We start from the raw sequence: 251,306 nt of genomic DNA on the forward strand, positions 1-251,306 counted from the left end.
TTAATTTATTTCGCGATTAAATTAATTAATTTATTTTTTTTAATAAATTATAAATAATTCAATATTTTTGTATAATATTTAATATTAAGATAATATAATAATTTTAAATATTTTATATAAATTATTTATAATTTATAATTAATTAATTTTATAAAGTGATTTTATATATTTTTAATAGCACAATAATATTATAATTTTAAATATTTTTGTGTACAATACCTTTGTTATTGATTTTTATAATACTGTTATATATTAAAAATATTTTTATAAAATATAATAACTATTTATAACTGATTCTAATATTTTATAAAGTTATGAAATAATATTATTATATAATTAAATATATACAATAATATTATTGTATTAATTTATTAAAATAATAAAATTTATTATTGAATAAATATATATAATATTATTAAATTATTTTTATACATTTAGCAACCGAATTATTTTTATACATTCATCTGCAGTATGAACTTGAAATTGAAATTACATAATATTAAAAAATTTTATTTAAATATTAATATATTAAAATTATAAAAAATATTTATTATTATAAATTATTAAATTAATATAATATAAATATATTATTATAATATATTAATAATTAAAAAAATAAAAATAAATAAATCATGGTTTGCGCTACCCTAAGATGCCAGGCTGTTATTGATTTTCTTTTTTTTATTTTTAAAAATAGTCTAGCATCACTCAAAATGACGTCACATATGTTTTTTTATTTTTTTTAATTATTAAAATATTATAATTATATTAATTAATTAATATATTATTTTTATATTATATTAATTTAATAAATTTATTTATATTATATTTTTTATTATAATAAATTTTTTATAATATATTTTATTAATTTTAATATATTATTATAATAATATTATAATTAAATAATATTAATTATAAATTTATTTGCTGTTATTAAATATATGTACAATAGCATTGAATTAAATAATTAATAAAAACAATAGATAAATAAATAAATTAATTAATATATATGTTTAAAATTATAAAAATTAAATTTATTTTTTATTATAATGCTATTGTGACTCGTATATAATTATAAAATAATATTAATTTTATAACATTAAAATTATATAAAATCAGTAATATTTTTAATTTAAATATTAAAAATATTTAAAATTATAGAATTATAGAATAAAATTAGCAATATTAATTAAAATATTTTTAATCAACAATATTAATTAAAAATATTAAAAATATTTTTAATTATATATTAATATTTAAAATTATAGAATAAAATTATATTTTAATTAAATACTGTATCATCCGATTGTTTATAATTTATCAAGAATAATAAATCTAATTAATTTATTTTATAATTAGATTAATTTATTTTTTTATAAATTATAAATAATTTAGTGTTTTCATAAATATTAATAGCAAGATAATATAATAATTTAAAATATTTTATATAATTATTGAATTATTTATAATTTATTTAAAAAAATAAATTAATTAAAAAATTAATTTGATAGCTGTTTGTTATTTTGATTTTCATATTGATGATGATTAGATTTTTTGTAAATTTTATCTGTCCTAAAAGACTTATATTTCTTTTGTTTTGGTTTCTTTGTGCTTCCAAATCCAAATTGTTCGCACCAGTTTTCTAATTCTTTTCTTGATTGTCTGTTTTCTATTTTTAATTTATTTTGTAATTTTATATCTCTACATAATCTTAATCCTGTTAAATTTACACAAGATATTAAATCTCCATATGTTAAATCATCATAAGAAATATGTTCAAATCTTTGTTCTATTGTTTCTTTTACTTTTGTTGAAAATAAATTAGGTAATCCGGTTAGGAATTTCTCTTTCCAATGGTAAGCATTTGGATCAGCTAAGGCATAAACTCTTTTTAGAAAGTTGTCTTTATACCATCTAAAATTTTCTAGTTTTCTGCATTTTAAATTTTGTAAAATTTCACTATTTCTTTCAGTATATAAGTCTAAATCTCCGATGAAATGGGATATAATATTATAGACTAAATATGCTAATATAAAAGATTGTGGTTGTCCTGTTGATGGGTCAATAATTAATTCTCCTGTAGTATTATTAATTCTTCTGGCGAATAATATATTTTCTCTTATTTCATTACTAAGTAATTTGTCCCACTATGTTCTTAATTCTCCTGTAAATCCTAATATTATATTTTCTGCAGCTTCCTTTTCTGTAATTCCGACTCTTTGTTTATAAATATTTCCTACTATTACTATTTCTTTTGTAATTTGTATTATTTCTACTTCTGACCTTTCGTCAATATTCCATTCATATATATTCTTTGCATTATATTGTTTTTGTTTCCTATCTAAGATTTTTAAATCATCAGGTTGTCTATTATATTGTCGTTCTATATTATTCAAAGGAATGATATAGTCTTGGTCAGAGTCTAAAACTTCTAAAGGATTTTCTATTGTTTCATCCTCTAAAGAGGAAGTTTCATTATATTCAGTTAAAACAGTGATTTTTCCTTTATCTTTGCTAATAGTTTCTTCTTTAATTTCTTCAGAAGTGCTAGCTTTTGAAGGCTTATTTTGTTCATTAATTATTTTTTGTAATAATTTTGACATATCATTTAGTTCTGTCTTTGGATTTATTGTGACTATATCTATGGGATTTTGTGATGGAGGTATCATTTTTGTGAAAGGTTTATTTATTGGTTTTTTCGTGGGATCTATGGTATATGGTCTTGACTCAGTATATCTTTGAGATACATATGTAGTGTTTGGTTTATATGTTATAGGAGATTGTGTCTTTGGTATTTCTATATGATCTATATCTGTTATGGCTTCATGATTTTGTTCTATCTTTTCTTCTATTCTATCTAATTGATTTCCTAATAAATGTAATGTTATATTTGTCCAATTATTTTGTAAACAGATATCTTTTATTTCATTATTTTGTATAGTATTTGTGTGTATAATTGGTTGTATACCATTATATACATGATCTTTTTTAAAAAATGCTCTATTCATTGGTGGTCTTTCTGATTCATAATATTGGTCACTTGGTTCTCCTATATCATTTACTTTATTCTATTTATGTATTTTCTTTTCTAAAACATTTAATCTTTCTTCATGAAAATATTTTAAGTATGTAAAAAAGGGTATATTTGTTTCTACTTGAGTGCAAAACTCAAAATAACTTTTCTTGATCATACTTTGTTCTTTTCTGGAATATGTTTTAAGAAATATATCTTTTTTCCCCCGATTTTTATCTGACATATAGTCAACTTGAATTTGGTCTTTATCTAAAATAAAGGTATGTGATAAAGTATTTATGGTAAAATCACTATCTTCATATGGTTGACTGAATTGTCCCTGTCTAAAAATGCCTTCTTGGATTTTTATTCCTTGTGTGGTATTTTGTGGTTTGGTTTTTCAGTCAAAGGTTTCTTCTAAAGGTTTTGTACCAGATGTTTTTCCGAAAAAGGGTCCTTTGTATGGAGGAACAGTAGATTCCTCATAAATACTAGTATCTGTTTGTATTTCTATATTTTGTCTTCTTCTTGAGGATTCTAAAGAATGTCTAGAAGGTTGATAAATAGTGGAATTGGTTTGTCGAAAAGAATTTGATCTTTTAAATTTTAGTTCTACTGAACCATCTTCATTTTGTATAATATAATTTAATTCTTTATTTTCTTTGAAAGGTAAATTTGGTATTGTTTTTACTGGGTATTTCCAGCTTTCAGGTAAACTTACATCTTTCCATTGTATAGTTTTAGGAATAGTTATATTTGCTTTAGATTGGTCTATTTCCCAGAATATTGTTTCGCCTTCTACTTTGTTATGATCTATTGCATTAGGACATAAACCTGTGTTCATTATTTTATAATTCAACCTATAAAATATTTCATAAATATGTGATCCTTTTAACATATTATAATTGTGTGTTAATATATCTAAAGTTAATATCTTCATTATGTGAGGATCTGTTAATGATATTGTAAAATTGGGAAAACAGTTTGAATATATTGGTCCGTTTGTTAAACTGGTTTCAAATAGTCCTAACAAAGAATCTTTATAATTTATGTGTCTACAGTCTCTTAAAGCTACATGCATACTGGTATTTAATCCTTTTACTGTTAATGGTTTAATTGCAATTTGTACTAATCCTATATGCATAAATCTATATCCTTGATTAATATATTTTATTATGGTCTTTTTACTAAGTAAACTCATAGATTAGTTTTCAGAATATAAAGTTATTACTTTTTCTTTAGTTTTAATAGCTCTAACAGATTTAAAATCTAAAATTCTTTTTTTATATATAGTAGATATTGGCGTTATAGGTGGCTTCCAATTAGCTAATTGTTTAGTATTCCAATTACTTTCTCTAGATAATATTGTTTTAAAATTATCTTTATATTACTGTTTAAATCATATCAAATCATATCAAATCATATCATGTTCCGAAAATGGTATCAGAGCCATTGAAGTTCTATAAATTCTAATAAACTCAAATTAAAAGTTTAGGGTTAAAACTGTGATCACGAAAGTAGTAAGTCAGGCAGAGAGGTGTAAGACTTGCAGAACGAGTAGAGAAGGAAGCATATGTGAAAACCCTAGGATTTTAAGATGAGTCTGTTTAGAAGAAATAGATCTTCTAGGTCCAGAAACTCAGATGAGGAACTTATAAATGATTTAAACATAACATATGGAGATTTAATAACTTGTGTAAATTTAACAAGATTAAGATTATGTAGAGATATAAAATTACAAAATAAATTAAAAATAGAAAACAGACAATCAAGAAAAGAATTAGAAAACTAGTGCGAACAATTTGGATTTGGAAGCACAAAGAAATCAAAACAAAAGAAATATAAATCTTTTAAGACAGATAAAATTTACAAAAAATCTAATCATCATCAATATGAAAATCAAAATAACAAACAGATAAATAAGAAAAAACAATTTAGAAAGAGAAATTATAATTATAGAAAAATCAGGTCAAAAGATAAAATAACATGTTATTTATGTAATCAAAAAGGACATTTTGCTAAAGAATGCCCTGCAAGAAAAAAGATACATGAATTAGGATTAGAATTAAAAATTAATAATATTGAACAATTATTAGATAAAATAGATCAGATTAATTTATCCTCTTCAGAATTAGATGATGACTACAGTAGTGACCATTCCTCAGAAACAATAGGAAGTAGTGAGCATAATTGCAAAGGAGAAATATGTGTTTGTAATAATAAAATAAATATGTTAACAGAATATAACCAAATACTAGAGCAAATAAAACAAGTGCAAGATTCTAATATAAAAAGAAAATTTTTCAAAAAATTAACAAAAATAATAAATAAAGAAACAAAACAAGGAACAGAATCACCAATAAATTTTGAAGAAATAGAACAAATGTTTAAACAAAAGAAACCAATAAAAACAATTTCTTCTATGGATTTACAGTCAGAAATAAAACAATTAAAATTAGAAGTAAGACAATTAAAACTTAGGTGTGATCAATTAGAACAAAATCAAGGCTTAGAAAAAATCAAAATAAAATCAGAAGATGTTGTCTCAGATAACGAAAGTGACAAAGAATTAAAATTTAATAATATTACTAGAATTAAATTTCAAAAATGGTATGTTAAAATTGCTTTAACAATTAAAGATTTTAAAATAGAAACAATAGCTATGTTAGATTCAGGTGCAGATATGAATTGTATAGACCAAGGAATAATTCATAGTAAATATTTTCATAAAACTAAACAAATACTATCAGCAGCAAATTCGACTAAAGTAAAAATAGAATATAAAATACCTAGTGCACATATTTGTAATAATAATATTTGTTTTAAAACAAGCTTTATGTTAATAAAAAATCTTAATACCCAAATAATACTGGGAAATCCATTTTTACAAATGTTATATCCTTTTAAAGTAACACAATTAGGATTAGAAACCAACATTCTAGGCCAAGATATTATATTCAAGTTCATATCCCCAATTACACATCATGATGTAAATTTATTTCAACAAATAAATGTAAGCAAAATAAATAATATAGAAAATCAAATAAAATTCTTAAAAGAAGATTTGCATTCTAAAAAAATTAATGAACAATTAGATACGCCAAATATACAACAGCAAATAAAAAACATACAAGAAAAATTTGAAAAATATTTATGTTCTGATTTACCTACAGCTTTTTGGAATAGAAAACAATATATAGTGACATTACCTTATGAACCAGACTTTAGAGAATAAGATATTCCAACAAAAGCAAGACCCATACAAATGAACCAAGAAATGTTAGAATATTGCAAAAAAGAAATTCAAGATTTATTAACAAAAAATTTAATTAGACCAAGCAAATCTCCCTGGTCTTGTGCAGCCTTTTATGTAATAAAAAATGCAGAATTAGAAAGAGGAGCACCCAGGTTAGTCATAAATTACAAACCTTTGAATAAAGTTTTAAGATGGATTAGGTATCCTATACCTAATAAACAAGATTTACTAAACAGATTATATAAAGCAGAAATATTTTCAAAATTTGATATGAAATCAGGATTTTGGCAAGTCCAGATAGCAGAACAAGATAAATACAAAACTGCTTTTACTGTACCATTCGGACAATATGAATGGAACATCATGCCTTTTGGGTTAAAAAATGCACCCAGTGAATTTCAAAAAATAATGAATGACATTTTTAACCCATATGATTTTATCATTACATATATAGATGATGTTTTAATTTTTAGCCAGGATATTTCTCAACATATTAAACATTTACAAATTTTTTATAATGTCATAAAAAGAAATAGACTAGTATTATCTAAACCAAAGATGAAAATATTTCAAACAAAAGTTAGATTTTTGGGACATGAAATTTATCAAAATACAATAGTACCCATTCAAAGAAGTATAGAATTTGCAGACAAATTCCCAGATGAAATTAAAAACAAAAATCAATTACAAAGGTTTTTAGGATCTCTAAACTACATTTCTGATTTCTATCCAAAATTAAGAATTTTTTGCAAACCACTATATAATAGGTTAAAAACAAATCCTAAACCATGGAGTGAAGAACATACAAAAATAGTGCAGGAAATTAAAAAATATGTAAAGAATTTACCATGTTTAAATATTTGTAATCCAAATTTTCCAAAAATAGTAGAAACAGATGCTTCTGATCTAGGATATAGAGGTATACTTAAACAAAAAATAAATGATAAAGATAGTAGAAACAGATGCTTCTGATCTAGGATATGGAGGTATACTTAAACAAAAAATAAATGATAAAGATTGTATCATAAGATATTATTCAGGATTTTGGAATCCAACACAAGAAAAATATTCTACAATAAAAAAAGAAATTTTAGCCATAGTATTATGCGTTACTAAATTTCAAAGTGATTTACTAAACCAAAAGTTTATTATTAGAGTAGATTGTAAAGCAGCTAAAGATGTGTTAACAAAAGATGTAAAAAATTTAGCAGCCAAACATATATTTGCAAGATGGCAAGCTTTTTTATCTATATTTGATTTTGATATTACTCATATTAAAGGTACTAATAATTCTATTGCAGATTTCCTGACTCGAGAATTCTTACAAGGCAAATAATGGAAAAAGGGGAAAGATACTGAAAAGATATATTTGAGATCTCAGACAAATATTACTAAGACCAATTTGACAAATTTACAATTATTTACTTCGGGACAATCTTCTGTTCTTAGACTAATTTTTACTAGTACTGCAAGTATTATGCAGAGACCAATGAATCCAATATCAAGTGCTCTGGTTGTGCAACCAAGTTACCCAAGACCGAGATCACCAAGGCCCAACTTTACTTCACTTAACAAATTCAGTCCATTACAATCCCCCACAAGATTAATAGAACCAGTAACACCATCCACCTTTAAGCAAGCTGTCACAGGCCCATCTACTCCAAGCCCAATAACTTCACAAGAATCAGCCCAATCAGAATATAAATATAAACCCATTGAAGACTATGTACTTACAATAGAACCTGAATATTGGGCCCAAAACCCCAATTTAAATGTCTACCAGTTTTGTGAATCCATTTTTTCCAAAACCCATTATTATATTCCAGACAATTTCCATAAATCTCAGCAATATTATGAAGCCATCCTCATCAACACAAACTCCATACTTATTCACAATAATTTTGATCCAAAATTTCCTAACAAGCTGAGGTATTGCAAGGTACGTATATTAAAAATATGGACAATCTCAGATTGGGGACAAGAGCCCCATAAGACAAAAGAAATGACTTTGACCAATGGACAAATGAGACAAATTGTTAAATATAATTATTATGATTACCAAAATGCTTGGGAAAGAACATTCCTGAAGCAAAATGACCAATTATCTGTCTATTTCTTTTTCTTCTTTTCTGACAATTTTATGTATCCTCTACCATATTGGTTCCATCAATGGTGGAACAAATTTGGTATAAGCAAAGATATTATTCCAGATCAAATCCAAATTGCACAAGACCAATTTTTTGAGAAAAACCAGTTACCATATACTATTAATTGTTCTCCTAAATGGCTAATTTATTGCCATTATTTCCATATACTATGGATCCTTATGATAGAATACCAAATAAAAGACCAGTCTATTGACAATTTCCAAATACCAGTCCTTAGTAGAAAATATAAAATCAAATGGTGGACCAAGACTGATCTGGCTCAAAAGCCATAGAACAATTCTTTCTAAAACATCCTGAATATTGCAATACTGCCAATCTAAGTCTATCCACTATAACCAAACACGAAACTTTTTTGGCAAAGAAACAACAAATAATGTCTCAAATGGCTGCATGTACTTCAGAAGAAGAATATGGAAAATTATTGGAAGAGTTAAAAGAGACAAGAAGTTCTACAGCATCACCAATTGATCTTTCTGATGAAAATGATGACTTCTTTACTCAAGTGGAAATGTGACTGACAAAGACACAAAGCACAACCGACAAATGACTCAGCTAGGCACTGTCTGACATGACAGTGACACAAAGCACAACCGACAAATGACTCAGCTATGCACTAGCCATGGCAGTGACACAAAGCACAAACCGACAAATGCCTCAGCATTCAACAATGGCCGACAAAAGAAAAAAACATGACAGGTGACAAACATGTGACTCATCAAAGCACCAGACAAATGACAGCTCAAAAGAAAAAGCATCAAACTTATTTGAAGAAAAAATTGAAGTCCGAATCTATAAATAGAGCTATGCATTTCATTGTAAGGGCATCGAAAATTTCTCTGAATTATTCTTTATGTTCTTCATGTTTCAAAATTTTATTTCTTCTACAAATTGTAAGGAGACCATAGTTTACTACAACTTGGTCGTAGCAGTGTAATTGTATTACAAATTTAATACAAAGTGAGTATTTGTATTTATACAAAGTGAGTATTTGTATTTACATTCTGTATTATATATCAACTGATACTTGATAAGTCCGTATTGACGGCAATATTCTTTCTCTCTTTTCATTCCACTCTGACTTAACTATGGGTATTCCAAGTTAAGGTTGCAGGAACCCTAGCCATTTAAATTATATTCATCAAATAAGTATGCTTTGTGGTTGCAGTTTTAGCTGATCTTCCACATCAGAAATTGTGTTGATCATTTGATTGCATTAAAACTTTAATATGCTTTTAAATTAAATTAAAATGAAATTAAAATTATCTTTATATTACTGTTTAAATCATATCAAATCATATCATGTTCCGAAAATAGTATCAAAGCCAACTTTCTAAAAAGAGTTTATGCCTTAGCTGATCCAAATGCTTACAATTGAAAAGAGAAATTCCTAACCGGATTACCCAATTTATTTTCAACAAAAGTAAAAGAAATAATTATATTAATTAATTAATATATTATTTTTATATTATATTAATTTAATAAATTTATTTATATTATATTTTTTATTATAATAAATTTTTTATAATATATTTTATTAATTTTAATATATTATTATAATAATATTATAATTAAATAATATTAATTATAAATTTATTTGCTGTTATTAAATATATGTACAATAGCATTGAATTAAATAATTAATAAAAACAATAGATAAATAAATAAATTAATTAATATATATGTTTAAAATTATAAAAATTAAATTTATTTTTTATTATAATGCTATTGTGACTCGTATATAATTATAAAATAATATTAATTTTATAACATTAAAATTATATAAAATCAGTAATATTTTTAATTTAAATATTAAAAATATTTAAAATTATAGAATTATAGAATAAAATTAGCAATATTAATTAAAATATTTTTAATCAACAATATTAATTAAAAATATTAAAAATATTTTTAATTATATATTAATATTTAAAATTATAGAATAAAATTATATTTTAATTATATACTGTATCATTCGATTGTTTATAATTTATCAAGAATAATAAATCTAATTAATTTATTTTATAATTAGATTAATTTATTTTTTTATAAATTATAAATAATTTAGTGTTTTCATAAATATTAATAGCAAGATAATATAATAATTTAAAATATTTTATATAATTATTGAATTATTTATAATTTATTTAAAAAAATAAATTAATTAAAAAATTAATTTGATTTTATATATGATTAATAATAGGATAATATTATAATTTTAAATATTTTTATATACAATTTTTTTACTATTAATTTTTATAATATTTTTTTATTAAAAATACTTTTACAAAATATAATAATTATAATCATATCATTTAAATTATTTTTATATATTTAATTATAATTAAATTATTTTTATACATCTAATCATAATATAATATTAATTTTATGATCTAAAATTATATAATATCAGTAATTTTTTATTTAAAAATTAATAATAAAATTTATTAAATATTAATATATTAAAATTACAAAAAATATTTATTATTATAAAAATAAAATATAAATAATATTATTAAATTAATATAATATAAATATTTAATTATAATATATTAATAATTAAAAAAATAAAAATAAATAAATAAATCATGAGTGACGCGGTTTAAAGTGATACCAAACTAGAATTTATTTTTTTATCGCCAAATTCACAAATATATTTTTTTTAATTTTAAATTCACAATTTTTTTTTTTTACTTTCAAACCTAAATTTACAAAAAGCCCCTTTAAATTTTGAACTACAACTGTTCTCAGTATTCACAGTGCCATTCCTCTCCCTCCAGTGATAGATCCGCATCTGTAAAGGAAAATTTTTCGCATATGGATCTCACCTTCTATTTCTTCAAATGCTGCTGAGATCACGAAATGGATTTCACTGAGGCTTATAAGCAGACCGGTCCCTGTTGTTTCTCTCCCAACGCCAGATATGTTGCCGTCGCCGTCGATTATCGCCTGGTGATTCGTGATACGTTGTCGTTTAAGGTACTATTGTATCCTCTTAAAGTTCCTTTCTTTAATTCCTGTGGAAATTTTATATCGTTTATGTGATACTTCAGGCTCGGGTTTGTGTTCAGCCAGTAATGCTGGTTACTTTTCACGTTGGAGGATGGTTTACTTACTGGGCAATTAAAATTTGATGAAACGTAGTCGTGTTTAGCTTGCCTCAGCCAATATGAACGGCTGTTTTTGAAATGATTAGGTTGAAAGAATTTGTGAAAATCTTTGTATTATCTGATGCAGGTTGTGCAGTTGTTTTCATGCTTGGATAAGATAAGCTATATTGAATGGGCGCTTGATTCTGAATACATTCTTTGTGGTCTCTATAAAAGGCCAATGATACAAGCATGGTCATTGAGTCAACCTGAATGGACTTGCAAAATAGATGAAGGTCCTGCTGGCATTGCTTATGCTAGATGGAGTCCAGATAGTCGGCACATACTTACCACTTCAGATTTTCAATTGCGTTTAACTGTTTGGTCACTTGTGAACACAGCATGCGTTCATGTGCAATGGCCAAAACATGCTTCTAAGGGGATTTCTTTCACTAAAGATGGAAAATTTGCTGCAATTTGTACACGGCGAGATTGCAAGGATTACATAAATTTGCTTTCATGTTATACATGGGAGATAATGGGTACTTTTGCTGTGGACACGTTGGACTTGGCTGATATTGAATGGTCACCAGATGATAGTGCTATAGTGATATGGGATTCACCTCTTGAATACAAGGTGGTAAAATTTATTGCTTTTCATTGTCTCATCTTCAATGCTTATCACAATATTTCGCAAGAGTATTAAACTGCTCAATTATGAGAAAAACCAATGCCAAGGACCAGAAGTTAAATACCAATAGTCTATCCCTCTATTTTCTCAGTGGTAATTTGATGTTTTTATAAATTTTCATAGCCCATCATTAATTTTTTTTTAAAAAAAATCATTTCCTTGTTTAATATGCACATCTAACATGGGAGCTACCTTGTGATGTATTTAATGGTTTATTAATCTATAAGAACATTAATTTTGCACATCTATACTTATGTTTGAACTATATATGTAACAGAAAATTGAGGTCCAGTATAATATGGTATTTGATACAGGTTCTGATTTATTCCCCGGATGGAAGGTTTCTATTCAAGTATCAAGCATATGAAAGTGGTCTTGGTGTAAAAACTGTTTCATGGTCTCCTTCTGGCCAGTTTCTAGCCGTGGGTAGCTATGATCAGATGTTGCGGGTGCTGAACCACCTGACCTGGAAAACTTTTGCTGAATTTATGCATCTATCTAATGTTCGTGCTCCATGTTGTCCTGCTGTTTTCAAGGTAATTGGTTTCCTCTTCCTTTTGATATTGTTAGATGCAATGATTATTGGTCTCTTACTAGTAACTAAGTTGTTTTTTTTCCCTCAATTTACCAGGAGGTGGACGAGCCTTTGCATCTTGATATGTCTGAATTATGTTTGAGTGATGAATTTCTCCAAGGCAATTCTGGTAATTGAAGTTTTTTATTATTTTGTTAACCTATGGTATGGTATGACCTTGAAATTATTTCTTCATATTTTCCTATTTTGAAATAGCTCTCTAGTAATCTTGAGCATTTTTTCCTTCCAAAAAAAGATGTTGCAGAAGGACACAGAGTTAGGTATGAGGTTACTGAAGTCCCTATCACGTTGCCTTTCCAGAAGCCTCTTGCTGACAAACCAAACCCTAAACAAGGAATTGGTAAGCCCTTCTTTTTCATTTACTACCATAATTTACTGAAAAATACATATACTCCCCAAAATACCATTTGTGAGGATCAACGTATAATCTTCTCCTTTTAGTTGATTTTGAAATAATGGATGAATTTAACCTTTGTTAATAGGCCTCATGTCATGGAGCAGTGACAGCCAGTATATCTGTACTCGCAATGATAGCATGCCAACTGCTCTCTGGATATGGGACATACATCATCTTGAGCTTGCTGCCATATTGGTCCAGAAGGATCCCATCCGGGCTGCTGCTTGGGATCCAACATGCACACGACTTGTTCTTTGTACTGGCAGCTGTCACTTGTATATGTGGACTCCTTCAGGTGCTTACTGTGTGAGTAATCCACTACCACAATTTAGCATAACTGATCTGAAATGGAATTCAGATGGAAGTTGTCTTCTCCTCAAGGATAAGGAGTCATTTTGCTGCGCCGCTGTGCCACTATTGCCAGAATCAAGTGAATATAGCTCAGATGATTGAGGTCCGCTCAGCTAATCTAGATAGCTGGCAGTTAGTGTAAAGAAATTGTAACAAAAAAAAGGAAAAAGGAAAAGAAAAGAAAATGGTACGTGTGATCAACCAACCAGTTGTGGATCTCTCCCCCGTATCTTGTCTGCTATGTTGTATTTGGGTTTGGAAGGCTCCTCTTTGTTGTAGCTCAAGTGAACATTTTGATATGTTGTAGAATTATATTGCATAGTGGCATTTTCCTTAGATCCTCACTAAGTTAGGCATGAAACGAAACTAAAATTTTAATGTCCAATTGTCTGACAATATGGGTCAGTTTCTTGTGTTTGACTTGTATGCCTTTTTCAGTTGCCTCACAGTCTAGCTCGCAGAGGACGTGGTTGGGAATCAGGTTTGAGGAGGCCAATGAGTAGAGAAAGACTGAGGTGTCACGGCCAGAATGTTTCTCCAATCAAAGCACTCGTGCAGCACTAGTAAATTCACTTCAATTTGAGAATACTAGTTAGCCTTTCCCACTAAAAATGCCAATCAAGGCAATAGAGGTGTGCAAAGTGAAGTAAAAACAAGTTAAAAGTTTGCAAACAATAATAAAAAAACACTCTATTAAATATGTGGGAACAAGGCAATGTTTATGTACAAGTGCCTCACAAAAACCCTCATAAGAATGCTTTACAAAGCTTACAAGAGCTCTCTCAAATATGGACTATCTTTTTCAACTTTTCCGGCTGCTGATCCATGTTCCCTATTTATAAGCATTCCACCTAAAAATGCAGTGTCTAACATGTGGCCAGAATTTTTTTTTTTAGAACTTTCAGAATTTTTTAGTAATTTTACATTTTGAGAAAATTCTAGATATGCTTGCCAAAGTACTCGTGGGACTCATTTGGTTGGAGTGAACCTGCTGCCCAGTCAATTTAATTTTTGAAAGTTTATGGACTGGTCTGGCTGTCTTGAGTGAAACTGACCAACTCTGGGCCAATCTGGCACCAACGCCTTGCACTATCTTTTCGCATGCCCCTCAGCGGCTCTCACACTCCAGCTCTGAGCGCATGCCTCGCACACCCTGCAGCAGCTCTTATACGTCCTACGTGTAGCGCATCCGTTGCGTGCCCCGCATCAATAAGCACTCTACAGGCTTCTCACTGTAGCGCTCTGTGGCCCCTGCATGCCCCACAGTCTCTGCGTGTCTCCCAAACCCAATTAACCAATAAGTCATTTTCCGTGGGCCTACCACGCCTAGCCAACTGCTTGCATGCTAGTCAATTGCTTCTCCCGTAGCTGCGTTTGGCGCCTACCTCAAACACCAATTTTAGCTAATTTTGAGAGCTCCTTGCTATTTTTTTCACTGATTAGCATGTTCCTTAAATATTTGGACAATTTTACTCTTTAAGTAGATTGGCCACCATGGACTACGACCGCCAAAGGAGGAATTGGGAGTGTCACCTTCGATATGTTACAGAAGGAAGCAACATTTATGCCATCAATTCATAAAATTTTACTCCAAGCATATTTTATTCCCGGCCAAAGTGTAGCTTGAGGTTTCGGCTAACTTGATACCAAGACAAATCTAACCCAAGAAGTCAAAAGCATAACAAAATCTGTGAAATCCCATGGAGAGAAAACTCTCGTAGTTTTCCCCCCTTGCTTGTGACGCAAAGTTGAGATAGAAACAAGCATCATAAACCATGCTTGTCTTCAACTATTTGGAAGGTAACAATAAAAGGTTTGCTATTGATGTCCTCTCAAATCTCCCAGAGACAATTCAGAATAAGAGACGGCAAGTAAAATGCCATTTTATCTCAACACTTCAAATATTAAAATGAACCACCCTCTTAAAGTCATGGCTAATCTTGATGAGACAAGCCCAATACTGAAAAGTCAAAAACCACTTTACCATTCATTACATTACATGGAATTAATCCACTATATGGGTTTTGCTCTTCTCGTTTGTGACGATTTTTGGGCAAATGTAGAAAGTGAAGAATTGCCAAAAAGCAAGCAGAGATGAGCTGACTTTTCAAGTTCATACAGGATCAAGACTTAGTCATATCTTAGTTAATTGTGCAACTGTGCTACGTTTCAGGAGATGCTTTCGGCTCGACGCCAAGTGTTTGATTAAATAAACAGAAGAGGAATCAACTTGCCGCACGCAATTCTCCTTGGTTGTGATTGCCAATTTGCCATTGCTTCCACACCATTGTCACTGTAACTCAGAACTCCATAAGAGCCACCTCGAAACAATATTAGCTGGTTTTATTTTCTTTCATTGATGAAGAGATTCTTGTAGAGTGTACATTCTGTTCTTTCAAAGTGTATGATAAATTAATAAATTCTTAACCCAAATTCAATATAATACCAATCTGATATATAAGAAAAAAATATTGAGTAATAAGTGGTTTAATTAACCTTGAATCTAATTTTATATTGGAAATTTGAAGTATATATATGTATATCATTGATCAATTACTTGTAGATAATTTAATTAAATTTACTAGTTAATATCACTTTATAATATTATTGTTAAAGAATTTAATTTTCCAAATATTACCACTTGGTAATAAAATAATAATAATAACAATAAACCAGCAAGTTTCGAAAAATCCTACCGTAAACGTTCCATAGAAACAAGGTATACAGTATACACGTAAAAATGGGGAGTGAATGATACAGAGGCATCTATATTACAGGCACAAGAAAATCCATCTTTCTCGCTTCAAACATCTCTTCCTCCATTTCATTGTCTGCCCCAGACACCAGAAGGCGTTGTCTCTATATGTGCACCATCAGTGGCAGATGATCCAAACCTAATTTAGCTTCAACTTCACACATTTTTTTACACTTCAACTGCCATTCACCCTTTCTTTGTCATATTCACGAGGATAAAGGTTTCTTCAAGACCAACCCAGTGGACTCAACAACTATCAGAATCCATACTGGTACCCATTACTTGTTTTTGTTAAATTTTGGCACGCCTTGTGATGCTTTGCTTTTATCCAGAATCTCTCTTTTTGTGGTTTTTGCTATCGTCTGCTTTAGTGTTGCTACTTGATTGAATAAGAGATTTTTGGGTCCTGGGCTTGTCGTGATTGTTGAATTGGAGCATGTTTCATTGGATTTTTGCTTCCTTCAATACTAGAATTGTCCAATGCCATCTGAAATATTGGAGCTTTTCTGTTTGAATATTTGAATTTTCTTTCATGGATTTAAGGCTCTTCATTAGAGGGTCTGAAGAATAGTGTCCTTTGCTGGTACTTGGATTTTAATGGATTTGTAGTTTATTTGTTATTGGTCTGCATTGTTTGAAAGAATTTTGAGCTTGTTTCACCATCTAGTTGAAACTTTTCTAATGTAGGATTGTTTACAGAACGGCTTCCAGTGGACACAGCATCAGAGGCGATATGACTCGAAGGTTAAGAAGAAGGTTGTCACACTTGGGCAAAAATAAGGAAATTGTAGACAGTAATTCAGAGATTTCAGATGGTGGATGTTTGCATTTGAATACTATCAGGGACATTGATTGGACAACCTTGCCTGATGACACAATTGTTCAACTCTTTTCCTATTTGAATTATCGAGACCGAGCTAGCTTGTCATCAACATGTCAAACATTTAGATTATTGGGTTCCTCCCCATGTTTGTGGGATTCACTAGACCTCCGGTCCCACAAGTTTGATATTGAGGCAGCAGAGTCACTTTCTTCTAGATCCAGAAATCTCCAGAAGCTTAGATTTCGAGGGGCAGACTCAGCTTGTGCAATAATCAATCTTCAAGCAAGGGGGCTTCGTGAAATCAGTGGTGATTTCTGTCCAGATATCACAGATGCTATAGTGTCAGTCATAGCAGCTCGACATGAGATGCTTGAGAGTCTCCAACTTGGGCCAAATGCATGTGAAAGAATCAGCAGCGATGCAATCAAAGCAATAGCTCTTTGTTGCCCCAAGTTGAGAAGGCTTCGTCTTTCAGGTGTTAGAGAAGTTAGCAAAGATGCAATAAATGCTTTGGCTATGCATTGTGGGAATCTACTGGAGGTTGCATTGATGGAATCAGAAAATGTTGATGAAATGGCATTGGGAAACTTGACTACTGTACAATTTCTATCACTTGCTGGAACAAGAAACCTGAAATGGGGTATAGCCTCACAAGTGTTAAGTAAATTGCCCAAGTTGGAGGGGTTAGATGTGTCAAGAACAGATATAAGTTTGAGTTTTATTAGGAGACTAATTTCATGGTCTGAAAATTTAAAAGTCTTGTTTGTTCTGAGCTGCCCAGTTTTTGAGGCTGAAGTTGATAATGACATGGTATATATTCATAAGGGTAAAATATTACTAACTGTTTGTAATGACATTTTCAAGGAAGTATCCTCATTATTTGCAGATGCTTCAGAAAGTAATATGCTCCCTTATTGGAGGAGTTTAAAAATCAGAGAGCAAAGCTTGGATAAGATTGTTTTGTGGATTGAATGGGTACTCTCTCATTCACTTCTACGTGTTGCAGAGAACAACCAAAAGGAGCTTGACATTTTCTGGGTCAAACAAGGGACAAATTTATTGCTTCATTTGTTGCAAAGTTCAGAAGAAGATGTTCAAGAAAGAGCAGCTACTGCACTAGCAACTTTTGTTGTCATTGATGATGAAAATGCCACCATTGATTGTCAAAGGGCTGAGGCAGTTATGCAGAATGGTGGAATACAGTTGCTTTTGGACCTTGCAAAATCTTGTCATGAGGGGCTTCAATCAGAAGCAGCAAAGGTGACAATAATTTCTTGGAGCATGAGTCTTTAGTCATTCTAGAACTCAAATGATAATTTATCTCTAAAAATTCTTGAGAAATTGTTGAAATTTCTTCAATGGAAAGTTTAAGGCAATTTTAGAAATTACTTGAAGCCAAATTCAGGCCAAAAGATCTTGTTTCCCTCACTACTTGCTTTCTTGATTTTCATATGATTCTCATCATGTAAATTTGATTTCCTACAGTTGGAGACTTGATATGATCTTGTTGTTATTGTTGTAATATTGAGAATTGTAGGCGATCGCAAATTTATCTGTTGATTCAAAAGTAGCAAAGACTGTTGCTGAAATTGGAGGAATTAATATCCTTGCCAGTTTAGCTAGGTCAATGAACAGATTGGTTGCTGAAGAGGCTGCAGGAGGCCTATGGAATCTTTCTGTTGGAGAAGAGCACAAGGTTGCTGGAATTTGATGCAGTTCTGTTATTTATTGACTTTAAAATTCCTGGCTTGGTGTAATTGTAATCCATGTTGTTTATAGGGTGCCATTGCTGAGGCTGGTGGTATAAAGGCTTTGGTTGACCTTATTTTCAAATGGCCCTTTTGCAATGATGGAGTTCTTGTATGTGTCTGTGTATTTAGATTATGTTTCTGTTTTCCTATATCATTCTGCAACATTTGTGGGGTAAATTGTGAGTATATGCATGCTCCTTGTCAGGAACGAGCAGCTGGAGCACTTGCAAATTTAGCTGCTGATGACAAATGCAGCATGGAAGTTGCAATGGCAGGTGCTGTCCATGCGCTGGTGATGCTTGTTAGGCATTGCAATTTTGAGGGAGTGCAAGAGCAGGTGATACTAGCTCAGTTTTTTATGCTCATTTGCTAACAATGGCACTCTTTTGCTAGTGAGAGAGCATGTATTTTGTTTTGTACCTTATCTCATTATGTTTTATTGGGCCTTCTGGTTATTTTTCATTCTGAGCAATGAAGTAAGCTATTTTTAAATCCTGCTAAGTTATTCTATAACTGAATTATGTAAATGATTAAGGTCAGGAGAGGAACTTTATATGTGGCATAAATAGGGAATTTGACAAAAACTGACTTTTTGCTTATTGTTTATCCATTGAGTGAAATACTCGAGCTAAATGGCATCTATCCAACTCTTCCCAATTCGGAGTACTGAACAGTTTCATATATCTTTCCATTTTTGCTGCTGGTTGATTTAACATAGCCAATCTTATATGTCATCCTTTGCCATGCAAGAAAAGGCACTCAGGAGTTGGGACTTAGAAATCACTATGTAATTGGGAAGTGAACCATTTATTCATGGGAATAATATTGTAAAGAAATCAATATAATAGGTTTCAGAATTAAGACCATGTGCTGTCTTGAAATTTTTGTACAGTTAGATTGCATCTGTGAAGTACATCCTGGCTAAATTTCCTGAATGGGATGTTGATACCTTTTTCCAAGGATTCCTGTCCTATACTTCAGTAGAACTGTGATTTTAGTTGCATACATCTTTTAATAATGCTAATTAGCCCTACATCATCCTTCAGGTAATTTAAAGCTTCTTTAAAAATCCATTTTCAAACTGCTCCCTATCCCCTTCCACCCAAAATAAAGGCTAATGTTGTCTTCTTCCAAAGTTCTTGTCAATCTAAACTCAAATGTAATTATTGACATCTTTGTGCCTATCTATTTTAAATCCTGCTCTCTACTTTGAAGATTCATTACTTATTTTGATTATTTTTTCATTAGTTTAAATTTGCAATCATCTCATATGAAAAGGAAAAGAAAAAATTATATATGTATGGAACTTGTGAAAGTGTCATGTCTTCTCATTAAAATAAACAGCCTTTTTCCTGGTCTGTGGTTTGCAATTTATGTACCAGATTGAAAGTGAGTTCTAAACTGTAATACGTGATGCCAGCATGTTGCTTCTCTTTTGACTAGGCTGCTCGTGCATTGGCAAACTTGGCTGCTCATGGAGATAGCAACAATAATAATGCTGCTATTGGGCAAGAGGCAGGTGCAATTGAAGCATTGGTCCGACTCACTTATTCTCAACATGAAGGTGTAAGGTAACATATACTCTTTTAGTTACTGCAGTATGAATATAATTGAAATGGCAGATGATCTCACCAAATTGACTAACCAAATACCTTATGTACTTCAGATAATTAAAATAATACTTAATAACTTTCTGTTTAGCTATTTTCTTGTGGACAATCATTTTTGTTGTAAATATATCATAAAAAAATCCAACTATTCATTTCACTTTTGCTTGCTCCTGATGTTGCAACTATTCCTGGAATTTCATGAAATTACTCACAAACAGGCATGAGGCTGCTGGCGCTTTATGGAATTTGTCTTTTGATGACAAAAATCGAGAAGCAATTGCAGCAGCTGGTGGTATCGTGGCCTTGGTATGGCATTCCAATTGCATAGAAAACTTTATTCCAATTTTTATCCTTTTTATCAATTTTCATTCTTCCCATTTTGATGCATACAATATATGAGCCTCCCTTGACTCTAACAAAGCTGGGAAGCTTGTGAACCATGAACATCCATTAGATGCACCAAAACCAAATTTGTTACTGTTTTCTGCACATTCATGATAGGGTCCTGAGAAGTGTTTAAAAAAAAAAGGAAAGATGAAGAGGAATAAGTAAAGAATGTGAGACCTATAAGCTTTCAAGAATTAAAATTTTCCAGCGTAGAAATTTTGCTGTCATTTTATTGTCCTATAGTCCAAATTTTGTTTACTTTTCTTTTCATTTCCCTTTTACTCACATTGTTTTATTCTCAATATGCTTGCAACTAAATGGTTAAAATGGGCATAGTATGGTCTAACAGGATTCCAATATGGCACTATGATCTACTAAGGCATGAACTCCAATAATAATGCATGCTTCTATTAGAAAAATATAACAATTTTAGATTACAGGTTGGGATGATAGTAGTTTATTCAATTAATAGTAACTGATATTTAGGATGATTATGGTTTTTAGGTTTCTCTTGCGCAATCTTGCTCAAATTCCTCTCAAGGTCTTCAAGAAAGGGCTGCAGGTGCTCTCTGGGGATTGTCGGTATCAGAAGCTAACAGGTAACAATTTCTTGTTAATTTGTTGTTCCTCTGAATTCCACCTTATACAAAGTCAGCATTAAAGATAATTCTTAGTTTTGGTTTTGTCACATTGAATTTATAGATCCTTCACTCTAGATATTTTTCCCTTTAATAAATGTAATTCAAAGCATTGTGAATCTTTTGTCAGAATTATAAACACTGTTTATCTTCTCTGAACTATCTATAACAATTTCCCTTATCTGTAAACTAGTGTAATTTTATAAATCATGAGGTAGAATTAATAATGTCTGAACTCCATAATGGCAAAAGTTGCACATTTGTAATGTGTTCTACTTTGACTGATACGTTGTCTCTTTCCTCTTAACTTAGTGTTGCTATCGGACAAGAAGGCGGTGTCGCTTCACTTATTGCATTAGCACGCTCAAGCGATGCAGTAAGTTTCACTTCTTGTTGAACTCAAATGAAGTAGAATTATCATTATTAATTGAGGAAAATTTTTTTCTTTGATTCATTATCTTTGTTCTATTAAATAAAACTTGAAATTCACCTATGTATGAAATGTTCATGAAATTTTATTAATTTTATGTGACCCTAATTGTACTGAATCACTAATTTTTTTTATTTGCTGAAAGAGGAAAGAACACTAATTCAGCTTGTGTTATGGGTTTTGGGGGGACAACCAAACAATTTATCAATTTTCAGTTTTCATTTTCTTTCCAACATCTGTTTGTATAAATGTAGACAATGATATCAAACAGCCTCTATTCAATCTTTAATTGGAGGGCTCTATTGTGACATTCAATGTGTAACTTGAACATGAATTAAATGTGCAATGATTCAATTTCAGGATGTCCATGAGACTGCTGCAGGTGCTCTTTGGAATCTGGCTTTTAATCCTGGTAATGCACTTCGCATAGTGGAGGATGGAGGAGTTCCAGCCCTTGTTCACATTTGTACTAAATCACTTTCAAAAATGGCACGATTTATGGCTGCATTGGCATTGGCGTACATCTTTGATGGAAGGTACAGATTTAGAATGCTTGTTATCTGTTATGATCACACACTAAAAAAACACACATGTATTAGTGAATTAACCTGGGCTGAAGATTACCACAAGCCCCCCTCCTGCTTGCTAGGGATCCATTTGTGGGTGAAATATAATAGCATTTTATGGAAGATTTTGAGAATGCATGTTTTTTCCATCTGCAGAATGGATGAAATTGCTGCGGTGGGGCCTTCATCAGATGGTGATATAAAGAGTGTGACACTAAATGTGGTTAAAAGGATATCCCTGAAGCATATTGAAGCATTTGTGTGTTCATTTTCTGATTCAAAAACTTCTGACACTGTAATCAAATTATCAGCCCCAACAGCTCTTACACAAGTAGCAGAAGCGGCATGCATACCAGAAGCTGGACTTCTAAGATGCAGGTTCCTTTTTGTTGTATTCCTCTTCCTCTTTAATTTTGAAGTTTCATATGTCGTTATTAGCACAACAGCAATGAACATGCATATTCATAATATGCAACAATCAAATTCATGGACTGGACACTAGGAAACATTAGATAGAATTCTGTGCTGCTTCTTTGTTCATCCTTGTGCCCTTTGCACTTCAATCTGTTCTATGTTTTTAAACTCAGTAATAATCTGATTTATGTTTGTTCATCCTTGTGCCCTTTGTCACTACTTGCTTCAAATCTATAAAGAAATTTCTTCATTAAGTTCTATCATCTCATTTAGACTACTCATTGATGAGTTGCTGAACTCAATTCCGTTCTTATGTTCTTTTCAGTGCAGCAGAAATTGGAAGATTTGTTGCAATGTTACGGAATCATTCTTCCATACTCAAGGCCTGTTCTGCTTTTGCTCTTCTCCAGGTGAAACCACTTCTCGTCCACTCTGTTGCTTTTCTTCGCATTGTGCATTTGATGATAGTAGCAATAATAAAATCAAATGATGCTTTTCAACATTGCAGTTTACCATGCCCGGAGGACGACATGCAACTCATCACACGAACCTGTTGCAAAATGCAGGAGCGCCAAGGATCTTGCGAGCTGTTGCTGCATCAGCATCAGCCCCTTTTGAAGCAAAAGTTTTTGCAAAAATTGTTATTTGGAACCTGGAACACTACCATGTGGATGCCAATTCCAGAAATAACGGGTAGCATTTTCAAAGTTGCTGCCTTCCACTGGGATATTCTTCCAATGTAACCAACATGAACTCCCCTTAACCTATGCAAAGCAGTTTGGTTGAGTTTCGGGAGGCTTGGAGGTTCATGCAAATCTTCTGGCTTTTGCAAAAAGTTTTGCTCCAGGAGTCCAGCTGATGTTGTGTTGGAAAGCTCCTGGAAATGCAAAAATTGGGGATGTCCCCTCGTGTAAATCAGGGAGGGAGGCTGGATAAAATCTTTGTGCATGTTGAGTTATGAGTTAGTTTACTGTATTCAAATGAACTTAGCATACATTTTTACATTCTCAATCCTGATAATAAAAAAACTAGGCTTGGAGCAACCGTGGGCTTTGCGTAGTGGAAGCAACATTTTTTCTGAATCCGAGAGTTCTAGTTTCAACTCTCCCTCCACACGTAGGAAAAACAAATTTCTTTTAGTTCGCAATGGAAAATATTTTAATTTTTCATTGGAAGAATGAGCATCCAATCCATCATTTGATTTCAAAGTCTCAGGCATAGTGGGACCTTTAAATAGACAGATACGGATAGCAACATTGGATTGGAGACAATAAATTAGGTAAAAATAATTTATATAGCTGGGTTTGCGAACGTCTTTTTCCAACTTTGGATGATTGGATGATAAGATCAGCATCAGCAAAATCCATTGATGGATTTCTTTATCAAAGAACTAAAATTTGGTATACCTTAATTTAAAAATACCAATATATACGTATGAGGCACAAATACAGTTTGCTAGGCTGTCTATGTGTCAAGCTTCTCATCTTTGTGCCCTAGGATTTGTCATTAGGGATTTTTCAAATTTTTGTTTGTGGATCAGTAGCCAATATAATTCAGCATCTTTTCTTTTATTGCAAGAAGCTCATACTTCAATCTGTCTTTTCTTTTAAAAAAGAGAAAAATCCAAGTTTAAAATATTTTTAAAAAAAAAAACTAATAACATCAAACAGAAGCAATGTCCATGAGATGCTGCACCTCATGTTCAATTCTTTTTCATGGTAATTTCATTTAATTTTTATATCTACACATTTTCATTTTTTTATTTAGTATATAGTGAAGTGTATACTAAATATATTTTTAAATAAAAAAAAGGATAAAAAGAAAAATGTCGGTAATTTTTTAAATTTAAAGGGAGGTGGGAGATCTTAAATAATGTAAAAAGTAACAATAAAATATAATAAAGAGAGACAAGTGTCATCGAAGAGAGAGCGAGTAGATTATAATATATACACATCAGCAAAAGGTCAGGTTCCAGAAAACCTTAAAAGGCTAAACTAACAAACCGTCCAATCTAATGTTTGATCATCCGAGTTTACCGACCACCGAACAGCTTGCTAAGACCGACGCGCTTCTCATCTTTTCATTTCCTCTCCTGTGAAATTCTATACAGTAATCATCCACTTTCCCATTCCACTTCTCACAGCCCACACCACCGGTAAATAATCACCTCATTTTACCGATGAAATTTTTAAATTTTGTTTTATTAAAAATAATTTATATGTAAAAATATTTTTTTCAAAAATAACTTGTTTATATTATTTAATTTAATTATATAAAAAATAATGTTCATAGATTTTACCTATAAAAATTTAAAATTTCTAATATTAATAAAATTGTTAAATGGTAGAAAATAAAATTTTCTTTTAAAAATAAAAAGTTATTTTTAAAATTTGTAATTTTTCATTTTAATTGTAAAGATATTTTTTATTAATTAATTTTCTAAATGTTTTAATTAACAGAAAATATAAAAAATATTTTAATTATTACAAAGTTTTTTAAAATAAATTTAAAATGAGACTATTTTGTAGATAATTTCAAATTCAAAATTTTCGTATTAGAAGTCTAATTAAATTTAAATATTATATTTTAAGTTGTCTATTTTTTATTAAAAATATGATATTTCAAGTTTTCTATCCAAACACAAAATTAACAATTATTATTATTTATTTTATAATGTGACAATGACATGTACGAAGGCAGATAAAATTATTTGAAGAGACTTCATCGCAATATTCATGTGGAAGTGCTCCAAAGCTGAGGCACTGGCGACGAAAATTACCCAACTCTTTACGACTTTACTCGCCGACGGGGAGAAAATTCAGCGGTAACTGCAGCCAAAGCAAGAAGGCATCCACTACGATACAATTCCCTTTTTCGGTTGGCAGGCCCGCCTTTCTCCAAACCCTTCGCTTTTTTAACTTCCGTCCTTCGCTTTCAGGCATTTCACCTTTCTCTCGCTTTCTAGTCCCAGCCAAGCTTAACCCGTTTTCTTTCCAACACTTTCTCGCCTTGTAAAATTAGTCTTCGCCCAAACACCTGTCATATCATTCTCTAGTTGTTTCTGTTAATCTGTTGTTCAAATTCAAATGCTTGTTAGCTGACCTGAGAGCAAATAAAGTTGGAGTTGGAAAAACGATGGACAACGAAATCGTGGGTGATGGAACTCTCATGGATGGAGTTATAAAAAACGGTGTGTGCTCCTCGGAGTCGTTAAATGGAAGCTGCGATGTATGGAGTTGTAAGGATTCTGATTCTTCTTCAGCTGATCATCTCGTTATCATGGTCCACGGTATATTTGGAAGGTTAGATTCTATGATTTATTGAAATTTCTTTTTGTAAGTTCGATTTTTATTGATGACCGACTAATTTGTTTATCTTTGAAGATTATTCTTTTCATTTTAGTTATTTGATATTGTAGTTTTGCAGAATTGGGTTTGCTTTTATCTGAAATAACTGTTATTTTTAAATGTATGATTCTATATTTCTATGAAATTTGCAATTTATCAACTCTAAAAAGATTTTGAGCAGTTCCTTGTTTCGTTCAATTCCTGATACTTCAATTTATTGAAATTCTACTCGGATTTCCCCCTTTTTTCCTGCTCAATCTCAGCAGCCAAGCTTCTCTATTGTTCCCAATTCAGGACTCATTAGTTATTCTTTGTTTCTCTGTGGTTATGTAATTCTCTGCAGTGCCTCAGATTGGAAATTTGCAGCTGAGCAGTTCGTCAAAATGCTTCCTGACAAAGTGATAGTTCATTGTGAGGAGCCTTTCTTTTCTGAATCATGTTTCCAAAATCAATGATAAGCAATGGTCCTAGAAGATAATACATACATTCGTTTACATGTCTTGCAGGTAGTGAGCGAAATATGTCTATGCTGACTCTTGATGGCGTGGATGTGATGGGTGAACGGTTGGCTTTGGAGGTTGGGATTTTGTTTCTTTTATCGAATGCATGTTTATGTTTGCTTCTGCTACTTGCTAGTTGTCACATATACTTACTTTAAGACCAATCTAACTGCACATGTGGTTTCCAGGTCCTTGAAGTGATCCAGAGAAAGCCAAATTTACGTAAGATTTCTTTTGTTGCACATTCTGTGGGAGGACTGGTGGCAAGATATGCAATAGGGATATTGTATAGACCACCCCAGAGAGAAAATGTAGAGGATTCAGTAGCTGAGACAGGTGACAAGGATGTAAAGGCTACAATAGGTGGCTTGGAGGCTATCAACTTCATCACTGTTGCTACGCCTCACCTAGGTTCAAGGGGGAATAAGCAGGTATCATATCTTACTATCTCTGTTGTTAGGGTTTCAAGCATCATTAGTGTCCCTCCTAAGACTTGAGAAAGCATGTGATGTGGCTGATTATGGGAGATTTTTTCTTCTTTGTCTGTTGGAGAGAGTGTGTAATTTGATATTCTTTGCATATAAGAAAGGTTGTAAAATAAAGAAAGGAAAACCTGGTAGTTTTTAATATAGGACTGCCTAAATAAATGGTGCATGTGCCTTGACTATAAATTAAAACATTTGTGTGGGAAAAGGATAATAAATTTAACAAAAATTCAACAAGAGAATCTCTTTGTTGCAGATTACTATGCTCATATTACTTCATAGCTTGGAATTTTATTTTACACCTGCTCTAAGCTGTGATGAATTCAAGTGAGCACTTTTCCTCACCTTCCTTGCCTCACCATTACAGGATGTCATTTTTTGCAAAACATAGAATTCACAAATGATTTGTGTTGATTAACTTTACTTGATTAAGCAACCCAGGCTGATATGCAACTGGAAGAATGAGAAAACAAAACCCTATTATGCGCCGCCATATGGCTCTGGAGCATGCATTAATGTGGTACTTGAATCACTTACAGATCTTCCTGATGTCATTTTTCAATTTGTATCTGCTAGTAATAGAATTACATTATCACTCTAATTCTTTTCATGTTGTAATCAACCCGGTGGGTATGTATTATATTTTATGTTTTTCGGTTGGTGTATGAATTGGTACATGTTAATCTATTCATCCTCAGGTTTTAGCCTTTTAGGGGACTCAGCCCCTTATTTTTTAAAAAGTGTATTTATTTGCAGGTACCTTTTCTTTTTGGTTTAACTGCCATTGAGAAAACTGCTGTACGTGTTATTCATTGGATACTTAAGAGAACGGGTCAACACCTTTTTCTCGCTGATGACGATGAGGGGAAACCTCCATTGCTCAAACGCATGATACAAGATTATTGTAATTGCTTTTTCATGTATATCGCTTGGATCCCAATCGCTTTTTTTTTTAATTGTTTTATTTTCATACTTTTCTTAAGGTGTCATATATCCAGATATGTAAATTAAGAGAAGCATCTAACTCAATATGCAGGTCTGCTTTGCGTATATTCAAACGGCGTGTTGTGTATTCAAATGTGGGCTATGACCGTATCCTTATAATTCAATATTTATAACTGGTCCCACGGTTGGAGTTTTTCCTATGTCTTCCTATTATTTGTTTCCTTCATGAAAACCATACAGGCATTGTGGGCTGGAGAACATCATCTATAAGGCGTGACAATGAATTACCAGAGGTATATCTGCTTAGAATTTGTATTTATTTACTATTACTTTTTTGACCTGCTGGGTGGAATTTAGCTAATTGTCATGCTTTTCAGTGGGAGAATCATGTCAATGAGAAATATCCACATATTGTATATGAAGAACGCTGCAAAGCTGACAATGCTGAGCAATGTGATCTTATTATATCAACAGAAGATAATAGCTCTGACAAGCTTGAAGGTATGTACGGATGATCTTTGAATCCAAAGATAACAACAGTTTTGATGACTTTGTGAAGTTATTTTCCTTTAGGCTCCACCAATTTCAGATGATGAAATTACTATTTGGACAGTTCTATTGCCTACAGCTCCTAAAAGCACATTATTTGAAATTATTTGCGCAGAGGAACTAGTGACAGGCCTATCCCGTGTGTCCTGGGAAAAAGTAGATGTTAGCTTCCACACCAGCAGACGGAAATTTGCTGCTCATAGCGTCATTCAGGTTTTTCTCACATCCTCTCTCTAGCACCCTCACACTTGCGGAAAAACATACTTGCATACAAGCACATTTTTGCAAGTTGACATGTAATTACAGGCACATTCCGTCCAACAGCCTTGATTCTTCTGGTGACATGTTAAATATGGAAAATTTCATTTCTTGGACTGATATTGGTGTCTCTACTCTATTACTTTAGGTGCAAAAACACTGAAAATGAATTTCGTAATCTGCTACATTATTTCTGAAAGGAGCAAAATTTGTGGATGCTTTGCAGGTGAAAGATCATGTCATGCATATAGAAGGTGCAGATGTTATACAGCATATGATTGATCATTTTCTTCTCTAGAATCCAATCCCTGTTAGATTTGACTCATTTATTACCGGAGGATGCCAGATCTTATATATCAAGGTACATTTACCCTTCATTTTGCAAGAAAAGAATTAAAATGAAGTCTTGCAAAATCATGCAAAGACTTCAACTTCTTTTAAAATGGAAGTTTTTTAAAGTTAGAAAAGATTGAATTTTTCATTTTAAACAAGAAAATTATTAGAAAAGAAATCAATTGAATCAAATTCTTGATTTCAAATAGAAGATTAATGTTCATCCTTCCATTCTCTCTGGACTATTGAGCTGTACTAAACTTATGTTGGTGGCAGGTTGAAGTTTGTCAACTTTTTTGGTGATGGCAAACACGGCAAGAAGAGTGCCTGAATCAGAATTCAGGGGAAGTTTTATTTATTCATTACTTCTTGTGAATTCCGCGATAATTGCTGTGTACTTTGATTTTTGTTAATTAGTATTAGCGCATGCAAGTACAAGAACTGTTCTACTTTAGGTTAATTTAGAACCTCTTTTTCAGATTAAATACACATTCATAATATGTATATATATATATAAATTATCGAAATATTCATAATTGCTTATTATTTCTATTGGAGTTACAATTGAAGACGAACTAATCGTTTTGCTAACTTAATTAATATATAAAAATGTTTAGGTAAAATTAATGTTTAATAAGCTAACTTAATTTTAAAAAGTATATATATTTTATCACGTGCCAGACTTTAAATTTTTAATATATACAATAAAATATTTTTATAAAATTAATACTTAATAAAGTAATTTAATTTTATATAAAAATACATTAAAAAAAAAAAGGAATTCAATACTCAGCGATTTTTTAAGAACGCTTATTGAGTTAGGTGTCAACTCTAATAAAGCTATTGTTTTTCAAAGGAAAAAAAATCAATAGAGGCCAAGGAATTAAATAGCAATGTAATATAGAAAAAATGGAAGTTCTCTCCGTTTCTTACTTTAATAAGTTCTCTCATAATCTCATAAAAATTGAATAATCTCGTAATAAAGTTATGGCACATAAAAATATAAAACCTTTATTTTTTTTATCTGCATATAATTCATTATACGGTTACAAACATAATTGAAGTTAGTTTTGAATAATCTCGTAATAAGGTTATGTGGCAGATAAAAGCATAAAATTTTTATTTTTTTTAATCTGCATGTAATGGATTTTACGCTTATAAACATAATAAAATTTATAAAATTGAAAGATTAGTATTAAGTTAAAAATATTTCTTAAATAAAATTTTAACAACTTTATTTCTCTTACATTGTATAAATTTAAAAGAAATATCACTTTATTTCTTTTAATGCCGCAAATAAAATTTATGAATTAATGGCATCAATAAATTTAAAGAAAATATTATTTTATTTCTTTTAACTCTGTAAATGATATTTTTGAGTCAATGATCTAAATAATTAACCATGTAATTCGAGTCTTAAATATAATATGAATTAATACAATCAATGAAGAATAATTTTAAATGTATTTAACTACTCCTCTACCTAATAACACTGATATTTTTTAATATTAATGTTATATTTTAGAGTCTTACAAAAATAAAAATAATCAAACCTTTTTAAAATTAGGGTGGAGAGGTGTGCAATGAAACTATTTTGAACGTTTAATGTGTGCGTTTGTCGTGCCCGGGCGACCTGTCGAGCACATACAGAATAATGGGCGATTTGTTTGGGTAAAAAAAAAAAAAAAAAAAAGTGCTCATATTAACCAATAGAAATTTCAATTAATTTTATGATTTTTTTTAACTCAATCATAATTTTTTTTTAATATAAAATAATAAACAAAGAGTTGACTGATTGATCAGCTGAGTTCCAGTGCTGCTGGACTACTCCTGTCTTGATTTAACTGGTGGAGCTCTGCTTAGATACTGTAGCCAGGAAGAGCAGACGACTGACGACGACGACTTCTTCCTGCTCTCTTCATTTCCCTTTTCTTATATTATAGAAAATTATAAATGGATCTTTCAATTCCTTCGTCTTTCTCTGTCTCTGAAATCTTTCCTTCTTCTCGATCTCTCTCCCCTCCATCTTTTCAGAAGCTCAGATTATTTCCTTTTATCTATGACTCCAATCTCAAATCTAGAAACTTCCCCACTCGATCCTTGTTTTGCCGCCAAAATCGTCTTTCTCTCAGAGCTCAAACTTCTAATGGGGCGCTTAACGATGGCTTCGTCCTCGAAGACGTTCCTCACTTGACAGATTTCCTTCCTGATTTACCTGTAATTCGCTCTTCATTTTCTCTTCTTCTAGCTCTGAATTTCTTATTATGCTTTTACTTATTCATTTCTTCTTCTTTTAGTCCTACCCGAACCCATTGCAGAGCAGCCAAGCTTATGCTATTGTCAAGTATGTCCTTTCACTTAAATTACTAGAGCTTAATTTGCTGGTTAATTCTGCAATCTGCAAAGTTAACTGTTTTCGTTTGCCCAGGCAAACTTTCGTTGCACCCGAAGATGCAGTGGCGCAAAAGGTCAGTAGAAATTGATTTTTTTTTTTAAAAAAAATTCAAAATTCAATAGGTTATTTATTTCACTTTTCAACTCTCTGTTGTGTGCCTTCAGATTGTTGTCCAGAAAGATAGCTCCAGAGGAGTGCATTTTAGGCGTGCGGGGCCACGAGAGAAGGTATTATCTTGTAATTGAACTAGTTAATGACTTCTCAAATCACAAGAAGTATAATAAGAAGAGATTGTGATGGTAGGTCTACTTTACGCCTGAAGAAGTGCGTGCTTGCATTGTGACTTGTGGGGGCTTGTGTCCTGGGATCAATACGGTCATCCGGGAGATAGTTTGCGGATTGAACTATATGTATGGTGTCAATGATATACTTGGCATTGAGGTGAGCTTCTTTGCTTTTATAGGGAGTCGGGGTTTTGTTTTTTGATTCTTCAAAATTTATCTTCCTTGTTTCTTTTCTTTGTCGCTGATGAATCTTCCAGGGAGGGTATAGAGGTTTCTACTCCAAAAACACTGTGACATTGACTCCTAAAGTTGTGAATGATATCCACAAGCGTGGTGGTACCTTTCTTCGCACTTCTCGAGGAGGTCATGACACCCACAAGATAGTTGATAACATTCAGGACAGGGGAATAAATCAGGTGGATGTGTGCTTTTTTTTGCATTTTTTTAGGTTAGTTGAGTGTTTGTCACGGGGGAAAAAAGAGAAAAAGGGGAAGGAGATGAGACAAACAATGACCTGAATTTTCATGGATTATTAGGTCTATATTATAGGAGGTGATGGTACCCAGAAGGGAGCAGATCTAATTTACAAGGTAATCTTTTACGCCTCCAACAAAAGAATCTGTTCCCTTTCTTCGCTTATATCTATTACTTATGATGAATTTTGAATGATGCAAATGCCATGCCTTTATTTATTTTCTTTTCTGTGGGTACTTTTTCGTCCAGGAAGTAGAGAAACGTGGTCTTCGAGTGGCAGTTGCTGGGATCCCCAAGACCATTGATAATGATATTGCTGTAAGTTTTATCAACTATGCTCTAATTTTATGGCAAATGAATAAATTACAAACATCCTTTTTGTCTGTGGGTAAACCTTTATGTATCATCACAAAACCCTAGAGAAACTGAAAACAAGGGACTATTCCTCTCACATTATTGTTGAAACTTATTTGGGATTGAGAATTTGTTGAGTTTTTTTGACTCCTTATATGTATTTTCTATGTCTGTTTAGGTGATAGATAAATCCTTTGGATTCGATACTGCTGTTGAGGAAGCTCAGAGAGCAATTAATGCTGCACATGTGGAGGTTGAAAGTGTGGAAAATGGAGTTGGGATTGTAAAACTTATGGGCAGATACAGTGGTAGGGTGTTTGAATGATGCATAGTGGATGCCTGCGTGACTATAAATTTTCGCAATCTGATATTTTACACTCCTGTTGCCTTTGCATTTTGCATTACCTCTGCAGGTTTCATTGCTATGTATGCAACTTTGGCAAGCAGAGATGTGGTAAAAGCTTTCTTCTCTTTGATAACATTCAGTTTGTGATTTACACTTTTGGGTGCCATTAGAGTGTCAAAAACTGAATGTAATTAAGGTTCCTATTGGAAAAGATAAGAGCTATCACTGGTTAGTGGACTTGGTGCAGAGAAGTTTGATATGAATAATTTGTACTTGTTGTAAATATTGTATCCGACTGTAATCATTATGCTTTATTGAGTTATGACATGATAGTTCTGTGATTGCTCTTTCAAAATGGTTGCGTTTTTACTTCTGACAATTTTTTCCAACACTGATTTGCATTGGGGTTTGAAAGTTGTCCAAACAGATATTTTCGCCATTTCATTTCAAAATTATATATTCAATGTGCATGCAATCCTTCAAGATGATCAGTGTCAAAATGATTTGGAAATAACAAGTCTATATTAGGAAAATCGGGGTAGAGTGATTCTGCAGCCTGCAAGTGAAAATTTATGTGAAATAAGAAATTTTAGCAATGCGCTGTTTTGACCTTAGTGAATGAGTCCCTTGAAACTATAATTTTTCATAAGTTACATTATGCTTCAATCCCACTTCTATGGGAGCAAAAGAGATATGGTGCTTCGAAAGATGTCTCCATGATATGATTTGAGCATCTCTCTTACTAATTATATTAACAGTGTTTGGAATTTGTCAGGATTGTTGCTTAATTCCAGAATCTCCATTCTATCTGGAAGGCCCAGGTGGACTCTTTGAATTTATTGAACAGCGGCTGAAAGAAAATGGGCATCTGGTCATTGTGATAGCAGAAGGAGCAGGGCAGGAGTATATCGCTCAGAGCACACGTACAAATGATGAGAGAGATGCATCAGGAAACAGGCTACTTCTTGATGTTGGTCTGTGGTTATCTCAGAACATTAAGGTGGCTCTTGCTTCATGATTTTCATTTCTGCTAAATGCATAAAACAACCTGTCCTTCAGGAGTCTTTTGGGCATTGAAACTAACAATTCATCTAATAACCCAACTTAATAAATTTCCATTGCTGCATCTCTCATTTTATTTGAGCCACAACATTTTCTCTGCTGTCTTTGCATCTATTTTCTTTCTTGTTATTTATTATTTCCTTTCTAAATATATGTTTATGGCTATATGCAATGTCACAGGATCATTTTGTGAATGTTCGGAAGATGCAAGTAAATATGAAATATATAGGTACATTCCATGATTCTGGATTATACCTTGCTTCATGAAGTGCCACCTTTCATACTTGCATTTCTTATAGAACTTCTCCATAAATTTAGGTAATTTTTTTATGCAAATTTTGGCTCCCGGATTTTTCTTTTATGATGTTATTTGGAAGAATGATATGTATTTGAACAAGCAGAATTTTGTGTCTACGTGAAAAGTTGTGCTAGAAATTGTTTTTTGAAAGAGCATGCACTGATTATTTTGAGTCAAGATTACAGAGGTTTCAATGGTGAAAGTGTAGTACTTGCCAGGACAGATATAATGGGAACAATAATCAATAATGCACATACTCAAGAAAGTGAATTTTAACAGGTCTAAATATTAATATTTTTTTCTGTAGATCCCACATACATGATACGAGCCATTCCAAGTAATGCATCAGACAACATCTATTGCACTCTTCTGGCACATAGTGCTGTTCATGGAGCCATGGCTGGGTACACAGGCTTCACAGTTGGACCAGTGAACAGCAGACATGCTTATATTCCCATTGCAGTAAGCACTTCTCAGTTCTCAGTTTGTGTTGCGCCTATGCTGACTTTATACGAACATAATTTTACTCGTGTTTTAAAGGATTAAAAATTGGATTGGATCTATATTTTACGATTGTGCGCCAATCAATCAAATCTTGATAGGGACCAAATATATTGCCGTCAATATCAAAAACAATATGACAAATACTATGCAGTCCCCCTTGTACCAGAGTACGGGCTTTAATAAATTTTTTCACATGGAATCTCTTCATATAGATAATGCCTACCAGAAATGACCTTTCCTGGTTTTCTCCAGTGTTTGTCAGAGCTAACCACCTTGCACCAGTGTCACAGCATAAAATGGCTATTCTAGTCTTCTGTCTCTGTAGCTCTCGCAATACTTTCATGATAATACGGTAATTTGTATTTCATCACAAAGTACTGAAAATGGGGCTTCAGATATTGAAGTAATGCTTCCAGAATGGCTAAAAGCTTCTAGGATTCTGATTTTAAGCAGTTGTTAAACTACCTAAATACATAACATTATTTCTGATAGTGGCGTGATATATTTTGAGGCCTCTGGAAACAAGGACTACGTAATTCAATTTGAAAAGGCTAGTATTGGGAGTGTATATTTTGCCAAAAACTAGGGAGGTTTTTATAATTATGCTGTCTGATTGGACATTTGAATTGTTGGCATGGTGCCGTATTGCAGCGTGTGACTGAGGCACAAAACACAGTGAAGTTGACAGATAGGATGTGGGCTAGGCTACTTGCGTCTACAAATCAGCCTAGTTTCTTGAATTCTGATGATGGAGAGACAGTTGAAGTGAGAAAGGACAAAATGAAGATCAATTCTACTTAGAGTCTCTGGATCTGGACTGAAATCCAAACAGATCGGTATAATCTCATGTTTCCTGCCATCATGGTGAAATCCCTCTGATCTCCAATTCTGAGTTCTGTACGGCAAATACAAGTAGACGCTGCCCTAGTGAGGTTAGATATTATTTGGAGGCCGACTTCAATATCCATTTAGATTGCAATGCACTGGAGTTTAATGTTTAAGGCAGAGTGAAGTGTTTGTGAATGGCATGGTGCAGCATTCGCCGAACCAAATATCAATCTGTATTTATTGATAAATTTCTGAGCTTTTTTACATTTTGGCACGACCTGAAATTAGTAAACCAGTTGAGTTGCTATATGTAATGAAAACTTGCAGACACCTTCTGGGCAGAGGTGTCTACTTTCTAGTGTTCCAGCCCGAGGTTGATACTGTCATCGAATCCTAAGAATGTTTAAGGGTTCTGATATGTCCGTTTTGCTTTGTCTGAATTGCGAGCACTTAAGAATGCATACTACAGAAAACGGATCTCTTGTGCTTTCTGCACTTTGGCAGGTCCTGAAATTAGTGTTTTGGTGGGTCTGAGTTCTGAAGTGAATAGAGAATGCTCAAAATGAATAATACAAAAAATGAATTCGCCATAACATAAATTACTTTGTGGTCCAACTCCGAAATAAAATGACGAACAGGTTGCTGAAGACCAGAAAACCTGATGTCCAAAGAAGAGGCAAGACTCAGAACCTCACCTAATGCTCTGATGGTATACCTTGAAGAAAAATAAATAAATAAATGAGACCTCCGCTGAAAACAATAATAATGAGATCATCTGGATAGAATCGAATGACGATGCACCTGGTCCAACACCATAAATATCTTTTGTTTTCTCCTAATGTTTGCAAGTTGGTTCCCATGCCTATCATTTTAGCACTGGTTTTTCTACATGTTTCATTTTCATATGGGCACATTGTATATGGACACGTAAGAATCTGTGAAAGCAACTGGATTTAGTGAGGGACCCTCCATCAGATGCAACTTGTTCATCAATTCTATCGATCAGTTTATTATTCATCAAGTGGAGATTACTAAATTACAATTTTGTTGTGATGGCTAAGTTCCTAAAATTTAGCTTACCATCAATTCTAAGCCTACCTTGCTCGTGTCCAAATCTTCATTTCACAAGGCAATTTCCGGTTGTCTTTTTTTTTTTTTTTTACTGAAGGATAAACATACACTTGCTGCAATTAGTGGAAATAATTTCTATAACATTTTTATTTCTTTGTGCACTAAGGGCAGCAAATAACCTTCCCACCTTCCCCTATCACTTCTTCAAGTTGGGTGTTGCAGGTTGGATATAATTATATTACTATTTATAATCCACAATATCAATGAATTTTAATTTTATTATATTGAGAGTTTGTGAAGTCTCGATTTCATATTTTTAGCTAAAGATATAAAGAATTCATAAATAATTTTGAAATTTAAATTTCAATCAACCAAGTATAATGCAACTCTTAATAGGGAATTATTACCTGCATTACGTTTCATAAATATCATAGTTATAGGATAAACACGTGTCATTGAACTGTTTGTTCAATGATTAAGATTTTGATTGAGATATTTTGCGTTACTGTACAATCTACAATGGGGAAGTCAAGGTAGTTCATCGTCGATCCCCTACTAAACTTTCACCAATCGTGTACTAACACGTCATTAAAACCGGCTTCCGCGGTAACGGTGACAGTTGCTCCTCGCAAAATATTACCTCCACCTCAGAAATCGCTGATGGGAAGTCAACAGAATCCGGCGACAATTCCGCTTTCTTCACTCTCCTTCTCTTTCTGCCGGTGTTTGCCGGAGGATCAGCCAGTCCAGCCTCCAGAGGAAAATTCAGGATTGCTTTTCTGCCTCTCAATCGGAATGCAGCGCAGTCATAAGCTTTTGCAGCATCTACATCACTGTCAAATGTTCCTAACCAAACCCGACTACCTTTGCGGTTCGGGTCACGGATCTCCGCCGCAAACTTTCCCCAAGGCCTTCTTCGTACCCCTCTGTAATGCTTCTTGTCTTCGTCATCCGTGGGCTTGGGATCCAACAGGGGTTCTGGCAGGGGATAATGCTCAGCAGAATCAGAACGCTCCGGAGATGTTGAATCTACAAGTTCGGTTTTTGGTCTGAAATTGCAGCTTTGATGGGTAGAGTGAGTGGTGGGAGATACAGGAGAGTAAGATTCTGAGGCGGAAAGACAATCATGGTACTCGAGTTTGATGGGTTGGAGATTACAGTTGAGAGAAGAGATATGAGAATCAAGATTACTGATAAAGACGTCAGTGGAACTGAAGTCTCCAAGAAGATGCTGTCTAATAAGCTCTAGAGCTGATGACTCATCTGGAGTTGGATTTGAGGTTGCCATTTCAGAATCTGAGCCAAAATATGAAAATTGCAAAAGCAAAATATAAAACTTAGCAAGAACTAAGAAGAGTTATGGAGTTGGGAAACAGCTGAGGGAAAATTAAATATGGAGAGAGCGTCCAATATCTGTGGGACTCCCACTGGGGCTGGCGCTGATGAATCAGTTGGCAGAAGTACGATGGTTTTAACCGTGGTTTTGGTTTGGGTGAGCTTATCCAGCTTCAGCTTCTATCCTCATTAATAGGACAGTTGTGATGGCTGTCGACTGCCCTAGAAAAAGACAATCAATCAAGCATTAGCACTCAGCCACGATATTCCTTTCCACCCACAAGTTGTCCCGCTTTTTTAATTTTTTTTTGCGCCAGAAGTTGACCCGCTTGGCGTCTCTGTTTTGGTTAAATGAATTAATCTATTCCTCACATATTTAATATACAGCTCCATAAAAATTTAATTAAATCTAATTTGATGTTTTTAAATAAAAAAAAAGCTAAAACATAGTTTTTAAGTTATTAAAGATGAGTTCAAATTCTATAATATTGGATTTGTTAAAGATTTATGAATTCAGTTTATATTTGAGTTTATGAACATATTTACAAATTAATTCATCAATAAATCTATTCGTAAACTAAACTCATCATCATAATTCAAAATCTATATAAATTTTTATGAATTAAATTTAAATATTTTAAAATTTAATTTTATATAATTTGATTATATTTTTATAGTTTACGGTTATTTTGTTAAGATTTAAAATTTTATTTTTATATAAGTTTATAATCTAATTTATATACCTATTTATTTAATTAAAATTATTTAATTTTAAATTAAAATTTATTATAATTTTAAATAAATTAAACTATTTATAAACTATTCAAAATTAAATTTAATAAAAATTTACCTTATTTAAACTCATTTACTAAACAAATCAATTTTAAATTTATTAATATTTAAATTCAAGTTTGGCTTGAGATAAAAAAAATTTTAATAAATCAAACTTAACCTTTTAAATTTAGTTCCTTTCAATTCGTTTACCCTCCATTTTGGATGGTCCTTCAAGATCTCACATCGATTATTGATGGATGTATGCATAAATTTCTATATTATAATAAATATTTATTAAAATTGTCACGTTTTAATTTAAATTCAATCGTTATAGTTTATATATGTGTTAACACTTAAAAAAAAAAGGTTTGATACTAAAAAATAAGTCAGTACGATTATTGTTGTATGGACAAAATTATAATTAAATTTATATACATTCGATTTAAATAAAAATTGTGGTTTTATGCTAAGTTTTGTAAGATGGACTCTTTATTTGATTTTCTTTGCAATCTTATTAACAAAAATGTGAACTTTTTTCCTTTTACCGCTTGCATGGGTTTGATTTATAAGTTGGTGCATAGTCAAAGCTTCACCAAAATCAGCATTGCAGATGTATGGAAAGGTTCTTAATTTGTGTTGTGATATGCAACTCCGGAGGCTTGAAGACCGAATCTCAAGACAACGATAAACCAAGGAGTTGTATTTACTATTTACTACCCTCTCTATATGCTCGTTCATCATTTTTTCCCTTTTTCTTTAATCTCCCCCGCGCTGAGTGTTCTTTGGGAGATGCCACTTACTTTGGTGAGAGTTGAGTTTTTCTTTCTTGAGCTTTGGGCCTTTTTATAATATATTTGTTATTTCCCTGGGCTTATACTTTTTTTTGTTTTTTTTATTAATGAATTCCATCTTCTAATTTAAAATATATATATATAAGGTAAAAAAATATATTATAATTCACTTTTTTATTTTAAATATGTGATTTAATTTATATTAAAATAATATATAATAAATAATAATAATTTTTATATACTATTAAAAAATATTAATATAATAAATAAAATATAATTATCAATTAAAAAATATAAAAATATAAATATTTTTTCACTCATTAATTTGATTTGTACTAAATTAATATTTGGTGATGACGATTGGGTCTTTTATATTTGAGAGCAAAATCAAACCTTAAAAAAAATACAGACTCAAGGTTTATCAGGCTTTTCTCAAGATGAATCAGTTCAATATTACGCATTTTAATCCGGTTAGAGAGATTAGGTTGGACAGACTTCACACGCGAACTCATCTGAAGGAAGCCGAACCTAGTGACATGACAAGAGGGAGGAAAGTAAATTAAGTCACCTTGCAACTCTGTCCACATGCGTGCCGAGATAATTAAATGGCCATCTAAAGTAGAGATAGTCTAACACATTTATACGTACTGACTTGATTGATAAAGATAAATAATACTAGAAAAAAACTGTTAGACATCACGAACAAAAAGAAAAGGGATTAAAGGGATATAACGTCTTATTTTCTATTCAATCTTATACAACTACGATAACTCTATTTTCTAAATATCAGATATCATTCTGTAACATAATTTTCATAAACTCTATCTTCACTTCAAAATTTACAATTTAATTTATATAATTTTTATTTCAATTTCTTTTATAATAATTAAAAATTATTATTAATTTCAATTTCTTTTATAATAATTAAAAATTATTATTATTTATTAATAATATAATATTATAAAATATTAACCATAATATAAAATGAGCTTTGTCGTCTGGTACCATCATATTTCTAATTTTATATGTAGCGCATTGGTTTATTGATGCAAACAATTTAAAATTTGTTGGGAACAACTTGGACCCGAAAAGCTTAATCTTCCCATTTTTAATGTTACATTTGCCTCTCACTTTTCCACCCGCTACCAGAACAACACTCAATTACTCCACAAAACTGCTTTTTCCCCATTAATAACTACACATTTAATTACTTCCCAGCAAAACTCCATTTCAATATATGAATTAAATGAAAGAACGAATACAATCTCTCAATCATAAAAGTCCTACTTATACACACGCATACACCTGATTGCCACCCCCTTCCCCCTAAATTTCCTAATTTCCGCTTCTTTTTTTCTTTTATTTTAATTTTTGGCCTTCTGATTGATCATTTCCCAATCCAAAGAAGGTCCAAACAATTCGTCAATGCCCCCTTCTTCTCACGCAACCATCACTCTAGAATACCCCATTCCCATCGAAGGGTGTGGAGATAACGGCGATAACGGCGGTACATTAAATATCCCCATCTTTTCCTCATCCCAAAACCCCTTCCAACTCGACGGCGTTAAGGGATCCGTCGTCTCCGGCGAAGGCTTTTCCGTCTTTATTATCTTATTATTATTCATATTATTGCTGCTCTCCAAGGCCTTTGTCTCCTCAATCTTCCTTTTCTTCTCATTGTTGTTGTTATTATCATTCTTACTATGATCATACTTATTATCTGTCACCGTCGATTCAGATTCAGATTCTTGTTGAGAATTAACTGAATTGCCAATTTCAAGAGGAAAATTGAGGATCGCCTTACTTCCACGCAATCTAAAGGCAGCAGTATCATAAGCTTTAGCAGCTTCTATAGCGGTATCAAATGTCCCCAGCCATACACGAGCACCTTTCTTATTAGGATCGCGAATCTCCGCTGCATATTTTCCCCACGGCCTGCAGCGAACACCTCTGTAATGCTTTCCTCCACTAGAATCCGACCTGTTATTCTCAGTTGCTACTGGCTGCTGATGAGGGACAGCGTTCACGGTTGCTGGAGGGGGTATCGAAATTTGACTCATGGTTGGTTTCCGCTGGCTCAAACTGGAAGATTTATGAGGCTTGGACTCAGACTTGTGAGGTTGGTGTGGCAGATCAAGGCAATCAAATTCTTGGGTTTCAGTTTTAGAAGAGTGATAAGTGGAGGTGTAGCTGCAGAAAGTATCAAGACTGCAGATGAAATTATCCATGGAAGCGCAGTCAGCGTCAGTAAGGAGGTGGTGCGTAATGCGGTCCAAAGTTGAGACTTGGTGTGGAGAGGCCATGGGAGAGATTAGAGAAGCGTGCGGCTTGTATATCGGGTGGAAATAAAAGAGAGAAAGGAGAAATAATTTGAGTGGAAAAGGAAGAGTGAGGGCATATAAATAATAGAAGATTTGAGGAAAGTTGATTTCGTGGGAGTTTCTTAAGGCTTAAGCGGGTGGGAGGGAGGAAGCATCCGCAGCCTTGTTTTGTATTTTAGTAGAATATTTGTTAATTAATAATGCTTGCGTGGAGAGCCAATGCTACGTATATAACTTAAACGACATGCTTCCTTGCTTCTTCCACCATAATGTCACTACAAATTAGGGAAAATTCTTACGGCATTAAGATATAAACGGTTAGTTATTTTTATACATAGAATTTATATATATATATATTATACTATATTTTGATTTGATTTATATTATTCCATTACCATAATTTTTATTTATTTTAAAATATTATTCATTTTTATTTAATATATAAATTTACTATTATAATTTTACTAAATGACAAAAACAAATCTCGTTATTCAATACAGAAAGAAAGAAAAGTTCCTTTCTTTCGTGTTTTTTTTTATAGCCATTTCTATAGGTCTACTCTTTCGAATAAGAGAAGGCTTTTTATTCAACAGACGAATTTTGTTGATTTATAATTATAAAATAAAAAAAATGTGTCATTTGAATAAATCAAAATAAAATTATTTTCGTAGTTTGACTAAAAGATAAAGTTAATATTTTTTTTTTTTAATAAAGAATCAGTGATTTCAATATTTGCATTCTTATTTTTAATTTTATCAAAGCACATAAATTATTGAGGAGATAAAAATTGATGCAAGTTATATTATCTTTTAATTTTTGAATTTCATATGTTACATTTATATATTATTTTTGTATAGCCAATGACTAAATTGATTTTGAGAAATTCTCTTTGTAAGTGATTGAGTTATTTGAATGATAACGATTAACAATCGTTGTAAATATTTTACTTCGCTTCATTTTAGCAGCTTTATGATTTAGCTTTTGCTAAAGATAAAAGTAATTAAGTTGACGGAAAAATGAAAATTGTTATTAAACCAGTTTCTCTCAGCTGCAGGGGCGGAGGGAGGGTGTGGCAAGAACATGTATCGTACCGGCGACTGAAAAATATTTTGAAGGGAATAAAGGTACCGCAGGGGCGCAGTCGGTGGTGTCGCAGCAATACCCTATCAGAAGGGAAGCTTCTACTCCACCACTGCTCAGCCGTATAATTTTTTTTAAAAAAGTAAAAATTAATATATTATCTGTAGCATTGCATGCACTGGGTTGACGGCAAACCAATTTAATTATGAGGAGGTTCAATGAATGTAACGAAAATGCTAACTATCTCAATTATATTTTCAGACGGATGATGAACATGACGTTAATTAAATCCCATGCAAATTTCTCTCATTATAAAAAATATTTTTAAAATAAATTAAAACTTTATTTATTACAGAAAATAGTTTATATTTAAAAATAAAATATATTAATAAATTTATATGTGAGGGTATTAATAAAATTTTTAAAGTGAATAAAAAGAAAAAATTATTTTTTTTTAAATTAGTACTAAATATTTTCCGTAAAATATTTTTTATTAACTAAAATACTAAATATTTTCTGTAAAATAAACATTTAAAATTAATACTTTCTGCCGACAAGAAATTGAACATTATGTATTAATTTTCATCTCAAAAAGGAAATTTGATTTTTGCACATGTCTTTTTATTAAAGCTATGTAAAAATATATTATTATAACTTTTTTTATTGAAATTTTAATTTTTTATTAATAGATATATAAATCAACGTACACAAATTTTTCAGAGTTGAAATTTGATCAAAATCTGCAACTCTGTAGACCAAGTTTCAAAAGGCATGAGGTTTGAATTTTGACTTTAGGGGCTTTTGTTGTAACTGAAAAGATCATACTTTTCAAAATTGGCTTTTGAAAATTGAAATATAAAGTTGGGATGGATATAAAAGCTTTAAACGAAGTTGCCTCGTTGGTGACTGCTTGGAGCAGAGGAGATGGTGGTGATGATGCAATCCACATGTGGACCCCTTTTATCCATTTCGTGTGGTGTCCCCTAGCACCCGTGTTTAATTTCGGCAGTGGGTCCTCCAACTCTGCCTTTGTCTAACCAAAAAAAATTCATCAGTTCATCATTTGATTTAAGAAAAAAAAATGTATTTAAATTTTTAAAAAATTTATTAATAATTTTTTTATTAATTTTAATCGTTAAAAATTATAAAAAAATTTAAAATATGATTAATAATAATAAACTTTTATAAAATTAAAAGATCAAATTAATGATTTCTTTTAAAATTATACAAATTAAATAGTAAATTATTTAATATTTAAAATTAATCAACTTATTAATAAATAGATTTTTTAAAATTTCATTAATATTTTAATATTTTTACAATTAAATAATTAATTAATCAATGAATTTCTAATTTTTCCTTATCTTTAATCAGACAGTGACCCTTTCTCCATTCAAATTTTTTGAATCATTTATAAATATCATAAACGACATTCTTTGATTATGATGGATTGACATTGTGAATTCTATTCACATGTTCTAATTCTTAACTAAGGTTAGATTTGTATTACGAAAAAAATATTTTTTAAGAAAATATTTTTTAATATTTGAAATATTTAAAAATTTTAATCAATAAAAAATATTTTATTGATAAAAGAAAAATAAATCATGTTTTAATATTTTAAAATCTACATTTATATATAAATTTATTAATAAATTTTATTTTTAAAATTAAATTTGAATGATAAAAAATAAATTATTTTATTAAAAAATATTTTTCAAATACAAATTATTTCTCACGATGAATGAAAATTAAAATCCACTTAATGCAATAACAATATATATATATATATATATATATATATATATATATATATATATATAGTCTTCCATAGTTTTTTTTAATAAAATTTTAAAAACTATCCGCATGGTAACAAAAAAAAAGCTACTCCTAAAAAAGTCATTTTAAAAGGAAGATGTTACATTGTATATAAAATGCGATTTAAATCGAAAATATCGATTGAATTAAATTAATTTAAAATTTTAATTTAATTTTTTATTTATTTAAAAATTTAATTTAATTTTTTATTTATTTTAATTGGATGGATTTAATTTTTAATTTTAAAAATTTTAATTATTTTAATTTGATTTAATTTTAATTAAAAAAAATAAAAATAATCAAATCGATCTGATTAGTGATAATAGTATATTATTTTTAATAATATTAAGAGATTAGATAAATTAAAATATTTTAATTAAATTTTAAAATATTAAAAATAAAGTGTAAAAATAAAAATTTATTAAAAATTTAAATCCATCAAATCAAACAGAATCAACTCGAATCAGATTGGTTTGATTCGATTCGATTTCTAACTAAAATAAATTCAATTTAATTTTTATAAATATCAAAATTATAATTTTTAATTTATTTAGTTCGGTTCAATTTTAAATTTGTATATATATATATATATATATATATAACCGTTAAATTATATTTAATTATTATTTAAAATAAAATTTAAAAATATATATATATATTTAGCAAAAACTTATTAATTAATATCTAATTTTAAAAAATACATTAAAATATTTTTAATATTTTAAAAATTTTATTAATTAATATCTCTATTAATTTTAATATTTAGATAATATAAAAAAAACTTAAAATACTTTTAATATAAAATAATTAATTAATAAATTTGTTATAAAATTAAGTGTAATACCCGGCTTGAGTCCGGCATCGGAATTTCTGTAGACCGGCGGAATCTCTGTCGGAACCCTCGAGAAGGGTAAGACATAAGTGTTCATGTGTGTTTTAAGAGTTTTGAATGGTTTTAAGTGTTAAAGGAAAGAGTGTTGAAAGAAAAGCAATAAGGGAGAAATGCAAAGGTTCGAAGGTCACTTTCGGCCGCCGAAGGTCACTTTCGGATTCACGTTCGGCTGCCGAAGGTGGTCTGGCCAGCCACCTATAAAAAGGGCCAAGGGTCGGTGGAGGGAGGCTATTGCTCCTCCACTTGCAGCCAGAGGTGAGTTCAAGCCCCTCTCACGTTGACTTTCATGATTTTCATGATTTCCTTCAAATCTTTCCAAGATTTTAAGAGTTTTGATGATTTTTGAAGGTTTTAAGCAAAAAGAGCAAAGTTTGAAGCGTGGAGCTTTGAGAAGGGATTTCTCCATATCTCCACGTTAGGATTCTTCATCCTCAAGTTCTTTAAGAGGTAAGTGAAGATCCAGAACGTCTTTGAAGGATTTTGACGGTTTTATGGGAGTTGTATAGTTAGTATGCATGTATAGGGTGTTGATTGAGGTTTTGCATGAGTTTGGTGTTTCAGCATGTTAAGTGTTGTTTGCAGTGTTTGTTTGAGGTTTTAGGAGAGTTTTAGACCTCTTTATGCATGTTTGAGGGTATGTGCTAGTTGGGAGTAGTTGTTTTGCATGTTGAGGGGGGTTTTGTGCAAGTTTGCATGAAACAGAGCAAGGTTCTGTCCACTGGACACAACCAGGTTCGGCCGCCAAAGGAGGGTTCGGCCGCCGAACATGCTTGGAGGTGGTTTCGGCTGCCAAAGCTTGCCCCCGCAATTTGGGACTTTCGTCTCTGGAGGCAAGGTTTGGCCGCCGAAGGTGCCGCTGAAGGTGAGGGACTTTCGTCTCTGGAGAGCCTTTTGGCCTCCGAACCTTGCCCCCGAAGGGTTTCGGCCGCCGAAGAAAGAAGTTCGGCCGCCGAACATGCATGAGTTTCGTCTCTGGAGTGGGGTTTTGGCCGCTGAACCTGCCGCCGAAAGTATCCTGTCCAGCCTTCTTTTGCATGTGTTATGTGATTGTTTTAGGATCTTTTAGAGGGCTTTTGGGGAGTTTTTTAGAGATGTTCTTGAGTTCGTTTGGTCCCTCATTTGAGTCCACCTATGTAGGTACGGATCAGAGGAATCAGGGAGGTCAGCAGTGAGTCCAGTTTCAGAACTTGCAGAGAATGTATGATCATGTATGGAATGTCACAGGTACACAGACAGGATAGCAGGCTTACTACGGGTCCCGGCGACCTTAAGTCGATCTGGATCCTAGTGCCGGTAGCAGTTCGATTTTCGGGCTGTTACATTAAGAATTAATTATTGAAATATTAATTAATAAAAAAGATTATTAATTTTTTAAAATTAATAGAATGAATATTTTTATAAATTAAATAATAAATATTTGTATATTTAATTAGTGTATATCGATTTTTAAAGGAGAAAACCGTAGGTAGCTTGAGTAGGAGGCGAGCAGTCAGCGTCAGGGTTTAGAGGAGAAATCAAAATGTTAAAGTAGTGTACACAAAGTCTAATTTAGTTCCTTAATTCTGCGGTACTCCTTGACCTATCACATTTACAAGGTTACGTAAAATGCTACGGCTTTTCATCCCTCTGAAATCATGGATATCCAAATACTCTTTAATTATCTAACCGGTTTAGTTCGGTGTAAAGTGAATTAAATTAGAATTTGAGATTCCATCGTTTATTTTTTTAAAAAAATATATAATTAAAAAATAATATTTTTTATTCAAAATTTTAATATTTAATATTTAAAAAATTTTATTAAAAAAACTATTAATTACTTTAAATCATTTAATATCTGTAATTTTAATTACATAAATTATTTATTTGTTATTATTTCAAATATTAATACTATTTAGTCATTCCAATTAAAGTTAAAATAAACTTATCGAAATTTTTTTAATAGAAAAATTAATTTTATAAAATATAAAAATATTTTAATTGAATAATTTGAAAATAATAAATAAATAAATTTTTTAAAAAATTCAAAAATCTTATAATAATTCTCCCAAACATATATATAAAACAAACATGCAATGGGTCTATTTTATCATTCAAAACTTTTTTTGCCCTTTTGGTATCGAGGCTCCAGAGCTGTGTTCCTAGCTCTTCAACTCCAAGTACTTCTACTCTTGTCAAGTCATTGCATTAACGAACAGGAGAAAAAAGAGAGAAACCCTCTCGGGTAGAGGAGAAAGAAATGGTGAGGTAGAAGCCAGTTTTGCGATTCTGCAAGGAATTTCGGTTCGTTTGCTTTTCTTTGTTTTTGGGTAAGGACGGCGCTGTCATCCTTGGTTTCCATCATGAATGGCAGTGCTGACTTATTTTGGATTTTATTTTTATTGTTTTTGTTTTAAATGTTTAAGATGCTTTCTTTTGTGAGGGATGACTGTTTTCTCAGGCTTATTGGGTTTGGTGGCTCGCTTTCGACTACAGGAAAGGCTTTTAGTTGCTGCGACGCTGTATCCTGAAATAGCCCCGTTACGTCCGGAGTTTCACGCTCCCGTTGGGCTCTCCGGCGTCTCCTTCATGCACACTATGGTTCTGCTATGGGTTGCTTTTGATCTGTCTACTTCTCCAATTTTCAGATGTGGTTTGCATACTGGTTTATGCCCTAACTAGTTCAGGTTATCATTGGTGATCCGTGTTGATCGGCGATGCTGTGGCGTAGATTGCTTTGATTGGTGATGCTGCTGACGATTCCTAGTGGTGCATTGTTGTGTATCAATTTCAGGTGGTGCCTCATTTTCCTGTGAATGGTTTGAGTTGAATTAGACTTATTGATTTGGGTTGGGCTGAGTCTTAATTTTAGATTGATTTATGATTGATTTTGGTCTATTTTTCTAGTTCAGATTGAGATTTTTATCTGATTTTTTTTAGATTGTATATTGTTCTTAATTTTCTCTGTATTCCGTCTTTCAAGCTCTTGATAAATGCAATCTACACTTGGCATTGATAAAAAAAAGAAAAAGAACTCGAAGGACTTCTCATTTGTTTTTCCCTTTTTTTGGCCTCTCATTGGTTTAAAAAACAATCGATTTTTTTATAACAATTTTTTTTTTCTTTTTGAAATAGGGGTTGGGGGAGTCGAACCTTAGACCTTTCAAGGCTACAGGATGCACTTTCCACTAGGCTAAGCCTTGAAGTGCACAATTTATTTTTTGAAAGTACAATTAATCATGATTTCAATATATTTAATTGATCTATATATGAATTTGAAAGAAATAAAACTGTATTAATATGAAGTGGTATTTCTCAAAAGCAATGATAAAGTAAGTATAGAATTTATACTTGAAGTTGAATGGTTTAGGGAAACGAAAACTTCCTGAATACTTAGACGATTATATTTTTCTTTAGAATTAATGGTCCAAAAAATTATAAACCTTGTCGCTTTAATAATTTTATTATTTTTCATGTATCTAATTAGAACAAATCACTAATATTATAATCTTAAATTAAATTCAAATCAAAACCAAATCATAATGTTTTTTTTTTATCCCAAGTTAAAACAGAAAAAAAAATAAAATTAAATGTTGCAGTTATGCCTAAGAGATTAATTAGAGTCACTTGGTAATGTAGAGGTTGGAGTTGTTTTGAACAACCTCAAATTGGACAATAACAAACGTGTCTTTGGACCGAACCTCTTTATTGCATGCAACCCCTGCATGACAATCTCCTTTACACGTGCCTCCCCTCTCTTCAACACGTGCCATCCTTATCTGGATTCCGGATCCCCTCTCTCTCTATATATATCACCTTCTCCGTCTCTCACAAAACTCCATCATCTACACTGCACAAATCAATCACTGTTTTTATTTTCGTCAATGGCCGAGCAACAAGCATTGCAGCAGCACGACCAGCCACCACGAAAGTCCTACCAGGTGGTGAAGGCAGCAACTGCGGCCACAGCTGGTGGATCTCTGCTACTTCTTTCTGGTTTAGTGGTGGTTGGTACGGTCATTGCGATCACCATAGCTACTCCATTGCTGGTCATTTGCAGCCCGGTTATTGTCCCTGCGATCATCGCAGTTGGTCTCATAATCACAGGGTTCTTGACCTCAGGAGGTTTCGGCGTAGCATCAGTCTTCATCTTGACATGGATTTATAGGTAATAATTCATTTTGTTAAGGAAGTCTAGCTAGCTAGGTCTCGTGATTATTCTAACAAGTGGAGGGTTGCAGGTATGTAACTGGGAAGAAGCCACCGGGCGCGGAAAGTCTGGAGCAGGCACGGCTGAAACTGGCGGGTAAGGCACGAGAAATTAAGGACAAAGCGGAGCAGTTTGGGCATCAAGCAACTGGTCAACAGACATAGAAGATCCGGTCCACTTCCATCTCTGCCCTTATACATGGAGAAACAATAATACAGATATCATTAAAGATTGGGGTGGAGAAGCATGGCTTTGATTTAGATGTGTATGAGTGGTGATTAATTATAAATCAAGGCCATTTCTTGTTTGTGGTGTTAATTTGGCATTTGGGTTGCTTTTTTTTTTTTCCTTTTTTTGTGTATGTGCTTTAAAATAATTTATTTGTTTTATTGTCTGGAGTCTCTGTAATGAAGTCTTTTATTTCTTGGATTTGTGTAGTAATAGTCTATTGATTTGGGTATTACATATGATCAATATCTCGCCCCAGAAGGATCAGTTTTTAATTAAAGTTGGGTAGAGTCACCTGTCACTAGGGTACAGTGATCTTAATATAGGATCATGTGTGTAATAACTTTTCCTAGTCCTAATAGTCCTGTGTCCTTTTTAAGTATAGGACAGCGGCGTCTACAAATGACGTCTTGTGTTTTCTTTTATACTTCAGCGGCTCTAGTCTCTTCTATATCAAATTAAGTTGTCAAATCTTATCGGGGTCGAGAGGCTAATTCTTATCCGTATTGGATTTTTATACGTTCAATTACTTATTAAATTTGCAAGGTAACATTATTATTTAGTACAGATCAAGATAGTTTTTTTTTAATGTTTTTAGAATAAAGTTCTATTAAATTTGAGAGATTGTTTAGTCTTAAACATGCGAGAACAGGTACATGCAAGAATCAAGAAATTTCCTTGCGGGCACTAGAAATTTCCCTTTATCGCATATAATGAATCATTCATCGGGACTTGGAGCTCCGAGACGCGTTCAGATTTGGCCCTCGTCGTATTAGATAGACCGATTTTTTGCCGGATTATTCTCTCCCCCTCGATAGGCTCTTCTTTTTTTATTCGACTTAAATTATGATCATTTGTAAAATTGATCATTTATTTTGTCTGCAATTCTTAGTTATTTACCAGGTGGGTAAAATAGAAATTTACTACTGATTCCAACATATTTTTTGAATTATATATTTTTAGGGAAAAGCATAATCACCGAACTCGTATAATAATTGTAGTCATTGGTACCGACCTGTCAACTTTTTTCTTAATCTTAACTTATTATAAGGTCAAGGGACGAGTTGATTGTACAAATTGCATGCGCATGTAAAAGCCTCTAGAGTTGATAAGACGTGTATCTACTCTTCAAAGGGGTTTTGAAAGACGCAGAATATGATATAAACAGACACTGATCGAGATGGGGGATAGGGATCTTGATTTTGAGCGTGAATTTCTTCACAACTTGATACAGACACAAACAATAAGATTGCAATAATCTAAATGAGGATTAACGAAGCTGGAGAGGAGTAGTTGATCTAACTATAGGGCTGGATGAGCAGGAAATTAAACAAGAAGAAAGCAAAATCAATAGGAGAAATTAAAATACATCAAACATATAAAAGAGAAGAAGGAAATAGAGCTGAGCAGCGGTGAGAAAGGGCTGGCAACAAGCATTAAAATCAACATTCATTCCTGTATATGTGCATCAACTTGACAGTCCAACTGTGCAATAACGGCAAGCGAATATGGTTCTACAGTTTGCAAGAGTGAGCTACTGTTTAAGGGATGCAATTATTCTGACAATTAAGAAGGAAATAAGTATAACTGTATTCAGAAAGGTAGAATTTAAAATAAAAAAAAATTAATCAAGGACAAAAAATTTTTAACCACATTTCTTTTCAGATGGAACTTGGCCCAACAAATCATATATTAACATGGAAGAGAGGCCGCAAAACGTTACTCATACTATCCATATTCACTATTGGATGTAATGATTATGAAATCATCATAAGAAGATATTATCGTATGACATAATGAAAGGACGTTTGAAATGTCAAATGCATAAACAGTGAATTATAACAAATACTCAATTGTCCAGATTTTGATATGCTTTGAAATCATTTTATAAGCTAAATACGGTACCAAGTCACAAGAAGAGAAAGGTAGGAATGACCTCTATAAGTTTCCTCATGATCAGAGCATGATAAGGAAGCTTTTCCTCTCTGCTTTTTCACTCATTCAATGCCCAACAAAACGTATCATCACCCTAAGTTTTTGCAGCATCTGGGACCTGCTTTTGGTATTGCTCAAGGGTAATACTACACTTGTTCATGGTACGGGCATCAAGGAGACCATGATTCCATAATTTTATCATAAACAACTTCCAACACCTACCAACCAAAAGTGAAATCATATCTAGAACGCAAGTGAAGGATTTATCATTTAAAGGTGAAACAAAATACTTGCTACCAGCTGCAAATAGTGGAATCCAGAAACAGAAACAATAAAGGGACAAGAAACAGCTAAAGTGGACTGTATATCGAAGCACATTCTAAATAAATTACCAGAGTAGCGCTGGGGCTCGGGCAAGATCATGCCCGTGTAATCTCGAGAATGCCTCACATGCCCAAGGTATATGACCATCTGCCAACACTCTGCCACCATGGAAAACAAATAACAGAAAATGAAAGCCAGAAATGTATATTCAGACAATAATTTGAAAATGCTCAATTAGAGCCAAACATGAAAGCATAAAACAAATAACAGAAATGAAAGCCAGAAATGCTCATAACTTTGGACAAACCAAAAATGAAGAAACACAAGTATATCATCTAGTTGCATTTAATTCATACCTCATATACGTACATTAGCAAAATAAATAGTCTCTCATAAAAAGCATTCTTACATGAATTCAAAGAAGCAGCAAGTGTCGTAGGCAAAAATAAATCAGTAATACAAGGGCCACATCAACCAAAAGAGAAAAGAAAGATGCCCATGGCAGTCGGGCAAACATGATATGATGATAACCAAGATTACGGCTCTAATTAGAGCCAAAAATCAAAATGTATCAAATCAAATAGCTGGTAATTAGCATTGGTGGTTGAGGCTTTTTCCCAAAGGACCCAAAACAAACCAACCAGTCTACCACATTACAAGCTCCAGAAAAGATTATGCATTGCACAGCATTTCTCCATTGTTTCAAGTCCAGGACCTCCATGTCACAAAATATAGGCTAATATAGCATCAAGGCTAAACTTACCTGGGGTTTGCTTTGATTAAATTTTCATATTGGAAAGAAATGGAAAAAGATGATTACCGCTGCTTCCTCACAAAGGAGTTCCATAAGTGCATCATTTGCTTTTCGTCTTTAGTAACATCCACAAAATCATCAAGCATCTAGAGCATAAAGAGAAGAAAATTATAGCACAGAACTAATCAAGAGGGCCAAAATATACAAAAACACATTTCTACAAGTGCATGATAGAAAGTAACAAGTCCTGTAACAATAAAAGCATACCCTTCTATCTTCAAAATCTGCAACATCATCATCGACTTCATCCTCACTATCCCGATCTGACAGTACTTGCTCAATTGTCATTGGCTTCAAACAAAAAAATCATTTATAAAATGTCCAAGCATATTAACTTATTACTTTATATATCAAAGCATTGCCATGACCCTATTTGGCACTTCCAAAAAGAAAAAGACATTAACTTATGATAATTCCGCAAGAATTACCACTGTATTATTGCCCATATCCACATAAGCAGCTTGACTTTCATAATTCATCCCATTGCAATAGTTAAAAGCAAAATCCATTACTGTCAGTTTGTCAGTAAGCCAGAATAAAAGCTTTAAGATATTCTAAATTACCTTTCAAGACATCCACAATCAATATTGACGTTTCAAAATATGCATCTGCAATATTTCTATATCCAAGAAACACAATTTCCAGAATGCCAAATGGATTTTAAAGTAGGCAAATGATATATAATAATAGGCTCTCTAAAATCTGCCATCTGTAAATGTAAGGCGTACTCCAAAACATACTTTTGCCAGATTTAGGTTAGATCAACTTCAAGCAACATTATAAAAGCAGACATTAGCATAATAGGATGACAATTTAATAATATACACATTAACACCAAACAAATGCAAAAAATGAACAGTAATTAAATGACAAGGTCACTAGTCACCTGGGCTCTATGTGAGTGGAAGAACTGTCGTTTGTGAAGAAGGGTGCGGCTGAAAACAGAAAACATACCAATTTATATCTAGATTCATCGCCAGCAATTTCAAAGTACATTGAAAATTGAATAGCCAATTCTTTCAGCCAACAATTCAACTTAATGTATACAGCACACAAAATCCTCCATCATGTTTTCCTTATTAAATTAGACCATTAGAGCCTAAATTATTAAAAAAGGACATGTAAGAATTTTCAAGAATAAATCAAACATACTTTCTCAGGTCAGACCGTTCAATAGATAATTTTCTTGTCTTCGCAAATTGCAACATGGCAGGGGGTGAAAAATTGTTCCCAGATGCCGAATGAACACAATCAGGATCAGGATATGCTTGAATTGCAGATCCCGAAGCCCCAACATCATCAAAGCTGCAAGGAACATGTTCTGTACCTGCTACAGCACCAATGTTGGCATTAGGGAAATCCTTCCTGCCTGAGATGCACATATATGAAACAAGTCATAAACTAAAAAGAAATGATCCCATAGAAAGCTTCTTACAAAATAGAAGCAGGGAAACACTCCCAGTGAATCTATTTGAAATAACTGAAGAAAGGAGTTTTGATCATATCACAGATAAGTAGTGCCATCTTAGATGTATTCACATTTCCTACTCAAAACAAAAACCTTGCAACTGACAAAAAGATAAGCAAGGCAGTCATCTAATGAGTTCATTTTTCTGTCCATGTTAGCCTGTCAATGTTGGCAGCTCATGGCTCTCAACTAGTGATTTGAGTCCCAAATTAAAAATGATTTGAGATATGTTGATTTTACAATCCACAGCCTATTACAGAAGAAAAATCTCACCAAATAAAAAAGAATAAAATAAATGAAGCAAGGAACAAAGCGAGAATGGAGAAAAGAAACTGAATGGAAAAACTCATTCTTTAAATTACCATCAGTCTTATCGAGGATACAAGAGGCCCTCAGACGCATGTTCGATTCAAGGGTGAATGGATGTACATGCCTAGCATTTTGAACAAGCTTCTTGTGTATTTTGTGCTTTGGCTTCTTTGAGCTGCAAAGAAATACACACCCCATTTCAGTCTACTGCAATCTCAATATCCAAACAAATGGCATAGAGCCAACAAAACTTAGGAATTCAAGTACGAAAGAGTTTCCAACTTACCAAAAGAAAAATGTTTGTTGTTTTGGATCAACACCATGAGCAACAATCTGAATAAAGCATACTTGTAAATAAAATCCAGCAACAACAATAGATATTAACATCTAGCAGTTTGCATGTGCACAGAACAGTCCCATCAATTTCATACTTTAACAGACTGATTTTAGATCTGGAACAAGCTCTTGGTGCTGGTAGATCAAATAATGCCAGCTTACAGTAGGTACTTTCCAATATTAAGCATTTAGGACTCTCTACTGGCAAAGTAACATTGTACTTCTCCATTTCTCAAAAAAAAAAAAAACCGTATTTCTCCAAAATTCACAAATTCAGGGAGAGAAGATTTTTTACCTCAGATCTCCAGATATCTGTCTTCACCGATATATTTACAGCTTGAAACTCTTCAGTTACCTAAATATCGAAGGCATTAATAGTCATAGTTCAGAAAACATTAATGACCAAAATGCTTAAAGATTCCTGAAGATTACCAACCCAAAATTCAAAGTTGAAGAGATCATGTGATGAAGGCAAATGATATCTTAGACCCTAAGGATAAATCCAGAAAAAGAAAAAATGTAAGGATCCAATGAGAAAGGGCAGCCAAAGGATAAATGAAGGGAACAGACACAAATCAAGAAAAGCAAAGAAGAAAGAGCATCACGAAATAAAAGTTCAGAGTTATGATTTCAATTTGATTGCAAAGAACAAATAAAAACAAGATCAGAAATCAAGAACACTCATACCTTAAAACTTGCACATTTAACCAAGCAGAATGGGCATGAAAAATTTTCAGTTACTGCAAAACAGATAACTAAGTTAGTAGATCATACTATTTGGAAGAACCAAAATCCAAAGCAAAAAAAATACATATTATCCAAACAGCCATGAGAGGAAGATCCCTAATCAAGGATCTAAAAAGTTTGGAAGTGCAAATCCATACTTCTCAAAGGATGAAAATCCCAAAGTCAGACAAATGACCCTATATCTTTTCTTCTCCTTGTTTTTGTTTGTACAGTTATAAGTATTTCATATTCAAAAGAAATTTATGCAGACAGAATTTGTTATCTGTAAAAACGGATCTCTAATTCACTAATTCGTAGGACAATATTGACTTTTTATATTTGAAAATGCTTCCAAAAGGATATTTGAAGTAGATGGTAATTGATTGAGTAATTCTTGATCATTATTTCTAGTATGAGCATCACATTCAATATTATACCTGTGATGAGTAGTACTAGTAAAACATTGATTCTCTGGTTGAGACCTAATTCAATCTTTATAAACTTCTCGAGCTAGCCCAAGCCATGATTTGAAATCTAATTAGCAATTATTTCCAGCCAATTTCACCAATGAAAATTAGAATATTAATGAAAAATTCTGGCTCAGGACAAATAGACCCAGATTTCCATGTGCCCTTTTTAATATATCGCTGTCATTATAATCCTAACGTTCCATATTCAAAGCTGGATAGAATTCCTAAGTTCTTAACAAGTCAAATCCAGATAAATTAAGGATGGATATCTTATGGCAGCTAATCATTTAGCTTTTTTAAAGCTTCCAAATACTGATCCACTATATGTTCAGAACAGCTGGTTTGGGTGGTCAATTAGTCACAACAGTTACTAAATTTTACAAGTATCACAGGCACCTCAGCAGCTGAACTCCTTTCAGGAAAACAAAACACTGGATATCACACAAGTAAAATATGATTGAACTGCATATCCTTAAATGGCTAAAAGTAAAGCCTCAGAAGATAGTAAATATAACTAAAAATAGTATGAAAAATACAAAATTACCAAAGAGAAGAACAAAGACAAAATTTGAACAAAGTACGATACAGAGAAATAAAAGAACAATGTACAGTACCTTCAGTCTTTTGCAACTTATTATTGTAATACCTATAGTTGAAGATGACATTTCCAGCCCTCAGCCTAAACAATACAAGTTCTGAAAACATTTATTATACACAGTTGGGCAAACATAGGATTCTCACATTACAAGTGACCCAAATCATGCAAATGCAAGAAAGGAGAAAGCAAGCAAGAATCAAATGATAAGCTTGAAAAGGAGGATGCTAAAGCTGAAGTTAAGGTGGGTCAAAGCTTACCGAATAATACGAGTAATATGAGATAATGATGAAGATGACATGTCACCACATGTGTACGAATGATATGGAGATTTTTCCTTAGCCCCAACCTCTTCTACAGAAATATTGACTTGAATGTGTTGTGATATATTCTTTGGAAACCCAAACAACCAAAAAATGACAAATTTGTTAGTGTGGCTCGCAAAATATATGGAGGGAAAGTAAAGAAATTCAAACTCAAAATTAAGACATTGAGGAGAGAACAAACCACAGTTTCTGAACTATATGGAAATTGAATTGAAAGGCATTTGTCATCATTGAAACAACTTAACTGCACAAGTAAAAAAATATTTGCTGATACAAAACTCATAATGCAAAAAGAATCTTTTGAATTCCAACAACAAAAAATAGCAACAAATGAACAATAGTATTTCTCCCAAACCACCTCAGGTTAGATAAAAGAAATTCAAGAAAGTGGAGCAAGCTTGGTAGCAGTCCTTTTACAAAGATCACACTAGGCTAGGTAAGGTTCATGGTGTAAACAATGTTGAAAGCCACACTGGTCACCTTCGCTAGTCAGATTAATAAACAGGACACAAGACCCGATGTTAGTTCAATTGTATGACTAATCAATCGTGTCAAAGAAATTGGTTTTAACCCAACTTACCCCAGTGAAGGAGCCAAGTCAGTACTTGGTGACCTAGCCTCTAGGCTGTGCTATTGGAGTGAAGTTGCTAAGGAGTAACTTCGTAAGTACACTTGGTCTTTTCTGTTCCAAGCAAAGTGGTACAATCAATGACATGAGTCGTTAATGAAGGGATAATACACTGCACCTCTCACAGTGCTAGAGGAATATCATTACAACTTATTTTGGAATTATCAGCTTGGTTTCTGAATCAATAGAAGGGGAGCCTAGCTGCAAAGGAAGTTTTGACTTAGTGGTCCCACTTTTTCACACTCAATATCTTAGCAATTCCACTTCATTAATCAAATTTATGGATGAATACATCTTATTTTTCTCTTCATATTCTACTAGATTATTACTATTACCCCTTCCCTAATCATCCAAGGGTATAAATCTAACACACTTTTGCTGTTAACGGTCCGAGTCATAAATTTCCCCCCATGCAGCAAAAAAACATACTTTGTGTTCAATGAAGATCGAAGTTAGAAAGATGTAATTTTTCCTTAATGCTTTCACCACTTGATATGCAGTTGGATACCAAATTTTTAACACAAAATAAAGAGAAGGAACAAGGAAAAGAAAGAAAAACAAAATCAAATAATAATTATCTAACCTTTAAGAAGCATGATTTCATGTCAACCTGAGATATCACCTCCCCCCTTTGTCCTAAACTCAAGTTTGAAGAGTTCTCCCATGACATATAGAGTGATTCCAGTGGTATTGTGCCTAACAGGCAGCATCCTCCAAAATTTGCTGATGTAAAATATAATTAAAACGAAAAAAAAAAAAAGGAAATTAAAAAGAAAATTTAAAAGATGACTCTTCATATAGAATGTGGGAGTTGCAGCATTCAACTTTCAAATGTTCTATGATAATTACATTTACTCTTCACCAACTATGACTAGGGCACATGCTAATCCAAACACTGTTGTACAATCCATTGTAGCACATCAAGATTCATTTAACCATGTGATAAATGAAAAGAAGAGTTTCAAATTGGTAAACATTATACCAATTTCACAATGATATATTATAAGGCACAATTAGGGAACAAAATTATATCTCATATGCAAATACTTCCATACCCAAATGACCTTTGCTCAAATGAATGCTATGCACAGGACTTTGGGCTCCAGCTGCAATACAAAAATAATAATCAGATGAAAATTCCCAATGAATATCATTGATAAATTCTTAAAAATCTATCATATGAATGCATACCAAAGCTAACAAACAAGAAAGCAAGTGAACCAGATTTGGCATCCAATGCTAACTTGTTAATCTCGGGGAAAACAAAATTTGCCTGAGCTGGGGTACTTCCATCAGCTCCGGAGAATTTGGTCAAAACACAAGCTCGACGAAAGCGATATACTGCAGAATACTTCATTTTGGAACGAAGAGCAAAAGTAAATCATAAAAAAGGTACAATAAACTGTAGAACAAAACCTCCAACGATAACAGAGAATGAAGAAGTAAACCCAAAAATATATTTCTATTTGGTTGGTTAATTAGACTTAAAAAGTAAAGAAAAGAAACAAAGAGATTCTTACCTCTGCAACCCCAATGTCAGAAAATGCTCTAGCCAATAAAATGTACAAAGGAAACAAACTACATGGTGAACTTCCATTTGCAGTCATAAAGGGAGAAATTGTCACTTGTATTCTACATGCGCAAACAAAAGAAACTTAGTACTCAAACTCATTTCTGTGCTAAATATTTTACTAAAGAAAAGAAACCACTCATGCAACTAAGAGTTGCCAGCACCATCAAAATGATGAGAAAATAAACAAATGAGAAGTAAATGAAAAGAAAATGCCATGTGACATTCCTTAGATTGAAAGTTTGGAGTTGTATGTTTTTGAAGCTTTATAAACTCTCCGAACTAATCCATAACAAAGAAACAAAACAAAATTTCCTGAGTGTTCTCAGTACAGAAACTCAAAAAATTCGACTCAGCATAAAAAATTATTACCTCTTTTTGTGCTTCGCTTGTATTTTGTAATTCAAACATCTTTGTAGAAATGATGGCTACATCAGAAACACAAACATGCAAAATTAGAAGGATGACATGTACTACAATAAGGAAATGGGGCATTGAGATATTCATATCCAAAGATTTTAGCTCAATACAAAGAAATCGAACACAGGACATTCATTTTGACACAATAAAATCTACAGTAATAATTATGATATGTTGGTTCAAACCAGATGAAATAGAACCAATAACCATGAAATAAAAGCTTAAGCATGGAAATGTCAACCCACTAAGTGCATTTACATTTCTTAAAGCGCGACGCTGGAGGATGTTGTAGAGTTCCACGGGCTTGCAATATATGGAAAGACTCTCTTCAGCAGCAATTTCCTCTTCTGCAGACAAATGCAGAGAATCATCTTCACAGCACATCTGATCCGTGCTTCTTGTATAGCTTCAATCACCCCCAAAGATAAAATAAAACAAGATCAGCTCATCACCATGTTAAGTGACTCAGAATGAAGAATCTCCATAAATTTCTGAGCGAAAAGATAATTCAAAAGAAGAGTTACTTACGATGAAGTTTCACGAGCCACTAAAGGGATGCTCGGCATTCTTGGTTACGCTATTTTCAGTGTATATATTTTCATAGCTAGATTGCTCTGCTAACTACAGTTTCACTAAGCCGAAAAAAATCCTCACTAAAACTGAGGTTAAGAAAATGTCTAATCTGAAACTGAGGAGAGCCTCGATTCGTGCATCATTTGCAGAGGGAAAAAAACCCTAAATCAAACCCTCGCTGCGGGGAGCTATAAGCTGTTTGGTTTCTGGTTCAATTTTCCAGGACTGAAAGTTGAGACGCGCTCGGTTTCTCTTTTTCTCAGTAGTGAACTATCGAGAAACTAAACGACACTAAACAGATTTCGAATCGGACCAAACGACACAGCGAGAGATAGATCAAACAGACACCGGAGAGATTTTACAAAAACAACGACGAGAACATAAATATTATTCGAAAAAAATATAATTAATGTAAATATTTCTTCGAAGTTATAATCGATTATTGTAAAATCTATGAAATTACAAAGATGAATAAATATGGTGCGAATGAAAAGATGGAATCCAAGTATGTGAGAGTGAGGGATATTAAATATGGATTTAAAGTATTAAATTTTTTTTTGTAGAATAGCGTAGTGAAATTGAGGATGAAGTGAAAGTTGAATTTTCTATGGAGATTTTAATAACAAGAACCAAGCAGGTCAAGATATAGTTGAGAAAATCAATTCTGATGGCTTAATCAAAAGAGTTTTGAAAAATCACATGACTCCTCTAACTGTTACTTTACGTCTCCAAGCAGGTCAAGATATAGTTGAGATTCATGCAATATTTGGATCGCAGGAAAATAATTTTTTTTTTTTTTAATTTTGTTTGGATGGAAAGAAAATGGAGTATAAAGAAAAATAAATATGAAATTACTATTTATTTTCTCTTCAATTTGAATTTAAAGAGAAAGTGAATGAGAATGAATATAATTATTTCTTTATCATTATAATTATTTATTTTTATTACAACTATAATGGATAAAATAATTATTTTACTATTTAAGAAGTTATTTTTCTCTCCTATTTTCCTTCCTAACATCCAAATCATAGGAGGAAGATAACTTTTCCACTATTTTTATTTTATTTTTTTATTTTCTACAATTTTTTTCTCCCTAAATAGTTATCCAAACAAAGGTGAGAGATTCAACCATCAGATTCCCTGCTTCCTGATTGTATTGGATAGTTGCGAAAATAATTAATTACCCAATTAAGTCAATCCAACGGCTGGTAATAATCTGTAGCAAAAACTCCATAAGATCACAACCCTTGAATTGACTTCCCAAGTGAAAAAGGGGTGTTGATAGATTGGAGAAGGGCAGTTATGTCATTTTAACGAAGACCCACCAGATCTTCCTATTCCAATTGGTAAAATTTAAGATGGGTACGTGTGTTGTAGCAGAGTAAACGAAGGTTCTATAAATAACAAGGAAGATGAAGGAGATTGTTTCTCCTTCACTGTCAATTAATATCTCAAGTCCTTTCCCTTTTTTCTTTTACAGAGGAGTGAGAGTGAGAGTCCATTAGAGAGATGGTGAAGGAAGCTGCAAGAAAGTGTTCTCACTGTGGTCAGAATGGCCACAACTCAAGAACTTGCAATTGGAAGGGAGGCGTAAAGTTGTTTGGAGTTCATATTTCGGAGAAAAACGAAGAACCCATGAAGAAAAGCGTTAGCTTAGGCAATCTTCAGTATTTACAAGACAAAAGTGTTCATAATCATGTGGAGGATTATGGTTATGTCTCTGATGGATTTATAAGTTCCAAGAGAGGCAAAGCAGCGCAGGAAAGGAAAAAGGGTACAATACTATTCTTTTATCTCTCCTTCGTTATTTGTTTGGGCGTTTTTGTTGTGAGTGCTCTAATGAGAATGAATGATTTGATGAGATGGGTATATGTCAGTTTTTTATTTGTTTTTCATCTGTGCATGTATTGGTGTTTACAAGGTATTTGATATAGGTTCTGATGAACATAAGAGTTGCATGGTCTACAACTTGTTTCTTTTTCAATGATTTGGATTCATGCATGTCATATTGTATTATCATATGGTTAATGATTGATCTAAGAACTCTCTTCTCTCTAAATTTATCTGACGTTTTTTAACAAAATTGTCTTGGCGTTGGGTCCACCTGATTTCAGTCTTTATCAAGTCTTTTATGTTCATTAACTTTGAGGAGAAGGTTTTAATATTTTTATTATTATTATTTTGGGAAAACTAATTTTACAGATTTTTATAGTTTTTTTTTCAAATTATTAAATGAATGAATTAAAAAAATATCTAAAAAATTTTTAAATGCTTGTAAAACTTGTATTTCTTTAAAAAACATGAACAACTTCAATTATCCCTTGAAGCAGAGATTCGTTCCCCTTCTTCTTCTTCTTCTTTTTTCCGTTTTTTTTTTCCCTCCTTATTCACGGTTGTGGCCCAGCTATATCATGATGTCTTGTATCCCCTAATAATTATACCACTCTATCTCATATCAATTAGAAATAGAGCACATGTAGCTAATTGGATTGAAGGGAGCAATTATCAATCCCAAGAGTAGAGATGCTAGTAATATGACTGGCTTTGTTCTCTGGCAAAATGGGCACGTCCCATTAATTTCTGCACTACACATTCATGGTAAATGATGTTCAAGTACAGGTTGAGGTTGTCTGGTGTTGACAACAATTAGGTAGATAATTCCATCAATAAAAGATAGAGATAAAACTTCTGAAAGTATCCATCATTTCCTCTCTAATAATATTAATTAATGTGTCTGGTGACGTCTTGGACTATGCTTTTTCTTTACTCAGGGAAGCCCTGGACTGAGGAGGAACATCAATCCTTTTTAGCTGGCTTGACAAAGCTCGGGAAAGGTGATTGGAGAGGCATTTCAAAAGAGTTTGTGACCACTAGGACCCCAACCCAGGTTGCTAGTCATGCTCAAAAGTATTTTCTGAGGAAGGCTTCAACTGATAAGAAGAAGCGTAGATCACGTCTTTTTGATATGGCACTCAAAGAATCTGTATGTTTTTCTCAGCTTCAGCACTTGCATGCGCTGATAGAGTGCATTTTCTTCCATTATATCTGACCAGAGTGATATAGCGTTCCAGGTTCTAGCATCCCAGGAGCTCCCAAATTTGCTTTCAAGCAGTTCAACACAGGTAAGCCCACAGGCACTAGAACCGGCGGGTACATCTTCAGCCTCGCCAATGAAGAACAGTGACATTCCATCACATGTAAATTCCCTCTGCCGCCAAGCAATTAGCTTACAGAAATTATTACTAGTTGTTACTACTTTCTCTTGAGGTTACACTTTATCACTCAAGCTCATATTATGGACCGATTCCATATTATCTTTTTCCATCCAGTAGTTGACCCTTTCATTTGTAGCTAATGGTTGATATCTGCTCAAATCTCTACTAATATTATGATTTTGGAACTCTAGACGAGAACTACCAAATTGTTGAATCAATGGTCTGGAATTGATCTCCATGCTCACTTAATCAGGGTTTAAATCCTCAGAGTCGCTATTGTTGTAGGGCTTTGCGTGAATACTACTCCCATCCCGAGCACGCATTAATCCCATTTGTATGTGCAGATGAAGTTACTGTATGGTTAATAGAGTAAAAAAAGATAGTATTTTTAATGCAAGTTATGACATGGTGAAGAACGGCCAACTACATCATTTAGGATTTTCTTATTATAAGCTAGATAAGCTGGTCTATTGTTGATCTTTTTAGCAGATATTTGGTTCCAGAGATTCTTTTTTTTTTTTAAATTTAAATTTCTGTTTGAATTTTCTCCTAACCAGCATATCAAAATTTCCATGTTTTTACAGGAAGGATACCCTGGCAATGTACAGAGCTTGATGAGCACTAGAACCATGCAATTTACAGCTGCATCTTACGTCCAGATGATGAATTATAATAATAAAAGGCTAGCCTACCCTTATCTGTCAAAGACGCGGAGCCCTGGAAGCTTTGCTAATTGCGCACCCCCTACTACCCACCCTTCAGGGATACCAATGCCAAGATCATTCGAGCTCAGCTTTACGCAGGAAGGCCCATCAACTGAACATGTTGACTCTCAGGAGCTGGACCTTAAAATTGGACCACCTCCTCAACCCCCACAAGGAGCACGTATCTCACCCAACCCCCTGGAAACCAATCCCCTTAGTGTCATATGAGAAATTTTAGTTTTTGTTTCAGAACTTAGAATATATATTCAGCACATGCATGCATGGAGTTGTATACTATGCCAAAAACGCCGTCCATGTGATTACTACCAAAATGAGGAATAGCTGTTCCATATTAAATAGTTATTCAGATCACGTCTAGATGAGACAATATCCCATAGAACAATAATTTCATAAATTCATTATTTTTATATTCAATTTATTACATTCTAAAAATTTATATTACATTCAATTCATTGTAACAGCAAACAACTGTTATAACGGTTTTTTAGGAAATTAATATAATATAAATGCAAGGTATAAATGAAAGAATCACTATTCCATTACCCTATTCCATATCAGAACCACAAAAGTCTTTAAGACATAGAAGGCGTAGAGAAACAATAATGACAATTACGTTCACTACCACAAAGCAACGCATGATTTGTACAACACATTAAACAATTAAAAAAGAAAAACAATTTCTTTGAATTGCATGCAGAACAAGAGTTGGCGCAAATCATTTTATGGTTTACGGTGGAAACAGTCTATTAACTCCAGGACAACTCAGAAACCACTTTTGGATGCACCCGGGCCACGTGAGGACAGTCCAGAACCAATTAAGAAGAGCAGCACCCAGACTTCTGGTTAACAGGTTGTCCACGTATCTGCACAGTAGGTGGCCTTGCATTGTTTGCTGCTGGTTGACTAGCCATCCTGGAGAGGCATACAAACATTGATGAGAAGGCAATTAAAATTTGCAATGCTCACCCAAACAACGAAGATATACCGAAAAGCTACCTGTTCTTAATGTCTGCAGCCATTGCCATAAAAGCCTGTTCTACATTAGTGGAATTTTTTGCACTTGTTTCCATGAACGGAATGCCAATTTCATCCGCAAATGCCTTTTAAAACCCAAGGTGAATAAAGAGCGTTCATTAGTTGATTGAAAGCAAATATAACAGGTGATAAAAAGGATATAATTTTGTTTACCTTGGCTGTTTCATAGGACACGACTTTATTAGCAGTGAGATCACACTTGTTGCCAACCAGAAGCTTGTTTACATTTTCACTAGCATAACGATCAATTTCATTCAACCATTGCTTAACATTGTTGAAACTCTCCTGGTCTGTCACATCATAAACTATCTGCCACAAGTGACAACATTAGCAACATACTCATGGAAACCATGAGCACAACAACAAAAATGTAAACGAGTATCAAACTCACTATAATGCCGTGTGCCCCTCGGTAATAGCTACTTGTAATTGTCCTGAATCGTTCTTGCCCTGCAGTATCCCACTGCAAGGAATAAAAGGAGAAAAACATTAATGACATGAATAAGAGACCAAACAAAAGAAATCTAGAGGTTGAAACCATGTGCCCATTCACATTGAAATAATGAACAAGCATATAAATAAAAATCTACACATCCAATGAAAAGGAAAATAGGCTCAAAAAAACATATTAAAAATGATTGCTGATGACAGATTAGCTGCAAAAAGAAAAATGCAAGGGAGAGGAAAAAAGTAATCAAAAGCAGAAGACAAGCATATCTGTCAGTATGATTAAATTAGAGTTCAACAGAAAACTAGTAATTGCACACCAAGAAGAAACAGGGGAACATTATTCTACACCCACAAGAAGCAGAGAAAGTGAAACTCACAATTTGAAGTTTAATAGTTTTCCCATCCTGCTCCACAGTACGAATTTTCTATGGAATACAGAATGAAGTAAACAATCAGCCGCATGTTTAAATATAAAATTTTTTGCAAGAATCCACAATTTTCCAAATGCTTACAAAGTCAACTCCAATTGTACTGATGTAACTGTCCAGATATGAATCATCCTGTTCAGAAGATACAAAAAAAAATTAGTATATTTGCATAAGGGTAAAATTTAGCCCAAGAAAATAAACAAAATAAACCATAGTACACTAAGCTTCAGTGTGTTCAGCAACCAGAATTGGTGAACTTAATGCAATATTTCTCCCACTCCGAAAAAGTTTACTAATTTCTTACACATTTTATGATGCACCTAGTGCAACAACTTCTAGCAATCTGTCAACAACCTAATTTTCATTTTCCTACAGTTTCAGAATATCAGTAATCGTATGAGTTAGTTTGGCATTGCTAGCTTGCTATTAAGAAAAATACTTCTTTAAATATGTCAATCATGGAATATTATAAAATCAAGATTGACGAATTTAGTCATGAAAACACTAGAATAACAATAAGTTTATTTCAACAAACTGCTTTTCCCAATAGTATCTAAAATGGTGTTTTTCCAGAAAGACACTTTTGGCCCTCAAACCTCAATTCTAAATATGCACCATATCACTAAAATCAGCTAATTACCTAATGGTTTACACATTATTGCTCAACCACAATCTTATAGGACGGAACATTAACACTGCAAGTATCATACAAAGACTAGAACCTCAATTACTAAATAACCAGAAAATATGTATCTAACTAGATGGCAATGTTTATAAAAATTTCAACAGTCAAGCAGAATGGATCTATTTAATGCGAGTTGCTAAATGATATCAACAGTCTCCACAGTTATAAGAATGATTAATGAACCTCGATCCCCTCGTGGACCAGAAGACGCAGATCGCTGCCAAATTATTAGATACAATTTTCACTTCAATTGGTCAACCACATGTAAACAGCAATCACGCTTGTGCAGCTACTATTAAGCTGAAGAGAATACCAAAAAATAGGAAAGGGAAAAAAAGGAAAAGCAGAGAGGGTTAAGCTTACCGCAAACCTAAGAAGAAGACATGATTTGCCAACTCCAGAATCCCCAATTAGCAAGAGCTTGAACAGATAGTCACTGCTCCAACAATAAAAAAACTAATATTTTAACAAAAATATGCCTGAAGTGAAAAAAGCACAATCCACAATTGTTCGAAACCCAAAAACAGGTGAAAGCTAAGTGAAATTAAAAGTAAATTAGGGTTTAGCCATTCCTCAGACGGAGGGAATCAAAATCGTAGAATTGATTTAAAGTAAACAAAAATTAAAAAAAAAAAACATAGAAGTCACTGGATACTTGGACAATTACAGATCAAACTAAAGGAAACCAAAAAATCGACTGAATCATGACAAGCAAAGGAGATACAGATCTCGAAAACTTAAAAGCAGAGAGATAGGGCTAGAGATCTATAGGACTTACTATTCAGAATTCATGACGGTGAGGTCGACCGGGATCGGACCGGTCAGGCGGGAAGTAAATTGGAAATTGCAAGTGGAAGCGAGAACGGTGAGTGAGGAAATAACAAAAAGGAGATTTTCGGAAAGAAACTGAATGAAAGGGGGAGATGAAATGCAAGGCAGTGCAAATGAAACCGACAACTAGATCAATGTTATGTTCCTAAATCTGGACCGCCCAAATCAATTCCAACAATTAAATTGGCAATAATATATTTTTATGAATGGTTGCTTTTAACCAAATTAAAAATGAAATTCAATAATTGCAACAAAATGGCGAATAAAAATATATTATTTATATATAAAATATAATACGATGTGAAAAATATAAATTATTTTTTAATATATATATATAATATAAAAATATAAAAATATTATAATTAACATACATGACCTTTTCATTTTGTGGAGAATTTATATTATGTTGCCGGATCTATTGATAGATATAGGGTATATTATACAATGGATGGAATTATTATCTACATTTAGAAATTTAATTTTAGTGCTTCATATATTCACATTAAATAAGTTTAAGAAAAAAGTTCACTTATATTAAATTTATAATATAACATTACAGTACAAATTTAAATAAAACACATTTATTTGTAATAAAAATTCATGTATTATCCTTTTTTCTTTCTTTTTTTTAAAATTTTAATAAACTATTGCAGTTATTATATTTCATTAGACGATTTCAATTAAATATTGTATTGATTAGCAGTTTCCATGTTTTTATTGGTTTTCTAATGGGTATATTAAATTTGTAAATGTTTAATTACTACACTTATTCTTAAAATTATTATTTTAGAATGCGATATGTTTTCGTTGTAATTTTTTTATTTAATTAAAAAACATCAAATTTTATCGGTCGGTTATTAGCGTCACTTTTTTATTTTTTACTGTTCATTAAAAAAATATTTTTAAAATTAAAATTATTTTGTTACTTATTTTTTATATAAAAAATTTATATACTTATTTTTATACAAATAATTTTTTAAAAAATAGTTTTTAAGAAGTAAATAGTTATCGTTATATAATTTTTATTTATTTTATTTATTTATATATATTATAAAAGATAATTTTTTAAATTAATTTTTTAATTATATTTTTTAAATAAATTAAATTTTATTAAATATTAAAAAATATTTTGAATATTTATTTAAAAATAATAATAAATTAATGGGAGATTGTTTTTAAAAAAATAAAAGTATATAAAATTATAATATTCTATTTATATACTATTATATTCTATAGCATTATAATTAATATTATGTTATATTTTTTCGATCAAAGTCTAAAATGTCTACTCACAGAATATTGAATTTAATTTATTGATATTTAAATTTTTTTCATTACTTGTGAGTATTAAATTTTGAATTACGACAGAAAATAATAGTATAAAAACACTTATTTAACCACAATTTATAAGAATTGAGCATTTTTAATTGGACTCGGCTTTTTTTTTTTTTAATAATAATTGGAATCAGTTTGGTAGTAAGATAAATGGCATAGAAAAAAGGGAAAAAATATTTGCAATTTAATTTGGAAAAAGTAATAAATAAATAAATTCGGAGCACAAATAATCTCATAAGAACATTCTGCATTCAAACATTTGATTAAACATATCATAAGGGCAAATGGGTAATGAAAATGAAAGTCCATGAAAGTAAAATTGCCACGACAACCATCAACGAGATATATCTGTTAATCTTCTGCCAATTTTATGATCCGTGGTTCGTCTAGGCGCATCCAAATCAATTGGTAAAGACCTTGTTTGGGTAGCATGACTATTGGTTTTGATGTGACCTTCAATTCTTGCTGCTATGGAATCCGTTTTAACTCCCACCCCCACATCTTCAAATCAAAGTTCCCATTAGAGAAAAACCAAAAAACAAAGGAAACTGTTGCGAGGATTTCAGATTTTTACCTGGATTAGAAAAGAACCATAAAGTAAATGCACAAAGCATCAGCAAGAAAGGAATAACATGCACAGCATTCTCAGCAAACTTGATACGTTTTTCCTTGTTTGCCATTTCCACGATTGGATCATAAGTCGGCAGTTCCTTCTCCTCCGGCAAAGGTGATATTCTCATCCCAGCTGCAGCATTTTGCGATGGGTGAAGGAAGTAGTCAACCGCCACCTTGTTCCAGCTCGCCGATCGATGCATGTCTTCTTCTTCTTGTTGTTAATTTTTTAAGTTTATTATTGTTGAAAGTAAGTAGTAAAAGGAAAAAGAAACGAAGGATGAGAACTGAGAAGAGAAGGTGAAGAGGGATTTTTAATTATTCTTAGGACAGAATGGATGAGTTTCAGTATGCGTTGGCAAGGTCAAAGAAAACGGCGGCATGTTTTTAGGAAAAACTGTTTCTGTTATTTGTTGCCTTGACCGTCCTCTGTTTCTAATTTCAGCCTTTGATTTTTAATGGACGGTATAAATTTAAATTTAAGTTATCTACAACCAAAAATACAAGTACAGGCTTGGAGATTTTTGCGGATCAAGTCCACCAGATTGAGTTTTTTCCAGAAGACATTAAATTCAGCCTGTCCTACTATTCTGGAAAAGCTAAGAATTATATAAAGAGTTGCTTGTAGACATTCATTCTCAGCAAGCTGACATGCAAAAAAGAAAAAACCCAACTCAAAACCCAAGCTACCGCCACCGACTGGCACTACAGCAATGACTCGCCTAATCTTTACTACTGACACCAGCCAATTATCAAATTGGCCAACTCCCTTGTCTAATAATAAGACGATCTGCTGAAAAAAGAAAAAGAAACAGACTCGCATATAACCAAGAACTAATATTATAACTCTCTCACCGCTGCCTAATATATGACCTAGTGCATCTGCGACCTTATTCCATTCTCAGGAGACATGGAAGACTTCTCTCGTGAAAAGGACTGGGCAGACAAAAAGAGCAAAAACATCTTGATCGATCCTTAATTATCTGGGTGATGATGAGGAATCCTTAATGTCTAATTAATGTACTCTTGAAGCTTTTGCCTTCTCCAATATCATTGCTGGAAATAAAATTCAAGAAATCTCTGAAGCTGCTTTCTTTATATCGCTCAGGATGTTGATCATCCACAAGCTCCTTTGCAGTTCCCATTTTCTCATCTGCACCAAGACTATGTAGACTGGCAATTGATATTCGAGTCTTCTGAGAGTTGAGTGTAACCCTATGCAAAATGCTTTTATAAAGGCCATTGCTCAGCACCTCAACATGGTCCCCAACTTGGACCTGAAGAGTGCCATGGAGTTGATCTGGAACCGCCTTCCACTTGCCATCTTCTGGGTCCATGATCTCCAAGCCAGGTGAACTCTGGAGCAGAATGGTTAGGCAACTGTAGTCCGAATGGGGCGGTAACCCTAGAGCCATATCTGGTTTTGGGCATGGTGGGTAGCAATTTACTGCCATGACGTGAACCCCCTCCTCCATTTTGCTGCCCAAATATGTGGGACCTAGCCCAAGGCTCTCTGTTATGGCTGCCATTAATTCCAGAGCCAGTTTCCTCGCTTCCTGACAATATTTCCCCATCTTTTCCCTGCACCACATTGCACATATGCACATATTATAAAATAATTAATGTTGCAGACCATGCCATAACTATATGTGTAATAATTTCCAAATATATTCATGTTTATTATTATATAAATTATTCAATTTGGAATAGCATTAAGCATATAAATGGAGGCCCAGATGCATGGAATAATAAAAAAATATTATTAATTATTCTCAGGGGAATCGGTCGAACGCTTACGTAGGTTGGAATAGTATACATGTAGATATTGTAAGTTGATGTTATCGTTATCCACTAAAATTCATTTTTCTTCTGTATTTTAATTTTAATTTTAATTTTGTGGGGCAAGTAATGAAATTACGTACCTATAATGAGGAGGATTGTTGGGCCATAAATCAAGCCAGTCAGAAAGAGGATATGCATAATGCTTGAGGAAGACCCTCCAAAATTGGAATTTGTCAGTCCCGTCCCTGATGCTTGTCCCGTACCTTACAGGCTTCCGTACGTCGTTTGACATCAACTTAATTTTCTCTTCCATGGGTAATTCGAAATAATCTGATGCTGCTGACAGGGCTCCCTCTAGTGTGGTTGGGCAAATTCCATGATTTATTATCTGAAAATTAGTTACCAAACTTTTTATTTTAACTATATATAACGGCATATATACATTATATACAAAAATACACACACCTGGTCTCAGCACTAGGTCATGAAAATGATAAACTATACAAAGAGTTATGGACTTTTTCTTTTTTCACTGCACTTCCTCCATTAAAGAGGTGAAGAAAGGGACGTAAAAGAGACTGGAAAAAGAAAAAGCTTACGCCACTACAATGGTAGATTTTTTGAGAGAATTTTTATTATATATTATAGTCATTAATTATGATGAATACAGGATATTTTAAAAAGTAACAGAATATTTTATTTTTATGTTATTTATATTTTTTAAATTATATGAAATTAAATAGAAATAAGACTGTTATCATAAGGAGGAGGACTGCCTTTTGTTTTTTGCCAAATGGTCCGTAAAGAACCTGATACAGGCAGATACATACTTACCTGAAAGTAACCCAAACGGCGACAAGCATTTCCAATTGCTCTGATCACCTGAGCCCTTTGGCCGGGATTCTGTTTCAGCATAGCAAAATCAATGATGGGTACATTGGCAACCTCAGGAGCCAAACTAGGACGGTGAGACGGCGGAAATACATAACAATCCGGCAAGTACGAGAGGCCTGTCTCTTGGGCAGTATTGCCAATTGTAAATGAACTTGAGCTCTTCAGATCACCTTCCATTGATATCAAGAGAAACCTAACAAAAAAATCCTTAGAAGGAGAAAGCGAGGAAGAGCTTAATTAGGAAGCTGTTATCTGGTGCAGAACGAAAAAGCAAGAAGAAGAAGAAGAAGATTATTTTAAGATGAAGTAAAGGAATTGCATGGGTTTATATAGGAGTTTTACGAGTGGCAGTGGCAAAGATGACGGTTTATACTTGATTGTTAAGAATATAAAAACATCAGCTGTATGCAGACATCAGCTGTATGCAGACAAGCTCCAAGACCAGAGGTGCTAATGCTAATGCCCAAAATACTACCTTTCAAGCATGAAGCTGTATAATAAATGTACGATGAAGCTAACTTTTAATTATATATGCATGTGTATTATATAAAAAATTATAAAAAGGACCCCACGTGCACTTCTGACTTGCTTTGCTTTGATGTTTCATCTGTAAATATATATTTGCGCCGGATGATCTGTGGTGTATCCGCGGGAAGCAGCACCGGCTGTTCGGTTGACGACGCAACTGATATCCGTACACCCAGTAGTTATGTAGGTAAAAGAAATTGCCCTTTTCGAAACGCGGAACCGACGCGGCATAGAAGGTCAATTTTAATTAGTTTATAGTTATTGTAATTAGTAAAATTTATATTCAGTAATAATGTTTTTTATTATTAATATTATTAATATTAAATAATTAATTGAATTAATTAATTATTAAAAAATTGAGAAAAAATATTATACCATACTATCTTAAGTATTAATTTTAAAATAAAGGAGGTTTAGAAAAAATATTTGCTCATGGTAATGTTAATTTTAATTATTAATTATGTATGAAATAAATAAATTTAATAAGAAAATATTTTTATCTATTTTAATATAATTAATAGTTGAAAATTTAGTATGTATATGAATATTCATTTTTTAAGTAAAATTTATTTAAAATTTAAATATTAAATGAAAAATCTGATACAAATATAAAACAATGCAAAATATAAAAATAAAAAATATTAATATCTGAAAGTCTATCTATATTTTAGGAGAAATAAAAAATAATTAAATTTATGTTAAAATAATATTTTATTGTATTATAATAGTAATAAATAATGATAGTTTTAAATATTAAAGAAAAATTAATATAAAAAATAAAATATAATTATTAATTAATGTTTTTTTTAATATTTTATGGGAGATAGTAAAAAAAGTGAAGCAGCATAATGCGGGGAAGGTCGAATTGCGCCATAATTTTGTTTACCTTTTTCGAATTTTGTTTTTTTTTATATATATAAAAAAGAGATTTTTTAAAATAATTTTCAGTCATAGAATAGAATATATGAAACTGAATTTCACACAACGGAATAAAAGAAAAAAAAAAAGTGGAAAAGCAAATTATAAAGTAAATACCTGAACTGAACACGTCATGAGATCAGTTTCAAAAGAAAATGATCCACAATCTAGCAACCTTCCCTTCCTCCACCGCCAGCTCACGGCTCCTCCTCATCTCCTCCTCTAATTCCAAACCCCTTCTATCTCTACCCAAAAAGCTCCCATTTTTTTCTTCTAAATCTCTTGCTTCCCCTCAAAACTCTCGACCCATCTCATATTACCGGCCCCCAATGAACATCCTCAACAAACTCGGTTTCGGCACTAGGTCCCCTGACCCATCCACCATGGATCCCACAGTCCCTCAAGGCCCTGACGACGACTTGCCAGCCCCTGGACAACAGTTCGCTCAGTTTGGAGCTGGATGCTTCTGGGGGGTTGAATTGGTCTTCCAGAGAGTTCCTGGGGTTATCAAAACTGAGGTGGGATATAGTCAGGGTTTATTGCATAATCCAACCTATGAGGATGTTTGTACTGGAATTACCAACCACAATGAGGTTGTCAGAGTACAGTATGATCCCAAGGAGTGTAGCTATGAGACTCTTCTTGATGCTTTCTGGGCTAGGCATGACCCTACTACCTTGAATCGTCAGGTTAGTTTCTCGGAATTGCTATGCTTTTTTTTTTTTTTTTTTCCGGATTATTGCTATAAATTATGTGATTGTTTTGGCTGAATTTTTGGTTTTTGGTAGTTAACATGATGTTTATTCTGAGTAAAGCTTTTGTTTTTGGTAGCCTTAAATTTTATCTTCTTCTGTGTTTAGATCAGCTCCTTAAACATCATTTGTGTAATTTGGATAGCTCTATTGATACTTCTAACGTTAATTTCTATGGATTTTAGTTAATTTCCTTTTAGCTCTTTTTTCTAAATAATAAAAAAAATTGTTCTGTGGTTTAATTTTGTCTTTTATGCTAGTATTAATTTAGTTTATTTGTTCTTTTTTGTTGATCTGTTGCTTACTATCATATCTTAAACTTGCAAATTCCTTAGGCTAATCATATGTGGGGTATCAGGCCGGCAGAACTGGAGGATTGTTTGTATGTTTAAGCTTATTGCTTACCATTAACATGGTCACAGAGTTGCTCAATGCTCAGAAATTCCAAAATTTGTTATCTTGCTTGTAAGGCACAATTGACCATAATTGTTGATTGTATAGGGCACATAATTTTGGTCCATGGAAGGCAAAGGGGCCCAGGTTACACATGTCCTTTCAACCCAGATCAGTAGGCAACTATCCTCCTTCTCCATAAAATAGCTGCTGGCCTAGGGAATTTAGAATCTGCAGCTGTTTGCGTCCGAGCACTAGAGTTAGGGCAATGATCACAAGTGTCTTCATTGAAGAACTCAAGTCGGCAAGTTCATTTCAGTTAAGGTGGCCTTGTATGTTTCATATTTACTGAATTATATCAGCATGAGAGTCTTCATATATCATAAACATGAGGTTGTAGGAAGTTCTGTGCACTTGAGAAGGTGTTTTATATTGCCCGACTAAGGAATCAATGGTATCAGGTGGACATTTTCACTTTAGCCAAACCCATCTCAAGAAATATGCTTTCCCATTGAATGTATCATAATGGGGGGAATGAAAGCAATAAACTTAGCTTGCCAAGCACCAACAGAAGAAAAATAGAGAATAAAGAAATACAACTTAAATGTTTGCAATATACGGTATATAATTACTGATCAACCTTGTGTTAGAAACTAACACACACAATGATTAGATTTCATAATGCAGTTATGTAGAGAGAGCAAGAAGACATGAGAATTTTGCAGTTTTGTAGTGTGCCTGTATGTTAAATTTGGGTCAGACCTAATTTACCCCAAAAGCTTGAACAAGTGTCTAAGGCACTTATAAGGGGCACATTGTGGGATTCAACACAACCCCTTCACATTGTGGGATTCAACATAACCCCTTACGTCCAGGACTACACTGGAGGGTGACATATTTATGGGCCTCTCAACATCGGTGGAAGGCTTTGATACCATGTTAAATTTGGATCAGGTCCAATTCACCCCAAAATCTATCTCCCCCTTAAAAAAGGCACTTTAACCCTATACTAAACCGACGTGGGATTCAACACTGTATATACAGAGAAGCACCTACTACTTTCCAGTATAAAGTAGATGGTTTTTTAAGTGCCTATGTATAGAGATACTATAGTTTTGCTTTTACATGTAAGAATATGAAAAAACTTGTAATTATGAAAATAAACCCCCCATGACTGAGACTGCGTTGACCTGTTAACGTTTGCGTCGCTCACTCCCACCTATCTACTAATTAATGGGCCATACCAAAATGTTAGACATTATTCACTAGCAAGTTCTGCAAGGAGGTGTGCCTCCCTTTTCCTTGGAGCTTTTAGAGTTTAATATGCTAAATTTCTGTAAATATGAACCGCAATCTCAACACTCTGTAGTCATGCTGTTTCACTTCCCTGAGTAAACATTTCCCTTGAGTTATTATGTTTGCTTTCATCTCCTGTATATTTCAGATACTAATTGAACTGTGAAGACATATATGAAAATCAGCTTCCTAAGTAGCTGTATTTTCTCATTCTTTTTAATTATTGGAGCAACCTGCCTTGTGGTTTTCTGGCTAGGTTGAATTGTCCCGAATTGTAGACACGGTTGGAAGGAAGCTCTAAACTTAATTTCTTTTACTTTGTGTGGATTACATGCAACCTAAGAAGGAAATGAAAAATTTTTGAGATTTGGTTGCCAACATTAGCTTTAATGGTTACATCGGATCGTCTATTATAGCTTTAACTTTTAGCATAAGGTTTCAGTTCTTTGGGGATTAACAAGAATAATCACTTGGCTTGGTTGGAAAATGTGACATCTGTCGCATGTATCTCAATCTGTAGGCATTGCATTCCCTCTTTCTGCTCTTATTTTGGTAGTAGATTCTTATATTATTACCAAATTTATAAAACAGATGCCATGTGCATGTGCAGAATCATGGTACCATACAAATTCGTATTATAATATAAACCTGATATCCTATGATAGTTTATTTGTCTTGTGGCATTGTCATAATATGCTTTCTAATGTCATACACTCCTTTCTGGCAGGGAAATGATGTGGGAACACAATACAGATCTGGAATATACTTTTACACAGCACAGCAGGAAAAAGCAGCACGCGAGAGCCTGGAACGACAACAGAAGATCTTGAACCGGAAGATAGTTACTGAAATTTTACCTGCCAAGAAGTTTTACAGAGCTGAAGAATATCACCAGCAATACCTTGAGAAAGGGGGCCGTTTCGGATTTAAGCAATCTGCTGAGAAAGGCTGCAATGATCCCATCAGATGCTATGGCTAAATTGCCTCTCTCAAAAATTGCAATTATTGGCTTAAGTGAACATTTGGAGACTAAGTATGTAAAGCTTTTGTATACATTACTGGGATAAGCATGTTCTGCGATAGTTTATATGTACTTGAGGATTGTGCGTCTTACTATTTGTGTAAAGCTTTCAGCCTGGTCAAGTTGGTTGGTAAATAATAATAAACTCTTTTTTTTTTTTTTTTTTGCTTTCTTTCTCTCTTTTGTGAAGTTTGTTCTCAAGGATATTCAAAATTTATTATTGGTTAGAATTAGCGTGAGAGCCACACATGTTATACAACATGCATCACATATCTTAGAAACGTGTATAGCACGAGCCAATATGCTAGCATTTAATATCTTTCAAGACTTGGAGAGTTGTGTAATTGTAATTAATAATTACAATAAAATACAAATATTTTCATGGAAAACAACTAGGACTAGGAGGACCATCATCCTCTCCTCTCACTCTTACTCTGTCACTTGTTCTTTAATCAAAGCTTCCTTGCTGGCTGCCACGCCCATGCCGGATCCAGGAATCCCTCTTTGTCAATTGCCACCATGTTAAGTTCCCACCTTTTCTTTTTCTTTTCATTTTTGTTTTTAAGCTTCAACCGCATTGACCCAACCCTTTACTGTACTTTTGCTCTCTTTCTTCCATACTTTCCCTTTGGGAAGGTGGGAATAAAAAAGAAATTATGGGATGTAATATGTTTGCTGCTAGATGGATTGCCTGCTTTACAAGAAAAAGAATGCAATTATTATCATGGTGGTTAACCAATTTAGTCCTAACATTATCCATTAACTTAGACCTTTAATCCTGGCGGATGGCATTACTATAATTTAATGGATTCACCGCAAATTCGCAAGCCTGTTCATTAATGTATTTAAATGAAAACTGAAAGAGAAAATGATTCGGGTCTTGACATGGTGAATGGTCTTTGTTATTGCTTGAAATTGGATTTTCAGAAGGAAGAAGCTGTCCACAAGAAAATAAATAAATCATAATAGCAGTGTGATGATTGATTAGCTTCTTATATCGAATGCAAGTAAAGCCAAGGAAATCTTAAAAGGTATTAACCTATATGGCTTCACCTTTACTTCTTTAATGAAAAGAAAATAAATAATTAAGGCATGAATTGGCATGGATCTAGATCAGATCTAGACTTTTGTTGGGACCATTTTTTATTAAACAGTCATTGTCATCATTTGCATAATAACAGCTCAAATCTCCGATGCATACCCAGTTTCACAACTCAAAATTATTGATCTTATTACAAGAGATTAGGCTATGAAAATTTATTCCATGTCGACTCCAGTTTCAAAAACCTCTGTTTACGAGGCACTTGACTATGGTGGTCGCACAAATTTTCTATTTCTCTTCTCTAGGTTGTTGCTTTATATCAAATCTTATACTATTTCATCCCCATAGACTACCACCTTTTCTTCTTTTACAAGACAAGTCATCATCTCATTCACTCCAACTTCAACTTTTGGATAATTTATTAAGTTATTTAAACCCCATCTTTTGGGTATAATCCAATTGTAATCTTCCTTGATTAAAGATAATTAATTATCCTCTTATTAGTTATTCCTATTCTTGAAGTTCAACATTTATTTCTCAAAATTGAAGTTGTAGTGCTATGAGAAACACAATGTTATGTTATGTGTGGGGACATAACGGTCATGGTATTCCTATTCTTGCCCAATTCCACCAACCAAAGAAATAAATATATAATTACATGTTAGACATGGATCATTTAATCCCAATTTTCCCTAATTACTATACTAATTAAAGTCCCACCTTTCACGTCATTAGTTGTTGAACCCAATTTGTTGCAACATTTCCATCATCATTTATTGATTTTGACGCCAAAAGCAAGAGAAGAAATGGAAAAAAAAAATTGATAGAAGGGTTAATTAAAGCATGAATGCTCATATAAATTACATGATGGAATTGATATGAAATTTTATAAATTTATGTGGATCGATTTAGTAAATGCGGGGTAATATGAAGAATGAAGGCTTCCGACAGGACTAGGAGGATGCATCTGCCATTACTTGAAAAGTTTTGGATGTTTCTGTAAATTAATTAAACCATTTTTATTAACGGCCATTCGGTTTCATATAAAAACAGAGGAATAGAAACCAAATCCTTTCTCACACGCTACACAAGCGCCATAAACCAAAAGCTGTGTTTTTATAAAAACACGGCTAAAGAAATCAAAACCCCATCAACAATAATGGCGGATTTAGAGGCCACAGCAGTGATGCCGAAGGTGATTGCATTTCTTTCCTCTCTCCTCCAACGAGTTGCAGAATCGAACGATCTTACCCATCAACTATACCCACAGAGGATCTCGGTGTTCCATGGCCTCACCAGGCCCAACATATCTGTTCAAAACTATCTCGAAAGAATCTTCAAGTACGCCAATTGTAGTCCCTCCTGCTTCGTTGTTGCCTACGTTTATCTTGACCGTTTTGCCCAGAAACAGCCTTCTTTTCCAATCAATTCTTTCAATGTCCATAGGCTGCTTATCACCAGCGTCTTGCTTTCTGTCAAGTTCTTGGACGACATGTAAGTTTTCTTCATAACTTCATCATTCTGAATTTTCTTTGTTGACTGAAGTTCGATGATCGGAATTTAGGTAATAGCACTGTTACTCATGTTCTCCAAAGCCATGTTGTTTGTTCTGATCTGGAAATTCCACAGAGCATGTGGCTAATTTGGTCAAATCGTCGTAGTTTGTAAACCCAGAAGCACAATGTATACTGTATAGGGGATTCAAAACGGGCATCGATCGCCAAGTAAAAGAAGAGACACCCATGTGAAAACCTGCCTTTTATTAGACAAAACCACCTAAGTTTGCGGTGTTATTGTCTGTGTCCATATAGGCATGCCTGTAAATTCCATCAATTTACAAGCAAATTGGCAAGCATGTGTCATTATCATATTATAGAGAGATGGAGTCAGTGACAGCTCAATCAAGCTTTATACATTTTGGGTAAAAAAATATTAACTGGCTAGCTATCCTCCTCTTATTTAGGCCGTCAAAAAGACCCTACCTTGCCCTACTTGGCTGTGAAAATTAATCGTCTGCCACAGGGTACCCTCCACTTTGCTTTACTGATTTGTCTGCCATGCATGCCATCTCTTTTCATTTCCATTTTAGATGTGCATGTGCCCATGAAGAAATTTACGTTAACTAGGTTCTGAGTTTCTGGTTTTTGGGTTTTTTTTCAGATATTACAACAATGCTTACTACGCTAAAGTTGGAGGGATCAGCACATCAGAGATGAATGTTCTTGAAGTGGATTTCTTGTTTGGTTTAGGGTTTCAATTAAATGTGACACCCACCACATTCCACACTTACTGCTCTTATCTCCAGAAAGAGATGTTGATGCAATCTGCTGTTGATTTAGTAGACAATCCTCTAAATATGGGTAGGCCATTAAAAATCCATTGTTGTTTCAATGAAGATGAATCCACCCATCAAAAGCAACTCGCTGTTTAGGTCTTTTTTAGGATAGCTAGGAAAAGTTGGATGATTGATTTCTGTCTATTTGAAAAAGAAGGGTAGATTTTTAGCATTAGGACTTTGTAGGGTGTTGTTGATGTGGGGACATGCAAATTCTGCTTTGATATCTAGTCAAAGCTCTCCTTTGGCTTTTCATCATTTATTTCAATCTGGCAGTGTGCTTTTGACACATTTTCACTCTTAGGCCATCTCCAATGCAGCGCCATTCTTCATTTTGGCGTTGGAGATGGCCCTCCAACGCTGCGCCAATATTCAACGCCATTTTAGCAATCGCTACAGTGTTACGCCATTTTTTTTTTTTTAAATTTATAATATAATTTAAAATTTGTTTTTTTTAATTATAATATAATTCAAAATTTATATATATTTTTAATTAAATTTATTTTTTTTCACTCTTATAATTTATTATATTTTTAATTTATTTTATATTTTTATAATTATTAAAATTTAATTTAAATTAATATATTCACAATTATAAATAATATTTATAATAAATTAATTTATTTATAATATATTACATAGAATAATATAAAATTATATGAATTTTTTAAGTAAAATATATAAATAAAATTAAAATAAAATAAATAATATAATATTAAAGAGAGAGAAGAATATAAATAAAATATTCTTTTTGGTGTTAAAATTGGTGCAGAAGGTTGGAGTAAATATTGCACCATTTTAGTACAAAGCACTAAAATGGTGCAAAAAATAGTGCATAGGGTTGGAGATGGCCTTATAAATATGATTCCAGTTTTAGTCACCCTATATATCTTTTTTTTATGTTTTTAACTTGGAAAGAGAGAATACAAAGAAAGAGTTGAGTATATTGTTAAGAAGCTAGATGAATGGAGATCAGCCCTGATTGAATCAATCTATCTATTTAAGAATATAAGAAGTGAAGAGTGAGGGATGCCCATCTGAGCAATTATAATTTAGAAGGATTGGGCCACGACACAAAACCTAGCCCAAGGAGAAAACATCATCCGACCATGGTTGGCCGGAACTTGGACCAGTTACTTATACGAGATAAACTTGATCCAATTCATGACTAACGAGGCAAATTCAAACCCTATGTAATTTAAGAATTTTTTTAATAAAAACCTAATATTATTAAAATATAAAAAACTTCCAAAATAATATATTTATTTTTACCATGCAACAATATTTGCATTTTTAATGTCTGAAGGGACTACATAAGAAAAAAACCAAAGGCTCAACAAACTACCACAAAAATCAAATTACTGCAAAAATCAAACTAAAGAAAAACCAATTGAAACTAAAAAAATCAAAGCAAACAAATCAAACAACATCATTGATCTACTGCACGAAACACAACACCTTTATGACGACCAACAGAAAACACAACTCAAAACAGATGGCTAAACGGACATGAAAGCAACAGGACAGAAGGAAAAATGAAAAGGCTCAAATAAAATAGCCTTGAATCGTCAAAATGCCATAGCAAAAGGAGACATGGGAGAGCTCATGAACGATCTACGGCCCATGGTAGCGTTACTCATCGAATAAAGCAGTGCATCTAAAGATATTCACATCGACTAAGTCGTTTTTAATTTTTTTTTTCAATCGATATTCGGAGAGAAGAGGAGAACCGAACTATGACCATTAAGGTATTTCTAAATAAACCTTATTCATCTATCAAGCGATAGACAATAGTTTGCATGTTAACTTCTTAAGATGGGGACTTTTTTTTTAGAGATAAAATGCTTCATTGAACTAGACTAAGGTATAAGGCCCACGGAAGCACAAAGGAAGGAGATGACTATGTCTTGCAAGGCTCCACAGGCCTAGGAAAGCAACACAAAAGCATCCTCACCCATATAAAAATATCTTTACAGAAGCAAAAGTCTTTAACTAGGGGAAGAAGAGTAGGAGGCAAGGCTTATCAGTAACTCATTCGCACCTTACAGGTGGCATACTTGGACCTCTTCCAAGCGAGATGCCACACTCTCCTTACCCACTATAAAAGGTTTCATTCCTCAACATTAAAGCTTTGTTTGATAATAGAAACACAAACAAAAGCCATTCAAACCTAGTGGTTAGAGAAAAACTCACGATCAAATTAAGGGACATTACTACATTTTAAGATTTAGATAACAGTATTTTTACGGCACTTGTATACAGTTGTCTTAACAATACTAAGATAACAGTTTAACAACAGCTTAAAATATTACAAAGAAAATTTACTTCCTTTACTATATATAATAATATACTTTAATAAAAAATTTGTTTTATGTTCAATAAAAATATAATTTCAACTACACTTTTTACCTGCTATGAAAAAATGTAATTAAATTGCTGTCTTATACTTAGCGTAGAAGCAGATGTAGTAAAAATTGATACTATTAATTTATGATTACAGTTTAAGTATATAAAATAATAATTTAAAACCGTTGTCTTAAATGTATTTTTGTATTAGTGGGAAGAAAATCTATTAGTGTATTTTTGTATTTCTGGGAGGAAAATCTCTCCTACCTAATGGCGGAAAGAAGATTGAACCAAAGGCTGTGGTGGAAAAATAGTCTAGAACCCTATGAACCAAGAGCAAAGGGAGAGGATTTTCTCTCTCTACTGTTCTATATGGATATAATATAAATTTTGAATGTTATTAGAAGTTTATAATATAATAGAATTATATATGAAATAAGGTATAGAAATCTAAATGTAATACAATGTGAAATCCTATATATGGATAAAAGATAAAATTTGAATGTTATTAGGAGTTTATAATGTAATAGAATTGTATGTGGAATATGATATAGAAATCTATGTATAATGCAATACAAAATCCTATATAAATAAAAATACTTTCATGAGATTAATAATATTATATTTTTAAGACAAAATTATTATTTAGTCCATACAGTATGAAAAAATTCATAGTTAATCACTCGATTTTGAAAAATACATTAAAAATATTACTGACATTTTAAAAAATCTAATAATTAGTTTCTCCTAGGGATGCAAACAAATCGAGTCGAGTCGAGTTTTGAAAAGTTCAAACTTGGTTCATTATAAATTTTTCGAACTCGAGTTGAACTCGAGTTTTACTTATTTCGAACTTGAGTTGAGTATTAATAAATTTAAATTTGGCTCGCTTAGTAAATAAGTTTAAATGCGTTGAGATTTTATCGAGTTTAGTTTCAAATAGTTCAATTTATTTACATGTATAATGAGTTTTATTTTAAAACTAATATATAATAATTTTAATTAAATAAATATATATTCAAATTAGCTCATAAACTTAAAATAATAAACTCTTAAATTTTAACGATCCAAATATATACATGTTTTAAGAATGTAACTAAATTGTATAAAGCCGAACTTTAAAACATTTAGGTTTGACTCATGAAAATATATGTAAGATTTGAATTTATTTCTCTTATGAATTTCAATCTGCTTAACGAGAGTGTTTACGAGTCTAATCACAAATATACTTTTGAACTCAGAAATGAGCTCGAGACTTAACGAGTCGAATATTATGGAATTCAAACTTAACTTGTTTACTAAATGAGCTTAAAAATTAAATTTAAGTTTGAATTATTTAGAAATCGAGTTAAACTCGATCGAGTTTTTATCGAGTCGAATTTCGAGTAACTCACACCCGGTTTAATTTATTTATACCCTTAATTCATCTTTTAATTTTGTTGTTAAATATTTTATTATTTAATTTTTATAATTTTAAAAAATTTATTAATTAATATTTTAAATTTTTAAAAAATTTATTAATTAGTCGTTAATATTTAAAATATTTAATGGTTAAAATCCTAAACTTTTTAAAATATAAATTTTAATATATTTTTTAAAACGAAAAATTAATTAGTAAGTATAGTAAAAGCTAAATAATAATTTTTTTATTTTTAATAGAATTCTAACATTTTATTAGAAAAATTGTACAAAAATTCTGAATTATTAACAGTTCGGATCACTTAGAACTTGTATATAATAACTTTAAATTTGACAAAGAAGAGTTACCCTAGCATTATGACTTGGCGACCAAGTAAAAAGATTCTCCCGGATCACATCGTGGAGAGGTGGATCTCCGAAACTCACACGGAAGAGGGCTTAAATAGGAACTTACCAATTATTCTCTGAAAAGGTTAATTTGTTTGCCGGATATGTTGTATGCAAATCTTGATTAAAGGAGAAATTGAGATGAAGGCAACCGAATTAGGAAGAAAGTAATAAAGACAAAAAGAGGAATCACGGCCGGAGATACAGTAGAATGCGAAGGATCGGCATTCATACATATAACCGCTAGATTAACGAAGAGAGCCACTAGCGAAAATTAAGGCGGTGAGAGGGGGACGGGACTCCTAATCCGTTGAGGATTTGAAATTTGAAGCGAACAACGCTTCTCCGTCTCCCATTATATAACAGAAGGCGGAGGTTTTTGTTCAGTAGTTGCTGAGAAGGTTGGAGGATCGAGGTTGGACTTGTTTGCTTTGTGAGTATTTTTACTTCCTCGCTTATTTCACTCTTCACTTTCATCTTGCTGCTGGATGGTTTGGCAACTTTAGCCTTTTCTTTTTTGCTGAAATATTATCAAATTTTGAATTTTTAAAAAATTGGTTTATATATAAGTATAACTCTTTGCTTATTTTTTAAAAAAATTGTTAATTTTTTTAAATATTAATGCTATTTAGTTAATATAATTTTACATTATATTATTTAATTTTTGTATTTTAAATATTAATAATATTTAGTTTATCACTTGAACTAAAATAAGTCAATTAATAATTTGATCTTACAAAATATAAAAATATTTTAATTGATTGATTTTAAAATAAAATTGAACTTATAAATTTTCTTTTCTGGATACTTATATTAGTTCTCTCTTTTTTTTTCTTTTTTAATTTTAAAAAACTATTAACCACCTATCTATGAGCAATTTATTTAGAAATTATTTTTTCTTAATTTCTTTCATATTATCATTCGCTTGGAAATATTCGTTGTATAAGAAAAAAATAAAATAAAATTATACATCATTTCAATTTTTTATAAATAAAATTTTCATTCCAAATAAAAGAGTTATAGAGAAAATAAATTATATTAAAATTTTGAGAAATTATTGATTTTAAATAAGAATCAGTAATTGTGATGTATGATTTTATAAAAAATTATTAGCAATTATAAGAATTTAAATTCAAATGAATTTAATAAAATTTTATAGAATTAATTTGAGTACTATGTTTTGCATGTTTTATTTTTTTTATAAAAAATTATATATTACTTAGTTTTATAAATTAAAAAGATGAGATTTAATTAAATTATCTCAAATATGAATTTTACGAAATTTAATTAAATTTTAATTTTTATAACATCAGCACAAAAATTTTTTTACTGCAAATATATGATTGTTGTATGTTTCTAGTTGTTGCTAAAAGAAATTATTAACAACAACAAATCTTGCTGTTAAAATTTTTTTTATTAATGTTTACTATTTTTATTGTTATTATATTTTTTAATGTATCATTAGTAATAATTATTAATAATATTGCTATATATTAATTAATATAACAATAAAATTAATGTAATTATAAAATTTTTGCTGCTAATTCTAATATTTGTTGGAATGATATCGAATTTTTATTTATATGGTTTTAGTAATAGTTTGTATTGGGAGTAAACTTATTTTTGGTCTAATTACACCTAATTAGATTTTTAAAGCATTTTTTCTTTTCTAATTTGCCAATGTTTGATTATATACGTTTTATTTATAGGTAAATTTGCGTGATGAACTATGGACCAAAGAGTGAGGGAGGAAAAGGGAAGGCTAAAAAATACCCACCTAAAAGAATTTTAACACTTCTTCACCATGTGGAGAGGGATTTCCCCTTATATTGTGGGAAACAATCTCACTCTATGACTAAGGACATTGTCCTTTCTAAGGACATTTCCTTGGACAACGTCTGGGTTGATGATCTTGTACTACATGATCTTCCCTCTTTTTCTAGAGAAAATCCAATTGATTTCTTGGAATTTAGTGCTCATCGTTATAAACTAGAGGAGACTTTGACATTGTTCCACAAGGTGCTTAACGAGCTCTGGGAAGAAAATAGAATGCCAAAAGCGCAAAAGTCTAAATTTGCAGCAAGTGTTATACGTGATAGTTGGCTTAACACCGAGAAAAAATTGGGACCTATCCCTGGAGTTGAAGTTGGTGATCGGTTTCAATATAGAGCTGAACTACGTATAATTGGTCTTCATCATCAATATGACAAAGGCATAGATTACTTTGAAAAGGATGGAACTATATTAGCTACAAGCATTGTTTCAACGGGTCGATATGCGAATTTCATGTATTCATCTGATATTTTGATTTACTCTGGTGAAGGTGGGAATCCAAAGGTTTGTACTCAACTTCAAGTTAAAGATCAAGTGCTTAAAAATGGTAACCTCGCATTGAAGAACAGTATGGAGAGAAGAACTCCTGTAAGAGTCATACGTAAGGGAATAAACAAGGATTCTAAGCTAACCACGTGTAGAAGAAGTCTATATGTTTATGATGGCCTATACTTTGTGGAGAAGTATTGGAAAGAAAGAGGTAAATTTGGTAAACTTGTCTTCAAATTTGAGCTGAGAAAGATTTCAGGCATAACACGAGCGTTATTAGAAGAGTTAGATCGCAACAGACAGATTATACCAGTTATGAGGAGACTCGATTATAAGAAGCCTTCACCATATGTTTCTAACATAGATTACTCAGTGGTTTCAAATCAGCCCATGTCATCTGGATGCGATTGCATTGATGGGTGTTCAGATTCTGAAGATTGTTCATGCAAAGTAAAGAATGGGAAGGCTCTTCCTTATGATTATGGGGAACGACTTGTCAGAAGAAAGATTTGCATATACGAGTGTGGCCCTTCTTGCAAATGTTATGGTTCTTGCATCAACAGGGTAACTCAACGTGGGATTAAATTTCGGCTTCAAGTGTTTAAGAGAAAATCAAGAAGATGGGGTGTTAGATCATTAGTAAATATCCCATCAGGCAGTTTTATATGCGAGTATGTAAGAGAAACACATGAAACTAAGGAAGTTGAAGGAAGAGTTGGTGGAAATGAGCATTGTTTGGACAAAGCAAATTACAATGGTGTGCTTATGTCTGAAAATGATAATGTGCTTTGTCTTGATAATGCGGGAAGACTTATCAATCACAGTAATTATCCTAATCTTTATGTCCAAAATGTCTTTCATGGAGATATTAAAATGCCACGCATGATGCTATTTGCTATGAAGGACATTTATCCATTTCAGGAGTTGACATATGATTATAATTGTAGGACGAAATTTTAATTCTTGACCTTTGTATTCTATTTGAAAGTTAGTTGTTTGTGGAAATGATAATGTGCTTTCTTCTCTTGATAATTGATCTTATCCAATTTTGTTCTGCCGAAACTATGAAGTTTACTACTATGAATATACGGTTGCAATATGAGCGGCCTGGTCAGTATACGACTCATTCTGAATACAAATTATTGGTGCAGTTCTCTGTATAAGGTACCACTGTTGCTATTGCTTCATTTCTGAACTTTTATTTTTAGTTATTTTTGCTTTCAATTTTAGTTTGAATAGCCATAGTTTAATTTTTTTTTTTTTCATTTTTGTTATTTTTGCTTTCAATAACACACACTTTAGCCATAGTTTTTTTTTTTTTTTTTTTTTTTTTGTGTTTTGATTTGCTTTACTCAAACTCATAGACTATATTGGATGAACTTTCTTTCCATGACCCCATTGATGTGATTACTCTTTAAACTTAAGTTGAATCAATTACAGTGAGTTGTATTCATGTTTGAGAATTTCTTTTTGAATTGAATATTTGAGTTTGCCATGGTGAAAAATATATATTGCTCATTAGAGAGAATGAATCGAAGGATGTGTGAATGAACTTAACATGACTTGTTTTAACAATTGGTATTGATTTGCCCAATGCATTGATTAAAGAAATTCGGCAAAGGTTTAGACTTCATGAGCACAAATTGAAAACTGTTCCAATGGTTGAAAAACTATGAATAGAGTTAGTAGCCACTTGGACAGGTGACCAACTGAAAATATATACCTTCACATCAATAGGTTGGTGACTTTTTCAAGCAAGATTTAAGTGCAAAAGGCTGAATGTAGTACTGCAAGGTAAGGGCAAATCACTCTGAAAATTAGAAAGAATCTTAATTGAACAAATGATATGTGCATGTGTAATCTTTCTCTTGACAAAAACAAATACTAGCCATGGTAGGTGAAGGGAGACAAGAAAAGAATGTGAGTAACCTTGATGCATACATTCTTCAATGCAATAATTCAAAGTAAGTATCTAGAGTAAGAGCTTAAGTAGAAATAAATGATCAAGTAGCAAAGAAAGCTTGTTTAACTATGTTTATTTGCTTGAGGACAAGCAAAATGGTAGGTGTGGGGGTATTTGATAGAGCATAGTTTAGACCATATTATCATGATGTTATTGATGTTAATTTAAACTTTCTATGCTTAATTTTGTGATTTTAATCTTACTCTGCAGAAAATGGTGTAAAGAGACAATTTGGTAAAAATGCCCCTAAAACCGCCTAAAATAGAGCAAAGGAGAGCAAGCATGCCAAATGCAACTTGAAAGGAGCCAAATAAGGAAAGTAATTTGAAATTCGCTTTACCAATTCCTCCGAAACTTAAATACTTTATTTGACACCTTCTACATAATACAATATCTATTTTGAGTAATTTAGCGAGTAGAGGTATATAGGTATTGCATATTTGTATTCTATTCAGCAAGGCCAAAAACATTAGAGCATGCACTTTTTTAGTGTCCTCATACTTGGATGTAAGGTTTTTAAGCTCTTGTGTCTATAAACTTGAGATTGTGAGCTTTCCTGGATTTAAGGCGTTGGTGGCTGAATGTGTGGTATTCTTATAGTACTTTGCCACGTTGTGAATCCATCATGACAATGATCACTGTGACATTATGGCACATTTGGAAGGCTAGAATCAAATGTGTTCAACAGGATCCTATGACAACCATGAAGCAAATTAACAATGATCTCTTGGAATTGCAGTATTATCAATGTATTTTTGCTGGTATTTCTGAGTTTTGTCCTTATTATGTCTCTAACTTAGTTGACTGGAGTTCCTGTCCAATTGGTATTATTAAACTTAATTGCGATATGGCTTAAATGAGCAATAGTATTATGCTGCTTTTCTCCTCTATTTAATATATTATCCGTGAATGTTGAAAGTTCTCGAGAATTTTATAGAAACAAAATTAGCGAGCGACACGATATAATGCTCTTTTTTTGAAAAAAGAAAAGAAAAAAAAAGTTCACCACAAATGGCGACATTTTGTCCAAAAAAGTATCATCTTAGTGGAATTAACACCTTTGATTCTTGTTTCCTGCTCAAAAAACCATCAATGAACATCTCGTTTCATGACACATTTGGTCTTGTTGCATATCCATAGACTACATAATTGGAATATCCTATATTTCTTGAAACACGCAATTCTCTTCTCAGCATCATATGAACGCTACCACTCGTATTCTTGAACAGTAGACAAATAGATTGCATTGGTAGAATTACTGATCTAAGTTATACATATAAATTAAAGGATTGTTCTTAACAACTAAATTCACCATCTTGGCTCCTAGAATAATGCCGGAAATAAGTATGCTATTACTTCAACGTCAGCTCCTATTTTTCCCAGTGCAAACTCTAGTTGCCCATCATCTTCATCATTCTCCTTCTCATATATCTCACTCTTATTATACAAATCAACAATAAAAATATTCATCCAATCAGACACTCGAGTAATGGAACAAAGTGAAGACTATTGGAGATTGTGCACTACACATAGGGCCCATCAATAAGAATTATTAGAAAGTTCACAAGTATAACAACACAACCAATTTGTTAAGAGCCTCTTGATTCCGAGATTGTACTTCCATAAATACAAAATACAAGAGAAGTAATCTTCTATCAAACCTGAAACAGAGTCCTGAAACGAAGAACAGAAGTGAAAATCCCGGAAAACATACCTGAAGAGATCACTTGTTATGTATCAGACCATTATTTATAAGAAATATCAAACAAAATGACAGATTGCTGAGATCCTTGTATCACACACACTTTTCCAAAGATTACAAAAATCTTGCCCACTTGAAGATTGATCCATGAAACCAGTTATGCAGGAAATAAATCTCATTACCAGTAACCAATCAGTTGACCTATAATTTTAGGTTCCAAAAGGTGATCTCATGATATAGCTCCCATTTGGAGTTGAGGTCAAGAGGTAAACAAAAATTGCAAAGATGCTTTTTATGCAATATCTTTTATTGGAAGTATTAGAAAATTTATTGAATTAATTCTTTTTTTTATAAACAATTAATTAATGGAATCACCAATGGAGTCTGTGTTACTAGTTTCTTTGCAAGAGAGGGACATTTCTTTTTATCACTTATTTTATTCATCTTATGCATTAATCTTCTTATTAATTTACTATTTTAATTTTTTCAACTTATAAATGGTACTATTTATATGTTGTCAAAAAATAGTTTCCAGCAACAATCTCAAATAGGCCAATACAATAATTAAAAGGGTAAACTGTAATTTAGTTCCTCTGGTTTAGTGAAATGCAACATTTCGTCCCTCTGTTTTAAAAAACCTCTAATTTGGTCACTATGATTTTTAAAAACTATGCCATCAGTCCCTCCGTTAGATTTTCAGTTAAATCACCCGTTAATTTTAACTAAAAAGACTAAAATACCCATTCTCTCTCTTTCCTCTTCCTCTTCTTCTTCTTCTCCTTCCCGATCTCCTTCTTCTTCTTCTTCTTCTTCTTCTTCTTCTTCTTCTTCTTCTTCTTCTCTTTTCCGATCTCCTTCTTCTTCTTCCTCTTCTTCTTCTTCTTTTTCTTTCTCCTTCCCGATCTCCTTCTTCTGCTTCTTAAAATTTTCTCTGAGTGCACTAGTTCCCTTTTATTTTACTGTTCTTTTTCTTTGTGCTTCATTGTGAAAAAAATTTTCTTAAAATTTTCTCTGAGTGCACCAGTTCCCTTCACTAGTTCCCGATCTCCTTTTTCTTTGTTTTCAATACCGTGAAGAGAACAAGAAAAATTCCTAGTATCTGAAGATACAATTTATGATGGTCATTGCCATGTTATAACATAAATGACATACTGTGCAATTGTAAGGCTCTGCAATACACCACTTTGACTTGATATGTGGCTGAAGCAAATGACTGATATGTAAATATATTGTTGACATGAGGAATAAATCAGATCCTGGTTAGTTCCAACAATGGGCCCCAATGCCACCTCAAGATTGCAGCAAGGACAAAGCCACAATGATCATTGATCTAGAATGACCAAATTCAGAAGCATACCTTCGGGCTTGGGACAGCTTTTAGAGATAAAAGCTTTCTACAATCTTTTTCAAGTCATTGGTTCCTCATTTTGTGGGGGGGCTTGAACTTGTGGAATTTCATTGTTGGAGGCGGCAACCATAGTAGCAGCCGTCTGAGCCGTATTGGATGGCGGTGGAATAACATGTTCGGAAACACCATTTCTATGAGATCCCTGTTGATTTTCCAATTCAGCCCAAGCATTCAGAGTACCATTGCTTAATTGATCTTTTTGATTCCCCAATTCAGTCTTTGCTAATGATGAACATTTGGTTTCTGTTAGAACAGAAAATGACATTACCTCCTGATTCTTTAAGCAAAATAAAGATGTTGCAACAAGAACATAGTATATCATAAATAAAAATTTGTTATTAACAATAAATTTTAAGAAAATTTTTTTCACAATGAAGCACAAAGAAAAAGAACAGTAAAATAAAAGGGAACTAGTGCACTCAGAGAAAATTTTAAGAAGCAGAAGAAGGAGATCGGGAAGGAGAAAGAAGAAGAAGAAGAAGAAGAGGAAGAAGAAGAAGGAGATCGGAAAAGAGAAGAAGAAGAAGAAGAAGAAGAAGAAGAAGAAGAAGAAGAAGGAGATCGGAAAGGAGAAGAAGAAGAAGAGGAAGAAGAAGGAGAGAGAATGGGTATTTTAGTCTTTTTAGTTAAAATTAACGGGTGATTTAACTGAAAATCTAACGGAGGGACTGATGGCATAGTTTTTAAAAATCACAGTGACCAAATTAAAGGTTTTTTAAAACAGAGGGACGAAAGGTTGCATTTCACTAAATCAGAGGGACTAAATTATAGTTTACCCTAATTAAAAAGAAAATTTCTTGAAACATTATGTAAAATTTCTAAATCCTTCAATACCATTTATCTCCACATCATCCCCTTCCCCTACTAACTTATCACACTTCTGTACTAGGGTATCTAGCACCATATATTGACATAACCAAACCATCAAGTACACAAGTTCCATAATAAAAAAGGAAACAAAAAAATAGCAGTTGTATTACTAACATAAGCGCCTACATAAGGAATTTGATAAACGCGCAAAAAGAAAATAAGTTAATTGTAAGAGGTAGATAGATAGATGAATCTCAGGTATTACTGACATAATTCTTAGAATTCGGTAAACCATGAAGACCATTAGGCCTATTTGTAGATTTAGAAATTTTCACATTTTCAGCTGCCATGGGGAAGTTGAGTTCAATCGCATATTGTAATCAAGCAGTACAATGAGTTACACCTCTCCTCCCCCCTCTACAGTTTCTTAGTTTTAGATAGGGTGAGGATGGGAATGTCTAAGGCTGGCTCAAAAGTCTCTTTGCTATTCTTGTACCATCTTCTTATATATGCCTTTTGCCCCCTTTTTTCCCACTGGCTCGATCACGTCATCCACAGGAAGCTTCTGCCATTTGCCACACAACAACCAATCTTTTGTTAGCGTGTGTGTTCACTCCATATGATGTATTCATTACAAGAGTTCAACAATTAATATTGGGTCGGCCAAGCCAATGTAACTGAGACATATCACATATCTTTCTTAAGGATCTGTTGTGAGGTCGGCGCATTTAATGCTACCTTCCCTCAGGTTGGTTAGTACTGGTTTGGGTCAATAATGGACACCTTATTCAATATATAAATTTTGGGATTATCATAAACCATTTTAATTAGCTAAAAAAAAACTTTCCAATACAATTACAAAACCTACAATCAAAACTTTGTCCTACAATTATAATTGTAAGTTAACTCTTGGAGAGGATGTATGTCCTTCATGGCAAATAACATCAAATGAGGCTTCTTACTATCACCATGAAGGACATTTTGGACATGAAGGTTAGGAGAGTAACTATGATTAATAAAGCTTCCTACATTATCAAATTCAGTAATATCTATAGTAAAATACTCATCATTTTCAGGGAAACTTGGATGCGACAAATTATGAAGAGGAAGCACCCGATTGTTTTGACAAATACGCGCATCACAGTTGTTTTCCTTGCCCAACAAATGCTCAATTCCTTCATTTGCTTGATGTAGTCCAAAGCACTCGCATATAAAACTTCCGGCTGGAATGTATTGTTTTGATCGAACACCCCATCTTCCTGATTAGTCATAAACACTTGAAGTTGAAATCGGATGCCACGTTGTGTCACTCTATTTATGCGAGAACCATAACACTTGCAAGAAGGACCACACTCGAAAATACAAAGCTTTCTTACAATAAGACGTTCATTGTGATCATAAGGAAGAACTTTCCCATTCTTTGCATGAACAATTTTTAAAATCTGAGCATCCATCAATGCAATCACAACCAATTGACTTGGATTGATTGAAAATCACAGAATAAGTTTTATCGAAAACATGTGATGAAGGTCTCTTGTCATCAAGTGTGTTCCTCGTTCCAACTGTTACTTTTTCGTTGTCCTCAAAAGTATTACTTGCTAAAATAACCTTTCGATTAGATGGGTACTTATCTATTTTGGATGTTAATCCTTGAGTTCGCTTTGGTTGTCCTGAAATCCTTTTCAACTTAAATTTGAAAATAAGTTTGCCAAATTTCCCTCTTTCTTGCCAACATTTCTCCACATGGTATAAGCCATCATAAACATATGTAGATACCTTAGAACCTTTCCACATTTGCTTAAGGATAACCCTCACTGGGACTTTTTGATCCATATTATTCTTTAGTGCAAGATTGCCATGTGTGAGCGCTTATCTTTAGGTGGCCGCTTATTTTGAACCAATGGATTCCCTCCTTCTCCTGAATAAATTAAAACATCAGATGAATTCATGAAATTTGGATATCGACCACTTGAAACAATGCTTGTAGCTAATTTCATTCTATCCTTCTCCATGTAATCTATGCCCTTTTCAATTTGATGATGAAGACCAATTATACATAGTTCAGCTCTGTATTGAAACTCATCACCAACTTCAACTCCAGGAATAGATCCAAGTCTTTTCACTGTGTTCAACCATGTATGTCTATCACGAAGAATCGATGCTGCAACTAGGTGAATGTTTGGTTTTTGCATTAATGCCTTTCTATTTTTTTTCAAAAGCTCGTTAAGCACCTTATGATACAATCTTAAAACCTCCTTAACTTCATCACGACTAGGACTCAATTCCTTTTTGTCTCTCAACATGACCGGATGTTGGCCTTCAATAGCTGAATTTTCATCTAAAGCATATTTGCCTTCGTTAGCTGAAGTGTATTTAGAAACATGGGAAGCCTCAACAAGACCATCAAACAAAAGATTGTCTCTCTCTACCTCCATGGTGTTTTTCATAATTTCTAACCACTAACCATCTGATTCCTATTGTTGATCTTAGGAGTCAACTCAGCCAGGGACGCAAAGTGTTGTTGACTCTGGAGATGATATCAAAACTTGTTCAAAGGGTAAAAATGTTACATGTAAAATGACTGACCTGTTGTGCTTTTGAGCATTTGATTTCTAGTTCCAGAAGAAAGGCTTGAAAAATGCTGACCGCTAAGGAATTGAACTGTATTTTATTCAACCTAATTTTAGTTAATTCCATATACCACAACTCGTTTGTATATTGAACCTTCGACCTAAGGACAGCATTCTTCATTTTTCCATCCTGTGATATTATTTTTTTGAGAGACTCAAATACTAGAACAGAGAAATTTCCTGCACAAGGCTCTTTACCGCCAGTCAAACAGCTGGACATTTAGATGAGTTCAATCTAACTGATGAATGTATACAGGAACAGTCAATTTCAGCAGTCATAACTTCAGTGGCCAATATGGTACCTCAGGTTTGTTTCTCTCCATCGATCTGTATTCAAATAATTTTCTGGGAGAGTTCACAGCTTTACAAGCACTAACTATTACTCTTAGAAATACCTTCTTGAGCAATGGGCAGTGGTTGATGTTGATGGAGGCAAATTGTTGAATGAAGACAATGACCTCAGATCTGTAAGTATTTTGATTTTTGTGCTGTCCTATTGCAGTAATTTAGTCCACAAGTATGTCTTGTGGTTCTATAACTTACAACCAACAAGTTATTGCAAGGATCCTACCCAAACAATCACTGTTAAACTATCTAGAATATTTGTTAAAAAAATTCGTATAACATTTATATCATCAGAATTATGAGGTTTTGTGTAAATTCATATTCTTAGCCAATGGAACTCTAAGGTGTATGACGGCTGTTGCATTATATCTCTACATGTGGTTTAAACTCATTTAACCACCTTGCAGGTGCTTCAGTACTTATTGGATGATGTCTCTGATTTTTTATCAATGCAATGTGCTAAAAAAGGAGAAGCTGGAGATGTGAAAGAAGAGAAAGGTTGTCTTAGTTTACTCAAAGCTTTTATTGACTACATAACTGAGCGAGAGAAAGAAAATTTTCGTTCCCGGAGACATGATAATGAAAATTCAGTTACATTGACTACCATCCATCAGGTTTTCCTCATTCACTCAGCCATTCAACCGCAAACTTATTGTGTTTCTGGTTCTTCACATTTCATCATGTTCTTACCCTATGCAGTCTAAAGGTTTGGAGTGGGACATTGTTTTCATTGTAAAGGTAAGTAGCTACATTCATGGACCACTCTTCACTTGTTCGTTGACTTACCCGTTGAAGATGGCTGTTTTTTCCCTTCCGCTGTAACATCCATTTTTGAGCATCAGCACGTTAACAAAGATTAATCGAGTATATAGTGGAATTTGCAGAAATGCACTGTAAAGAGAATCTTTCTTAATTTGCAGCAATACCTTCTATATTCATCAAATTGCATTCATGCTATTGCTTGGACTAAATGCAGGCAAATGAATCTGAAATTCCTTTATTACATGAATCCAATGGCGCTACTAAGGAAAATGGGACATCAATTGAAGTGAAGACTTTTCTTTTCGCTGACAATTTTACTTTTCTTATGAATGTTTCCTTATGTTTCTCAGCTAATAATCTTCACTATGAAATCTTAGGAGGAAAGACGTCTGTTATACGTGGCAATGACTCGCGCTAGAAAGAAACTATTCATTCTGTATGTCATGATGGATTCAAATTGGCAGGTTTTAATCTTCATAAATAATCTGTAGTAGTTTCTTGTTTTATTAGCACTTGTAAGTAACAAAACGAGCCTCTCCAGATGCTTCAACCATCGCGTTTTCTCAAGGAGATTCCAGATCATCTTCGGGAGATTCAGGTGCACTTTGCTCATTTGACTCTGAAGCTGTTACATTTGCATCAAATTCCTAACCTGGCTGAATGATTTCTGTTTTTGTCATAAAAGCTTGTGATTTGTCTCTTGCTTTCATATCGAAAATAATGTCTATGTTCTTTAATATTATTTCTGAAAAGGATGAGTTATTATCAGTTGATTGTAGTTACATGGTTGACGTTGACAAGAAGAAAGCACCTGAATAAATTGAATAAACTGGTAGTTTTAGTAAATATAACATATATTATTGGAATAAATGAGTTAATGCAGTATTTCATTTTCATATGAAGTCTATATTCAGTGTCGTAGAAATTTTTCTACAATTGTAAGTGCACTGGAAGAACTTTCTAACATATTTAAAGGATGCAAAAATTCTTCATGCTTCATCAGGCAAGTTTACTTGTATGTACTGCCCATTTAGTACCCTAGCTGTTTATTTGGGTGCTATTGATCTGACCAGATCCAAGGCGATTGTGATAAATATTTCTGTAAGAACTTTTGCCAAGCATTCACAAGATGATAGCTTAAAGCTATCCTTTTTTCTGGATTCACCGGAGCATCCTTCCATATCTTTTTTATGGTCCACCAAAGACTCATTCCTTCAGGGTTTGTGGCTACTCCTTCCAACAATGCCTTCTCCAAGAATTGAACCCGAGTTGTCCCTTCGGAAGTGCAGGGGGCCTTACCCCTTTACCCAACATTTCACAACTTAAAAGCTATCTATTTTTTTGTTCATTCTTTATTTATGAATTTGCATTTACTATAATGCCCTTCTTTGTCATGATTATCACTTCTTTGATTAATCCTATTAATGACAGGCTGAAGTATGTCTACGAGATTTACAAACAAAACCTCAAGATATTCCAAAACACCCTGTCAACATTACCACTAATCTGCCGGGAGAAAAGAATCCTTCTGAAGTTGACATGGAGCCCAATGATTCCCTCAACATTCAAATCAATAATGCCTCCAAGGAAATAACAGAGCCGGTAGATGCATGCAATGGAAATATTTTCTTAAAAAGGTTTTCCTTTCAAATTGTGATGGTCATTTCAAGTTGTCATATGCTGCTAGTAGCACAGAAAATAACCTTTAAAGTTCTGTTTGGGAGAGGGAGAAAAATAGGGAAAGGGGAGAAGTATTCCACATGTTTGTTTCTTATTGTGAGGCCCCACATTCCATTTTCCCTCTTCCTCTCCCTCTCCCAAATATAGTTTAACTGGTTCCTCTCACCTTTATACAGATTCTCTGTGGAGGACAGATCAGTTGTTTCTCACTTGTTCCACAAATGGGCCAAGAAGCAAGCATTTCAAAACCCTAAGAGGTTAATTGACAAGGTTACTTTTGGATCCTTTTCTTGTCTTACTGTTGCAATACAGTGATGTAGTTTGAAATTCAGGTGGTTTGATCCTTGTATCTGCATATTTATTCTTTTCTTTGGAATACACAGTTCAGCAATTTGTGAAGTAAATAGATATTTCTGTATTTGTCACATCGGACAACTTTACATGCTGGCGGTACATTTAGGTGACACATGGTGGTTTTGATCAGTATCTCATGCTAATTCCATTCTATTTACAGGTTGGCTTTGTTATTGATGAACGTCTAAGAATCAAGAAAAGCAAGCACAAGGTCATAAAACTTATTCAGTTATATTCCAGACTCCAGCGTCATTTTAATTTCTTGCTGAATTTTCTTCCTTTGAAATATCAGTTTGTCATTGCTCTATTGGCCCTATTCCAAGAAAATATATAATGGTTGTTAGTGGATTTTGCTTTCAATATTTGTACGTTATTGAAGTTCAGGAGAGAATACTGTTTATTTTCTCCATTATTAGAACCTTTTTGTCTTAATATACAGGTGTTCATGCACATGTTACTGTGCATGGCCCTGTGAAAATGCGATACGTGTATTATCTAGTAATGGTAACCATAATTCCTACATAACTTTTCAGGATGTTTTGCATGCTTTGAAACCTTGCTTAAGCAGTGAGGAAGCCTTCCAATATGCGGAATATGTAAGCATGATGTATTTTTCGAGATTATTTATGGTAGCTATTGCATATAACCAGTGAGATCAACATATTTCGTTATTGATTTTCTAAATTCCCTCCTTGTTAGAATCTGACAACAATTATTTGACAGCAATACATTTGGACCTTCCACTTCCATAATCCGTGTGATGTACGCAACTAGCTTACACAGGTTTATTCACTCTGTTAGTTCTTTGCCTGATAGGTGCTAAGATGGGAGCAAATTCCTGCAGATGAACGTGCCCATTTGATGCGGGAGAAGCAGGTTCGTTCCTAGATAATGTCTTTTGTATTTTAGATCTGTTCGAGATGGGGAACTCATTTTATATTTAAAATCTTATTCTTTTATTGTCTACAAGGATGCTAAAATCTCAGAACACTAAAATATGTTTCGAGTCATTGCACTAAAAACTGAGGCCATTACATTCCAATAGGGTAGTAAATTAAGGTTCCTAATATTGCCAGATTTCTACCAACTATTCCGAATATGGTACGCATAGGCAATGTTGCTCGAACCCGTAATCATTTATTTCTCCTTCTACTATAATCAAATATTCTGTTTTTAGTGAAGGACATCTTTTGTTCATGTGCAAGGTTACAATGCTCATTATACATTTCCCCTTCCAGGAGTACTTTCAGAAATTAAGGATTGAGAATTCGATGAGTACATCAGGCCAACATCTAAACAGGTGATTATATTAAAATGAACGAACAAGCAGAGTTCAATTTATGGGGTTTCCTTTTAGCCTGCCTATAGCTTTCTCAGCTAAATTAGCAAAATGGCTCTGTGGCAGATTGGGTTTCTGCAGAATTTGGGATGCACTGTGGTCCCCATATCACGTCTCCATGCCTCACGTTTGATCGAGCAATATAAATGATTGTAACCATGTGAACGTAGTTGGCAGTTCCGGTGGCTTTATTATCGGAAGCCTACTTGAGGGATTCTAACGTCTCAAGGTTTGAGCCCAGTATTTGAATCCTTCAATTCAATGGACTGTAAATAATTATGACATGACCATCTAATGAAGTTTAGAGACTGTCAATGAGGTGCAGTTCTGCATTGATTATTTCCTAGCCGTTCTGTGCTCGCTGTGTAAAAGGTTTTACTAGAGTGCTTATGGAAGGTTTTGGCTCTTCCCTTGTGCGGGTTTTGTTGTTTCTTTGGACTCGTACGTTGGAAAAAGGTATAATTGGGTTTCTGAGTAAACAGTATCTTAGGTTCCTAACTTTTAGAAGACGATTTTACTTGCTCTTTGCGTCCGGAAAAAAGTTAAAAATTCTCCTTTTGCCATATTCAAATTCTGAACCTAATCGGAATTGCAATATAAGAGATTGGTTTTATTTTCTCCTTTCTAAATTTTGAACTGAAATCGTTAATTTAAATTTGCGATTTCGAACTAGAACCGCCTAATTTTTTTTAGGTTTTTAAATTATATTAGTTTCCTTTATTTTTCCTAATTTTTATAGTATACAAAACATTAATATTGTTGAAATTTTAAAAAATTTTAAATTGAAATAAAATCAAAACCATTTCAACCGGAAATCATTTCAAGTTAAAAATAATTTTCTAAACTGAAATTATTTCAAATCGAGCCTTTAGAACGGCTCATTATAGGTTCTGGTACATCAATGAAGGCAGACTTGTTGTTTACACTTCACACTCACCCGGGTTGTCAGTACGTGGATATCATTGCAGTTATTCAAACAGCTTGCATATGTTTTCATTGCCAAAATGATAAAACGGAACAAGAAAAGCTTGCAATTTTAAGTAAACATAGACGGGATAAGGAGACACTAATGCTTCTTCTTATTTCGTGGAAAACTATGGCACAGAGAGGGAGGAGTCATCTAGCAACGGATCAATCATAAGCTGTGTTCATCTAGTATGCCACTCCACACCTCTAATCAAATGGGTCAATCCTTGGGTCGTGTTCACTAGCCATAGCCATTCCAGTGCAAAGGCATGTGGGGCACATGACCTGCCAAACATTTACGAAGGGAAAAACTTTATTTAATTGCATTTCTAACATCTGTATGACTATGGCTAGCCAACCGAGAAAATAGCCTGTATCTTTCTTGAGGGGTTATAAACCCTTTAAATTTTAAAAAGAAAACGGCGCAACATAGAGGATGGCGTTTTAGCATTTGGAGTATCGAGTTGAGCAAGTGATATCAAACCTTTCCAGATCCTGAACAATTCGAACATCTTTCTGTTTTGGGTGTGGATAATGGCTGATCTCCACCATTGACTGTTGAAACTGTTGCAACAAGAACAAGTGATCCAGTGCTCGAGCAACGTGCACAAGCCAGATACCCTGCATTTATCCAGTGCATATTGGAAATAAGTACACGACATGCATTCTCCTCTTCTCTGTGATTTTTTTATGTGCATGTCCATGATTATCTGTTATTTTTGGACAAGATAGGAAGAAATCAAAAGTTTTTTTTTTTTGCAGTAAAAGTACCACCGACTTTCTGAGCTCATCTTCTCATCAAATAGGTAGGAGAGAGTTTCTATATAATAGATAAAAAAAATTAGAACTTGTGCGAGGATCAACTATTTGAATCATATACGGAGAAAATGGAAGTCCAAAATTTTGTTGGGTGGAAGAACATGTATAGCACCACAGTACTTGGATCATAAGCTTGCTTAGACATTCCTACCAATCTAAATTAATGAGTCATTTTGAAAACAGATGCAAAGTCAAATCAGGTGTAAGAAATGGAGACAAGGCAAACATGTTTGCTGACACAAAGTTTAAAGGGGGAGCGGGGAAGCGAAAGGAGATTCAGGACACACCAGTTCCAAGACAATATTTGCATCTTTTATGTTCTTGTTGTTTTACATTGTTTATCTCAACTACCATCAAGGCTGAGATCACCCCAACTGCTCCTCCAGAGAATGAAGCCACTATAGGATCAACTTGGCTGCACCTCATAGCAATTACATTGGTAAGTAAATGGACCTTTATAAACATAGTGTTTTGACAAAATTTGAATGGAAACCATATCAAATATATCAGAGTTAACTAGAAACACCAAAGGGACAATAGAATCAAATCAAACTGAGAACAACAAGAATCAGAAAAAAGAAGGAGCTATAAGGACCCAATACATGTGCCATACCTTAATTGCATAGGCAAATGGACACTACGGATAAAATCTGCATATGACGTGCCCCCTAACCCCAGCTTAATTTCCAACTGAAACACAAAAGGATAAATGTTTAAAGAAATGAAAGAACAAGCGTCATAGTTCCAACTGCCTAGATTAGTTGTTAAAGAACGTCTTTTTGACGGAGGGTGTTGTGCACTTATAGAACAACTTACAATGGGTGCTAAAAGGCCGCCAAAAATGATGATCCCAGCAATAAGAGAAAAACAAGTAGCATAATACAGCTTAAGATTTTCTGCACTCTGCAAGCAAGATAGAATCAATATCCATGTAATTAACATCCTAATAAAAGAAAATACATTTCTCATGATGCAGGATTAGCAAAGGAAGATGCCAAAAGAAACACAGGTAGAATATCGCCCACCAAAGGAGGCAAAAAGGGGATGAATGATGGAAAGTCAGGAAGCTCATGTCATGGTCTTCCTTTAAAATCCCAAGTTCAGCACTCTTGATTCTCTGTTGTATCCTTAGCCTACGAACCTACACAATTTCCAGAATCAAGGCACAATAAAAGGTAAAAAAGGAAAGAAAAGAAAAAGGAATAATCGTAAAATTAAATAAAAAGGAAAAATTATCAGCAAATTCGAATTATTTGCAAAATTTGATGTTATACAGAATCAATAAAAGATCGCAGTTTTTGCTATTATATTTAAATAAAGCATCAAGGGAACTAAACACATAGAACAGCTAGAATTCCCTTTCCCTTTCGTCCTATAAAAGATTTGAAACAAGCATAAGTCGTTACTCAATAGAAAAAGATACCTCCTCCATCTGCAAGAAAATTTTGTTCCGCCGGCTTCGAATGTTATCTCGAATTTCCTGCAGTTCCATTTTAGCAAAGTCTTGAACCGTTTCAGGTCCTTCTATGATACAAAATCTACATTCAAAATACCAAACAAACACTACTTGTCAAAATTTCTCCATCTTTGTAAGCAAAGCAAGCAGAGAAATGGCGATCACAATTACAAATTCATAACATAGTTAAGTATTATCAAGCTAAACACCACATATCATATTTCACAAGTAGAACGAGAAAAAACAACACCCAGCGGCGTTATTATCGGTGGAATCAGAGTCACCAGAAGGCGCGAAAGAAGAAGATTCGAACTCGGACGCCATAGATCGCCATTTCGAGCTTAATTTCCGGTCGAAACCTTTAAACCTACAGTTCAGGTGATGTAAACCGTGAGAACCGGACAAGCTCAGTAGCTTATTAGGGTACAAAACCGCCAGGACTCGGCCCAAACTTCCCATGCTCGAAGCCTCCAAAATCTCTCAGTCCCAGTCTCTTCCTTATTATAAGTATAAAATATATAGATAAAGATAAGCTTCTGCTGAGACTTTTAACAGCGAGAGACCTGCAACTGTTTATTGATGAAGCCAGGTGAAGAACGATAGACAAGAGAGAACATTAGAGCTGAAGGTGAAGTATTTTTGATGGAGCCATCGGCGAAGGTGGGAAGGTGAAGTGGACTGCCACGTGGAAGAAAGACTTTGGCTGTTAGTATCCTTTCTTGAATAATATCCACTCTGGCGAATTGTGATAATGGGCTTCAACAATACTCAAGCCCACTCAGCCTTTCCGTGTCGCAACGAAACCCTAGTTACAGTCCTATAAATTCCACATCCACCAACTATTTCTTTATAAGCGGCGAGTCTCCCTCTCTGGTTTTTATCCACGCTTCCTTCTGTAAGAGATGATTCTTTTTCTTTTTAATTTTACTTGCAATGTTGTGTGATCGGAGAGGAGAAGGTCACAGTGATGATTCAGGAAATTCAAGATCAACAGACCGGAATGCAGGCCTCTCTTTTTCTAGAGATTTTTGCGTGTCGACCTTCTCGCTGACCTGAGTGATCTTTCTTTCTCCCGAAATCGTCGTTTTCTTTTTGGCTTTTCTTTCTCTTGATTTTAGCTGCTGATTTGATTAATCTATTGTTCTGAAATACAAGAAGTTGGGGGTTATTGAGGTTGCAATGATGATTCACAGCTCCCTCTTCTGAGTTAAAGTTGAGGAAATCGGCTGGCAGAATCGAACCTATGACTTATTGGCCATCACTGAGCAATCTCCTTCCCCAAGCTCAAGCTTTTGGCTTTCTTTTTGTAGCTCGATTTTAAATAAAATCATTGCAAATTGAACAAAAAGGGTAGAATAAAACCTATTACTTTTTTAATGTCACTAGTAGATAACTCCCTTTTTTCATTCCAATTGTTAAGCTGCAATGATTTTATTCTTGTGTTTTCAAATGATTATGATTATAAATGATGGATGAGGATGAGGCAGTAATATAATAATCCAACACTTGATCTGAGGCTTTCGTAGTGATGCGTACATAATGACATCTGAATCTGCTTATGTTTTAGTCACGCTTCTCCATAGTTGTATGCTTTGTGGCTCGTATTCTGCTCTCATATCGATGCTGGAAACAATGCTCTGTGCCTGCATGGGTTTGGGGGATTGAAGATCTATTTTGAATTAGTCTGACAGGTATGCTACACTTTGAGGGGATTTTGAGGAGGATCTGATATCTTATCTTTAATTATTTTAAACTTTTTAAAATTTGATGTTTTAGTTGTAGAAAATAATGCAATTCCTTTTATTTGCATTCAAACGAAATTTTCTTAGGAAGACTACTTTTAATTCAGAATTTCAAATTTAAAAAACTGTGTTTAGTTTGAAACTTGAAAAAAATGAAAATTGTTTAAACCTCATTCCATTTGTCAATCATCAATTGATGAAACTTGGAAAATCTTAGGACACCTTCCTACATAGCTTATATAGCTATGGATGAGAATAAAATTTCCATTCTGATGATGATAATGATAAAATGTCCCTTTTCTCTGCAGTTATTATGACCCTACTTTGGAAAGCACAAATCTTTAAAAACCGATTTTCTAATTGTATTTCTATGGGTTTCTTTCGATTGTTCTGTTCCTTTTTAAGTTTGATTGGGTGGAGGCTTGCAGGATTGGATGAACCAGTCCAATACCAAAATATGCGAGTCAAAGTGGATAATTGGCTCATATCATGCAGAAGAAAAAGAAAAGGGTCACATTCTCTTGCAGGCAAGGCAACTCAATATGTCACTTGCTAGCATTAAGGGTCAATGTCTCTGCTTCCACATGTCTTCCCCGGGATGGCTGGGCGGTTAAAGCTAAGTAAAAATAGAAGTTTTTTGCTGATATTAAAATTCATATGGAGTAACATTTTGCTCAATTACTTGTTTGCTTCCTCAAAAGTGGTTTTCTTCATCTTCTCCACTTGAAAGTAATCTTTGAGGTTAAATAATTTATTTTTAAAGTGGGTATCATATGGCCATGAAGCAATTAACTCGGCCATTATTTTAATTGCGAGGCGGTGATGCGAAGTAAATAGGATCACGGGTGCCCCAGTTGTCAATATCAGAACCAACTATAAATACCCATTATATCATCGGCGTGCAATATCACATCAAGTTCACAACCCAGCTTTGATTTCGATATGATCTCTTCTTCACGCTAATTCAAGCCTACCCACAATCCAAACTAATTACTAAATTATGCACTTCACCCCTTTTCATTTTGTTCTCCTCTTCCTAGCTGTTGCTACTGTTGCTGCCACCGCTGCAGATACTACGGCTGCTGAGAAGAGTGTGGTCTCTCCTGAAATGTCTAACGCTCCTAACAGCGAACAAGGCAGCTCCTCTTCTGGAGCTACGGGCTCCGGCCATGGCCCCAACTGGGATTACAGTTGGGGATGGGGGTCGAGTCCTGGTAGTGGATGGGGTTATGGTTCGGGTTCAGGCCGCTCGCCAAATGGTTTCGGCAGGGGTTTTGGGTTTGGGTCTGGAAGTGGGTCAGGATCGGGTTATGGTTATGGGTTTGGCAGTGGGGATGTGCACGATGGTGGTGTTGGTGGGGCTGGAGGTGGGTCAAGTAATTCAGGTGGTGACGGCGGTACAGGGGGCTACGGTGATGGTTACTGGCCGGTTGATTCCAGAAGGACAAACAATCATGGGCGATAAATCCATCTCTACACAGCACAGGTGGAGTCCCGTTCTATTGACATATATCTAGTGTGCATGGCATGGTGCACAATGGTAAGCTTGAAATTAAGCTTAGAATTTATGTACTACTTAATTATATTAAGGCATGTGCTGTATGTATGATAGGGGCTTAAACATAAAAGGTTTTTCCATTCTCCTCCATTTTCCTCTCTATTCACGGCGCTTCCCAACTTTGTTGACTATTATTGTTCCTTATCTCCATCGGGAAACTCCGAAATCAAACATCAAAGCAACTTACGACTCATTAAGTCTGGCGATTGACATAACTCATAAACATTAGCTTATAAAAATCAGTACTTATAAGCAAATTGAGCTTAACAAGTTTACTTAAAAACAATAAATTTTAACATAATACATTTGATAAAACAATGAAAAAATCATAATTTACACTTTAATTTTTAAATTTTAATATAATTAACATCAATTTTTTTATTTTTAAAATTAAATATTTAAATTCTGTATTTTTTATATTTTTTTATTTTTAAAATTAAAATTTATTTCGTTATAGATTTTATCCTTGTTATGCATCAACACTTATTTCATTTCCTTTTATCCTCTTCATTTTCCTCTGCATACTTTTTTTTTAAGAGATTCATTTATACCACAAAGTAAATAAAAGTGAAGCAATAAATAAATAAATATGTACTTTTGGACGATGACTCGATTACAAAGACATGCATATCAAATATTGTTTGGAGGTTTCCGAGTCAACCCATCAATCCCATTTCCCTTAAAATGCAATGAATAAGCGTCCACAATATCTTCATCTACGTCCCACTCTCATCCGCCATGATAGTATATAGTTAAGTAAATCCAATAAGGAGAGTTGGAGATCCAAGCCTCTTGTCTAGAAGAAGTGACAGATTTGGTGGAGTTGGGAAGAGGGCAAACCGTACCCGAAATCCCAAATCTAAATGAGAGATGAGTTGCGGCTCGAATTTCTCTTCATGCAAAGGCATCACTTGAATCTCAACAATATCAATATTCCAACGAATCCAATCCTGGAGAGCAGTTCTACAAGGAATATTACGAGTCAAAAAATTTCTCCAAAGCAAGATTTAACTTGCGCCCCGTCCCAGATAAGCTCCCACTTAAGTGAGAAATAAACCCTCTGGGCAAAGTCTGGAAGACCTTGCGACCAGTCATAATTGATCCATAGCAAGACTTGGCATTGTAAAAAAAGTCTCCTTTAAATTGAGTTCTAAGCTCCTGCTAGGCTGGGAGTATTGGTAGTATTAAAATGTGTTACAACTTACATGTGATGATCTCCCCTTCAATGAGCCCATGTCTTATGCAAGTCATGCATTAGTTTCCAGCTCGGCTTAGCACTAGCAAGAGGTTATGCTCTTCGTCGCGTGTTATTTCCCCTTCTCTAGTGCTTTGGCGGCAATTGAGCAACAGTAATAGGCTGCTTTTCTCCTCTTTGATATTTTATCTGTGAACGTTGAAAGTTCTTTTTCCTTTGAGAATTTTATAGAAATAAAATTAGCGAATGACACGACATAATGTTCTAAAAAAGAAGAAAAGTTATCTCCATAATAACTCCTCCATTTCGGACAAGCCAAGTAATCTAGGAATTCCCAATTTTTAGGTACTTCAAATCGTTCTTAACAACTAAATTCACCATCTTGGCTCCCAGAATAATGCCGCTTGCTTCCAAAACAAATTCAGTTCTGGAAATAAGTATGCTATTACTTCAACGTCAGCTCCTATTTTTCCCAGTGCAAACTCTAGTTGCCCATCATCTTCATCATTCTCCTTCTCATGTATCTCACTCCTACTATACAAATCAACAATAAAAACATACCTGAAGAGACCACTTATTTATAAGAAAGATTGCAGAAACAGAAGAAACTTCAAGAAAAAAAAGGTAGAAAGAAAGTTATGTGACACGAGCATGGTTTCTTTCCAATTATTATAGTTTTCCTTCTTTACTAGTATTGTTACACAACTAGCATCATTGGTGAATGTTTTTAAGTGTCTGCTTTTTGAAGAGGATGGAAGTAGAGGAAGTACAGGCAATAAATTCAAGACTGACATTGAAGACTATCAAACAAAATGACAGATTGCTGAGATCCTTGAATCACACACACTTTTCCAAAGATTACAAAGATCTTGCCCACTTGAAGATTGATCCATGAAACCAGTTAGCAGGAAATAAATCTCATTAGCAGTAACCAATCAGTTGACCTATAATTTCAGGTTCCAAAAGGTGATCTCATATAGCTCCCATTTGGAGTTGAAGTCAAGAGGTAAACAAAAATTGCACAGATACTTTTTATGCAATAACTTTTATTGGAAGTATTAGAAAATTGACTAAATTAATTTTTTTTTTATAAACAAATAATTAAAGGAATCATCAATGGAGTCTGTGTTACTAGTTTTCTTGCAAGAGAGAGACATTTCTTTTTATCACTTATTTTATTTATCTTATGCATTAATCTTCTTTTTAATTTACTATTTTAATTTTTTTCTAACTTATAAATGGTACTATTTATATGTTGTCAAAAAATAGTTTCCAGCAACAATCTCAAATAAGGCTAGCTCAAAGTCTCTTTGCTATTCTTGTACCATCTTCTTATATATGCCTTTTGCCCTCTTTTTTCCCATTGGCTCGATCACGTCATCCTCAGGAAGCTTTTGCCATTTGCCACACAGCAACCAATCTTTTGTCTGCGTGTGTGTTCACTCCATATGATGTATTCATTACAAGAGTTCAAGAATTAATATTGGGTCGGCCAAGCCAATGTAATTGAGACATATCACAAATCTTTCTTAAGGATTTGTTGTGAGGTCGCCACGAGGCGCATTTAATACTACCTTCCCTCAGGTTGGTTAGTACTGGTTTGGGTCAATAATGGACACCTTATTCAATATGTAAAATTTGGGATTATCATAAACCATTTTAATGAACTAAAAAAACTTTCCAATACAATTACAAAACCTACAATCAAAACTTTGTCCCACAATTATAATTGTAAGTCAACTTTTGGAGAGGATGTATGTCCTTCATGGCAAATAACATCAAATGAGGCTTCTTACTATCACCATGAAGGACATTTTGGACATGAAGGTTAGGAGAGTAACTATGATTAATAAAGCTTCCTACATTATCAAATTCAGTAATATCTATAGTAAAATACTCATCATTTTCAGGGAAACTTGGATGCGACAAATTATGAAGAGGAAGCACCCGATTGTTTTGACAAATACGCGCATCACAGTTGTTTTCCTTGCCCAACAAATGCTCAATTCCTTCCTTTGCTTGATGTAGTCCAAAACACTCGCATATAAAACTTCCGGCTGGAATGTATTGTTTTGATCGGACACCCCATCTTCCTGATTTAGTCATAAACACTTGAAGTTGAAATCGGATGCCACGTTGTGTCACTCTATTTATGCAAGAACCATAACACTTGCAAGAAGGACCACACTCAGAAAATACGAAGCTTTCTTACAATAAGACGTTCATTGTGATCGTAAGGAAGAACTTTCCCATTCTTTATTTTGCATGAACAATCTTTAAAATCTGAGCATCCATCAATGCAATCACAACCAATTGACTTGGATTGATTGAAAATCACAGAATAAGTTTTATCGAAAACATGTGATGAAGGTCTCTTGTCATCAAGTGTGTTCCTCGTTCCAACTGTTACTTTTTTGTTGTCCTCAAAAGTATTACTTGCTAAAATAACCTTTCGATTAGATGGGTACTTATCTATTTTGGATGGTAATCCTTGAGTTCGCTTTGGTTGTCCTGAAATCCTTTTCAACTTAAATTTGAAAATAAGTTTGCCAAATTTCCCTCTTTCTTGCCAACATTTCTCCACATGGTATAAGCCATCATAAACATATGTAGATACCTTAGAACCTTTCCACATTTGCTTAAGGATAACTCTCACGGGGACTTTTTGATCCATATTGTTCTTTAGTGCAAGATTGCCATGTGTGAGCGCTTGATCTTTAGGTGGCCGCTTATTTTGAACCAATGGATTCCTACCTTCTCCTGAATAAATTAAGACATCAGATGAATTCATGACATTCGGATATCGACCACTTGAAACAATGCTTGTAGCTAATTTCATTCCATCCTTCTCCATGTAATCTATGCCCTTTTCAATTTGATGATGAAGACCAATTATACATAGTTCAGCTCTGTATTGAAACTCATCACCAACTTCACTCCAGGAATAGATTCAAGTCTTTTCACTGTGTTCAACCATGTATGTCTATCACGAAGAATCGATGCTGCAACTAGGTGAATGTTTGGTTTTTGCATTAAGGCCTTTCTATTTTTTTTCAAAAGCTCGTTAAGCACCTTATGATACAATCTTAAAACCTCCTTAACTTCATCACGACTAGGACTCAATTCCTTTTTGTCTCTCAACATGACCAGATGTTGGCCTTCAGTAGCTGAATTTCCATCTAAAGCATATTTGCCTTCGTTAGCTGAAGTGTATTTAGAAACATGGGAAGCCTCAACAAGACCATCAAACAAAAGATTGTCTTTGGAAACATGGTGAAAATCTTTTTTAGAAAACAAGGTGAAAATCTTTTGTTATTTTAATATTTTAAATTAAAATATGGTACATTTATTTTTAATAATAAATTTTAAGGTTTCTTAATTTATATATTTAAAGGATTATTTTTCCAGCAGTTTCTAGAGAGTACTCTTGTCATACGGGAAGGTTTCCCGCCACAGATTTAAGCGCGATTCCAAGAGCCGCTAGATCTATCAAGCCCTAGAGTAACAACGGCTAATTGGCAAAAAGTTTAAGGCGGTGCAACAAGTATATAAGGGTTTTCATATTGATCGAAGATTTGAAATTTGTAACCGCTACTGACGTGTGCAAGAAAGTACTCCGTCTTCTCCAAGATAAGTGCCAAGGCTTTTTCCTGCCTAGTTGCTAAGGGGGCTTGCTTCTTAATTTGGTGAGTTCTTTACACTCCTTTATTTCACTCTTTTCTTGCTTGATGTTGTTTGCTGCTTCGCTGTTTCTTTGATGGTTGAATTGTCTGGTGTGTTTGCTCAAATTTGAAGGTATTACAAAATGATTATTACCGATGAATAGTCTATTTTTTTGGTGTACTCAAATGTTTGTTTTGGAATTTTAAGAACTATTGTTGGAGAAAACATTAATTTTGAATTGGAAGAATGAAATCTTAAAAAGATTATATATTCCCCTTGTGGTTATGGTAGTAGCAAGTTTCTATTGTGTGGATGTCTTGTGTTTCGTTTAATAACCGACTTACAAGAATATGGTTCTTTTTACTTCAATTAACTAAAACCTTTTGTCTCATAGTTAAATTTAAGTGCATACGGATGGATCGGGCACCAAGACTTGTGCAAGCTAAACGAAAAGCCAATGATGGTCTAGTTTTGAAAGCACCAAGACTTGTGCACCAAGACTTGTCCAAGGACAATCTTTTGTGTGATGATCTTGTTGAGGCTTCCCATGTTTCTAAATACACTTCAGCTAACGAAGGCAAATATGCTTTAGATGAAAATTCAGCTATTGAAGGCCAACATCTGGTCATGTTGAGAGACAAAAAGGAATTGAGTCCTAGTGGTGATGAAGTTAAGGAGGTTTTAAGATTGTATCATAAGGTGCTTAACGAGCTTTTGAAAAAAAATAGAAAGGCCTTAATGCAAAAACCAAACATTCACCTAGTTGCAGCATCAATTCTTCGTGATAGACATACATGGTTGAACACAGTGAAAAGACTTGGATCTATTCCTGGAGTTGAAGTTGGTGATGAGTTTCAATACAGAGCTGAACTATGTATAATTGGTCTTCATCATCAAATTGAAAAGGGCATAGATTACATGGAGAAGGATAGAATGAAATTAGCTACAAGCATTGTTTCAAGTGGTCGATATCCGAATTTCATGAATTCATCTGATGTCTTAATTTATTCAGGAGAAGGTGGGAATCCATTGGTTCAAAATAAGCGGCCACCTAAAGATCAAGCTCTCACACATGGCAATCTTGCACTAAAGAATAATATGGATCAAAAAGTCCCAGTGAGAGTTATCCTTAAGCAAATGTGGAAAGGTTCTAAGGTATCTACATATGTTTATGATGGCTTATACCATGTGGAGAAATGTTGGCAAGAAAGAGGGAAATTTGGCAAACTTATTTTCAAATTTAAGTTAAAAAGGATTTCAGGACAACCACAGCGAACTCAAGGATTACCATCCAAAATAGATAAGTACCCATCTAATCGAAAGGTTATTTTAGCAAGTAATACTTTTGAGGACAACGAAAAAGTAACAGTTGGAACGAGGAACACACTTGATGACAAGAGACCTTCATCACATGTTTTCGATAAAACTTATTCTGTGATTTTCAATCAATCCAAGTCAATTGGTTGTGATTGCATTGATGGATGCTCAGATTTTAAAGATTGGTCATGCAAAATAAAGAATGGGAAAGTTCTTCCTTATGATCACAATGAACGTCTTATTGTAAGAAAGCTTCGTATTTTCGAGTGTGGTCCTTTTTGCAAGTGTTATGGTTCTTGCATAAATAGAGTGACACAACGTGGCATCCGATTTCAACTTCAAGTGTTTATGACTAAATCAGGAAGATGGGGTGTTCGATCAAAACAATACATTCCAGCCGGAAGTTTTATATGCGAGTGTTTTGGACTACATCAAGCAAAGGAAGGAATTGAGCATTTGTTGGGCAAGGAAAACAACTGTGATGCGCGTATTTGTCAAAACAATCGGGTGCTTCCTCTTCATAATTTGTCGCATCCAAGTTTCCCTGAAAATGATGAGTATTTTACTATAGATATTACTGAATTTGATAATGTAGGAAGCTTTATTAATCATAGTTACTCTCCTAACCTTCATGTCCAAAATGTCCTTCATGGTGATAGTAAGAAGCCTCATTTGATGTTATTTGCCATGAAGGACATACATCCTCTCCAAAAGTTGACTTACAATTATAATTGTGGGACAAAGTTTTGATTGTAGGTTTTGTAATTGTATTGGAAAGTTTTTTTAGTTCATTAAAATGGTTTATGATAATCCCAAATTTTACATACTGAATAAGGTGTCCATTATTGACCCAAACCAGTACTAACCAACCTGAGGGAAGGTAGTATTAAATGCGCCTCGTGGCGACCTCACAACAAATCCTTAAGAAAGATTTGTGATATGTCTCAATTACATTGGCTTGGCCGACCCAATATTAATTCTTGAACTCTTGTAATGAATACATCATATGGAGTGAACACACACGCAGACAAAAGATTGGTTGTTGTGTGGCAAATGGCAGAAGCTTCCTGAGGATGACGTGATCGAGCCAATGGGAAAAAAGAGGGCAAAAGGCATATATAAGAAGATGGTACAAGAATAGCAAAGAGACTTTGAGCTAGCCTTATTTGAGATTGTTGCTGGAAACTATTTTTTGACAACATATAAATAGTACCATTTATAAGTTGAAAAAAATTAAAATAGTAAATTAAAAAGAAGATTAATGCATAAGATAAATAAAATAAGTGATAAAAAGAAATGTCTCTCTCTTGCAAAAAAACTAGTAACACAGACTCCATTGATGATTCCATTAATTATTTGTTTATAAAAAAAAAATTAATTTAGTCAATTTTCTAATACTTCCAATAAAAGTTATTGCATAAAAAGTATCTCTGCAATTTTTGTTTACCTCTCGACTTCAACTCCAAATGGGAGCTATATCAGATCACCTTTTGAAACCTGAAATTATAGGTCAACTGATTGGTTATTGCTAATGAGATTTATTTCCTGCTAACTGGTTTCATGGATCAATCTTCAAGTGGGCAAGATCTTTGTAATCTTTGGAAAAGTGTGTGTGATTCAAGGATCATAGCAATCTGTCATTTTGTTTGATAGTCTTCAATGTCAGTCTTGAATTTATTGCCTGTACTTCCTCTACTTCCATCCTCTTCAAAAAGCAGACACTAAAAAACATTCACCAATGAAGGAATACGGATTTGCTAGTTGTGTAACAATACTAGTAAAGAAGGAAAACTATAATAATTTGAAAGAAACCATGCTCGTGTCACATAACTTTCTTTCTACCTTTTTTTTCTTGAAGTTTCTTCTGTTTCTACAATCTTTCTTATAAATAAGTGGTCTCTTCAGGTATGTTTTTATTGTTGATTTGTATAGTAGGAGTGAGATATATGAGAAGGAGAATGATGAAGATGATGGGCAACTAGAGTTTGCACTGGGAAAAATAGGAGCTGACGTTGAAGTAATAGCATACTTATTTCCAGAACTGAATTTGTTTTGGAAGCAAGCGGCATTATTCTGAGAGCCAAGATGGTGAATTTAGTTGTTAAGAACAATTCTTTAATTTATATGTATAACTTAGATCAGTAATTCTACCAATGCAATCTATTTGTCTACTGTCCAAGAATACGAGTGGTAGCGTTCATATGATGCTGGCAAGAGAATTGGGTGTTTCAAGAAATATAGGATATTCCAATTATGTAGTCTGTAGATATGTGTCATGAAACGAGATGTTCATTTATGGTTTTTTGAGCAGGAAACAAGAATCAATTGTCCAGGTGTGATGGAGATGGAAATTCGGCCTTGGTTGACAACACAGCTTTTTATATTAGAATCAATTCTCAGCGGTTAATTCCACTAAGATGATACTAAATTTCAACTTCATGGATAAAATATCAAATGGAGGAGAAAAGCAGCCTAATACTGCTGCTCAATTGCCACCAAAGCACTAGAGAAGGGGAAATAACACGCGACGAAGAGCGTAACCTCTTGCTAGTGCTAAGCCGAGCTGGAAACTAATGCATGACTTGCATAAGACATGGGCTAAATCGTTGAAGGGGAGATCATCACATGTAAGTTGTAGCACATTTTAATACTGCCAATACTCCCAGCCAAGCAGGGAGCTTAGAACTCAATTTAAAAGAGACAGTTGGAGGTTGTTCTATCCTAAATTTGGTTAAAAAGGAAAGAAAAATAATTTAAATTTTACAAACACCCTTATTATGCATCAAAATATTTTCTAACCACTTTGGATCGACTATGGAATACAATGCCAAGTCTTGCTATGGATCAATTATGACTGGTCGCAAGGTCTTCCAAACTTCGCCTAGGGGGTTTATTCCTCAGTTTAAGTGGGAGCTTATCTGGGACGGGGCGCAAGTCTTGCTTTGGAGAAATTCTTTGACTCATAATATTCCTTGTAGAACTGCTCTCTAGGATTGAATTCTTTGAAATATTGATATTATTGAGATTCAAGTGATGCCTTTGCATTAAGAGAAATTCGAGCCGCAACTCATCTCTCATTTAGATTCTTGGGATTTCGAGTCCGATTCGCCCTCTTCCCATCTCCACCAAATCTGGCACTTCTAGGCAAGAGGTTTGGATCTCCAACTCTCCTTATTGGATTTACTTAACTATATACTATCAGTGGCGGATGAGAGTGGGATGTAGATGAAGATATTGTGGACGCTTATTCATTGCATTTTAAGGGAAATGGGGTTGATGGGTTGACTCGGAAACCTCCAAACAATATTTGATATGCATGTCTTTGTAATCAAGTCATAGTCTAAAGGTACACATTTATTTATTTATTGCTTCAATTTTATTTACTTTGTGGTATAAATGAATCTCTTAAAAAAAAAAGTAAGCAGAAGAAAATGATGAGGATAAAAGGAAATGAAATAAGTGTTGATGTACAATAAGGATAAAATTTATAACGAAATAATTTTTAATTTAAAAAAAAATATTAAAAAATACAAAATTCAAATATTTTATTTTAAAAATAAAAAAATTGATGTGTTAATTATAAGCTCAATTTGCTTATAAATACTGATATTTATATGCTATTGTTTATGAGTTATGTCAATCGCCAGACTTAATGAGTCGTTTATTTATTTTTTTATTTTTTAAAGTCGCTTTGATGTTTGATTTCGGAGTTTCCTAATGGAGATAAGGAACAGTAATAGGCAACAAAGTTGGGAAGCGCCCGTGAATAGAGAGGAAAATGAAGGAGAATAGAAGGGCACACGTAGTTAAGCCACTGTCATACATACAGCACAAGCCTTAATTATATTAAGTAGTACATAAATTCTGAGCTTAATTTCAAGCTTACCCTTATGCACCATGCCATGCACACTATATATATGTAAATAGAACGGGACTCCACCTGTGCTGTGTAGAGATGGATTTATCGCCCATGATTGTTTGTCCTTCTGGAATCAACCTGCCAGTAACCATCACCGTAGCCACCTGTACCGCCGTCACCACCTGAATTACTTGACCCACCTCCAGCCCCACCACCACCACCACCATCGTGTTCATCCCCACTGCCAAATCCATAACCATAACCCGATCCTGACCCACTTCCAAACCCAAACCCAAAACCCCTGCCGAACCCATTTGGCGAGCGGCCTGAACCCGAACCATAACCCCATCCGCTACCAGGACTCGACCCCCATCCCCAACTGTAGTCCCAGTTGGGGCCATGGCCGGAGCCAGTAGCTCCAGAAGAGGAGCTGCCTTGTTCACTGTTAGGAGCGTTAGACATTTCAGGAGAGACCACACTATTCTCAGCAGCCGTAGTATCTGCAGCGGTGGCAGCAACAGCTACGAAGAGGAGAACAAAATGAAAAGGAGTGAGGTGCATATTTAGTAATTAGTTTGGATTGTGGGCAGGCTTGAATTCGCGTGAAGAAGAGATCATATCGAAATCAAAGCTGGGTTGTGGACTGGGTGTGATATTGCACGCCGATGATATAATGGGTATTTATAGTTGGTTCTAATATTGACAACTGGGGCACCCGTGATTCTATTTACTCTCTTCTACGGTCCATATTTCGGGCTAGTGAAAAGGGGATCTTCCTCCACACCCCCCACCCTCTTTTCTTTTTCTTTAGTTTTTTTAAATGCATAGAGTTTCAATATCAAGGTAATTTTTAAAACTACAAACTTGAAAATTAAAATCTTTATCCAATCAAATGAATTTAACTCACGGGCGCTACCATTTGCAGATTCGCATCACCGCCTCGCAATTAAAATAATGGCCGAGTTAATTGCTTCATGGCCATATGATACCCACTTTAAAAATAAATTATTTAACCCCGAGAAGATGAAGAAAACCACTTTTGAGGAAGCAAACAAGTAAACATGTGGAAGCAGAGACATTCACCCATAATGCTAGCAAGTGGCATATTGAGTTGCCTTGCCTGCTAGAATGTGACCCTTTTCTTTTTCTTGTCCTGGCATGATATGAGCCAATTATCCACTTTGACTCGCATGTTTTTGTTTTGTACTGCTCGATCTAATCCTGTAAGCCTCACCAAATCAAACTTAAAAAGGAACAGAACAATCGAGAGAAAATTTTCCCCTAGAAATACAATTAGAAAATCGGTTATTAAAGATTTGTGTTTTCCAAAGTAGGGTCATAAGAACTGCAGAGAAAAGGGACATTTCATCATTATCATCATCAGAATGGAAATGTTATTCTCATCCATAGCTATATAAGCTATGTAGGAAGGTGTCCTAAGATTTTCCATGTTTCATCAATTGATGATTGTCCAGTGGAATGAGGTTTAAGCATTTTTCATTTTTTTTCGAGTTTCAAACTAAACTCGGTTTTTTAAATTTGAAATTCTGAATTAAAAGTAGTCTTCCTAAGAAAATTTAGTTTGATTGCAAATAAAAGGAATTGCATTATTTTCTACAACTAAATATCAATTTTTAATAATATAAAGTCAAATAATTAAAGATAAGCTATCAGATCCTCCTCATAATCCCCTCAAAGTGTAGCATACCTGTCAGACTAATTCAAAATAGATTCAATCCCCCAAACCCATGCAGGCACAAAGCATTGTTTCTAGCATCGATATGAGAGCAGAAAATGAGCTACAAATATAACTGCGGAGAAGTGTGACTAAAACATGAGCAGATTCAGAAGTCATTATGTACGCATCACTTGACTACGAAAGCCTCAGATCAAGTGTTGGATTATTATATTACTGCCTCATCCTCATCCATCATTTATAATCATAATCATTTGAAAACACAAGAATAAAATCATTGCAGCTTAATATTTGGAATGGAAAAAGGAAGTTATCTACTAGTGACATTAAAAAAGTAATAGGGTTTATTCTGCCCTTTTGTTCAATTTGCAATCGTTTTATTTAAAATCGAGCTATAAAAAGAAAGCCAAAAGCTTGAGCTTGGGGAAGGAGATTGCTCAGTGATGGCCAATAAGTCATAGGTTCGATTCTGCCAGCTGATTTCCTCAACTTTAACTCAGAAGAGGGAGCTGTGAATCATCATTGCAACCTCAATCACCCCCAACTTCTCGTATTTCAGAACAACAGATTAATCAAATCAGAAGCTAAAATTAAGAGAGAAAAAAAGCCAATAAGAAAACGTCGATTTCGGGAGAAAGAAAGATCACTCAGGTCAGCGGGAAGGTCGACACGCATGACTCTCTAGAAAAAGAGAGGCCTGCATTCCGGTCTGTTGAGCTTGAATTTCCTGAGTCATCACTGTGACCTTCTCCTCTCCGATCACGCAACATTGCAAGTAAAATTAAAAAGAAAAAGAATCATCTCTTACAGAAGGAAGCATGGTGATCAAACCAGAGAGAGGGGAGACTCGCAGCTCATGAAGAAATAGTTGGTGGATGTGGAATTTATAGGACTGTAACTAGGGTTTCGTTGCGACACGGAAAGGCTGAGTGGGCTTGAGTATTGTTGAAGCCCATCATCGCAATTCGCTAAAGTGGATATTATTCAAGAAAGGATACTAACAGCCAAAGTCTTTCTTCCACGTGGCAGTCCACTTCACTTTCCCACCCTTCGCTGATGGCTCCATCAAAGATACTTCACCTTCAGCTCTAATGATCTCTCTTGTCTGTACTATCGTTCTTCACCTGGCTTCATCAATAAACAGTTGCAGGTCTCTCGCTGTTAAAAGTCTCAGCAGAAGCTTATCTTTATCTATATATTATAATAAGGAAGAGACTGGGACTGAGAGATTTTGGAGGCTTCGAGCATGGGAAGTTTGGGCCGAGTCCTGGCGGTTTTGTACCCAAATAAGCTACTATGCTTGTCCGGTTCTCACGGTTTACATCACCTGAACTGTAGGTTTAAAGGTTTCGACCGGAAATTAAGCTCGAAATGGCGATCTATGGCGTCCGAGTTCGAATCTTCTTCTTTCGCGCCTTCTGTTGACTCTGATTCCACTGATAAAAACGCCGCTGGGTATTGCTTTTTCTCTTTCTACTTGTGAAATATGATATGTGGTGTTGAGCTTGATATTACTTAACTATGTTATGAATTTGTAATTGTGATCGCCATTTCTCTGCTTGCTTTGCTTACAAAGATGGAGAAATTTTGACAAGTAGTGTTTGTTTGGTATTTTGAATGTAGATTTTGTATCATAGAAGGACCTGAAACGGTTCAAGACTTTGCTAAAATGGAACTGCAGGAAATTCGAGATAACATTCGAAGCCGGCGGAACAAAATTTTCTTGCAGATGGAGGAGGTATCTTTTTCTATTGAGTAACGACTTATGCTTGTTTCAAATCTTTTATAGGACGAAAGGGAAAGGGAATTCTAGCTGTTCTGTGTGTTTAGTTCCCTTGATGCTTTATTTAAATATAATAGCAAAAACTGCGATCTTTTATTGATTCTGTATAACATCAGATTTTGCAAATAATTCGAATTTGCTGATAATTTTTCCTTTTTATGTAATTTTATGATTATTCCTTTTTCTTTTCTTTCCTTTTTAACCTTTTATTGTGCCTTGATTCGGGAAATTGTGTAGGTTCGTAGGCTAAGGATACAACAGAGAATCAAGAGTGCTGAGCTTGGGATTTTAAAGGAAGACCATGAGCATGAGCTTCCTGACTTTCCATCATTCATCCCCTTTTTGCCTCCTTTGGTGGGCTTTCTTTTATTCTACCTTTGTTTCTTTTGGCATCTTTCTTTGCTAATCCTGCATCATGAGAAATGTATTGTCTTTTATTAGGATGTTAATTACATGGATATCAATTCTATCTTGCTTGCAGAGTGCAGAAAATCTTAAGCTGTACTATGCTACTTGTTTTTCTCTTATTGCTGGGATCATCATTTTTGGCGGCCTTTTAGCACCTATTGTAAGTTATTCTATAAGTGCACAACACCCTCCGTCAAAAAGACTTACTTTAACAACTAAGCTAGGCAGTTGGAACTATGACGCTTGTTCTTTCATTTCTTTAAATATTTATCCTTTTGTGTTTCAGTTGGAAATTAAGCTGGGGTTAGGGGGCACGTCATATGCAGATTTTATCCGTTGTGTACATTTGCCTATGCAATTAAGGTATGGCACATGTATTGGGTCCTTATAGCTCCTCCTTTTTTCTGATTCTGGTTGTTCTCAGTTTGATTTGATTCTATTGTCCCTTTGGTGTTTCTAGTTAACTCTGATATATTTGATATGGTTTCCATGCAAATTTTGTCAAAACACTATGTTTATATAGGTCCATTTACTTACCAATGTAATTGCTATGAGGTGCAGCCAAGTTGATCCTATAGTGGCTTCATTCTCTGGAGGAGCAGTTGGGGTGATCTCAGCCTTGATGGTAGTTGAGATAAACAATGTAAAACAACAAGAACATAAAAGATGCAAATATTGTCTTGGAACTGGTGTGTCCTGAATCTCCTTTCGCTTCCCCGCTCCCCCTTTAACTTTTGTGTCAGCAAACATGTTTGCCTTGTCTCCATTTCTTACACCTGATTTGACTTTGCATCTATTTTCAAAATGACTCATTAATTTAGATTGGTAGGAATGTCTAAGCAAGCTTATGATCCAAGTCCTGTGGTGCTATACATGTAACTCTCTCCTACCTATTTGATGAGAAGATGAGATCAGAAAGTCAGTGGCACTTTTACTGCAAAAAAAAACTTTTGATATCTTCCCATCTTGTCCAAAAATAACAGATAATCATGGACATGCTCATAAAAAAATCACAGAGAAGAGGAGAATGCATGTCGTGTACTTATTTCCAATATGCACTGGATAAATGCAGGGTATCTGGCTTGTGCACGTTGCTCAAGCACTGGATCACTTGTTCTTGTTGAAACAGTTTCAACAGTCAATGGTGGAGATCAACCATTATCCACACCCAAAACAGAAAGATGTTCGAATTGTTCAGGATCTGGAAAGGTTTGATATCACTTGCTCAACTCGATACTCCAAATGCTAAAACGCCATCCTCTATGTTGCACCTTTTTCTTTTTAAAATTTAAAGGGTTTATAGCCCCTCAAGAAAGATACATCTCGGTTGGGTAGCCACAGTCATTGAGATGTTAGAAATGCAATTAAATAAAGCTTTTCCCTTCGTGTAAATGTTTGGCAGGTCATGTGCCCCACATGCCTTTGCACTGGAATGGCTATGGCTAGTGAACACGACCCAAGGATTGACCCCTTTGATTAGAGGTGTGGAGTGGCATACTAGATGAACACAGCTTATGATTGATCCGTTGCTAGATGACCCCCTCCCTCTCTGTGCCATAGTTTTCCACGAAATAAGAAAAAGCATTAGTGTCACCTTATCCCGTCCATGTTTACTTAAAATTGCAAGCTTTTCTTGTTCCGTTTTATCATTTTGGCAATGAAAACATATGCAAGCTGTTTGAATAACTACAATGATATCCGCGTACTGACAACCCGGGTGAGTGTGAAGTGTAAACAAGTCTGCCTTCATTGATGTACCAGAACCTATAATGAGCCGTTCTGCAGGCTCGATTTAGAAAATTATTTTTAACTTGAAATGATTTCCGGTTGAAATGGTTTTGATTTTATTTCAATTTGAAATTTTTTAAAATTTCAACAATATTAATATTTTATATACTATAAAAATTAGGAAAAATAATGGAAACAAATATAATTTAAAAAACAAAAAAAAATTAGGCGGTTCTAGTTAGAAATCGCAAATTTAAATTAACGATTTCAGTTCAAAATTTAGAAAGGAGAAAATAAAACCAATCTTTTATATTGCAATTCCGATTAGGTTCAGAATTTGAATAGGGCAAAAGGAGATTTTTAACCTTTTTCCGGACGCAAAGAGCAAGTAAAATCGTCTTCTAAAAGTTAGGAACCTAAGATACCGTTTACTCAAAAACCCAATCATACTTTTTTCCAACGTACGAGTCCAAAGAAACAACAAAACCCGCACAAGGGAAGACCCAAAACCTTCCCAAGCACCTATGGTTAAATTTGCCATGATCTGTACGATAAGCACTCTGGTAAAACCTTTTACACAGCGAGCACAGAATGGCTAGGAAATAATCAATGCAGAACTGCACCTCATTGACAGTCTCTAAACTTCATTAGATGGTCATGTCATAATTATTTACAGTCCATTGAATTGAAGGATTCAAATACTGGGCTCAAACCTTGAGACGTTAGAATCCCTCAAGTAGGCTTCCGATAATAAAGCCACCGGAACTGCCAACTATGTTTACATGGTTACAATGATTTATATTGCTCGATCAAACGTGAGGCATGGAGACGTGATATGGGGACCACAGTGCATCCCAAATTCTGCAGAAACCCAATCTGCCACAGAGCCATTTTGCTAATTTAGCTGAGAAAGCTATAGGCAGGCTAAAAGGAAACCCCCATAAATTGAACTATGTTTGTTCGTTCATTTTAATATAATCACCTGTTTAGCTGTTGGCGCTGATGTACTCATCGAATTCTCAATCCTTAATTTCTGAAAGTACTCCTGGAAGGGGAAATGTATAATGAGCATTGTAACTTTGCACATGAACAAAAGATGTCCTTCACTAAAAACATAATATTTGATTATAATAGGAGAAATAAACGATTACGGGTTCGAGCAACATTGCCTATGCGTACCATATTCGGAATAATTGGTAGAAATCTGGCAATATTAATTTTAAAGATTTATTTCAATCGAGGGGTAATAGCTTGGGAGGAAAAAGAAATGCACCTAGGAACCTTAATTTACGACCCTATTGGAATGTAATGGCCTCAGTTTTTAGTGCAATGACTCAAAACATATTTTAGTGTTCTGAGATTTTAGCACCCTTGTAGACAATAAAAGAATATGATTTTAAATATAAAATGAGTTCCCCATCTCGAACAGATCTAAAATACAAAAGACATAATCTAGGAACGAACCTGCTTCTCCCGCATCAAATGGGCACGTTCATCTGCAGGAATTTGCTCCCATCTCAGCACCTATCAGGCAAAGAACTAACAGAGTGAATAAACCTGTGTAAGCTAGTTGCGTACATCACACGTATTATGGAAGTGGAGGGTCCAAATGTATGGCTGTCAAATAATTCTTGTCAGATTCTAACAAGGAGGGAATTTAGAAAATCAATATCGAAATATGTTGATTTCACTGGTTAAATGCAATAGCTACCATAAATAATCTCGAAAAATACATAATGCTTACATATTCCGCATATTGGAAGGCTTCCTCACTGCTTAAGCAAGGTTTCAAAGCATGCAAAACATCCTGAAAAGTTATGTAGGAATTATGGTTATCATTACTAGACAATACACGTATCGCATTTTCACAGGGCCATGCACAATAACATGTGCATGAACACCTGTATATTAAGACAAAAAGGTTAGAATAATGGAGAAAATGAGGAGTATTCTCTCCTGAACTTCAATCACGTACAAATATTGAAAGCAAAATCTATATTTTCTTGGAATAGGGCCAATAGAGCAATGACAAACTGATATTTCAAAGGAAGAAAATTCAGCAAGAAATTAAAATGACGCTGGAGTCTGGAATATAACTGAATAAGTTTTATGACCTTGTGCTTGCTTTTCTTGATTCTTAGACGTTCATCAATAACAAAGCCAACCTGTAAATAGAATGGAATTAGCATGAGATACTGATCAAAACCACCATGTGTCACCTAATGTACCGCCAGCATGTAAAGTTGTCCGATGTAACAATTACAGAAATATCTATTTACTTCACAAATTGCTGAACTGTATATTCCAAAGAAAAGAATAAATATGCAGATCTATATACAAGGATCAAACCACCTGAATTTCAAACTACATCACGTATTGCAACAGTAAGACTAGAAAAGGATCCAACAGTAACCTTGTCAAGTAACCTCTTAGGGTTTTGAAATGCTTGCTTCTTGGCCCATTTGTGGAACAAGTGAGAAACAACTGATCTGTCCTCCACAGAGAATCTGTATAAAGGTGAGAGGAACCAGTTAAACTATATTTGGGAGAGGGAGAGGGAGAGGAAGAGGGAAAATGGAATGTGGGGCCTCACAATAAGAAACAAACATGTGGAATACTTCTCCCTTTTCCCTATTTTTCTCCCTCTCCCAAACAGAACTTTAAAGGTTATTTTCTGTGCTACTAGCAGCATATGACAACTTGAAATGACCATCACAATTTGAAAGGAAAACCTTTTTAAGAAAATATTTCCATTGCATGCATCTACCGGCTCTGTTATTTCCTTGGAGGCATTATTGATTTGAATGTTGAGGGAATCATTGGGCTCCATGTCAACTTCAGAAGAATTCTTTTCTCCTGGTAGATTAGTGGTAATGTTGACAGGTTGTTTTGGAATATCTTGAGGTTTTGTTTGTAAATCTCGTAGACATACTTCAGCCTGTCATTAATAGGATTAATCAAAGAAGTGATAATCATGACAAAGAAGGGCATTATAGTAAATGCAGATTCATAAATAATGAATGAACAAAAAAATAGATAGCTTTAAGTTGTGAAATGTTGGGTAAAGGGGTAAGGCCCCCTGCACTTCCGAAGGGAGAACTCGGGTTCAATTCTTGGGGAAGGCATTGTTGCAAGGAGTAGCCACAAACCCTGAAGGAATTAATCTTTGGTGGACCATAAAATAGATATGGAAGGATGCTCCGGTGAATCCAAAAAAAAGGATAGCTTTAAGCTATCATCTTGTGAATGCTTGGCAAAAGTTCTTACAGAAATATTTATCACAATCGCCTTGGATCTGGTCAGATCAATAGCACCCAAATAAACAGCAGTCACAACCAGGCTGTTGTATGTGCAGGCAGTGCTATTTAGTCTTTTTCCTCTAATTCATGAAAGCGTTCTATTAACCACATTCAAACTACAGATTTTTCAGTTCAAGGGCAGGTGTGATACATGGTTTTAAGGAGCAATATATAAAGTAGATACTCAACCACAGGGTACTAAATGGCAGTACATACAAGTAAACTTGCCTGATGAAGCATGAAGAATTTTTGCATCATTTAAATATGTTAGAAAGTTCTTCCAGTGCACTTACAATTGTAGAAAAATTTCTACGACACTGAATATAGACTTCATATGAAAATGAAATACTGCATTAACTCATTTATTCCAATAATATATGTTATATTTACTAAAACTACCAGTTTATTCAATTTATTCAGGTGCTTTCTTCTTGTCAACGTCAACCATGTAACTGCAATCAACTGATAATAACTCATCCTTTTCAGAAATAATATTAAAGAACATAGACATTATTTCCAATATGGAAGCAAGAGACAAATCACAAGCTTTTATGACAAAAACAGAAATCATTCAGCCAGGTTAGGAATTTGATGCAAATGTAACAGCTTCAGAGTCAAATGAGCAAACTGCACCTGAATCTCCCGAAGATGATCTGGAATCTCCTTGAGAAAACGCGATGGTTGAAGCATCTGGAGAGGCTCGTTTTGTTACTTACAAGTGCTAATAAAACAAGAAACTACTACAGATTATTTATGAAGATTAAAACCTGCCAATTTGAATCCATCATGACATACAGAATGAATAGTTTCTTTCTAGCGCGAGTCATTGCCACGTATAACAGACGTCTTTCCTCCTAAGATTTCATACTGAAGATTATTAGCTGAGAAACATAACGAAACATTCATATTAAAACAAAGTAAAATTCTCAATGAAAAGAAAAGTCTTAAAGAAAAAACTCACTTCAATTGATGTCCCATTTTCCTTCGTAGTGCCATTGGATTCATGTAATAAAGGAATTTCAGATTCATTTACCTGCATTTAGTCCAAGCTATAGCATGAATGCAATTTGATGAATATAGAAGGTATTGCTGCAAATTAAGAAAGATTCTCTTTACAACGCATTTCTGCAAATTCCATTATATACTCGATTAATCTTTGTTAACGTGCTGATGCTCAAAAATGGATGTTACAGCGGAAGGGAAAATACAGCCATCTTCAACGGGTAAGTCAACGAACAAGTGAAGAGTGGTCCATGAATGTAGCTACTTACCTTTACAATGAAAACAATGTCCCACTCCAAACCTTTAGACTGCATAGGGAAAAAAGAACATGATGAAATGTGAAGAACCAGAAACACTCGATGTAGGCATCAATAAGTTTGTGGTTGAATGGCTGAGTGAATGAGGAAAACCTGATGGATGGTAGTCAAGGTAACTGAATTTTCATTATCATGTCTCCGGGAACGAAAATTTTCTTTCTCTCGCTCAGTTATGTAGTCAATAAAAGCTTTGAGTAATCTAAGACAACCTTTCTCTTCTTCTTTCACATCTCCAGCTTCTCCTTTCTTAGCACATTGCATTGATAAAAAATCAGAGACATCATCCAATAAGTACTGAAGCACCTGCAAGGTGGTTAAATGAGTTTAAACCACATGTAGAGATATAATGCAACAGCTATCATACACCTTAGAGTTCCATTGTCTAAGAATATGAATTTACACAAAACCTCATAATTCTGATTATATAAATGTTGTACGAATTTTTTTAACAAATATTGTAGATATTTTAACAGTGATTTTGTTTGGGTAGGATCCTTGCAATAACTTGTTGGTTGTAAGTTATAAAACAACAAGACATACTTGTGGACTAAATTACTGCAACAGGACAGCACAAAAATCAAAATACTTACAGATCTGAGGTCATTTTCTTCATTCAACAATTTGCCTCCATCAACATCAACCACTGCCCGTTGCTCAAGAAGGTATTTCTAAGATTAATAGTTAGTGCTTGTAAAGCTGTGAACTCTCCCAGAAAATTATTTAAATACAGATGGAGAGAAACAAACCTGAGGTACCATATTGGCCACTGAAGTTATGACTGCTGAAATTGACTGTTCCTGTATACATTCATCAGTTAGATTGAACTCATCTAAATGTCCAGCTGTTTGACTGGCAGTAAAGAGCCATGTGCAGGAAATTTCTCTGTACTAGTATTTGAGTCTCTCAAAAAAATAATATCACAGGATGGAAAAATGAAGAATGCTGTCCTTAGGTCAAAGGTTCAATATACAAACGAGTTGTGGTATATGGATAATTAACTAAAATTAGGTTGAATAAAATACAGTTCAACTCCTTAGCGGTCAGCATTTTTCAAGCCTTTCTTCTGGAACTAGAAATCAAATGCTCAAAAGCACAACAGGTCAGTCATTTTACATATAACATTTTTACCCTTTGAACAAGCTTTGATATCATCTCCAGAGTCAACAACACTTTGCGTCCCTGGCTGAGTTGACTCCTAAGATCAACAATAGGAATCAGATGGTTAGTGGTTAGAAATTATGAAAAACACCGTGGAGGTAGAGAGAGTGAGAGAGAGATTTCTCATGCGCAACTTCAAAAGTGGAGCTCTTGCAGCAAAGACGAGTAATACTGATGAAATTAAAAATGTCTAATTTGTCACTGCACTCTCTTTCTTTCATGGTTAAGTTTATAAAATAATTGGAAACTAGTAATAAGGTCAAGAATGTTAAGAAAATTTTGAGCAGTAAAAACCTGTTAAAGGTACCAGAGAGCTTTGCGCTAAAGACGTCATTGGCAACAGATATGAAGCTGCATTTTCTAATGGTTAAGATTTTGTCGATGTGGTCAATAACCTGCAAAATGGGCATAGAGATTTCAGTAAAATAGCCCGGTCGATATTCACCAATGGTTAATGAGATATTATTACTCGATCATTTTGTGGTCAATGAATTTCACGACTGATTATATAAAATAAATAAATTTTATGGGTGTCAATTAAGGTCACATAGAACAGAATCTGGCTACAAAATGAATAGAAATCTGATGTGGAAATCCAACTAGGATTCTTTATAATCCTATTAAGATGGTTTGGCAGATGAAAGAAAAATTGACTCTTCCATCTAGCATTCATATCTCTCTCCCCATCAACCCTCCCACTCCCTTCCCCCTACACAAGGCTAATAAATCATTAACCGCATGAACATAAAAGCTACAAAAGAAGAAAAGTTCAGACATACTCTCTTCTTTTCATCCTTCTCAAATGGAAGCATAGCCTTGAAAACTTGACGATATGGGCCATCATCACATCCTGGCAGCGTTGTTCTAAGCATAGCAATAATGGCTTTAACTACCTATTAAAAAAGGTGTTCAATGAAAGTTCGATAACATAGTTATTGGCACACATGTTAAAACAACCATCAATTGATAGAATTAAGTGCACACTAATTAGGAAAAAAAATGCAAGATCACATTTAAGCAACCTTTTTCCTGTAGAAAGCCACACCATGAACATTAAATGGTATTTTTCTGTCACGAAATGCTACTTGGAAGGCTTTTCCCGACGCCTGTTATGTAAAAAGATAAAGTTATAATAGATCTATGGATATTAATATTTTATTCTGTGCACTTAAAATATATGGATAGTAAGCTTGACCTGCCTCCGATAAAGAACGGCAATGCTTCCATAAGAAGGTTTATCAGGTGATCCATTGGATGCAATTTCCAAGGTCTTATCAACAACAAATGAACACTGTGCATGCTCATTATGACATTCCTTGATGATTATCTGTGAAATTTCATCCAAACCATGATGAAGTTGCTAACTAGAAACAGAAAAAAGAAGAGAAAACAAATGAAAAGTCGCTCTGTCAGTGCCAAAATACCTTAGATCCGGAAGAATTATCAGTAACGACTTCTTTGAACTGGCATCGCTTCATATTATTTTGAATAAGAAAAGATGCAGCTTCAACAATATGGCGAGTGGATCGATAGTTTTTGTTGAGCCTAATCTAAATTACAAAGTTGTAAGAAGCTTCAATAGCTTAAAAGAAATGATACTATAATCACTAAACAAGAAATATTGAAATTATTATTCGCGTTCATTATATGATCGAGAAAATAACCATACTTCTCACAAAAAAAGAAAAATGTAAACTGTAATGGCCAAAGGAAAGGGCGGACCTCTTTATAATTTGGAAAATCTAGACGAAATGAATTAAACCCTGAAATGTCAGCTCCATTGAAACTGAAAATGGACTGCAGAAAAATGTAGATGTGACTTTAATAAACAATAAAACCTATCGGTAAGAATTGGAACCATCAAAAAGTGCAAAAAAAAAGGTAGAGAAGTAAACTTTCTCCATTTGAATTTTGAAGATCATAGAAGATAATAATAATAATGATAATAATAAACCTGATCATCGTCACCAACAATAGTTATTTGACTGTGGGATGCAAGAAGCCGTAGAAGATTGTATTGCATGGCACTTGTGTCCTGAAACTCATCTATCACAATGGCTTTCCATGAATTCTGGCACTCTTCAAATACTGAAATTGATCCAAAAACAATTGTAAACAATTCCATAATATGAGAGGTGGCATAAATTGATTAGGTATTGCCATCAGGATTATATCAACCATCAGGATAATCAGTGAGCAACTTCACAGAACAGCTGATTAAGTCGTGGTAGTCCAGGGCATCGCAAGATCGCAAAATGTCATTGTAGTTCCCAAGTATTGAAGCCTGATTTAGTGCCAGAAGAACACAAAAGTATGAAAACAAGACTATCAAAATGATATCAGAACAAGAAATTTATCTGCTTACTCCTATCACATCACCCATTTTATTGCAATCTGCAGGTGTCTTTCCTGAAGCTTTAGCCTGAAATGGAGCATATCAATGAAAGATGCACAAATAAAATTTGCTTGTGCAAGAAAACAATACACTTTGATTGTGTGCATACAATTTGTTCTAAACAAGAGGGCATCAAAACAGATCCTAAACAATTTCGTGTTATATTGCTCAGGTAATGAGACGTTAACCAGTTAGCAATGAGGTCAAATTGGTTCTTTGGTACACAATGCAGTTAAACTCTCACAAGAAAGAAAATAAGAAATTGAAAAAAAAAAAAAAAAAAAGAAAATGCTAAAGGATAGCCTCACCAACTACATCACCTAATAGCAAGCCACTAGGGGATAAATTAACGAGGAGCAAGGACAATCTTTAATTCACAATTTGATCAAACGTAAGTTACTTTTTCATTTCTTTTTCTTTTTTTCTTTTTTTTTTTTTTGGGGGGGGGGGGGTATTTAAGGAAAGAAAGAATCAATTATTACTCTCAAACAAGTTATATTTCATGTAAACCATAACATATAGCTATTCTCATAATTTAGCTGATGATTCACTGACCTTAGTCACAAACCTTTGCCATTTCTTTGACTTATCCTTGAAATGTTCTGGAGACGTTATACCATTAGAAGCTTCGTCAATATTTTGTATCGCAGTCTTTTGCTTTTCTAATAGACGCATAGCCTCAATGATTGCTCTTCTCTGGTGTCCCTGCCCATAGATTAAGAATTCTGGGGTGCGTCCTAACCTACAACACAAGCAGCAATCACACGGTTTTTTTGAAGAATTATAAAAGCCTGAACCATGCAAGACAAATAGAAATTTTACAATTATGACGTACAAAAGTCACAAGTTCTTAGGAGGTTTAGCCCAAGTATCTCTAATGGCAATAGCTAATATTTGTATCCTATTGTGAGATTTTAGGATTAACAGCCACAGCTTCTAAGTGCAGGTGAACCTTTACTGATCTTTCACTCAATTAGCAAAGGAATAGGACACAGAAGGCAAAAGAAAATGTAAATATTTGCAATCTCACAATGAACATACTTCTCTGCATATGAACGACAAAGTTGCAAAGAAAATGAATGGAAGGTGCTGATCATAAGTTCTTTAGCTATTGCTTTTCCAGCCACTGCTCCAATCCGATCTCGCATCTCAGAAGCTGCAGCAGTGGTGAAAGTCATTGCTAGGATGTTTGTCGGACTAATTCCCTGTGACAATTTTTTAGAAAGAGAAAGAAAAGATATCAACACATGAATGATGAAAAAGCTTTTCAAGCTAACAATATACAATACCTCACTGAGAAGCATCAGAACTCGCCCAACCATTGTGGAAGTCTAGCATCAAAAACAGAAAATTCTGCTTTCAGTGGAAAGGAAAAGTAAAAAAGATTTACTAAAATTCAAGAATAGAATTTCTGATTGTGCAAAGTTTCACATGCAAGTATCAGTCTGGTATGTGTGCGAGCGCTAGGGATAGGATAGGGAGACCTTTCCACTTCCTGGACCAGCAACAATCATCAATGGGACGGAAATATCACTGCATGCTGCTTCTCGTTGCCTATTGTTCAAAGACTGCAAGTACTTCGAGTATTCTTCTGGCATATTTCCATGCTCAATTAGCTGGGAAGTATCCTTTTCCTCCTTTCTTGATACCAAATCACCACTGGATTCAAAAGCAACTCGTGTTCTCATATCATCATCTGCAGAAACTGACACTGAACTAGCAAAATTACAACCAATATTTTCCTCTTTGTATTTATTTTCCTCAAGAAGACTGCTATTGGAGCTCTGGATTTCAACTTTTGCAGCAGAATTCTGCTCACATATAGCATCAATCTCATTCAAAATGGATTCATCAAAATCATCATCTAGAATGCTGGGCTTTGATAAATAATCACTTAAACACAAGCATTCTGGATATTTTATAGGAGTTGTAAAACAATCCAAGGAACATTTGTCCCCTAGAGAAATGCTCATTGCCCTTGAACTGGAAATATTATTAATTAACCCATTCCTAGGAACAAATCCTGCCATACTGGAACATAAATCACTCCTAACTTTACTACCGGTTGATTCAATTCCATTAGCACGAATCGGGGATGGCGTGTTCATTTGCATCTCTACTAGAGGAACTCTTTTGATGCTAGTAACCTGATCTGGCGATGGCGATGCGGTACACTTCGCATCCCTACAAATGGCATTGAGAACAATTAGCTTAAAGTCTTAACAAAAAATTTATCAGCGATTATCCACACTCCGTTACTTGAAACAAACAAGATAGATGCAAACTAGTTCAATTATTTCAAGGAAATTCAAAAGAAAATTTCTTCTTTTATGGAAGGAAATGCAAAAATATCTTGTTCCCCTGCACATTCTATAAATTAGGATACTATAACGCAATCGAATTAGGGCAAAATGGGGTGCTTACTTGAGAGGAAATAGAGGGGAAGTAGAGGGGGAATCACGGGGCCGTTTGCGAGAAAGGAGGGCCTTCGCAGCTCTGAAGTTCTGTGAAATGCGAGCCCTCTGCTCCTCCGTGATAACTTTGCTGGGGGCGTAACCATTTTCCTTTGGCATCTTCCACCGATTGGATGTGGGATTGAAGATCAGAGCTGAGTTTAGCTATGCATAAGGGGGTAAAGGGAAACCCCCGAAGGGTTTAACTGAAAAATGTGAAGTCGGAGTGCAGAGTTTGTGTCGGTTCCTTCGCTTCCACTTTCCCTCCAAGGGCGCACACCAGTTTAAAAGTTTCAAATAGATGGGCCGGCTTGGGATAGTGGCCTAAATTTTAAACGTAATTAAGGGCTTGGTTTGTATGTTTTTTAAATTCAACATTTAATTCCTTTTATAATCATTTTATCTAAATTAGAATTCATTTCATTTATAATTTCAATAGCTAATCGAATAAATATTTTAAATATTTAAAATACTTTAATAAATACTTAAATTGAATGAGAATTTTATATTATATAAACTATATTTTGTTTTCTAAATTTTAGTATAATTGATAAATTAGTTATTATATTTTTAAAATTAAACTTTTAGATCTCACTAATTTTAATCTATTTAAAATTATAATTTTTTTATCCATTATAAATATTAATTCAAAGTTAGTAGATAGTCAAAATTCTTTTATAATTTCTTTCTAAAATATTTTTTATAAAAATTTATAATTTATTTAAATGTTATTTGGTATTACTTAAAAAAATTAAAAATATAAATATTTTCTAAAAATTTTAAAGTTATTAATATTACATAACAATCGTCCAAATAAGTTATGAGTTATTACTATGAAACATGATCACGTAATAAGGACATGATAAATAAGCAACGCGATCTCATCCGAAAAAAGAAAGACCCGAACACCTTAAACGCCTAACTCGCCCTCCCCTCGATAAGTCGAATCTCGGCACAAAGTTATCATTATCAGGCACAATCCAGTACATTCCTCATTACGCCTATTAGCTGACTATATTTCTTATCAAGCAGTCGACCACGTCATCGTCGGATTATCAGAAAATATTATATTTATCTTCATCTTCTTACAGTATAAAAGGAGAGCAATCACATAAACAAAAGTATGCAATTCTTTTACACAACTATTCTCAAGTTTTACATTAGCTTTATTCTCCAGTTTACTAACTTGAGTATCGGAGTGGCTGCCGTAGGCACCCACCATCTTACATTCTTTTTCTTCCAGGTTTAGCTAATCACAACACATCTCTACTTTTAGTCGCATCATTTGATTCCATTACCAGAAATTCCATTAAATCCTTTTTGCTCATTTAGATTAAAGTCGGTCTCTTATTCAATTTCTCTTAGAAAGAAGTCTCTCTCTTCTTTCTCTTAAAATGGTCAACAGTTCATGAGCTGCTATTAAGATTGCTACCAATGAGGGCGTTATCCTTTCCTCCACTCCTGACAGTAGACAAGACACATCGTCTATGGTCAACAAAGTAGATATCAACGATTTGAGCATTGAGCAAATGCTACAGTACGTTAGAAGGTTGTATGTTACTTTCAAGCAATGTAAAACTCGGGAGAAGGCGTCACCCATATAGGGGTGTAAACGAACCAAACTGTTCGTGAGCTATTCGAGGCTCGGCTCGATAAAAGCTCAATCGGGCTCGATTTGTTTTCTAAACAAGCCAAACTCGAGCTCACTTTTTAGTCTCATTTAATAAACGAGCCGAGCTTGAGCTTAGTAGTATTCGGCTCGTTTAGACTCACGAGCTCGACTCATTTTCAAGTTTATGAGCAAGCTCATGAACAACCTCGTGATCAGGCTCGTGAACAAGCTTGCGAATAAACTCGTGAACATGCTCGTTCGCCAATACCAATCTCACATCGAAAGTTGAAGGGATATGGAGGGTTGTGACTTATCTATAAAAGGACAACCCTTTTACATTTCGTTTTATTAGTTTTGGGTTTGAGAGACTTCAATTAAATAAAAAAATTTAATTTAAAAGGCTATCAATGAACTTATAATTTAAATTTTATTTTTAATTTAAATTTGTTTATAATTTAAATGAATTTAAATTATATTAAGCTTATTTATAATATAATCAAGCTTTATAATCGAGCTTAAATTCGAGCCTAAATGAGCTCAAATTTAAGTTTTTTTAGTGGAGTTTGAGTTGGCTCGTTAACGTGATAAATGAGCTTATTACGAATCGGGCTCGAACCGAACTCGAATTTAATATTTATTTTATGAATCGAGCTCGAACTTATAAATGAAACTCGAGTTGAGCTCGAGCTCAAACTTGAACTTTTAAATTTATTTTCTAATTGAGCCTGAACTTATTAAAACTCAACTCGGCTCAATTCGATTACAGCTCTACACCCATGGCTCCTAGAGGAGGAGAGGAAGCCTCTATTGATACCTCAAGAATTCAGATAAGGGCAACCCAGACATGGTTCAAAAACAAGTTTGAGAAAGGAGAGTCATCATACGATGCTCTGAAGGGCATCGATTGGAAGCCAGTACGGGTCGCTCAAAAGTACCGAGAAGGATAAGAAGAGGACAAAAGGACAAGCAAAAAGCAAGAACAAAAGCCTAAGAGGCAAGGATATGGGAGGAAACACAAAAGTTACTCAGTCTCCCGAGGAAGGAATGGCCGAAGTAAGTATAAAAGTTACACTTCATTGAATGACTCACGGACACATATTTTGGTGTGGATCAGAAAAAATGATAAGCAGACATACAACGGAGGAGTGCCAACGGCTGAAATACAATATCAATAAGAAATGGCATATTTTGGAAGTTTATCATAAATAGTATAAAAAATATGAGGCCCGGGCTCGAGGTAACGATTCCTAAAATCACCTGTGACAATGAACCTATGGAGGTTATTTATGTAATTGCAGGGAGACCGAGTTGTGATATGGGTGACAATAAGGGGAATATTACAGATGTTTAGCTCCTGGGTCAAACTTTGAGTTTTATTAGTCAAGCTAGACGATCGAGTCTTTTATTTTATCTTTAGAAAAGTGTTCATGATTTATGGAAATATTATAAAAATAGAATGCATTCTTCAAGCTTCTTTGATAGAAAAATTAGAAACATAAGATGGATGAAAGAATGGAGACAAGAATAAAGGCCACAAGGTGAGTTCCACCAGGCCATTCGAGTGTTAGTCTCACTAAAAGACCACAAGGCCATCCAGGCATTGGTCTCATATAACAAGGCATCTCATGCCATACCACAAGACAACTCCAACCATGCCATAATTAGGGCGTTAGACCGTGGAAACAAAATCAAATTCATAAAAGGCCACAAGGCCATTCGAGCATTGGTCCTGCATAACAAGGCATCTCATGCCATACCACAAAGAAACTTTAACCATGCCATAATTCAAGCGTTGGACTACGGAAATAGAAACAAACTCATAAAAGGCCATAAGGCAATCGCCAAGCCATCTAGGCGTCAGACCCACTAAAACAAAGGCCATAAGGCAATCACCTGGCTATTCAGGCATTAGACCCATTAAATAAAAGTTTCAAGGCAGAAATCCGCCAGAAGACTCAGTGTTGGTCCCACTAAATAAGACCACAAGGCAGGTTCTGCCAAATCAGAAGATCGGATATTGGACCCACTAAACAAAAATTTCAAGACAAAAACTCGCTAGAAGACCGGGTATTGATCCCACTAAACAAGGCCACAAGGCGGGTTCCACTAAGTTAGAAGATTGGGCATTGGTCTCACTAAATAGGGCCATAAGACGGGTTCCACCAGGTTAGAAGACCAGGCCTCGATCCTGATGAATGCATTTACACCAGGCCACAAAGTGAGCACAACTATCGAGTGTTAATCCCATATCAATTTTCAAGGCACTTGAGGCACAAGCCACAAGATGGATGTTTTTTATTAGGTACTGGCCTCAAGATTTTAGGAAATCCTAATAGGACAACTTAGGCGTAAGGCAGGTATCCACCAAGCCATATGACTGGGTATTAGCCCCGCTATTCAGAAGTTCTCAAGTTATTTATTTTTATCACCACCATGGTCGGGTGTTAGTCACTTAGTAATGTTTTAAATAAATTATTCAAGTCTTGTTGACAAGATTTATGGCTAAATGTTGATCGTACAACACTGTCTAAGTAAAATATTTTTATTCAAATAAAATGAGTATTATAAGGCAGGAGGAACATCATCAGCCGCCTCCACCCGGATTCCTGTTATAGGTTTATCACTGGCTATTGCAGTAGAATCCGCGCCAGGAGGGTTGTCTTCAATTAGTCCTTCCTTGTCCCGCCGATCCTCCTCCTCCTCGTGAGGAAAGATGTCGTCAATCCAGGAGAAGTCTTTTGCAGAAAAATGTTTGAGAAGCTCCTTCTTGACAGAGTCCTGGCTTTGTACAAACATCTCCCTATCTTGGGCCACCATCTTTCGAAGTTTTGCCTCAAGCTCAGCAACCCTGATAGAGGCAGCCCGGGCCTCCTCAACCTGAGCCTACAGGTCCAGGACTTAGCTATGCAGCAAGACCACTTGATCCTCGGCACTTTTTGCCCGATTCTCAAGAACCAGCTTGAAAGCATTGGTCTTACTTAGCTCAACCTAGAGCTTGTCCACAAACTCTATAGTCTCCTTCATGGTGCCTTTTACCTCATCAACCCAAGTCTTCAGCCTTAAGCATTCCTCCGCCAGAAGTCTTCTGTCCATTTTCTGAGCACCAAATTCTAGCCTCAGGACTTTGTTGCACTCTTTGGCCACATAGGCATAGAGGGCACTCTCTAGGTTGGAGTGCATGACATTGTCAAAAAGCTCATCCGTCTCGAGCTCATTCAGGCATCGATAGTCCCCAGGCCTTAGGGCATTCTTGGTTAATAGGACGGCCAGGTTAGGATCTTTAAGGAGAGACAGCATATGGGTTAGCACCAATGCCAGGAGCTGGATGCTGGGAGGCCATGAGGAGTCAACCCTCACGTTTGTAGGAACAGGCTCAGTAGGAGTGGGGATAGCGACAAAAAGGCTCGCAAACTGGGATAGATGCAGAGGCGCCCATGGCAGAAGACTTAGGTTGTGAATGGGTCGACTCTTCTACTGTAGGTTGGGAAGGAGGAGGAAGCATGATCACTTCTGCTCAGCAAGCACACTTGGGAGGGGGATCGGTTGCCCTAGCGACAACTTTGCCTTTATAGGCAGCACCGACCGCCTCAGCAAATTTACTTCATGACCCAGCCATATTTGCGTAAAATTTAAAAAAAATAAGTAAGTAAGACAATTTGAAATCTAAAAGAAGGCAAGAAGAAAAATATCATGATCTCTAGCCAGAGTGCTCTTTCCAAGGCTGGGAAGGCTGGGCAGGTGAGAACCCCGAGTCTGGCTTGCCTAGATATAACTTTGCCAAGACAAAACATCGTTGCTCATTGCCTTAGTGATGTCCATTTTCTGAAAGGACCTAGCTATCGTCAAGAGAAAAGCTAAAGCCTCATCCCTCCCCAATTGGAACCAATCCTTCCTCAGTTCCACTCATAGGCTCCAGCTCGTTTGGAGGCGTCCAAAACCCCCGAATGTCCGGCGATGGAGGACAAAAAACTTATTTTTCCACCACTTTAATAAAAAAGGTATCTGGTTGAATATCGTCTGGTATTTTTGCCCGCAAAAAAATTAAAATTCTTCATTATTGCGAGTATCCAGATGGTACAACTGGGAGAAGCTCAATATTATTATTAAGACTGAACCGGAGAGCCACCAAGATCCTCCAGCTATTAGGATATAGCTGAGCGACCAAAAACTTATGGAATTGAAGAACATCACTAAAAAATGACATGAGGAACTAAAGACCCACCTTCAACTGCTCCTCAAAGACTATGATAATATCCTCTGCAGGAACCAAGTCGTTCACACGAACATTCGAGGAAAAAGCAAAAACATGAAAAGTCTCTCGAGAAATTTAGTATTTATCATAAAGGTGATCTACATCTTGCTTTGATAGGATAGACGGGACGTCACAAATCGAGCTACCCTCGCTTTCTTGAGCCGCTTTCAGTGGAACGATAGAGGCAAGGGCATGGATGGGGCCGTCAGAGGAGGTGCTTAAGGCAGAACCTCCACTGAGAATAAGAGAACAAGAGAAAGTATTCCTATTTATTTTTAAAGGAAAAAAAAAAAAGAAATTACTGTGAAAGCAAATGAGTGTAATCAGAAAAAAAAAGAGTGATCGAGTCTTTCTGAAAACAAAGATTACAGATGAGAGCAAAAGTAATATTTGGGAAAGAAGAAGGGTTTTTATAAGACGGTTTTGACATCAGGCTTTAAATGCCGCTTGAGAAACATGGCAGCCATCATTGAAGAGTTAGGTAGGCAAAACGACATGAGCAGGGGAAGACCAATCTCAAAAGGCCACGTGCCCCAGATTATGAAAACAACTATCACCTTCGAATTTGAAGAATCGAAGACCAGCGGGGGATAGGGGTGAGCAGTATTCGGTTCAAACCGAAAAAATCGACCGAACCGAATTAATTTGAAATTTTGGTTCAATTTTTATTCATTTCGATTCGGTTTTTAATTTTAGAAATTTCGGTTATTTCAGTTCGATTTGGTTTTGATCAGAAAAAAAATTAAAAAACCCGAACCGAACCGATTAAGGATAATAATATGTTATTTTCAATAATATGGAGAAATAATAATATGTTATTTTTAATAATATGGAGAAATTAAATCATATTAAAATTAAAATATTTTAACTAAATTTTAAAATACTAAAAATAAAGTGTAAAAAATAAAAAATTTATTAAAAATTGAAACTGATCAAATCGAACTGAATAGAATCGAATCAGACCGATTCAGTTCGATTTTTGATCAAAATCGATTCGGTTTGATTTTCATAAATACTAAAATTTCAGTTTTCTATTTATTCGGTTCGATTCGATTTTGAACCGAACCGACCGAATGCTCACCCCTAGCGGGTGATCTCTGATATTACATAATGATCGCCTAAGTAAGGTACAAGTTATCACTACGAAACTGGGTTACGTAGCAAGAATATGATAAATAGGCAATGCGGTCCTATCCAAGAAAAGGAATATCTGAACACCTTAAACACCCGACTCATCATCAAGACTCGCCCTCTCCTGAATAAGTCGAGTCTCGGTATAAAGTTATTGTTATCAGGCACAGTTCAACATATTTCCCATTATGTCTATAATCGCGGGATCACCGACCTATTAGCTGGTGAGATCCCTTATCGAGCAGCCAGTCACATCATCATCGGATTACCAGAAAATATTATATTTATCTCTATATTCTTACAATATAAAGGGAGAATAATCACATAGACAAATGTATACAATTCTATTATATAACTACTCTTACGTTCTACATTAGCTCTATTCTTCGGTTTACTGACGTAGCACCGGAGTGGCAGCTGTGGGTATCCATCAACTCACGTTCTCTTTCTTGCAGGTTTAGCTAATCACAGCATAACTCTAGTTTCGATCACATCAATTATAAATATTGAAGTATTTTAAAGAATGAAAATTAAAGAATAAAAAATGTTAAAATTTAGTTAAATGAGATATTATAGACAAAAGTTAATGAGAATTTAAATGTTCTTTTTAAATAAAAAATTTGAAGGATCAAAATATTTAAATTATAAGAAATGAAAACGGATTGATCATTGAAGAATTTAAGTGTACGATTTTAAAAATACATGAATGAATTGATATATTAATTATGCTAAAATTCAAGTATCAAGTTTATCCATTTAAAAAGAGTAATAAAAATATTTTTACACTTTTAATGAAAAAATAGATAGAAAAAACTCTAATTTGGACAAACTCTACCTCTCTTAAACTTGAAGTACTCTACCATGCCACTTAGCTGTGATCGATCTGTTTGTGGGGCAGTGGATATGTTAGTAAAGGTTCGATTATGAGAAATGGTCGAAAGGGTAATATCTCTTCCCCTCATAGCTTCAGCATGTAAAAGCATCTGAACAATTCCCCGACCACCTGCTTCACTGGGGGACATTAGCAGCACATCCAGTGCAGTGAGGCCGTAATGGTTCATGGCATTTACTTCCAACGAGCCTGCTGTCAAGTAATAATTCTACAACCTGCAAGGATTTTGTTTTTAATTATTCTTTTTTTATAATTTCTGTTAATGTTAAATCTCTCTAGACATTTAGCTGGTCAAACGACTGCAACTTCTGCATCTACAATACAACCTCATTTAGCAAATGATATATTATTGTAGTTGATTTTTATTGCTTAATTAGATTTATTAAAGGATATATAGTAAACAAAAATTAAGATTAATAGCTTGCCTGGCGTTGTCTTTTCCAGATTGCAAGGTGCAGGACTGTATTGCGTTGTTCATCTGTTATACTGAACACTTCATCCTTGTTATTTTCTCTGATCCATTTGACCAATACCTCTGTTGCTTGAAATTGATGGTTCTTAACAGCAAGGTGTAGAGCAGTCTCTCTTTCAACTGTCACAGCAACAATACATTCAGGACAACTGCAAAGCAAAACATTGATTACCTCAACTCTCCCTTTAATGGCTGCATAATGAAGAGGAGTTCTTTTTTCTCTTCCCTCTAACCGGCAAAGATTGGGGTCAACTTCTATCAACTCCTTTACAATCTCCACATGGCCATGAGCTGCTGCAATATGCATATGGCTAAAACCATCTTGATTTAATTCTTTGACAAAATGGGGTTTTAACCTTGTAATCTCCTTGACAAAGCTAACGTTTCCAGTTATCAGAGCGACATTGAGGAGATTCTCAGTAGACAACAGTGCAACGTTGTCAAGGATAAGTGGGTTTTCTCTCAGCAGTTGTTGCAAGAAATTGACCTCTCCCCTTTGAGCAGCTTCAAATAATATTGCGTCCATTGTATTGGTAAGGAGCTCTTTGCTAGAAGGGAACAAAATTGTCTTGGCTAGAGGTGGTCTTAGCATGATGGTCCTATAAATAAGCACAGAAGGTAGAAATTCTTGCAGGGATTAAAAAAATATTATTATCTTTTTATGAAATAATTAAAGTTATCTCCTTCAGGTCTACATTTGAACAACCTCGTTGGATTACAGCAGCAGAAAGCAACCTAATGTTACACATAAATCTGTCAGTAAAATTGTTATGACTCAAGAGAACTATATATTAATGAGAGGAAATGTGTTGAAAATATTAATAGATTTTATAGGTTACAAAATAAACCAACAGTTATAGAACACACAGGAAAAATATTAATTACAAGAAGATATCCCCTTCCAGAATTCACAATTGTTACAACTATCATTATTTTACTTGAAAATTCCTTCAGAATATCTGGTGGGGCATACAATCACAAGGGGAACACATCTCTGTCTCTAGATGAAATAAAACCTAATCACTCTCAACAGATTTGCATGGGCCATAATCTAAAAGCATGAAACTTTATTCTCCCTGTGGTCAATTATAATGTGTTAAGCAGAACTCATCTGCCTTCTAACAAATAATATATAAATTGAATCATGGAAAAATGGCTGGGGTAGTTTCATATAGTAGTAACACTTGAGCACCCAAAAATACACTGCTACAGCCCTGGAATGGATTCAAGATTGTATTTCTGAGATGATGAAGCTTCAGCCTCTCTGCTCTCCTGCAATTTTGGCTGCTTCATAGCATCAAGAGTCTGCAAATATGTGTATGAAGCATTCCGATTAGATGGAGTGCTTGGATTGCTTATTCTGCTAGCAAGGAAGCGACGGATCAGACCCCTGAGGAATGGAGACATCGTGCCAGGCTCATGTTCCAAGTAGTACATTATTCCTCCCATGCAAGCACAAAATAAAGCCACCTGTAACATCATCCAACCAGGTTTCCCTTACTCATGAAAGTTTGTATAGTCTTTAAGTAACAACTTTATGCGCAAGAGATTAGTTGGGATTCACTCTGTGTTTGAATCTGTCTAGTGAACCACCTAGGCAAATCAGGTGTTACCCTACATCACGCAAGAACCATGCATTTGTATGGACACTTGTTATATGCATATATAAAAGTTCAGACCATCAACCGTAACCAAGCTTGTGTCATTTGGCACTCAACAGAATTTTTAATGAAACTCAAACTGCAGTGGCCATTATAGAGATTTGGGAGTTTTCTTAAGAGAGTTCTAGATTTAAATAGAAGTTAATGGTATATATTGTTCTTGCCTTGAATATCAAGTAACAAACCTAACACACTTGTTCAAAGCCTTCTTCCCACGAGAGGTGATAGGATCTCAAGTAGAAAACACAAACCCCTTGTTTGGAATTAAATATTTCACAAAAATTCAATTCAATTCATTTCTTTTTTATCAAATTTTCATTTTTTTTATCAAATTTTTTTGTTAGGAATGGAAAAATACATTTCGCTTTTAACTTACAAAATTTTTATTTTTAAAGAAAATGAAATCACGCATGATTTTCTTAAAATTCATTTTGAATTCTTTTCTTAAAAAATGAATCATGCCAAACGGTGGGAAAAAATGGTAAAAAAAAAAACAAAAAACATGAATTATAATATATAAAATAAAGCAAGTGATCTAGTTTTCAACAATATGTGGATCGCGAGTAATCTTTAGCCAGTGAAAGAATGTATTCAGAACAGAATAGGTAAACAAAAGTGATACCTCTGCATTCTTAATATCTGGAAGCAGGTGACGGTTAATTAAAATATACCACAATGAATCTCCAGCTCGTGGCAGAACATATAAGGCAAGTTCAGCACGTCTAGGTTTTTTCTCTAGTAGTACAGAAAGGGCAGAAAGTCCTCCTGCGATCCAATAGACAAGTTTGTGGTCTACTGTTGCAACTTTTCTATGCAAACATATCACCCCCTTGCATCATCCATGAATTATTAAGAACAAAGGCATAATCTTAAGAAAATAAAACACAATAAAATCAATTATATAGTACCTGAAAAATTCCAACAAACGCAGACAGGAACGTTGTTGAGCGAATAGCATCTCTAACAGCAAGCCAACATGTACGAGCAGGTGCATCCATAAACTTTATGCAGATGAAATTTGGAACAAAGATAAATTAGTTCCAGATGCGAGACATTACTGCCATTCTTGACTAGATAGAGGAACTATGTATCCCATCCCAACCAATCAAATAAAAAGAATATTCAGCTCCACTTATGGCAAATGAGATACATTGTAGTTTACCATGTGGAAGCAACAAACGCCAGACAACTTGCTTCATATATAGATTGAAAAACATCCATGTGAATTGAGAAACATCACAATCTACTATGAAATAGAAAATGCTTATGTAGAACTTGCATGAAAATAGTGTAATCTAATAATTTCCAAGAACATTTTAGTGACCAACGAGGGAGAGAGAGCAAGAGATAGAGAGATAGATGGACCATATGGTTACAAATCCTTGTTGAAATGAAAACAAAAGAATAGGTGGAGCAAAGACGAAAATCATTTAAGTTAAATACAATACAAAAGTGTAACAATCTTAAAGGTTGCATCAGTGATAGTTTCAGGCATTACAGATTTAGAATTGGATGTTGCCTAAAATTTAACTCTATTTTTTCATTTTTCAAAAGCAGTGATCCTGTCTCCTTTTTGTCCATCCCAGGACCACGCTGGAGGAGTCAGGACCATGACTTGGTGATAGCATCTGATGCTTATATTTTGGTGGAGCAAATATAGTATGTTCCCTAAACTAATATTGGACCTTGAGATGTACATTAATATGACAGACCTCTGATTTAGACACTGTCAAAAGATAAGTGTTAAAAATAATTTTTTAAAAAATAAAGGTAAAATGTAATACTTGAGTCGAAGACTTACCTTCTGAAGGTGTAGAACAACATATGGTACAAAAGTCAATGAGAAGTAAAGAGGAAAAGTTTTTCTAAATGTAGCTGATGCTGCTTTAGCATTATGATCTAAACATGAATTTGTATCTGGATGAATAACAGAACAAGGAATAATAGAAGGGAATTCTTCCAATTCCGCAGAATTGAGTTTCCCTCTACTAGATAAGTAAGCTGATAGTGAGGCAACATCCACTGGACCACCTCTGCAGCTATCTCTCACAGCCTTGTACACAGGCTGTGCAACTGGCCCAGTTTTCTGAATAAAGTCGTGATATGCTTTTGGCAAACTCTCAGGACGCATTACAAAGGAATACATAACCTGGAAAGGATAAAAAGATGACTCAGGAAATGCATATATAGCTAAACAAGTATCCCAATCAGTGTACTGATGATGAAATGGACATGAAGAAGAAAAAAATATAGTTCGTTATGCAATCAGTTTATATAATAATAGTGCCCATCAAGGCATCAACCGGTCCAATGTACAAATCAAATAGCAAAGAATTTGGCAGCTCAGATCATCCTCCGGTTCCTATCCAGTTTGCTCACATGACATGTAAATATGGACTAAAGCAAGTCATTTCTCGTTATTTTAAATCATAAATATTTACTAAAATAAATCAATTAAATTAAATTCTTAACCATTCAAAGCTACCACCAAATTATAACACTTTTATCATACAGCACAACCCTAGTTGGACTACTTCCTAAATAATAGAAATATGCATTGAATATTATAATGAAAAATTAAATCGATATAATTTATAATTGAGGCTTCTTAGACTACAATAGCATAACTCTCTAATTCCCCGTTTTGCTATTATGCCATTTCATGTTGTCACCCTAATCAGGAATCAGGATAACCTCAGTGATATTTGATTAGCCAGCACTGCCACTGATCTCTAGCTTCATTCTAAGCCAAGAACAGCAACTCGTTACTAGCTTCATTCACTTACACCTAATTCTTTAGGCAACAACGATAATTTCTTCTCATGTAAAAGACAAGCCCAAGCCAATAAGCAGGTAAAACAAACAAGTTTGTTATCTGATCTTAAGAATAAATTTGGTCCAAACTAGCAACATGAGCTCTGATGTACCTGGGCACATGCAAAAGCAAAGAGCAATGAATCTCCATGTCTCCAATGGCTTCCCCAAAGGTGAAATTTGTTCTTAGACTTTGCAGAATTATATGCACACTGATAAGAAACAGCTACGTTAAGCTAACAAGATATACCTCAAAATCTTATCACTTCAATTTTTCACATTAGAGTAAAAAAATAAATAAATGAAAGCATATAAAAAAAAATGTAAAGGTACCTGAGCTACCCTAGCCAAGAGATAAAGAGCAAGAGTTCGCCTGCGGCTGGAGTCATCTAAGGCTAAAACAGACAACCCTGCAACCGAACCTGCTAAAATTCTGCTCCATCATCCCCTTAAACAATGTCATAAATAAGGAATAGGATCTTTCACGCCCGACCATCACATTAGAAAGCCAAATGAAAGACAAGAACTTACGCATTAAATGGTGTCTCTTTCCTTCTCAATTTTCTCAATAAGCATCTAAGTGCATGATAAGACCCCGTAAATCCCCCGAACAGTAAACCAATTCGACATGCTTCTTCTCTCACTATTAAATCTTTCTCCGATACAAGTTGCTGCCATCAAAACCCAGATTTTAGATTTTTTCACGCATTGCTCGATGAACATCAAATTCAGTCGATTTCATTGTACTGAAGTAATCAGGCATAATGATAGTGACAATTGCGAAACTAACACGGAAATAGAAAACACTTCACCTTCAGATCGAGGAGGGAAGAGTAAGACTGTCCCTTAGCGAGCTTGAAAGCTCGAAGCAAGATGCCAACACCGACTCTAACGCCATAGGAGAGAAGGAAACTCTGACAGAGATTGCCAATAGCGTGAGCCACACAGGATTCATCAGGCGCGTGATCACAAGGGGGATAAGCACCACCAAGAGAAGCTCTACGCTGGCGGCGCTGGAGCTCCTCAATGGCCTCACGCAAGCGCTCCTCTGCCTCACGGAGGCGGCGCTCGGCTTCAGAGTTGTCGTGGTGGAGAAGTGACGGAGGAGAAGGTGGGGACTTGGGGACAGAGGGCATTTTGTGGGAGAGAGAGAGAGAGAGAGAGAGCTATGGCATGTGGGCCAGAGGAAAGAAGAAACAGAAATGAAATAGAGAGAGCAGAGAGAAAGGAAAAGTTAAGGGGAAGAAAATGCAATAAGAAGAAAGTTGGAGACTTCGGTTAATCTGATTTTTTGGGATTGGAAGGTAGTGGTGGTTGGGGACTAGAGATTAGGCTTTATGGGGTCGGCGGAATTTCTTTTAAGGGAAGGCTTTGTTTGGGTGGGCTGTGCTTGTAGCAGTGATTTCCATATTTATACCAGTTTTTTCATCCGGATCAAATTCTTGCGTTCTTGTCCTAACAACAACCATAATTCATTAATCAACTTTCAGGGTTTTTCTGTTCTTTGTTCCTAATAGAGATAAAGTTCAGCGTCCTGCAGTTATGGCTGCCACAGCAGACCTGCTTGAAATTTGTGTTAGAACTTGCGGATGTCTTCAGCGGCGACTACATGATGATAAATTAATTGACCCTTTTTAATTCTTGATAATTTTCAAAACATTAAATTTCGTTAAGTATAATTTTTTTTAGAATATTTTTATTATATTTTTTAGAATTTTATTGTTTTTACAATTAAAATAAGTTATTATAAAGATAAAAAAAAATAATTTGTATTATTTACTATCCACTTTCTCTCTCTGAAAAAATTACTCATTAAACCACTTTTCAACTTATTTTCTTTCTCTTTATTTTCTTTTTATCCAAATGAAGAGAAGATGGAAAATTCTTTTATTTTTTCACTCTTATTTCCTTCATCTTCTTATTTTTCTTCCATCCAAATAAGGTGTGATAGAAATTTATGAATTTAACATAGTAAGACTAAATGGAGGGAACCTACGATTTTTTTTTTAAATTGTGTTAATTTTATTTTTAAATGCCACAAGAATTAAACTTTAAATTCATGATAATTGAGAGTTACTATATAAATTCTTTTTCCTTTTTTGCAGTTAATTTTATTTTAAATAATAATAATAATTTTAAAATTGCCAAAATGCTATTAAATTAAAAATTTTAAAATGAATAAAATGTGAAAATTACACCAAGAGTCTCATTTGAAAAAAAAAAAAGGATTTCATGAACAAAAATGAGGTTTCCAACTTCAAAAATATCAAATATGGATTTTGGATTCATGGATTTAAGCAAAATAATATTAGTATGTATTTTATGAAGGAAAACAGAAATATTAAATTTGAATAAAAGATGTATATACAAATAAAATAAATCTAATTAATATTTTAAAAACACTCACTTATTAAAAGATAGATTAAAAACATTTAATGAAGTATTAAAATTATAAAACAATACTTATTTCAAAAAAAAAGACAAAAAATAAATAAATAAAACAAAGGGAGTACATCTGATTTAAAAATTCTAATTGTAAGAGAACAAAGAAAATTATTACTTAATTTATATAATAAGGAATTAATTAATTTTTTAATTTTAAAAAATATATTAAAATATAAAATATTTATTAAATAATTAATTTCTTGTTAAATATTTTATTGTTTAATCCTATAATTTTAAAAATTTTATTAGTTTATTTTTTATATTTTTAAAAATTTTATTAATTATTCCCGTTATATCGATGATATTTTAAATTTTATTTTACAGTATTTAACGGTTAAGAAAAATTATTAAGTAGACTTTTTAAAATATTATAAATATTTTAATATAATTTTTAAAATAAAAAAATTAATTAATAAATTTTTTATAAAAATTAAATAATAATTCTCATTGTATATTAAATACACTTAAACATATATAAAGGACAGTACATTCATGTACTCAAACAAAAAAGCACGGAAAAATATCAAGAATAGAAGTAATATATCTTATTCAAAACTTTAATATATTTTATAAAGTGTTGATTAAAAAAAAAAATTCTATCATGGATATATGTTCACCGAATAAGCTAATTTTCATAGGTCTACTTAACTATTTGAATTTCACTTGATAATAAATTTAATAATACTCTTTTGTTTCATAATTTTTTTTATCTTTATTTTTTTATTATCTCATAGTTATTATTTATTTTTTTATATATAAATTAACTATTATAATTCTATTTTATTTTATTTTATTTTATTTTTAAAATATTTATTAATATTTAATAAAATTTAATGGGATTATAATTAGAAAGTGAATAAAAAATTTATTTTTTTTAGAAAAAAATAAAGAGTACAAGAGAGAGTAATATATTTTAGCTAAAATTAATCTAAATACAATAGATAGCCAACTTAAAAAAATTATGTAATTACAATGAAAAATCTTGTGGGGCAATTGCCCCCATGGTGAATCCACCCATGATCATCTAATAAAATGGTAAATCCTGTCCCCATTAGTCATTCCTGCAGCTTTTTCTGTTCGTTTCCTTTATCAGCTCATTGATCTTATTTTCTTTGCTTCATTTTCTTTCCTCCTTATACATGTGAATGGCAGAGAAAATGAAAATAAAGTAAGAGAATGGATAAGATCATTTAAAAAATTTTAAAATTTTTTAACTTGAAAAATATTCATTTTGGGGAATATAAATTTTCTGTTTTAGAGTACTTTTAAGAGGCAAGCTAAAACTTCAACATAAATCTTTAACAGTGCATCCATGGTGCTTGAAAAAAGTCTTACAAATGCATATATGTGAAGAATGCAACTGTATTTAGTTTCCTGTTTTGTCTGAGGCACCGGTGTTTGTTACATTCTGGTCCTGCCATGATGCCTGCCATTGCTTGTCATACAAAGTTGCTTCATCAGTCAGCTTTCTCAGGTTCTCAAAATCTTCTGTTCGCCTAAAGAATATTATGCTAATGACTGTCACAAAAAGTCCTGCTTTGCATAAAAAGTTTCCCGTCTGGCCAACCATATCAAGCCCTGTCAATGCATCCACAACATTTGACATGAAGAATCCCACCATTGCAGCTCTGCCTGTGGAATTGATACAAGTGTAATTTTTTAGATGCCTATGGTTATGGAGGCCAAGTTACAAGAATTTTGAGTGAAAAAGGTGTTCTCAGGCATCAAACCATTGATTAGCTCTGCCTCTGGCAGATATGATCTTTTGAACAATGCCCACCAAGGTATGACAGAGCTCCTAAAAAGCACAGGTTCTTCATTCGTAGATGCTTCAGGGTACAGTTCAAGAAATTTTCTCCTCTTTGCTTCTGCAAGGCAAATAGATAGTGTAACTGTCTCTTAGCCAGTAGAGAAGTTTAGAAGTTATCACCTCATCTGAGATATAACTTCCTAGAAGAGAAAGCCAGTTGCTTTATTAACCCACATTAGAGAAAAAAGAGAGAAATATTTTTAACTGAAACAAAATTGTCTCCTTCCGAAGCTTGCATATACTGAAGAACAACAAGTGCTTGCAGTTAGGCATATGATTAGGCCACAACTTACATTTTGCATGAACTACAAGAGAACTCACTCACCAGCTTCAATCAGACTATCCCAATCCATCTTCCCATCCTTGACAAACATATTCAGATCCCAGGTTCCCTTCTTCCAGCGCTCATCGACGAATTTTGGAGCAGATGATTCTGTTTCTGAAACATGGTCTGATTTATCATCAGCTTTGTTTGATCCATCATTAGGAGAATTCTCCTGCCGTTCAATTATGCTTAAACACTTCTTTTTATCTTCAACACTGAGGGCAGTAGGAACATGGGTCACCTGCTTTGACCCCAGAGAGCGTGCAGGTCTGGCTTGAGGATGTTGTTTCTTGGTGATATGATGTGAGCTGCAAGCGCTTTGCAGCGAGGCAGAAATGGCAATGGAAGCCATGGATGTTAAAAGAAAACCTAATTTTCTCTAGTTGTTAGTTGCTTCTGCGGATGATAATGGGAGGATAGCAGCAGGAAAGACGCCCATACTCTGTAATAAAAAATATTATCTTGGCTTACCCTTACCCTTTTTGTCTCTGAGAGTATGGTTATGGGCAAACTATTTATCTGCATTCGCTTTTTGGAACTTTTTCTTGTGTTTCAAAGAAAGAAAAAAAATCTGTGACTGGGTATTGTAACTTGGATTCAGGTAACTTCCGATGAATTTGAACAGATCGATATAATTAGCCTAAGCAAATTACTTTTTTTTTAATATTAGTTCCTTTTAATTTCTTTATTATTATCTTGCTGAAGTTAAATACATATATTTATTAAGTATTAATTCGGTTATATTGGTCCAGTAAAACCAGAATTTTTATAAATCAAAAATAAAAAAGAAAGCTAGCCAATTTGGCTCTAAATTTATGGGGAAGCAAAAACTAATTGAGGCAAGGAACTGAGAATTGCTAAATCAAATTATAACTGTTGTTTTTAACACTGTTGCCGAAAAGAGCAAACTGTTTCAGTTTATTTCAAATGACATGTCCATAAGAGTTGTAACAGAGGATATCCATTTCAATATCAAAATCAAACTGCAGGAACTAATTTTCTAGATGTTGTTGACAGGATTTCATTTAAATAAATAAAAAAAAAATCTCCCAAATGAACCACTTGAATAGAGATATAGGAATCAGCCAAATGAAAAAAAAAAAAAAAAAGAAAAAAAAGAAGCTGAAGATAATTTGAAGTTGACTTCTTCAGGAAAGGAAAGATCAGACAATTAGGAAGGAATAGGAAACTAAAGCAATTTTGTTTTATGCTTCCCATCCCCTTAACAGAGTAGCTCGTGCAACTCGGTTTACCCCAAGGGTAAAGGCACCCATCCGGAGATTGCAATCATGAGTCTTGCACATGTTCTTGATGTTACGAAAAGCTCGAGTCATGTACCTTTGAAGCTCCTTATTCACCTGTTCTTCTTCCCACATGAATCCTTGAATATTCTGCAAATTTGGAAATTTTCCAAACATGTTACCATATGCTTTACAGGCTTTGCAGTTATACTTTTGAATGATCAGCATAGCTTACAGATACCGGCTTTCATGAAACAACATGGTTTCATCAGCAGGAATGCACTTCAAACTTAGGAATACTGTATCAGCAATATTAATAAGAGAACAGCAGTTTCTTTGTTTCAGTGTATTACCTGAACCCACTCAAAATAGCTGACAGTCACACCTCCAGCATTGGCATATATGTCGGGAAGTATTACGACTCCTTTCTTAGATAGAATCTGAAATATCAAAGTCACATAAATTGGAAAAACGTGAACTTCCCTCATCTTTCTTAAGACAGCAAGAAAAGAACTGCAATGTTACCTCGTCTGCTTCAGGATCAGTTGGATGGTTTGCCGCCTCTATGATGAACTTGGCCTTCACATCAGCAGCATTTTCCCTTCCAAAGGAAAACCACAGTGAGTTGGGAAATTTTAGCTTAGATTCATCAAATTAGAAAAATACAAGCATCCCCATGTTTCTTTTTCTCCACATACAGATTAACTAGCACTGCTGATTAACATTGTTGACATTCAGATATTTCTTAGTAGAAAGAGATTCGATCGAGTTTTGATGCGTCTTGTTAATTAAAGAAAATTAATTTCAAGAAATACAATAAGTTTATGGGTAATATAGAACTGAGATGCTATCAGTGGCAATAGAAACTTGGAAAAGACATGCAATGCTTTATTAGAAACTGAAAAGCAAGACCAATGGGCTTTAGCTCATTGGTATTGGAGTCATCTCAAGGGCTGAGAGATCTCAAGTTTGAAACCCAGTTGCCGCCAATTGTACAAAAAAAAAAAAAAAGAAACTGAAAAGCAAGGAAAAAAAAGGACCAAACCTGTTCAGAACTCCACCTAAAGCACATGGGATGAGGACATCACATTCATGTACCAACAATTCACTAGCATCCATAGAGTCTCCACCATGGAAATTTCTCAAACTGCCAGTAGCTTCTTTATGCCTAAGTAATTCTGGTACATCAAGTCCTTTTGGATTCTTGACTGCACCAGTTATGTCACTCACTGCTATAACCTTTCCACCTCTCTCATGTATGAGCCTTGATGCCCAGGACCCAACATTCCCAAAACCCTAAAAGAAGCTAATTAGTGATTTTCACCAAGAGTGAATGTAAATTAATCGACTGTCAAACTCAGAATTGAGATTTAGTTTCAAGGTTACCTGAACAGCAAATGTCAAACCCTCAATGGATTTCCCATATTCAGCAAGCAAAGCTTCAGTTGCATAAACCACTCCACGACCAGTTGCAGCCTCTCTACCCAGTGAACCACCAAGATCCTAATACAACAAATTAGTTATGAGTGATTTCTAGCTATCTTTCTATTCAGCTCTTAACTATCTATTTCAAATTTTAGAAAAACAAACTTTGAAAAAGCAGGATTTAAACATTCAACACTTACTATTGGTTTTCCAGTCACAATAGCTGGGGAGTGACCATGAAATTTTGAGTATTCGTCCAAAATCCATGCCATAGTCTGTTTTTATATATTTAGCACCATAATTAGGAGCATATCTTTCTTACCGAAAATGGACAAAAACAACATGAAACTGAGCAAAAGTAATGACCTGTGCATTAGTGCCCATATCCGGTGCTGGAACATCTGTATGAATGCCAATGAGATCATGGATCTTCTGAGTGAAGACACGGGTGAGTCGTTCTAACTCACTTAAACTTAACTCCCTTGGGCTGCATCCAATCCCTCCTTTTGCTCCACCATATGGTATGTCTGCTACAGCAGTCTTCCAGGTCATTAGTTGAGCCAGGGCATTTACTTCATCAGGGTCAACCTTCAAGGAGAAGAAAAATCAATTCTAAATTATAAAGTCATTAAATACCTAGAAAAAAATAAAAAGAGAAAGTTTCACCATTTCAGAAAAAATGTATAGAAATCACATTTGGCAGAATGTAGACTCCACAGAAGGATGGGTCGCCTTTGGAACATATGACTATGAATTATTGTGGTGGGTAAAAATGTTATTTCCAGATAAGTGAGGAAATTATTTCAGAGTTTGAAAGAGATGAATGCATGATCAATTTTACACATAAGGGCGAAAAACTAATTCATAAATCATAACATTTGGTACACAAATGTTCAACTGGAGCAATTAGATTAGTGTCGTTCAAAAGTTGTATGGTGTTCTTTCTCCTAATGGAAACAACTGCATCAAACCAATTTTGACAAATTAGCCCAAGTTGCCAGCCAAATTAACTTCTACGACAAATTTTAATTGGAAAACTAGCAATGGGGGTTTTTGTGAGAGTTGACATACACATTGTTCCCCTATTTTGCAGCAGCACAAAGGCTGTTTTTATGGCTCGAACCCATCACCTAAGGACAAAAGTGGGGCAACTTTACCAATATACCAAAGCCACCCTCTTCAACTATTAGTAACTGATAAAATGCCAAAAAAATAAATAATCCAGTTCCTTCAATTCCAGTTAGACCTAAAAGCATTACAGGGGCAGAATTTTCAAAATACAACTTGCGAGTAATTGATATACTCCTCTATTTCCAGAGAGAATTAGAAAGAACTGCGATCACAAACCTCAGGATGGTATCTGATTCCTCCCTTCATGGGTCCACGAGCATTATCATGTTGCACTCTGAATCCAACGTATGACACCAGAGTTCCATCATCCTTGGGAATCGTACACTCCACCTGAACAAAAGCAACAGGAAGATGAAAAAAAGAACAGAGCGTTTCCCTGAAATCTCAGAGCAAAAGAAAAGAAAAACATAATACACATAAACCAAATTCAAAGACAGGTTTTCTATACCTTGATCTCCCTAAATGGGATCAAAAGACTCTTTTCAACTTTAGAGTCCAACCCAAGAATTCGAGCGGCGTGACGAAAATTGCGGTTTGTAGCAGCTAAAGCATTCATAGCTACCTAAAGAATCTACAAACAAACAGAACCCAGAAAGCAAAAAAGCAATAGCAATCAAATGAGAGAAGGTGCAATGGATCAGTAGGCAGAGAAGAAGGAACAAGAATGATGAATGAGAGAAATGAGAAGAGAGAAGGGTATATATAGGGGAGCAAAAGATTGGAACATATAGGGAAGGTAGAGACTAGAGCTGGATTTAATTAGATATGAATTGTCTAGATATACACTAATTTAAGGAGGGAAATCGAGACACAGAAGCACAGAGAAGTTGGAAGCTCCTCCTCTGGCTGCTTAGCTATTAATCATCGGTTAGGTGGTTAATGAGATGAAAGAAGCTTTCTCTGATTGGATAAAAGCTGGAACCTTTTTCACTCTCCATGCTTATATACACTCCATTAATAAATAATAAATAAATTAAAATTATAATAAATTTATATTTCTGTAATGGCGTCCACGGTGTAGGAAAATCTGGACCGTTTACTAGGCTTAACATCACTGGAGCACGGACCATCCATGATCGTTGGATCGTTGGTAGTAAGTTGTTTTAGAACTTTTTGCGTTTTGTTTGGCAGGTGAAGTGAAAAGGCTGTTGGGTGGGCGGTCGACGCGACTAGCTGTCAATTATGAGTCTCAGACGTTTTTCCGCGGCGTCTCTGACGTGGATTGATAGGGAGGAAAATTTTTGGATGCTAAATTTTAGTGATCTTTATCCTCTTATTAATATAATGCTCCAAATAAAATTTATTTCCTCACGTGTTATAATTTTTATTATTATTTTTATATATAATTAATATATAAATTAATTATTACAATTCTATTTAATTTAATTTAATTTTATTTCAAAATAAATTTTTATACGTGCGTTGGCATTTGGCTGAGCTAGATTTGCCACGTCATAACGGCATTATCTCGAAAATGGAAAACTCGACTTCAAATTTGGATGTTAATTAAAAAGATGTCAAAGACGTGTCATTAGCTCTTCTTAAAATAAAAAAAAAATATTAGCCATATGAAAAAGAATTTGAGATGCGACTGCTCTCGTGCTTAGCCTCACCTAACACCACATTCGGTTCTGAATCGAATTTAAATTTAAAAAAACAAAAAAAAAAAAACGATTTTTTTTTTCAAATTCCATATTGAATCGAATATAAATATTTAAATTAAGTAAAAAATATTCAAACAGAAATATATAAATTATTTTTAATTTAGATATATTTTTATTAAATTTTAATATATTAAATATAAATATAAAAATTATATATATTAAATTTTAAAAAAAGCACACACAGCGAGAACAGAAGTTGCAATACAAATAACTTCAGAATTTCAATCAGTTCAATTTTTTTGAATAAAAATAACTGGATCAATAGCTTTAACTGAAAACTGCGTTCAGCCCTGGACAGTGTGATTCATTACGATATGCCAATTGGAATTGAAAAATGTTGCAATAGCAGGAAAGAGGGGATTTTGGTATACTAACGAACCAATATTAATCAAATTAAATGGATATAGGAAATAGCAATCTTAATCGTTGAACTTGAAATCACTCCTCTATTTATGATTATATTAGCATACGGTTATATTTGCAAGAGAAGCTAAATTGCTTGATGGAACATATTTCGTGAAATTACAGTATTCATACCTCTTCTTTATCCTTAAGATGCTAAAAGATCTAGTCTTGTTTTAAAGTTAAATTTCCATTTGCAGGCAGTCCTCTTTACACTCTGTTTGAGAGATAGAGAAATTTTCTAATATATGATTTTATAAGATAAAGTTTTTTTTTATGATTTTTAATTAATAATTTTTTATTGTTCGAGAAGAAAATAAATTTTTTAAATATATTTGAAAAATTTTTAGAGAATATAAATAAAAAACTTTTAAAAACTTCTAAAAATCTTACTTTAAAAATGTTCACTCTCTCCCAAACATAAATTTAAAATTTTTAAATCTTAAAAAATCTTCCATTAACTTGAAAAATCTCTTCACCTCCCAAACAGAGCGTTAAGAAACTGTGGTATTAAACATAATCATAAACACAAACACAATATTGTTGGCCCATAATTATACTGGAAATCAGTAGTGCAAGTTGTCCCGTCATAATTAAGCCAATTATCAATTGATGAACAATGATCCACGAGTGGATCACAACCGTTCAATTACAGCAATATATCAAAATTTGAATACATTCAACTTCTTCACAATTTAGTTGTGAACAAAATAGAATGGAAATTTATCATTTGCGAGGCTTGCAGAGAGAGAGAGAGAGAGTAAATACTATAAAGAGGAATTGTCATTACAATTTCATCATGTTGCATCTGCAGTGTGGACCGGAAGCAAAAATTTACTTTGCATGGTGTGCAATACCAAAACTTGGTAATGCCATTGCTCAACTAAAACAGAAATTTCAAGCATGTGAAGGCATTGTGTTCATGACTAACCTCATCAATTTTCTATCATTTTCATAAACAGGCATAAAACACGGGATTCCCTGCCAAACTGAAATTTACTTTACAGGAGGGTTTTATATTCAATAACGCAAAAGACTAAATATAGCATCTCTCTTCATCAGTCTACCTTTCCCAAATGCAGTCTAATGAATAAACTGCAAACCCATTGGATGCAAAAATAATTTCCATGATTTTATCAGCTTGGGCTAAGATTTAAAAATTTTAAGAAATTTTTGAATTTCCAGGAGTTATGAATTGTTACTTATGTACGCACCTTGCATCTCTTCAACTGACAAATCACAAAAGTAGAGATTCATATCTTATCTGTAACGACCCGGAAACCGGACCGCTACCGGCGCTAGGATCCAAATCGGCTTAAAGCCGCCGGGACCCATAATAAGCCTAACATACATCCTGTTACCTGGTAAAATCTCGTACATGATCAAACATAAACATAAAAATTTTAACATCTGATGTATATACCGAGCTTAACCTATATGCTACATAACTGAAAACATAAAAAAACCTCATACTAGAACCCTCATCAAATGTCCTAACTGGTCAACATTACATACATTAAACTTGGATCACATCCGATGAACCGAAACCTAACCTGTGCATGCATCAGAACCATAAAGATAAAAACCTCCACTAGGGTCCTCATCAAATACTCTAGCTTGGTAAACAACACATGCCACAAGTCTGGTTCAAACACAATTCATCACTAGAACAATACATACATCATGTACTAAAAATGGACTAACCAAGCCTTAGGGCCAAGCACAATACTAATCCATAAACATAACTCTACTTTGCGTTACATTTCATTTCATTCCATTATCTTACAATACATTATATCAGTTTACATTACATGTCCACACTAATACTAATATAATACAAAGCCATAACTTTTACCCTTGACGTCTTCCTGAACTACCTCTGACCTGCAAACCTGGGGTTTAGGGAAGAGGGGTGAGCTAAAAAGCCCAGTGAGCAGAACAGGGAAAACAATAATAATAAAACATGCTTTCATGGAATGCGTCACAGCACAAACAATTCACATCACGGATGGACATGACCTCCAAAACTCCCTCTGTCTGTAACATATCATGGTGCCCGGCCCTCAAAGGAGCTCCTCAGGACTTCATTATGCTCGGCCCTTCGGGCTCCTCAGGATTTCATTATGCCCGGCCCTTCGGGCTCCTCAGGACTTCATTAACATATCATAGTTAGGGCTATTGGGGTCGCCTTGGTCCATCCACATCAACAGCAAATTATGCAATGCAGCATATTCGTGATTTCTAATGCAAGCAACCTACTACATATACATGGTATTTATGGTGCGTGAAACATGCTTAAAACATTTAAGTTAGTTCTACTTACCTCTGGCAGACGCTGGACTGACTCTGCAACAGCTAACGCTGCTGGCCTCCTCGGTCCCTCGGGTCCGATCCTACACAAGTGGACTCAAATGAGGTGTCAAACACACTCTAAACAACTCATAAGCAACTCCCCAAAAACCCCTCAAAACATCATCAAAACATGCATAGAAAACCACCATGAAAGAGCTGGACATGGCACTTTCGGCGGCCGAAGGTCCCTTCCAGAGCCGAAAGCCATGCAGGTTCGGGGGCACTTTCGGCGGCCGAAAGTCCTTCCAGAGCCGAAAGTCTGGTACCTTCGGCGGCAGGTTCGACGGCCGAAGCCTCTCACAGATCCGAAAGTCCTGGCCTTCGGAGGCACATTAGGCGGCCAAAGCTGCCTCCCATGCAGGTTCGGCAGCCGAACATACCTTTGGTGGCCGAACCTGGTTCCCTCCGAACAACAGGTCCGAATCCGACACAAGCAAAACCAACCTCCAAACCACCCAAAACCTCACATGCTCTCACCCAAACATGCAAACACACTCCCACATGCACATAGGGGCATAAACTAACTTAAAACCCCAACATAACATCATATAAACAAACATTGGGCATAAAACCCACATAAACCCTAACATGCATATCTACCCATACTCAAGCATTAAAACTTCTTTAAACTTACTTAAAACTTTATGAAACATAAAGGAAAGCAAGGATCTACACTTACCTCTTGAAGATCGAGAGTTGGTGCGATCCTAACTTGAAGATATGGAGAATCCAAGCTCCAAAGATCTCCAAGCTCCAAAACTTCGATCTAAGCTTTAAAAACTCTTCAAAACAACCATAAAACTTATAAAAACCTTGGGAGATTGAAGGAAAGACATGAAATCAACCAAAGGAGGCATGAACTCACCTATGACCGAAATGGGGAGAGAAAACTCGCCCATTTCCGATCTGGGGGCCTTTTATAAGTGGCTGAGCAGAACACCTTTGGAAGCCAAACCTGCTTCCGAAACACCCCCATGTTCGGCGGCCAAACTTGAGGTTCAGCCGTCGAACCTGGTTTCTTCCCTCAAAGCCTTCGGAGGCCTAAAGCACTCCCGAAACAGCCCCATGTTCGGCGGCCGAACCTGGGTCCTTCCTCCTTGGCCTTTTCTTTTTAAAACTCATTTCTTTCCATTTAAAACCATAATATCATGTGAAAACATTTTAGAAACACATTTTACCCCTCTAGAAGACTCTGGCATCTTCAAAATTTCAGATTCCAACGGAGATTCCGCCGGAAGGTAGGGATTCCGATGCCGAAATCTAGCCGGGTATTACATTATCCGTGCCAAAGTCACCTATATTAGCCAATTTACATGGTGAACCAACTATTGTTAGATTGCCAAATAAATGCCCCGTAGTCTAAATACATGAGATTTCATTTGGACCCCACCATATATTTACTCTACGATATAGACTCAGTGTAGGTAAAAATTGCCCATCACACACCTGTACCATTCACTTTTTGCCTAATGCAACATACAAAAATTGTAACTTATTAAACAGCTATACTAAAAGAAAGTTGCATTTAGACACAAAAATAATATGTAAAAATTGCAAAAGCATTGAATCAAGAAGAAGAATTGTTTTCTGCATGTAAAAGCATTAGGATAGTAGGTCTTAAAAACGATGGTCGTTTTAAAGGGGCTGCCGATCGGCTGAATTAACGACCACATATGCAGAAAAAACCAGTTTCACTTGCTACTATGCGTGTGAAATTACGCTCTTTGCTGACATAGCAGTTTTTGTGTCTGAATGTAATATTATTTTTTTACTACAGGCGTCTAATATGTCGAGATTTTAGTATAGGAGTGCATTAAGTAAAAAGTGAATAGTACAAGTGTGTAATGACATATTTGGCCAATCTTAGATATTTGGATAACTTCCAGAATGATCCCTTCATTTAACAAGTTAGAACTTCTGGTTCAAATATTTCCTTGAATTTTCCATTTTTTTCCCGAGTAAGAATCAACAAGACCTTGCAGATTTCATAAACTTGTAGGCAACAAAAACTGATATATGCCACTATTTCATCTATGAGACAATTGGATACAAATCACAATGATATGACAAAAGGCAAGACTAGAATAATATCTTTCAGACTTGGAACAAGAAGTAAAGCAAAAGGTTTTAATACATCTTATTCCAAATGAACGAAAAAAGTGTCTGGGTTTATACCACAAGAAGCATGGCAAGAACATATATATATGAATTTTCAACCACTACTATCAAACTCTTTGATGAATTCTCCAGCATCTTACAAGTCTACTTGCTGGAATATAAACTCAACATTTTTCTGTTTTCTACATAGTTCTCTATGAGTTGTATGAAGTTCTTTGATACATACTCATTTCAGAGAGAATGAGAAAGATAAAGCTTGCTATGTTTATACCCGCTGCACTGAGAAACCAGCCAAAAAAATAGTAGTTATTGTATTGATCCTTGCCCCACCTAAAAATATGAAGCTGATTATTTTGAATGGGCTAAATCATTTATGTAAGATATGCATAATCAATTACTAGCTAAATCATTCACAGATTATCATCATAATAATAAAACAAATAAATACATATAGCTACCTCAGCAGATATAATTGCTCTGCCGCTGTCACACATGCTGATAGTGCAGATTAAGCTTCTTTCCTGCAATAAAAAAGCAAAAGAATGCCGGTTCTTCAAGGTCTTTTATGACAGACAAAAGAAAAGAGACATCCAATCAGTATATTTGCTCAACTATACAACAGATAAGTTACTTACTTTCTTTTTCTTCAATCAATTTTAGGGTTCCTTGTAACGAGCTGGAAACCGGACTGCTATCCGCGCTAGGATTCAGATCGACTTAAGGTCGCCGAAACCCGTAGCAAGTCTACTGTACATCCTGCTTACACCTGATAAAATCTAATACATGATCACAAGATATAACAAATACATAAACATTATATGAACCAAGGCTCGACCAGTGCATGCATCGAAATTGAAAACGTAAAATCCATACTAGAACCCTCATCAAATACTCTAGTATGGTAAACATCACATGCCTCAATCTTAATCTTAGTTCAAACATAACTCATAATTAAAACTTTTACATGAGGATACCACTACCACTCTGTAACGACCCGGGAACCGGACCGCTACCGGCGCTAAGGTTCAGATCGACTTAAGGTCGCCGGAGCCCGTAGCAAGTCTACAATACATCCTGTGTACCGGATAAAATCCCATACATGATCACACAATATAACAAAAATATAAACATTTCATGAACCAAGACTCGACCTGTGCATATATCGAACTAAAAACATAAACCCATACTAGAGCCCTCATCAAATGCTCTAGTATGGTAAACATCACATGCCTCAAACTTAGCTCAAACATAACTTATAATTAAAACTTTTACATAAGAATCATGTAAACTGGGATTACAAGGACAAAAACTAAGACAAAGCACATTTCTAAAACCATAAAATAATAAATGTCCACATCTATACTATTACAAAAAGCTATATCAGCAACTCAGCCGATTTTTCCGAGCTAACTCTAACCCTACAAACCTGGGATTAAGGGAAAGGGATAAGCTACAAGAGCCTAGTGAGCAGAACATAAAAACAGTTTAATAAACATATGATCGAATGAAATGCGTCACAACACAAACAATTCACATCAATATGGATTTGTCACCAATAACCCTCTACAAATTACAATAGTGCCCGGCCCACGACGGGTGCTTTTCAGGACTTCCTCTTAAACATAACATAACATAATAAATCCATAGTGCCAGAGGCGTAGAATGGGCCTCGACCTGGACTTCCGTATACATCATAACACACTCGAGGGTTAGTGGATCATCATACATCCATCCACAACAACAGTAAATTATGCAATGCATCATATTCGTGAATTCTAATGCAAACAACCTAATACATATACATAGCATTCGTGATGCATGAACACGCTTAAAAGGCTTAATTACTTTAAAATAATAGATTAGTTCAATTCTACTCACCTCTGGCTGACGCTCGCCTAAAACTGACGTAACTTTCTCACTGTAGGCCTCTACGGTCTCCCAAGTCCGATCTTACACAGATGGACTCAAATGAGGGACCAAACATAACCTTTACAAGACCCTAAACAATTCCTCAAGAACCCCCTAAAACATACCAAAACATGCATATAAAGTAAACAGGAGAAGGCTGGGCATGGGACTTTTGGCGGCAGATTCGGTGGCCAAAGATCCCTCACAGATCCGAAAGTCAGTAACTTTTGGAGGCAGGTTCGGCGGCCTAAACCCTTCACAGATTCGAAAGTCAGTTACTTTCGGGGGTAGGTTCGGCGGCCTAAACCCTTCACAGATCCGAAAGTCACCAACTTTCGGGGGCAGTTTAGGCGGCCAAAAGGTTGCCTCTACCTGCAGGTTCGGCGGCTGAACCTGGGTTCTCCAGTTAGGCAGAACCCGATTCTGCCCTAAACACATAGCCACCAAAAGCTTTGTTTCTCACCCACACAGCTAAAAAAACAACCATACATACTCAACACGCATAAGGGGCATCTAAGACTTGTCTAATTCCCATCATACAATACAAGAGGAAACATTCATTATCAGCCTAACCCAACCCTAAAACTTTAGATTTAACCATTGCATGCATTAACAACCCTTAACCCCTTTTAAAACTTGTTGAAAACTTCTAGAAAACAGAAGAAAAGCAAAGATTCAAACTTACCTTTTGGATACACAAAGGTGACAGCAACCCAAACTTGGAGATGAGGGAAATCGATCTCCAGAGGTCTCCAAGGGTTAAAACTTTAGATTCAAACTCAGATCTTCAAAAACAAAGGAACACTCATGAATTCTCTGAGAGATTTGAAGGAATTTCAGCAAGAACATCAAAGGAAGGGCATGGACTTATCTCTGCCCGAAAATGGAGAGGAAGCTCTCTCATTTTCGGGCTGAAGACCTCTTCTAGGAGGCTGGAGGAACCACCTTCTGCGGCCGAACTTGGAGGTTCGACGGCCAAATCTGGGGATCCCTCTAAAACTATTTTCTCTTTTATTTCCTTAACACAAATCCAAACAATAAACCAAATAAAAGTTCATTTTATGAAAATCTTATTTTACCCTTCTAAAGATTCTAGCTTTACGATTCCGGATTCCGATGGAGATTCCGTTGGAAAGTGGGAATTCCGACGCTGGAGTTTAGCTGGGTATTACATTCTTCCCCCCTTAAGAACATTCGTCCTTGAATGTTCAACATAGTAAACAAGCAAGACGCATACATCAAAAACACAAGAAAACATATAATACTTACTTTAAAAGAGATAGGGATATTGCTTAAGTATCGACTCTCGGGTCTCCCAGGTGCACTCTTCCATGTTGTGGTGATTCCACAGAACTTTCACCATCACGATTTCCTTATTCCTCAGCTTTCTGATCTACGTTTCTATAATCCAAACTGGCTGTTCAACATATGTGAGATCTTCTAGGATCTCCACGTCAGGTTCATTAAGAACCTTGCTCGGATCTGACACGAATTTCCGTAGTATAGAAACATGAAAAACCAAATGGATTCTCTCCATAGAAGCAGGTAAATCTAACTTGTAAGATACATTCTCAACTTTTTGCAGGATTTCGAAAGGCCCGATGTACCTTGTAGCTAGTTTACCTTCCCAAAACGAATCACCCCCTTCATATGAGACACCTTAAGCAACACAATATCTCCCTCCTGGAAAACAACATGCTGTCTGCGAATATCTGCATAGCTCTTCTGTCTACTAACAGCCGTTCTAATTCTCTCTCTGATGATAGGCACTATCCTGCTGATGATCTCTACTAATTCTGGCCTTGCTAAATGATCAGTCCAAATTTAAACCATTTTATCATGATGTTATTGATGTTAATTTACAATTTTTCTGCCTAATTTTGTTATTTTGATCTTATTTTGCAGAAAATGGTGTAAAGAGATAATTTGAAGAAAATGCCCTTAAAACTGCTTAAAATGGAACAAAGGAGAGCAAGCATGCCAAGTTGCAACTGAAAAGGAAATAAACAAGGAAAGTAATTTGAATTTCAAATTTCAAATCTCCAAGAGTATTCAAAATTCAAAATTCAAGATTCAGCTTATTAAGGAAAGTGCTAAATAAGGAAAGTGCAAATAAGAAAAGTGCAGTCAGCAAAGCAATTTGAATTTCAAATTTCAAATCTTCAAGAATCCCTTTCCTTATTGAGGAAGCCAAATCTTAAGAAGATACACATTCAAAATTTGAAATTCAAAATTCAACTTGTTAAGGAAGCCAAAGAAGACATACTTGCCCCCAAGTCTTGCACATTCAAAATTTAAAATTCAAAAGGAGGCTCCACCTCATTAATGTACACTTGGGCGGCAAGGGCAGCAATTTGGGCAGCAAGGAAGAGCAACTTGTGCAGTAAGGAAGAGCAACTTGTGCAGCAAGGAAGATCAACTTGGGCAGCAAGGAGACCTAGGGCAACACTTTCAACTATAAAAAGACACATAAGAAGCCTCCCCATACTTTTTCTACTCTCCCTTGGACACACATACGGGATTGCAAGTGGCCACATCTCTTCTTCATCTCTTTCTTTATTTTTGGTTTTGTTTCAGCCATGAGTGGCTGAAACCTTTTTTTCTAGTTGAAGATTGGTTGAAACTTTAATTGTTTTATGGATTGGGAGATCTGAACACACATTGTTTAACTTTTGTTTTTCAATATTCATGCAATCTCATGCTTAATTCCATTGTTACTTTGTTATTTTGATCAATATGACCAATTGATTCTTGATTGCAAGGTAATAAATTGTTAGTTTGGATAATTTTAAGTCCGTAATTGCTTGGATTGTTCAAACATAAGTAACTCTTGGTGTAAAAACTAAGGAAATTGCATGATCTAGTGATATCACCATGCGTTTGGGTAGCTAGAATTAGGTCTCTCTATTTCTTAATGCAATTGACAGTTGTTAGATGCCTAAGGCCCAACGACGTTCTTTAGCGACTTGTTGATTAGTGATTAGTTAGAGGACGTTCCCTAATTAATTTATGCTTAAGGAGAGATATGGTGGTGAGAAACGTCTTCTATCTCCATAACTAATTTATTGAATCAACAAGTCGGAGTCCTCGTGCTGTTTCTGTGCCACTTGTTCCAGAAACACAGGTGTCACCTTCATCTGTGCTACTAATGCACCTGTACTAGACAACTCCAACTGCAAGCCTTCGCTGACAAGCCTGTAAAATTCTTTCACCATTGGTCTTCTCTCGACTGTGATGTGGGATAAACTGCCAAGTGATTTCCGGCTAAGAGCATCAGCCACCATATTTGCTTTACCCGGATGATACTGAATTTTGCAATCATAATCGCTAAGCAGTTTTACCCATCTCCTCTGCCTCAAGTTTAATTCTTTCTGACTCAAGATGTATTGCAAACTCTTATGATCTGTAAAGATCTCACATTTTACCCCATACAGGTAATGCCTCCATATCTTGAGTGCAAAGATCACAGCTGACATCTTTAGATCGTGCGTAAGATAATTTAACTCATGCTTCTTCAACTGTCTAGAAGCGTAAGCAATCACCCTTTCCTTCTGCATCAACACACAACCTAGTCCCACTCGGGATGCATCACAAAACACTGTGAAATCCTCATTACTTGTAGGTAGAGTCAACACTGGTGCTGACGTCAGTCTTCTCTTAAGCTCTTCAAAACTTTCCTCACACTGAGCTGACTAGACAAACTTCTAATTCTTCTTGGTCAACCTGGTCATAGGAGCAGCAATTTTGGAGAAATCCTGAAAGAATCTCCTGTAGTAACCTGCCAAATCCAAAAAGCTTTTGATCTCTGTAACTGTAGTGGGTCTCTACCAAGAATAAGTATCTGTTACCCAGGATCGATGATCTGTTTGATTAGTTAGCAGGAGCCGGTTGTTTCTCCAAGATAGATTTGAGATTCGGGTACCATCAGTTGAAAGTCAGAGAAGAAGACGTGCCTAAGACAGCTTTTAGGACCAGATATGGGCATTATGAGTTCCTAGTAATGTCGTTCGGGCTGACCAATGCCCCTGCAGCATTCATGGATCTCATGAACAGATTTTCAGTCAGTTTCTGGATCACTTTGTTATTGTTTTCATTGATCATATTTTAGTGTATTCCAAAAACGCAGAGGAGCATGCCCATCATCTGAGGAGAGTGTTGAAGATCTTGAGGGAACACGACTTGTATGCCAAGTTCTCTAAATGTGAGTTCTAGTTGAGGAGTATCTCTTTCTTGGGGCATGTAGTGTCAGAAAAAGGAATCGAGGTGGACCCTAAGAAAGTAGAAACTGTAGCTAACTGGTCCAGACCCACTACAGTGACAGAGATCAAAAGCTTTTTGGATTTGGCAGGTTACTACAGGAGATTCGTTCAGGATTTCTTCAAAATAGCTGCTCCTATGACCAAGTTGACCAAGAAGAATAAAAAATTTGTCTGGTCAGATCAGTGTGAGGAAAGTTTCGAAGAGCTTAAGAGAAGACTGACGTCAGCACCAGTGTTGGCTCTACCTACATGTAATGAGGATTTCACAGTGTTTTGTGATACATTCTGAGTAGGACTAGGTTGTGTGTTGATGCAGAAGGAAAGGGTGATTGCTTACGCTTCTAGACAGTTGAAGAAGCATGAGTTGAATTATCTTACGCACGATCTAGAGATGGCAGCTGTGATCTTTGCACTCAAGATGTGGAGGCATTACCTATATGGGGTAAAATGTGAGATCTTTATAGATCATAAGAGTTTGCAATACATCTTGAGTCAGAAAGAGTTAAACTTGAGGCAGAGGAGATGGGTAGAACTGCTTAGCGATTATGATTGCAAAATCCAGTATCATCCGGGTAAAGCAAATGTGGTGGCAGATGCTCTAGCCGAAAATCACTTGGCAGTTTATCCCACATCACAGTAGAGAGAAGACCAGTAGTGAAAGAATTTTACAGGCTTGTTAGCGAAGGTTTATAGTTAGAGTTGTCTGGTACAGGTGCATTAATAGTACAGATGAAAGTGACACTCGTGTTTCTGGAGCAAATGGCACAAAAACAGCACGAAAACACCCGAGTTGGTAAAAATAGCAAGAGCTGTTCAGAATGGCAAAAATGGTGATTTTAGATTCGACAACAAAGGGAATCTCCGTTATGGGAATGGATTATGTATACCAGATGACATAGGTTTGAAAGGAGACATTATGAGAGAGGCTCATAATGTCAGGTACAGTATCCACCCCTGGAGCCACCAAAATGTATCAGGATCTGAAGAGAGTGTATTGGTGGCCATCAATGAAGAGGGAAGTAGCTCAGTTCGTGTCTGCTTGTGAGATATGTCAGAGGGTGAAGTTAGAACACCAGAAGCCAGCTGGGATGCTCAACCCACTACCGATTCCAGAGTGGAAATGGGAACACGTGGCGATAGATTTTGTAGTGGGATTACCTGCAATATCCAACAGACATGACTCTATATGGGTAATAGTGGACAGATTGACCAAATCTCCTCACTTTATCCCTGTCAAGAGCGGCTATTCTGTGGACAAATTGGCACAACTTTACGTGGAAGAAATTATCAGGCTGCATGGGGCTCCAGTTTCTATAGTGTCGAATAGGGGACCCCAATTTACCTCCAGGTTTTGGCGGAGTCTGCAAAATGATATAGGCACAAGGCTAGACTTTAGCACTGCTTTCCATCCACAGACTGACAGACAGTTAGAGACGACCATCCAAACTATAGAAGACATGCTAAGGATATGTGTGCTAGACTTTGGTGGTTCTTGGAGGCAACATCTACCATTGGTAGAGTTTGCCTACAATAACAGTTACCATGCTAGTATTGGGATGGCTCCTTATGAAGCTTTATATGGGAGCAAGTGCAGGTCACCTGTCTGCTGGGAAGAAGTGGGAGAAAGGGCCTTAGCAGGGCCAGAATTAGTAGATACCACCAGCAGGGTAGTGCCTATTATCAGAGAGAGAATCAGAACTGCTGTAAGTAGGCATAAGAGTTATGCAGGCGTCCGAAGAAGACAAGTTGTTTTCTAGGAGGGGGATATGGTATTGCTTAAGGTGTCTCTTATGAGGGGGATGATTCGTTTTGGAAAGAAAGATAAACTAGCTCCAAGGTACATCGGGCCCTTTGAAATCCTGCAAAAGATTGGGAATGTATTTTACAAGTTAGATTTACCTGCTTCTATGGAGAGGATCCATCCAATTTTCCATATTTCTATGTTATAGAAATTCGTGTCAGATCCGGACAAGGTTCTTAATGAACCTGACGTGGAGATCCTATGAGATCTCACCTATGTTAAACAGCCAGTTCGGATCATAGACATGCAAATCAGAAAGCTGAGGAACAAGGAAATCGTGATGGTGAAAGTTCTGTGGAATCACTACAATATGGAAAGAGTGCACCTGGGAGACCCGAGAGTCAATGCTTAAGCAATACCCCTACCTCTTTTAAAGTAAGTGTTATATGTTTTCTTGTGTTTTTGATATATGTGTCTTACTTGTTTGCTGTGTTGAACATTCGAGTATGAATGTTCTTAAGGGGGGAAGAATGTAATACCCAACTAAACTCTGGCGTCAGAATTCCCACTTTCCAACGGAATCTCTATCGGAATCCGGAATCTGAATATTTAGAAGGGTAAAATAAGATTTTCATAAAATGAACTTTTATTTGGTTTTATTGTTTGGATTTGTGTTAAGCAAATAAAAGAGAAAATAGTTTTAACGGGATCCCCAGGTTCGACTGCCGAACCTCTAAGTTCGGTCGCTGAAGGTGGTTCCTCTAGCCGCCTAGAAGAGGTCTTCAGCCCGAAAATGAGAGAGCTTCCTCTCCATTTTCGGGCAGAGGTAAGTTCATGCCTTTCCTTTGATGTTCTTGCTGAAATTCCTTCAAATCTCTTAGAAAATTCATGAGTGTTCCTTTGTTTTTTAAGATCTGAGTTTGAATCTAAAGTTTTAACCCTTGGAGACCTTTGGAGATCGATTTCCCTCATCTCCAAATTTGGGTTGCTGTCACCTTTGTGTATCCAAAAGGTAAGTTTGAATCTTTGCTTTTCTTCTGTTTTCTAGAAGTTTTCAACAAGTTTTAAAAGGGGTTAAGGGTTGTTCTGGAACATTTGATGAGGGCTCTAGTATGGATTTTAGGTTTTCAGTTTCGATGCATGCACAGGTCAAGCCATGGTTCATGGAATGTTTATGTGTATGTTAAATACCTTCTAAAACAGATCTGCATAAGCTGTACAAGCTTATAACCATATAAATCAAAACATTATAGGCTACTAAAAGTTAAAATAGATTTAAACATCAATGAGGTGGTAGCAAAGAAACACAAGAATGTAACCTTGTTGCCAGGATGTGCCATCGCATTGCCGAAGTTTGCGTTTTGGAGCAGTTCAAGAAAAAATAGGCAACGAGGATACCTGGAATCATACTACCAGATAAGTAATGTTAAAATTTTTTTAAAAAAAAAAAACATTTTAGTTTAAAAAAAAAAACACATTTTAGTTCCTTAGGGAGAAGGAAAAAAAAACTGTGCTTGATGTAATAATCTGAAAGTTAAAGTTCGTTCGAGTAAATATTCATAGGATATTAGCTCACATTATAAACTTTATGTACTCAGGTCGCTGCCAGTACTGAAGGTGTTTCAAGTAGCCAATAAACGCTTCATCTTCAAAATAGCGATTCTGAGCCAAATCTACATTTAAAAATTTCCAAGAACCCAGCGTCAGCCAAAAATACACAAAATTTGAGCTGCTAGTCGGTGAAATTTGACACCTGAGCAGTAAAAGAGCAAGTGCAAAGACGCCAGAAACACATGCATTAATGCTACTTTGCACTATAATATTTGATGCTAAGACTCATAGCAAAAAATCACCACTTGTATGCATGACACCTGGCAAACACAACGAAAACACTCCCGAAAGCTGTTTGTTATTAGTTCTGAAAGACGCACAACTCAATTCACTTAACAATAATGTTACTTGTAGGAATTATAAAGAAAACAAAAAAGCAAATGCAGGTAATTTTATATGAACTTACAATGGATATAAGTGGGATTAGCTAGACACTGGACAAATTCCAACTCGAGCAAAACCCTTGTTGTCGCGCATCATCTGGATCCTTGTAAATGTTCTTCGGCCTATAATTATTCCCAAATCAAATACAATCAGGGAAATGAACCTCTAACGATGAAATTGCTCAAAGGCTCTGTTGACTAGGTTAAAGCAATTAAACAAGTTGAAAATAAATATTGATAAATTCGACGCATTATTAATAAAAATTAAAGAGTGTTAAGAGTAAGCAACGAAGGCGTACGAGGATGGAGCGTCGGGACTATGATCGGTTTTTTTAGGAGGAGGAGAAGCCATTTATAACCGTTCGCAGAGGAACAAATAAATGAACAAGTAAGCGTAAAAACGATAAAAAGGAAGTGCGAGGTAGTGCTAGGGGTCGCAAGATTTACTTTTTCTTTTTTTTCCTTTTTTCAAACAACAGGGTGGCGAGATTATCAGGAATGAAACTAAAAATATTTATGAATTTAGAGTTTGAGACGATAAATTTAAAAAACATGTGTTTAGTGCCTATTCAAACCACAGGTCTTTTTTAAGGAGCGCCAGACATATCTAGCGCATGTGGGATAATTATTTTATTTTTTATTTTTTATTTTTTTAATTATTAAAATATTATAATTATGTTAATTAATTAATATATTATTTTTATATTATATTAATTTAATTATTATATTTATATTATATTTTTTTATTATAATATATTTTATTAATTTTAATATATTTTTATAATAATATTATAATTAAATAATACTAATTATAAATTTATTTACCTATTATAAAAAATATATATAAAGATACTAAATTAAATAATTAATAAAAAATAGATTAATTAATTAATATAATTATTTAAAATTATAAAAATTAAATTTATTTTTTATTAAACTACTGTATCTTACATAATTATATAATAATATTAATTTTATAATATTAAAATTATATAAGATTAGTAATATTTTTATTTTAAATATTAATAATAAAATTTATTAAATATTAGTATATAAAATATGTTAATATTTAGAATTATTAAATAAAATTATGCTGTTAATTAATTTATTTTGCAATTAAATTAATTAATTAATTTTTTTAATAAATTATAAATAATTCACTGTTTTTATATAATATTTAATAACAAAATAATATAATAATTCTAAATATTTTATTTGAATTATTTATTTACAAAGAAAAAAATAAATAAATTAAATAATTAAATCAGTAAAGTGATTTTGTATAGTAGAATAATATTATAATTTTAAATATTTTTATTTGCAGTCATTTTGTTATTAATTTTTACACTACTTTTATATATTAAAAATATTTTATATAATATTATTTTAATTATTAAAATATTATAATTATATTAATTAATTAACATATTACTTTTATATAATATTAATTTAATAATTTTATTTATATTATATTTTTTATTATAATATTTTTTTATATTATATTTTAATAGATTAATATAGCAATATTATAGTTAAATATTACTAGTAATCTTTAATATATTTAATCATATAATAATATATTTTATAATTTTTTAAAATATTAAAACTATTAATATTATTAATATTATTATGAGATTATGTATGATTGTATAATAATAGTTTAATAAAAATAAATTTAATTTTTATAATTTTAAATATTTATATTAATTATTAATTAATTAATTTATTTTTTATTAATTATTTAATTCACTATTTTTTATATATATTTAATAACAGATAAATAAATTTATAATTAGTATTATTTAATTATAATATTATTATAAAAATATATTAAAATTAATAAAATATATTATAAAAATTTATTATAATAAAAAAATATAATATAAATATACTTATTAAATTAATATAATATAAAAATAATATATTAAATAATTAATATAATTATAATATTTTAATAATTAAAAAAATCAAAAAAAAATCATGACCTAGCATACAGCGTAGACCATTCTTAAAAAAAAAAACAAATAATAGCATGAGTTATTTAGAATGGAGGCGGTAATGGTTAGTGTCATTTAGTCCATCTCTAACTCTGCGCTAAATTCTATTTTGATATTGAGATTGCCCTCCAATGCAGCGTCAAAATTCAATGGGATTTTGGCACTGTCGTAGAGCCATTTTCTTTTTTTTTTTTAAATTTATAATATAATTAAAATTTTATATTTTTTTTTATTTTTTAATTTATAATATAACTCATAATTTTTTTTCACTCTCATAATTTTATTTAAATTTATTTTTTTTCACTTTCATAATTTATTATATTTTTAATTTATTTTATATTTTTATAATTATTAAAATTTAATTTAAATTAATATATTCACAATTATAAATAATATTTATAATAAATTAATTTATTTATAATATATTATATAGAATAATATAAATAATTAAATACATTTTTATAATTAAATACATTTAATTAATACATTTTTATAATTAATATATTTTTATTTGTTTATTTATAAAATAATTAAATATTTGAATGTTGAATGAAAATATAAAATATATAAATATTTAGAGTGAATATATAAAATTATATGAATTTATTGAGTGAAATATATAAATAAAATTAAAGTAAAATAAATAATATAATATTAAAAAGAGAGAATAATATAAATAAAATATTTTTTTTTGTGTTAAAAATGGTGTAAAAGGTTGGAGATAATATTGTACTATTTTAGTGCAAAGCATAAAAAATTGTGTATAGTGTTGGAGATGGTCGGCAATAAATACTATTTTTAATCGCTGAACAGTGGTTAAATTCTGAATTTATAAATATTTTATTTTTAAATTTAAATTAATAATTTATTTTATTTTCAACACTAAATCGATAAAAAAACCTGACAATTGTTATAAAATTTTATTAGGGCTACTGCTTAAAGAAGTCATTTTTTTCACACCCAAATTAACTATTTAATTTTTTACTATTTCATTTACATCAAAATTATTTGATTAAAATTCTTTTATATTAAAAATTTTAAAAATCAAATTCAAATTAAAAGTCATGATATCAAAGTTCGGTTTTTATTATTGAGTCTTTTAATGAGCCTTATTTAATTGATGATAATTTAATTAAAAATTAAAAATTAAAAATTTAAAAATTATTTTTATTTGATTGATATTTTTTTATTTTTTATAAAGTTAATTTTTTTTAATGGAAAAAAATAATTTATTTAATTTAATTAAATTACTTTTTTAAAAATCAAAAGATAACACATTTAAATTAAATAAAATATTATAAAAATCAGGAGAATATATTGAGATGCTCTAAAATGAATTTTGATGCAGCATCTCTTCTTCTAGAGTTATCTATGATATCCTTTTCTTCTGTATCTCGGTTTTTATGTGTATCTTTTCAGCGAATTCCTAAAAGCGCAAATAAGGTTGCGTATTATCTTGCAACAGAAGTCTTGACCGGTGAAAAGGAAGTTATCTGGCTAGATGATCCCTCTCGTAAGTCTTATTATTGTGGCTTCCTTGGATATTCTTAGCTCGTTTTTGTTAAATATTTTTATTTGAAAAAAAGAAAAAAACTGTAAAATGGTAGAATCAGGGTGAGTTTGATTTAGTTGATGGATATATCTAATAACCTATGGATATTGGAATAATTAAATCAAGTATTTGGTAACTTTTTAAAATATCAAAAGATAATATACAGCTAATATAAAGTCTCTCGGCTACATTCTGAATAAACTCTTATTTAGAACAATTTTCAATCAACTTATACTATTTTGATTTTATTTTTTATTTAGACTATATTATATTTTTTTAAATTATAAATTTTACATCAATAAATTATTTAAAATTATAATATATAATATATAAATTAAAAATACTATATATAATAATTAAGCTACATGTAATATTCATTGTTATATGATAAAAATTGTACATATGCATTAAAAATTTATATCTTAAAATCATATTTTTAATTATTATATATATTATATAATAAATTAATATTTTTATATTTATTTCATTAATATAATAAACTGATATATACCCTTATTAGTAATTTACATCCATCCACCAGAAACTATATATAATTTATTAAATATCTAAAACATAACAATTATAATCAATTATCAATAACAACTATCAATTATATTTAGCAGTTAAATTAAATAGATTTTTAATAATTGAATGAAAAGTGTGAAAGTAACTGAATAATAAGGTAAGAAAAAAATAAATAAATTAAAATAAATAATATTCAATGTAAATACTTATTATTTTACTTTTTTATATAACAAAACAAAAAAATAACCTACTGTACAAAGGAAAATTAATATTAAATCTCTAAATTTTTAAAAAATTATTAATTAATTTTTATTATTTTTAAATCCAATTAAAATATCAATCATTATTGTTTATAAATACTACTGCATGATCCTTCTGTTGGGTTACTTTAACAGACTATGTTTATTAAGGTTAAAAGGTCAATAATGCCCTTCATAATATTTCCACTGCCCTCTTCTTCGACTTTCCCATTCCTATCCAGCCTATGAAATCCACCGTTGCTGCCGATGTCTTAAAGCCCCCGCATTTCACCATCGCCTAGATCGCTACCAAAGATGAAACCACCGTCGATACCCTCCTTATCCTCGGTACCATCGACCTTACGTCCTTCTACAGCTTCATCCCTCCCCTTGTTGTTCATGGCGTTTAACTCTGCCATGCCCCAAGTACATCCAATACGAAGATCTTATTATTCTCAAATCTACCGCTCCTCGGTCTTTGCTTGATTTTAACACTCATTCTTGCTATTTCTTCTCTTTTATTCTTAGTTCTCACTATCGACTCCGGTAGTGATAATCACATCAGCAATGGGTGAGTCAAGTTTGTGGCTTTTATCCGCAATTCCTTCTACTGTTATAGTGTTCTTATTTGGGCAGGTTTGATGTTTTATCTGCCATAAGTTCATCATCAAGGATCCTAAATTTGATCCATTGAGAACCCATCTACTGAAAATTACAAGGAAAATTGAAAATTTAGGTTATTGAGAGGAGTAATACCATAAATCGCATTGTTCATATTGAATTTTATAATTATAGTGTGTAAATTATTCATATATTTATTTTCCGATAATCAATTTTCTGTGATAAGAGTTTGTTAGTTTTGGGTTATAAATTTGGTAGGTTTCTGGAACTTTTACCCAGTTCACGATTGTGGAAAAAGTTTAAAAATGCTACCTACTAGAGCATGTTGGAGATGGTGGGACGGTGAACGCGGTGGTCTCCCACTAAGATCAACCACTACGGGAGGAACACTGAAACAAAGCTTGCTTGGACTGGGCATGGTGATTAGGGATGAACATAGCCTAGTTTTGCTAGCTGCTATGAGAATTGTCAAACTTTGTGTCATGGAATATGTTTGATGCACAATATCCCAGCACTCCTGCAAGCTATTAAAATTTGGGAAAAATCAGAACGGCCTTCCCCATGCAAATGATGATACAAGTCTTTCTGTCCCTCCTAATAACATGAACCAATGATCTTCTCAAATTGGTGGGTACTGCTTATTAGTATGGCCTGTAACGCATAGGTCGCCTGAACCTTGGAACCCTTCTGCACATGATGATAAATTAACTTGAATAATTATGCGGAAAGCATAAATGAATCACCACTTGTAAGCTATAGATATGACCAGTCAAACTGTTGTTGATAAAGTAATTGCTTGAATCAAAGAAAACCAATAACATGTGACTGAAAATAATCAATAGCAGAAAGATAGACCAGGATCAAATTCCAAATATCATGGAGAAAACACAAGAAATACAGAAGAATGTAACACCAAGGTTTAAAAACATTTCCATGCACAACTGCATGAAATGAATGTTAAGACTGGTATCCCTCTAGCATCTACTGTAGCCATTTCATAAGTAAGAAATGAAATACTGAAAAGTTTTTCTAATGCAACCACAACTCAAAAAATATCCAAAATATCCAGTCATTGGTGGAAACCTCATAAACTAGGCCCTCTCCCAACAAAGACTCACCATGAGCAATCAAGGCCATTACATATGCACATGATGAATAAAAAAGGAAAACATGTAAACATTCATTATAAAAAGAAAAAGAAAAACATATCCCAAAATCAACTCGTAATTTGCTATCCATTTTTAGAAGCCAGTAAGAGTAACATTCACTCTATTAAAACAAAAACCCAAGCAAATAATGAACTACACCACCCCAAGTTCCAGTATAATGTTTGTAAAATCTTATCCTTGCTTTTAAGATCATTTTACATATATATCCTCTTTGGAGAGGAAAAGTTCAAATCACATCTTTCCCAAAAACTGAAACCACGAAAAGAACAATTTAACTATAAAACTATACCATCCAGCATCTAGTCACTCATGCGTATCCAAAGGAAGGAAACATGCATGGATTCCATTAAATAGGAAAGAAATGAAAGCCATCAAGTTTTCATATATTTTCTTCATTGTAACAATAGGGGTTAAGATATTTAAATACCTACCCATAGCCATATGGGGGATAGAAGGGGGACGCAGACATGAATGGTCTTCGGGATCTGAACCCATAAGGGTTGGGGCGCCTCCCACGATATTGCTTCATTCCAGGAATGTTGGTTCTCTTAGCAGAGACCTAAAGATAAACCAGACCCACCATTATAGTCATAAAAGCAAATTCACAGAGCTATTAACAGTAAAGAAACAAGTTAAGATACCTTTAACTGACGGCCATGCAGTTCGGATTCATTTAACAAAAGGGCATTTTGAACAGCATCAACCTCAACAAATTCAACATAAGCAAATCCTTTTGGTTGACCAAACTTGTCAGTCAAAATTGTCACTCTGTTCACTGTTCCACAGGATTGAAAATGCTGCTGCACTTCTTCAGGAGTACAAGTATAGTCTACCTGGAGTCAAGAACACAAATGGCAAGCAAAGAACACAAATGAAAAGCAAAAACATTGCACCCTTCCAAACCAGCTCATTCAAAGTGTTACACTTGTTGAAACATCAGATGTACAAAAAAGAATACAACTACTTTGAAACCAAAGCAACCCAAAACTAATAGAACATGTGCAAATTCATCAATGAAGATCAATAACTGATGACTGCATAGTTGTGACGACAAAATATAGGCAATTGAGGGCAGAGATTTGGGCAGAAAAGAAAGCACAAAGCACTATTACTTGAGCAGCTGAACTGATATGTTGAAAATCCACGAAGATAAATTCATATTCAGAATAGATAGATATCATCAACAAATATTCTTGCAAATATCAGCAAAAGACACATATTAACCATTATAGAGAACATGCATTATATCTACCCAGTAAAGATAGAAATAATTTTAAAATAATGATGAAAAAAAAAAGGATGGTTAACCCTCACATTACCAACATAGATAGAGCGGGAATCCACCTCCTCTTTTTCAGCCTGAGTTGCAGAAGCACTTGAGGAATCTTTAAACAAGTTCAAGGGGGAAAAGTAACAATAAGACTAACTGTGAAATAAAGCTTTGCATTGTGCAGAACAACAAAAATTCAGGAGCAATCAAGAAAAGGATATGGAATTTCATACGAAAACTTGGCCAAATTAACAAATTATGCCAAAACTTACTAAAATAATAGATATATGGAGACAGAACATGTTTAACAAAAATGGAAAAGAGTAATAGGATAATTAATAGTATAGCTCTAAATGAGCTAGTTTGCTTACTATTGACTTGCTAGTAGCCCTTTAATAGTTACCCAAAAAAAAGCTAAAAAATTGTTTAATTTCAATCCATTATCAGCTCAAATTAACAAACTAATAGCTACACGTACCCTAATCTAAAACAGAATGCCTGTGGCTATATCTAGTTTATTGGCAGCAAGATAGAATTTGAATTAGAGATCCACGCATAACTAAAATAAACAAACCTAGTAGTTTAATCAAATTAAAAAGCAAGAGTTCAATACACAAGCAAATATAAAAAGAGAGACACCTTGGACAGCACCCATCTCCTTTTCAACTTTAGCCTGCATTTCGCGGAGAGCGCCAGCTTCTTCTTCGATCTCCTTCAGTCTCTTCTTCATGTCCTCCAAATCCTAATCCATAAAGATGAAAATTTTAAAAAAGAAAAAGAAAAATACAAACAAAATCATACAAATAAGACTAGAATCGTAGAGAAAGAGGAACCTTGGAGTTATGGCCGTGGTCCTCATCTTCTTCAGGCCTCGAAGACATGTCGATATCGGCGTCCATCTCTCCCTCGCCAGGGATTTCACTTCCGTAATCCTCATGCTCTTGCTCTTCGTGTTGATCCATCTCTCTCTACTACTCCTGCGTATATCAGAATTGAGTACTAACCGCTAAGCATTTGAGGTTCAATTTGGGAAAAAAAAAACCTTTAACCTAGCTAAGCTTGAAATGGGTAATGTCCTGCGGAATGGACTCGGTGGATGGGGAGAGGATGGTTAATTTGTAATTGTACTCATTTCAGAGGCCTACTTTGGGCTTCTGCTCTTAAGATCCCGTCAATTTTCCAAATGCTCAGGAATGGGACCCTGTCTCATACAAAGGAGGCTTGGGCCTAATCCGTCTAGGGAATAATGAGCCCTTTGGATCTCAACGGCTGTAAATTTAATTTTAACCATCTAGTGGTAGTTTGTATTTTTTTTCTTAATTTTAATTCACACGAGTTTCATGTCTGCCGATTTTTAAATTCGTTACTATTAAAAAAATCATAAAATATTAAATTTGTTGCTATAATTACTAATAGATTCAAATATATATTTCTATTAATAAATATTTTATTACTAAAAAGACTAAAAAATACATACATACAGATATAAAGACATTCATCTCTATACAAGATTCTACAGCCGAAAAGAAAAAATAAAACCAAAAAAACAACAAGAATATTCTAAGCCCTTAGTTCTAGCTTCTGGCTGTGGTTGGTATTTTCAGCTTGTTTTATTCTTCAACTGGACTTACCCAGCTTGTTTTATTCTTCAACTGGACTTACCATCGAGAGTTAATTTCCAAGACCGATGGTGGTTAGAATCTCTATTTATTTTATGAATATTTCAATCCCAAATTTCATGTCAAAACTTTAAAATTTAAAAAAAAAAAAAGAAATTCTATTGCTTAGATATATCAGAATTACATCAATCTTTTTACTAAAAGTAACTTTTAAAATACCGAATGTTTCAAGAATGAAATTTTAAATTTTTCTATAGATTTTTTATTCTATATACTCCTGACTTGACGATCTTCTTAATTTTAAATGTCCTTTCTAGGTTTACACTAATTTATCAATAACAACCTTCTTTTCGGTTGTCTTCAGCCTTCTCAAAACTAAGTCATTAACTTTCAAGTTTTTTTCACGAACCTTTTGGTTGTAGTATATGGCTACTCTTTGTTGGCTGTTGTTTGCACTTGTGCCTCATCTTTGATTTCCTCAAGAGCGTCGAGGTTATTTCTCAATTTTTTTTCATTTAGGTTTTCATCGTTAAATTGTACCCGATGTGTTGGGATCTGTAATTCCACAGGAACTACTACTTCTATCCCATAGGCTAGAGAAAATAGATTTCATTTGTTGCAAACCGAGGTGTGGTTCGAAATGCCACAAAATGCTGGATAGCTCGATTGCCAAATTTTTTTTTTGTTATATCTAACCGCTTCTTAAAACATTTTTTTCACCTTGATTTGACCATTTATCTGCAGATGTGCAATTGAGAAAAATTTATGCTCTATCCCTATATTTTGAATAAAATCCTTGAAAATCTTGCAATTAAATTGTTTTCTATTATCTGAAATAAAGGTTCTGGGCATTTCAAACTGACAGATAATATTTATCCACACAAAATCTATCATTTTCCTTATTGTGATATTAAAAACTGCATTTGCTTCTGGCCACATAGAGAAATACTCTACCGCTACCACTATGAATTTTTTCTACCCCACAGTCTTTGGAAATGGCCTCAATATATCTCTTCCCTATTGTGTGAACGATTAAAGGCTAGATATACTTGATTGCGGAGTTTCTGGTATATTAATTCCATTTGCAAATCTTTGATAGACCTCATATCTTCTTACAAAATCTTCTGCTTCCCTTTCACCGTAGACAAATAATAGCCTTATCGGAAAATTTTATTTGCCAGCGTTATAGCTTTTTATGAGTCTTACAAACACCTTGATGTATCTCTTTGATTATTATAGACGCTTCTTTTAGCCTTGCACATCTCAATCACGGACTGAATTTTTCTCTTTCGTACAGAATTCATCTTAACACCTAGTAATTAGCAGTTTTAGTCGTGATCCTCCGAGTTTTTCTTTTATCTTTTAACAATGTTTTTGTTTCGAGATACTCTGTATATGGACTCATCTAGCTATAAAAGCAAATAATTTCATAAATTTATTTATTTAAAGTAAAATACATAAGAATAATACTAAAAAAAGGAGCTACTATGTATCTTGCCTTCATAACAATAGTAATAAAAAATTAAAATTCTCTCTATAGTCTCTCCCAATTTCAGTTATCACCAACAACTATCAGCAATATCCAGCAGTTAAATCATCTTTGTAGAAAATAATTTAATCTATTTTGAAATACTATATAAAAAATTAATAAAAAAATTAATTAATATATATAAAAATTAATAAATATTTTAATATATTATTCAAAATCAATCTGATAAATCAAAGTTTTAAATTATGAAATACTATTACTATCAAGGTATCAATATCCTTGTGCGCCCAATCATATTGTTAAAAAACTTTCGTACTGCACGTCACTTTTCCAGATCATTACATACAGAAGTACTGAAACAAAAAATAGAGTACGTTTATAACTCTTATGCATACCTCAACCTCCTCTTCCTCTTATGAGGCCATCCACCTCTGCTTCCTCATAGCGTTCTTTTTCCTCCTCTTCTTCGTATTCTTGCTCTGGCTCCTCAACCCTTTTCCGGGGAGGAGACCTCTCGAATTCCTCCCCATCACTTTCATACTCTGACTCTTCTCTCTCACTGTCAGAGAAACTACCAGGGCGCTTTGATGATTTCACAGTTATTAACAGTGAAAATATTACAATAAGTCTAATTTCACCCAACTAAAATGTAATCGAAAATTTTTAATTAAATTAATTATTTTTAAGTTATAGGATGAAATTATAAAAATTATGAAATATATAATTTTTTAATAATTATTATAATGAATATAATAATGTGATTATCATATAATAATTATATGGTGATGACGTAATGACGATTATGTGATATATTTATAAGTGAGTTAATCAAAGAATTAATAGTTAAATATAATTTTTGAAAAATTAAATTTTAAAACTTAAATTAATTATTTTTAAAATATTAATTATAATAAAATTTTTAGTTAGAATACTTTATCATTAACATATTAAATTTTAACTTATTGAATATTTTATAAAAATCATCAAGTATATACATAATTTGTTGAAAAAAAAGGTTCCTGATTTTTTTTATTACGTTATTAATTATTTTTATTAAAACTTTGTGATTTTTTTAAAAATAAATAACTTTTTTCTTTTAACTAAATTTATGATTTTTTAATAATTATTTCAGATTTTTTTTTAAAAAATTTATTTAGATTATAATAGAATAGAATTTAAACAGAAATAAGATTAAAAACTTTAAATATATATAAACTCTAAAATTAATAAAAATAAGAAAATTTTAGAATAAATTAAATTTCAATATCCACTTAAGTTAGGTTTTTTTAAGAGAACTTAAATTTTTTGTAATATGAAATTTTTGATAAAAATAAATGGACCAAAATAAAATATAAAATCAAAATTGAATAATGTAAAAAAATACGAATGAAATTTATATAACTGTAAAAGTATAAACAAAGATAAAAATATAGTAAAGAGGCAAATAATTAGTTTTTTTTTTTAAAAAATACGTCATAATTTATGTGAAAATTTTAATTTAAAAGATATTTGAGAGTGGAACTGTGATAGAAAAAATTACATTAAAATTCATAAAATTTTAGGTTTAATTCATTCGGTGTAAATATTTTTTATATTTTTTAATATTTGGAGACAATTAGAAAAATTAGTTAATAGAAAATATTATTTAATAAAATAATTTATTTTTTATTATTTAATTTTATTTTAAAAAATAAAACATATTAATAAATTTATATAAAAATTTTAGTAAATCCAAAATGTGGAAAAAATTTTAGAAGAGAAAATTATTTTCTTGAAATAATTTTATTTTTTATTTAATTAAAAAAATTTTTTATCAATTAAAATTTTTAAATATTCCAAACATAAAAAATATGAAAAATATTTTATTAAAACATAATTTTCATTTAATAAATATAGTCTTAAACTTATTTTTTTAACAGAAAATAATTTGTACGTACAAAAATATTTTTTATAGAAAAAATATATATATTTTAAAAAAAATAAAATTAGAGATTAAAAAAATAAAACTGAGTTCATATACACTTACCACACTAAGCCAGACTAAATTTATGGGTGTGCAGAAATATTTTTTTAAAAAAATATTTTTTATATTTTTAATAAATAATTTATTTTGATTTATTGTATAATTTTAATTTTAAAAAATAAAATATATTAATAAACTTATATAAAAAAGTTTTAATAAGATATTTAATATATAAAAATAATTTTTTTAATAAAAAAATATTTTTTACTAATTAAATTTTTAAAAGAATTAAACGATTAAAAACTATAAAAAGTTACATTTCATGAAAAACCCGGAGCATCTAGTTTTAAGAATTTAGAGGAGGTATGACCACACATCAGCCTTATTCCATGTCTGAAAAATTCGTCATAGCCCAAGTGATTCCAAAGTTAATCCTTGGTTTGTTTTATAAAAAATAATTTATATTTAAAAAATATATTTTAATAAAATAATTTATTTATTATTATTTAATTTTAATTTAAAAATAAAATATATTAATAAATTTATATATATAAATCCTTAAAAAATTATCAAAACGTAAAAAATAACTTATTAAAAATATTTTTAATAAAATAATTTATTTTTTATTGTTTAATTTTAATTTTAAAAAAAATATAATAACAAATTTATATATAGAAATTTTTAAAAAATTTGAAAGTATAAAAAATAATTTACTATTTTTAAAAAATAAAGTCATTTTCTCTAAATGACTTGATTTTTCTTTTAATCAGATATTTTATTTATTTATTAATTTTTCTATGTAAATTGAACATAAAAAATTATAAAAAAGATTTTTTGTGAAACCTAGGTAATCTAAGATGCACTAAGCTGCGAGGTACTCAGCATTTCCGTGACAAAATACACAGCGATGCTGCTGGCTATAATGGCTTCCTATAAGGCATTAAATTGCAATATTTGAATTCGGAGGTTAAAGGCTTTTATAGTACGGAACATTGATACGTATTACGTACTTGTGTGTTATGCTAAAAGAGAGAATGCACTTAAAATTACAATAGAAGTCTACTAATTTTAACAATGAAAGGGAAAATTGCACGCTTATTTTCAATATCAAATCAAAACTCAAACCCAGATTGTAACACAAAATGCATTTGAATATGTATATATGCCGTTTAATAACAATTTCTTTGCAGTTCATAACGACTAATTTTTTTTACTATAAACAAAAAATATTTTTATTTTTTATTTTATTTTTTCTTTCACTAAATTATTTGCTGAATTATAAATTAAAAATAATTTTTTATTATTCTGATCCTATAAATTAAAATTTTAGATAAATTTATTTTATTTTGGAGATTGTAAAATAAATCGTTAAGAATAATATCCAAACGCCTCAAAACTTTATTATTGTATTCTAATTTTGCAACCAACCTTACACACATAATATCGTTGATGTTGTTTTGACACAAATTTAATCACAGACCTTGTGGTGTAGGGGTGAGCATTCGGTCAATTCAGTTTAAAACCAAACCGAACCGAATAAACTGAAAATTGAAATTTTTATATTTATGAAAATTAAACCGAACTGATTTTGATCATAAATCAAATTAAACCGAACCGATCTGATTCAATTCAATTTGATTAATTTGAATTTTTAATAAAATTTTTATTTTTTACACTTTATTTTTAGTATTTTAAAATTTAATTGGAATATTTTAAATTTAATATGATCTAATATCTTTATGTTATTGAAAATAACATATTATTATCACTAATCGGTTCGATTCGATTTTTTTGATTTCTTCTGATAAAAACTAAACTGAACTGAAATTTTTGAAATTAAAAATCAAACCGAACTGAAATGAATAAAAAATCAAATCGAATTTTCAAATTAATTCGGTTCGGTCGATTTTTTCGGTTTGAACTAAATACTGCTCACCCCTATTATAGTGAGTGTCGAATCTAACAAAAATAAATCTTGTACTTATCACAAATTATTGTAGATATGATAAGTAGGGTTGAATCTACATAGAACAATTTAATCTTATTCCTTGATAAAATATAGATACTGTCTAACAACCTAATATTTCCTTAGATAATAGACTAAAAAAGATCAACTCATTAATTAGCTCCTAATCAATAAATAAATTACAGGATCAGCTCAATGAAAATAATATTAAAAATTAGAAAGAACTAACTCTAATCAAGAAATTCAGACCAGTGCGACTATGAAATCAGAATATGCTATTCCATAATAAAATATTATTTGTCACAAGTCTCAAATTCACAAGTGAGTACGGACTTAATTAACCTGAATCACTGTATGCTATTTACTCAATTGAACAATTGGTCAGATTGTATCAACTAAATAAATAATAATTTCAAGAATAACATATAAATAAAAAAATAAGGAGAATTAAGATTAATTCAATCTCATAATCCTTGTGAATTACATCTCGAAAATTTACTAACTAGATAAAGAAGATTAGCTGTTGGAGTTCATATTGCAACCAATCGTAAAAATAAAAAGTAAAATATAAGAAGTTTTAAAAGCTCAAGTTGTTCAATTCAAAGAACCTTCTCCTTTTGAAAGGGGTAATCCTAAACTATAGAGAGGAATAAAAGAAAATTCCTTTAAAAAGGAAAGTAATAATCCAAAATTTTATTTTCTTTCTAAAATTGTTTCTTCCTAAACTAGTTTCTACCGTTTAATAGAGAATTAAATCTAGAAATCTCATGATATTGCATAAGCCATGCTCAAAGTGTATGTACATTTAGCCCAAGGTTTACTATACGACTTTACTTTCTTCTCAATGAATTCTGTCTCTGACCTCAACATGAGGTGTGCCTAAGGTTTATTTTATGGCTCCATTCACTTCTTAATATAAGTCATCCAATGTAAGTTGTACTCACAGCATGAGATGTGCCCAAGGCTGGCTTCGCACCTCCGCCTCTGATTCTTGTCTAAAACTTTCAAAATAGAGCTTTTCTTCCTAAAATGAGTAAAATTTGCCAAAATCACCAAAGTAAAATATCCACAAATTTAGCAAAATAAAATAAAATTAAATATGTTAAAACATATATACTAAATAAGCAGAATTTGCAGCTTATCACCCTGAAGTGAAAAATTGATAAAATCATAGGATTTTTTTTGTACTTTTCCTTTTATTTTATTCATAATAGTATTAAGAGTACTGTATTAAGAGAAAATAAAATAAATATTTTTTAGTTGATCATGCTAGTTTGAGCCAAAATATTTATAAGTGTGGAGGTATTTTGTTAAAATTATGCTTCCTCATCCTAATAAACAATTCAAATTTAATTGTTTTAGCTTCATTATATAAAACTTTATTCACATATTTATATTTCTTAGAAATTTGAAAGAAAGAGTTTATGTGGTAGAACCTGAAGATTGTTTTATTTCTAATTAAGAAAAATAAAGTTTTCAAAAGTCTCGAATTTTTATATGTTTTGAAACAAGCACCTAAACAGTAGCATGGAGAATTTTGATCAAGTTTTGATTAGGTTTATTTTTTTTTTATTGAAGTTGATAAGTCTACGTTTATAAAGTTTATAAATGAGGAATGAGTGGTTATTTATTTATACATTGATCATATGCTTTTATTTGATATAAGTTAGATATAATATATGAAATAAAAATATTTTTCTATTTATAAATTTGATATAAAATATATGGAGGAACCAAATGTGATTAATAATAATATAATTATATCACAAGAGCATTAATATTGAGTAATTTATATAGAATTGTAGACATTTCAATATCAAACTAGTTCCATATAATGTTAATTCTCAAAGAAGATTTATTACTCAATTTGAATATACACATATTATTAGAAAGCTGTTGCATTTAATAATTTTTCTAAACTTGATATAGCTTATGCTAGGTATATTGAGTATATATATATATGATCTCAATCACGATCATTGTCAATTGGTCAAACTTATGAACTATAAGAGGTACCATTAGTTATGATATTCTATACAGGAGATTCCCATTATATTAGAAGAATACAAAGATGCTAATTGAATTTTAGATTCAAATAAAATCCACTAGTGATTTAGTCACTCTATGTGGTAGTGCAATTACTTAGAGATTAACTAAATAAATTATCATTGTCAAATCTACTATGGAGTTAGAGTTTATTGCTCTAAAACTATATAGCAATAAGGCTTGAGTGACTAAGAAATTACTTAGCAAATACTATGCTGATATTAAAACTAATACCATTTATGTGTTGTGATTGCTAAATGACAATAACTATTGTAAAAAATAAATTTTTCAATGATAAAAATAGACATATTCATCTAAGATATAATATGGTGAAATTGTAAAATGAAATTACGTCCATTAATTTTGTAAATTAAAAAGTAAATTTGGGCAATCTTCTAATTAAACTTTTAAGAAAGAAGTTAATAAATGAAACATCAAAGAAAATAAAATTTGAGCCAATATGAAATTAACAGTTATAGAAACCCTACCTTTATGATTGAAGATCTCATGAAAAAGTTTCATATGGGTGATAACAAGTCACTTATTAGTTCTGTTAGTAATATTTGTCATTGTTTCTTCCTATAGTGTGAGAAGTGCTAGACTGTATTAAATTAAAGGATAAGCTAAAAGCTCTTAATGATATTCACAAGACTTATGGATAGTATATGAATTCCAGTATACACTTACGATATTACTTATATAAATGTGGAGTGGGGCGTTTCTATGAGATTATGACATAATTTATAGAGTATTTATGAACTACTAGGCATGTGTATAGCCTATTAGCGCAAAACAATATTGACAGAAAGATCTGTGGAGTGTTATAAGATTAATGAGATATTAGCCTAATAAAAAGACTGTTTAGTTCATAGAAACAAAAGTTTCGTCAATTACTTTGTATGTTAAGTCTTATTAGTTTAGGTGTAGTTCATAGTCCAAAGGATACTAAATTTGAAGCATATACTCTTAAATCTTAAATTCAGCAATGAAAAATATTTTTAAATATGTGGATGATTGTTATAAAAATGAGTTTTATTTCAAAAGATTTTTCTAATTACCAATAAATATTCCTTTTTGACCTTTTAAAAATGTTTAGATGTCAAATATAATTATCTCATTGATAAAATTTTAAGGTCATTAAAGGTTTTATTCGTGAGATTATTTTGTTGTTATAGGTTTGATATTAAAATCTAATTTTTTATTTGATTGTTATTATATTGTGCAAATTCGATTACATTGTCTCAAAATTTTTGTAATAACTTATAATAACTAGTTTTTCCATTATAAATAGGTTGCACATTTACAAATAAAAGAACACTCCCATTTTTTACTTTATCCTTTCCTTCACCATACCCTTTGTTGGGATATAAATTAGAAATAAATTTAATTATTCTGATACTATAAATTAAATTTCAAGAAGAATCTATTTTATTCTGGGGGACGGTATCCAATACGACTCAAATTTTATTATTCTATCCTACTTTTGCAATAAACTTCACATGCATAATACCGTTGATATAGTTTCTACAAAATTATTCAAAATAGAAAGTGGACACTCAAAATATAGTCCTTAGAAATGGATCGAGTTATGAGTTTATTATTGGAATTATCTTGGGACAAAATTTTCTTTTCCTTAGTGATAACTTGAAAATCTCTTGAATTGAATTACTAAAAAATTTTGGCAATTTTTCTCATATTTCTTTTATTATATTGTTATATTTAAATACAAGAGGGAGACGTAACCATATCCTAAAGACAGGAAACTATTAAACAACATGGGAGATCACCCTCCTACCACTAAGAAAAAGCAAAAACTAACTTGCACAATGTATATCATGGATTAACCATTAAGAACATGGCTTGTGACGTTCATCTGCTAGCTTGTGGGAAAGCATCCCACATCGGCGGAATACGGTAATTCCGAATTGTATATAATAGCTAGCATGAAACTACTAAATAACTTTGATTAACCATTTTGGGTCAAGTGGAAAGTGGGTCCAAAAGTTATTTAGGTCAATTTGGGCCGGGCTGTTTCAATTGGTATTAGAGCCACTCTGGGTTAAACAAATTATGCAGAACTAGTGGACCTGCGAGGAAAGAGCGTCTCGTGTGAGACGAGGTGGAGCCGCCTGAGATATTAGCGAACCACAATACCCGAGGGTCTGGTTCTGGTTTAGCAATTGTATCTGATTCAATTGCAACGTCCTAGCAATAGTATCCGGTTCAGTTGCAACAAGGACATCATACAATTTGGGCCGGCCTATTTCAATTGGTATCAAAGCCACCCTGACTTAGACAAATTGTGTAGAGTTAGTGGACCTGCGAGGAAAGGGCTACCCGTGTGAGACGAGATGGAGCCGGCTGAAGTACTAGAGAACCACAATACCCGAGGGTCCGATTCTGATTTAGTAATTGTATCCGATTTAGTTGCGATGTCCTAGTAATTGTATCAGATTCAGTTACGACGAGAACGTCGCAAATTTAGTAGGGATACGGCAATTCCGAATTGAATATAATAGCTAGCACGAAACTATTAAATAACTTGGATTAACTATTTTGGACAAGGTGAAAAGTGAGTCCAAAAATTATCTGGATCAGTTTGGGCCGGGCTGTATATGTCAAAGTTAGTATTATACAGGGCACATACGTAAGCATAGATGTGGATGGAGAACTAAATATGAATGGATTATAAATAAGAATTTATAACTTACACTTTTATTTAAAAAATAATCAATATTCATTGTTTTGTTTGACATATATGCATAATTTTTTTTAATAAAAAGAGGGATCATTTAATTCTATTTTTTATTTGAATTGGCCACATACTAAAACAAATAAAAATAAAAAATGAAGTTATGTAAATCGAAAAGGGAACGAACAATATGCATTATAGTTTTCTTATTCCAATAATTTGGTTTATTTCTACAAAAAATTGATGCCGAAATGTTTTAATGGATCCACTTTGGCAAGATCAGCTACCTGTAAAATAATAATTTGCTTTGTATTCTTCTTGTTCTTCCTCTTTCATATATATTCCCATGTTACACCTTTGGTGGAGGAAGCAACCAACTGCTTCCTTTAATATAACCAAGACTAAGGAAGGGTTTCGCTTCTGCTTCTGTTAGCTGTTTGGCAAATTTAACACGTCCAGCAGGATCAGCACCTGGTCCTGTATTCTTGTATTCTCCAAAAAATACATTCCTGCAAATTTCATTCAATATATTTTTAATATTCATATTATTAGAAAATCTCAAACTTTAAAATTACTCACTTTTCTGATTCAGGGTTCCTATTATTAGTCCACCCTTCAGGATTGACAACCGCACTCATAGTACAATAAGAGTAGACTGTGATGGGCATTGGCATCCATGGTCGACCCAAGAATGCTCCTTTTCCTTTTCCATCTACTTTACAATGTACAAAAGAGTAGCCCACATCTTCCGAATCTTTTTCTCTCGCTTGTGCTGCTATAAACGTTAGTTGATTAGGAACATCTGCTAATACATGTATCTCTGTTTGCTGCATTTAATTTACATAAAATTTCCATATTAATCATACAATGTAAATATTAAGCGTATCAAAAGAAGAATATTTATTGAGTTTAGACTAAAGATTTAAACATTACTAGGTAAATGGATTTTCCTCTTCCAAAAATAAAATCAACGGTGCCTTCGATATAGCAGTCTTTGTAGAAATGAACTCCCCTATCATCACACAGTGTATCTTGAAATCCAATCATTTTAACATTGTATACAGCTGCCATAGTACCGCCTATCCTTAAAGCAAGAGCTTGTTGTAGTTTGCTTACACCATCCGGCCTAGGTGCAGTATTCTAAACCAATAAAATTACAAAACCTATGAATTAATTTGAAAAACCAACATAAAAAATCACATAATACAATATACATATATATGAATGATTCAAGAGTAAGATAGAAAATGAAAGAAAAGAAAAAAAAAAAAAAAAAAGAGACCTCAATGATTAAGTTAGACGCCATGAAAAAATCAGAATCCACTTGTAATGTGGCACTGTAAACAGTTCCGTATTTAGCAGCAGTACCAGCAAATGACAAGGTTGGCTTTTCAGCTCCTGTCCCGACAAACGTAATGAAAGGTTGGTCTTTTTCAATGGTTACTTTCTCAGTGTATTTTCCGGGACCGATATCCACAATAACACGCTCTGTATTTTTTTTTGGAACACTCTTAACTGCTTCAGTTAATGTCTTGAATTCTCCGCTTCCATCTGCTCTAACCTTAATGGTTTTAGGTTTAGCTTCCGCTGCTTCGAGAGCTTTCTCTAAGGTGCCAGCACGATCAGCAAGGGGCTTGACATTAGCATCAAACCATGCTTGTACTCCATCTAGACTTGCTGGGATTGGTGTTTCATCATCAGATCTAGCCGCGGTCGCTGCAAGAACAATGACAAAGACGATATATTGGGAGAAGGAAATGAAATTAAGTTGCTTTTTATCCATCTCTCGTTGATAGATTTTGGGAAGGTGTTGCTTGTTTCTTAAGTGAAGGAAGATGGGAAATTTATAGGCCATTTAGTTTAGAGAAAGTCTTAATGATGCAAGAAATTTGGAGAGCTTTTAGGCTGTGGTATTCTCTAGCTACTCGTTTGTAGCGCTTGGAGAGCATTTCTCACTTCTTTACTTTTAATTTGTGGCTCACCTTATCTTTGCGATTTGTGTAATTTATTTATTTTTCCGATCAAATTTATTTACGTTCATACTTGAGAAATTAACATTACTTTTAACTTTTATGTTTTAATTGGACATGAATGATAAAACCATCCTCACACAAATAGAACAATATCGCATGTAATTTCCAGCTAGAAATTTTTATCAGCCCTTCAATTCTTAAGGATATTTACAGATTAATTTTATCAAGTTCCACAATTTAAATAGATATTATATTAATAAAGTCGTCAACGTTTTTTCATTTTATAAATATTTTTAAAACTTTATTTTCAATCTTATTAGAATTATTATGACTTTCGACTCAAGTTTCCCTCTGTAGTCCCTTTGTGGTTCGATACTCTCAACTTTTCCTCTTCCTTAAACCTAACTTTTTATTTCCCCTTTTCCATGGAAGACGATCTGCGTCAATTGACTATCGATGAAGATGTTGTTATCTCTATTAAGAGCTCTAGGGATATTCCGATCGTTACTTATGATTTATGTATGGTGAGAATATTTCACACGTACAATCCAATCAATTTTCAGAATATGCAGACCTCTTTGGCACATTTATGGTATCTTTTAGAGGGGGTATTTATTATGGAATTAGAGACAAGAAGATATCTGTTTCGGTTTTTTAATAATGTTGATTTTGAAGATATAGGGAATGAGGGCCCTTGGTTGTACAATCGATTCCTACTTGTTTGGAAGGAGATACAAGTTATGTCGTCGGTCCCTATGAGAGTTAAAGTTTGTTTGGACATTCAGCAACCTTTGAAACGGCGGAAGAAGTTTGTTGGAGATGATAGTACTGTGTTTACTGTGAAGTTTCAATACGAAAAGTTGACTATTTTTTGCTATCTATGTGGGAAACTGGGTCATGTGGAGGCTTTCTGTGACTTGCGGCTAAGGTTGAAGAAAGAAGATATCAAGTTTGGTTGGGGTGATCTCCTCAGAGCACCTATTCATCGGAACCAGAGACCGACAAGCCTGTGGCTGCGTGATTTCGGCAATTCTGCTCCGCCGGGATTTGTATCAAGTTTGGACAATTTCAGTTGGTTTTGTCAAGTTGATGGGGCTTTGTTTCAAGCTAAAAATTTTATTGGTTACGGTTTTGTTGTGGAAAACTCTGAGATTATATTTCAACGTGGTGTTTTTGGTTTCTCGGAAGGTAATGGTACGCCAGTAATTGTTGAAGCTTTACTCTCCGTCACTATTTGCTCTTTGTGATGAAATTTTTGCTTTTTAATGGCTTCATTCTTATGGACTGTTTGCAGGTAGTTCAAGCTATTCAGTCTACACATTTAGACATTTCTGAATTGGGTTTGATTTTGAATGATTGTAAATTTTTGTTAGACTTTAAAACTGATATTTCTGTTAAATGAGTTCGTCGTTATGCCATTCTAACTGCTCATACTTTGGCTAGAGAATCTCTTAGGCATGATCGTCTCTCTGTTTAGGATTACATCGCTTTTTATTTGATGAAATTTTATTAATACAACAAGTGGTTTTGCTTTAAAAAAAAAATCTTATTAAAATTATTGTAATTTTTTACCCCTAATTTATAAATTAACTTATTACCCGAAATGTTGCCTCTCAATTTAGATGGATATAGCATAGGTTTTTCCTGACTTCAATTTGCACTAAAATATTATTTAACAGCAATTTTTTATAACTTTTATAGAACTATTGATAGTAAATCTTAAATTATAATTATAATTTTGATCTTGATCCTTATATAGTTTTTTTTTAAAATTTTAATTTTATTCATTTTATACTTAATTTTAAAAAAATATATACTTTCTGGAAGTATTCTACTATTTTTTTTAAAAAAAAGCCATGGTTAATTAGGTAATATTATTAAAATTATAAAAAATTTTCTTGTACTTATTCTTATTCAATTTTAGATTAGTGTTTAACAGATTTACATGTATTTAATTTTATTTTGAATACACGAAAACTTTAATAACATATATTTTTTTGCCACATCTTTTTTACATTTAAAACATAATATGAGAATATTAAAATGTTTTTTAGCTTCTTTTTATGATCCTGAAACTTATTTATTGATTAAAATAAAATTTAAAATTTATGCGATATCAATCAAAATTGAGCAATGCATGTTTGTAGTAGACATATATACTTGAGAGACAACAAATAAATCTAGCAATAAGTTAATTTAAAAATCAAGAGTAGCATATCATATCAATTTTAATAATACTCAATTAAAATTTTATTAACTTTTAAATATAAATTTAAGTTGATATTGTTAATTATGTTAAGAGATTATAGGTGAAAAAAATGCAGTAAAAAAGAAAAGAAAAGAAATGAAAATGACATATAAAATCATCAATATGATTTTTTAGGGGTTTAGTGATAAAACTGTTGTAAAAACGAGTTATAATTCAAAAGAATTTTACTTATTAATAAATATTTATTTTTTATTTTTTTAAAAATATTTAGATCTCAAATATAATGATCTCATTTGATGAGATTTTATAACCTTTGAAAATTTTATTTGTGAAATTTTTTTAATATTACAAGTTTGATATTTAAAAATAATTTTAGATATAATTATTATGATACTGTGCAAATTTGATTAGATTATTTTAAAATTTTTATAACAGCTTATAACAATTAGTTTATTTATTATAAATATTCTGCACCTTTACAAAGAAATGACACTCCTATCTTTTACTTTATCATTTCCTTCATTATAGGACAATTCGAGGTCAAGTTCTTTACAATTGGAAGGAAATGATGCAAAGCCATTAGTTTTAGAATTTATAGTAGACTAGCCTTAATTTCTGCTGTCAACGTCTAGATTTTTGAAAAGGAAATTTTGAGACGAATCTAAAAGTGTTATAAGGCCCATAGGCCTATCACAAAGTTCAAGACAAAAATTTCATTGTTTAGGGGTCAATTTTGTATTTTTATTATTATTTTAGATTTTTTTCATAATTTTTCATGTTAAGGTTTTTGCTATTATAAATAGTCATTTTCTTAACTGTTTGAGACACTTTTCTATTTTCAAGAATTCAATAAGAGATTTCGGCTTTTAGTTTTTCGTTTTTTAAATTTTGTCTTAACTAAACGTTATTAGCTAAAACTCCTGACAGAATCTAATTAGTCTTATCTCACTTGATAAAAATAAAGCAAAGTAAGATATAGACGGGTTTTGGATTGAAGATATTTAACTGAATACAAAAGTAAACTAATTAAGAAGCAAATAATTAAAAAGATTAATCAGATTAAAAAAATATCTAACTTCGAAAATATCTTAGTGTTAATTCTCAAGATTGATCATAAATGCAAAAATGTCCAAATTAACTTTCTGATCGGTCAATATAGTTATGGATACAGTCTAATAACCTAATATTCCCTTACATAATAGACTACAAAGAATCAACTTACTAATTAGCCCTTAATCAATGAGAACAATATTAAAAATTAGAAAGACCTGACTCTAATCAAGAAGTTCACACCAGTGCAGTTATATATGAAATCAGAATATGTTATTTTACAATAAAATATTATTTGTCATAAGTGATTACGAATTTAATGAATTTGAATGACGGTATATTATTTATTCAATTGAATAGTTGGCCAGATTTTATCAACTAAATAAATAATAATCTCAAGAATAAAAAGAATAATATAGGAATTTTATCAATTAAATAAATAATAATTTCAAAAATAAAAGGAATAATATAGAAATCATAAATAAAAAGGAGAATTAAGATTGATTGAATCTTATAATCCTTGTGAATTACATCTCGATATATTGGGAGAAGGAGAAGACAATGAAATTATGTTGCTTTTTATCCATCTTTCGTTGATTGAATTTGGGAAGGTGTTGCTTGTTTCTTAAATGAAAGAAAATGGGAAATTTATAGGCCATTTAGTTTACAGAAAGTCTTACTGATGCAAGAAATTTGGAGAGCTTATACGCTCTCGCATTCTCTAGCTACTCGTTTGTAGCGCCTGCAGAACATTTCTCACTTCTTTACTTTGAATTTGTGGCTCATTTTATCTTTCAGTCGTGTAATTTATTTATTTATTTTTTCAATCAAATATATTTACGTTCAAACTTGAAATATTAACGTTGCTTTTAACCTACCTTTATGCCTTAATTGGACGTGAACGATAAAGTCATCCTCACACAAATAGAGCAATATCCCATGTAATTTTCAGCTAGGATTTTTTACCGGCCCTTTAATTCTTTAAGGACTCTTATAAGTTAATTTTATAAGATTCTACAATTTAAATAGATAGTTATATTATTATTGTTGTTATCGTTTTTCCATTTTATAAAGATTTTTAAAATTCTTGAATACACGAAAACTTTGATAACATATATTTTTAAAAAATATATTTTTGAATAATTTTATTTTTTTAACATAGATAATTATTACATATCTTTTGCCACATTTTTTTTACATTTAAAACACAATATGACAATATTAAAATGTCCTTTATCTTTATATAATTATTACATAGATAATTGTTTTACATTTAAAACATTATTTATTGATCAAAATAAAATTTAAAATTTATGTGATATAAATTAAAATTGAGAAATGCATGTTTATAGTACACATATATAGTTGAGAGACAACAAAGCAATCTAGCAATAATACTCAATTAAAATTTTATTAAATTTTCAATATATATTTAAGTTGATCTTGTTAATTCTGTTAAGAGATTATAAGTGAAAAAATGCGGTTAGAAAGAAAAGAAATAAAAATGACATTTAAAATCATCATTATGATTTTTTTTGGGGTTTATTGATAAAATTGTTGTAAAAATTAGGTTATAGTTCAAAAGATTCATACTTACTGTAAATATTTATTATTGACCTTTTAAAAATATTTAGATGTCAAATATAATTATATTAATATTTATTATTGACCTTTTAAAAATATTTAGATGTCAAATATAATTATTTCATCTAATAAGATTTTATGCATGTTTAAAATTTTATTTGTGGGATTTTTTTACGATTATAAATTTATATTTAAATCTGAGTATTATAATACTATATAATATCTAATACAACTCAAATTTTATTGTTTTATCAAATTTTTACAACAAATTTAATATCATTTAATCTCTATTTATACGCGTGATGGGATTGTCAGTTAATTAGAAATTAATTTAAACACGAAACAGATTAATTTATTAATAAAGAAAAATTGATTAGATTTACATGTTTAACCACTATAACCCAATAATTGATAATAATATGAATTATTTTTTTTCTTCTAACCAATAATCAACCATAAAGCACCTCTGATTACTTTCAATTAAAAATTTTAATTAATTAATTATTTTTCAAATTTTAATTGCATTATTTATTATTTTTTAAAATTATTTATCTTAACTTGCTCAAGATAAAACTATTTTTATAAAAAAAAAAACTCTCTTCTCACTTTTTATATTAAATTATTTTTTTTTATTTCAAATTGATTATATAAATTAAAAAAAATCTATAGTCACTTATCCTATCTATAAATTTTTATAAAAAAAAAAGTAAATTTTAAATTGACGGATTTGATACTCGTCAATTATTTTGTTTGACATATATGCATAATTTTTTTTTAATAAAATGAAGATCATTTGATTCTATTTTTTATTTGAATTGGCCACATACTAAAACAAATAAAAATAAAAAATGAAGTTATGTAAATCCAAAAGGGAACGAACAATTTGCATTATAGTTTTCTTATTCCAATAATTTGGTTTATTTCTACAAAAAATTGATGCCGAAATGTTTGAATGGATCCACTTTGGCAAGATCAGCTACCTGTAAAATAATAATTTGCTTTGTATTCTTCTTGTTCTTCCTCTTTCATATATATTCCCATGTTACACCTTTGGTGGAGGAAGCAACCAACTGCTTCCTTTAATATAACCAAGACTAAGGAAGGGTTTCGCTTCTGCTTCTGTTAGCTGTTTGGCAAATTTAACACGTCCAGCAGGATCAGCACCTGGTCCTGTATTCTTGTATTCTCCAAAAAATACATTCCTGCAAATTTCATTCAATATATTTTTAATATTCATATTATTAGAAAATCTCAAACTTTAAAATTACTCACTTTTCTGATTCAGGGTTCCTATTATTAGTCCACCCTTCAGGATTGACAACCGCACTCATAGTACAATAAGAGTAGACTGTGATGGGCATTGGCATCCATGGTCGACCCAAGAATGCTCCTTTTCCTTTTCCATCTACTTTACAATGTACAAAAGAGTAGCCCACATCTTCCGAATCTTTTTCTCTCGCTTGTGCTGCTATAAACGTTAGTTGATTAGGAACATCTGCTAATACATGTATCTCTGTTTGCTGCATTTAATTTACATAAAATTTCCATATTAATCATACAATGTAAATATTAAGCGTATCAAAAGAAGAATATTTATTGAGTTTAGACTAAAGATTTAAACATTACTAGGTAAATGGATTTTCCTCTTCCAAAAATAAAATCAACGGTGCCTTCGATATAGCAGTCTTTGTAGAAATGAACTCCCCTATCATCACACAGTGTATCTTGAAATCCAATCATTTTAACATTGTATACAGCTGCCATAGTACCGCCTATCCTTAAAGCAAGAGCTTGTTGTAGTTTGCTTACACCATCCGGCCTAGGTGCAGTATTCTAAACCAATAAAATTACAAAACCTATGAATTAATTTGAAAAACCAACATAAAAAATCACATAATACAATATACATAATGATTCAAGAGTAAGTTAGAAAATGAAAGAAAAGAAAAAAAAAAAAAAAGAGACCTCAATGATTAAGTTAGACGCCATGAAAAAATCAGAATCCACTTGTAATGTGGCACTGTAAACAGTTCCGTATTTAGCAGCAGTACCAGCAAATGACAAGGTTGGCTTTTCAGCTCCTGTCCCGACAAACGTAATGAAAGGTTGGTCTTTTTCAATGGTTACTTTCTCAGTGTATTTTCCGGGACCGATATCCACAATAACACGCTCTGTATTTTTTTTTGGAACACTCTTAACTGCTTCAGTTAATGTCTTGAATTCTCCGCTTCCATCTGCTCTAACCTTAATGGTTTTAGGTTTAGCTTCCGCTGCTTCGAGAGCTTTCTCTAAGGTGCCAGCACGATCAGCAAGGGGCTTGACATTAGCATCAAACCATGCTTGTACTCCATCTAGACTTGCTGGGATTGGTGTTTCATCATCAGATCTAGCCGCGGTCGCTGCAAGAACAATGAAAAAGACGATATATTGGGAGAAGGAAATGAAATTAAGTTGCTTTTTATCCATCTCTCGTTGATAGATTTTGGGAAGGTGTTGCTTGTTTCTTAAGTGAAGGAAGATGGGAAATTTATAGGCCATTTAGTTTAGAGAAAGTCTTAATGATGCAAGAAATTTGGAGAGCTTCTAGCTACTCGTTTGTAGCGCTTGGAGAGCATTTCTCACTTCTTTACTTTTAATTTGTGGCTCATCTTATCTTTTGCGGTTGTGTAATTTGTTTATTTTTATTTTTTTTTCTGAATAGGTTAAGCAGACAACTGTAAATTGAGAAACAAAAAAGAATGAAAAGCTCAGCTATACTTCCCAACTTACCAATTACTTCCTATAAATATACATCCTTATATATTTATATATATAATCAATTATAAAGTGATGGATAGTTATACTCATAAAAATTTTTAGTTTTTTGAAGTTTTTTATGACCTTTTGTTTTTTAAAAAGTTCAGAGTAATTAAGTATTATGGAGTGCTATCAATCTCATGCTTTCATTTATTTTAGGGAAAAGTACAAAAATTTATAATGACTCGGAAATCAGATCGTTACCAGTACTAGAATTGAGATCGATTTAAGGTCACCGGAGCCCGTAGACATTCTACTATACATCTTGTTACGTATAATGTAATCCCAAACGTGATTTTAAAAATATATATAAACATTTTCATAATATATACCAAGACTTGGCATTGCATACATACATAACTGAAACTATAAACCCATACTAGAGCTCTCATCAAATACTCTAGTATTGTGATCATTATATGCCTCTATTAGGCTCAAACATGGCTTAACTTAAAACTTTTACGTAATAAAATCATTAACAAAGGGATCATAAAAGAAAATTTGATCAAAGCACAATTTTAAACCATAATATATTACATGTCTACAACTATACTATTACTGATGAAACATAATTTAGCCACATTTTTATTATCTTTATTACTGCTTAATTACACATTTTCCAGCTTAATTTATGGATTTTGTCATGTTTTTGCAGAAAAGGAAGAAAATCAAAAGTTGAAGAAAAAGTGCAGAAAAAGCTGGAAAAGTGATTGGGTCAAAGTGATTTGGCCAAATCACTCGCAGAAATCAGAAGTAGAAAGCTGAGGCAGAAATCTGAAGGCAACAAACAGAAGCGATTTGCCCAAATCACTGCCCACATCAAACTGACACAGACAAAAGGACAGAAGCGCGGGAAGAGAGGAAAATTCCAGATTCAAAAGCAGTGAATTCCTACCATACTTTAAACTCTTCAAGACCAGTTCCAACTCAATTCTAAGAGCCACAAGAGAGTCTTTCACCTAAGAAATTCCACTCACAACGAAATTCAACGACAAAAGGGGAATCAAAGACTATAAAGACCAAGTCAAATTGGGATTTCCAAACCCTAATTGAATTAGGATTCTCCCCCTATAAAGAGGACAGAAATTAAGCCAGCAAGAATCTCTCTCATCTTCGGCAATTCTGCAGAAACACAGCAGAGACTTCGCAGCAGTTTCTTTTCTTTTCTTTCTTCTTTTCTTTTGTGATTTTGTCCACCGTGAGTGGCTAAACAACTTTCTTTTCTAGTTGAAGTTGGAAAAATTCAGTTTGTGATGAATTGGGAGATTTAAATCTCCATTATTAAACTCTTCTTTACTTTCAATATTTATGCAACTTGATCTTTCTATAATTATTGCTTTGCTTTTAGAATCAATTAAGGCCTGTTGCTTTTAATTGCTTGAGTAATATATTGCTTGAATGATTTAGGTCCGTAATTGCTTATGTTGTTTAAACTCAAATATAATCGGTTACATAATCTAAACTTGACCACGTGATTGACAATGTTAGAATTAGATTTCTCTAAGTCTTAATGCAGTTAACAGTTGTTCGATGCTAAAAGCCCCAAGGACGTTCTTTGGCATCTTGTTAACTAGTGTTTGATTAGTGAACGTTTCCCAGTCAAACTAGAACTAAGGAGGAATTTGGATTGTGAGAAGTTTCTTCCACATCCTAAACTAATTTATTGAAATAAATAGGAGTATCAAAAAGAGTCAATGATCAATTCTAAACAAACTGAAATAGATCCATGCTTCAACTAGAATCCTTCTCCCATTGGAATTCTCATCTTTTTAAAGTATTGCTTTCTCTTGCTATTTAGTTTTAATTCATCAAATTAAAACCCCCTCATTTTACTTTATTTGTTTATCTTAGTCATTATTAGGAAAATCCGTAGTGTCAATTCCTTGTGGTTCGACCCTATTGCCACTATCTACAAATTATTTTATTGATTGATAATAGGTTTATTTTTGACGGTTTCGAAAACAGCTATCAATTACAAAAAAAAAAAAAAACTATACCATGGAATATTTCCTACCTCCATGCTAACTTTGACCCTGCAAATCTGGGGTTAAGGGAAAATAATAAGCTATTAGAGTCTAGTGAGTAGAAATATAACAAAAAGCAGTTTAATAAGATATATGATCGTATGAATGCGCCATAACACAAACAATGCATATTAAGATGGATTTATCACCAGTAACCCTCCATAAATCAAATAGTGGCCGACTCACAATGAATGCTCCTTAAAACTTCATCTTAAATATAACATAACATATCTATAGTCCGAGGGGCGTACAATGTGCATCATGGTCACTCTCTTACATAGTACCAGGGGCATAGAATAGGTACCCTAGTCTTTCGTATCCGTCATAACATATTATAACATGCTTGAAGGCTAGTGGGTCTTCCAATATCAATCCACTATAATAATTAATTATGCAATGTATCATATTCATGAATTCTAATGCAAAACAACTTAATCATATGCACATAGCATTCATGATGCATGAGCATGGTTAAAACATTTAATTTTCTTAAAATAATAGTTTAGTTCTACTCACCTCTAGCTAACGCAAGCCTAGCTTTGAAGCAGTTATCTTACTACTGGCCTCTACAGTCTATCAAGTTTGATCGTATATAGATGGACTTAAATGAGAGACCAAACATACCTTTTACAACTCTTAAAACTACCCCATGAAACCCTTAAAAGCAAATAAAAAAGTATATAGAAAATCAGCTAAAAAAGGCTAGGTAGGAAAATTTCAGCGGCAGGTTTGACGGTCTAAAGTCCTCTTACAGATCCAAAAGTCAAACTTTTAGAGGCAGGTTAGGCGGCCTAAAGGACACCCTTCACAGGCAGTTTCGGCAGTCGAACCTAGGTTCTTTTGCAATGCAAAATCCAATTCTACATTATGTCAACAACCCTAAAAAACACAATCAACTCATATGCAATAGCTAAAAACTATATATTAACACCTCAGAATACAAAATACTTTCAATCCAACCTAAATCTTAATATGCATTCAACAAAATCATCAAAATAAGGAAAATCAACCATCCGTTATTGATAGCGGTTGTCGAAGCCATAAAAAATAAACATATTATCAATCAACAAAATAATTTGTAGATAGTGGCAATAGGGTCGAACCACATAGATTTGACACTAAAGATCTTCCTAATTATGACTTGGACAAGTAAATAACAAAAATAAAAAGAGAGGGTTTGTTTTGATGAATTAAAACTAAATAGTAAGAGAAAACAATAATTAAAAAGATGAGTAAATCAATGGGAGAAAAGCTCTAGTTGAAGTATGGATCTATTTTAGTTGTTTAGAATTGATAATTGATCATTTGATACTCCTATTTATTTCAATAAATTGGTTTAGGATGTGGAAGACGCTTCTCACAATCCAAATTCCTCCTTAGTTTTAGTTTGACTAGGAAACGTTCGCTAATCAAACACTAATTAACAAGTTGCCAAGGAACATCCTTGGGGTTTTTTCACTTTTCAACTGTTAATTGCATTAAGACATAAAGAAACCCAATTCTAACCTTGCCAATTGCGTGGTCAAGTTTAGATTATGCAACAGATTATACTTGTGTTTAAACAATCTAAGCAATTACGGACCTAAATCATTCAAACAATATATTACTCATGCAATTAAAAGCAACAGACCTTAATTGATTCTAAAAGCAAAGCAATAATAATAGGAAGATCAAGTTGCATAAATATTGAAGAAAAATAGGATTATAATAATGGAGTTTTAAATCTCCCAATTCATAACAAAATTGAAAATTCCTAACTTCAACTAGAAAAGAGTTGTTTAGCCACTCATAGTGGACAAAATCATAAAAAGAAAAGAAATGAGAATGGAGAGGCTGCCGAAATCTTGCTGCTGTGTTTCTGCAGTATTTTCGAAGGTGAGATGATGATCCCCTGCTGGTTTGTGCTATCCCTTTTATAGGTGGAGAGTCCTAATTCAATTAGGACTTGGAATCCTTCTTTGAATTGGTCTCATGATGGTCTTTTAATTCCTCCTCGCTTTTGTATTTTATAATGAATAAAATTCCTTTGGTGAATGATTTTCTTTGGTGTGGGGTGTGGCTTTTGGAGTTGTCATAGGATTGATCTTGTAGTGTTTGAAGTAGGATAGGACTTTAATGCTTTTGAATTTTGAAATTTTCCTTTTTCCCACGCTGCTGTCCTTTGTCTGCGTCAGTTTGATTTGGGCAGTTGATTTGCCCAAATCGCTCGCCCATATCATTTCTGCAAGTCAGTCCCAGTTTTCTGCTTCAACTTCCTGCGAGTGATTTGGCCAAATTATTTCGACCCAATTAATTTTTCAGCTTTCTCTGCACTTTTTCTCCAACTTTTCATTTTCTTTCTTTTCTGCAAAAACATCTCAAAAACATAAATTAAGATGAAAACATGTGTAATTAAACAGTAATAAAGATAATAAAAATGTGGCTAAATTATGCTTGATCAGTTATGCTTTCAAACATGATTCTCAACCCTTGCATATAATGAAATCACACATTGCCCCAGCATTGTCCCACAGCGAAGTTGCTAACATCGCACATAATCTCGAAGGGTAGGTCCCAATTGGGTGACTAGATGACTGGGGCCATCACTATCAGCTCTTTAATCAAATCAAAGGTTGTTCTGTAATCTGCATCAAAGTCAAATGTCACATCTTGCTGGAGCAATCTGCATAATGGCTGCATAATCTTGGAGAAATATTTGATGAACCTTCAGTAGAATCTGGCATGGCAAAGGAAAGAGCGGATTTCTAGAATGCTGGTTGGATAAGGCAAATTTTTAATTGTGTCTACCTTGGCTTTGTCTACCTCTATCGCTTTTGCTGAAACAATATGGCCTAAAATCAAACTTTGGTTAACCATAAAGTGACATTTTTCATAGTTTAAAATCAGATTTGACTCCAAGCATCTTTCAAGTATCTTTTCTAAGTTAGCGAGGCATTCATTGAAAGAGTTATTGTACACCGTGAAGTCGTTCATAAAGACTTCAATGATCTTCTTCACATAGTCAGAAAATATACTAATCATACAGCGTTGAAAGGTGGCTGGTGTATTGCAAAGGCCGAAAGGCATTCTTCTGAACACAAAGGTACTGAAAGGGCATATAAATGTCGTCTTTTCTTGGTCTTCAGAGGCCATGGGGATTTGGTAGAATCTTGAATATCCATCCAAGCAACAATAGTGTGATTTACCTGCAAGTTTTCCAAGCATCTGATCAATGAAGGGCAAAGGAAAGTGGTCTTTTCTCGTAGCTGCATTAAGCTTTTTATAGTTCATGCATACTCTCCATCCATTTTTGCACACGAGTGGGCATTAGCTCACCTTCAAAATTTGGAACAATGGTGATCCCAGTCTTCTTTGAAACTACATGGATCGGGCTCACCCATTTGCTGTCAGAGATTGGATAGATCACCCCAGTGTCTTGGAGCTTTACTATCTCCTTCTTCACAACCTCCATCATGGGAGGATTCAACATTCTTTGAGCATCACAGACATATTTGCACTCCTCTTCCATGAGTATTCGATGCATGCATATTGATAGTGAGATGCCTTTTATATCCTCTATGGTCCAACCTATGGCTTTCTTGTGTTTCTTGAATACTTATAGGAGGCTTTTTTCTTCATGCTGGCTTAGTTGATTAGAAACTATAACTGGTAGTGTCTTTTCTGCCCCCAAGTATATGTATTTTAGGTGTCCAGGTAGAGGTTTCAGGTCTAGTGCTGAGGCTGTCTATTCTGAAGTTTGCTGTCTGTCCATCGATTTGGGCAGATCGTTTCCTGTCTACTCTGGTGATTTGGTCAAATCACCTCTAGACAAGTCTGTCTGCACTGGTGATTTGGGCATATCAAAGTCTGTCTGTTTCATTGATTTGGGCAAATCGTCTATGGGCAAGTTTGTGCAGCATGCTGTCTCCCCCGTTTCTATTCCAATCAAGCTTGTCTTGTCCTCCATGTTCTCCTGGCTGGTATCTCTGCATAAATCAGCATTTAGTAAATCGTTTTGATCAATTTCAAAAATTTCTTGACTTAAGCAATCAATAATATCTAAACTATAAATAGGAGATACATCATTGGGGAATTTCATGACATCATAAACATTAAACTTAATTACTTCCCCTTCAAATTCCATAGTTAATGTGCCATCGTGCACATCTATCTTTATTTTGGTTGTGCTCAAGAATGGTCATCCGAGTAGGATGTCTGAGGTGGTGTTGCTTTTGTCTTCATCCATATCAATTACATAGAAGTCTGCTGGGAAGACTAGCTGGTCTATCTGCATTAAAACATCTTTCAAGACACCTTTGGGATAAACAATGGACTTGTCAGTCAACTGGATAACAATGCTGGTGCCCTTTAGTGTGCCTGTGATAGCGGTTGTCGAAGCCGTCAAAAATAAATATATTAGTAACCAACAATTAAGAACTGCAGATAACGGCAATAGGGTCGAATCCATAGAGATTTGATATTAAGGACTTTCCTAACAATGACTTGGGCAAGTTAACAATAAAAATAAAATAAGGGGGATTGTTTTTTATGATAGTGAAAGTAGAAAGAGAGAGCAATAATTCAAAGATGAGTAAATAAATAATAACAAGACTTTAGTTGAAGTATAGGATCTATTTCAGTTTGAAATTGATCATTGATATTTTGATTCTTCTATTTATTTCAATAAATTAGTTTAGGTTGTGGAAGACACTTTACACAACCAAATTCCTTCTTAAGATTAGTTTGATTAGAAAACATTCACTAATCAAACACTAGTTAATAAGTTACCAAGGAACGTCCTTAGGGTTCTTCACTTTTTAACTATTAACTGCTTTAAGAAATAGAAAAACCTAATTTTAACCTTGCCAATCGCGTGGTTAAGTTAGATCATGCAACCAATTATTACTTGAGTTCAAATAATCTAAGCAATTATGGACCTAAATCATTCAAACTAACAATATATTGCTTATACAATTAAAAGCAATGGGCCATTATTGATTCTAAAAGCAAGGCAATAATAACATGAAGGACAAGTTGCATAAGTATTGAAAAATAAAAGTTTGACAATGGAGTTTTAGATTTCCCAATTCATAATAGAACTGAAACTTCTCCTACTCCAACTAGAGGAAGATGTATTTAGCCACTCATGATGGATAAAGAATACATAAGGAGAAAAGGAAGAAGAGAAGAAGAAGGTGTGGTGCTGGCGATGTTGCTACCGAAAAGTTTGTGTGTTCTGCTGCTATTTGCTGCCCTTTTATAAGTGAGAAACCCTAGATTAATCCTTCTTGAATTGAGATTCTAATTTGACTTAGTCTTTGATTCATTCTTTGCTTTGTATTTCATTATAAATGGACCTCTTAGGCTGAATGACTTCTTTTTGCGCGGTTTGGAGGTGTCTTGGAATATTTAAGGTAGGATAGAACTCTTAAACTCTTAGAATTTTGAATTTCTGCAGTTTTCCGCGTTTCTGTACTTTCCTGCTGGTGGCAGTTGATTTGGGCAAATCACCTGCGCAAATTGTTTCTATAAGACACCTCCGTGTTTCAGCTATCACTGGCTTCTAGTGATTGGACTAGTGATCCAGGCAAATTGTCGTGGGCATATCACGTCTTTCTTTTATTCGTGCAACTTCCTTGGTCATTTGTTGAGTCTTGATTTGATCAGCTTCCTTAGTCATTCATTGAGCCTGGACTAAAATTGTTATAGTCCTTAGAAATGGATCAAGTTATGAGTTCATTATTGGAATTATATGGGGATAAAATTTTCATTTTATGACCTATGGTTGCAATCGAATAAACTCCTTAGAGAGAACCTAAAAATCTCTTAAATTGAAATACTAAAAAACTTTGGCAATTTTTCTCATATTTCTTGAATTGTTACACTTAAATACAAGAGAGACATAACTATCTTTTAAAAACAGCAAAACCATTAAGCAATATGGAGGATTACCCTCCTACCATTAAGAAAAACAAAAACTAACTTGCACTCTACATCATGGGTTAACCATTAAGAACATGGCTAAACCACTAATTATATGACTCTTAAAAATAGGACAACTAACTTGCAAAAAACTAACTTGCATTATTTGCTAACAAAAGATCAAAATCTTGAATCTAAAAATAGGATTCCATGGTTGAAACCTCAAAATTTTAAAAACCATATATTGGAGCTCTATATCTCATCCACGGTTAGGAAAGATTTGTATATGTCAAAGTTAGTCTTTTATAGGGCACATATGTAAGCATAAATGTGGATGGAGAACTAAATATGAATGAATTATAAATAAAAATTTATAGCTTACACTTTTATTTAAAATATATAATCAATATTCATTGTTTTGTTGGACATATATACATAATTTTTTTAGTAAAAAGAGGATTATTTGATTCTATTTTTTATTTGAATTTCCCACTGACTAAAACAAATGAAAATAAAATATGAAGTTATATAAATCCAAAGGGAACAAACAATTTGCATTGTAGTTTTCTTATTCCAATAATTTGGTTTATTTGTACAAAAAAATTGATGCCGAAATGTTCAAATGGATCAACTACCTATAAAATAATAATTTATTTTGTATTCTTTTTGTTCTTCCTTTTTCATGTATATTCCCATGTTACACCTTTGGCGGAGGAAGCAACCAACTGCTTCCTTTAATATAACCAAGACTAAGGAAGGGTTTCGCTTCTGCTTCTGTTAGCTGTTTGGCAAATTTAACACGTCCAGCAGGATCAGCACCTGGTCCTGTATTCTTGTATTCTCCAAAAAATACATTTCTGCAAATTTCATTCAATATATTTTTAATATTCATATTATTAGAAAATCTCAAACTTTAAAATTACTCACTTTTCTGATTCAGGGTTCCTATTATTAGTCCACCCTTCAGGATTGACAACCGCACTCATAGTACAATAAGAGTAGACTGTGATGGGCATTGGCATCCATGGTCGACCCAAGAATGCTCCTTTTCCTTTTCCATCTACTTTACAATGTACAAAAGAGTAGCCCACATCTTCCGAATCTTTTTCTCTCGCTTGTGCTGCTATAAACGTTAGTTGATTAGGAACATCTGCTAATACATGTATCTCTGTTTGCTGCATTTAATTTACATAAAATTTCCATATTAATCATACAATGTAAATATTAAGCGTATCAAAAGAAGAATATTTATTGAGTTTAGACTAAAGATTTAAACATTACTAGGTAAATGGATTTTCCTCTTCCAAAAATAAAATCAACGGTGCCTTCGATATAGCAGTCTTTGTAGAAATGAACTCCCCTATCATCACACAGTGTATCTTGAAATCCAATCATTTTAACATTGTATACAGCTGCCATTGTACCGCCTATCCTTAAAGCAAGAGCTTGTTGTAGTTTGCTTACACCATCCGGCCTAGGTGCAGTATTCTAAACCAATAAAATTACAAAACCTATGAATTAATTTGAAAAACCAACATAAAAAATCACATAATACAATATACATATATATGAATGATTCAAGAGTAAGATAGAAAATGAAAGAAAAGAAAAAAAAAAAAAAAAAAAAGAGACCTCAATGATTAAGTTAGACGCCATGAAAAAATCAGAATCCACTTGTAATGTGGCACTGTAAACAGTTCCGTATTTAGCAGCAGTACCATCAAATGACAAGGTTGGCTTTTCAGCTCCTGTCCCGACAAACGTAATGAAAGGTTGGTCTTTTTCAATGGTTACTTTCTCAGTGTATTTTCCGGGACCGATATCCACAATAACACGCTCTGTATTTTTTTTTGGAACACTCTTAACTGCTTCAGTTAATGTCTTGAATTCTCCGCTTCCATCTGCTCTAACCTTAATGGTTTTAGGTTTAGCTTCCGCTGCTTCGAGAGCTTTCTCTAAGGTGCCAGCACGATCAGCAAGGGGCTTGACATTAGCATCAAACCATGCTTGTACTCCATCTAGACTTGCTGGGATTGGTGTTTCATCATCAGATCTAGCCGCGGTCGCTGCAAGAACAATGACAAAGACGATATATTGGGAGAAGGAAATGAAATTAAGTTGCTTTTTATCCATCTCTCGTTGATAGATTTTGGGAAGGTGTTGCTTGTTTCTTAAGTGAAGGAAGATGGGAAATTTGTAGGCCATTTAGTTTAGAGAAAGTCTTAACGATGCAAAAAATTTGGAGAGCTTTTAGGCTATCGCATTCTCTAGCAACTCGTTTGCAGCGCTTGGAGAGCATTTCTCACTTCTTCACTTTGAATTTGTGGCTCATCTTATCTTTGCGATTGTGTAATTTATTTATTTTTTCGACCAAGTTTATTTATGGTTAAATTTGAGAAATTAACGTTATGTCTTAATTAGAGTGGACGATAAAGTCATTCTTACACAAATAAAGCAATATCTCATATAATTTTCTGTTAAAATTTTTTATCAGTACTTTAATTCTTAAGAAATCTTATAGGTTAATTTTATCAAGTTCCACAATTTAAATAGATAGTTGTATTAATATTGTGGTTAGCATTTTTTCATTTTATAAAGATTTTTAAAAATTTATTTTCAATCTTATTAAAATATATTCAAACTCTAATTAAATGTGAATAATTTTATTTTTTAAAACATAAATAATTATTACATATCTTTTGCCACATCTTTTTTACATTTTAAACATAATATGACAATATTAAAATGTTTTTTTTATCTTTTTTTTTATGATTTTGAAACTTATTTATTGATTAAAATAAAATTTAAAAATTATGCGATATAAATTAAAATTGAGCAATGCATGTTATAGTACACATATACAGTTGAGAGAACAAAGAAATCTAGCAATAATACTCAACTAAAAATTTATTAAATTTTCAATATAAATTTAAGTTGATCTTGTTAATTATGTTAAGAGAGTATAAGTGAGAAAATGCTGTTAAACAGAAAAGAAATGAAAATTACATTTAAAATCATCAATATGATTTTTTGGGGTTTATTAATAAAACTGTTGTAAAAATTAGTTTATAGTTCAAAAGATTTACTTCGTAATAAATATTTATTATTGACTTTTAAAAATATTTAGATCTTAAATATAGTTATCTCATATGATAAGATTTTATGAACGTTGAAAATTTAATTTGTGACATTTTTCTGCTATTATAAATCTGATATTTAAATCTAATTTTAAATTTGATTAATGTCCAACACAACTTAGATTTTATTCTTCCATCAAACTTTTACAACAAACTTTACATGCATAATGTTTTAAATATAGTCTCCACCAAATTGGACACTCAAAATTTAAATCTCAAATCTAAAAATAGGATGCCACGATTGGAACCTCAAAATTTTAAGAATCATATTGCGAAGGTCAGCTGCTTGATGTGGAACGTTTTACATCGGCAGATTATGGTAAATCGGTAATCGGAATTGTATATAATAGCTAGCACAAAACTACTAAATAATTTGGGTTAATCATTTTGGATCAAGTGAAAAGTGGGTTCAAAAGTTATTTGGGTCAGTTTGGACCGGATTGTTTCAATTGGTATCAGAACCACCTTGGATCAAAAAAATTGTGTAGAGCTAGTAGACATGCGAGGAAAGGGCTACACGTGTGAGACGAGGTGGAGTTGTCCGAGTTACTAGCGAACCTCAATACCTGAGGGTTCGGTCCTGATTTAGTAATTGTATTCGATTCAATTACGACGAGGACATCGCAAATTTAGCAGGGGAGAATGTGACGTTCAGCTGCCTGCCTGGGAAAGAATCCCACATCGGTGGTTTACAGAAAATTCAAATTGTATATAATAGTTAGCACGAAACTGCTAAAACTTGGGTTAACCATTTTAGGCCAAGTGAAAAGTGTGTCCAAAAGTTATTTAGGTTAGTTTGGGCGACTGTTTCAATTGGTATCAAAACCACCTTAGGTCAGAAAAATTGTGCAGAGCTAGTGGACCTGCGAGGAAAGGGCTATCCGTGTGAGATGAGGTAGAGCCGCCTGAGGTACTAGCAAACCACAATACCCAAGGGTTTGATCATGACTTAGCAATTGTATCTGATTCAGTTGCGACGAGAACGTCGCAAATTTAGCGAGGAGAATGTGAAGGTCAGCTGCTTGCTTGATGTGGGACGTCTCACATTGGTAGATTACGGTAAATCGGTAATCGAAATTGTATATTAGTAGCTAGCACGAAACTACTAAATAATTTGGGTTAATTATTTTGGGCCAAGTGGAAAGTGAGTCTAAAAATTATTTGGGTCAGTTTGGGCCGGACTGTTTCACATATATTGGAGCTCTAGATCTCATCCACAGTTTGGATAGATTTGTATATGTCAATGGATTATAAATAAAAATTTATATCTTACACTTTTATTTAAAATATAATCAACATTAAATATAATCAACATTCATTGTTGATGAGTTGCAAAACTCACAACTTTGTTCTTATTTAATTCCATAATTTTGGTATGATTTTAGTAATAAATATCTATTTTTATTTGGAATTTAATTTTGGACAGATTTTTTGAGTGAAAGTTAAGAAAAGGAACAAAAAGAAACTGAATTGAAGAATTCTTGGCCTAGAAGGTTGCAATCTTGGCCAAACGTGTAGCCCAAGGCGATGGAAAATTTCAAAAAGCGCCACCTCGGTAGATTTTGCTACCTAAGCAAGGATAAGATAAGGTTCAAGTTGGATCAAACACAATTAGATTAGGATAGGAATAAGATAGGAGTAGTAGAGTTTATGTGCCTATATAAAGGATCTTAGAATTAAGTCTAGGCATCATATTTTTTTCCCTCTCTCCCTCCTCTCTCTCTTGCCGCCGGCCTTCTCTCTTCTTCTCCATCTTTTTCTTTTCTTTTTTCTTCTTTTCTTCTTCTTTTGCAATTTTATTATGACTTTAAGAGACTAAACAATTATTTTCAGTTGAAGATTAATTTAAATTGAGATTTTATTCAAATTGTGAGGTTATTTGCTTCAATTCTTTCTATCTTATTTATATTTTCTGTTAATTTCTGAATTTGAGAACACCACCTCCATTGTTGTTTTCTTGAGAATTCAAGGTGTCCATTGAATCTCTTGGGAAGACAACATATTACTAATGAATCTAATTAAATCCGTAATTATTTAATTGGGTTAATAACAAGTAGCAATTAATATATTAGTTTATGTTAAGAAATTAGTATATTTGATTTAAATAAAATCTGTGTTTTTATTAATCAAGTTTGGGTTCTTCTCTCTTAATGCACTTAACTAATTAAATCTACACGTATGTTCGGGTTGTTACTTAACTAGGAATTAATTTAAGCGTGAAGCGGATTAATTTATTCATAAGAAAGAATTAGTGGGATTCGCGTGTTTGACCACTATAACTAAACAACAGATAATAACATGAATTATTTTTTTTCTAACTAATTATTAACTGCAAAATACCTCAATTTGATTACCTTCGATTGAAAGTTTTAATTAATTATTTGTTTCTCAAATTTCAATTGCATTATTTATTATTTTTCTTTTAAATTTATTTTTCTTGGCTTACCCAAGACAAAACCACTTTCACAAAAAAAAAAAAAATCTAACTTTTTATATTAAACTACTCTTCTATTTCAAATTGGTCATATAAATTAAACAAGATTAAGGTCCCTGTGCGATTGATACTCACTTACCCTATTTACAAGTTCTTATCAATGAAGAAAAGGAAAGTAAATTTTAAATTGACGGATTCGACACTCGTCAAAATTTAGCACCTTTGCTGGGGACCTTTAACAATTTTTTTTTTTATTTTTATGACCAGATCTGAGAATAGTAGAGTTCAGTTTGATTCAGAAATCGAGAAGACTGCAAAAAGGTAAAGCAACCAAGTTGCAAAAACAGGCCAATTCGGGAGTCTCTCAACCATCTGCTCGATCCCTTTTGCGCACCGAAGAGACATCATCTTCAACACCAACCGAGGCTTCAATTGACACAAACCAAAGAGACAATATAGCCGCAGCTGCTACCTCTGAAGAGCAACCCCTTTGCATCACATACACAGTACTGAATGCACCATTGGAATTACGAAGTGGTATGATTCATATGTTATCAAAATTTTAAGGATTGGAGAATGAAGACCCTCATCCTCATCTAAAGGAGTTGTTTTCCCTTGAAGCAACCCAAGAGGGGGGTGAATTGGGTTTATAAAAAATTTAAAGGGAAAAGCACAAAATAGAAGGCAATAAGGAAGAAGATAATCAACACAAGAATTTATAGAGGTTCAGCTATCCCAAGCCTACGTCCTCTCCTCAAGGTCCACCTTGAGAGTTCAACTCTACTATCAAATCTTCTTTGGGTGAAGATTAAAACCCTTACAATCTTAGAGTAAGCCTTTGCTCTTTACAAATCTCTTTTTCACTCAAGAGCAATTCTTTGCTCAATGCCACACTCACAACAACAGAATCTCTCAACAACCTTTACTCACTCTGAAAAGCCAACCAATTACAACTCAAAACAAGCTTTCAAGAAATCAATACTTTGGCTCAAGGTTTTGAGAGAGAGAGAATGAAAAATGCTGTAATCTCAATAAATATTTGCTTAGATGGTTGTTGTAACCTTTTCATATCAAAAACTCATTGTATTTATAGTTCAGTCATAAATATGGCCGTTGGGGGTGCATTAAATGCAAATAGAGCCGTTTATGTTCAGAAATAACCGTTATATTTTTCTCAGAGAAATTCAGGTTCGGCGGCCGAACCAATTCAGGTGAAGAACATCACTCATTAAAAAAGGACTTTTGGCGGCCGAACTTGTGGGACTTTCGTCTCTGTCCCTCTCTTTCGGAAGCCGAACATTAGGCTTCGGAGGCAGACTTAAAAGCACGCTTTCGGCGGCCGAAGGTAATGTTCGGCGGCCGAACATAGATGACTTTTGCCTCTGTCCTTCACTTTTGGAAGCCAAACATTTTGCTTAGGGAGCAAACCACCTTCGGCGGCCGAAAGCCAATGTTCGGCGGCCGAACATACAGGACTTTCGTCTCTATTCCTCACTTTCGGAAGCCGAAGGATGCACTTTAGGGGGCTGGCTGAAAACACACTTTCGGCGACCGAAAGTCAATGTTCGGCGGCCGAACATGTGGGACTTTCGTCTCTGTCCCTGACTTTCGGAAGCCGAAAGTTGGCTTTAGGGGGCAAAAAATATTTCATTAAATTCTTTGAAAAATCATAATTTAGGCTATAAAAATCCATTTTTCAATCCGTTTGAATTTTTATAACCCATATTTTTAGATCTTTGATTTTGATAAAGAATAATTTCAAAATCACTTCTTTTGGAAAATATCATTTTAGTCCCCGAAAGTCAAGTATTTAAAGATTTGGCCATATCTAAAAAACTTTTAGAAATGAAAGAAACCTTGAGCCATCACACCTAATTAATTGAAATTCACAATGAATAACTTGACAAAACATAAACAAGAAATTACTTTATGATCCCTTTCTTGTGGTATGCTTCCAAAATATGCATTTTTTCTTTTTGAGATTGAAGCAATTTCGTTCTTGTTAGCAAGGGACCTACAAGCTCAACATAAACACTTTTGAAGATAATTAGTAGCATTCCAATTGTTTATTAATCATCAAAACAAGGATTAGAACATTTAGGTTCAACAATCTCCCCTTTTTTGATGATGACAAACAATTGGTAAATAATAAAATAATAATCATAGGTGTAGTGTGTGCATTTTAAAAATTACTCCCCCTTAATGTGCTCCCCCTGTCAAAAAATACTTTATGCCATGTTTAAAATGTGAGAAGACATATAAGGGAGGTTTTGACTCAATGCAATGAGATGCAATGGATCCTATATGAATGAATGAGTTCCAACAAAAAATGCATCTCAAGAAGAGTTATAATTATGCACAATAATCATGAGTCAAATAGATATCAATGTATCAACATCCATAAAACCAAAAGATATCAATGTATCAACATCCATAAAACCAAAAGAGTACCATTATACTATTCTCCCCCTTTTGACATCATCAAAAAAATATCACAATACCAAAAGAGGAGAAAAAAATAAGAGTAACTAAATAAACAAAGAAAATCACTGAGGAGGCTGAGGAGATGGCACTCCAGATGATTGCTGAAGAAGGTGCAAAATCTGGCTCTGCTGCTCGATCAGGGTCTGCTGCTGGTCTGTAAGTCGTGCTAACTGCTGCTCCATCTGAGTCTGGCGATCAGATATCTGAGTCTGGTGATCAGACATCTGAGCCTGGCGATCAAACATCTGAGCAACCTGCAGCTCCAGACAACCCATGGCATCATACAGATCAAATGCAGTCCGTGAAGATGTACCCTGCTCGGTGGACTGCCCGGTACTAGCATCGCCTCGGGGAGCTCGCTCTGTCTCAAGATCAGCAGGAGAAGCATCATCTGACTCCTCATCAGAACCATCATGTGCCTGTGCTGCTGCATGTGCTGCTCTGCGGGCTGCAAAATCTCTCCTAGAATTATAAAAAACATTGCCTCTCCTAGTCAAACCCATGTGGTGGAGGGTAGCCTCAGTGTAGGGGATATACTCACTGGACAAGGGTAAAGCAGACTCGGTACCTGGGTCAACCCCTAGAGCTCGAAGAAGAAGAGTGAGATGACGGCCAAAGGGAAGACAACTGATAGGCGGTTGTCGAAGCCGTAAAAAATAAACCTATTAAACAATCAACAATAAACTTGTAGATAGTGGCAATAGGGTCGAACCACAGGGAATTGACACCAATGATTTTCCTAATAGTGACTAGGTCAAGTAAATAACAAGTAATTAAAAGAGGGGGGTTTGATTTGAGGAGTTAAAACTAAGTAGCAAAAGAAAGCAATAATGTAAAGATGAGTAAATCAATGGATGAAAAGCTTCTAGTTGAAGTATGGATCTATTTCAGATTGTTTAGAATTGATCATTGATTCTTTAACACTCCTATTTATTCCAATAAATTAGTTTTGGATGTGGAAGACGCTTCTCACAATCAAAATTCCTCCTTAGTTCTAGTTTGATTAGGAAACGTTTGCTAATCAAACACTAGTTAACAAGTTGCCAAGGAACGTCCTTGGGGCATTATAGCATCGAACAACTGTTAACTGCATTAAGACTTAGAGAAACCTAATTCTAACCTTGCCAACCGCGTGGTCAAGTTTAGATCATGCAACTTGATTAAATGTGAGTTTAAACAATTTAAGCAATTACGGACCTAAATCATTCAAACAATATTACTTAAGCAATTTAAAAGCAATGGGCCCTTATTGATTCTAAAAGCAAAGTAATATTTATGGAAAGCTCAAATTGCATAAATATTGAAATTAAATAGAAGTTTAACAATGGAGATTTAAATCTCCCAATTCATCACAAAATCTGAAATTCACCAACTTCAACTAGAAAAGAAGGAGTTTAGCCACTCATGGTGGACTAAATACACAAAAAGATGAAAAGAAAAGAAAAAGGAAGATGCTGGAGAGTTTCTGGCGAGTGAGTTGCTGATCAGAGGATGCCTTTGCTGGTTTGGAGGCTGCCCTTTTTATAGCTGAAGAGTTCCATCCTTCTAGGGTTTTGAAATCCCTTTTTAATTTGGCTTGTGATTCCTCTTTTGATGTTGAATTTAATTGCAACTGGAATTCCTTAGGTGAGAAACTCTTTCGTGGCTCTTGGAATTGTTTTGGTAGTGATTGAGTTGGATTTGGACTTCTGAAAACTTGAAATTCGGTTTCCTGAACAATTTCCCGCTCTGCTGTATTTTCTGCTGTCAAAGTGATTTGCCCGGTGATTTGACCAGTTTCTTCAAGTGATTGGGCAAATCACAGACCTGATCACGTTTCTGCCAGTCAGTTCTCTCTGTCTTCTGCGAGTGATTTGGCCAGTGATCTTCGAGTTTCTTGGGCAAATCGCTGGGCAAATCACTGCTGTCTGTTGCCTCCGGGTTTCTGCTTTAACTTGATCTGGGCAGTGATTGGAGCAGATTTTCTGGTGATCTTGGGCAAATCACTGGGCAAATCATCCTTTTGTAATTTTTCTGCACTTTTTCTCCCATTTTCCAATTTCTTCCTTTTCTATAAAAACAAGATAAAAACCATAAATTAAACTAAAAAATGTGTAAATAAGCAATAATAATTATGATAAAAATGTGGCTAAATTATGCTTGATCAAATACCCCCACACCTAGCTTTTTGCTTGTCCTCAAGCAACAAATAACTTAGCCAATCAAGCCCCCTTTTTCTTTAGAGCCTAAGTACCACTTAATCAGCCCCCCTAGACTCCTAATCTGAATTATCACAGTATAGAGTACATGCTCTAAGGTCATCCTCTCCTTTCCTTGTTTCCTTTCACCTACCATGGTCAAGAGAAAGGTTTTTGGCTCAATCATGCTTATTCCTTTATGTTAGTTTTAATGCAACCCCTAGGAGTGACTTGCCCCTTTTCTTCTCTATTTCTTTTTGTTTTTATTTTCAGCAGCACTTATTCTTATCCTTGCCTGAAAAAGTCACTAACCTTTTTACGCGATTGTGCACATGGGTGATACACCCCCGATTACTCAGTTAGTCACTTGTTCAAGTGGCTACTAGCTCTGTTCATAGTCTAGACCATCGAAACTTATTTGCTTGAAAAAGTTACTGACCTTTTTACGCGATTGTGTACATGGGTGATACACCCCCGGTTACTCAGTCAGTTACTTCTCCAAGTGGCTATTAGGCTCAGTTCATAGTCTTAGACCATTGGAACAAGTTTGTGATTTGTGCTTTGTGCTGGTTTTTCATGATAATTTGGGCAAATCAGCTCATAGGGAGTTACACTAGCTTTGTGTTTGCATGTATTTGTATTTTTATTTCCCTTGACCTTAGCACATTTAAGGATTCAATTCAAGAGAAAAACTCCCTAAGTGAAGGTAACATACTGTGAATGATTCAATTTAGGCTTAAAGGGGTGGCAAATCAATGGGGTCATGAGATAAGGGCACTCTTTCAACCTTGTTATCTATGTTGAGTAGAGCAATTAGCTACAAAATTGTGTGTGTGTGTGCTAGGAGTGTGAAAAAAATTTCTGGTGTGTGCAAAAAGGGGTAAGAATAATGCAAAAAGAAACAAAAAGTAAAAAAAAAAAAAGAAATCAAAAAGATGTCAAAAAGATGGTGTGATCAGTGAATAAATACTCTCCAGTACCCCCACACCTATCCCAAATATTGTCCTCAATGTTTGAATATATATATATAGAGAAATGAAGGAGAAAAGGGAAAGGGACTTCCTGGCCTGTGGGTGATTTGACCAGTGACTTGGGCAAGCACTGGGCAAATCACTGGGCAAATCGCTATCTGTCACGGTGCTGGGGCAGAAAATGGTCCGCCAGCAGGTTCAACAAGTGCTCCATCCTTTGCATTCGGTCCTCAATCCTACTGAGACGAGCCTCTACTGTCTGGTTGGGGGCTTCGTCTTCAGGTGGCTGAGGAGCATCCTGCTGGGGGGCTGCTGGAGGTGGCTCATTTGCTGGTTCCTGCCCTATTGCTTGTGTTGTCTCATCTGCAGGTGCTGCTATGGTGGTTGGTGGAGGGATATCCCGCGCCTCGTCATCACTGTCGGAGGGGATGGGTTTCGGCAGCCCTAATTTCTTCCACATGAATGGTCCGCCGGTGGCCTTCATCTTGATTCTTACCATGGTGGACTTGAGCTCGCCGGTGGGTGAGTGGTGGTCGGAGAGGAGAAAGCTTGAAGAAGAAGAAGAGATAAAAAACAGTAGTTTAGCGTAAAAATTAAAAATAAAAGAAAAGAACTTCTTAAAGTGATTTGGGTATGTGAACTGCCCTGATCATTTAATGTTGGCCCTCTGGATTCTTGACAGGGTGATTTGCCCAGTGATTTGGGCAAGCAGTGGGCAAATCACTTTGGCCAGATCACTCCTCCTTTGCAGTTGCTGGGCTGGTACTGTTCACGCCTTTTTCTGATGACGTGCTTGATCTTGCGATTGGACCGGTGATCAGGTCAATTTATCTGGGCAATTGGGCAAATCACTGCCCCGATCACTTGTGATTATGGTACATTCAGTCAATTTGCCCGGTGATTTGGGCAAGCAGTGGGCAAATCACTGGGCAAATCACTGCCTCTGGGCTGCCTCCCAGTAGCGCCCTGTTTTCTGTCTTGGGCTGGACTTCAGTGTTTTGCTCAGCAATCTTGGGAGGGGGGATCCAAGGGAACCTCCTCCACAACATGGACAGTAAAACCTTCATAGAATCTCTTCAAACGATGCCCATTAACCTTGAAAACCTTGTTTGTTTGTGGACTCCGTATGTCAATAGCTTCATGTGTTGCATCCTGTCTCTGATTCTGGTGAGATGAGCCTCCACCGAATGGTCTTGAGGTGCCTTTTATGTCCTCCAAGGTCCACCTAATTGCTTTTTTGTGCTTCTTTAACACATCAAGGAGCTTTTCCTCTTCTTCTTGGCTGAGATGGTTGGAAATAATTACTGGAAGTGAATTTCCAGCTCCCAAGTAGGCATATTTGAGGTGGCTAGGCAAGGGTTTCAGATCTGGTGCTTCCTCTGTCTGCTGGTTTTCTGTCTGCTTGCTGTCTGATTTGGGCTGTGATTTGAGCAGATTTTCTGGTGTTGTGGGCAAATCACTGGGCAAATCACCCACATCCAGCAAGTTACAGCAGTCTGCTGTTTTTTCTGCTTCAGTGATGTTGCTGTCCACTTCTCCTTTCCTGCAAAGACCTTCATAAAGTAAGTTTTCTTGATCAAAATAAAAAATTTCTTGACTTAAATCATCAATAACATCAAGGCCATAAACAGGAGAAACATCATTGGGGAATTTCATGGCATCATAAACATTAAATTTGATAACTTCCCCTTCAAACTCCATAGTCAATGTGCCATCATGCACATCAATTTTAGTTCTTGCTGTACTTAAGAATGGTCTCCCAAGTAAGATATCAGAGGTGATGTTGCCCTTATCCTCCTCCATGTCAATCACATAAAAATCAGCTGGGAAGACTAGTTGGTCCACTTGCACAACACATCTTCTAGCACTCCTTTGGGGTAGACAATGGATCGGTCAGCTAATTGGATCACAATGCTGGTGCCCTTGAGTGTACCTGCATTCAACAAGTTAAAAATAGACAGAGGCATGACATTTATTGAAGCTCCAAGGTCACACATGGCCTTCTTTATTCCCACATTGCCTATTTTGCATGAAACCGCGAACATTCCTCTATCCTTGCATTTGGTTGGAAGTTTCCTTTGGATGACAGCTGAAACACACTCCCCCACACTTACCTTTTCACGTTCAGCAAGTTTCCTTCGGTTGGTGCATAGCTCTTTGAGAAACTTGGCATACCTTGGAATTTGCTTTACAGCATCAAGTAGGGGAATGTTGATTTCCACCTTGCGGAGTGTCTCCAATATCTCTTTTTCCTCTTTCTCTTTTTGGGACTTTGCAAATCTCTTTGGGAAGGGAGGAGGTACCTTGAATTTCTCCATAGGTTTCTATTTCTGCCTTTGACTTGATTCTGCCTGGTCTGTTGATTTGGGCAAATCACTTCCTGCCTTCTCTGGAGAATTGGTCAAATCACTGCTGGACAGCTTAGTTTGCCCAGCGATCGGGTCAGTTCCTATCAGTGAACTGGGCAAATCACTGCCCTGATCACTTTCTGGCAGAATTTCTTCCATGCCCTGTTTTTGCAATTTTTCAGCCCTATTGTCTTGCAACTCCTTTCCACTCCTTAATGTGATGGCGCTAACATTTTGTCTTGGATTTATCTCAGTTTGGGAGGGTAGCTTCCCTTGAGATTCATATTTGCTCAATGAAGTGGCCATTTGGCTCATTTGTTTCTCAAGATTTTGCACAGTACTTGCTAAATTCTTCACAATCTCTTCAAGAGATTCATTGGAGTTCTGAGGTGCAGCTTGAGTTTGGTTCCTTTGCTGATAGTTTGGGTATTGGTTTCCCCTTGCATAACTGAAATTTGGATGGTCCCTCCAGCCTGGATTATAAGTATTTGCATAAGGATCATACCTTCTTTGCCCATTGAAGCCTCCAACAGCATTGACTTGCTGGTCCTCCTCTTGAAGGGAAGGACATAGATCAGTTGGGTGGTTGTTGGCACATATTCCACATGTCTTGGGCTGCTGAATCTGCTGGACTTGTTGGGTTTGACTCACAACAAGGCTACGGACAGCATTGGTGAGTTCAAAAAGTTGGGATGATAAAGTGGAATTACTCACCTCATTTACATTCCTTGTTGGCAGCTCTTGGTCTCCAAATTGTTGAGAAGCTGTAGCCATGGAGGAAATTAAGTCCCTCATCTCTCGAGGTGATTTTTTTTCAATTGTTCCTCCACAGGCTGCGTCAATAAATTTTCTCTCTGAGGGTAGCAAACCTCCATAGAAGTACTCAATGAGAGATTGGTCAGAAATATCATGCCGAGGGCAGCTTGTGCATAACTTTTTGAACCTCTCCCAATACTCATACAAGCCTTCAGAGTGCTTTTGCCTTATGCCACTTATCTCTCGACGGATGCCTATGGCTTTTGAGGTTGGAAAGAATTTTCTCAAGAATGCTCTTACCATATCAGCCCATGATGTGATGGATCCGGGTGCCAAGTAGAATAGCCATTCTTTGGCATAGTCTTCAAGGGAAAAAGGGAAGGCTCTAAGCTTGATATCGTCTTCTGGAATGCCTTGGGGTCTCATGGTTGAGCACACAACGTGGAATGCCTTTAAATGCTTGTGAGGATCTTCATTTTCTAGGCCTCTGAATTTAGGAAGGAGATGAATCAGTCCTGTCCTTAGCTCAAATGGTGCTGTCAATAGGGGATATTCAATGCATAAGGGTGCTTGATCTCCTGCTGGTTCAGCTAACTCTCCGAGAGTTCTTTCCCGTGGCTGAGGTGCTTGAATGGGCATGTTTCCAGCTTGTATTTCAGCTTCTACATGTGCAGCAGGTGGTGCTGCCATTGCTGGATTTTCTGCCATAACCAGAAGTTCAGTTTCTGGTGCAAATTCAGTAGTAGTAGGTGCGGTGATGGAAGTTTCTGCTGGTGCAGAAATTTCTTCAGCAGGGGCAGTAGGTCTGTGAGGTGGAGTTGTTGATGAAGATGGTTTTGAGGCTTGGTTCCTCAAATTTGCTTGCTTCCTTAAGCTCTTGGCAGTTTTTTCAATCTCCGGATCGTAAAGAAGAGTGTCTTTACGGCCAGACCTGGTCATAAAGGGAAAATACGTTAGTTTAAATCAATTCCCCGACAACGGTGCCAATTTTTGATAGGCGGTTGTCGAAGCCGTAAAAAATAAACCTATTAAACAATCAACAATAAACTTGTAGATAGTGGCAATAGGGTCGAACCACAGGGAATTGACACCAATGATTTTCCTAATAGTGACTAGGTCAAGTAAATAACAAGTAATTAAAAGAGGGGGGTTTGATTTGAGGAGTTAAAACTAAGTAGCAAAAGAAAGCAATAATGTAAAGATGAGTAAATCAATGGATGAAAAGCTTCTAGTTGAAGTATGGATCTATTTCAGATTGTTTAGAATTGATCATTGATTCTTTAACACTCCTATTTATTCCAATAAATTAGTTTTGGATGTGGAAGACGCTTCTCACAATCAAAATTCCTCCTTAGTTCTAGTTTGATTAGGAAACGTTTGCTAATCAAACACTAGTTAACAAGTTGCCAAGGAACGTCCTTGGGGCATTATAGCATCGAACAACTGTTAACTGCATTAAGACTTAGAGAAACCTAATTCTAACCTTGCCAACCGCGTGGTCAAGTTTAGATCATGCAACTTGATTAAATGTGAGTTTAAACAATTTAAGCAATTACGGACCTAAATCATTCAAACAATATTACTTAAGCAATTTAAAAGCAATGGGCCCTTATTGATTCTAAAAGCAAAGTAATATTTATGGAAAGCTCAAATTGCATAAATATTGAAATTAAATAGAAGTTTAACAATGGAGATTTAAATCTCCCAATTCATCACAAAATCTGAAATTCACCAACTTCAACTAGAAAAGAAGGAGTTTAGCCACTCATGGTGGACTAAATACACAAAAAGATGAAAAGAAAAGAAAAAGGAAGATGCTGGAGAGTTTCTGGCGAGTGAGTTGCTGATCAGAGGATGCCTTTGCTGGTTTGGAGGCTGCCCTTTTTATAGCTGAAGAGTTCCATCCTTCTAGGGTTTTGAAATCCCTTTTTAATTTGGCTTGTGATTCCTCTTTTGATGTTGAATTTAATTGCAACTGGAATTCCTTAGGTGAGAAACTCTTTCGTGGCTCTTGGAATTGTTTTGGTAGTGATTGAGTTGGATTTGGACTTCTGAAAACTTGAAATTCGGTTTCCTGAACAATTTCCCGCTCTGCTGTATTTTCTGCTGTCAAAGTGATTTGCCCGGTGATTTGACCAGTTTCTTCAAGTGATTGGGCAAATCACAGACCTGATCACGTTTTTGCCAGTCAGTTCTCTCTGTCTTCTGCGAGTGATTTGGCCAGTGATCTTCGAGTTTCTTGGGCAAATCGCTGGGCAAATCACTACTGTCTGTTGCCTCCGGGTTTCTGCTTTAACTTGATCTGGGCAGTGATTGGAGCAGATTTTCTGGTGATCTTGGGCAAATCACTGGGCAAATCATCCTTTTGTAATTTTTCTGCACTTTTTCTCCCATTTTCCAATTTCTTCCTTTTCTGTAAAAACAAGATAAAAACCATAAATTAAACTAAAAAATGTGTAAATAAGCAATAATAATTATGATAAAAATGTGGCTAAATTATGCTTGATCAACAACCTCGACTCAGCCTAAGGGAGTCTGCTATAGAGTGAATCATAATGTGTGGCAGGTTAAGGGCTCGACCCTCTAGCAGACAAGACAATACAAACATGTCAGAGTAGGAGAGTGCAGTCCTATGACCCGCTCTAGGGAGAATCTCATAGGTGACTATGTGGTGAACAACTTTAGGGAGAGTGTTGAGGTCACAGGCCTTAAGCCTAGAGGGCTCCTCACGATCTACGTCTCCTGAAATAATCCTCGTCTGGTGAAGGGAAGAGACTTCACCAGTGATCCACTTATGAGTGGTGGAGACAACAGCCCCAGAGTTGGAGACACCTAGATGCCGAGCAATGATGTCAGGAGTGAGGAAAACTCTCTGACTATTTACAAAACTGACCAGGTGGGGGGGAGTGTGACGGGTAAAGGTGTGTAGGTTTGCATAGAACTCCCTAACAATCCTAGGATGGGTGTCCAAGGGAGTGATAAGAAGGTGCTCCCAACCCTGGACTCTGAAGGGCTGAAGGAATCCCTGAGAGCGAAAGAGCTGAACACTATTAGCATGAACTGTTCTCCCAGGATGAACAAACCTGAGAGAAAAAGGCTGAAAAGCTGGATCCTCCTCTCTAACTATAGGAAACTCAAAGGGGGGAGAGGCAGGAGGGTCTTGGGAGGGGGACCTAGGAGCCTCAGACTGTCTACTGGATTGACCTCTAAAATATGGATGTCTACGTGCTGTGGATTTTCTACCCATTTTTAGACAGACAAACAACAGCTAAAGAGGCAATGATCAAAACAGAAAAGCTAACCATAAGCAACACATTACCACAGACTCAACCCATAATCAACAAAACTCATCAATAAAATAACCCAGCTATCAACAACCCAGTTAATAGAGAGCAATAAAACAAAAAAAACAGCAGTTAAAATATATATATACACAGCTATCAATAACCCAGCTTACAGAGAGAAAAGAAAAATAAGTATCACAGCAAAAATTCTAAATCACAACCAATAAGTATCACAGTCTCATATTCAAAACCAGGCATTGATATATATATATATATATGTACTCAGCTAACAATAGGATAACCCAGCTAACCAGTTATTGCACCATATCCATATAAAAAAAACATTCTGATTGTTTCATAATTTGCAGAGCCATACAAAAATATAAAACAAAACCAAACAAATAAAACAACCCAGCTAACAAAATGCGGATGTAGAGACAGCAACAGAACAAAAAATAACCAGCAGTTTTTATGTACCCATATCAACAATAACATCAAAATCTAAGCTTAGTCAGATTAGAGAGCTAAGAGCAACATCAAATCAACACAAATAAGGAAAAACCCATAAAAAATAGAGAGAGAAAACAAAAACTTACCCAAAAGAAAAAGCTCCAAACGGGTTCCTTGAGAAGAAAAGAAACTGATTTTTGGTGTTTCAGAGAAGAAAAAGGAGTAAAAATGGAGGTTTTTGAGGGAAAATGGCTCAGAAACAGCAGATTTTGAGAGGGAGAACGAAGGGAGCTTCGGGGAGAGAGAGAAAGCTTCGGGGGAGAGAGAGAGTCGCGCGAGGAAGAAGATGAGCTGTCGCGGGGGCTTTTAAGGAGCGCGCAGTTTCGGCGGCCGAACTAAGCTTCGGCGGCCGAAAATGGGCAATTTTAGGAGGCCGAACTTAATCTTCGGCAGCCGAAAATTGACAAGGTTCGGCGGCCGAATAAAATGTTAGGCGGCCGAAAAAGAGAAAAGAAAAAGACAAAAAATTTCCCGCTTTTCATATTGCCCTTGAAATTGAAGGTTAGGGGGCCAAATGTGCCTCCGAACCTGAAATTTTTGGGCTTCCTCCTCTTTTTTTTTTATTATTTAAAAAAAAATAAATAAAACTATATCAAACAATCTGACAAACTTTCAAAGAGATAAACACATAAAAAAAATAAAAACACTCAACAAGCAACACCATCTAGCATTCCTAATTCTCTTTTAATGAAGTTAAATCTTTCTTCATTTAAGGGTTTTGTGAAAATATCAGCTAATTGGTTGTTTGTATCCACAAATTCAAGAACAACATCACCATTTAACACATGATCACGAATGAAATGATGTCTAATGTCAATATGCTTAGTTCTAGAATGTTGAATGGGGTTCTTGGTTAGATTGATTGCACTTGTATTATCACATTTAATAGGAATGTGATCAAGAGACACTTCAAAGTCTCTTAATTGTTGCTTAATCCAAAGGATTTGACTACAACAAAGATCCGCCGCCACATATTCGGCTTCGGCGGTTGAAAGTGCAACCGAATTTTATTTCTTGCTACACCAAGAAACAAGAGATTGTCCTAGAAGTTGACAAGTACCCGAGGTACTTTTCCTATCAAGAATGCTTCCGGCAAAGTCGGCATCCGAGTAGGAACATAAACTAAAGGATGTACTTCTAGGATACCACAACCCCAAATGCAATGAACCATTTAAATATCTAAGAATGCGTTTAACGGCATGCAAATGAGACTCTTTAGGACATGATTGAAAACGTGCACATAAGCATACAGAAAACATGATATCCGGTCTAGATGCGGTGAGATATAAAAGGCTTCTGATCATACCTCTATAGAGCTTTTCATCAATTGGCTTACCCTTTTCATCCTTGTCAGGCTTGGTGTTTGTGCTCATTGGAGTTCTACTAGGCTTGCTATTCTCTATTCCAAACCTTTTGATTAGCTCCTTTGTGTATTTGGCTTGATTGATGAAGATGCCATCCTTAGCTTGTTTGATTTGAAGCCCAAGGAAGAATTTGAGTTCTCCCATCATGCTCATCTCAAACTCACTTTTCATAACTTTTGAAAACCCTTCACACAAACACACATTAGTAGCACCAAATATGATATCATCAACATATATTTGCACTACAAGGATGTCATTTTTATGATTTTTGACAAAGAGTGTTGTATCCACTTTGCCTTTTGAAAAACCATTTTACAAAAGAAAATTGCTTAGTCTTTCATACCAAGCTCTTGGAGCTTGTTTTAAACCATATAAAGCTTTAGACAATTTAAAAACATGATTTGGAAGGTCATGATTTTCAAACCCCGGAGGTTGCTCAACATAAACCTCTTCCTCAATAAAACCATTTAAAAAAGCACTTTTCACATCCATTTGAAAGAGATTAAAATTCATGTATGATGCATATGCAAGCAAGATTCTAATGGCTTCTAATCTAGCTACGGGAGCAAATGTTTCATCATAGTCTATGCCCTCCTCTTGGTTATAGCCTTTAGCTACCAACCTAGCTTTGTTTCTAATGATATTGCCATCTTCATCAAGCTTATTTCTAAACACCCATTTGGTGCCTATGGTGGGGTGATGTTTTGGTCTAGAAACTAAGGTCCAAACCTTGTTTCTTTCAAATTGGTTGAGTTCTTCTTGCATAGCAAGAACCCAACTCTCATCACTAATAGCCTCATCTATAGATTTAGGTTCTATATGAGATATGAATGCAATATTATTACATACATGTCTAATAGAAGATCTAGTAGTTACCCCTTGTGATGCATCACCAATTATTTGATCCTTGGGATGATCCTTCTTGTAGGCCCAATCCCTTGGCAAGTCATGTTGGACTCCTTGACTTTGTGTAATTTGCATTTGTTGCTCTTGAAGTCCAACTTCATCTTCCTTTGCCTCTATTGAATCCTCCTTGGGTTGACTTTGATCTCCATGAGGTTGAGGATCTTCAAAGGTCAACTCATCAAGGTTACCTACAAGATCATCATCACAAGATACCTCCTTTCTAGGAGCAAAGGGATTAGATTCATAAAAAAAAACATGCATTGACTCTTCAACTATCAAGGTTCTTTTATTGAATACTCTATATGATTTACTAGAGATAGAGTATCCTAAGAAGATACCTTCATCGGTTTTGGAGTCAAATTTGCCTAGATTATCCTTGTTGTTTAATATGAAGCATTTACAACCAAAAACTCTAAAATAACTAACTCTAGGTTTCCTTCCATTCCAAAGCTCATAAGGAGTCTTATTTAAGAGAGGTCTAATTAAAAATCTATTTGAAACATAACAAGCCGTATTTATGGCTTCCGCCCAAAAATAAGTAGGTAAATTATACTCTCTTAACATAGTCCTCCCCATATTTAAAAGAGTTCTATTTTTTCTTTCAACAACACCATTTTGTTGGGGAGTCCTAGGAGATGAGAAATTATGAGTGATCCCTAACTTATTACAAAAGACTTCAAATTTTTCATTTTCAAATTCTCTACCATGATCACTCCTTATTGAAGAAATTTGAAAACCCTTTTCATTTTGAACTTTCTTTGAAAAACTTTTAAAAGCATCAAAACAATCATCCTTATGAGCAAGGAACACAACCCAAGTATACCTAGAGTAGTCATCAACTATAACAAAACCATAATGCATGCCACTAAGACTAGCTACTCTAGTTGGACCAAATAAATCCATATGCAAGAGTTGCAAAGGTCTAGAAGAGATTACCTTATTAATAGCTTTAAAAGAACTCTTAACTTGCTTACCCATTTGACATGCATCACATACTTTTTCCTTTTCATATTTGATCTTTGGAAGGCCATCAACTAGCTCATCTTTGCTCAAATTTTTGAGGAGATCCATGCTAGCATGAAAAAGCCTTCTATGCCAAATCCAAGAGTTATCACTAATAGACACAAAGCACTTCATATCTAGGTTAGTCATAGCTAGTAAATCAATAAGATAAATATTTTCAACTCTTTCACCAACAAACAATATTTTGTTATCCGACATTCTAGAAACAAAACATGATTTTGGTTCAAAGATAACTCTACAACCTTTATCACATAATTGACTTACACTTAATAAATTATGCTTTAAACCATCAACTAAGAGAACTTTATCAAGAATAGGAGAGTTTTCTTTACCGACTTTACCTATGCCAACAATTTTACCTTTTCCATTGTCTCCAAAAGTTACTTGTCCACTTCCGTCTTTCTTTTCAAGAGAGATGAAGTGACTTGAATTGCCGGTCATGTGCCTTGAACATCCACTATCTAGATACCATTTGCTTTCAATTTTTGAGGATTTCAAGCACACCTAAAAAAAGAATTCAAACACTTTTAGGTACCTAAATGTACTTGGGTCCTTGGGGGTTAGTCATTCCACTATCCAATTTCCATATGCTACCATATCCAAGATGCAATTTTCTAATAGTGCACTTATAATTGGTATGACCAAACTTGCCACAATAGTGACAATGACCATTGAACCTTCTTATTCTAGGTCCATAGGTGAGTGAGTGTGTTTGAGTTCTCATGTGGCTATTTCTCCTTTGTTTATTAAAAGCATGTGAGCAAGAGATATGATTAGAGTGGTGATTTTGTGAACTAGAAGTGTGTGTTCTATAATGATCATTTCTCTTATATGCAAATTGCCTAGGTGTGTGTCTTATATGAGTGTTGTAACTAGTGGATTGGTGTACATGTGCATTTCTCATAGACATATTACTAGTAGAGGCTTTAGGCACATTTCCATTTGAGCTAGAAACCTTAGGTTCATGTGAGTTAGTAGCTTTAACAAAAACGGTTTTAGAAAAGTTTGCTTGAGTTGATTTATCATAGCCAAGGCCATACTTGATGCTAGGAGACCTTTGAGAGTCTAAAATTTCATCAAGTTTGTCCTTGCCTTTTAAAAATTTTGAAAGAGAATTTTTCAACTCAAGGACTTCATTTTTCAACTTTTTATTTTCTAATGAGAGCTCATCTAAGGATTTTTGTAAAGGATCATTTAAGGGTAAAGGTTCCTTAGGTGAGTTCTCACTTTCCTTTTTCAAGCGAGCTAACTCACATTTCAAAAACTTGTTTTTCTTATGACTCTTTTCAAGCTCATCATTCATCAATTTTAAAGCACCTACAAGTTCATCATATGAAAACTCAACAACATCATCACATAAAGTAGAGTCATCAAGTATGGTTACCTCATTGGAGCTTTCCTCTAGAGCCATGAAGCACATGTTGGCAATTTCATCACCAACCTCCTCCTCTTCGGTATCACTTGACTCATCCCATGTTGCTTTGAAGGCCTTCTTCTTGAATTTCTTGATAGGCTTCTTCAACTTGGGACAATCCACTTTGTAGTGACCCGGCTTATTGCACTCATAGCAAATGACAACTTCCTTTTTGCTTGATTCACCCTTTTCCTTTCTAAAATTCTTCCTTGGGATGAACTTTTTATTTTGAAGAAGCAACTTCCTTATTCTCCTAGTTACCAAGGCTAGTTCTTTCTCACTTATCTCTTCTTCTTCCTCACTAGTATCTTCGGAGGCTACCCTTAGAGCAATGTTCTTTTTCATCTTGCTAGGTTCCTCCACTTGCTCTCTCTTTAGAGTCATCTCATAGTCAATGAGATTCCCCAAGAGTTCATCCAATTTCACTTTGCTCAAGTCTTTGGCATCCTTTAAAGAAGTTACCTTTGGTAGCCATTCTTTAGGTAGACATCTAAGGATTTTCTTCACCAACTCTTCATTTGTGAATGTCTTCCCAAGAGATTTCATCCCTCCAATGATCTCAATGAACCTATCATACATTTGACTAATAGTTTCATCGGATTTCATTTTGAACAACTCATATTGGTAAATGAGGGATTCCATCTTGTTTTCTTTGACATGATTAGTTCCTTCATGAGTGACAACCAAAGCATCCCAAATTTCCTTTGTGGTAGACTTCATGCACACTTTGTTGTACTCACTTCTACTAAGAGCACAAAATAAGATGTGAATGGCTTTGTCATTAAGGGCTACCCTTCTCTTCTCTAGTTCACTCCATTCACTCTTAGGTTTTTGCTCTTGGTTTCCATCTATCACTCTTGTGGGAAAGAAGGGACCATTCTCTACAATATCCCACAAATCAACTCCTTCCGATTTGAGGAAATAATACATTCTATTTTTCCAATATAGAAAGTCATTTCCATCAAAGAAAGGTGGTCTCACAACCGATTGACCTTCTTGAGAATTGAGGGCTGCCATTTGATCTTTACTCCAAGATAATTATATCTTCAAGATAGGGAGACTTTGCTCTGATACCACTTGTTGTCCCTTGAAGCAACCCAAGAGGGGGGGTGAATTGGGTTTATAAAAAATTTAAAGGGAAAAGCACAAAATAGAAGGCAATAAGGAAGAAGATAATCAACACAAGAATTTATAGAGGTTCAGCTATCCCAAGCCTACGTCCTCTCCTCAAGGTCCACCTTGAGAGTTCAACTCCACTATCAAATCTTCTTTGGGTGAAGATTAAAACCCTTACAATCTTATAGCAAGCCTTTGCTTTTTACAAATCTCTTTTTCACTCAAGAGCAATTCTTTGCTCAATGCCACACTCACAACAACAGAATCTCTCAACAACCTTTACTCACTCTGAAAAGCCAACCAATTACAACTCAAAACAAGCTTTCAAGAAATCAATGCTTTGGCTCAAGGTTTTGAGAGAGAGAGAATGAAAAATGCTGTAATCTCAATAAATATTTGCTTAGATGGTTGTTGTAACCTTTTCATATCAAAAACTCATTGTATTTATAGTTCAGTCATAAATATGGCCATTGGGGGTGCATTAAATGCAAATAGAGCCGTTTATGTTCAGAAATAACCGTTATATTTTTCTCAGAGAAATTCAGGTTCGGCGGCCTAAGCTAAAGTTCGGTGGCCGAACCAATTCAGGTGAAGAACATCACTCTTTAAAAAAGGACTTTCGGCGGCCTAAAGTCATAGTTCGGCGGCCGAACTTGTGGGACTTTCGTCTCTGTCCCTCTCTTTCGGAAGCCGAACATTAGGCTTCGGAGGCAGACTTAAAAGCACGCTTTTGGCGGCCGAAGGTAATGTTCGGCGGCCGAACATAGGTGACTTTTGCCTCTGTCCTTCACTTTTGGAAGCCAAACATTTTGCTTAGGGAGCAAACCACCTTCGGCGGCCGAAAGCCAATGTTCGGCGGCCGAACATACAGGACTTTCGTCTCTGTTCCTCACTTTCGGAAGCCGAAGGATGCACTTTAGGGGGCTGGCTGAAAACACACTTTCGGCGGCCGAAATTCAATGTTCGGCGGCCGAACATGTGGGACTTTCGTCTCTGTCCCTGACTTTCGGAAGCCGAAAGTTGGCTTTAGGGGGCAAAAAATATTTCATTAAATTCTTTGAAAAATCATAATTTAGGCTATAAAAATCCATTTTTCAATCCGTTTGAATTTTTATAACCCATATTTTTAGATCTTTGATTTTGATAAAGAATAATTTCAAAATCACTTCTTTTGGAAAATATCATTTTAGTCCCCGAAAGTCAAGTATTTAAAGATTTGGCCATATCTAAAAAACTTTTAGAAATGAAAGAAACCTTGAGCCATCACACCTAATTAATTGAAATTCACAATGAATAACTTGACAAAACATAAACAAGAAATTACTTTATGATCCCTTTCTTGTAGTATGCTTCCAAAATATGCATTTTTTCTTTTTGAGATTGAAGCAATTTCGTTCTTGTTAGCAAGGGACCTACAAGCTCAACATAAACACTTTTGAAGATAATTAGTAGCATACCAATTGTTTATTAATCATCAAAACAAGGATTAGAACATTTAGGTTCAACAGGAGTTTTATATGGTTTGTTCAAGTATGAAACCACAAGGTATAACTGATGAACAAATAAGGTTGGTAGCTTTTTCTTTCACTTTAATTGAATCTGCTAAGGATTGGCTCTACTATTTGCCCTCAGGATCAATCACCACTTGGGCGCAAATTAGAGACTTATTCTTAGAAAGATTTTTTCCAATGATCAAAGTATCATCAATAAAAAAGGAAATAAGTGGAATCAAATAAAGGAAAAAATGAAACTTTACATGAATATTAGGAACGATATAAAAAATTAATTGCAAGTTGTCCATGTAATACCCGGCTAGACTCCGGTATCGGAATTCCTACCGTCCGGTGGAATCTTGGATGTCGGAAACCTCTAGAAGGGTAAAAGTATGTTGTTATGAAATGTTTTTCATGTTTTTAATGGTTTTAAGTATGAAATTAAATGAGTTTTTACATGAAAAGTCTTTGGAGGAAAACTCAGGTTCGGCCGCCGAAAGTCAAGTTCGGCCGCCTAACGTGCATGCGTTTTGGAGGCACGATAGGCCCCCGAAAGCATGAGTGAGGGAAGTCCAGGTTTGGCCTCCGAACATGCATGCATGCAGAGGCACTTTCGGCCCCCGAACGTGGCCTGGCCAGCCACCTATAAAAGGGTCCCTTAGGTCCGCATGGGCGAGCTTTTTCTCCCCTGTTGTCGGCCAAGGTGAGTCTCCGCCACCCCTTGAACTCCAATTCATATTTCTCCATAAAAGGTGGCTGCAATCTGGTACTGAACTTGGGCAAATCGAATTCTGCTTGCACTGATGATTTGGGCAAATCAAAATCTGTCTGCATTGTTGATCTGATTTCTACCTGTTCAAGTGATTTGGGCAAATCAGATTCTATCTGTACAAGTGATTTGGGCAAATCACCTCTGGACCAGTCTGTGCAGCATGCTGTCTCTTCCATTTCTTTCAAATTTTTCCTATTTTCCTCATCTTCCTGGCTGGTGTCCCTTGGTATTTGTTTGACAACATCAAGCAAAGGTATGTTGATCTCCACTTTGGGAAAGGTTGCAAGTATTTCTTTCTTTTCTTTTTCTTTTTGTGATCTTGCAAATCTCTTGGGAAAGGGAGGAGGTACCTTAAATTTTTCTTCTAGTTGCTGATCTGCCTTGGTCTGTTTGGAGCTGAATTTTGCCTGGGTCATTGATTTGGGCAGATCACTACTGCTGGGCAGCTCAGTCTGCCTAGCGATTGGGTCAGTGATTTGGGCAGATCGACTGGGTGATTTGGGCTGATCACCTTCTGTCATGTCTGTCTGCTCACTGATTTGGGCAGATTGTCTGGGTGATTTGGGCAGATCACTGCCCTGATCACTTTCTGGCAGATTTTTTTCCATGGCCTGTTTTTGCAATTTTTCAGCCCTACTGTCTTGCAGCTCTTTTCCACTCCTCAATGTGATGGCACTAGCATTTTGCCTTGGATTTATCTCAGTTTGGGAAGGTAGCTTTCCTTGTGATTCAAGCTTACTCAAGGATGAAGCCATTTGTCCCATTTGTTGCTCAAGATTTTGCACGGTGCTTGCTAAGGACTTCACGATCTCTTCAAAGGGTGCATTGGACTTTTGAGGTGCAGCTTGAATTGGATTTCTTTGCTGGTAGTTTGGATATTGATTGGCCCTTGCATAACTTCTTTGCCCATTAAATCCTCCTACTTGTTGGTCCTCTTCTTGAAGGGAGGGACATAGGTCAGTAGGGTGGCTCAAGTTTGCACATATTCCACATGGTTTGGGCTGCTGAATCTGCTGGATTTGTTGGGCTTGACCCACAACAAGGCTATGGACAACATTGGTGAGATCAGAAATTTGGGATGCTAAAGTGGATGTACTCACCTCATTCACCCTTCTTGGTGGCTGTTCTTGGTCTCCAAATTGCTGTGAGGCTGCTGCCATGGTGGAAATTAAATCCCTTATGGCTTGAGGTGACTTGTCTTCAATTGATCCTCCACATGCTGCGTCTATGAACTTTCTTTCTGAAGGTAGCAAACCTCCATAGAAGTATTCAATGAGTGACTTATCAGAGATGTCATGTTGAGGGCAGCTTATGCACAATCGATTGAATCTTTCCCAATATTCATATAGCTCTTCATAATCCTTTTGCTTGATGCAACTAATCTCTCTTCTGATGCCAATAGCTTTTGAGGTTGGGAAGTATTTTCTCAAGAAGACTCTCACCATCCCATCCCATGAAGTGATGGATCCAGGTGGTAAATAGAACAACCATTCTTTGGCAAAATCATCAAGAGAAAAGGGAAAAGCTCTTAATTTAACATGCTCTTCGGAAATACCTTGAGGCCGCATTGTTGAGCACACAATGTGAAGTTCTTTGAGGTGCTTGTGTGGATCCTCATTTTTAAGACCTCTGAATTTTGGAAGAAGATGAATTAATCCGGTTTTGAGCTCAAAAGGGGCTGCCAAAGGTGGGTAAGTGATGCACCATAGTGCTTGATCATCCAAGGGTGTTGCTAGTTCACAAAGAGTTCTTTCTTGTGCCATTGGAGCTCTTGCCTCAACATTTTTAGCTTCAAATTCAGCAAGGACAGCAGCTGGTTCAAGAGCAGTAGCTGCTGTATTTTCTGCCTCTTCGGGTGCTGTTATGACTGTCTTTATAGCAGCTGGTTCAGTTGCTGTTTTAGGGGCTGGTTCTGGGATTTTGTTGGCAAAAATTTCTGGTTTTTGGGCTGGTTTTGGTGCAATTTTAGGGGCTGGTTCTGAGTGCAGCAGCTTGTGCAGCAATAGATTCAAAAAGTGCAGCATGTACAGCAGTTTCAACAATTGGTTCAGCAACTTTATTCAGCAAATGCAGCAGCAGGTTCCTCAGTAACTTGTGCAGCAGATTGAATGGTGGACACCAGATTTGTTGCCGATGCTGATGTAGATGGTTTTGAGGCTTGGTTCCTCAAGTTTGCTTGCTTTCTCAAGCTCTTGGCAGTATGTTCAATTTCTAAATCGTAAAGAAGAGCTTCTTTACGATCAGCCCTGGTCATAAAAGGAAAATACGTTAGTTAGATCAAATCCCCGGCAACGGCGCCAATTTTTGATAACGGTTGTCGAAGCCGTCAAAAATAAACCTATTAAACAATCAACAATTAACTTGTAGATAGTGGCAATAGGGTCGAACCACAGGGATTTGACACTACGAATTTTCCTATTGATGACTAAGGCAAGTAATAACAAGTAATTAAAAGAGGGGGGTTTGATTTGATGAATTAAAACTAAATAGCAAAAGAAAGCAATAAATTAAAGATGAGTAAATCAATAAGAGAAAAGCTTCTAGTTGAAGTATGGATATATTTCAGATTGTTTAGAATTGATCATTGATTCTTTAATACTCCTATTTATCTCAATAAATTAGTTTAGGATGTGGAAGACGCTTCTCACAATCCAAATTCCTCCTTAGTTCTAGTTTGATTAGGAAACGTTCGCTAATCAAACACTAGTTAACAAGTTGCCAAGGAACGTCCTTGGGGCCTTTGGCATCGAACAACTGTTAACTGCATTAAGATTTAGAGAAACCTAATTCTAACCTTGCCAACCGCGTGGTCAAGTTTAGATCATGCAACTTGATTAAATTTGTGTTCAAATAATATAAGCAATTACGGACTTAAATTATTCAAACAATTGTTACTCAAGCAATTAAAAGCAATAGGCCTAAATTGATTCTAAAAGCAAAGCAACAATTATAGAAAGATCAAATTGCATAAATATTGAAAATAACTAGAAGTTTAACAATGGAGATTTAAATCTCCCAATTCATCACAAATCTGAATTTTCCAACTTCAACTAGAACATAATGAATTTAGCCACTCATGGTGACTAAAATACACAAAAATAAAGAAGAAAAGAAAAAGAAAGTTTCTGCTGTGTTGCTGGAGAATTTCCGAGGATGGCAGATGCTGAAAGATGATGATAGGATGCTGGTTTGGATGTTGCCCTTATATAGCTGGAGAATCCCAATTCCAATTTGATTAGGGTTTTGGAATCTCAATTTGATTTGGTCTTCTTTGTAGTCTTTGATTCCTCTTTGGATTTTGTATTTGATTGAGAATGGAACTCTCTAAGTGAAGGGCGTGGCTCTTGGGACTGATCTTGTGGTGTTTGAAGTGGACTTGGACTTCTTTTCTTTGAATTTGGATTTTCTGCTCTTTTCCCGCCTCTGCTGTCAACTTCTGCTGTCAAGGTGACTTGGGCAGTTTCTGCGAGTGACTTGGGCAAGTCACTTGCTCAATCTGCCCCAATCGCTCTCTGGGATTCAGTCCAGTTTTTGCCTCTGACTCTGCGAATGACTTGGCCAGTTCCTGCGAGTGATTTGGGCAAATCACTTTGACCCAATCACTTTTCCAGCTTTTTCTTCACTTTTTCTCCAACTTTTCAATTTCTTCCTTTTCTGTAAAAACATAACAAAAACACAAATTAAGCTAGAAAAATGTGTAAATAAACAGTAAGAGATATGATAAAAATGTGGCTAAATTATGCTTGATCACCCCTCCCTCGATCTTGAGTGTTTTCCTTAGATCTTCCATGATTTTCACGGGTTTTAACTTCTGTTTTGAAGATCTGTGAGTAAAGAGCAAGTTTTGGGTGTTGGGAAATCCGGAGATTAATTGCAATCTAATTGCGCAGCGGAAAAATAAAATTTTGGATTTCCTTTCCAGAATCCGAGTGCTTCGTTTAATTAATAAGATGGATACGAGACTAACCTGTTAATCTCGTAAGAAAGATACACTGGCGGACTGATGGTGCTGCCTTTTCAAACGAACACCCTCTATGGTATCCACACGAACGTCTTCTATCCTTCTAGAGTGCTAGCTCTTTCAAAATGGATAGATCATGTGCTCCACAATCTGCAATCTTTTAGACTGAGTTTTCTCAAAACTTAACAACCCACTACTCAATCTGTTGAAGGAGTATTTATAGGCCTCAGTCTTTTTGTTTTCCCACAACTCTTTTCCTAAAAGAGTTGTGCTTAGAACCCACTATCACAATCTCACAGATACTCAAATATCTTTATGTGATAGAGTCCTTTATCTGTAACACTTACAGATAGACTGCAGATCCTTTTAAATATTATTATCTCATAATAATAAATAATTAATAATTAATATTAATAATAATAACACTTTATTATTATTAATTATACTAATGGGTTTTTAGCCCATTAATATAGCACATCAACAACGTTCTTGTGTGTGACCCAATAGGCTCATATTATTTGGCAATAGGCCCAGTCCAACAAGGCCTATAAGTCATAAGTGGCCTCTAGCAAGACATTATGACTACCCAACTAATATGAGGATCAATAGTCCGATAAAGCCTATTAAGTAGAACATGAATTAATCCCTTTGTCACACGATATCTAGTTTGAACATAAGTCATGGTCAATGTCAAACTTATAATGTTCAAACTTATGATTTCTTGATCTCTAAGTAGACTGATAAATTCAAATGATATTGATCACACTATCAATTCATTTGAGCACGGCCATGCATTTCTCAGTCTCACTTATCGAGGGGCCCAGAAGATATCTCTCTCATAAAGAGGGACAAATCCTATCTTGATTGTTCATTTTCCTCTACATAATTTCTATTATGTTCAATCATAACCTTTATGATTGTCCGATTAAAGACAACGTTTGATTATGTCAAAACATAACAGTCCTTATGTTGGAAACTATGACAATCTCAAGTCAAAGGATTAAGACATAACTACTTTGAGATTCACTTATGACAATGACCCATGTAGTGATCTCAATGTGGGTCCATCCAATACTTTGTTCTCCAACAAGTATTTATGATTATTGAATTATATCAACATATACATAATCATCTCATGATTATCAATCAATAATCATACTAGTTATATTTTATCATCATAATAATAAGTAACCAGGGATGATAATCATTATTATGTAACATGCAAACAAATAATAATGATAAAAACCTCTTTTATTAATAACCAAAACGACATACAAAAAGGCCCAAGATAATGGCCTAGGGCATATACACTAACAATCTCCCACTTGCACTAGGCCTAATTATACAAGTATCTAATACCCGTAGACCTAGTGTGCTGATCATGCTTGACCTGTGAAAGAGGCTTGGTCAGTGGATTTGCAATGTTGTCATTTGTGTCTACTTTGCATATTTTGATATCTCCTCTGAATAAGGTGATATCGCCTGAGTATAATTTTAGATCTCTAGTGAGATCTGGGCTCCTTTGCCTATGCTATGGCACCGTTATTACCATAATAAAGGTCCATAGGTTTTTCAATGCTGGGAACCATTCCCAACTCTGAGATGAATTCCTTCAACCAGACTGCCCTTTTTAGCTGCATCTGATGCTGCTATATACTCAGCTTCTATTGTAGAATCTGCTATAGTGCTCTGCTTGGAACTCTTCCAACTAACAATTCCACCATTTAAAATGAATACAAATCCTGACTGCGATCTGAAGTCATCTATGTCAGTTTGGAAACTAGCATCTGTGTAACCACTTACAACTAGCTCGTCTTCCAATCCTCCATAAACTAGGAATGCATCCTTAGTCCTTCTAAGGTACTTTAGGATATTCTTAACAGCTGTCCAGTGACTTTCACCGGGATTTGTCTGATATCTGCTTGTTGTGCTCAAGGCATATGAGACGTCTGGTCTAGTACATAACATGGCATACATGATAGATCCAATAGCAGAAGCATAAGGGATCTTATTCATTCGTTCTCGCTCATCAGATGTCATAGGACATTGATTCTTGCTAAGATGAATACCATGAGACATGGGCAAGAATCCTCTTTTGGAATCTTGCATGCTGAACCTTTTCAGCACCTTGTCAATATAAGTACTTTGACTCAGACCTATTATCCTCTTGGATCTATCCCTATAGATCTTAATACCAAGGATATATGCAGTCTCACCTAAGTCCTTCATTGAAAAAGAATTCCCTAACCAAGTCTTAACCTTTTGCAAAGTAGGGATATCATTTCCAATGATTAATATGTCATCCACATATAGGACTAGAAACACAACTGCACTCCCACTAACCTTCTTGTAAACACAAGGTTCATCTTCATCAATGAGTAAAGGTTCACGATTATCAGTCATGAGAAATCCATATCTCTCAGGCTGATGACGTGTCCTATCAGATGTGCATGGGACTTGTGTCACCCTTTCAGTTTTCACAACTGTTTGTGGTTCTGAAAGTGGTTCTATCGGCGGTTCAATGCTCTTTTGTGGTGCTTGAGTTTCCTCAAGTCGCACTGTACTCCCACTGAATCTCTGAGAGATAAATTCCTTTTCTAAAAAGGTACCATTTCGAGCAACAAACACTTTGTTCTCTGAGGGAGTATAGAAGTAGTATCCTTTGATTTCATTAGGATACCCCACAAAATTGCACTTGATAGATTTTGGAGCTAGCTTATCTGAAATTGGACATTTCACATAAGCTACACAACGCAAATCTTAAGGAAAGACAAACTGAGCATTTTCCCAGTCCATAACTCATATGGTGTCTTTTCAACCGCTTTCGATGGTACTCGGTTTAAAATAGATGCAGCTGTTTCCAAGGCATAACCCCAAAATGATAAAGGGAGATTTGTTTGACTCATCATAGATTGAACCATATCTAATAAAGTTCGAATTTTCCTTTTAGAAACACCAATCCATTGTGGAGTTCTTGGAGGAGTTAATTGTGAAACAATTCCACAGTTTCTAAGATATTCGTCAAACTCTTGGCTCAAATATTCACCACCTCGATCAGATCGAAGCATCTTAATAGTTCTACCAAGTTGATTTTGTACTTCATTTTGAAAAGTTCTAAACATTTCAAAAGATTCATGCTTATGTTTCATTAGGTAGACATAGCCATACCTACTGAAATCATCAGTGAATGTGATGAAGTACTGATAACCTCCCCTAGCACTAATGCTTAGTGGGCCACATACATCTGTATGTATTAAGCCCAATAAGTCTGAAGCCCTTTGACCTAGTCCAGTAAAAGGGTCCTTTGTCATCTTACCTAGCAAACAAGATTCACAATTTTTCAAATGATTCAAAATCAAATGAATCTAATAAACCATCTTTATGGAGCTTAGATATGCAATTCTCGTTTATATGCCTAAGACGACAGTGCCATAAATATGTTGGGTTTAACTCATTTGGCTTAGTTTTCATAGAAGTTATGTTATAGATATTGCTGTCTCTAGAATCATCTAGATAAAGGACATAAAGGCCATCATATGAATTTGCAATACAATAAAGCAAATCATCTTTATTAATGGAGCATTTCTTATTCTTAATAAGAAATGAAAAACCTTCATCGTCCAAAACAGAAACTGAAATAATATTCCTACTCAAAATAGGAACATAAAAGCAATTATTCAGAACTAGCAAAGGCCCATTGGGCAACACAAGTTCATATGTCCCTACAGCTATGGCAGCAACTCTTGCTCCATTGCTTACACGTAGGTCCACTTCGCCCTTTTTCAGTTTTCTACTCCTTTTGAGACTCCGAAGTCGTAGTCTCACTACTCTTCTTCTTCTTGCACTCATCCAAATAGAGTTTGCAATTTCTCTTCCAATGCCCTGGTTCCTTGCAATGGAAGCAAATTCCTTCCTTAGGAACTATTTCCTTAGGAACTTTTGCCTTGGATTGCCATTTAGGCTTGCCTCGTCCCTTAGGCCCATTACCACCTTTAGACTTGGGCTTCCCCTTATTTTTCATGGGCTTACCCTTATTGACATTCAAAATTTGGGTAGGCCTTTTCTTAATATTTACCTCAGCTGTCTTTAGCATCCCATGCAACTCAGGAATGGATTTCTCCATATTGTTCATGTTATAGTTCATGACAAATTGAGAAAAACTGCTAGGTAAAGAATGTAGGATCAGATCCGTAGAAAGTTCTAAACTCAAAGGATAGCCAAGCCTAGCAAGGTGATCAATGTAGCCTTTCATCTTTAAAACATGAGCACTAACTGAATCATCTTCAGCCATTTTGCAATCATGCAATGCGATGGTGGTTTCATACCTGTCCTGCCTAGCTTGTTGTTGGAAAGCCTGTTTGAGATGGACACTCATCTCATAGGCCTCAAGGTGCTCCAGATCCTTCTGAAGTTCTGGGCACATAGTTGCCAACATAAGACATCCAATGTCATTAGAATCATCCATATGCTTCTTATGCTTGTTCTTAACAGCATTAGTAGCATCAGCAGGAGGTGGTTCAGGGACAGCTTCATCAAGCACATAGGACTTTTTCTCTTGCTTGAGAACAATTCTCAAGTTTCTAAACCAGTCAACAAAATTAGTCCCATTTTCTTTCAGTTTATCCTTCTCAAGGATGGATCGCAGTGATAAGGTGGAATTGTTATTAGCAGCCATAATAATCTACAAAAATATGCAAATATAATTAATTTAATAAACAAATTAATATTGAGGTGATAATAATCTCCCACTAAAATATAACCCTCAAAATAATAATATTTTAGCGGGCTAAGATCCATATTTCACCTAATTCCAAGTCAGCTTTGGCATGACGCTTAGAATTAAGTTATTTAGGTAGGTAACCCCTTACCAATTACATCTAATGTAACTCTTAAATTATGAGGTATTGACATCATATGTCAAATGCATGTTATACCCCATCTAATGCCTTAGGCCCAAAACCGTTTTGATAGCCTAATTAAGCTGAACCAAAATTAAATAAATGAGTAACCATTACTCATCCTACCTTACTAGGATAACCTAATGCACTTTGCTTTGGCAAAACCTGCATTTTGGTGATCTTAGTCTTGATAGGTTTTTAATATATGGGTGGCATTAAAACTTAAAATTTTGAAATGAGGGTTCAATTTTAATTTTAATTATTTTGTCTTGCATGTGTATATATTATGACATCCAATATGCATACATATATAAACCATCATGCATAGTATCTCATACTAATGTATAACAAAATAATAAAATTATTTTACATAGTCATTTAAATCTGATTTTAAGACTAAAATAATTTATTTTCTAGTTTCTTATAATTATTTTGTCTTGCATATATATATTATAGCATCTATATGCATATATATATATAGACAATAATGTATAGTATCTCATACTAATATAGGACAAAATAATAAAATATAGTCATTTAAATCTAATTTAAAGACTAAAAGAAAATAATAAAATATAGTCATTTAAATCTCATTTAAAAGACTACAAATAATAATAATAAAATATAGTCTTTTAAATCTAATTTAAAGACTAAAAGAAAATAATTTTAAAATATTATTTTCTTATTATTATTATTATTTTTTAATTTTAATTATAGGGGCATATTTGTAATTGCAGCATCTTCTTCCTCAGAAGAACCCTAGCCGCACCCCTCGTCGCCAGCACGGATTGCCGTCGACAGCGCAAATCAAGGACGCGCGACCGACAGCGCGCGAAGCTCCACTGTCCGCAATCGCGCAGCAAGTGCGCGAGGCGGCACGTTATGGCCCGCCGACTCGCAAGGTGGCACGTTATGGCCCGTCTGCCATCACGCAGTGTCTGTGGCACATTATGGCCTTCTCCTCATTCATCTTGCAGAATGATTCCTGTTCGTCCACTCTTCAGCCACGTCTTGCGAGGCCTCAATTTTCTGGTTGCAATTTCTTGCTTTGCCGTGGGTTGCGCAACCATTGCGCATACCGCTGGCCATTAGCAATTCCTGGGTTCACAATTCATCGTGAACCCAATTTTCATTGTAATTAATTAATTAATTAATTTTTTTTTTATTAAATTGTTGTTGTTTTAATTTTACCAATTAAAACTTACAACAACGAATCAAAACAATTTTGATTCTAAATTCAAAATTTTTAATTTTTCTAACAAAATTATCTAAATGATCCCATCATTCAACCATAATTATCATACCATTCTAATAAACATATATCGCATATATTATATCAATCATGGCATAATTAATTTAAGCGAAAAGCACAGGTAGGCTCTGATACCACTGTTGGGAAATCCGGAGATTAATTGCAATCTAATTGCGCAGCGGAAAAATAAAATTTTGGATTTCCTTTCCAGAATCCGAGTGCTTCGTTTAATTAATAAGATGGATACGAGACTAACCTGTTAATCTCGTAAGAAAGATACACTGGCGGACTGATGGTGCTGCCTTTTCAAACGAACACCCTCTATGGTATCCACACGAACGTCTTCTATCCTTCTAGAGTGCTAGCTCTTTCAAAATGGATAGATCATGTGCTCCACAATCTGCAATCTTTTAGACTGAGTTTTCTCAAAACTTAACAACCCACTACTCAATCTGTTGAAGGAGTATTTATAGGCCTCAGTCTTTTTGTTTTCCCACAACTCTTTTCCTAAAAGAGTTGTGCTTAGAACCCACTATCACAATCTCACAGATACTCAAATATCTTTATGTGATAGAGTCCTTTATCTGTAACACTTACAGATAGACTGCAGATCCTTTTAAATATTATTATCTCATAATAATAAATAATTAATAATTAATATTAATAATAATAACACTTTATTATTATTAATTATACTAATGGGTTTTTAGCCCATTAATATAGCACATCAACAACGTTCTTGTGTGTGACCCAATAGGCTCATATTATTTGGCAATAGGCCCAGTCCAACAAGGCCTATAAGTCATAAGTGGCCTCTAGCAAGACATTATGACTACCCAACTAATATGAGGATCAATAGTCCGATAAAGCCTATTAAGTAGAACATGAATTAATCCCTTTGTCACACGATATCTAGTTTGAACATAAGTCATGGTCAATGTCAAACTTATAATGTTCAAACTTATGATTTCTTGATCTCTAAGTAGACTGATAAATTCAAATGATATTGATCACACTATCAATTCATTTGAGCACGGCCATGCATTTCTCAGTCTCACTTATCGAGGGGCCCAGAAGATATCTCTCTCATAAAGAGGGACAAATCCTATCTTGATTGTTCATTTTCCTCTACATAATTTCTATTATGTTCAATCATAACCTTTATGATTGTCCGATTAAAGACAACGTTTGATTATGTCAAAACATAACAGTCCTTATGTTGGAAACTATGACAATCTCAAGTCAAAGGATTAAGACATAACTACTTTGAGATTCACTTATGACAATGACCCATGTAGTGATCTCAATGTGGGTCCATCCAATACTTTGTTCTCCAACAAGTATTTATGATTATTGAATTATATCAACATATACATAATCATCTCATGATTATCAATCAATAATCATACTAGTTATATTTTATCATCATAATAATAAGTAACCAGGGATGATAATCATTATTATGTAACATGCAAACAAATAATAATGATAAAAACCTCTTTTATTAATAACCAAAACGACATACAAAAAGGCCCAAGATAATGGCCTAGGGCATATACACTAACATTGGGTACTTGGAGGTTCAAAGAGCTCAATCTCTCCATCTCCAAGCTAGGATCGCCTTTCCTCTCGTTTCTTCAAGAGGTAAGCTCGGATCCACCCTTGTTATGTGTTTTAAACAAGCATTAAGTTGTTTTATGGGTAGAGATGCATGTTTAGGCTTGTTGATGAGTTTATGGGTTTTGATGTTTTGATGAGCAATGTATGTTGATTTTTGTGTGTTTGAAGTGTTGTAGTTGGGGTATATGCTAGTTTGAGACCCCTAGGTGTAATGTATGATATGTATGCATGTTTTAGAACTAGTTTTTGCATGATTTGAGCTTGGGAGGCGATATGTGCATAGGAGAGCTGAGTTTCTGCCATTCGGGAGAAGCTCAGGTTCGGCCGCCGAAGGGACTTTCGGCCGCCGAACCCTCTTGTGGAGGCAGCTTTCGGCTGCCGAAGCCTGCCCCCGAAAGAAGACTTTCGTCTCTGTCTGGGACTTTCAGCCGCCGAAGGTGCCGCCGAAAGTGCCTGACTTTTGGCTCTGGAGGGACTTTCGGCCGCCGAACCTGCCGCCGAAAGTGCCCTGTTCAGCCATTTCATGCATGTTCTTCTATAATTATTTCATGATGTTTTAGGGGGTTTTTGGGGAGTTGCTTATGAGTTGTTTAGAGTATGTTTGGCACCTCACTGGAGTCCACCTGTGTAGGATCGGACCCGAGGAACCGAGGTGTTCAGCAGTGTTAGCTGCTTCAGAGTTAGTCCAGAGCTAGCCAGAGGTGAGTGGAACCAACCCTTATGTTTTAAATCAAATGTTTTCAGCATGTTCAAGCATGTTCATGCATCATGAATACCATGTTATGTAATAGGTTGTTGGCATTAGAATTCACGAATATGATGCATTGCATAATACGATGACAATGATGTGGATGGATACTGGATGATCCTCTAGCCCTCAGTATGTTATGACATGATATAAAATGATATGATATGGCATGTACGATATGATATGAGATGAGTAGTCCAGGTGTGGCCGTATCGCCCCTGGCATAGAGCATGAGAAGTCCAGGTGTGGCCGTATCGCCCCTGGCATAGAGTATATGAAGTCCAGGCGTGGCCGTATCGCCCCTGGCATAGAGTATTGTTGACTTGTTATGGTACGAGATTGATATGTAGAGGGCTATTGGTGACAGATTCATCCTTGATGTGATATGTTTGTGTTGCGATGCATTCCATGATAGCATACGTTAAAATGAACTGTTTTCTTTTATGGTTTTTGCTCACTGGGCTTTTTAGCTCACCCCTCTCCCCTAACCCCAGGTTTGCAGGGTCAGAGATAGTCAGGAGATTAGCAGGTTACGTCCATGGTCATGTTTATGTAATAGAATAGTAGTGGACATGATGTAATGTAAAGTTATGTAAGGATGTAAACGAGTTATATTGTAATATGACTTTATGTTATATGTTCAGAGTTATAGTATTGTGCTTGGCCCGAGTTGGATAATCCCTTTGTACATGAGTTTTATTTTATGTTGTTCATGTGATGGACCGAGTTTGACGTAGGGTATGCTGACCCTAGGGGTTCTATGAGTTCAGTCATAGTGCATACACAAGTCAAACTGATTAAAGGTAAAATTTTAAATGTTTTATGGATATGTTTGATCATGTTTGGGATTATACCAGCTGTACAGGATGTATAGTAGGCTTGCTACGGGTCCCGGCGGCCTTATGCCGATCTGGATCCTAGCGCCGGTAGCGGTCCGATTTTCGGGTCGTTACAGTCCAAAACATGGAATCACTCCAAAACAACTTAACATTTACTTCTACGAAGGACTTTTGCCATTAGAACGAAGAATAATAGATGCTACTAGTAAAGGAGCCCTTGCGGAAATGGAACCCGAAGAAGGTAAAACTTTAATCTCTAAATTAGCCGCTAATTCTAGATAGTATGGTCAAGAAGAGGAAATTTCAAGAAATACTAATGAGGTAAGTATTGCATCTTTATATTCTAAAATTTCACAACTAATAGCTGCAATTCAACAAGTGGTGTAATACCCGGCTCGTTCAGACATCGGAATTCTTACCGTCCGGTGGAATTCGAGGTTGTCGGAGCCTTCCCTAAGGGTAAACCAAGGTTTTAAGATGGTTTTAAGTGGTTTAAAGGTTTTATGTTAGAAAGGCTATGAGTTTTGAAGAGAAAAGACTAAGGAGGCAAAATGCAGGTTCGGCCGCCGAAGGTAATGTTCGGCCGCCGAAAGTGCCTTAGGTTTGGCTTCCGAACTCCAAGTTAGGCCGCCGAACGTTGCATGGTTTCGCATGCAGGTTAGGCTGCCGAAGGAGGGGCGGTTGACCACCTATAAAGGGCTCCTTGCTCTGGAAAAAGAGGAGGTTTCTCTCTCTTTTTGGGCTAAGGTGAGTTCATGCTTTCCTTGGGTTGATTTCATGGTTTCTCTTCAAATCTTTCAAGGTTTTCATGAGGTTTCTCCTTGAATTCAAGAGTTGTGAGCTTGGAGCAAGGAGGTGGAGCTTGGAGACTTTTGGAGCTCGGATCTCCATATCTTCAAGTTTGGGATCACACCAGCCTTTGTTCTTCAAGAGGTATGTGTTGATCCTTATGTTTTCTGATGTATTAAGCAAGTTTTATGGAGGGAGAAGGGAGTTATGCATGAGTTTTTGCATGAGTTGTGCATGTGAGGGTCTAGGGACCCTTTGTGCCTTTGTATGTTGTTTGAGTTGTTTTTGGGGTTTTGAGCTTGTTCTAAGCCCCTATGTGTTAGTAGAAGTGTTTATGCATGTTGAGTGAGGTTTGGGGGAAGTTGAGTATGAGGTGAGCAAGGTTCTGCCTAACTGGAGAACCCAGCTTCGGCCGCCGAAAGAGGATTCGGCCGCCGAACGTGTTGAGGAGGTGGTTTCGGCTGCCTAATCCTGCCCCCGAAGGATTGGACTTTCGTCTCTGGAGGGGCGGTTCGGCCGCCGAAGGTGCCGCCGAAGGTTAGAGACTTTCGTCTCTGGAGTGTGGTTTGGCCCCCGAACCATGCCCCCGAAAGGGTTCGGCCGCCGAAAGAGGAGATTCGGCCGCCGAAAGTATGTGAGTTTCGTCTCTGGAGAGGACATTCGGCCGCCGAACCTGCCGCCGAAAGTGTCCTGTCCAGCCTTCTTTTGCATGCTTTATGTGATTGTTTTCAGAGGTTCAGGGGGGATTGTTTAAGAGTTGTTCAGAGTATAGTTGACACCTCATTCGAGTCCATTTGTGTAGGATTGGACCCGAGAGATCGAGGAGGTCAGCAGAGTTAGAGGTTGCAGAGTCAGTTCAGTATCTGCCAGAGGAGCAGAGGTGAGTAGAACTAAACTTAATTTTAGTAAAAGATACAGACTGTATGAGCATAGTTCATGCATCATGGATGCTATGATTTATATTAGGGTGATTTGCATTAGAATCACGAAGTTGTTGCATTGCATATTATGTGATCAGAGATTAGGTGGACCCAGGCGACCTCAATAGCCTAAGCTTCGGCTCCTGTCATTGTGTCAGGTCAGTTGGGCAATTACTTGTTGGAATGCCCTGTGTAGCTCCTTTGGGGGGCCAGTGTTGACAGAGGGTATTTTTGGGGTCATGTCTACCTTAGTGGGGGTTGGACCAAGGCGACTTCAATAGCCCGTCGAGGGAGTTTTGGGGTCATGTCTAATCCAAGATATATTGAGATGCTTGTGTTGTGATGCATTTTCATATATAGTGCGTATGAATGAACTGTTTTCAGTGTTTCTACTCACTGGGCTTTAGAAGCTCATCCCTTTCCCTTAATCCCAGTTTTGCAGGTTCAGAGTAGCTGGGAAGGGTAGAAGCATCAGAGTTGCTAAAGGATTGCATATGTAATAGCATAGTGTGGACATGATGTATGTCACATGATGTATGTCACATGATGTATGTCAAATGATGTATGTAAAGAGATGTAATAGATAGTCAGTTGAGTTGTATATGAGATAGAATGTGCTTTTGCCTATAGTGTATGTTTAATCCTTGGTATATACATGTATCCTGTTTTTAAAGTTTCTTGATGAGAAATGAGTCAGACCAGACTTACTATATGTTGTGTTTCGAAAACCCAGTGACATATAGTAGATACAGAGGAAAGACCAGGTTTGATTCCTGTGATCCACAGAGTAGACCACTAGAGAAGACCAGGTTTGATTCCTGTGACTCTATGGTAACCAAGTTAACTTATGATATGCTGACCCTTACAGAGTGGGTTCTATGCTGCAGTGCGCATAGTGCATGGAGGTTACTTGGTAGAGCGTCGCTGGTTAGCCCCTGAGGGGTAGTTCAGACTAGTATGTCTGAGCTTTTGGTTCATATGATTGGACCTCCAGAGAGTGTTTTACAGGTTAAGTCTGGTTGTGTTACAGACAAGTTGTAACAGTTATAGTCCAGTCGGATCATGTATGGGATTGTAACAGATACACAGAGTTCAGGATAGGCTTACTACGGGTCTAGGCGGCCTTAAGTCGATCTGGATCCTAGTGCCGAGCAGTTTGGGCCGTTACAAAGAGGGTACCGGTTTCCGGGCTGTTACAGATGGTATCAGAGCATAGGGCCTCTAGAGTACGGTGTGCTGAGCTACGATGCTCAGGGATTAGAGAGATCTCACATCGGAAAGAGGTTGTCTTAGAGGGCAAGCACAATAAGATAAGATCATGTCCACTAGGATAGGATGTTGAGTCCTGTCTATATGATGATGTGTAATGCCATGTGAGATACATGTGCATTGAGGATATGAGATATCTGATGTTATGGATGCCTGTTGGGAAGATCCTCTAGCCCTCAGTATGCATGAGATGAGATGTATGAGATAGAACAGACCAGGTGTGGCTTAGTCGCCACTGGCACAGAGTAAGAGCAGTTCAGGCGAGACTGTAGTGCCCCTGGCATAGTTAGACATAACGATGAGATGGATATGTAGAGGGCTATTGGTGACCAGTTCATCCATGAGATGAGATGCTTTGCATGTGTATGGGGTTCATGTGTTATCACATGGATCATATCATGATGATATGCCCATATGATGTTATGTTTATGTGGTGCCATGGTTGAGGTGGACTCGTGTGTAACTGCATGGGCCAGATGCTGCTATGGTTTCTGTGTGTGTGCTCTTTTTCCGCAGGCAGAATGAGAGGTACTCGTTGATCCATGAGATTGACAGGAGTTTCTCTTGAGAGGATGTCAGTTGATGAGCGAGGTTAGAGAGAGAGATGTTCAGAGAAGAGATAGTAGCTAGAGGTTAGTGTGCCAGAGAGGGTACTGAGAGAGGTGCTAGGAGATGCTATGGTCTCGGGTTTTATAACCCCAGGTATAGTGAGAGTGATCTCTCATCTCTAAGTGCAACCCCTAAGAGAAGAGAAGAGTAAGAGTAAGAGCAAAGTAAGAGCAGGAAAGGAAGAGAAGAAAAAGAAGAGTAAGTTCAGGAGAGGTTAGAGTCCGGTCTGGGATGAGACCAGTAGTCGAGGCAGAGGAAGGGGGTCAGCCTCTTATCCCTCAGGTTTCCATAGAGAAGGTCCGTCAGCTTCGGCTAGGATCTTCACCCAGGCTCAACAGGAGGCAGTCGCATCAAACACAGTGGTGCCAGGTATGCTCACTCTAGAGTGTTTTGATGGGCATGTTTTTGTGAACCCTATTGTTTTTCTACTCCTGTTG

General features: G+C 34.2%; 30 protein-coding genes, 1 long non-coding RNA gene, 9 other non-coding genes and 3 pseudogenes across 69 annotated transcripts; 19 read left to right on the forward strand and 24 right to left on the reverse strand.

Annotated features, from left to right (window-relative positions):
• Nucleotides 1–11,174: 11,174 nt before the first annotated feature.
• Nucleotides 11,175–13,901, forward strand: LOC110630875 (WD repeat-containing protein WRAP73). The gene is made up of 6 exons (XM_021778506.2): nucleotides 11,175–11,413; nucleotides 11,672–12,160; nucleotides 12,529–12,750; nucleotides 12,846–12,918; nucleotides 13,045–13,149; nucleotides 13,292–13,901. Exons 1-6 carry the CDS (start codon nucleotides 11,297–11,299, stop codon nucleotides 13,657–13,659), a joined length of 1,374 nt encoding a protein of 457 aa, XP_021634198.1. The 5' UTR covers nucleotides 11,175–11,296; the 3' UTR covers nucleotides 13,660–13,901.
• A 2,358-nt stretch (nucleotides 13,902–16,259) lies between these two features.
• Nucleotides 16,260–23,974, forward strand: LOC110630869 (protein ARABIDILLO 1). Of its 3 annotated transcripts, none has more exons than XM_021778493.2 (13): nucleotides 16,260–16,583; nucleotides 17,000–18,395; nucleotides 18,673–18,831; nucleotides 18,915–18,995; nucleotides 19,092–19,223; nucleotides 20,330–20,457; nucleotides 20,715–20,802; nucleotides 21,388–21,482; nucleotides 21,834–21,897; nucleotides 22,312–22,487; nucleotides 22,674–22,895; nucleotides 23,257–23,341; nucleotides 23,440–23,974. In XM_021778493.2, exons 2-13 carry the CDS (start codon nucleotides 17,046–17,048, stop codon nucleotides 23,626–23,628), a joined length of 2,769 nt encoding a protein of 922 aa, XP_021634185.1. In that variant the 5' UTR covers nucleotides 16,260–16,583; nucleotides 17,000–17,045; the 3' UTR covers nucleotides 23,629–23,974. The 3 variants fall into 3 exon arrangements, with proteins under 3 accessions (XP_021634185.1, XP_021634186.1, XP_021634187.1); XM_021778494.2 differs by having other exon boundaries at nucleotides 17,012–18,395; XM_021778495.2 differs by lacking the exons at nucleotides 18,673–18,831; nucleotides 18,915–18,995.
• Nucleotides 23,975–25,647: 1,673 nt separating this feature from the next.
• On the forward strand, nucleotides 25,648–29,850 carry LOC110630894 (lipid droplet phospholipase 1). 3 transcript variants are annotated; one of them, XM_043950102.1, is made up of 13 exons: nucleotides 25,649–26,233; nucleotides 26,622–26,689; nucleotides 26,785–26,855; nucleotides 26,967–27,209; nucleotides 27,520–27,590; nucleotides 27,705–27,783; nucleotides 28,020–28,183; nucleotides 28,300–28,355; nucleotides 28,449–28,501; nucleotides 28,586–28,709; nucleotides 28,873–28,970; nucleotides 29,242–29,376; nucleotides 29,625–29,850. In XM_043950102.1, exons 1-12 carry the CDS (start codon nucleotides 26,067–26,069, stop codon nucleotides 29,311–29,313), a joined length of 1,266 nt encoding a protein of 421 aa, XP_043806037.1. In that variant the 5' UTR covers nucleotides 25,649–26,066; the 3' UTR covers nucleotides 29,314–29,376; nucleotides 29,625–29,850. The 3 variants fall into 3 exon arrangements, with proteins under 3 accessions (XP_043806038.1, XP_043806037.1, XP_021634226.1); XM_021778534.2 differs by lacking the exons at nucleotides 27,520–27,590; nucleotides 27,705–27,783; XM_043950103.1 differs by lacking the exons at nucleotides 28,873–28,970; nucleotides 29,242–29,376; nucleotides 29,625–29,850 and having other exon boundaries at nucleotides 25,648–26,233; nucleotides 28,020–28,167.
• A 1,268-nt stretch (nucleotides 29,851–31,118) lies between these two features.
• LOC110631218 (ATP-dependent 6-phosphofructokinase 4, chloroplastic) lies at nucleotides 31,119–36,311 on the forward strand. Of its 2 annotated transcripts, XM_021778970.2 has the most exons (14): nucleotides 31,135–31,565; nucleotides 31,646–31,692; nucleotides 31,777–31,816; nucleotides 31,908–31,970; nucleotides 32,047–32,184; nucleotides 32,285–32,443; nucleotides 32,564–32,617; nucleotides 32,751–32,819; nucleotides 33,034–33,163; nucleotides 33,269–33,309; nucleotides 33,977–34,201; nucleotides 34,444–34,492; nucleotides 34,869–35,023; nucleotides 35,717–36,311. In XM_021778970.2, the coding sequence occupies exons 1-14, from the start codon at nucleotides 31,302–31,304 to the stop codon at nucleotides 35,864–35,866; spliced, it is 1,584 nt and encodes a 527-aa protein (XP_021634662.1). In that variant the 5' UTR covers nucleotides 31,135–31,301; the 3' UTR covers nucleotides 35,867–36,311. The 2 variants fall into 2 exon arrangements, 1 of the variants encoding a protein (XP_021634662.1); XR_006348493.1 differs by lacking the exon at nucleotides 35,717–36,311 and having other exon boundaries at nucleotides 31,119–31,565; nucleotides 34,444–34,581; nucleotides 34,869–35,009.
• Nucleotides 36,312–37,351: 1,040 nt separating this feature from the next.
• LOC110631220 (ethylene-responsive transcription factor ERF106) lies at nucleotides 37,352–38,574 on the reverse strand. The gene has a single exon (XM_021778971.2). It carries the CDS (start codon nucleotides 38,250–38,252, stop codon nucleotides 37,542–37,544), a length of 711 nt encoding a protein of 236 aa, XP_021634663.1. The 5' UTR covers nucleotides 38,253–38,574; the 3' UTR covers nucleotides 37,352–37,541.
• A 2,497-nt stretch (nucleotides 38,575–41,071) lies between these two features.
• LOC110600617 (ethylene-responsive transcription factor ERF105) lies at nucleotides 41,072–42,248 on the reverse strand. Its single transcript, XM_021737485.2, has one exon. It carries the CDS (start codon nucleotides 42,165–42,167, stop codon nucleotides 41,304–41,306), a length of 864 nt encoding a protein of 287 aa, XP_021593177.1. The 5' UTR covers nucleotides 42,168–42,248; the 3' UTR covers nucleotides 41,072–41,303.
• Nucleotides 42,249–48,091: 5,843 nt separating this feature from the next.
• On the forward strand, nucleotides 48,092–48,813 carry LOC122721731. The gene is made up of 2 exons (XR_006348491.1): nucleotides 48,092–48,281; nucleotides 48,448–48,813. It is a non-coding gene; the product is annotated as an uncharacterized LOC122721731 (long non-coding RNA).
• An 898-nt stretch (nucleotides 48,814–49,711) lies between these two features.
• On the forward strand, nucleotides 49,712–50,479 carry LOC110631383 (oleosin 1). Its single transcript, XM_021779193.2, has 2 exons — nucleotides 49,712–50,119; nucleotides 50,193–50,479. The coding sequence occupies exons 1-2, from the start codon at nucleotides 49,836–49,838 to the stop codon at nucleotides 50,323–50,325; spliced, it is 417 nt and encodes a 138-aa protein (XP_021634885.2). The 5' UTR covers nucleotides 49,712–49,835; the 3' UTR covers nucleotides 50,326–50,479.
• A 7-nt stretch (nucleotides 50,480–50,486) lies between these two features.
• LOC110631382 (polycomb group protein EMBRYONIC FLOWER 2) lies at nucleotides 50,487–61,686 on the reverse strand. 4 transcript variants are annotated; one of them, XM_043950360.1, is made up of 21 exons: nucleotides 60,839–61,686; nucleotides 60,569–60,716; nucleotides 60,263–60,318; nucleotides 59,841–59,952; nucleotides 59,512–59,671; nucleotides 59,376–59,426; nucleotides 58,904–59,043; nucleotides 57,874–57,936; nucleotides 57,627–57,757; nucleotides 57,386–57,450; nucleotides 56,263–56,315; nucleotides 56,012–56,065; nucleotides 55,871–55,930; nucleotides 55,526–55,572; nucleotides 55,293–55,414; nucleotides 54,615–54,831; nucleotides 54,349–54,397; nucleotides 53,670–53,753; nucleotides 53,469–53,548; nucleotides 52,717–52,806; nucleotides 50,487–51,948 (listed from the first exon to the last, which is right to left on the reverse strand). In XM_043950360.1, coding segments are annotated over exons 1-21 (1,821 nt in total). In that variant the 5' UTR covers nucleotides 60,877–61,686; the 3' UTR covers nucleotides 50,487–51,947. The 4 variants fall into 4 exon arrangements, with proteins under 4 accessions (XP_043806295.1, XP_021634883.1, XP_021634881.1 ...); XM_021779191.2 differs by lacking the exon at nucleotides 50,487–51,948 and adding an exon at nucleotides 52,097–52,542 and having other exon boundaries at nucleotides 54,615–54,792; nucleotides 60,839–61,684; XM_021779189.2 differs by lacking the exon at nucleotides 50,487–51,948 and adding an exon at nucleotides 52,097–52,542 and having other exon boundaries at nucleotides 60,839–61,684.
• Nucleotides 61,687–62,257: 571 nt separating this feature from the next.
• On the forward strand, nucleotides 62,258–65,130 carry LOC110600323 (probable transcription factor At5g61620). Its single transcript, XM_021737155.2, has 4 exons — nucleotides 62,258–62,657; nucleotides 63,655–63,866; nucleotides 63,955–64,080; nucleotides 64,683–65,130. Exons 1-4 carry the CDS (start codon nucleotides 62,393–62,395, stop codon nucleotides 65,028–65,030), a joined length of 951 nt encoding a protein of 316 aa, XP_021592847.1. The 5' UTR covers nucleotides 62,258–62,392; the 3' UTR covers nucleotides 65,031–65,130.
• Nucleotides 65,131–65,343: 213 nt separating this feature from the next.
• Nucleotides 65,344–68,438, reverse strand: LOC110600324 (GTP-binding protein YPTM2). Its single transcript, XM_021737156.2, has 8 exons — nucleotides 68,200–68,438; nucleotides 67,785–67,857; nucleotides 66,821–66,868; nucleotides 66,686–66,733; nucleotides 66,250–66,321; nucleotides 66,012–66,167; nucleotides 65,820–65,923; nucleotides 65,344–65,735 (listed from the first exon to the last, which is right to left on the reverse strand). Exons 1-8 carry the CDS (start codon nucleotides 68,211–68,213, stop codon nucleotides 65,639–65,641), a joined length of 612 nt encoding a protein of 203 aa, XP_021592848.1. The 5' UTR covers nucleotides 68,214–68,438; the 3' UTR covers nucleotides 65,344–65,638.
• Nucleotides 68,439–69,921: 1,483 nt separating this feature from the next.
• On the reverse strand, nucleotides 69,922–70,402 carry LOC110631376. The gene is made up of 2 exons (XM_021779184.2): nucleotides 70,162–70,402; nucleotides 69,922–70,088 (listed from the first exon to the last, which is right to left on the reverse strand). The coding sequence occupies exons 1-2, from the start codon at nucleotides 70,400–70,402 to the stop codon at nucleotides 69,922–69,924; spliced, it is 408 nt and encodes a 135-aa protein (XP_021634876.1).
• A 210-nt stretch (nucleotides 70,403–70,612) lies between these two features.
• Nucleotides 70,613–73,335, reverse strand: LOC110631377 (flavanone 3-dioxygenase 3). Its single transcript, XM_021779185.2, has 3 exons — nucleotides 72,816–73,335; nucleotides 72,122–72,369; nucleotides 70,613–71,780 (listed from the first exon to the last, which is right to left on the reverse strand). The coding sequence occupies exons 1-3, from the start codon at nucleotides 73,050–73,052 to the stop codon at nucleotides 71,204–71,206; spliced, it is 1,062 nt and encodes a 353-aa protein (XP_021634877.1). The 5' UTR covers nucleotides 73,053–73,335; the 3' UTR covers nucleotides 70,613–71,203.
• A 1,107-nt stretch (nucleotides 73,336–74,442) lies between these two features.
• Nucleotides 74,443–77,942, forward strand: LOC110600198 (peptide methionine sulfoxide reductase A1). The gene is made up of 2 exons (XM_021736991.2): nucleotides 74,443–75,010; nucleotides 77,490–77,942. The coding sequence occupies exons 1-2, from the start codon at nucleotides 74,477–74,479 to the stop codon at nucleotides 77,739–77,741; spliced, it is 786 nt and encodes a 261-aa protein (XP_021592683.1). The 5' UTR covers nucleotides 74,443–74,476; the 3' UTR covers nucleotides 77,742–77,942.
• A 1,928-nt stretch (nucleotides 77,943–79,870) lies between these two features.
• LOC110631149 (cyclin-U4-1) lies at nucleotides 79,871–81,451 on the forward strand. The gene is made up of 2 exons (XM_021778878.2): nucleotides 79,871–80,319; nucleotides 80,986–81,451. The coding sequence occupies exons 1-2, from the start codon at nucleotides 79,985–79,987 to the stop codon at nucleotides 81,254–81,256; spliced, it is 606 nt and encodes a 201-aa protein (XP_021634570.1). The 5' UTR covers nucleotides 79,871–79,984; the 3' UTR covers nucleotides 81,257–81,451.
• Nucleotides 81,452–85,280: 3,829 nt separating this feature from the next.
• On the forward strand, nucleotides 85,281–88,933 carry LOC110600393 (histone-lysine N-methyltransferase, H3 lysine-9 specific SUVH5). Its single transcript, XM_021737240.2, has 2 exons — nucleotides 85,281–85,745; nucleotides 87,022–88,933. The coding sequence occupies exon 2, from the start codon at nucleotides 87,035–87,037 to the stop codon at nucleotides 88,592–88,594; it is 1,560 nt and encodes a 519-aa protein (XP_021592932.1). The 5' UTR covers nucleotides 85,281–85,745; nucleotides 87,022–87,034; the 3' UTR covers nucleotides 88,595–88,933.
• Nucleotides 88,934–93,500: 4,567 nt separating this feature from the next.
• Nucleotides 93,501–95,952, reverse strand: LOC110599792 (annotated as a pseudogene).
• On the forward strand, nucleotides 95,376–101,043 carry LOC110631332 (ATP-dependent DNA helicase SRS2-like protein At4g25120). 11 transcript variants are annotated; one of them, XM_043950318.1, is made up of 14 exons: nucleotides 95,376–96,454; nucleotides 96,537–96,614; nucleotides 96,900–97,106; nucleotides 97,192–97,230; nucleotides 97,469–97,540; nucleotides 97,632–97,718; nucleotides 97,796–97,852; nucleotides 98,686–98,891; nucleotides 99,111–99,204; nucleotides 99,449–99,499; nucleotides 99,822–99,884; nucleotides 100,105–100,164; nucleotides 100,494–100,588; nucleotides 100,709–101,043. In XM_043950318.1, exons 1-14 carry the CDS (start codon nucleotides 96,443–96,445, stop codon nucleotides 100,758–100,760), a joined length of 1,173 nt encoding a protein of 390 aa, XP_043806253.1. In that variant the 5' UTR covers nucleotides 95,376–96,442; the 3' UTR covers nucleotides 100,761–101,043. The 11 variants fall into 11 exon arrangements, 8 of the variants coding, with proteins under 8 accessions (XP_043806253.1, XP_043806256.1, XP_021634805.1 ...); XM_021779113.2 differs by having other exon boundaries at nucleotides 95,377–96,454; nucleotides 100,694–101,043; XM_043950320.1 differs by having other exon boundaries at nucleotides 95,378–96,454; nucleotides 100,527–100,588.
• Nucleotides 101,044–101,445: 402 nt separating this feature from the next.
• Nucleotides 101,446–104,494, reverse strand: LOC110599696 (annotated as a pseudogene).
• Nucleotides 104,495–104,825: 331 nt separating this feature from the next.
• LOC122721847 lies at nucleotides 104,826–104,930 on the forward strand. Its single transcript, XR_006348632.1, has one exon. It is a non-coding gene; the product is annotated as a small nucleolar RNA Z107/R87 (small nucleolar RNA).
• Nucleotides 104,931–105,037: 107 nt separating this feature from the next.
• LOC122721832 lies at nucleotides 105,038–105,137 on the forward strand. Its single transcript, XR_006348617.1, has one exon. It is a non-coding gene; the product is annotated as a small nucleolar RNA R30/Z108 (small nucleolar RNA).
• A 200-nt stretch (nucleotides 105,138–105,337) lies between these two features.
• LOC122721851 lies at nucleotides 105,338–105,424 on the forward strand. The gene has a single exon (XR_006348636.1). It is a non-coding gene; the product is annotated as a small nucleolar RNA snoR31 (small nucleolar RNA).
• A 371-nt stretch (nucleotides 105,425–105,795) lies between these two features.
• Nucleotides 105,796–105,890, forward strand: LOC122721842. The gene has a single exon (XR_006348627.1). It is a non-coding gene; the product is annotated as a small nucleolar RNA snoR31/Z110/Z27 (small nucleolar RNA).
• Nucleotides 105,891–106,610: 720 nt separating this feature from the next.
• Nucleotides 106,611–107,075, forward strand: LOC110599793 (putative glycine-rich cell wall structural protein 1). The gene has a single exon (XM_021736362.1). It carries the CDS (start codon nucleotides 106,611–106,613, stop codon nucleotides 107,073–107,075), a length of 465 nt encoding a protein of 154 aa, XP_021592054.1.
• A 3,476-nt stretch (nucleotides 107,076–110,551) lies between these two features.
• Nucleotides 110,552–111,217, reverse strand: LOC110599794 (histone-lysine N-methyltransferase, H3 lysine-9 specific SUVH5-like). The gene has a single exon (XM_043950383.1). It carries the CDS (start codon nucleotides 111,215–111,217, stop codon nucleotides 110,552–110,554), a length of 666 nt encoding a protein of 221 aa, XP_043806318.1.
• A 1,121-nt stretch (nucleotides 111,218–112,338) lies between these two features.
• Nucleotides 112,339–116,991, forward strand: LOC110599795 (histone-lysine N-methyltransferase, H3 lysine-9 specific SUVH6-like). The gene has a single exon (XM_043950384.1). The coding sequence runs from the start codon at nucleotides 112,339–112,341 to the stop codon at nucleotides 114,091–114,093; it is 1,755 nt and encodes a 584-aa protein (XP_043806319.1). The 3' UTR covers nucleotides 114,094–116,991.
• Nucleotides 116,992–117,122: 131 nt separating this feature from the next.
• LOC110599867 (putative glycine-rich cell wall structural protein 1) lies at nucleotides 117,123–117,987 on the reverse strand. Its single transcript, XM_021736456.2, has one exon. The coding sequence runs from the start codon at nucleotides 117,761–117,763 to the stop codon at nucleotides 117,305–117,307; it is 459 nt and encodes a 152-aa protein (XP_021592148.1). The 5' UTR covers nucleotides 117,764–117,987; the 3' UTR covers nucleotides 117,123–117,304.
• Nucleotides 117,988–118,575: 588 nt separating this feature from the next.
• LOC122721841 lies at nucleotides 118,576–118,670 on the reverse strand. The gene has a single exon (XR_006348626.1). It is a non-coding gene; the product is annotated as a small nucleolar RNA snoR31/Z110/Z27 (small nucleolar RNA).
• A 370-nt stretch (nucleotides 118,671–119,040) lies between these two features.
• On the reverse strand, nucleotides 119,041–119,132 carry LOC122721850. Its single transcript, XR_006348635.1, has one exon. It is a non-coding gene; the product is annotated as a small nucleolar RNA snoR31 (small nucleolar RNA).
• A 199-nt stretch (nucleotides 119,133–119,331) lies between these two features.
• On the reverse strand, nucleotides 119,332–119,431 carry LOC122721831. The gene has a single exon (XR_006348616.1). It is a non-coding gene; the product is annotated as a small nucleolar RNA R30/Z108 (small nucleolar RNA).
• Nucleotides 119,432–119,539: 108 nt separating this feature from the next.
• LOC122721845 lies at nucleotides 119,540–119,644 on the reverse strand. The gene has a single exon (XR_006348630.1). It is a non-coding gene; the product is annotated as a small nucleolar RNA Z107/R87 (small nucleolar RNA).
• A 334-nt stretch (nucleotides 119,645–119,978) lies between these two features.
• On the forward strand, nucleotides 119,979–122,906 carry LOC110599866 (protein ORANGE-GREEN, chloroplastic). 3 transcript variants are annotated; one of them, XM_021736455.2, is made up of 8 exons: nucleotides 119,979–120,353; nucleotides 120,522–120,633; nucleotides 120,919–121,035; nucleotides 121,163–121,249; nucleotides 121,376–121,452; nucleotides 121,651–121,778; nucleotides 122,162–122,298; nucleotides 122,492–122,906. In XM_021736455.2, the coding sequence occupies exons 1-8, from the start codon at nucleotides 120,145–120,147 to the stop codon at nucleotides 122,567–122,569; spliced, it is 945 nt and encodes a 314-aa protein (XP_021592147.1). In that variant the 5' UTR covers nucleotides 119,979–120,144; the 3' UTR covers nucleotides 122,570–122,906. The 3 variants fall into 3 exon arrangements, with proteins under 3 accessions (XP_021592147.1, XP_021592145.1, XP_043806048.1); XM_021736453.2 differs by having other exon boundaries at nucleotides 119,981–120,353; nucleotides 120,522–120,636; XM_043950113.1 differs by having other exon boundaries at nucleotides 120,196–120,319; nucleotides 120,522–120,636.
• Nucleotides 122,907–123,244: 338 nt separating this feature from the next.
• On the reverse strand, nucleotides 123,245–133,725 carry LOC110630972 (ATP-dependent DNA helicase SRS2-like protein At4g25120). 8 transcript variants are annotated; one of them, XM_021778640.2, is made up of 29 exons: nucleotides 133,413–133,720; nucleotides 132,473–133,172; nucleotides 132,278–132,319; nucleotides 132,030–132,193; nucleotides 131,544–131,730; nucleotides 130,959–131,015; nucleotides 130,772–130,877; nucleotides 130,548–130,681; nucleotides 130,316–130,390; nucleotides 130,018–130,143; nucleotides 129,789–129,920; nucleotides 129,616–129,699; nucleotides 129,373–129,486; nucleotides 128,888–128,988; nucleotides 128,564–128,630; nucleotides 128,182–128,232; nucleotides 128,026–128,103; nucleotides 127,529–127,738; nucleotides 127,388–127,426; nucleotides 127,078–127,149; nucleotides 126,884–126,970; nucleotides 126,750–126,806; nucleotides 125,550–125,755; nucleotides 125,231–125,324; nucleotides 124,932–124,982; nucleotides 124,562–124,624; nucleotides 124,282–124,341; nucleotides 123,800–123,862; nucleotides 123,245–123,693 (listed from the first exon to the last, which is right to left on the reverse strand). In XM_021778640.2, the coding sequence occupies exons 1-29, from the start codon at nucleotides 133,559–133,561 to the stop codon at nucleotides 123,604–123,606; spliced, it is 3,459 nt and encodes a 1,152-aa protein (XP_021634332.1). In that variant the 5' UTR covers nucleotides 133,562–133,720; the 3' UTR covers nucleotides 123,245–123,603. The 8 variants fall into 8 exon arrangements, 3 of the variants coding, with proteins under 3 accessions (XP_021634332.1, XP_043806046.1, XP_043806045.1); XR_006348407.1 differs by lacking the exon at nucleotides 123,245–123,693 and having other exon boundaries at nucleotides 124,915–124,982; nucleotides 133,413–133,723; XR_002490444.2 differs by lacking the exon at nucleotides 123,245–123,693 and having other exon boundaries at nucleotides 123,823–123,862; nucleotides 126,912–126,970; nucleotides 133,413–133,724.
• A 7,442-nt stretch (nucleotides 133,726–141,167) lies between these two features.
• Nucleotides 141,168–142,462, reverse strand: LOC110599797 (ankyrin repeat-containing protein BDA1). Its single transcript, XM_043950412.1, has one exon. It carries the CDS (start codon nucleotides 142,390–142,392, stop codon nucleotides 141,742–141,744), a length of 651 nt encoding a protein of 216 aa, XP_043806347.1. The 5' UTR covers nucleotides 142,393–142,462; the 3' UTR covers nucleotides 141,168–141,741.
• Nucleotides 142,463–142,847: 385 nt separating this feature from the next.
• Nucleotides 142,848–147,760, reverse strand: LOC110599730. Its single transcript, XM_021736291.2, has 8 exons — nucleotides 147,088–147,760; nucleotides 146,807–146,946; nucleotides 146,609–146,708; nucleotides 146,389–146,487; nucleotides 145,263–145,610; nucleotides 144,370–144,462; nucleotides 144,084–144,290; nucleotides 142,848–143,270 (listed from the first exon to the last, which is right to left on the reverse strand). The coding sequence occupies exons 1-8, from the start codon at nucleotides 147,409–147,411 to the stop codon at nucleotides 143,007–143,009; spliced, it is 1,575 nt and encodes a 524-aa protein (XP_021591983.1). The 5' UTR covers nucleotides 147,412–147,760; the 3' UTR covers nucleotides 142,848–143,006.
• A 1,910-nt stretch (nucleotides 147,761–149,670) lies between these two features.
• LOC110600645 (light-harvesting complex-like protein 3 isotype 1, chloroplastic) lies at nucleotides 149,671–151,401 on the reverse strand. Its single transcript, XM_021737522.2, has 3 exons — nucleotides 150,856–151,401; nucleotides 150,451–150,588; nucleotides 149,671–150,352 (listed from the first exon to the last, which is right to left on the reverse strand). The coding sequence occupies exons 1-3, from the start codon at nucleotides 151,205–151,207 to the stop codon at nucleotides 150,087–150,089; spliced, it is 756 nt and encodes a 251-aa protein (XP_021593214.1). The 5' UTR covers nucleotides 151,208–151,401; the 3' UTR covers nucleotides 149,671–150,086.
• A 351-nt stretch (nucleotides 151,402–151,752) lies between these two features.
• LOC110631117 (glutamate dehydrogenase 2) lies at nucleotides 151,753–155,568 on the reverse strand. The gene is made up of 9 exons (XM_021778835.2): nucleotides 155,101–155,568; nucleotides 154,869–154,982; nucleotides 153,888–154,109; nucleotides 153,722–153,796; nucleotides 153,483–153,599; nucleotides 153,142–153,392; nucleotides 152,622–152,697; nucleotides 152,450–152,536; nucleotides 151,753–152,246 (listed from the first exon to the last, which is right to left on the reverse strand). Exons 1-9 carry the CDS (start codon nucleotides 155,206–155,208, stop codon nucleotides 152,061–152,063), a joined length of 1,236 nt encoding a protein of 411 aa, XP_021634527.1. The 5' UTR covers nucleotides 155,209–155,568; the 3' UTR covers nucleotides 151,753–152,060.
• Nucleotides 155,569–158,413: 2,845 nt separating this feature from the next.
• LOC110631138 lies at nucleotides 158,414–171,620 on the reverse strand (annotated as a pseudogene).
• A 4,741-nt stretch (nucleotides 171,621–176,361) lies between these two features.
• Nucleotides 176,362–179,569, reverse strand: LOC110630669 (polyadenylate-binding protein 1). 3 transcript variants are annotated; one of them, XM_021778198.2, is made up of 6 exons: nucleotides 179,297–179,569; nucleotides 179,103–179,205; nucleotides 178,508–178,578; nucleotides 177,835–178,026; nucleotides 177,621–177,752; nucleotides 176,362–176,711 (listed from the first exon to the last, which is right to left on the reverse strand). In XM_021778198.2, the coding sequence occupies exons 1-5, from the start codon at nucleotides 179,423–179,425 to the stop codon at nucleotides 177,621–177,623; spliced, it is 627 nt and encodes a 208-aa protein (XP_021633890.1). In that variant the 5' UTR covers nucleotides 179,426–179,569; the 3' UTR covers nucleotides 176,362–176,711. The 3 variants fall into 3 exon arrangements, with proteins under 3 accessions (XP_021633890.1, XP_021633889.1, XP_043806722.1); XM_021778197.2 differs by having other exon boundaries at nucleotides 177,625–177,752; nucleotides 179,297–179,568; XM_043950787.1 differs by lacking the exon at nucleotides 179,297–179,569 and having other exon boundaries at nucleotides 177,625–177,752; nucleotides 178,513–178,578.
• Nucleotides 179,570–190,539: 10,970 nt separating this feature from the next.
• On the reverse strand, nucleotides 190,540–192,136 carry LOC122721671 (pectinesterase PPME1-like). Its single transcript, XM_043950000.1, has 4 exons — nucleotides 191,521–192,136; nucleotides 191,172–191,378; nucleotides 190,818–191,065; nucleotides 190,540–190,747 (listed from the first exon to the last, which is right to left on the reverse strand). The coding sequence occupies exons 1-4, from the start codon at nucleotides 192,091–192,093 to the stop codon at nucleotides 190,588–190,590; spliced, it is 1,188 nt and encodes a 395-aa protein (XP_043805935.1). The 5' UTR covers nucleotides 192,094–192,136; the 3' UTR covers nucleotides 190,540–190,587.
• A 5,960-nt stretch (nucleotides 192,137–198,096) lies between these two features.
• On the reverse strand, nucleotides 198,097–199,629 carry LOC110630683 (pectinesterase PPME1). Its single transcript, XM_021778221.2, has 4 exons — nucleotides 199,020–199,629; nucleotides 198,681–198,887; nucleotides 198,327–198,574; nucleotides 198,097–198,256 (listed from the first exon to the last, which is right to left on the reverse strand). Exons 1-4 carry the CDS (start codon nucleotides 199,590–199,592, stop codon nucleotides 198,097–198,099), a joined length of 1,188 nt encoding a protein of 395 aa, XP_021633913.1. The 5' UTR covers nucleotides 199,593–199,629.
• An 8,843-nt stretch (nucleotides 199,630–208,472) lies between these two features.
• LOC110599799 (pectinesterase PPME1-like) lies at nucleotides 208,473–209,908 on the reverse strand. Its single transcript, XM_043950035.1, has 4 exons — nucleotides 209,408–209,908; nucleotides 209,057–209,263; nucleotides 208,703–208,950; nucleotides 208,473–208,632 (listed from the first exon to the last, which is right to left on the reverse strand). Exons 1-4 carry the CDS (start codon nucleotides 209,906–209,908, stop codon nucleotides 208,473–208,475), a joined length of 1,116 nt encoding a protein of 371 aa, XP_043805970.1.
• A 25,346-nt stretch (nucleotides 209,909–235,254) lies between these two features.
• Nucleotides 235,255–235,361, forward strand: LOC122721834. The gene has a single exon (XR_006348619.1). It is a non-coding gene; the product is annotated as a small nucleolar RNA R71 (small nucleolar RNA).
• Nucleotides 235,362–251,306: the final 15,945 nt, after the last annotated feature.

This window comes from Manihot esculenta, chromosome 14 (assembly GCF_001659605.2).
Source record: "Manihot esculenta cultivar AM560-2 chromosome 14, M.esculenta_v8, whole genome shotgun sequence".
NCBI lineage: Eukaryota > Viridiplantae > Streptophyta > Magnoliopsida > Malpighiales > Euphorbiaceae > Manihot > Manihot esculenta.

Excerpts from the sequence above, each read along its gene's own strand:
- LOC110599793 (XM_021736362.1), top strand. The coding sequence starts at position 106,611 with ATGCACTTCACCCCTTTTCATTTTGTTCTCCTCTTCCTAGCTGTTGCT.
- LOC110630683 (XM_021778221.2), bottom strand. The coding sequence starts at position 199,592 with ATGGCCTATAAATTTCCCATCTTCCTTCACTTAAGAAACAAGCAACAC. Across the intron at positions 198,888-199,019 it reads CGTCTAACTTAATCATTGAG|AATACTGCACCTAGGCCGGA; the intron begins GTCTCTTTTTTT and ends TTATTGGTTTAG. Across the intron at positions 198,257-198,326 it reads AGGAACCCTGAATCAGAAAA|GAATGTATTTTTTGGAGAAT; the intron begins GTGAGTAATTTT and ends TGAAATTTGCAG.
- LOC110631383 (XM_021779193.2), top strand. The coding sequence starts at position 49,836 with ATGGCCGAGCAACAAGCATTGCAGCAGCACGACCAGCCACCACGAAAG. Across the intron at positions 50,120-50,192 it reads ATCTTGACATGGATTTATAG|GTATGTAACTGGGAAGAAGC; the intron begins GTAATAATTCAT and ends GGAGGGTTGCAG.
- LOC110600617 (XM_021737485.2), bottom strand. The coding sequence starts at position 42,167 with ATGGCCTCTCCACACCAAGTCTCAACTTTGGACCGCATTACGCACCAC.
- LOC110600198 (XM_021736991.2), top strand. The coding sequence starts at position 74,477 with ATGATCCACAATCTAGCAACCTTCCCTTCCTCCACCGCCAGCTCACGG. Across the intron at positions 75,011-77,489 it reads CTACTACCTTGAATCGTCAG|GGAAATGATGTGGGAACACA; the intron begins GTTAGTTTCTCG and ends CCTTTCTGGCAG.
- LOC110599867 (XM_021736456.2), bottom strand. The coding sequence starts at position 117,763 with ATGCACCTCACTCCTTTTCATTTTGTTCTCCTCTTCGTAGCTGTTGCT.
- LOC110599730 (XM_021736291.2), bottom strand. The coding sequence starts at position 147,411 with ATGCCCTCTGTCCCCAAGTCCCCACCTTCTCCTCCGTCACTTCTCCAC. Across the intron at positions 146,709-146,806 it reads AAAGAGACACCATTTAATGC|AATTTTAGCAGGTTCGGTTG; the intron begins GTAAGTTCTTGT and ends ATGATGGAGCAG. Across the intron at positions 143,271-144,083 it reads CAGATATTAAGAATGCAGAG|GTGGCTTTATTTTGTGCTTG; the intron begins GTATCACTTTTG and ends ATGATGTTACAG.
- LOC110631220 (XM_021778971.2), bottom strand. The coding sequence starts at position 38,252 with ATGGCAACCTCAAATCCAACTCCAGATGAGTCATCAGCTCTAGAGCTT.
- LOC110630875 (XM_021778506.2), top strand. The coding sequence starts at position 11,297 with ATGGATTTCACTGAGGCTTATAAGCAGACCGGTCCCTGTTGTTTCTCT. Across the intron at positions 12,919-13,044 it reads ATTTCTCCAAGGCAATTCTG|ATGTTGCAGAAGGACACAGA; the intron begins GTAATTGAAGTT and ends TTCCAAAAAAAG. Across the intron at positions 13,150-13,291 it reads AAACCCTAAACAAGGAATTG|GCCTCATGTCATGGAGCAGT; the intron begins GTAAGCCCTTCT and ends CTTTGTTAATAG.
- LOC110599797 (XM_043950412.1), bottom strand. The coding sequence starts at position 142,392 with ATGCTAAGACCACCTCTAGCCAAGACAATTTTGTTCCCTTCTAGCAAA.
- LOC110631332 (XM_021779113.2), top strand. Across the intron at positions 96,615-96,899 it reads AAGACAATGACCTCAGATCT|GTGCTTCAGTACTTATTGGA; the intron begins GTAAGTATTTTG and ends ACCACCTTGCAG. Across the intron at positions 100,165-100,493 it reads ATTTGATGCGGGAGAAGCAG|GTTACAATGCTCATTATACA; the intron begins GTTCGTTCCTAG and ends TTCATGTGCAAG.
- LOC110600393 (XM_021737240.2), top strand. The coding sequence starts at position 87,035 with ATGAACTATGGACCAAAGAGTGAGGGAGGAAAAGGGAAGGCTAAAAAA.
- LOC110631377 (XM_021779185.2), bottom strand. The coding sequence starts at position 73,052 with ATGGAAGGTGATCTGAAGAGCTCAAGTTCATTTACAATTGGCAATACT. Across the intron at positions 72,370-72,815 it reads GCCGTTTGGGTTACTTTCAG|ATAATAAATCATGGAATTTG; the intron begins GTAAGTATGTAT and ends ACTAATTTTCAG. Across the intron at positions 71,781-72,121 it reads AACAATCCTCCTCATTATAG|GGAAAAGATGGGGAAATATT; the intron begins GTACGTAATTTC and ends AATGTGGTGCAG.
- LOC110600324 (XM_021737156.2), bottom strand. Across the intron at positions 66,869-67,784 it reads GTCTTCTTCTTAGGTTTGCG|GATGATTCATATCTGGACAG; the intron begins GTAAGCTTAACC and ends TCTTCTGAACAG. Across the intron at positions 66,734-66,820 it reads GTACAATTGGAGTTGACTTT|AAAATTCGTACTGTGGAGCA; the intron begins GTAAGCATTTGG and ends TGTATTCCATAG.
- LOC110631376 (XM_021779184.2), bottom strand. The coding sequence starts at position 70,402 with ATGCATCGATCGGCGAGCTGGAACAAGGTGGCGGTTGACTACTTCCTT. Across the intron at positions 70,089-70,161 it reads ATGGTTCTTTTCTAATCCAG|ATGTGGGGGTGGGAGTTAAA; the intron begins GTAAAAATCTGA and ends TTTGATTTGAAG.
- LOC110631149 (XM_021778878.2), top strand. The coding sequence starts at position 79,985 with ATGGCGGATTTAGAGGCCACAGCAGTGATGCCGAAGGTGATTGCATTT. Across the intron at positions 80,320-80,985 it reads GTCAAGTTCTTGGACGACAT|ATATTACAACAATGCTTACT; the intron begins GTAAGTTTTCTT and ends GTTTTTTTTCAG.
- LOC110599795 (XM_043950384.1), top strand. The coding sequence starts at position 112,339 with ATGTCTTGTGTTTCGTTTAATAACCGACTTACAAGAATATGGTTCTTT.
- LOC110630972 (XM_021778640.2), bottom strand. The coding sequence starts at position 133,561 with ATGCCAAAGGAAAATGGTTACGCCCCCAGCAAAGTTATCACGGAGGAG. Across the intron at positions 130,878-130,958 it reads AAATGGGTGATGTGATAGGA|GCTTCAATACTTGGGAACTA; the intron begins GTAAGCAGATAA and ends GCACTAAATCAG. Across the intron at positions 123,694-123,799 it reads CAGCGCCAACAGCTAAACAG|ATTGGGTTTCTGCAGAATTT; the intron begins GTGATTATATTA and ends GCTCTGTGGCAG.
- LOC110630869 (XM_021778493.2), top strand. The coding sequence starts at position 17,046 with ATGACTCGAAGGTTAAGAAGAAGGTTGTCACACTTGGGCAAAAATAAG. Across the intron at positions 18,996-19,091 it reads TTTGCAATGATGGAGTTCTT|GAACGAGCAGCTGGAGCACT; the intron begins GTATGTGTCTGT and ends GCTCCTTGTCAG. Across the intron at positions 22,896-23,256 it reads GCTGGACTTCTAAGATGCAG|TGCAGCAGAAATTGGAAGAT; the intron begins GTTCCTTTTTGT and ends TGTTCTTTTCAG.
- LOC110631218 (XM_021778970.2), top strand. The coding sequence starts at position 31,302 with ATGGATCTTTCAATTCCTTCGTCTTTCTCTGTCTCTGAAATCTTTCCT. Across the intron at positions 31,693-31,776 it reads CAAGCTTATGCTATTGTCAA|GCAAACTTTCGTTGCACCCG; the intron begins GTATGTCCTTTC and ends TCGTTTGCCCAG. Across the intron at positions 33,310-33,976 it reads CTTTGGCAAGCAGAGATGTG|GATTGTTGCTTAATTCCAGA; the intron begins GTAAAAGCTTTC and ends GGAATTTGTCAG.
- LOC110600645 (XM_021737522.2), bottom strand. The coding sequence starts at position 151,207 with ATGGCTTCCATTGCCATTTCTGCCTCGCTGCAAAGCGCTTGCAGCTCA. Across the intron at positions 150,589-150,855 it reads GGATAGTCTGATTGAAGCTG|AAGCAAAGAGGAGAAAATTT; the intron begins GTGAGTGAGTTC and ends TTTGCCTTGCAG. Across the intron at positions 150,353-150,450 it reads AGAGGCAGAGCTAATCAATG|GCAGAGCTGCAATGGTGGGA; the intron begins GTTTGATGCCTG and ends TCAATTCCACAG.
- LOC110599866 (XM_021736453.2), top strand. The coding sequence starts at position 120,145 with ATGGGAAGTTTGGGCCGAGTCCTGGCGGTTTTGTACCCAAATAAGCTA. Across the intron at positions 121,453-121,650 it reads CATTTGCCTATGCAATTAAG|CCAAGTTGATCCTATAGTGG; the intron begins GTATGGCACATG and ends TATGAGGTGCAG. Across the intron at positions 121,779-122,161 it reads CAAATATTGTCTTGGAACTG|GGTATCTGGCTTGTGCACGT; the intron begins GTGTGTCCTGAA and ends GGATAAATGCAG.
- LOC110630669 (XM_021778197.2), bottom strand. The coding sequence starts at position 179,425 with ATGGATCAACACGAAGAGCAAGAGCATGAGGATTACGGAAGTGAAATC. Across the intron at positions 178,579-179,102 it reads GGAGATGGGTGCTGTCCAAG|ATTCCTCAAGTGCTTCTGCA; the intron begins GTGTCTCTCTTT and ends ACTTGTTTAAAG. Across the intron at positions 178,027-178,507 it reads GCTCTATCTATGTTGGTAAT|GTAGACTATACTTGTACTCC; the intron begins GTGAGGGTTAAC and ends TCTTGACTCCAG.
- LOC110599799 (XM_043950035.1), bottom strand. The coding sequence starts at position 209,908 with ATGGATAAAAAGCAACTTAATTTCATTTCCTTCTCCCAATATATCGTC. Across the intron at positions 209,264-209,407 it reads CGTCTAACTTAATCATTGAG|AATACTGCACCTAGGCCGGA; the intron begins GTCTCTTTTTTT and ends TTATTGGTTTAG. Across the intron at positions 208,633-208,702 it reads AGGAACCCTGAATCAGAAAA|AAATGTATTTTTTGGAGAAT; the intron begins GTGAGTAATTTT and ends TGAAATTTGCAG.
- LOC110631117 (XM_021778835.2), bottom strand. The coding sequence starts at position 155,208 with ATGAATGCTTTAGCTGCTACAAACCGCAATTTTCGTCACGCCGCTCGA. Across the intron at positions 153,393-153,482 it reads GTTTGACATTTGCTGTTCAG|GGTTTTGGGAATGTTGGGTC; the intron begins GTAACCTTGAAA and ends AGCTTCTTTTAG. Across the intron at positions 152,537-152,621 it reads CTGATCCTGAAGCAGACGAG|ATTCTATCTAAGAAAGGAGT; the intron begins GTAACATTGCAG and ends TTGATATTTCAG.
- LOC122721671 (XM_043950000.1), bottom strand. The coding sequence starts at position 192,093 with ATGGCCTATAAATTTCCCATCTTCCTTCACTTAAGAAACAAGCAACAC. Across the intron at positions 191,379-191,520 it reads CGTCTAACTTAATCATTGAG|AATACTGCACCTAGGCCGGA; the intron begins GTCTCTTTTTTT and ends TTATTGGTTTAG. Across the intron at positions 190,748-190,817 it reads AGGAACCCTGAATCAGAAAA|GAATGTATTTTTTGGAGAAT; the intron begins GTGAGTAATTTT and ends TGAAATTTGCAG.
- LOC110600323 (XM_021737155.2), top strand. The coding sequence starts at position 62,393 with ATGGTGAAGGAAGCTGCAAGAAAGTGTTCTCACTGTGGTCAGAATGGC. Across the intron at positions 62,658-63,654 it reads AGCGCAGGAAAGGAAAAAGG|GGAAGCCCTGGACTGAGGAG; the intron begins GTACAATACTAT and ends TTCTTTACTCAG. Across the intron at positions 64,081-64,682 it reads ACAGTGACATTCCATCACAT|GAAGGATACCCTGGCAATGT; the intron begins GTAAATTCCCTC and ends ATGTTTTTACAG.
- LOC110630894 (XM_043950102.1), top strand. The coding sequence starts at position 26,067 with ATGGACAACGAAATCGTGGGTGATGGAACTCTCATGGATGGAGTTATA. Across the intron at positions 27,784-28,019 it reads CTGGAGCATGCATTAATGTG|GTACCTTTTCTTTTTGGTTT; the intron begins GTACTTGAATCA and ends ATTTATTTGCAG. Across the intron at positions 28,356-28,448 it reads TTCAAATGTGGGCTATGACC|GCATTGTGGGCTGGAGAACA; the intron begins GTATCCTTATAA and ends AAAACCATACAG.
- LOC110599794 (XM_043950383.1), bottom strand. The coding sequence starts at position 111,217 with ATGGAGAAGGATGGAATGAAATTAGCTACAAGCATTGTTTCAAGTGGT.
- LOC110631382 (XM_021779189.2), bottom strand. The coding sequence starts at position 60,876 with ATGCCGAGCATCCCTTTAGTGGCTCGTGAAACTTCATC. Across the intron at positions 59,427-59,511 it reads TTTCTTGTTTGTTAGCTTTG|CTGGAGCCCAAAGTCCTGTG; the intron begins GTATGCATTCAT and ends TTTGTATTGCAG. Across the intron at positions 54,398-54,614 it reads GAACGGTCTGACCTGAGAAA|CCGCACCCTTCTTCACAAAC; the intron begins GTATGTTTGATT and ends TTCTGTTTTCAG.